Here is a 243,793-nt window from a genome sequence, read left to right as displayed (position 1 = left end):
ATGCCTGGAAATATGGTACTCATCCAAATATGGTACTCATCCTCTCAGTTCAATGCATTCAGAGCCACTGACCTGGAACAAGCATGCAGCAAATGAAGTCACAACTCCTGATCTGCATGCTTATTCAAGGTCAGTGACTTATGTGCTTTTCTGCTGACCTCTGGCCAGCAATATCTCCTTCTCTATGTGCAAGTAGTCACTCTTAAATGCTCTTGAGGCAGCCAACAAATGTGAAAAGTTCCAGCAAGAGGACAAAGATGATGACACCCATCAGTCTGATGGCCACGTGCCTGCTTCTTTAACTCCAAATCATGTTACTACTGACTACAAAATACTTCAACATGTCTCCTAGAAGAAAAATCTACCTGCCAAACCACTCTCACGTGTAAATGAGGAAGTGAAGGTGTATAATGTACATCACTCATCTGTCGATTCCTTTGCAAGCTTTGTGTCTGGGTCACAATGCAACAGCTCAAAAGAATACCACAGCTACAAGATGACTTCAAAACAGGCTGCATTGGTGCAGCATATGATTTATCCAGTTCCTGGACAGTTCTGAGTACAAGAATCCAAATACCTTCCTAAAAGAAATAATATATATATATATATATATATATATATATATATATCAAGTCAAATTCAGGTACTTACTACTTGTATTTATTAAAAAATATGCCTATAATGATGTCCTAATGATTATAGAGTTGCATTTATTTGTGCCTTTTATATCTGCCCGGAACTCCGGTTTAAAGCTATTAAGGCACAATTTGACATGCTGTATATGACATACAGTTAATAAAGTGTTACTAAACCCAGATCCTGCATTCACTATATCTGGTCTCTTACAGTACACAGAACATGGAAATGCAATTATTTTAGTAAGTATAAATAGATAAACACCTTTTTTCATCAGCCGTACATAGCAATTAGAGCAATCTTGTGACTTGTATCAGTGAATGCTGATAGTTTGCAGGAGTAGTTTTCTTTTCTTTCATGATTGTCCTATCAGGCTCTGTCTGAACATGTTTGGACAGTGCTGATTGGCCCTGTGCTGATCACATGTAACCTCCCAAGAAAAAGAAAAAAAAAATCATCAATGAAGATGTGACATCCCACCCACTGTGTTCTTTTTTAGTTACTGGGCATGGAGGAGGAGGGAGGTACTGGGCTGTGATTTAGGATCTGTATACACGCCCAAATGTGTGATGTTAATACCATGTGACCTGAATAGAGCAGCTAAAACCAGGAAGTGTTCTCTGAGCATTAGAGACCAAACTGAGCATGTTCAATTGAATTACACTTACTGTGCTTATCTGGACTTGTTCAGAGTGAACTTGCAGGAGGGGAGGATCTGTGCATACAGGATCACACAGCCTTTTTACACAATGCAGAGGATTAATCACTTAAGTTACACAGGGAAAATATCAAGCATGCTATTCTGCATCTATACACAGATTTGACTGTTGTGAGTTTAGTAACACTAAGTAAGGCCCCTTTCACACTTGTGCGACTTGTCATGCGATTTGGGACTGTAAAATCGCATGACAAGTCGTTCTCCATTATTTACAATGAGTACCATACATATCTGTGCGACTTGAAGTCGCACCGACTTCAAAGTAGTCCCTGCACTACTTTGGCACGATTTTGAAGCGTTTTAAAGCCAAAGACATTCAAGCCCAGTCAAACTGGTGGCAAAATCGCAGTAAAATTGCGTGACTTTGAAGTCGCACAAGTGTGAAAGGGGCCTTAAGGATGTTCATTAAACAATTTCCAAAAAATATAAATTTTCTTTTGTAGCCATTAAACAATGAGGCCTAATATGCTGAAGTAACAAGTTGAAGCTTACAGCACATTAACAGCTCTATGAGGGCTTATATATGGTGTACATATCTAGTCTATTGCTTTTTTATTTTAGAGAGAACATGGTTGAAGTATGATGATATTGGTTATCGGAGACGGGGGAATATTCTGATGAAGAGGATCATACTAATAAAGGTGAAGCAGACAAAGATTAGCATGATCCATAGGATCCAGTTGACCGACTTCTTGGCGTGTTGCTCGAGGCGATCAGATTCAGTTTTTAGTTTTTCAAAGTTCTGGTCCGCTAACTTCAAAGACTGAGATAGTGTCTGAAAGAAGCGAAGCAAATAGTCACTGATTTGAGTCAATTACTGTGGGAAGAAAAGAGCAGCTTCAGGCAATAAAGGGGGAAAAGTGGTAAACTAGTTCACTTTCAAGCACAAAAATAAAACTTGAGTAACAACACATATGTGGAACATTTGTGGAACATGAAAAAAACACAGTAGTGTAGAATAAGCCATGTACGTGGTAAATTAAGTGAAGTGTACAATCAAGTATTAGCAAATTGCACAAATTACATTCAGTGCAATGGTTATGTGCCCACAGTACCTGGTTATCCTGTTTAATGACATTTTGTGCTGCTAATGAGTTGCTTTTAAGATTCCGGGTCAGGCGCAGCATCTCTTCTGCTAACTTTTCTTGCATGTTGTGATGATGCTGTAACACTGCATCAATCTCTACCTCTGACTGCTTGTCATTTGAAAGGGAGCCCCTAAAAGGTAAATTAGGTATTAATTACAATGACATTTTATATTTCTAGTGCTTAACTAGAAAAAAAAAATATATAGATTTTTCCTACAGCTTACCTGTAAAAATCAATTTCTTGGAGTACATCACGGGACACAGAGCAACCATATTCATTACTATATGGTAATTACTATACGCCACCTATAGGTGAATGAATGGACACTGGCAACCAATCAGACAGGAAGTCCCCCCCATATAACCCGTCCCATACAGGAAGTACCTTAGTTTTGTAGCAAGCAATAAATATCCCAGACGGGGGGAGGGGGGGACCTCTGAGTCCCATGATGTACTCCAAGAAAGCTGTAGGAAAAATCCATATTTCCTTCATCTTACATCACAAGACACAGAGCAGCCATATTCATTACTACAGTATCTCTCAAAAGTGAGTACACCCCTCACATTTTTATTTATTTTCATGTGACAACACTGAAGAAATTACACTTTGCTACAATGTAGTAAGTGTACAGCTTGTATAACAGTGTAAATTTGCTGCCCCCTCAAAATAACTCACAGCCATTAATGTCTAAACTGCTGGCAACAAAAGTGAGTACACCCCTAAGTGAAAAAGTCCAAATTGGGCACAATTCGTAATTTTTCCTCCCCGGTGTCATGTGACTTGTTAGTGCTACAAGATCTCAGGTGTGAATGGGAAGCAGGTTTGATAAATTTGGTGTTATCGCTCTCTCTCACCAATACTGGTCACTGGAAGTTCAACATGGCACCTCATGGCAAAGAATTCTCTGAGGATCTGAAAAAGAGAATTGTTGCTCTACGTAAAGATGGCCTAGGTTATAAGAGGATTGCCAAGACCCTGAAACTGAGCTGCAGCACTGTTCCACTCAGAACAGGCCTCACCATGGTTGACCAAAGAAGTTGAGTGCACGTGCTCAGCGTCATATTCAGAGATTGTCTTTGGGAAATAAGACGTATGAGTGCTGCCAGAGGTTGAAGGGGTGAGGGGGGTCAGCCTGTCAGTGCTCAGACCATACGCCGCACACTGCATCAAATTGCTGTGCATGGGTGTCATTCCAGAAAGAAGCCTCTTCTAAAGTTGATGCACAAGAAAGCCCGCAGTTTGCTAAAGACAAGCAGACTAAGGACATGGATTACTGGAACCATTTTCTGTGGTCTGATGAGACCAAGATAAACTTATGTGGTTCAGATGGTGTCAAGTGTGTGTGGCAGTAACCAGGTGAGGAGTACAAAGACAAGTGTGTCTTGCCTACAGTCAAGCATTGCGGTTGGAGTGTCATGGTCTGAGGCTGCATGAGTGCAAACATGTACTGTGACATACTGAAGCAGAGCATGATCCCCTCCCTTCCGAGACTGGGCCCCAGGGCAGCATTCCAACATTACGACCCCAAACACGCCTCCAATATGACCACTGCCTTGCTAAAGAAGCTGAGGGTAAAGGTGATGGACTGGCCAAGCAAGTCTCCAGACCTAAACCCTAATGAGCACCTGTGGGGCATCCTCAAACAGAGGGCGGAGGAGCGCAAGGTCTCTAACATCCACCAGCTCCGTAAAATCGTCATGGAGGGGTGGAAGAGGACTCCAGATGCAAACTGTGAAGCTCTGGTGAACTCCATGCCCAAGAGGGTTAAGGCAGTGCTGGAAAATAATGGTGGCCACACAAAATATTGACACTTTGGGCCCAATTTGGACATTTTAACTTAGGGGTGTACTCAATTTTGTTGCCATTTTTTTAGACATTAAGGGCTGTGTTTTGAGTTATTTTTAGGAGACAGCAAATTTACACTGTTATACAAGCTGTACACTCACTAATTTACATTGTAGCAAAGTGTCATTTCTTCAGTGTTGTCACATGAAAAGATATAATAAAATATTTCCAAAAAATGTGAGGGGTTTACTCACTTTTGTGAAATACTGTATATGGGACGTCCCAAAGCAATGTACTTGAGGGGAGGGGGGGGATACCATAAAATACCGCCATCAGACCGCAGAAGATCTACATAGCTGCCTGCAGAACACTGCAGCCAAATGCAGACTCCTCGTGGGTCCTAACATCCACTTCATAGAATCTAGTGAACGTATGCACTGACAACCAAGTTGCAGCTTTGCAAATCTGAGCCAAAGAAGCTTGATGGCGAACTGCCCAAGAGGCACCTACTCTTCTGGTAGAGTGTGCCTTTACCGGAAAAGGTGGAACTTTCCCTTTTAAACCATACGCCTGGTCAATAACCTGGCAAATCCATTGAGAAATAGTAGATTTAAATGCTGCCGGCAGCACGAACGAAAGGTTGGTCTTATGCACCTGAGCTGAACTTTTCAATTAAATCCTAAATGCATGTACTACATCAAGAGAATGTAATAACTTTTCCTCTGCTGTTTGAGGATTTGGAAAGAAGGAAGACAGTATAATGTCCTGATTTAAATGAAAAGTGGACACCACCTTGGGCAAAAAAACCTGGGTGTGGACGTAGAATCGCCCTATCTTGATGTAATATCAAGAATGGCTCTTTACAAGAAAAAGCTGCCAATTCGGTCTCTGGAAAACAGCGATAAGGCTGAAATTTGACCGTTAATAGTGCCTAAGGCTAATTTCATATCAACCCCTGCTTGCAAGAAGGCTAGAATTCTCCCAATCATATATTTGTGGGGATGCCATTTCCTGGCCTCACACCAGGAAATGTAAGAATTCCAGACTCTGTAATAAATGCTTCTAGAGACTGTTTTTCTAGCATTTATCAGGGTAGAGATTGCAGGGCCAGATATACCCAGCTCTTTCAAGATCAAGGCTTCAATAGTCAAGCCATCAAATTTAGAGACTCTAAAGCAGGGTGAAATATTGGAGCTTGAGAGAGCAGGTCCGGACGTAGTGGAGGAACCCAAGGCCTTGCCACTGCCAATTTTAAAATTTGTGCATACCAAAACCTCCTGGGCCATGCTAGAGCCAATGGGATTACTGGTTTCCCTTCTACCTGGAAGTGGAAGATGCAGCAGCAGCTGCACCAGAGGAAGGGCATAAATCAGGGAAAATTCCTCCCACAGAGTCACCAAGGCATCTACTCAGATTGTGAGTGGATCCCTGGTCCTGGACACAAATCTCTTCAACTTGTTGTTGAACCTTAATGCCAACAGATCAACATCTGGGATCCCCCAGCTTTGGCAGATCAATGCAAAGATCTTGGGGTGTAAGGATCATTCCCCCAGAAACATCTGTTGTTGACTCAAAGTCTGACTGTCCGTTTTCTATTCCTGGAAAGAAAACCGCTGATATAGGCATGGAATAAAAATGGATTTTTGTAAAATCTTACCGTAAAATCCTTTTCTCTTAAGCTCATTGACAGACGTAGTCCTCGTTGATTAATAACAACTCGGGTTATACTGCCCTCCACAGGAGCAGGACTAGACAGGAAAGAAAACGTTCTGGCCACACCCTAGGGGCAGTCCCAGAGGGTATATCCTCTCACTTCCTGCTACAGCAAATCAGTTATGTCACAAAGCAGTGTTTAGAGAATTTAACCCAACCCAACTCAAAAACAGAGGGGCGGGTACTACGTCTGTCAATGAGCTTAAGAGAAAAGGATTTTACGGTAAGATTTTACAAAAATCCATTTTTCTCTGTCGCTGATTGACAGACGTAGTCCTCGTTGATTAATAACCACTCGGGACGTCCCAAAGCAGTACCACAAATGAGGGGTGGGAAAATGGAAATCAAAATCCAATCTAGAAGGCCAGACCGGTGCCAACTAGAAGTTTTAAAGGCTCATCAATCACACGATGAGACTCAACTGAAATTCCAACGGAAAAAAACCCTCGAGGTAGACCACCGGTCTCCTCAAATTGCGGCCTGCAAAACCTTGCGGCCAAATGAGGCATCCGCCGATGCCATCACATCAACTTTATAAAATTTTGTAAAGGTATGAACCGACGACCAGGTAGCTACCTTGCACACCTGGACCACTGATGCCTGATGGCGGTAGGCCCAGGAAGTACTGAGCGCTCGAGTGGAGTGCACCTTAACAGGGAACGGAGGATTCCGACCCCTAATCGAATAAGCCTGTACCACCGTCTGTCTGATCCACTTGGAGATAGTCGCGGCAGATGCAGGCAACCCCTTTCTGGGGCCATCCGTGATCACAAAAAGTGAATCCGTCTTACGGAACGATTCCGTAGCCTTCAGGTATACCCTGATTGCCCGAACCACATCCAAGGAATGCAACGCATATTCCCGAGGATGATTGGGCTGAGGACACAAGGAAGGTAGCACAATATCTTCATTCAGATGAAAGTCTGAAACCACCTTAGGAAGAAAGGATGGCTTCGGATGAAGAACTACCTTATCCCTATGAACCACAAGATATGGGGAATGGCATGATAATGCAGCCAGTTCTGACACCCTGCGTGCAGAAGTGATAGCCACCAAGAAGGCCACCTTCTGGGATAATGTAAGCAAGGGAATCTCCCTGATATTTTAAAAGGGAGGTTTCTGCAGAACCGACAAAACCAAATTAAGATCCCAGGGTGGTAAGGGCGCGCGCACTGGCGGAGCCAAGTGCCGCACCCCCTGGATGAAATTCCGCACCAAGGAATGAGTAGCCAGCGGCTTTTGAAAGAAGATTGCTAACGCTGAAAACTTGACCCTTGATAGTGCTCAAGGATAGTTTCTGCTCAACCCCCTTTTGCAGAAAAGCCAAAATTCGAGTCACCAAATAGGTACGTGGGGGAAATCCCAACGATTCACACCACGCAATATAAGTCTTCCATGTGTGATAATAGACTTTGCTAGAAGTCGCTTTCCTTGCTATAATTAGAGTAGGAATAACTGAAGCTGACATTAAACTGGAGCCCAGGTAAGCTGCATTAGACGAGGGTTGTTGGTCAAGCAATCACCTTCAGCCACCTTTCTTTCTGGCGCAGATTCCAAGGGGGAAGCCTATGTCCCCTAGGACATTTCAACTCTCTGGGCCAGTGAGCATTAAGGCAGATGTGCATAAAGACTGTTTGATCAGCAGCTCAAAGACCTCACAGGTAGGTGACAGCCACCACCCGAACAGGGACCTGAACCCTGGTCCCTCAGATTAAAAGTCTGATGCTCTACCGACTGAGCTATCCAGGCTCTCTGTAAAGCACGATGGAAGATCGGTCCTTGAGACCGCAGATCCTCCCTGAGAAGAAGTCTCCAAGGAGCGTCTGCGACTAGCCTGCCCAAGTCGGCGTACCCGGCTTGACGAGGCCAGCCCGGAATTACCAGGATAACTGGAGTTCCCTCCACCTCTATCCTGCGGAGAAATCTCAGCAGTAACTTGAGAGGGGGGAAGACATACAGTAGCTGTTACTTCCCCTACTGGGCGCTCAGCGCGTCTGCTGCGTCCGCTAGAGGATCGCGGGCGCGAGCCCTGTTGAGCCAACCTGCCAACAGATCCATATCCGGGGTGCCCCAATGAAGGGACAGCTGGTGAAATACCTCTGGATGAAGGGACTATTCCTCTTGATCCAGAATCTGACGGCTGAAATAATCTGCCTGTCCACCCCCGTGATAAATATCGCGGAGAGAACTGGAACAACTGTTCCCCCAATAAAGAATGTTGGCCACTTCTATGGCCGCCAGGGCACTCTTGGTGCCCCTTGGTGATTGACACAAGTCATGACCATGGCATAGTCCGATTGGATCCGAACCGGACTGCCCTGGAGCTGCTCGGTCCAGTAAATCAGACAAAGTCTGATCGCTCTCAGTTCCAACACCTTTATCGGTAACCTGGAATTTATCAGAAGAAATGACTTCCCCTGGCTGAGCATCGGAGACCGAAGCCACCAGACCAGAGCCTCCCTGGTCTGCTCGCTCAATCGGATCCGATTGTCCAGGGAATCGGGATTCCGATTCCATATGAGAAGAATCTCCTCTTTGGAGAATTCGGGTATGAATGTATCCAAAATTAGGCCCAGACAATTCAGTCTCCTGGTGGGAACCAGGGATGATCTTTGGGAAAAGCAAAGAAAACGCTGATGTCCTGCGAAGATGGGGATATGAAGATAGGCATCCTAAATGTCTATGGACGCCAGGAAATCCCCCTGATGCAGGGAGGCCACCACTGTATGGATGGACTCCATCTCTTCCAAGACCAGAATTGGACGCACCTAGCCCTTCTTCCTGGGCATTGTGAACAGGTTCGACTAGAACTCCTCCAAGGAATGGGAACTACCAATGCTTGTTGCATCAAGCTGTTCCCCGCAAAGCTTTTTAAGCGACCCGGGGATGTCGAATATTGGAAGGGAAGAATTGCACCGGTGGAAGTGATCGAAACTCGATCTTGTATCCCGACCATATGACCTTGCGAACCCCTTTATCCGGGATTCTGGAAAGCCCTGGATCCGGAAACCGGTGAAGACGTCCCCCCACCCTAGAGATGGGTGGGGCCCATTCTGTCAATCCAACGAGATAACAGTGGCTTTATTTAGTCTGGAAATCGGTGAGTCCACTATTAGTGGTACCGTCCATCTTTGTAATGAGGGATTCCTCAAAATGATAGCGCCTAGCAATGCGTTTGGAAATAGCAGAGGCTCGTTTACGGACGACCCCATTTGGGCAAGAGAAACCCCTCACCATTTTGGTAGGCTTGCTAGTACCAAAAAAGGAATATGAGACTCAGCTACCTCTGCCGGTGTAACCTCAAGATTTAAGGTTTCCCGGCAATGACAAGCTCAGAATCCGTATCTGAAGTATCAGATGATATAGGGGTAGGCGGGGGTCGTTCTTCTTGACCCCCGTCCCTGACAGGCTACCTCCACCCGGGATACCAAAGACTCCAAAACTGCTGATAATGCATCAATTAAAAGTGGGGTACTGGAGGGTCCTGCGGCCACCCCGAGGGGATCAGGTGGGGATACATGAGTGGCAGGGTTCATGTAACAAGACACTTGCCAGCAAACACAAAAAAAATAATTGCATTTTTTTTTTTTTTTTTTAACTTAGTCCCCCAGCGCAGTAGCGCCCCTCAGTCTACCTGCTTGGACCCCTCAGAAAGAGAGAGAGAGAGAGAGACCCCAAGGCTCACCTGATGCACAGAAGTTTCTTATCAAACTGCTTCCAGCACTGTCTGTTACAGACAGGAAGTCTTTGGCTTGCTTTCCCTGGGCCAAGGAGGCGGCTCCGCCCCTTTACACGCCTTCCGGCGCCTCCCAATTACTCCACGAGGTGTTTGGTCACCTCAAACATGGCCGCCCCCATACTGGAGACACGAGGCTATGCCAATATGGCGGCCTCGTGCGATCTGCAGGAAAATGGCGGCGGCCTGTGTAGGATAGCGGCGGCTTGCAAGCTAGCAGCGGCCTGCGGGATGTGTGCATTCGGCCTGTGCGGCCTGCGGAAGTGCCTCGGCCTGCGGGAGGTGTCCTCGGCCTGCGGGAGGCTGTGTGGCCTGTGGAAGTGACCGGCTTTCTGGAGGGATGGCGATCTGTGGCTGCAGTAACTCAGGCATAGGCATCGGCCTGTGTACACACTAGACAGGTAGGATACCTCTATACCTCAATAGTAATGCCTTTTAGTAGTCTGCCACTGACTTCAGTCACCCTTACAGTCATATAGTGACTTTAGATAGTCAGCTCCCAAACCAAGCCTCCTGGTTTCTATTCACAAAAATCACACTCAAATTGGGGGATCTGTGACCTGTTATAGGATAGAGGGGAGACCCAGAAAACCGAGTGTCCGACCATCCCAGAGAGGGGCCCGCGTCCACCAACAAACCCGGCAGGGGGAGAGGGGGAACATTCTACTCACCATACCGGAACCAGGCGGGCGCCAACTCCTGACAGAACCCCTCTCCACCGGGGTGGGGGGGGCTGTCGACCAATACGGACGCCGTGACTCTGTTGGTCATTGGCGTCCAGGCGAGACGTTTAACTCGCAGGGTCAGTCCCCGTCCAGTGGGACTATGTCGCGGCCGACCCAGCGCGGAGCTCGTAGGCTGAACTGGGGTGACCACTGGATCTCAACATCCAGCCCGTCGCCCAGTTTCAGCGTACTTGCTTGAAGATCTCACAGGAACACTGGAGAAAAAAAGCTGTCTAAAAAAGTATTTCTAAAAAAAAATCTTGCCAGGACCAAAGATCCTAGCAAGGAATCTAGGTCCTTACTCCTAACTAGACAGAAAAAAACTGATTTGCTGTAGCAGGAAGTGAGAGGATATACCCTCTGGGACTGCCCCTAGGGTGTGGCCAGAACGTTTTCTTTCCTGTCTAGTCCTGCTCCTGTGGAGGGCAGTATAACCCGAGTTGTTATTAATCAACGAGGACTACGTCTGTCAATGAGCGACAGAGAAATTTCTCTGCCCAGGATAGGATGAGATCCACCTCCTTCTGGGCTGACCGACTTATGTTGACTCCCTGATGGTTGATACAAGCCACAGCCGTGGCAATGTCGGATTGTACCCTGACAGGGTAACCCAGAAGTCTGGGTGTCCAGTACTTTAAAGCCTGACAAACTGCTCAGATTTCCAAGATATTGATAGGAAGACTCTGTTCTACCCAAGACCACTTTCCCTGGACAGTGGCTTCCTCCAGAACTGCTCCCAACCGGAGAGACTGGCATCTGTAGTCACTACTTTCCAGACTACTGGAAGAAAGGATTTTTCTACATTTCTGGTTAACAACCACCAACAGACTCTGGTGTACTTTTGGTATCAGAGACATGCACCCATCAAGGGACTGGACCTTTCTGGTCCATGCTGAGAGAATGTTGTTCTGTAAAGGTCTGGCATGGAATTGAGCATAGGGGACCGTTGTGAATGAGGACACCATCTTCCCTAATAACCTCATGCAAAATGTACAGAAGGATACTTTTTCCTTCTTGTGGACCGAACCAAATCCTTCAGGTCTATGACCTTTCTTGTTGGCAAGAATACCTTTGCCTGTATTGTTTCCACAAAGAAACCCAGATATTCCAGACACTGGACCAGCTGTAATGCTGACTTTGCCAAGTTCAGAATCCAACCCAGACGTTCTAAGAACTAAACTGAACTGAACACATTCTGGCTTAGAGCTGAAGCCAATCGGTCTATTAGTAAATGATCATCTAGATATCCTATCACTGATATCCCTTGAGACCTTAGAGCAGCCAATACTGGAGCTAGGATCTTTGTGAACACTCTTGGAGCAGTGGCCAACCCGAAGGTCAGAGTCACAAACTGAAAATGACAGTTTTCTACTGCAAAGTGTAAAAAACTTTGATGGGCCTGAAAAATAGGCACGTGAAGGTATGCATCCTTGAGGTCTATGAATGCTAGAAATTCCTCTCCCTGCAGGGAGCCCATGACTGAGCGAATTGACTCCATTCGGAAAGTACAAATGTTTGTAAACTGGATCATTGCTTTGAGATCCAGAATAGGTCTCATGTCTACGTTTGGCTTGGGGACTACGAAAAGGTTTGAGTAAAAACCCTTGAATCTTTCAAACCTCTGTAATCACTCTTTGGGACCTTAAATGGTCCAGAGCCAGAAAGAGAGATCTTTTTAGAGGATCTGCAGGTATCTTTGACTTTACAAACCAAGGATGCGGGAACACCCGAAAGTACAGTTTGTATCCATGAGATACTGGAAATAACCCAGTTGTCTTGAGTTATTTCTACCCAGACCTCCGAGAACAATAGCAGCCTTCCCCCCACCCGACTGAGTGGGGTGCCCCTTCACAAGGTAGGTTTAGAGCTAGACTTGGTAGGTCTCTGGGTCCAGGGTTTCCTCTGCCCTTGCCCTGAAAGCTTGGTTCTTGATCCAGACAGCTGGGGCCGTTGCAACTGCCTGGGATTAGACGCACTGGGAGTCTGAGTGCTGGGAATTTTAAAACAAGGATGTTTGCTTTTCCTTTTAACAGGTAGCAATGCACTCTTCCCCTCCACAAAATCTTTTGGATATATTTATCCAGATCATCTGCAAATAGGTGTTCCCCATGGAAGGGAAAACCAGCAAGCAACTTTTTACACGGTAATTCCGCAGACCAGCTTTTTAGCCACAGGATTCTGCTCATATAAACTGTCAAAAGAGCAACCCGTGACATTTGTTGTATGGAGACTTTAAGAGCATCTACTGCGAAACAAAATTCTAGGTAGATGTGCCAACCTTCCACAGACTCTCCGTGAGAAGGAACCGTCCTGGAATTTTGTTTAATACGGTCTTTTAAAGACTGACAAACTCCTATAGCTGCCACTGCTGGTTGTATTGTAGACCCTGCAACAGCAAAGGAGGCTTTTAGCAAAGATTCCAAATTCTTATCAGCTGCATCTTTAAAAACCTGGGCATTGTCCACAGGACAAGTTACATTTTGTTAACTGAAGAAATGGCAGCATCCACAGTAGGTATACTCCATTTTCTTGTAAATTTTTCCTCCATAGGATACAATAAAGAAAACCTTTTGGGAGGAACAAAAACCCTAGCAGGATGGTCCCAATCAGCATACATTACCTGCTCCAAGAGCGGCTGTAAGGGAAAAGCCTGAGGACTTTTAGGAGGGCGCAATGACCCTAGAGAGGAAAAAGAGACTTCATACATCTCTAAGGTAGGTAATTTATATTCAGCCTGGACCATTTCAGTGAGAGACTGAATGAACAATCTCTGAAATTGAGAAGCCGAGAATGACTCCTCAGAAGTGGAAACCTCAGCTTGACCTTCCAGCTGTGCCCCCACCACTCCTCTTTCGGGAGGACATTGCTCTTAGGCAAGACAAACTTAAGGTACTAGCTTTAGTGTACTCAAGGATTGTGCCAAGCTATACAGATTATCACAAACAGCACTGAATTATCCCAAAGTAACAGAACCTGCCCATACCTGTGAACATACACCCACAGTGTCTCACGCACACAGCTGCTGCTGCTCTGCATTCCCTCCAGCCTCTGACAGAGGCTTGCACACTGGAAACACTTCCCTAAGAAATCGTGCCGTTTGCGCTTGTACTGCGCATGCGCGGCATGCACGCCAACGTGCGGACAATCCTTCGCCACAGACACACCACTGGAGTCACTGCCTGATCTGGAGCCTCTTGAGAAGATGAATACGCGGGTGATTTCGCACCAAGGCGAAATCCTGCATGCCAAACAACATGGGGTGAGAGCAGATTAAGCAAGCAAGGTGCGCTTTATCACAGCTGATACACCTACTGTTTCAGGTGAACAACATAGGGTGAGAGCAATTTGTTTAAACAAGGTGTGCTTTGACACAGCTGATACACCTACTGTTTTGCACAGGGAGAGAGCAAAGTATGTTTAAACAAACAAGGTGTGCTTTGACATAGTGAATACACCTCCAGTCTCTTGTAGAGACCCAACATGCCACTCAGTATCTATTATACCTAAAGTAAACAGTGCATAAAAATATTTTTACAAATATTTTTAAAGTGGACTGCCGCAGGATTCTGTCTTGTAACAAGAACCCGATCTTTACCCATCACTGTGAGTTTTTGTCACTTGCCGACCTTCAAGGACTGGGTCCCCTTGTTTTGAGGGGCTACTCCCTTGGACCTGTAGAGCACCCTGCCAGAGCGCCCTTGGGATTTGATTTTACCAAGGGTCTGGATCCCAGGGTCCAGTGCCTAAAAAGGACAACATTACAGGCAAAACCTTGTGTCTCCTTTCCCGAGGCTCAGGTACCATCCCTTTAGTCCTTGCTTTTTTGGATGGATCTGATTTCTAATCCCCTTAGAACCAGAGATCTTTGATCGGGGTTTGTAGCATAATCTTCTGTCTTCTTCTTTGAAAAAAACAAAAATGTGGGGAGCTTCACCACAATGACCATCACCTTTAAGACACTGGTGAATAAACAGAGGTACTTCCTGTATGGGAGGGGTTATATGGGGGACTTCCTGTTTGATTGGTTGCCAGTGTCCATTCACCTATAGGTTGCGTATAACCCATATAGTAATGAATATGGCTGCTCTTTGTCCCATGATGTACGATAAAGAAACAGAAATGTTTACATACCTGTAAATTCCATAACTTGGCGTACAGTTGAGGACACAGACAATGCATTCATAGATCCTAGGTTATAGGCTTGCACCTTCAGGTGACTGGATACTAGTAAAGCTTTCAAGGACATGAGCCCTTGATGCCTTCCCTATAACCCTACCTCACTTTTTAAGTCTTCAGTTTTGGAGCAACCAATGCAGAGTAATCAAGGAAAGGAAAAGAGGGTGAACTGCGTCCTGTATTGTACTCCTAGATATGGAATTTACAGGAAAGTCAAAATTCTTTGTATCTTAATTTTAGACCACAGGACACAGACAAAGTATTAATAGACTTTGAAATTACTTCGCAAGCAATAAATGAGAAGGTTGGGCAACAACTAAGCAAACAGAACTATGCCAACAGGCCCAACAACAATAAGGGCCAAAACGACCCAACTTCAGTGTCACTGCAAGAAATTTGCGTCCGAAAGCTGTTGAAATTTGAGAAGCTTTAAACAGAGAACATGGTGGCACCCTAACAAAGCTGGGCTACTGAGGCCTGATACTGCAAAACTCCAACTCCTATTGAGATTGTGGAATGTGGGCATAAAAGTACAGGAGGAGATTTGTTCTTGAGGGTGTAAGCATTCGTTTTAGTTGTTAATAAATCGAACAGTGGACCTGGAAGAAGGGTGTTCTTTGTGAGGTCCATTGGAATCTGAGAAATAAGGAATCTGTATTCCTGATCAAAGCAGTTGCTTTGAAGTAGATCCTAAAGGCTCTAATAATGTCCAAGCAATGAAGAGATTTATCCATTTAATGCTTTTGAGCAAGCCATAAGGATGGTAGGAATATGCAGGTCCTCATTCAGGTGGAAGACATACCACCTTAGGAAGAAAGGATAGTCTTGGGCGTACTATTATGGTTTGCGCATATTGAAACAAAGCCAAGCCAAAATGGACAATACACACCAGGCCTGTAACGTTGAGCCCCTGTTGCATTTTCTATCTTTGGTACAATTCAAACAGCACAGGTTCTATGCTAGTTTATGACCGTGTGCTTTTTAGTCATTGTTAGGTTCCCCTTCATAGTAGTGTCCCAGATAACGTAAATTTACTGTACTTTGTTACTCATATATTTGTTTTGGTCTAGCCTCTCTGCACATCGTTGTAGGCTCTAAATGAGAGCCAGACATAGCTACAATGTGTGTACTCTTTAGGTTCTATCTACAACTAATAAAATCTAAAAAAAAAAATTATATTCACCATCTAATCAAAACCCCCAAAAGAGGGACAATAGAAGGTAGTGCTAACTTTTGGTTAAACCTCTGGAGCTTTTTATTAAATATTTTATGCATATACTGTGGATATACACTGTGTGTGAATATGTATATATATATATATATATATATATATATATATATATATATATATTATTTTTTTCACATTTAGCAAGTTTTTATTTACAATATACAATGTATTTGAACTGTTCATTTATTTTATATGTACATACAGTGCCTTGCGAAAGTATTCGGCCCCCCTTGGCCCCCTTGAACCTTGAACAAATTTTCCGTTTTTTATTTGTTAAAAAAGTTTGAAATATCCAATAAATTTCATTCCACTTCATGATTATGTCCCACTTGTTGTTGATTCTTCACAAAAAATTACAGTTTTATATCTTTATGTTTGAAGCCTGAAATGTGGCAAAAGGTCGGAAAGTTCAAGGGGGTCTAATACTTTCGCAATGCACTGTAATGAATTAACAAGGATTTTTCATGTATTAAACATACATGTATTTCTAGTTAGTAGATATGTTTTTACATGAGATTTTATCATTTGTATTTTTTCATAATCATGTGACACAATTAAGTTTTTGTACCACAATCATGATCACATTTCTATTTTTGTTTTATTTAGGTTATTTAGGTTTTGCTATTTTAGTCCTATTTTTTCATCAAGGGAGAGCAAATCTTCATTTAGGTGTGCTGAAAGCCAGTTAGGATATATAAATCTGGCCCCTGGGTCACTCCCCTAGTGAGCTGATGGCAGCAGGAACAGAGTTATGCATTTCTGGCCCGGCTCCCTCTTGGTATCATCCAAGCAGTCCCGGGGGTTTGTTATTGAAATCAAATTACACTTCTGGTGCCGAACTTCCAGTGCCAGGAGGGGCAAACATGTGTTCCAGTTAGTGTCAGCCTGCCCTCCAACACTCAGGCTGGTGTGGAGACACCAGTACAAAGTATAAATAACTGTAGTATAGGCCCCCCTCTTTGGATGGTTATTACAGGAGTCACAGCACAGATGAATTACATATTTAAAGGGATTACCAGGCGAAATATAAAAAGCAAAGGAAAAGAAGTGCTCTCCCTTTATATGGGGAATAATAAGGGAACATAGAGTCCTTTATTCCTGTATTTAATTTTATACATATTTTCTGTTATTTTGTGTCACTTGGGTTTTGATAATTGTTTATGTGGATGGTGCTATATAGTTGTAACCTCGGGGTTGACACATGTTCTGTAGCCCCTCCCTCCTCTCCTGATTGGGGGCGTGAATAGCTCTTTTGGTATAAGGGAATGGAGAAGATGAACATGTCAGCCTTGCTCTGAGGAAGGGGGCATGTGCCCTGAAATGTGTCAGCTGGCTTTAGGATATCCATTCAAACAAGAGGAGTTCCATGGTAGGGCTGACACTTGGGTTCCTGGATATTTTGCAACGCTGTTATTATCATTCCTTTTGTGAGTATATACTATTATTCTACATCTTTTAATAAAGTGCTGTGGATAATGCACTAGGGGTTTGTGCTCTTTGTTGTGTTTGTTTGTACAATTGGAAGATTCCCTTGTCATAAAAGGGCTTTATGCTCTAAATCAGGCATGCCCAGAACTGTAGCCAATGCGGCCCACTGCCCCCTGACAATTTATTTTTTTTCTGCGGAGGAAGGGAGTCAAGTCGGGAGCAAGGCCACATTGGCTTCCAACCAACTGTAGGCAGAGGCTGCAACTGCATTTGATGGGCACGCACTGGTGAGGCTGCACTGGATGGGCATGCACTGGCGAGGCTGCATTAGAAGGGCACTGATCGGGCTGCATTGGATGGGCATGCACTGGTGAGGCTGTATTGGATGGGCACTGATCAGGCTGCATAGAATGGGCACTGAACAGGCTGCATAGAATGGGCACTGAACAGGCTGCATAGAATGGGCACTGAACAGGCTGCATTGGATGGGCACTGAACAGGCTGCATTGGATGGGCACTGTTCAGGCTGCAAGCGCCATGCGATCTCCCGGCTGCTGCGGGAGACTTAGGATGTCTGTAGTCAGTGACAGAGCCACTGCTTCCTGTATAGTTCCGGCTCTGTCACAGGTCGGAGTGACATGAAATACATTCACGCCTGTGACAGGAGCCATACAGAAAGCAGCGGCTCTGCTCTCTACTGCAGCCGCTGCTACCTCCAGCAGTACCCGCATGACCAGCATTACCCACCAGCAGTAACCACCAGCAGTCTGCAAAATAAGTAGAAAAGGCATTAGCCTGTGTAAATTGTTGCAATATGTTTTTTAATAACTAGTTGTGTTTTGTAAATAATATGTCATGTCCTTGTTCATACATGTACATTTTCTGGCTGCCTAAGTCATATGTGCTAGGGGTGCAACTATCCCCCAGCACATAACTGTATATATGCCAGCATGTGCAGTGTTTCTGACTCCTACCACCATGACTTCAAATCAATGAAGCGGTCATGGTGGTTAGAGTGTTCCTTTAATATCTCTCAGAAGAAGTAAACCTCCGTATACTGATTCAATTTCATTGGTCATCCTCTAGTTGTGTTAAATTAGTGCGGGGGGGTGGGGGGGGGAGGCGGCGTGGGAATGGCACGGTGGCGTTTTATTTTTTTTTTAAAGGTATTTTATTGAACAAACAAAACAATACAGAACAGAGAAATAATCAGAACCATGTCAATTGAGGAGCCAAAAAAGACACACACAAGACTCCATTTCACAACAAAAGCCATGACAAAAATAACATACATAGCTGTCAGCCGTACCATTAGTATAGAACCCTAGTCAGAAACTGAAGAAGCAGTCCGGTCAGAGTCCACCCAAAAAGACCAAATTTTCCGGAACTTCTTGGGGCAGCCTCTGGCCTCATACGTCATTTTATACAGAGGCAATGCCTGATTAATGAGAGCAATCCATAATGGAACGTCAGGGGGAGCAGTAGACTTCCATCTAGTAGCTATAGTCTTCCTAGCATAAAAGAATGTCAAGCGGAGAAACAATTTAGTACGGGCAGGGACGTCCTCGTCATCCACATAACCCAGCAGACAACGAAGGGGGCTACAAATATTGGATAACTGAGAGATATCTGCAATAAAAGCTGTGACTTCCGACCAAAAGGCCCGGACAGGTGGACAGTCCCAGAACATATGAAAAAATGAACCATCAGCAGCATTACACTTGGAGCATAGCGGAGAAGGCAATGTACCCATTTTGTGCAGGAGTACTGGGGTATAGTACGCCCTGTAAAGAAGCTTCAATTGGATAACCCTATCCCTAGAGGAGATAACAACAGGTATTTGTTCCGGAAGGACGTCTTGCCACACCTCATCCGACAATTCCGGAATATCCTCCCGCCACTGAGAACGGTGGCGTTTTATTACTTATATACCTTAACTATAGTATATATTTTATATGTGGCCCGAGAAAATTTCTCCACACTCAATGTGGCCCAGAGAAGCCGAAAGGTTGGACAACCATGCTCTAAATCATCCAGTCTGGATTATACAGTGACTACTTTGACTTGAATAATTTTTTTCAGCTCTTCTGGGAGTTCTTAGCGTTATGGTGTCAAGTTATTTATTCTTTAAACCTATATCACTCAAGAATGGGACAACATTCCTCTTCAAATACTCCAGCAACTGGTCTCCTTAGTTCCCAGGTGTTTACAGAGTGTTGTTCAAAGAAGAGGTGATGCTACAACATGGTAAACATGGTCCTATCTCAACTTTTTTAAAACATGTTGCTGCCATCAAATTCAAAATTACCTTCTTTTTTAATTAAAATGGTACATTTTTTGTTTAAACTTTTTTTTTAAATGTAAATTTAATTTCTCAATACAATCATTATTTAAAAATAAATGAGTCACATATGTCTGAACACATTGCCATTTTCCCCTGTCCCTCTCCCTTCCTCACCCCTCCTACTCTTGTACCCTACTCTCTCCTCCCTCCACCCCCTCCTCTCAATCTCCATCCTCCTCCCTGCTTCTCTCCTACACATATTTCCATATATTTACAAATTTTCTTGAAATCCGTCCACTTTTCCCATACTCCAGAGAATTTTTCTATCCTATCCTCCTCCCTGCTGCATAGATACTCAATATTATACATAGATTCAACTCTTTTAAACCATTACCTTATTGAGGGTCTTTCTGGGTCTAGCCATTTTTTTGGGATTACTCCTTTTGCCGCATTTAACAAGTATGGCAACATTGTACTCCTGTATTGTTTTATTAGTACTATGGAATAGAACAGCACCACGGATCGTGTAAGATTTCTATACCTGGAATTTCTCTTATACAGTGCCTTGCGAAAGTATTCGGCCCTCTTGAACTTTTTGACCTTTTGCCACATTTCAGGCTTCAAACATAAAGATATAAAACTGTAATTTTTTTTAATCAACAACAAGTGGGACACAATCATGAAGTGGAACGAAATTTTTGGGATATTTCAAACTTTTTTAACAAATAAAAAACTGAAAAATTGGGCGTGCAAAATTATTCAGCCCCTTTACTTTCAGTGCAGCAAACTCTCTCCAGAAGTTCAGTGAGGATCTCTAATTGATCCAATGTTGACCTAAATGACTAATGATGATAAATAGAATCCACCTGTGTGTAATCAAGTCTCCGTATAAATGCACCTGCACTGAGATAGTCTCAGAGGTCCGTTTAAAGCGCAGAGAGCATCATGAAGAACAAGGAACACACCAGGCAGGTCCGAGATACTGTTGTGGAGAATTTTAAAGCCGGATTTGGATACAAAAATATTTCAAAAGCTTTAAACATCCCAAGGAGCACTGTGCAAGCGATAATATTGAAATGGAAGGAGTATCAGACCACTGCAAATCTACGAAGACCTGGCCGTCCCTCTAAACTTTCAGCTCATACAAGGAGAAGACTGATCAGAGATGCAGCCAAGAGGCCCATGATCACTCTGGATGAACTGCAGAGATCTACAGCTGAGGTGGGAGACTCTGTCCATAGGACAACAATCAGTCGTATACTGCACAAATCTGGCCTTTATGGAAGAGTGGCAAGAAGAATGCCATGTCTTAAAGATATCCATAAAAAGTGTCGTTTAAAGTTTGCCACAAGCCACCTGGGAGACCCACCAAACATGTGGAAGAAGGTGCTCTGGTCAGATGAAACCAAAATCGAACTTCTTGGCAACAATGCAAAACGGTATGTTTGGCGTAAAAGCAACAGGGCTCATCAATCTGAACACACCATCCCCACTGTCAAACATGGTGGTGGCAGCATCATGGTTTGGGCCTGCTTTTCTTCAGCAGGGACAGGGAAGATGGTTAAAATTGATGGGAAGATGGATGGAGCCAAATACAGGACCATTCTGGAAGAAAACCTGATGGAGTCTGCAAAAGACCTGAGACTGGGACGGAGATTTGTCTTCCAACAAGACAATGATCCAAAACATAAAGCAAAATCTACAATGGAATGGTTCACAAATAAACATATCCAGGTGTTAGAATGGCCAAGTCAAAGTCCAGACCTGAATCCAATCGAGAATCTGTGGAAAGAACTGAAAACTGCTGTTCACAAACGCTCTCCATCCAACCTCACTGAGCTCGAGCTGTTTTGCAAGGAGGAATGGGCAAAAATTTCAGTCTCTCGATGTGCAAAACTGATAGAGACATACCCCAAGCGACTTACAGTTGTAATCGCAGCAAAAGGTGGCGCTCCAAAGTATTAACTTAAGGGGGCTGAATAATTTTGCACGCCCATTTTTTTCAGTTTTTTATTTGTTAAAAAAGTTTGAAATATCCAATAAATTTCGTTCCACTTCATGATTGTGTCCCACTTGTTGTTAATTCTTCAAAAAATTACAGTTTTATATCTTTATGTTTGAAGCCTGAGATGTGGCAAAAGGTTGAAAAGTTCAAGGGGGCCGAATACTTTCGCAAGGCACTGTATATTGCTCCACTTCTTGCCAATACTCTTGCACTTTAGGGCACTCCCACCATAGATGGGCCATAGTGCCCTTCATATTACAACCTCTCCAAAACAGCGGATATTTCTCCGGTTGATATTTTTGTGCTTTCTCAGGTGTTATATACCATCTTGCCAAGCATTTATAGTTAATTTCAACTGTCTTTATATCTACCGCAGAACTGTGCACTGCTCTCAATATTTTACCTATTTTCTGTTTTCTAAAACATGTTCCCAGTTCCCTTTCCCATTTTTCAATGAATGGAGGTATTTTTGGCTCTGCCAACTCCGTGACTATTTTAAAGATCTGTGTTGTACAATGTTTCACAGTCTCCTGTGCATTAAAAAGATGTTCAAGTGGGTTTAGATCTAATTGGTTGTGCTAGTGTTGATACAAATGTATATACCTCTATTCATTCAATGTCATCAAATCCCCCTTGCGTTTTAATTCCTGGTATGTACAAATCTTTCCTTTTATTATATCTTTCAACTGTGTGTTCTTAATCCATTCCCAATATCTTTCAACTGTGTGTTCTTAATCCATTCCCCAAATCATGCCCCATTACCCAGTAAAAAAAATGTGTTCCCGTTGGTGAAATTAGTGGTAAGTTGTATTCCCATTTTGGTTGCTTGTGTATTTTATGTGTATTTATCCCATATCCTAAATACATTTTTAGTCGATTCATGTGTATTCACATCCAACGTTCTATATCTATGTGGAATCCATATATTCTTATTCAATTGTGCCTTACTCCGTGTATTCTCAATCTTCACTCACCTTTTATCATTTTTTATCTTCGTCCATTCTACCATTCGTGCTAATATTACTGCATCATAGTATCTTTTAATGTCTGGTGCAGCTAACCTCCCTTGTGTTTTATCATTGCTGAATACTGAGTACCGTATTCGCGGTTTCTTGTTCTGCCATATGAACCTTAAAAACATTGACCTTAATGTTCTAAAGCATGACTGGGTTATTGCTATTGGCAACATCTGGAATTTATATAGGATTTTTGGTAGCATTACCATCTTTACAATGTTTATTCATCCAATCCAAGAGAGAGGTCTATTGGCTATTTTTAACCATTTCAGCCTCAGGCGTTAGCCCATTTTAGGCCAATTTGTTTTCTGCTACATATTTTTGGTAAAAAAAAAAAAACAATAAATCGCAATTAAACGTATTTTGATTGGTTTGCACAAAAGTTATCGCGTCTACTAACTACGGGAAAGATTTATGTCATTTTTATTGTTTTTGTTTTTTACTAGTAATGGCGGTGGATCTTCACTACATCACATCTGTTTGCTAGCATGGTTTTACACAGTTCTTTTTTCAGCACCTAAGCACTTTTGGACTTTTTTTCACTGGCGACTTGCTGAAGCACTTTTTGTCACTTTGTATGGACTTTTATGTGGAAGTATCACTATTCATTTATTATTGCCACTCATTTAATGTTTTATTTATATGTGTCTGATATAGTTTTATTTGCACATATTATTGCACAGATATTTGCACTTTGCACTCTAATTTTCTGTATGCACCTTAGGGGGAATTTAATTATTACTCCTACTATCGGTGAATATTTACAACCTTTTAGCGCTGTACACTAGCACGGTCACTTTTAAAAATGGTTTAGATTTTTTGAACAGCAGCACTTAGAGTTGTTTCTTTCAGTTTTCATTTTGCCATAGCGCAGCACTCCTTTTTGATTTCACAAACGGTAAAGTGTGCTCCTAGATGGTGCTTGCTAACTGTGGGGGGGGGGGGGCGGTCTGACTGGATGAAGACAGATCAGTGTTCCTGCTCACAAGATCGCCATCTTCTTCCCTGTCAGAACGGCGATCTGCCTTGTTTACATAGCTCTGCCTCTCTGGGGAACGATTGCGGGCGGCCGGCGGTGCCCGATGCAGGCGGACCTGATGCGGCCCTGCTGATTGGCATACCCGGTGTCCAATCAGCACACGATTGCGCCTCCGACGGTGTGCATGCACCGCCCAGTGGCTATTGCACAAAATGACGTACAGGTATGTGATTTTGCGCAATAGAGCTGACCTGCAGCCTCCTAAAGGCGGTCGGGATGAGGTTAAGTTCGATTTTAACCTCATTTAATAGTGGAATATAATTTGCTTGGTATATTTTCCCTAATGTTGGTGTTAATTCTATTTTCATATTTTAAATCAGTTTCCCCCATGTAAAAGGGAATTCTTTCTGTAGGGCTTGCTCTTCTTTTTTATTCAGATTTATATTTAGAGTTTCTGATTTTATTGGATTAAACTTTAGGTTAGACAGGTCATTTTTTTTTAAATTCTTTTATTAAATTTGATAATGTTGGGGGTGTGGCGACCAAAGCAAAGGCACAGTGAGAGAGCTCCGCTGATCTGCCTGGCAATTATCCTGTTTCCCTGCAGCCCTGATAACTACTGAATCACCGCAGCATTCCGACTAGCCTTCCGCCCTGCTACGACCAGGGGGCGGCCATCTTCAGTGCCCCGGAAGACATCTATGGTGCCTGTTACTCCAATCAGTTCGAAAGCTGGGCCTCGTCTGCCTTCCAACATGGCGACCCAAACCAAGGACATAGACCCAGCGCTTCGAGAACAGAATAACTTTGCTGCCCCGATGCAGGCCCTCTCTACCTGCCAAGCCACCCTAACAGGTAAGATAGACTAGGTACAGATGGACATAGGTCTGATAAGAAGGGACATGGATAAATTTCATACACGGCTGTCGGAAGTCGAGCGCCGTGTGAGTGATGCAGAGGACACACAGATCACACAGCGTCCCTTCATACCCTCTGCACTAAGGTGAAGGCCCTGGAGTTCCGGGCGGAGGACTCTAAAAAATCGCAATAGGAGGAATAATCTGAGGATTCTGGGATTACCGGAGGGCTCTGAGGACCCCAACCCTGCAGTTTTCACAGAGCAGCTCCTCCGTACCCTGCTGCCTCAGACAGCCTTCTCCTCCTTCTTTGCGGTGGAGCGTGCTCACCGGATGCGCGGCGGAGCTCCTGGAGCCCCACCGCGCAAATTCATCCTACGCCTGCTAAACTTTCAGGACAGAGATCTGGTCCTGTGGGAGAGCAGGAAGATTGATACTCTGCGAATTTGAAGGGGCCAAGCTCATGATTTTTCCAGACTTCTCAGTTGAAACGCAGAAGTTGCGCAAATCGTTTGACCATGTCAAGCTTGCCTTGCGACAAAAAGGCCTACAGCATGTTGTTCCCAGCCCGTTTGAGTACAAGATGGTGAATCCTTTTGTTTTTTTACATCTCCCGAGGAAGCCTCTGTGTGGCCGGCGTCCCTACCTCGTCGTTAGGGCTGGTTTGAGTCTGTTACCCCTTTCTTTGCTTTCTATTGTCTACTGGCAAAGCCTGCTGATTTATTCTTGAGGCAATTGCGACACCTATATCACCTATGGAGGATTTATTGTGGACTATACTTTCAAGACCTGGCCCAACATCACTAACTCTGTTGCAGACTAGGCCCAATGATGACATTATAACCCCTCTCTCTTCTCATCTGGGCATGGCTCCCGCATATCTATTGCAGTGCAGGGGGGGGGGGGGTAAGGGGACTGTTCTCGTTAATACATATGTTTTTTTTTTGCCAGGGATATTGCACTTCTGCAATGAACGCTGCAACTAAGAACTGTACCCCCAGACTAGTCTGGGCGATTATCCTCCTGCAGGGAGGCTATGTTCTGCCTATGGTAGGGTTTCTTTGCTGTGTAGGCGGTGAGGTTGGTGTTCTCCAACACATAGACTGTTCTTATAACCTGTAACTATCTATTGTTGGTTTTAGTTAGAGAGATTGGCCTGTGTTGAAATTTTATGCTGTGCCCTCTAGGCACCTTTTGGTATACAGTTCCCCATTTACCGTTAGTCATGTTATGTTTGGGGTCTCAGGGACACCAGAGTTTGCAGTGGTGCGGGGTGAGGGGGGGTGGAGTGTTGGGGAGAATTTTTTGGGCATTTCAGTTGCATTTATTTTCTGTTTTTTCTTTTTTTGCTGAGCTATATACATTGTCTATTATGCGATCCACCATGGTGGGCCTTGGCCTACTGTACCATTATGTGTATGCTGGATGATGGATTGAGGTCTGTGTTGTGCCTGATGGGTCTGGGGGGGATCTGGCTGCGGTGGGATGGTCTACATATGTACCCCATTTATTATGGTCCCTCTAAAATTGATATCCTGGAATGTGCGGGGGTTGAACTCCAAAAGTAAACGTTCCTTGATATTCTCGTTTTTGAAGAGGTATCACCTGCACATATGTATCTTCCAGGAAACGCACCTTGCTGGTGCTAGGGTGCTCTCCCTTAAGAAACCATGGGTGGGGTCTTACTATCATTCCACCTTTTCGTCCTATTCCCATGAGGTTAGTATCTTAATCCATAAGACCCTCCCCTTTGAGCTGCTTGATCTCCACCTGGAGCCGGATGGTCAATATGTGATTCTACATGCTATATGTGACTATGTGGATATGGTTATTGTTGGCTCGTATGTGCCTGCTGTGGTAACGGTCCTACACAAAATTCAGTGTATCGTGGCCCAGTATCCTACTCCTAATGTGCTTCTTGCTGGGAACTTCAATATGCCGCCTAAACCTAGTATAGATAAACTGTACCCTGACCTTGCGGCCGACTCAGCTCTGTCCCGCTGGGTGGAGATATTTGGCCTGCATGATGCGTGGCAATGGAAAAACCCTGATACGTGGCAGTATACTTGCCACTCAGCCACCCATGCCCCTTTTTCACGTATAGACTTGATTTATGCGAGCAATTCTCTGTTGCCCAGGGTGGTTTGCTGTTTTGGTTTGCCATTTTGCCGCGTGGCCTCTCGGACCATGCTACAGTGTTGGCGGGCCTTGGCACGGACTCGGCCGCGGGTCAGGGACTGTGGAGACTTTCTAGATACTGGATTGTGGATGAAAGACTAGAACCGCTGATGTCACCTGAGCTTAGGGAGTATTGGGTGCACAACGACCGCACTTCGCCGGCCATGGTTTGGGAAGCGTTCAAGGCCTATGCTAGGGGCAGGTACCAATCTAATATATCTAAAATTAGGAAGGAATCCTGCATCATGCTGCCTGAGGCCGTGGCACGTGCTGGGTCACTGGAGGTAAAATACTCAGACACACTAGATGGGAGCACCTACTCTGATATGCTGTCTGCCTACAGGGAATTGGCATTGATCCGTGCCGAATCTTGCAGACGCTTCCTTCTTTCCCAGTCCCACCGTATATTTGAGCAGGGAAAGCATCCGGGCAGACTCCTTGCCTGGTTGGCGACGGAAAGGACAGGCAGCTCCTGTATTGCCAATGTCAGGGCAGATGATGGGGAGTTACAGTTGTATTCAAAATTATTCAACCCCCCCAATGCTGTAAAGGGTTTTAGGGAATTTAGTGTACATTTGTAATTGTATTCAGAATGAAATCCTACAAGGACTTCTTAAAGAACCATATGCAACTAAAATGGCATCAATTGGTTTTGTAATACAGTAGTAAATGTTTCTTTTGTGAATTCTTCATTGACACAATTATTCAACCCCTTAAAGACTACCACTCTGAAGAACAGAGGTTCATTGAAGTGTTTTAAATCAGGTATTGAAAACACCTGTGGATGTCAGGGAGCAGCAATAAAGCCTAATAAGCACCAATTAGGCAGCTTTAAAATAACTGTGATACTCAGCTCCTTCTAGACATTTACTGGTGTGGTTACAAACATGGTGAAGTACAAACATGGTGAAGTCAAGAGAATGGTCCAGGAAGACAAGAGAAGAGGTGATTACTCTTCACAGGAAGGGCAATGGCTATAAGAAGATTGCAAAGATGTTAAACATACCAAGAGACACCATAGGAAGCATCATTCGCAAATTCAAGGCAGAGGGCACTGTTGAAACGCTACGTGGTCGTGGCAGAAAGAAGATGCTGACTTCGACTGCTGTGCGCTACCTGAAGCGTCGAGTGGAGAAAAGTCCCTGTGTGACTGCTGAGGAACTGAGAAAAGATTTGTCAGATGTGGGTACTGAAGTTTCTGCTCAGACAATACGGCGCACACTGCGTAATGAAGGCCTCCATGCCAGAACTCCCAGGCGCACCCCCTTGCTGTCTCCAAAGAATAAGAAGAGTCGACTGCAGTATGCCAAAAGTCATGTGGACAAACCACAGAAGTTTTGGGATAGTGTTCTGTGGACTGATGAAACAAAATTAGAACTGTTTGGGCCCATGGATCAACGCTATGTTTGGAGGAGGAAGAACAAGGCCTATGAAGAAAAGAACACCTTGCCTACTGTGAAGCATGGCGGGGGGTCAATCATGCTTTGGGGCTGTTTTGCTTCTGCAGGTACAGGGAAGCTTCAGCGTGTGCAAGGTACCATGAATTCTCTTCAGTACCAGGAGATATTGGATGACAATGTGATGCAGTCCGTCACAAACCTGAGGCTTGGGAGACGTTGGACCTTTCAACAGGACAATGATCCCAAGCATACCTCCAAGTCCACTAGAGCATGGTTGCAGATTAAAGGCTGGAACATTTTGGAGTGGCCATCACAGTCACCAGACTTAAATCCGATTGAGAACCTCTGGTGGGACTTAAAGAAAGAAGTTGCAGTGCACAAGCTTAAGAATGTGACTGAACTGGAGGCTTTTGCCCATGACGAATGGGCGAAGATACCCGTAGATAGCTGCAAGACACTTGTGTCAAGCGATGCTTCACGTTTAATAGCTGTTATAACTGTAAAAGGATGTTGTACTAAGTACTAAGATTGAATGTCACTTGGGGGTTGAATAAAACTGATAATGATGTGAGCACAGAAAAGACATTTGTGGTTATTTCATTATAAATGTTATGTTATATTTGTCTAACCTACACATGCCTCTTTGATTTAATTGTAAACAGGATGACTGAATGATCAAAATCAATGTCAAACTGGCCAAAACAATCAATTTCAGTGGAGGTTGAATAATTTTGAATAGAACTGTATTTTCTGACCCTACAACGATCAATAGGAGATTTGAGGAATATTATGCAAACCTGCACACATCCAGGGCGACCTATTCTCCTGAGGAGTTGTCGGTCTACCTGGATGAAGTCGACATTCCAACCCTTACAGCTGCAAACACCCAGTTTCTAGATGCACCTATTTCACTAAAGGAGGTCAGGGATGCGATCAAGTCTTTACAGGTTGGCCAGACCCCAGGACCTGATGGATTTCCTACAGAGTTCTATAAAACCAATCTTGAACTTATGGGCCCCTATTATTTTGACATGATTCGTGCTGCATTGGATGCCAGTTCCCTCCCACCTTCTATGTCAGAGGCTGTTGTTGCCCTGTCCAAGCCTGGGAAGGATCCTGAATTTTGTTCATCCTATAGGCCAATATCATTACTTAAATTCTGACTAAAATACTGGCCAATCGTCTGAACTCTGTGATACTGACACTGGTGCACCAGGATCAGACCTGTTGCATGCTGGGTAGGGGCACAGATATCAACATTTGCAGCCTCCACACTAACTTAGCCCACGGTACAGCACAAAATACGCGAGGGGCGGTGGTCACTCTAGATGCAGAGAAGGCCTTCGACTCTGTGGAATGGAATTACTTTTGGCAGGTACTCACCCGATTCGGCTTTGGCCCCAAGTTTATTGCTTGGACTCAATAATTATACAAGACCCCGGGTGCGCACTAATGGTGTGTTGCCCCCCACCCCCTTCTGTCTTAACAGAGAAAAACGAGACAGGGCTGCCCACTGTCATCTGGGTTGTTTGCTTTGGCTATTGAACCCATGGCTATTCTGCTCCGTTCTGCGGAGGTTGTGGGGGGATTGGTGGTGGCACCCTTGGTGGAGCGTGTGTCGCTCTATGCAGATGAGACTCTCCTGTATTTAATTTACACCTCAGACTCTCTTATGGTGGCATTGACAATTATTGATAGACATGGTGAATTCTCTGGGTTGAAGATAAACTGGAATAAATCTAGCAGGGATTGACCGATTATCGGCAACATCGATATATCGGGGGCCAATATGCACTTTCCCCGATGTATCGGAATCGGCCCCTGAGGTTACCGATATTGTCAATATTTAGGGAAAGTGCAAGTACCGGAGTGATGCCTGCAGCTAGAGGCATCACCCTGGTCCCGGTGTCCATAGCCGATGGTTGGCTGACTTGTGATGAGAACCGATGCGGCTGAGAAGCCGCCCGGCTGTCATTAGAAGGAGCAGAAGGGGACTCCCCCCCCCCCTCCTGCCACCTTCCGCGGCTCGCCCGAGCATCCTACCTCCACCGCCGCGGAATAGAATACCCGATCAAAGCCGCATTCAGCTCCGATCGGGTCTCCAGGTAAAAAACCCGGAAGTGATGCCATGACATGACATGACATCACTTCCGGGTACTCGGCACCGAATTAAAAAAACTGACAGCATTCAAAGCAGCCAAACTTAGAGTTTTGAATGCTTTTCAGTGCCGAAGAGGGGTCTTTTAGACCCCCAGATCCCTCCACAAGAGTACCTTTGTAAAAAAAATAAGAAACATTTTTTTTTAAATGTCCGAAAATATCGGCCGATATCGATATCCGATGACCAAAATAATGGTATCGGGAAATTAAAAAAACAATATCGGTCGATCACTAAAATCTAGTATACTCCCTCTCACTGATCTGACCCCCCCCCCTCCTTCCCAACCTGCCCCCTTACAATGAGTTTCCCAATTTAAATATCTGGGTATTGTGATTCGTAATGACTTCTCGTATTATTTAACAGACAATTTAGACCCAGTATTGCAACAATTGATCGCTAAATGCCAGATATGGAAGATGCTCTCCTTGACACCGGTAGGTCGCATAAACTTACTCAAAATGCCATTTCTCCCTAAGTTTACCTACATCTTTAGGAAAACCCCAATTTCCATACCAGCACCACTAATTTGATGGGGTAGTCTCCTCTTTCATCTGGGCTGTCCCTAGAATTGTAAATGGAAACTACAGCTTCCTCTGTCTTCAGGCGGTCTTGTATTGCCTTGCTTCAAAAAGTATTACTGGGCTGCAGTGCTGGTTACAGTTCGCTCAGAACAAGTCTAACCCGGCAGTCAATCTGGAAAATGGCGTCTGCAAAAGTTCGGGCATCCTGCAGAATTTATAGCATGCACTGCCCCCTTTGCAAGGCTGCCAGTGTAATGGATTGTTCTCAATCATCGTCTGGGAAGACCAGGTGATGTCAATCTCAAAGGTTTTAAATGCCCAGACTCATCTGACCTTGCCCAACAATCAGCACCATGGGATCTTTTAAGCAGTTGTCTAGAAAACTGAAACTGAAAATAGGTGAGGCTCACAAAGCTGGAGAAGGCTATAAGAAGATAGCAAAGCGTTTTCAGATGTCAATATCCTCTGTTCGGAATGTAATTAAGAAATGGCAGTCATCAGGAACAGTGGAAGTTAAAGCAAGATCTGGAAGACCAAGAAAAATATCAGACAGAACAGCTCGCAGGATTGTCAGAAAAACAATTCAAAACCCACGTTTGACTGCACGATCCCTGCAGAAAGATCTGGCAGACACTGGAGATGTGGTACACTATTCCACTATAAAAAGATACTTGTACAAATATGGTCTTCATGGAAGAGTCATCAGAAGAAAACCTATTCTACGCCCTCACCACAAAAATCAGCGTTTGAACTTTGCAAATGAACATATAGACAAGCCTGATGCATTTTGGAAACAAGTTCTGTGGACCGATGAGGTTAAAATTGAACTTTTTGAATGAGCAAAGGTACGTTTGGAGAAGAAGGGGCACAGAATTTAATGAAAAGAACCTCTGTCCAACTGTTAAGCATGGGGTGGATCAATCATGCTTTGGGGTTGTATTGCAGCCAGTGGCACAGGGAACATCTGACGAGTAGAAGGAAAAATGCATTCAATAACATTTCAGCAAATTTTGGATGGTAACTTGATGCCATCTGTGAAAAAGCTGAAGTTAAAGAGAGGATGGCTTCTACAAATGGATAATGATCCTAAACACACCTCGAAATCCACGGGGGATTACATCAAGAGGCGTAAACTGAATGTTTTGCCATGGCCTTCACAATCTCCTGACCTCAACATAATTGAAAATCTATGGATAAACCTTAAAAGAGCAGTGCGTGACAGACAGCCCAGAAATCTCAAAGAACTGGAAGACTTTTGTAAGGAAGAATGGGCAAAGATACCTCAAACAAGAATTGAAAGACTCTTGGCTGGCTACAAAAAGCGTTTACAAGCTGGGATACTTGCCAAAGGGAGCAGTACAAGATATTAACTCTGCAGGGTGCCCAAACTTTTGCAGATGCCATTTTTTTGTTTTCTGTTATTTTGAAAGTGTAAATGATGGAAATAAAATCTAACTTTTGCTGACATATTATAAGAATGTCTAATCTGTAATTTGATGCTTTTTGGAGATTTTTCCATCTTTCCTTGGCTTCTGTATGCACATTAATACAAATTTTTACCTGGGGTGCCCAAACTTTCGATCCCCACTGTATTGATCTATTTATTTTTTGTATTTTATCTTCTACTTATTTTTCTTGTATCATGTCATAGTTCAATCTCCAGTTACTTCTCTTCTCCTGGTTTCCTAGTTAATTCTCTTCTCCTGGTTTCCTATTAGTTTCAAATTAGTTATTACTGGGGCAGATCTGATAATGACATTATTTCTATTGATGTTTTTCCTACTGATTCTAACAGTCTGTGCTCCACCATTATAAAATCTAGCGCTAAATACATTCAATGCACTGGGGAATAGAAAGTATAGTCCTTTGTCCCAGGGTGTTGACCTCTCCATACATCTACCAGTGGCAGTTGGCATTGGTATAATTTATTTTTTACCATCCTGAGTTGATAGTCTCTAATCCCCAGTGCATGTGATGAACTGTCAACTTTTGGATCCATGCAGAAATGTAGGTCTCCTGCCAGGATTAATTTGCCCCTTTTATAGTCCATCAGCTTTCCTAGGACTTCTTTCAAGTAACCTGTCAGGTTCTTGTTAGGGCAATATATATATGTACATTCCATACCCTGTATTTTCCCCCTCAGAAATATAAATCAACCTTCAGGGTCCACCTTTCTATCTTTAATGAGAACTTCACTTATCTTGCCATCCCTTATTGCCACTCTTTTTGCTTTTTGGTTGGAGAATATCCATAGTCAAAAGGTGTTTTGAGCAGGGGCGGCCCGTCCATTGGGGGCGCAGGGGCACCCCCCCTATCCATGCTTCCGGCCCACTAATCTACATGCAGGGCGCTGGACGCATGGAGTTCAATGGGTTTTTTTTTTTTTTTTGAAGCACGTGATTAGAGCCAGAGGCTCTAATAGGCTTCAAAAAAGGGTGGGCTCGGGCGCAGTGCTCACCCAGTTGTGTGACAATAGCGAATGAATATTTGCTATTGTCACACGGATCCTCCTCCGAACGCTGCTGCCTGCTCTCCCTCCCTCCACATGTCCAGGCAGGGTGGATGCGGGCTGGTGTGGTCCGAGATGGGGGGGGTATGGTGTGGCCTGTCTGCCACCCCGGCCCATGGAGCACCAGCACCCACTGGTTTTGAGTAACATTTGTGTCTTGTGCTAAATGTGTCTCTTGTGGAAAGATTATACTTGCAGAATATCTTTAAATTTCTTTTAGGATCTTTTGTCTTTTTGCTGGGTTGCTGGGTTGTTTAATCCTCTTACATTACATGTTAAGAATTTTAATACTGTCATAATATATCTTTTATCCTCTACCCCTACTCCTTCCTCTTTTGTTTTTACAAGGTAAAAAAAAGGAGGGCCAAAAGAAGAGGTACAGAGTAATCTCTGGGATTGAATTGCCTGTGTTCACACCAGGAAAAACAGGATTTTTACTACTCACAGTAAAAATTCCATAATGATGGACACACCTTGTTTATTCTTGACCATTGGGTTATACTGCCACCAACAGGAGTAGGACACTAGGCAGAAAAGAGAACTCAGCACCGCCTATGGGCATTCCTAGCTGATATTAAGCAGCTCAGTTTTGTAAAAAAGCAGTACAAGTAGAGAAACAACAGAGGAGTGGGTGCTGTGTCTGTCAATGAACTCAGAGAAAGGGATTTTTTGGTGACTAATAAAAATCCAGTTTTAGCTTACGTTCATTGATGGACACAGCTTCTTCTTTATTCTTGACCATTGGGATGTCCCAAAGCAGTGCCTCAATAAGGGGTGGGGGAAAGAAAAAAAAAACAATTGGAGCAATCAGGCAAACATGCCAACCACCCAAACAACCCCTAAAGGGGGCCACAAGGAAGCGTAAACAGCCACCTGCAAAATTTTGCGCCCCAAGAAACACCTGAAAATGCAACATATCGAAAGGGAAAAGTTAGTAAGAGAACGCACAGACCAGGAGCTGCCTCGCAACCCTGAGACATAGATGCCGAAAGCACCAGAGGCACTAGCGCCCTAATCAACCAGCAGTAGTTCGCAGTGGACAAGGGCACATGAACCACACAGACCACATCCAAAAGTGTGCAGCGCAAGCTCCTTAGGATGCCAGACATCACCACAAGGAAGGTGGGGCAATATTCTCAGGTGAGAGGTTGACTCCACCTGCCAAGCAGGAGACACACAAAAGAGGAATCACCCTATCCCTGTGAAAAAACAAACAGGAAGACGAACAAGCCAACTCAGACGCGCCCCGCAGAAGCAAAAATATTTCAAAGACCAACCCTCTGAGAAAGAGAAGCCGGGTATTATCCTCCATACATTCCAAGGTAAGGCTTCTGGAGAACCACAACCCCAACTCAAACCCAATAAGGGTCACAGAGCGGACACTGGGAACATCAGCGATTAACCCCTAGAAAATGATCCAGGGCAGTCTAGACCCTGGGGAAACGATCCTATAAAAGAGGCAACTACCAGAGAACATTTAAGACCAGCCATACCATGTCAGCCTACTACAGACCAGTCTGGGGCCACCCAAAAGGACTGGAACCCCTACAGTTGCCATCCCATGAACCCCACAGCAGACAAGGGAACATAGGGTATCCAATGCATCTGCCCGGGATATCTGTAGTCTCCCTTAATTGTTACACCACCTTCTAAGGCAGGAGATCAGGACAACCCCTCCAGGTATGCTCCCCTGTAGGCAAATCTGCCGAAAAACAAAACCGTCTGGGTACAGAACTCCCTTTCCATGCCAATTCTCAATACCGGATCTGTGCACATCAGAGAAGGCCAGATACATACTGCGCCTCCCACCACAAAAGGACAATGTACATGTCGCCCTGGCTCAAGACCTAGGCCACAGTGGTGGTAACATATGATTGGACAGGAAGCTCACAGAGAAGAGTAAGAGAAAAACGCCCGGGTCAACCTTAACTCTTGCGCCTGAAGACAGTGAAGAGCAGGCAAGCCAAGAGCTCTCCCCTCAGCTGGATAGGGTGGCATTCCATAATAATGACTGTTCATAGGAAGGGAAGAGAATATCCCCCAGTTAGCCAAACAGTGGGCCGGAACCACCATAAGAGGAAAACCCTCACTGATCGGTCCAGAAGAACCGGTCATCTAAGGAAAGGCAGGGTCACCCTGTATGAAGGGTTGCGATTCTCTAATAGAACCCCTATGTAGTTGGTTTTGCCAACAGCCCATGGGTATAGGATAGTTTGAAGGTTTGGTGCCTATAGCCAAGAATGGGTGGGACTTTAAAGGCGACTGACAAGGATTTTTGTAAAATATAACAATTTATTAAGTAAATAAAATAAAGCGCAAGAGCAAAAAATAAGTAGAGTTCAATATTTTGTATTGGGTTAAAGACCCATTGGTGAACGTGAGTAAGTACTGAAAGTTTGTGACAAGGTGATATGGTGACTTAAGTGAATATTGTTCTCTGCTGTTCCATGCGTGTAGTTCAGCCTGGAATTTTGCAGAGAAGAAATAGAAAATATCCTAGAAAATCCAACGCGTTGCGGCTGGTTATGGTAGTATGCCTTTAGTCAAATGTCTTTAACCCAATACACAATATTGAACTCTACTTATTTTTTGCTCTTGCGATTTATCGTATTTACTTAATAAATTGTTATATTTTACCCTAAAACCTTGTCACTCGCCTTTAAAGTCCCACCCATTCTTGGCCTGAGGCACCAAACCTTCAAACAGGTCACCCTGTATGGACCGCAATTCCCTCCGCAAAATCTTCACATGGAACTGCTCACACAAGGCCAACAAGAAAGGTGGGTACCATAGGGACCAGAGTCCACAAATAAGACTGCTGATAAAGACACTACACTTACTCTTAGCCAAAAAGCCTTGTCTGAGACTCCATAAGGAAGGCAGCCGGCTGAGGCCCAGCAAAGGGAGCCACCCACTTGAGGCCCGGCAAAGAGAGCCGCCCACTTGAGGCCCGGCAAAGAGAGCCGCCCACTTGAGGCCCAGGAAGGAGAGCCGCCCACTTGAGGCCCAGGAAGGAGAGCCGCCCACTTGAGGCCCAGGAAGGAGAGCCGCCCACTTGAGGCCCAGGAAGGAGAGCCGCCCACTTGAGGCCCCATGAAAGGAGCCGCCCACTCGAGGCCCCATGAAAGGAGCCGCCGACTGAGGCCCCTCGCAAAGGAGATCGCCGGCTGAAGCCCCACAAGGAAAGCCGCTAGCTGAAGCCCCACAAAGAGAGCCACCGGCTGAGACCCCACAAAGGAGACTGCTGGCTGAAGCCCTGCAAGGAAAGCCGTTGACTGAAGCCCCGCAAAGGGAGCCACCGGATGAAACCCCGCAAAGGAGCTCACCATCTGTGGCCCCGCAAGGGAACCCATCATGCGACGCCCCGCAAGGGAGCTCACCATCTAAGGCCCCGCAAAGGGAGGACATGGTCTAAGACCCCTCTAAAGGGAACCGCCAGGGTCCGAAGACCCACAAGGAGCCCACAGTCTGAGGGATCCAAAAAGGAGACAACCATCTGAGGGTTCCTGCAAGGGAGCCCACTGACTGAGACCCCGCAAAATGGGATCACGGTCTGAGACCCCTCAAAAGGGTACCAATGGCTGAGGCTCCTAGGTCCAGCACGGGCCCCAAAAGGATGGCCACCACCCAGGGCCACAAACACAAAAAAAGGCTTCCGCCTTGACCTCCACACTACAGCAGGGAGGAGGGCAAGGGCCCTCCAGCAAGGCAGTGGTGCCTCTGGCCGCCCCGCCACTGGATCGGGTAGTCCTGCCAGCCAAGGGAGCTCTGCCGGCAGGTTGCACAAGCCGGGGCCTAAAGTTGCGGGCACGGCCATACCACTAGTAGGCCTCAAAAGCCGCAGCCTAAAGTTGTGGGTGCGGCTGTACCGGTGGTAAGCCGCAAAAGCCACAGCCTAAATTTTCAGGCGCGGCCGCCGCAAAAGCAGTGCCTTAAAGCAGTGCCTTAAACCAGTGTTTCTCAAATCCGGTCCTCAGGGCACACTAATAGGCCAGGTTTGCAAGGAAACTGAAATACATCACAGGTGATATCATTTGCTGCTCAGTGATTGCAGTATACTAATCTGCATCTCCTTTGCCATCAGTTATTCCCCTGTGACTCAGGGGGACTTCCCAACAGTCCCCAACTCAATATGCCCCAAACACCTTAGGGGGATAGAGAGAGAACAAGCCTGGGAGAGGGGAGGAGAACCCCATAGGGATCGACCACCCCAGGGAGTACCTGCCACCGCATCTACTTACTGTTCCAGTGGTGCGAGCGGGCAACACTCCCAAGACGGAGCCCCCTCTCCACTGAAGTGAGGGGGCTGTCTGCCAGGGTAACCCTGTGACACAGACTAAAGGCACAGGTCATATGTGTTCCGGAGAAACATTTAACTCGCTGGCCGCCCCAGTCCAGGATGGGGCATCTCGCAGTCGACCCAGCATGTAGCTTAAGGTCTGCGCATGCTTTCTGGCCAGACTGGGGTGACCTTCTGGATCTGGATTATCCAGCCTGTCGCCCAGCCTAGCTGTTGACAAAAGATCTCTGATGGAAAAAATTCAAAGAAAAGAGAAAAAAAGTAATGGAACTTCAGGTCCCAGCATGGAGCCAGGTCCTTACTTCTCACTAGGCAGAAAAAAACCGAGCTGCTTATGGCAGAAAGGAGGTTGACTATCGGCTAGGACTGCCGATAGGGGGGTGCTGAGTTCTATTTTCTGCCTAGTGACCTACTCCTGTATGTGGCAATATAACCAAGTGGTCATATAAAGCTGTGTCCGTCAATTAATTTAGGAAAAAGAAAGATTTTTAGCTACAAAAGTAGATCTATCTGGAGGTGACTTATCTTGCTGTCAAGCAAGGCAATAATACCTGATGGAATAGAGGGCCCCTGACCACTAGATCTGTCCTGTTGGCAAGAGGCCAGGGTCATCTGCTAGAGTATGCCTGTGTACCAGGTTCTTCTAGGCCAGTTTAGTGCAATGAGAATCACAGTATTCCTCTCTTGCTTGATCTTTTTCAACAATGAGACAGAATTCTGGTCCTGGCATAAACAGAAGTAGTTTGATGTTAAATATGGAAGATAGGATGTCCCCAGTTTCTGAAATAACTGGATTTTTGTCTTACAGTAAAATCCTTTTCTCTGAAGTTCATTGACAGACGCAGCTTCATATAATTCTTGACCATTGGGTTATGCTGCCCCCTACAGGAGTAGAACACTAGGCAGGAAAAAGCTTTACCACGCCTATGGGGCCCTCCCTGCAGGCATACACCCACAAACTCTGCTATAGACTTCAGTTTCATTGCAAGCAGTGTTTAAAGGAAAAACCCAAACCCATTAAAGATAGAGGAGGCGGGTGCTGCGTTTGTCAAGGAACTTCAGAGAAAAGGATTTTACGGTAAGACAAAAATCCATTTTTTTTCTATCGTTCATTGGCAGACGCAGCTCCATATAATTCTTGACCATTAGGATGTCCCAAAGCAGTATTTGCATGAGGTGTGGGAAAAACGCAGAAAAAAAATGTAATTCCCAACAAGGCTAAAACTTTAGCCAACCAGAGAATATAGAGCTCACCCAGGAACAACAGAAGCTCACCTGGACTTACAACCCTCAAAGAGACTAAGTCTCTTTCAAACAAACCTGGCAAAACCTTGCAGCCAAAAGAAGCATCCAAGGATGCCAACACATCCACTTTATAAAATTTTGTTTGCACAGACGACCAAGTTGCCGCCTTGCAATTGTATCACTGACGCCTGATGGCGAAAAGCCCAAGAAGCACTTAGCGCCCTAGTAGAATGCCCCTTCACAGGAAAAGGTAGGACCTGAACCTTCAGCAAATAAGCCTGAACCACCGTCTGCCTGATCCCCTTAGAAATTGTCACAGCAGACGCAGCCAATCCCTTTCTAGGTCCTTCCGTATGGACAAAAAGAGAATCTGATTTCCTGAAAGATTCAGTAGCCGCCAGGTAAACCCTAATCGCCCAAACCACATCAAAAGAATGCAAAGCAATTTCCTTAGAATGCTTGGGCTTAGGACATAAAGGAGGCAGCATAATGTCTTCATTTAGATGGAAATCCGAAACCACCTTAGGAAGAAAGGACTGACTAGGTCAAAGTACCACTTTATCTCTGTGTACCACCAAATAAGGCGAACGGCAGGAAAGCGCTTCCAATTCTGATACTCTGCGAGCAGAAGTAATAGCCACCAAAAAGGCAACCTTCTGAGACAAGGTAAGCAGAGGAATCTCACTAATGTTCTAAAAAGGAGTTTTTTTTAAGAACAGACAATGCCAAATTCAGATCCCACAGAGGTAATGGGGATCGCCTCGGAGGGGCCACATGACAGAACCCTTGGATAAAAGAGCAAATCAACACATGCGAGACTACAGGACGTTGGAAAAACACAGCCAAGGCAAACGATGATCCACGTACGAGGATAGATCTTCCTGGAAGTAGACTTCCTAGCCTTCAACAGTGTAGGAATCACTGAATCAGGAAGACCCCTATCCTTCAATACCTGGCATTCAACAGCCACACCGTTAAAGCCAGCGACTGTAAAGCAGGATGGAAGATCAGCCCTTGAGACAGCAGATCTTCCCTGAGAGGAAGTCTCCAAGGAGCATCAGCAACCAATCTTACCAGATCTGCGTACCAAGACCGACGAGGCCAGTCTGGAGCCACCAGAATGACTGGAATCTCCTCCGCCTCTGTTCTGCGCAGAAGTCTCGGCAGGAGTTTCAGCGGTGGAAAAGCATAGATCAGCTGATAATGACCCCAAGGAGCCACCAGTGCATCTACGGCGTCGGCTATGGGATCCTGTGACCTGGCTACAAACCTTTAAACCTTCTTGTTGAGCCGAGAGGCAAACAGGTCGACATCGGGTGTCCCCCACCGGGCACACAGGAGATGAAACACCTCCGGGTGTAGAGACCATTCCCCCTGACAGAACACCTGATGGCTCAGGTAATCCGCCTGCTAGTTTTCCAAACCTATGATGTGTACCGCAGAGAGAGCCGGAACAAAACTCTCTGCCCATTTCAAGAGCTTGGCCACCTCCCGGGCCGCTAAGACACTCTTGGTGCTCCCTTAATGATTGATGTAAGCCACGGGCATGGCATTGTCTGATTGAACCCAGACTGGACAACCTTGTAGACGATTTGTCCAGTGACAAAGGCAAAGCTTTATTGCCCTGAGTTCCAGAACATTGATCTGTAATCTGGACTCTTCCACTGTCCAAGACCCCTGGGTGCACAGCTTCCCCAGCACTCCTCCCCAGCCAGACAGGCTGGCGTCCGTGGTGACCACGGTCCAATACAATGGAAGGAGACTTGCCCTGGCGCAATGCCAACGAGCAAAGCCACCTTACAAGAGCAATCTTTGTGTTGTGACTCAACCAAATCATAGAATCCAATGACAGTCCCGATAGAATCCAATGACTTTGGATCTTTGTTCCATTTGCCCAGAATTTCCCTCTGTATTGACCTGGTGTGGAAGTGAGCAAATGGGACCGCCTCGAAGGTCGACACCATCAGGCCTAGGACTCCCATGCAAGTCTCAGAGAGGACAGATTGCTGGACAACAACAAACTAATCGCCCCCTGCAACTTCTTCAGCTTGTCCAGGGAAGAAAAACCTTTGCCGAAGCAGAATCGAGAGTCAGACCTAGGTAGACCAGTCTTGAGGATGGTACCAGGGATGATTTTGCAAAATTGATGGTCCAGCCAAACTCTTGCAGAGACCTTACAGTGATTGCCAAGTCCCCTAACAGAGCTGAATGAGAATCTGCTCTTAACAGGAGATCGTCCAGGTACCCCAGGACCGCAATCCCACTCTGACGTAGAAGTGCCAATATTGGAGCCAACACTTTTGTGAAGACCTTGGGTGCAGATGCAAGACCAAAGGGTAATGCCACAAATTGAAAGTGCTCCTCTCCCACAGCGAAGCAAAGAAATCGCTGGTGTCCAGCGTAGATAGGGATGTGTAGATATTCGTCCTTGATATCGATAGAAGCCAACAGGCCTCACTGATGTAGGGGCGCCACCACCGTGCGAATAGACTCCATTCAAATCTTCTGTTCCCGCACGAAGAAATTCAGAGCTTTGAGATCCAGGATTGGACACACTTTGACACCCTTCCTGGCTACAGTGAAAAGGTTTGAATAAAACCCCTGAAAACATTCCCGAGAGGGAACCGGCACAATCACTCCCTATGACAGCAGATCTTGTACCGCCTCTCGTAGGTCCGTTAATCGATCTGGAGAAAGAAGGAGGTTGGATGGGAAGAACCTGTCCGACGGTCAGGACCTGAATTCAATCTTTAACATGATCGGATCAGTTCGATAACCCATTTGTTCTGAATCAAGGAAGTCCATAGTTCCGGAAAGAAGCAAAGACATCTCCTCACCCCAGAAACGGGTGAGGGCGTCCCTTCATGCAGACGAAGATTTGTCTGCAGATCCAGATTGGCCTGTTCTCAGCTTACCCGACCATGTCTTCTTGGAACCCCCAGAAGACCTGAATGGCTTAGCTTCTTTCTCCTGCGACCCGAAGGTACAAAAGGGCCGCCTATGAGCAGTAAATGAAGGCCCCAGTCTATTACGCAGTGTCTTGCCCTTGGTGGATCGGGGGAAGAAGAGTACTCTTCCCATCAATAAGGCCTTTGATCAACTCATCCAGGGAGGATCCAAACAACCTGTCCCCCATAAAGGGAAGGTCCACCCAAAAAAAACAGCTAAGACGAAGTCCCAGCAGGGAACTAAAACTAGGCAGAAACAAACCAAAGCCTATAGCAGAGTGTGTGGGTGTATTGCAGCAGGGACGGACCCATAGGCGCGGTAAAGCTTTTTCCTGCCTAGTGTTCTACTCCTGTAGGGGCAGCAAAACCCAATGGTCAAGAATTATATGGAGCTGCGTCTGTCAATGAACAATAGAGAAATTAGATTGAAGATCCATTCCCCTTGTTCCACGTTGTGGAGGCTGAGGTACTCTGCTTTCCAGTTGTCCACTACTGGGATGTGGACTGCAGAAATTGCTGGGCAGTGAGTTTCTGTCCATGCTCTGATCTTCAGGATGAGGATGGGGAGCTTGGCTTCGATCATTGACCATTGTTCCCTGACCATGAGGGACTGGAACACCCCTCCCCAGCCTGAAAGACTGCCATCTGTTCTTATCACTTTCCAGTGATAAGGAAGGAAAAACTTTCATAATGTTAAAGGATAAGCTCAACTTTTGGTAATGTTACATGTTGCACCTGTAATTGGGGCGTGACATTGCACCTGCCTATGCCCATCTGATCCCCCACTGTGATAGCGCATCACAATTAAAGTGCAAAGCTCCGCTTACACAGCTGCTTCATTCATTCACAGTGATCTGTGAATGAATGAACCATAACTACTGTCGGCCACAGCAGCAGACAGTTTGTAGTTCTCAATAAACTGCAAGGGTGCTGATGTGAGCTCTCCTAGTTCATTAATTTACCTGCTCTCCAGTAAATGTCTGCTGATCATGGGTGCAATGCTCTGTAGGCTCCAGAAATAAATAAATGCAATTTTTTTTACCTCCAATAATATGTGCGTTTATTCTTTTTTTTTTTGTTAAAGAAAATCCACTAAGTGAAGGGATTACTTGCTTGGCTGGATAGGAGCATAGCTAGGTCAAAGAAGGAGCATGCTTTTTTTTCAGGTTGACCATGTGTTGTGCCAGAGAGGTCTTAAATAAAATGGGTAAATGGTACAGCCTGAGAGGGGGCCGCCATGAGGCCTACCACTCTCATGGAGACTCTCATTATGGGATGTCTCTCTGATCTCAATTCTCAAGCATAAGCTCTAAGAGTGAATTCTCTTATCTGAAAGAAAGAATAAGAGCCAAGTATTCCAGGTGCAGAGAAGGCTGGAGAGCAGATTACTGAAAAGTAATCACCCAGCGGAAATCCTGGAGTAACCTCAGGGATCGAATGCTACGGCACATGTGGGTTATATCCCTCCCTCTAGTGGTTCATCTACAAATCTCTGCTTTTAAAATAATAACAAAAATATGGAAGCGCACACTTGTAAATCTGTAAAACCCATTAAAAGAATTACATTATTTTGTAAAAATGTAAAAAAGTCATATAAAAATTACTTCAAGGTAAACACTGCAATAATATCGCAAAATAAGCTCTCAAAAATACTTTAATTTTTATAGGAGAGTACAAGCACATGAAACATGTCAATGACTGAAACAAGAGATGTCGAGAAGAGCCTGCCATTAGTATCAACTGGGGCTTACACGAGTCCTCTGGGCCTAAAAACTTTATAATTAATGCTCAGTAGTAAACTTGGAAAGCCAGTCTGTAATTCAATTAGGGGTAGGAGTGGCTGGTAATCTCACACTACCTATTCAAACTAGACACCCTACATCGCTCAAAGAATGGGAATTTTTGCCCTGCAGGCAAGAACAATGTATGTAGACGTTCACTCATTGTATAGGAGTTTGAACTGGGCCTTATATAAAAAAAGAATATAAAATGATGTTTATTCTCCACTACAGTCTGCACTGTACATAACTAAACTAAAAGGTACAATAGCCAAGTCTGTCTAAAGAAAAGTGTATTAAAACTTTGAAAAGAGACTTAACATTCTAACAATATTCAAAAATGTAGGATCTGAGAAATACCCACTTCCTTTTCCTTGGATAGCTTTCACTTGAATCTAAAAAAAAGAAAAAGCAGAAAAGAGAAAGTTGCATTTAAAGTCCAGTTTATTAAATATTAAATAATGTTAAATTAAATTAGAATATGAAAAAGGAACCAAGACCCATCGTCAACACAATATACAGTAGGGGAAATAATTATTTGATCCCCTGCAGATTTTGTAAGTTTGCCCACTTACAAAGAAATTAAGGGTCTATCATTTCTGTCATAGGAGTATTTTAAATGATAGAGACAGAATATCAACCAAAAATGAAGAAAAAACACATGATACATATGTTATAAATTGAGTTGCAGTTCAGTGAGTAAAAGAAGTATTCAATGCCCAACCAAAACATGACTTAGTCCTTGGTGGAGAAACCCTTGCTGACAAGCACAGAGGTGAGACATTTTTTGTAGTTTTGTGACCCAGGTTTGCACACAACTCAGGAGGGATTTTGGTCCACTCTTCTTTACAGATCTTCTCTAAACCCTGAAGGTTTCTTGGCAACTCGAATTTCAGCTCCCTCCATAAGTTTTTTATAGGATTAAGGTCCAGAGAATAGCTAGTCCAATTCATGACCTTAATGTTCTTCTTCTTTAGTTACTCCTTTGTTGCCTTGATGGGTTTTTTTGGGTCATTGTCATGCTGGAAGACCTATCCACGAACCATCTTCAGTGTTCTGGCTGAGGTAAGAAGGTTCTCATCCAAGATTTTACAATACATGGCCCCATCCATTGGCCCCTCAATGTGGCAAATTTAGCCAGTACCTTTATCAGAGAAACAGCCGCAAAGCATCATGTTTCCACCTCTGTGCTTGACTGTAGGGATGGTATTCTTAAGCTGGGTGCACACTATACAATCGTCTTTAGATTTTTTCCTTTACATTTACCAAAGCCATATAATATGAGTTCAAACCTAAACACTTTAAATTTGTTTGCAATCAGGCAGGCCCTTGCATTAGATAGTTGAAGGTAAATCTAAAGGAAATCTAACAACAAAAGCTGTATAGTGTGTATCCAGCTTTAGATTCATAGTCCGCATTTTTTTTCCTCCAAACACAGTGAGTTGAGTTAATCCCAAATAGTAATTTTAGTTTCATCTGATCACAGCAGCACTTTCTTCCAATCCTTCTCTGAATCATTGAGATGTTGATTGGCATGACTGCACATGTGCCTTCCTGAGGAGAGGGAGGAGGAAGAAAAATGCTGACTATGACCCTAAGAACACCATTCCTACAGTCAAGCACAGAGGTGGAAACCTTATGCTTTGGGGCTGTTTCTCTGCTAAAGGAACAGACCAACTTTGCCACATTGAGGGGCCAATGGCTGGGGCAACGTATTGTAAAATCTTGGATGAGAACCTTCTTACCTCAGCCAAAACACTAAAGATGGGTCATGGATTGGTCTTTCAGCATGACAATGGCCCAAAACATACTGTCAAGGCAACAAAGGAGTGGCTCAAGAAGAAGCACATTAAGATCATAGAGTTGTCTAGCCAGTCTCAAGACCTTAATTCTATAGAAAATTTATGGAGGGAGCTGAAACTTTGAGTTGCCAAGTGACAGCTAAGAAACCTTAAGGATTTAGAGAAGATCTGTAAAGAAGAGTGGACCAAAATCCCTCTTGAGATGTGTGCAAACCTGATCACCAACTACAAGAAACATCTTACCTCTGTGCTTGCCAACAATGGTTTCTCCACCAAGTATTAAGTCATGTTTTGCTTGGGGATCAAATACTTATTTTACTCACTGAACTGTAACTCAATTTATGAGAATTGTACAATGAGTTTTTTTCACAATTTTTTGTTGATTATTTGTCTCTAATATTTATAATACACCTATGATAAAAATTATAGACCCTTCACTTCTTTGTAAGTGGGCAAACTTACAAAATCAAATAATTATTTTCCCCAGTTTAGGTTGTGCACATTCTACACTACACAAAACACAAAACTGGTGGATTTTCATAATAAACATTCACCACAGCTTTGAGAAAAAGTTTGGGATTTAATAAAAACAGTAGTGATGGGTTGAAGAACACGAAATTCACCAATACCCTCTTGCTTATCCATTAAATAAATATCTGCACACTCTCTAAAAATGATACATTGGCACTTTCCCCTTAAACGTTATTCAACATGAATTATTTTTTCATAAATGTGGCCTTGTTCTGGGTTTACATCCTGTTTTGATGTCAAGCTGCTACTGGCCACCACCAAGATGTGCTGTTAGGACTGCCTTATCTGTACTTTGTGTTTTCACCTGCATAAGATGCAAATTGATCATGTCGTTTTATGATGTTTCACAGTGTCATGTGTTGCCCTGTATGCACACAGCCTTTAAGAGAGTAAATGTTCACATTCCTAAGTCAGAAGTTTCTGTTTGTGTTCAAACATGAGGCATGCGGCTTGGCACTGCATAGGTTAACGAGTGACTTCTGTCTGTAGTACTAACATTTCCTGTGATGAAACAATTAACATGCTGGAAGAGATGTGTATCATCATATTAGCATGCCAACATTTGCGATGCAATACACATGAAACCAGAAGCATACACTGGACACTGTGTGACCTGGAACAAAAAGTTGCCTGCCATTAGGGACAAGCTAGGTTATTGAATACAGTTGGGAAAAATAATTTGATCCCTATCAGATTTTGTAAGTTTGCCCACTAACAAAGAAATGAAGGGTCTATCATTTTTATCATAGATGTTTTTTAAACAATAGAAACAGAATATCAACCAGAAATCCCCCAGAACCAGAAAAAAACACATAAAACAAATGCTATAAATTAAGTTGAAGTTCAGTGAGTAAAATAAGTATTTGATCCCCAAGCAAAACATGACTTAGTGGAGAAACCCTTGTTGGAAAGCACAGAGGTAAGACGTTGCTTATAGTTAGTTACCAGGTTTGCACACATCTCAGAAGGGATTTTGGTCCACTCTTCTTGACAGATATTCTCTAAATCCTTAAGGTTTCTTGGCTGTCTCTAGGCAACTCTGAGTTTCAGCTCCCTCCATAGATTCTCTATAGGATTAAGGTCTGGAGACTGACTAGTCCAGGCATGTCCAACCTGTGGCCCGGAACCACCAGCAAGGCGGCCCACTGCCCCCTGACAATTTTTTAATTTTTTTTTTGTTGGGGAGGAAGGAAGTCGAGTCGGGGGCACGGCCACAGCAGCTTCCAACTAACTGTAGGAAGAGGCTGCTTTGGAGGGGAGGAGGGGGGGGGGCAAGCGCCGCCAGATTGCAAACAGAGCGGGGATCTCCTGATTACCCGGGCGCTGTCATACGAAGCCCCGCCTCCTGGACTGGCTCCTATGATAGAGAGCACATTGGTGACGTCTATCATAGGAGCCGTCCGGGAGGCAGGACTTCGTATGACAGCAGTCGCCAGGTAAGCTGGAGTTCCCCGCTCTGTGTAATTCAGTGGCTCTCCTCTCTCTTTATTACAGACTGCATTGGATGGGCATGTACTGGTGAGGCTGCATTGGATGGGCTTGCACTGGTGAGGCTGCATTGGATGGGCTTGCACTGGTGAGGCTGCATTGGATGGGCACTGATCAGGCTGCATTGGATGGGCATGCACTGGTGAAGCTACATTGGATGGGCACGCTACTGGTGAAGCTGCATTGGATGGGCACGCAATGGTGAAGCTGCATTGAATGGGCAATGTTTAGGCTGCATTGGATGGGCACGCACTAGACTGCAGGTGCCGTGCGATCTCCCGGCTGCTGGAGACTTAGGATGTCCTGGGCTGGAGCACCCCAATAGATACGCCCCGTTGCGTGATGTTGGGGAAACCAGTCAGGGACCAGCATTGCTGGAGCGGAGCGACGCCCCTAGCATCAAGGGGAAGAACTCCTCCAGTGAGGCCGGGAGAAAGGGAAAGGATAGACAGGTGCTGGTGGTAGGGGACTCAATCATTAGAAGGACAGATAGTGCAATCTGTCACAAAGACCGTGGGTGCCGAACAGTCTGTTGTTTACCTGGCGCTCGGGTTCGGCACATCACGGATGGGGTGGACAGATTATTTGGTGGGGCTGGGGAAGACCCAGCTGTCATGGTACACGTGGGTACCAATGACATAGGCAGAGGAAGATGGAGAGTCCTAAATTATTTCAGGGACTTAGGCGCTAAGTTGAGGAGTAGGACCTCCAAGGTAGTATTTTCAGATATACTACCTGTACCTCGAGCCACACCAGAGAGGCAGCGGGAGATTAGGGAAGTTAACAAGTGGCTGAGGAGCTGGTGTAGTAAGGAGGGTTTTGGGTTCCTGGAGAACTGGGCCGACTTCTCAGTCGGCCACCAGCTCTATGGTAGGGACAGATTGCACCTAAATGGGAGGAAGCAGCCGTACTGGGTGAGAAGATGGCCAAAAAGTTAGAGGGGCTTTTAAACTAGGTGATGGGGGGGAGGGTACAGATGTAGAATAAGCCAGTGGAAAGCAAGATTCAGAGGGCACAAATGGGGACATTAGGGGTAGGGTGTTCAGAGCTCCTAAACCCAAGGTGGGTATGAGGAAAAATCACCAGAGCAGCCTAAAAACATCAAATGAGGATATATGTAAATGGCCAAAATTGCGAGGTTTGTATACCAATGCCAGAAGCCTGGCCAACAAGATGGGAGAGCTGGAGCTGCTGATGTTTGAGGAGGACTTAGATTTTGTGGGTATAACAGAGACTTGGTGCGACAACTCTCATGATTGGATGGTGACCATTCAGGGGTATTCCCTTTATCGCAGAGATAGAGAAGGTAAAAAAGGGGGAGGGGTATATCTGTATATTAACCACTTAAGCCCCAGCCCTATTTCGGACACTTTTTGTTTACAAGTTAAAACCAGTATTTTTTCCTAGAAAACTACTTAGAACCCCCAAACATTATACATTTTTTTAGCAAAGACTCTGGAGAATACAATGTCGGTCATTGCAATATTTTTTGTCACGCGGTATTTGCACAGCGGTCTTTAAAACGCCATTTTTTTGGAAAAATTTAGAAAAATCACATTTCACTGCATTTAAAAAATACTAAACAGTAAAGTTAGCCCATTTTTTTTGTATATTGTGAAAGATGATGTCACGCCGAGTAAATAGATACCCAACATGTTACGGTTTAAAATTGCGCCCCCCCGTGGGATGGCGACAAACTACGGTCAATAGAGATCTCAATAGGCGACACTTTAAATTTATTTAACGGTTACCAGTTTAGAGTTAGAGTATAGCTTTTTTTTTTTTTAATTATTGCTCATGCTCTGGCGATCGCGGCGATACCTCATGTGTGGTATGAACAGCGATTTAATTTGCCGCCTTTTGCAGCACAGTAACCCGGAAGTGACGTCATGCTGCCTCCGTGTTACGTCATCGGAGACCCGATTGAAGCAGTTTCCGGCTTTGATCGGGACTCCATCCAGCCGGTGGACGTGGCGGCTGGGTGCTTGGGGCTCCCGGTGGGACGGGAGCCCCGAGCAAAGTTACGGAAGGCGGCGGGAGGGGGACGTCCCCTCCCACACACCCGGGTAACGATCGAGCGGCTCCCGAGCCACATCGGTCGTTACCGACGGAAAGCCGACCGTTGGCACTAAACTACGGTACCGGGATGATGTCTCTAGCTAGAGGCATCATCCCGGTATACTACCGCAAAGTCTGCCGACGTAAATATATGTCAGTATGCGGTAAGTGGTTAAGAACAGTGTACAGGTAAATATGAGGGATGATATTAATAATGGAGCTATGGACGAGGCAGAATCCCTATGGGTAGAACTTCAAAGGGAAGGCACTGTGGGGAAGGTAATATTGGGTATATGCTATAGGCCCCACAACCTGAGGGAGGAGGGGGAGGCGGACCTCCTTTTACAGAAAGGATTGGCAGCAAGGATGGGAAATGTCATTATAATGGGGGACTTTAATTATCCAGATATAGACTGGGCAGAAGGAACCGCACACTCAGCCAAGGCTCGGCAGTTCCTAAATGTTTTGCAGGACAATTTCATGGGTCAGATGGTGAATGCACCGACAAGAAAATGCGGTACTTGACCTACTGATTACCAACAATACAGACCTGCTCACAGGTATAGAAATACGGGGCAACTTAGGAAACAGTGACCATAGGTCAATTAGTTTCAGTATTAATCATAGTAATAGGAAACATAAGGGTAATATTGGGACACTGAATTTCAAAAGAGCCAATTTCCCAAAACTGCGCTCTCTGCTAGAAAATATCAAATGGGATAGAACCCTGGGAACAAAGAACACAGAGAAAAAATGAGAGTGCTTAAAGAGCATACTAAACAATGGGATTGACCAGTGCATTCCAAAGGGAAATAAATTTAAAAGAGCAAAACTAAACCCTGGGTGGCTAAACTCCAACTTAAAAATGCATATTAATGCTAAAGAAAAGGCCTTCAAAAAATACAAGACTGAGGGGTCATTGGCAGCATTCAGGCATTACAAAGAGTGTAATAAGAAATGTAAAGACGAAATCAGGGAGGCTAAAATAAAACACGAGAGACATATAGCGGAAGAGAGTAAAAAGAACCCCAAAAAATTCTTTAAGTATATAAATAGTAAGAAAGCGAGGCCAGAACACATTGGCCCCATAAAAGACAAGAAGGGAGATTTGGCCACAGAGGACAGGGAAAAGGCGGTAGTGTTAAATCATTTCTTTTCTTCAGTCTTCACAAAAGAATTGGGGGGCTACACTAACCCAGCTTGTATGCCAAACTAAATAATACACCTCAGGAAGTACCGCCATGGCTAACAGAAGATAGACTTAGAACTAAAACTAGAGAAACTTAACATAAATCACCGGGACCGGATGGCTTGCACCCGAGGGTTCTTAAAGAGCTCAGCCAGGTGATTGCCAGACCATTATTCATGATTTTTAAGGATAGTTTACAGATGGGTATGGTGCCAGCTGATTGGAAAAAAACCAACGTGATACCAATATTTAAAAAAGGGCCGAGATATATCCCGGGTAACTATAGGCCGGTCAGCCTAGCATCAGTAGTCTGCAAGATATTGGAGGGGATGTAAAGGGACCACATACAAGACTTTAGTAATGAAAATGGTATTATTAGTAGTAATCAGCATGGATTCATGAAAAATCGTTCTTGCCAAACCAATCTATTAACCTTCTACAATGAAGTGAGCTGCCACCTAGATAAAGGTAAGCCTGTGGATGTGGTGTATCTGGACTTTGCAAAGGCCTTTGACACTATTCCCCACAAACACTTACTGTTCAAACTAAAGCCCCGTACACACGTACCGATCGTCGGCCGAACGATCGGCCGTCTTTTGTCCAGGGCTGTCCTGTCCGCTGAAAAGTGCAAAAGACTGCACACGAATTTTGTTGGCCAACAACAGCCGACTGCAGAAGTGATGTCATGTGATGGTTAACTTTCCGTGTTTTTTTTCTTCTCTGAGCATGCCCAGTCTTGCAAATCTGCTGATTGTCGGCCGAAATCTGTACTGACTGACGCACAATCGGCCGTTCTGTTGTCGGCCTACAAAAATTTTAATGCCTGCATGACAGATTCGGTTCGGCCGAAAATGCGCTGTCGGCTGTCGGAAGAATCATACTAACAAGCCTACAATCGGCCGATCGGTCGGCGGCCGAATATTTGCGGCCGACAATCGGTACGTGTGTACGGGGCTTAAGGAAGGTAGGTATGGACCATAAGGTGAGTACCTGGATAGAGAACTGGCTCCAGGGGAGAGTACAGAGGGTGGTGATTAATGGGGAGTACTCGGATTGGGCGGGTGTGGAAAGTGGGGTCCCCCAGGGTTCTGTCCTGGGGCCAATCCTGTTTAATTTATTCATAAATGATCTAGAGGAGGGGATATCTAGTACAATCTCAGTATTTGCGGATGATACTAAACTAAGCATGCCAATATCTTCTATGCAGGATGTGGAATCCTTATAAGCGGACCTGAACAAAATAATGGGGTGGGCAACTACATGGCAGATGAGGTTTAATGTTGAAAAATGTAAAATAATGCACTTGGGTGCCAGAAACCAGAAAGCAAGCTACTTACTATGGGGGGAGGAGCCTCTGGGTGAATCTAAGATGGAAAAGGACCTGGGGGTACTGGTAGACAACAGGCTTGTAAGTGGCATGCAATGCCAAGCCGCTGCAAGCAAAGCCAACAGATTACTGGGATGTATAAAAAAGGGGATTCACTCCAGAAATAAAGAGATTATTCTCCCACTCTACAAGACTCTGGTCCGGCCACATCTGGAGTATGCTGTCCAGTTCTGGGCACCGGTCCTCAGGAAGGATGTGTTGGAACTGGAAAGAGTCCAGAGAAGGGCAACAAAAATAATTAGGGGAATGGAGGACATCAGCTATGAGGAAAGACTACAAGCACTGAACTTATTCTCTCTGGAGAAGAGACGATTAAGGGGGGATATGATATCAAAGTACAAATACTGTACTGGCGACCCTAGCATAAGGAACAAACTATTCAGAGAAAGGGAATACAATAAGACACGTGGCCACTCACTAAAACTAGAGGAAAGGCAGTTTAACCTTAAAGTACGTAGGGGGTTCTTTACTGTCAGAGCAGTAAGGATGTGGAATTCTCTTCCGCAAACAGTCGTATCAGCAGGGAGCATTGATAGTTTCAAAAAACTATTAGATGGGCACCTTAAAGACCACAACATACAGGGGTATACAACGTACAGTTAACAGCAAACACACAACTATGTCTGCAGTCAGTGACAGAGCCGATGCTTCCTGTATAGTTCCGGCTCTGTCACAGGCAAAGTTATATGAAATGCACTCCTCCTCAGCCTGTGACAGGAGCCATACAGGAAGCAGTGGTTCTGCTCTCTACTGCAGCCACTGCTTCCTCCAGCAGTACCCGCATGACCAGCAGTACCCGCCAGCAGAACCCGCAAGCAGTAACCGCACCAGTCTGCAAAATAAGCTTGGTCCAAATATGCAGATATACCCTAACAGGGTTGTGATGTACAATATCCTTTTTCATTGTTTGAACCAGACTCCCAATATTAGGTGTATAACATCAGCTGTTCTCTAGGAGAAGTTCTGTCGGAGAAAAAAAACAGACATTCATAGTGCAAATAACATCTGATGAAAAGGACTTTATTAAATAACGAATTCCACTCACATGCTATGGGTGCTAGAGTGCACCACTCTATTCATGCAGAGGATGTTCAAATGGCATGGAATGATGGATGACTGAGCATGCACCTGTTTCTGTACGATCCGATGCAGCGTTTGAGCCGCTGTGGTAAGCCTTCGATCACCGACACTCGACTGGCCCCTCCCCTATGCGTAAAGACACAATGGACTACGTGCCTTCCTCGGGGTGATCTCAGATCTCTTTACGCACTGAATTGAAACTCAATTTATAACATTTGTATAATGTGATTTTTTCTGGATTTTTGGTTAATATTCTGTCTCTTTCATTTAAAATACACCTATGATACAAAATTATAGACCCTTTATTTTTTTGTAAATGGACAAACTTCAAACAAAATCTACAGGGGATCAAATAATTATTTTCGCCACTGTAGATAGGGGAATTGCTCAGCCATGACACTACAAACTGCCGCCAAATTCCATCATTACAAGGTAAAGCAAAGAAAAAACACAGGAAATTCAACTAGATTACTACCAAACCTTTATCCAAAACAACAAAAACATTTGAACGTGTACAATGCCACTACGGTATCTGCAAACAATCCCCCATTAGTACACCCCCTACACAAAACACTGAATAGATATTACATTTGTGAAATTCCTTACCACTGAACAGAAAAATATAACTGAATTTTCTGGAAGTCAGCTCTCTAATTCAAAAGATGCAGCATCTATTCTGCCAAGGACGTGTTACAGCACGGATTACATCATATTCTCTCCTCTCTCGCTACAATATAATGAAACTACACTTCCCATCATGCTTTGTGAATTGCAGTGAATGTAGGAGGGTACACTAGGCCTGTAAATATTAAATAGCTCACTTCAACATGAATCACACCCACTCATTCTGCAGCCACACTACTACAACTACAGGCATGTTTGTGCTGCTATTGTCACATGTGATCTCTCCCCCTCCAGCCACAACAGGAGTTAAACATATTTCCCTTACTAGCTTTATGTAATCATTACTGAACTGTAGACACATACACATTATTATATATTTATTTTACCTGATGTAATTCATTATTATAAATATTTCTCCCCCTGCTGTAGCTTTGAGATCTAACTGCAATCAGTGCTTGTATGAGATATATAAGCAAATCCCTAGCCGCAACACAGAGAGAAAGAGGCGGGACCGCAATAAACTTCAATATTACCAAAAAACGGTCTCTGTGATATGTAAACGTAACATATAATACACATCAAACTGAAAATAAGACAAAAAATGAAACTTTGCAGGGATGGTGGAAACCCCTCCTACAGATATTTGACAGTAGATGGTGCCAGTAGGGCAGTGGACAGTGTCCGTAAAGCAGTGGATGGTGTCCACTGCTTATCAGTGCAGCCTCATCAGTACTACCTCAGTGCCCATCATTGCAGCATATCAGTGCTGCCTTATTAGTGCAGCCTCATCAGTGCAGCTTATCAGTACCCATAAGTGTAGCCTCATCAGTGCAACATATCAATGGTCTCTTATCAGTGCGGCCTCATCAGTGCCCATAAGTACAGCTTATCAGTGCCCATCAGTGCAGCCTCATCTGTGCTCATAAGTGCCCATCAGTGTAGCTTTATCAGTGCTCATTAGATCAGCTTATCAGTGCCCATAAGTGCAGTTTATCAGTGCCCATCAGTGCAGCCTCATCAGTGCCCATCAGTGTAGCTTTATCAGTGCTCATTAGATCAGCTTATCAGTGCCCATAAGTACAGCTTATCAGTGCCCATCAGTGCAGCCTCATCAGTGCTCATAAGTGCCCATCAGTGTAGCTTTATCAGTGCTCATTAGATCAGCTTATCAGTGCCCATAAGTGCAGTTTATCAGTGCCCATCAGTGCAGCCTCATCAGTGCAGCCTCGTCAGTGCCCATCAGTGCAGCAGGGATAGTTAGGAGAGCTGGCCGGATCACACAGAGCTTGGGTTCTACTGTTGTGACACATCTTGAAGGTGAAACATAGGCCGCTATAAAGTCCCCTCTCCGGGACTGGCATTGTACCAGTGTGCGGTTTATCACAGGAGCCAGTCCAGGATACGTGACTTTACAGTGGCCGGTGTTTGACTTACAAGATGTGTCACAGTGGGAGATTTCCGCTCTGTGTGATCCAGCCGGCTCTCCTCTGTGATCCCCGTGCAGCAGTGACAAATGGCTGGCGGGGGGGGGGGGGGGTGGGGTGGGTGTTGAGGGCATCGCTATGACTTCTAGAGGGGAAGTGCTGGCAGGGAGCAGAGGAGTAGGGAGGAGACCACTTCCATGGGTGGAACAGACCGGGGATCTGTGGGACCCTTATTCCTCTACAGCAGGCAGGGATGGAAGTACATCCCTGCTTGCTGAAGATAGAACTACAAATGGGGTGTGCAAAGACCGGTGGGAACAGGGGGGAATAGCAGCCACCAGTCTTACAAACAGGAAATCCCTGGCAAGTGATTATTTGAAAATCATCAGGTTATTACAGAGGAACTACTGAGCTAAGAAGATGGATGACATAGTCGGTGAAGGTAGGAGATTGGCAACAAGGACATGGGAAAAAATGGATTTTTGTAAGATCTTACCGTAAAATCCTTTTCTCTTAAGCTCATTGACAGACGTAGTCTTCTTGATTCTCAAGAGCTGGGTTATGTTGTCTCCGCAGGAGTAGGACTAGGCAGAAAGACAAAACGTTCTGGCTCCACCTTAGGGGCAGTCCCTGAGGGTATATCCTCCCTCTCTCTGCTACAGGGAATCAGTTCTGTTCTAAATCAGTAACAGAGAATTTAACCCAACCCAACTCAATGATAGAGGGGCGGGTACTACGTCTGTCAATGAGCTTAAGAGAAAAGGATTTTACGGTAAGATCTTACAAAAATCCATTTTTCTCTATCGCTCATTGACAGACGTAGTCTTCTTGATTCTCAAGAGCTGGGACATCCAGAAGCAGTGCCACAAATGAGGGGTGGGATTGACAGAAATCAAAATCCAATCTAGAAGGCCCAACCGGTGCCAAACTAGAAGTTCTAAAGGCTCCTTATAAACAAAGAATGAGACTCAAAAGAAAAATTTCCAACGGAAAAAAACCCTTGAGGCAGACCGCTGGTCTCCTCAAATGGCGGCCTGCAAAACCTTGCGGCCAAACACGGCATCAGATGATGCCATTACATCAACTTTATAATGTTTTGTAAAGGTATGCACCGACGACCAGGTAGCCGCCTTGCACACCTGGACCACTGACGCCTGATGGCGAAAGGCCCATGACGCACTAAGCGCCCGAGTGGAGTGCGCCTTAACAGGGAACGGGGGCTCCCGACCCTTAATAGAATAAGCCTGTACCACCGTTTGTCTGATCCATTTGGAAATGGTCGCGGCAGATGCAGGCAACCCCTTTTTGGGTCCATCCGGGATCACAAAAAGTGAATCCGTCTTGCGAAACGAGTCTGTCGTTTTCAAGTATACCCTGATCGCCCGGACCACATCCAAGGAGTGTAAAGCAAACTCCCGAGGATGACTGGGCTTAGGACACAGGGAAGGTAATACAATTTCTTCATTCAGATGAAATCCTGAAACTACTTTTGGTAGGAAGGATGGATTCGGACGAAGAACCACCTTATCTCTATGAACCACCAGATATGGGGAACGACAAGATAATGCGGCCAGTTCTGACACCCTGCGTGCAGAAGTAATAGCCACCAAGAAGGCCACCTTCTGGGACAACGTAGGTAGAGGAATCTCCCTAATATCTTCAAAGGGAGGTTTCTGAAGAACCGACAATACTAAATTAAGATCCCAGGGTGGTAACGGTGCGCTCACTGGCGGAGCCAGATGTCGCACCCCCTGGATGAAATTCCGCACCAAGGAATGAGTAGCCAAAGGCTTCTGAAAGAAGATAGCTAATGCTGAGACCTGACCCTTGATAGTACTCAAGGCCAGTTTCTGCTCAACCCCTTGTTGCAGAAAAGCTAATATTCGACTAATCGAATAAGACCGTGGACAGAACCCCAGAGGTTCACACCATGCAATGTAGGACTTCCATGTACGATGATAAATCTTTCTGGAAGTCGCTTTCTTTGCTTCAACTAGAGTAGGAATAACTGAAGCTGACAAACCTTTGTCCTTCAGCACCTGGGTCTCAATAGCCAGGCCGTTAAAGCCAGCGATCGTAAAGCAGGATGGAAGATTGGTCCCTGAGACAGTAGGTCCTCCCTGAGAGGAAGTCTCCACGGGACGTCCGCCACCAGTCTGACCACGTCGGCGTACCAAGCTCGACGAGGCCAGTCCGGAGCTACCAGAATTACTGGAATTCCTTCCTCCTCTATCCTGCGAAGAAGTCTTGGCAGTAACGCGAGAGGAGGGAAGGCATACATTAGCTGGTATTGCCCCCACGGGGCGATCAGTGCGTCTGCGGTCTCTGCTAGAGGATCGCGGGAGCGAGCCACGAATCTCTGTACTTTCCTGTTGAATCGTGATGCCAACAGATCCACATCCGGGGTGCCCCACCGTAGGCACAACTGGTGGAAAACGTCTGGATGGAGGGACCATTCCCCCTGATCCAGAGTCTGACGGCTGAGATAATCTGCCTGCCAATTCTCCACCCCCGGAATGAACACCGCAGAGATCGCTGGAACAAATCGTTCCGCCCAGCGAAGAATGCAAGCCACTTCTTTGGCCGCTCGGACACTCTTGGTGCCCCCCTGGTGATTGACATAAGCCACGGCCGTGGCATTGCTCCTGACTAGACAGAAAAAAACTGATTCCCTGTAGCAGAGAGAGGGAGGATATACCCTCAGGGACTGCCCCTAAGGTGGAGCCAGAACGTTTTGTCTTTCTGCCTAGTCCTACTCCTGCGGAGACAACATAACCCAGCTCTTGAGAATCAAGAAGACTACGTCTGTCAATGAGCGATAGAGAAAAGTTTTTGCCCAAAGTTTTTCTTTAATAAAGAAAAAACATATTTTTGCAATCTTGCTGTTTAACTGATTCCTTTTGGAGACTTGTTAAATTACTAAAAAATGCTATACGATTTTAATTCCAAGTTGGATCAGTGCGGCGATTTCACATTCTCTGGTATTTTTGCAGAGGCTGAATGGCTAAATACAAATGTATAATTCATAGTTAAAGTGCATATATATATATATATATATATATATATATATATATATATATATATATATATATATATATATACACACACACACACAGTATCTCAAAAGTGAGTACACCCCTCACATTTTTGTAAGTATTTAATTATACCTTTTCATGTGACAACACTGATGAATTGACACTTTGCTACAATTTAAAGTAGTGAGTGTACAGCTTGTGTACAACAGTGTAAATTTGCTGTCCCCTCAAAATAACTCAACACACAGCCATTAATGTCTAAACCGCTGGCAACAAAAGTGAGTACACCCCTAAGTAAAAGTGTCCAAATTGGACCCAATTGGCCATTTTTCCTCCCCGTTGTCATGTGAGTCGTTAGTGTTACAAGGTCTCAGGTGTGAATGGGGAGCAGGTGTTTTTAAATTTGTTGTCATCACTCTCACTCTCTCATACTGGTCACTAGAAGTTCAACATGGCACACCTCATGGCAAAGAACTCTCAGAGGATCTGAAAAAAAGAATTATTGCTCTACATAAAGATGGTCTAGGCTAGAAGAAGTTTGCAAAACCCTGAAACTGAGCTGCAGCACGGTGGCCAAGACCATACAGCGGTATAACAGGACAGGTTCCACTCAGAACAGGCCTCGCCATGGTCCACCAAAGAAGTTGAGTGCACATGCTTAGCGTCATATCCAGAGGTCATGTTTGGGAAATAGACGTATAAGTGCTGCCAGCATTGCTGCAGACCATACGTCGCACACTGCATCAAATTGGTCTGCATGACTGCCATCCCAGAAGGAAGCCTCTTCTAAAGATAATGCACAAGAAAGCCCGCAAACATTTTGCTGAAGAAAAGCAGACTAAGGACATGGATTACTGGAACCATGTCCTGTGGTCTGATGAGACCAAGATAAACTTATTTGGTTCAGATGGTGTCAAGCGTGTGTGGTGGCAACCAGGTGAGTACAAAGACAAGTGTATCCTGCCTACAGTCAAGCATGGTGGTGGGAATGTCATGGTCTGGGGCTGCATGAGTGCTGTCAGCACTGGGGAGCTACAGTTCATTGAGGGAACCATGAATGTCAACATATACTGTGACATACTGAAGCAGAGCATGATCCCCTCCCTTCAGAGACTGGGCCGCAGGGCAGTATTCCAACATGATAACGACCCCAAACACACCTCGGGCCCAATTTGGGCATTTCCACTTAGGGGTTTACTCACTTTTGTTGCCAGCAGTTTAGACATTAATGGCTGTGTGTTGAGTTATTTTGAGGGGACAGCAAATTTACACTGTTATACACGCTGTACACTCACTACTTTACATTGTAGCAAAGTGTCATTTCTTCAGTGCTGTCACATGAAAAGATATAATAAAATATTTACAAAAATGTGAGGGGGTGTACCCACTTTTGTGAGATACTGTGTATATATTTGTGAGATACTGTGTGTGTGTATATATATATATATATATATATATATATATATATATATATATATATATATATATATATATATATATATTATCTAAGTTCATATTCTTAAGTTTCTTTTTCATAAATAAATGTAATATCAAAACGGAGGCCCTTAATATATCCCTTCCCAGCCACATGATCGCTAGATTGAAAACCGACTTTATATTTAAGTGGCACTCCATGACAATTAAATACCTGGGTGTTCACATCCCTACTGACCTGACCTCTATGGCCAACATTAACTATAACCCTCTACTTCGGATGATACACAATTGTCTAAAATCTTATGACAAACCGAACATTTTCTGGTTTGGTCGTATGAACGTTGTTAAAATGGATATACTACCAAAACTTTTGTACCTTTTTCAGGCCGTCCCTGTCCCTCCGCCCAGGGGCTTCTTTCAGTCGATCCAGGGTGCGATTCGTGCCTATATATGGCGACGCAAAAAGCCCCGTATTAAGTTCTCTACATTGACGCTCCCTAAGAATAGAGGGGGGGTTGCCCTTCCTAACCTGTCCATTTATTTCCATGCAGCCTCGTTGCTTAGGATCATTGACTGGTATCACAGCCGTTCGACCAAGCTGTGGACGATAGTGGAGAATGACTTGGTCGCTCTGGACCTGACTTCCCTGCTTTGGACGGACCCTAAACTTAGACCATCTGCGGATCTCTTGCCTATTATGACTGTTACTACACTACAGATATGGGACAAATATCTGGCCAAAGCGGATATTTCCTCTAGAATCAGCCCCCTCACCCCCTTATTTGGGATTCCTTCATTTACACCTACATACACGAATCAGAAATTTTTGGTTTGGCAAAAAACCAACTCCCCCCTCTTGAGCTATTCGATCTCTAACGGCAAAATAAAACCCTTGCCCCACCTATTACCGAATTGTCACAATCCGACTGGTGCGTGGTTGGAACATACGCAGCTCTCCTGTTTCCTTAATAAGCTGCCATGGATATCTGACCTTACTAGACCTAAAACCCCACTTGAACTGCTTCTGACGCAGGACACTAGACCTGAGCATCCCCTATCTCTATTGTACCAAATTTTCCTACAGGCCTCTCACCCAGACCCCCCTTCCTATGTTGCAAAATGGGAAAGTGAATTAAATGCCTCTCCTGAGGATCTAAACTGGAGCAAGACGCACAACCTCTCCTTTACCTTGTCAGTTTCCTCCCACGCCCAAGAACGCAACTTCCGTATTGCAGCCAGATGGTATAGATGCCCCTCAGTCTTGCATGAGATAGACTCTAATATCCCAAATGTATGTTGGAGATGATCGCATACACCTGGTAACATGGCACACATTTGGGGGACTTGTCCCCGTATTGTACCCTTTTGGGACAAAATATTGGCTCTATATGATAAGCTGGTTGGTGACAGGTTCCCCAATGAGGTCTCCATAACAGTCTTGTCTATGTTGCCAGGATCTTATAAACAGATTAAAAAAAGTCTCATCTGCCACTTTCTCACCGCGGGGAGATCAGGGATTGCCAGACATTGGCGTCAACCACTGGCGCCCCCTATGGCTCAATGGGCATGTGAAGTCGACCGGATTGAACATATTGAAAAACTGGTGTCTTGGGAGAATAGCAAATCAGATTCTCACACTATCATGTGGTCAGTATGGCTCAACTTTCGCTTTTCCAGCGAATTTGATACTTTTGTTTCTGACTCTCCGGGCGGTCCCCCATAGGCTCCTCCCCCCTCTTTTTTCTCCTCCTCTTCCTTTTTCTGCTTTACCTCTTTTGGCTTTCCCTATCTAATTTCCATTCGCCTGTTTCTGTATATGGTCTTTATTAACACTTCTAATTCCCCAACACGGACACACAGAGAACTTGGAATCAGGCAATACACTTTCTTGTTTAAGCCACTCTCCCGGTTGTATCATTTATACCTGCCGTTGAAAGAGTATCAACGTGCCTTACAAAAATTATATTTAATATTACATTTGTTAGGGCTCATTCTACGATAGAATGTGGCCCCCTGCAATTACAGATTTAACGATCCAGACTGACACTCATTCATACGGCCCGGGACATCAGACAGCTGTATTTTGCATTTAGACGACATGTTAAACCACCTGTTGATTCATTCATTCGAACACTTGTCAGTTGGATACTTAGCATTTAGATTACAAGACATGTTGCGTAAACAATTGACAATTGCTTACATTAACACATGACAACTGAATGCAGCCGGGACGACTCTGTCACAGGACACAAATTATTATACGGGAACACCTCACATTGACACAAATACATGGCAAAAGCAAAGGCCCTTTCATGTATTGTTCTGTCTGATATGTAATTTGATTGATGAATTGGAAACCGGTTTGGAGCAGTCTTTCCTGCTCAACAAATGTGCTTTAAATAAGAGCTACACTTGCAATAAAATTAGTTGTGACTGCACTAAGTTTGAGTGCTATGTGTTGTCATAACTCCCGGCCGGACGGAGGGTGAATTCATTATCTATTAAGGGGGGTTAGCAACTGAAGGGCTGTAATATCATCGTGATTGCCTCCTGACGAGATTTGAGCTAACAGTTCCTATAACTGTTCATTGCCTATATGGTATTGGTTTAATGTGTGATTCGTTGCTGTTGTAAGCACTGTGATATATGTTCCTTTCTCTGTACAAATGTTTGTTCTAATAAAAAAAGATTCAACATAAATAAATGTAATATTTTACAGTGAAAAAAAAAATTACCATTAGAAGAGATGGTATTCTGGAAAAAAAAGAGAAACAGTTAAACAGTAAATCATGAGAGCACATTAACATAGACACAAAGTGATGTACAATGTTATTTTGCAATTCAAATAGATAATTCACATACTAATATATTAATTTAAAGAACTTTGCATTACTTTTTAAATATCATGTCTTCATGATCACACTGTACAAATACCAAAGTAGGAACAGCCCTAGCTTTACCAAAAAAAAAAAAAAAAATAGTCCAGATTTCAAGATTTACATCCCATTATGCTTAATTTTACTGTTTAAATTTGCTTCTATTAAATATTGAGTTCAACAAGCTGAACTCCAGTATTACTTTCATTGTACACTGTGCACTTCTCAGAGCGTGCTTTGAAAACTACAGCATGTCAGATAGAACCACCTCATTTCCTGGCTGGAGGACTTTCAGCATTGTCTGGCTCTTTCTTTCCCTTCTTCATGTGTGAACCTGGCAGTCTTCCTAGGAACTCCCATTCCCCCATACCAACAACCACCGCATCAAGGCATTTTAAGTTACAATCTGTTTACTCTGAATTTATTCAAGCAACAAAATAAAGGAGAATAGAAAACAAATCCCTTCACAGAAGATGACATTACAACCAGGGAACAAAGTATTGCCATAGAAAAAGAGTAGTTGGCAGTTCCATACAACACACATCAATGAGAGAGTGAAAATTGGTGAAATATTACAAAAAAGACATGTGAGTAAAAGGAATGTATATCCGATTGCAACCAAAATAGTCTGCAGCAAAACGTAGAATGTGTGTGAAGAGCCTATGTATGCATATTGAAACAAAGTGATAACGATAAAGCCAACCCCTTCTTATGAGACAAAAGGGAGAGGGGGAAAAAAAGGAGGACAAAGATAGAAGTACTTGAAAAAGGTACAGAGAAATAAAAAAGCAGAAAGGGAGTCTCCCAGGTCTAGCTAATCCAATGCTACTTAGATAGTGTATCCACAGGTTCCATGTCTTGTGAGATTTTGTTTGAGTATTATTAAGTGCCCAGGAAGGGTTATCATTAATCGTTATACAATTCAGTTTCTGTATGACACAGTCAAAGACCATTACTGACCAGTTCCAGTTGTGTACTATCGCAGCTCTTGCGTAAGAATTATGTAAGAGACCAATCTCCACAAATGTTTGGACAACCCAATCCCCTCAATTTTTAACTTTTGAAACAGGGCAATTTCAGAGGTTCTGGGTATGTTCAGCCCTGTAACCCAACTGTAGTCAATAAATAAATAAACCTTCCACGCTATCCCTATTGCTAAATCTAAAATAAAGAAAGAACACAGTGCTACAAAACTAAATGATATAGGAGGCAGGTAAACATCAGTCTGCATCCAACCACCTGTGCAAATTCAATAAATAACACCTTCAAGGGTGCAGAGCTCTCCTTCGTTGAGTGCATAGCCATAGATTAATATAGAACGCTCATCAGTGATCATAAAAATATTAATAAAAATAACTATTATATACACAAATATATATATATATATATATATATATATATATATATTTAAAAGTGAGTCCATCTTTCAGTTCAAGTCCATAAAGATATACATGTATAAAATCCGTGAATCGTGCAATCCCATACACCAAACACAATCCTGTGTGTATCGGCCTTTTGTTCATCACGGTGCCATTGTAGCCTAGCCAAGGGGACCAGACTTTATCGAATTCCTTGGGGCAGCCCCGCACTTTGTATGTCAGTTTGTACAAGGGAATCGCCTGGTTAACAAGATTAGGCCATAGAGATAAAGAGGGAAAGACATATTGGACTTCCAGTGTATCATTATAAATTTCTTAGCATAGAAGAACAGAAGACGTAGAAGTGTTTTCCTCCAATTAGGAAGATTGTCATCCTCCACATAGGCCAATAGGCAACATAAAAAAATACGTTAGGAATCTAAAGAATTGTACTGGTAAAAGGAGTGTCCTCTGGCCAAAAACATACGTATAGGTGGGCATTCGTAGACCATATGGTTAAATGACCCTACTGCCCCAGAGCATTTTTTACAAGAGGGGGATCTTAAACGATGCGATTAACAATGGGTGCGGAGTGCATTTCAGTAATTTGGTGGTATCTAAGCATTTTAGAAGAAGGCAGTTGCAGGTTATCTTTGTAGTATTCCAGGTTTCGGATATTGTTTCTGAACAGGAAATCAACAATCTCCAGGAAGCCCTTCATTTCCTACAATCTAATTAGTTGAGGTTGCAGTCCCGGAGGAAAATCAGGGTTGTTCAGTAGGGGAGCAAGAGGGACTTGGGGGAATTAAAGTTGTGTCCTAGCCCTCTGCCTATCCCAAACAGCCATTGGGGGAGATTTACTAAAACTCATGCACTCAGAATCTGGTGCAGCTATGCATAGTTACCAATCAGCGTCTAACTTCTGCTTATTCAATTATGCTTTGACAATAAAACATGGATGATGCTTGGTTACTGTGCAGAGCTGCACCAGATTTTACTTGCTTCAATTTTAGTAAATAACCCTAATTGTGTAAGATAATGTAGGGCACACAAAAGGTGGGCGCAATCTGCTCGAGATCCACATGAGGGCTCCAATCAAGCCTGTAAAGTACAAGAGTGCATCCACGAAGACCCATTGATGGGCTGGTTACATCATGGCAGTGTGTACCAACCAGGCTATTTGCGCCACTTAAATTATTTTTCTGTTTGTTCTCAATTTTTTATCCCCCCCCCCCCCATATCAAGAGAAGGATCTTAATTTAAATCAATAGCAAGTCCTTCTGGAAAAGGCCAAAGGAAGGGTCCTGAAAAAATAAAGGATTCTAGGAAGGACATTCATTTTAACCGAGTGAATCCTACCAAGCCATGACAAGGTTGAGGTAGATGATTTGTCTAAGTCCGCTGAGATTTCTTTAAAAAGGGATGGACATTTTTCATGGTGCAATGGGTCTAAGGTCAGATTTTAACAAATACGTATAGGATTGATTTAGAGGTCCATTGAAATACAAAATTGGAGTAGAGTAAGGCAATTATGTTCAGCATAATATTCATTGTCAAAGATGTATTATTTTTAAAGTAAAGGCCATATTGTAGTAATTTAACCTGGTTGTAAACCAGTACATATACCCAGTGAAGTGACCAGAATTAGGTGATTCACAGAGATTAAACAAATCTTCTTACATAAGTTGTAGCTGTGTATCTGCCGCCATTTCTTCTGTAGATCACTCTAAAAACACAAAAGGAAAAGGATTTCTTTTTAGATCTAGGAGCAGGGGGCAGAGATCTGAAGTCTTCCCACACCAGACAGCTCTGAGCCTGTATTTTAGGGGAGGGGGGAAGTGAACCCCCCCCCCCCCCTTCACACAGTATGGAGAACAAGTACAGCTGTGAATAGGAGTCACAGGCTGACTAATGCAGCTCCCTCCACTATCCCCTTTTTAACTCTTGGTGTCAGGTAAAGCCGCCATAAGTGAATCATGCGGATAACAGAAGAATAAGGCATCAGAGAGAAATGCCACTTAGAGCTTTGGATTAAGACAAGTGCACATTAAAAGGAGGATGTGCCTTGTTCATATTTCATCTCTGAGGTTTACAACCACGTTAAGCAAAGGGGGAAAGTGGTGTGCAGGGACAATATATACATAAGAATATTGCTGGCAAACAACACATTTGTGTTCCTGTTGCCCAAAAACTATCCCTTTAATGTCTGGATTAGATCGTATTGCAGGAGCAAGGGGTTTCATTGCAATTGCAAATAACGGGTACAATAAACTCCCCTGTCTTGTGCCATAATGAATTGTAATAGAGGAAGATTTAAAACCGGTTTCAGAAATTTGTGCTGAGGTGGAGTGATATAAATGCACCTAGGGCATGTAAAAAGTCCCAAGAGAGCCATTTAAAAGCTTTGTGAAGTCCCAAATAAAGTAGCACGGCTTCCATGCAAACTGGAATGTTCCAGCAAGAGTTGATTGCTGAGATCAGGTTCAGTGTTCTACAACTTTGATCTGAAGCTTGTCGAATAAAGCCCGTTTGGTCTATATGGATATATACCTCCAGAAACAACTTTATTCGCTGGGCAAGCACTGTAGTGAGAATTCTAAGATCACAGTTGATCAAAGAAATAGGTGTATAGTTGGAAACACCAGTAGGGTCTTTATTAAGCTTGGGTATTACACTAATAAAAAACTCTATTTTCATTACAGAAGAGTAATTCATCATCATGAAGAGAGTTGAAAAAGGAAACCCAATGGGGGAACTAAGATATTAGAGAATTTTTTCAGTTTCAGGTTATTGATAGTTGCCAAAAATCACCTCATATGTAAATGGTGTGTCCATGTGCTCCACATGTTACAGTATGTTCTGATATGAGGGTTGAAAGATTGAGACTGTCGAAAAATTTGGAGAGATGCGAGGTAATATTAGCAAGGGATTGACGACAGATAATACTATAGTAGGTGTGGAATTCCTCCAAGATGTATTGAGGATTTTGGGATAAAGCACCATCCTTATTTAAGTCTAGGAAATGTGTGGATATGAGATTTAAGCTGGCCAAACATTTTACAATTTTCTTGTTTATTTTTCTTTTAGATTTACCAAAAACCATATAATATGAGGTCAAACCTAAACAACATTTTCAATTAGTGTTCAATCAGGCAGGCCCTTGCACTACATAGTTGAAGGTAAATCTAAAGAAGATTGTACAGAATTTGTACAATAAAATTGTATAATCCTGTGATACTTGATTACCCAAGTTTTTGTTGCCTCCTTTCGTAGGGTATTCCATGTGCCTGCTCGCTCTGCCTCTGCTGCTAAGCTGCTCGTGTCCATTCAACAGGGTATATACGAACCGTTTCAGAGTATGCCATCGAATTTCGTACCCTGGCAGCAGAAGTGGGCTAAAATAATGAGGCTCTGGTGGCTGTCTTCCCTCATGGCCTCACCGATGCATTGAAGGACGAGACTGCGGTCAAGGATCTCCCTGACGAGCTCAAGGCGCTCATATCTTTCCTAATTTTGATCGATACCAGGCTCAGGGAGAGACCATCATTGAAGGAGGGCCTGCGGATGCCTCTTACCAGATTGGCTCCAATGTTTTCTTCCTCACCCATTCCTCCCTCACCTCCTGGGGATGGTGCATCTGGTTGTGAACCCATGCAGCTAGGGTTCACTCACCTTTCCAAGGCTGAAAGGCCCTTTAGGAGGCGGGAGGGCCGGTGCCTGTATTGCGGCCATGGTGGGCATTTCCTGAAATCTTGTCCTACCCGTTCGGGAAACGCTCACACCTAAGGTCCTGTCAGGGGCAGATCTTAGGTGGAATTTCCTTGTCCCCGGCTTCCCGTAAAGATAAACCGCTAATCACACAGTTGTCCTCGCCTGGGCAGCAGGTTCATGGTTACTCAGGCGTTGGTAGACTCCAGTGCTGGCGGTTACTTTATAGACCGTACATTTACTGCTGCGAATTTCATACCCTTGCAGCCCCGTGGTTCTCCTCTTGTCATCGAGGCGATTGATGGCAGACCCCTGCAACCAGCACAGGTTACTCATGAGCCTGTTCTGGTTGACATGGTGATAGCGGCTGTTCACAGGGGATCAACCTGTTTCTAGGTCATATCATCCCCACACTACTCTGTTTTTTTGGGTTACCCTTGGCTTCGGAAAAACAATCCGACCTGTGATTGGCAGTCGGTCAACATTCTCTCTTGGTCTCCACACTGTGGCGCTGTTTGTATCAATGGGCCTGTTAAGGTACTTTTTACCGCCTTGGATTCAGTGTTGCCTACCGAAGATCATGAGTATCAAGATATATTTTACAAGGTGCGTGCTGGTACTCTTCTTCCTCATCGTCCGTACGATTATGCCATCGACTTGCATCCTGGTGCCATTCCCCCTCGCGGCAGGGTTTATCCTCTCTCGGTTGCGGAGAATAAGGCCATGGAGGAGTACGTGGCGGATGCGCTTGCCCGGGGGCACATTCGCAAGTCCACTTCTCAAGTGGGTGCCGTTTTTTTCTTCGTAAAGAAGAAGGGGGGCGAGTTGAGACCTTGCATTGATTATAGGGGCCTCAATCACATCACAGTCAAGAATGCATACCCGATTCCGTTGAATACTGAATTGTTCGACCGCCTCAAGGGAGCAACGGTCTTTACCAAGCATGACCTAAGGGCCACATATAACCTCGTAAGGATCAAGGCGGGTGATGAGTGGAAGACCGCGTTTAATACTAGAACCAGTCATTACGAATATCAAGTGATGCCCTTTGGCTTGTCCAAAGCGCCCGCTGTCTTCCAGAAGTTCATCAATGATGTCTTTCGTGATATTTTGCAGCAATGCGTGGTAGTCTATTTGGACGACATCTAGATTTACTCGGACTCCATTGAATCACACTACCTGGATGTCAGAGGAATGCTGCAACGGTTGCGTGAAAATGGGCTTTTCTGTAAGCTTGAGAAATATGAATTCCACCTGTCTCATGGATTTTATTGTGGAACTTCCCGCGTCTCGAGGTTATATGGTTGTCGACTGGTTCTTCAAAATGTGCCACTGTTTCGTTTAAGCGGCTGCCTACCTATCAGGTATCAAGTGCTGGAAGCCAATGGAGAGAGGGCTTCCCTTGCAGCTAAGTTCCAAACTCCCCTGGAGATGAGACAGGAGGAGTTAGGCCCAAAGTCGCACAGGTCACCTGCAGAGTTGCTTGCAGAAAGGCCCCCCGGGATACCGCTGTTGTGCTGCGGGGCTACTGCAGGCAGGTGGCACCTGTGAGATGTAGCAGGTACTTGGGATCGCTGAGACAGAGGGTAGATGATTCAAGCCAAGGTTCAGTGCCAGGTGGGTAGCAGAGGAGACAAGGTTAAGTGGTAGCCAAAGTCTGGACAGGTTTCAGGCAGAGGAGATCCATTAAACAAGCCGAGGTCAAAGTCAGGAAGCGAGCCGGAGACAGAACTGGAACAAGCCGAGTCAGTAACCAGGAATCACAGGAACGTTGGTAGCAGCTGAAGATCAAACAGCACTTAGAGAAGGGCTGGCTCCCTTATAAAGGCCCAGGTAAGGGACTGACGGAGATGCTGGGTCTTAGAGCCCTTCTCCTGTTCTGACGGATGCTGAATCCTAGAGCCTTCCTGCTATTGGTGCCCTGATACTACCGCTCAGGAGTGTTTGTCAGGGAGGTTTTCCACTTACACAGGTTGCCTAAGGAGATTGTCTCGGACCTTGGGAGCCAGTTTGTCTCCAGTTTCTGGCATGCCTTTTGCTCCCAGTTGGGTATTCCACACTCCTCCTCGGCCTACCATCCGCAGTCCAATGGTGCCGCTGAGCATTCCAACCAAGCTCTGGAGCAATTTCTCCGCTGCTATATCTCCGACCATCAGGACAATTGGGTTGATCTGATACCCTGTGCAGAGTTTGCCAGGAACTTTGCCATCAACTCGTCTTCCTGAATGTCTTCATTCATGACCAATTATGGGTTCCAACCAGCTGTGTTGCCCGAGTCGTTCTCGCCACAGGACATCCCGGCTGTGGAGGATCTTTTGTGCCCTCCGTTCCTCTTGGGTGCAGATTCAAGAGTCTTTACGGGTCTCTGCACAGCGTCAGAAGCTTTAGGCAGACCGGAGACGTGTATCTGCTCCTTTGTACCAGGTCGTGGAGAGGGTGTGGCTGTCGACCTGTAATCTCAACCTCAGGGTGCCCACTCCTAAACTGGCACCCCATTTTGTTGGGCCTTTTCGCATCCTCCGTAAGGTGAACCCGGAGGCCTATGCCCTTGATCTTCCTCCTGGCATGTGTATCTTCAATGTCTTTCACGTGTCATTTTTGAAGCCACTGGTTTGCAATCGCTATACTTCACTTCCTCGCCCTCGTCCCATTCCTGTGGGCAATCATGAGGAGTATGAGGTTAGCAGCATATTGGATTCTCATCTGTTCCGAAGTCAGGTTCAATACCTGGTGCACTGCAAGGGTTATGGTCATGAGGAGCACTCCTGGGTTCCCTCAACTGATGTTCATGCTCCCGCCCTTCTCAGCGCTTTCCACGCTTGCTTTTCTCAGAAACCGTTTCTTGCTCTGCGGAGGAGGGGCCGTTCGGGGAAGGGTACTGTCAAGGTCTTACCTTGCCTTCCTGTTGGCAGGCATCTTGGACATGTACAGACTGCTGTCTCTTACAAACTCTTCTTGCATCATCATTTGCCTGCTGCCTGGGCGTTGCTCAGTGATGCTGTTGCACACCTGACTATATATATCACCTAATGGCTTGCAGTCCTTGCCCTTGTGTTTGCACTCCTAGGTGCATCACTGCTAGCTCGACTCCACCCCGGCTTGGATAACTACCTGCTTCTAGACTTGATCCTGGCCTGGATAACTACCCGCCTCAGAACTTGACCCGGCTATTCCTGATTTCGCTCCTCACTCCTGCTGTGCGTTTATTGTTGTTGCCCTAATAAACTGCTTTATTTTACTTGCATCTTCATGTGGTCTGGTTTTCTGGCACCCTGAGAGATCCAGTGTAATTAGATTGATAGTCAGAACATCACTAAACAACAGAGTAAGTAGTTCAGATTGGGGGGGGGGGGGGCTCGTATAGTCCATACTCTCTGCGGTGCTTTGGGTTCCCAGGTCATGTTCAAGAGACCCAGGGTACCGGTTTCCAGATCCCATCAAGAACTCTCATAAGGCATAGAACAAAGGTAATATCTCTCATAACGTATCCATAACAAAGATGAGCCCATATACTTGTAAACTTAGTACGTTTATTCTTTGGATGAGCTCTTCCATCTCAGCAATATGGGTAATTTTCTCAAGCCATTCTTGATTATCTAGAAGGGAGTTTATCCTCTTATGACTGCTTTGTGGGCTGAGCAGTTCAAAGAACCGGAGTTTCATTTGAGTTGTTCTAGGCAAAGAATAAATAATTTCCCAACAGAGATTTATTTACTCTCCAATGGGATCTTGGATGGGATGATGTTGAATCTGAAAAAGGGACCACCATTAAGTCATGTAATAACAACCAAGATTACATAAAGTGCTGGTGTAAAATCACAATCAATAGTTCATTAGTGCAGATAAAGTGCAAATGATGATGAGTCCTTATTATGAATATCCTCAGGATCCTAATTAATATAATCCATATATTCCATAAGTACAAGTGGTGATGGGTCCTTCAAATGCATGTCCACAGTGCTGTGCTCTCCTGCAAGATGCAAAATGAGTCATCTTTATTTCCCTTTTTGGAAGTCCTACAGGTTAAACATTTTCCACATTAATAGAAACCTACCTGGTCCACCTTCTTCTGTGGATCCGGAAAACTCTTAACAAGTTTGTCCCTGAGAATTGGAGGGCCCTTATATATGAATTTTGGTTGTATGGGAAGAGTGTTGGCCAAGACTGCATTGGCCAATGCCTTTTAAAAACTCTGTTGATTTCCCTATACTTTCTATTATATTCTGTGCAAAATGGTATACCGAAGTCCTCATTCTTTTTCTGTTTAAGTATTAGTAACTCTTCTCTGTTCAAGTTATTTACCTGTTATTCGATTTTTTCGTAGATGTGGTAATCCAAATATTCTTTTTCTGCAAATCTATTGATTAAGATGTTTGATTGTTCCTCAAAATCTTCTTCTAAGTCACAATTCCTCTGTATGTGCATTAGTTGTCCCTTAGGTATGCCTGCTAACCATTTGGGGTGATGACCATTAGAGACTTTGAGAGTAGTAAAATGGTGAACACTACCAGATGAGAGTGAAGGGGTTCGCTCTTTCAGATAGTGGTTGGGAGTACTAATATGGTGGCCTTTAATTTAGAAGAAATCTATAGGTTTACTAGAGGAAATATTGAGAGAGGAGTAAGATGGCAGATCTAACAGGTAACCTCTATCTTTTTATTATTCAGAGTCATTCGGGGAGAAGCAAGATGGCTGTGATCTAACTTCTGGTTACAAGGACTCACAGCAGGAAGTGATGTAACACCATAGGAATAGGAAGTGGTTGCCTGGAGTGTAGTAGGAGGATTGGGGCGTAAAGGGAGAGAAATAGGGTATATACACAGCCCAGTCATTGCCGCCCCTAGCTTCTGAGGATGCCTAATGGGAGGGGCCTAATGCATCAAGTGAGTGATGAGTAGTGAAGTAATTTCTGGTAATTGGAATGCACGCCAAGCCGGTGCTCTGACTACAGCTTAATGCTTTAACTGTTTATCTCTTTGTAAGTATAATTGCTTTTATCTTTTTAAATAGATTTTACAGAATTATGCTATGGAGTGCACTCGTTATATTACATCTTATGCGATGAACATATTGTACGTTGTTTGATAATAATGCCGTCAGATAGCAGCCATCTGAGCATTTAAGTTACTATTAAAGGTGCCAATCCTCAAATTGTTACATAGAATTTATTGAGAGGTTGGGAAGGAAGGATTTTCCGGCACATAAATTTTTCTTAGAAAAAATTTCAATTTTATTCAAATAACATAACACAGAGAGCAAACACACAAAACATAAAACAAAACCGAAACAAAATTGTTGATTAAAAAGTTGACTGGAGCCAAAATGGGTTATCCAGTCAGGAATAGATAACATACAGCAGTTCTATTTGATGTGGTCATACATATATTCATATTCTTAGTCACTTGACGCGACTACATGTACATATTTGTATACTTAGAAGCATGATGACAGAAATTAGTAGTATGCTTGATCAGGTTGCTCTACATGTTTCGCCTCATAAAGAGGCTTCGTCTGGAGCCTGCTTGTGATCAAAGAAAAAGGTTCTGTGAAATTGATCTGCAGGATAACTGTCACCGCAGACAAATGGTAATGAATAACGAAGGGACAATCATGGATAGGTACAGAACTCGGTATATATATAGAGAGATGATTAGCCCAGGGGTAGTAGAGCCTGGGGGCCACCAAACAAATTGTACTATGGAAGCATCTCTCCATATATCACATGGAGGACTGTGATATACTAACACCTGGTGGCATACCCACATGGCCTTCCTCCATGTGATATATGGAGAGATGCTTCCATAGTACAATTTGTTTGGTGGCCCCCAGGCTCTACTACCCCTGGGCTAATCATCTCTCTATATATATACCGAGTTCTGTACCTATCCATGATTGTCCCTTCGTTATTCATTACCATTTGTCTGCGGTGACAGTTATCCTGCAGATCAATTTCACAGAACCTTTTTCTTTGATCACAAGCAGGCTCCAGACGAAGCCTCTTTATGAGGCGAAACATGTAGAGCAACCTGATCAAGCATACTACTAATTTCTGTCATCATGCTTCTAAGTATACAAATATGTACATGTAGTCGCGTCAAGTGACTAAGAATATGAATATATGTATGACCACATCAAATAGAACTGCTGTATGTTATCTATTCCTGACTGGATAACCCATTTTGGCTCCAGTCAACTTTTTAATCAACAATTTTGTTTCTGTTTTGTTTTATGTTTTGTGTGTTTGCTCTCTGTGTTATGTTATTTGAATAAAATTGAAATTTTTTCTAAGAAAAATTTATGTGCCGGAAAATCCTTCCTTCCCAACCTCTCAATAAATTCTATGGAACATATTGTACGGTTGAGGACCTGGTAATTGGAGGAGTGAGGAGTGATACCTTTCCATACCTTGGGATATCTACAGGTCTATTTGACCTTTATTGTTGGTGAGTGAAGGCGGGGAGCACTTGCTAACTGTTCCGCTCAGCTCGGGTGGGGAGAGCTGCTGGCCCGGTGCACACTGTGTGGCTGCATAAAGGTGCCTTGCAAGGAGGGGGAGCGGGAGGAAGAGAGGATACTACCAGCTCCATGGCCAGAAGCTCCTGCTGGCAGGGGCAGGTAAGTTTGGTTAAGCTGCTCATTTGCAGCAGCCCCATTCTTTTAGAGGATGCATGGGGAAGAGAGCTCTGTACTGGAATGGGAGAACTTGGGAGTACACAGCACATCCCTCAGCGCTGCACCCTGTACCTAGCGCACCCCCCCTAACCCTGCACCCAGCACACCCTCCCAATCCTGCAGCCCTCAACCCTGCACCCTGTACCTAGCGCACCCCTCAACCTTGCACCTAGCGCACCCCTCAACCCTGCACTCTGTACCTAGCGCAACCCTCAATTCTGCACTCGGTATGTAGCGCACCCCTCAGTCCTTCACTCGGTACGTAGCGCACCCCTCAGTCCTTCACTCGGTACGTAGCGCACCCCTCAGTCCTTCACTCGGTACGTAGCGCACCCCTCAGTCCTTCACTCGGTACGTAGCGCACCCCTCAGTCCTTCAATCGGTACGTACCGCACCCGTCAGTCCTTCACTCGGTACGTACCGCACCCCTCAGTCCTTCACTCGGTACGTACCGCACCCCTCAGTCCTTCACTCGGTACGTACCGCACCCCTCAGTCCTTCACACGGTACGTACCGCACCCCTCAGTCCTTCACTCGGTACGTACCGCACCCCTCAGTCCTGCACTCTGTACGTACCGCACCCCTCAGTCCTGCACACGGTACGTACCGCACCCCTCAGTCCTGCACTCGGTACGTAGCGCACCCCTCAGTCCTGCACTCGGTACGTAGCGCACCCCTCAGTCCTGCACTCAATACATAGCGCACCCCTCAACTTTGCAGTCAGTAGGTGGCGCACCTCTCAATTCTGCACTCTGTACATAGCGCATATTTACTTAAGGCAGTAATGATGTGTACAGTGCCTATAGTAGCCAATCATATTTTATCCTTATTTTATTTATCACAGTCAGATCAATGAAATATGCTTTATGATAATATTGTTAAAGTCGTCCTTAATTTTTATTTTTGTAACCTAATTCTGCATAAAACATTTAACAGTGTATTTTCATGTGATACGTTACTAGGGTATGTTTAGGGGTAGATTTAGGGGCGGGGCAGAGTAGGGGTTGGGTGGGGCAACTCCCAAGGCCTGGCTAGTAGCTCAGGACTTGACATTTTGAGCCCTGGCATAAATACTTCCAAACAGGGCTGAAGGCTCCTGAGAGGAGTACTGAGGCTGGGTGCGATGTTTTTAGCAAGCTACATGCAGTGTTCTGCCAGATCCTTCCACCGGGCATAATCTTCCTGTATTGCATTCACTGGGTCTAAAATAAGTTATGTAATGAAAACAGAAAGGTTTAAAAAGTCACTTTAAAATAGTTTGTTTGGATCAAGCTGATTCAAATTAACCATTACCTTCACTAACAGATGTGCAAGCTGTAAGAGCTGTATAAACTGAATATAGCATCAGCTACATACAGTATACAGGTCTGTGCTGCAGTAGTGGGACAGATGATGTCACAATCTCCACTTTAGCCATTCAGAGGAAGCCTTGTACTTACTTAACCAGAAAATAGAAAGCATCCTGCGAATGTCTTAATTGATTTAGTTCCAGGAATGCGACAGGAAGCTCCCATCCCGCTGCTGGAACTAAGCGCAGTGTACCGCATGTAGCCAATGCTACATAACCAAAGATTTAAAAATGACAGAAAGCTGGAGTTAGGCCTTAATCTAATGATTGAAAATGAGCAATGCATTTCATGTGAAGGTTTTTTTAAAAGAAACCCAAACAATTCAAATCTTTCTCTATTGTGATGCAGGCAGACATGACTGGGCTCTGTCTCCTTTTGAAGGTTGTCTTATGGAAACAGTTTTGTTGTGTTATGGGAATCTTGAATTTTTTCTGTGTATTTTATTATTGATACCGTTATAACCTTGATCACTTGTATGATGTTATTATATACAATGCTATTATTTGACACTTTGTTTTAAAGTGGATATTAAAGCAAAACTTCACTCTCCTAATCAACATTGACTATTTTAAATCCTTATTTTGCTAGCATTAGTAAATATATAAGAAAGTATATCATATTTACGTGTTTTAAACTTTGTTTTTACATTTCTTCAGTTACTTCCCGGTTTCTAGGCCTAGGCTAAGCACATTCTCCTGCATGCATGCCTGAGCTAAGGGCAGATGGGTTCCAGGAAGTAGATGTTACATGAATCATCTGACCTTCAAGATGGCCATGACCAGAAATGCTAGGGAGCTTTTTTAAAAGTGATTTATAAATAAGCTAAATAAAGCATAGATACATGGATGGATGGATGAGTTTGCCCTGAATATGACAAATTAAATAGCGTTTTCTGTTTGTGGTGCTCAGATGCAGCGTAGTTCCGATTTAACCTAGAAAAATATTACTTTTTTGACAAAGAGGGACTGAGCCATTGTAATATAATTTGACTTTCCTGATAGTATTACTATACACTGTATTAAACTCCACTAATTTAACTCTTTAAAATTGGAAGCTATGTAACAGGTATTTTACAGTCCTTGCTCCCTCCCTTAAGGGCATTACTATGAGACGTCCCAGATAGTAATTGTTAAGGCTGCTCTGTGTCCTGTGATGTACGTCCTACATTCTTACCTGTAAAATCCAATTCTTGGAGTACATCACGGGACACAGAGAAGCCATAATTACTATCTGGGTTATACACCACCTAGAGGTAAATGGACACTGACAGGAAGTCCCCCTCTATATAACCCCTCCCATGCAGGAAGTACCTCAATTTTGTAGTAAGCAATAAACTTCCCAAACAGGTGGAGGGACCTTTGTGTCCCGTGATGTACTCCAAGAAATGGATTTTACAGGTAAGAATGTAGGAAAAACGGAATTTTTGTAAAATCTTACCTGTAAAATTCCTTTCTCCGAGTCCTCCGACAGTCGCCGCCATCTTCATATTCGTCACAATGGGGTATTAGTCCCTGCTTCGTAGGAGTAGCTAGGCAACAGAATATGTCAATATTAAAGGTTTTAACATATTCCCACCCCCAGGGGGTGGTCCCCTCAGACAATACCCTCCCATTTCCTGTATCCATTCCTCAGTTTCAGTGGAATAGCAGTAGAGAGTACATCAAACCCCAAAAGAGGGGCGGGGGCGGCGACTGTCGGAGGACTCAGAGAAAGGAATTTTACAGGTAAGATTTTACAAAAATTCCGTTTTCTCTTACGTCCTCCGACAGTCGCCGCCATCTTCATATTCGTCACAATGGGGACGTCCCAAAGCAGTGCAAACATGAGGGGTGGGAAACGCAGTCGCGCCTAAAGGCAACGCCGTCTCCACATCAGAGAAGGGAACCTTATCAAAAGAAGGAACCCAGCCGGGCAACCTGAAAAAATTTGCTCAACAGGAGCAACAACCCAGGAAAACAAATAACCCAGGGATAAGAAACAAATCCCGAACAGATAAAGGGCCCAAAAACAAAGACCCTTACGGAACTGCCGCACTAGGAACCTTGCGGCCAAAGGAAGCATCTGCCGATGCCTGAACATCTACTCTGTAGAATTTTGTGAAAGTGTGTACAGTCGACCAAGTCGCCACCCTACACACCTGGGCCACAGAAGCCCCATGACGACAGGCCCAAGACGTACTCCACGATCTGGTAGAGTGCGCCTTCACAGGCATAGGGGGAACTTTCCCCTTCAAAGCATATGCCTGTTCAATGGTCTGTCTGATCCATTTGGCGATGGTGGAACCCGACGCCGCCATGCCCTTCCGAGAACCATCCGGAAGTACAAACAAGGAATCCGTCTTGCGAAAAGACACAGTCGATTTCAGGTAAACCCTAATCGCCCGAACAACATCCAAGGAGTGTAACTGTACCACCTTCGGATGCTTAGGCTTCGCGCAAAGCGAAGGCAAGACAATGTCCTCATTGAGATGAAAATCCGAAACGCACTTCGGAAGACAAGAAGGGTTAGGTCGTAAGACCACCGTATCCAAGTGAACGACCAGGTACGGAGACTTGCAGGACAAAGCCGTCATCCGACACTCTGCGAGCCGAAGTGATCGCCACCAAAAAAGCGACCTTCTTGGAGAGCATAGACAACGAGATCTCCCTGATCTGCTCAAAAGGAGCACGTAGTAACACGGACAGAACAAGGTTCAAGTCCCAAGGAGGCAAAGGATCCCTCCTAGGAGGGACCAGATGTCGTACCCCTTGAACAAAGGGGCTAACCAAGGAGTTAGATGCCACAGAACGGCCAGTGCAGACACCTGACCCTTGATCGTAGCCAGCGCCAAGCGCTGGTCGACACCCGTCTAAAGGAAGGACAACACTCTAGACACTGAGTAGGTGCGAGGTGAGACCCTCCTGGACTCACACCAGGCAAAATACGCCTTCCAAGCACGGTAATAGACCTTCCCCGAGGAAGATTTCCTCGCATTGATCAAAGTGTGAACGACCTCAGGAGAGAGACCTCTATCCTTCAGGATTTCCGTTTCAACAGCCAGGCCGTCAATGCCAGCGACTGTAAAGCAGGATGGAATATCGGCCCTTGAGACAGAAGATCTACCCGAAAAGGCAGACGCCATGGAGCGTCGATCGCCAGATTCACGAGATCTGCGTACCAGGACCGGCGAGGCCAGTCCGGTGCCACAAGAATCACTGTGTTTTGTTCCGAGTGCAACCTGCGAAGGAACCTGGACAGTAAGTGAATCGGTGGAAACGCATACATTAGCCGATACTGATGCCACGGGACTACCAACGCGTCTGACGCGTCTGCCCGAGGATCGCGCGTTCTTGCCACGAACCTTCTCACCTTGTTGTTCAAACGAGACGCGAACCGGTCGACCTCCGGAAGACCCCACTTCGCGCACAACATCTGGAAGACATCCGGGTGGAGGGACCATTCCCCCTGGTCCAGGGTCTGGCGGCTCATATACTCCGCCTGCCAGTTCTCCACCCCCGGAATGTGAACCGCCGATCTCGCCGGGACGTGTGTCTCGGCCCAAGACAGAATGTCGGCCACTTCTCGAGCCGCTCGGGCACTCCTGGTGCCCCCTTGGCGATTGATGTAAGCCACCGCCGTGGCATTGTCCGTCCGCACCCGAACCGGGCAGCCCTGCAGCCTGTCCGTCCAACGACGGAGGCAGAGATTTATCGCTCGCAATACTAGAATATTGATCGGAAGGGAGGATTCCTCCTCCGACCAAGTTCCCTGGGCGGACAGAACGCCCAGAACACCACCCCAGCCCGATGACTCAAGGAAATCTGGAGTTCCAGAGACTGTGGTCGCCCGTCCCACCTGGACAGGATCTCCGCCTGGAGCCCCCTCGTGTGAAACTGGGCGAAGGGAATCGCCTCGAAAGCCGAGACCATCAATCCCAGACACCGCATGCACGCCCGGAAGGACGAGCACGGAGCGTCCCTGAGGGACCTGACTTCTTCCTGAAGAGTCCCGAGTTTGTCGTCCGTTAGGAAGACCTTCGCCTGGACTGAGTCCAGGACCATTCTCAGGTAGGGAAGACGAACCGACGGACACAGCGTCGACTTTGGAACATTTATCGTCCACCCAAACTCCTGTAGAGTTTGCATTGTGACGGACAGGGCCTCCACCAGACCCTGGTTGGTCGCAGACCGAACCAGAAAGTCGTCCAGATACCCCAGGACAGAGATGCCCTGGGCTCTCAACAAAGCCAGAACCGGTGAAAGCACCTTGGTGAACACCCGTGGGGCAGAGGCGAGACCAAAAGGCAACGCCACGAATTGGTAGTGATCCTCTGCAATGGCGAATCGAAGGTACCTCTGGTGACCCTCGTACGCATCCTTCAAGTCGATGGAGGCCATGAACTCCCCTGGAACCAGGGCAGCCACCACCGACCGCAGTGAATCCATGCGGACGAACTTTGCCCTCCTTTCTGGGCACAGTGAACAGATTGGAATAGAACCCCCGAAATCTGTCCCGGTGAGGTACCGGAAGCACCACTCCCTGAGCCCGCAGGTCCCGCACCGCCAGGTGCAGAGCCCGCAAAGGATCCGGAGACAGTTGAAGATTTGAGGGAAAAAATCTGCTCTCCGGCCGAGAGAGAAACTCGATCTTGTAGCCAGACCGAATGATTTCCTGAACCCACCTGTCCCGAACCCGGGCCAGCCAGGGCTGAAGAAAACCGAGCAAGTGACCCCCCACCCCAGAACTGGGTGAGGGGGCCCCTTCAGGCCGCATTGTTACGCGCAGCTTGTCCGGACTGCCCGGACTTCTGCTTACCTGACTTCTTATGGGAGCCTTGACCCTTGAAGGGCTTGTGGAAGTGGGGCAGGAGCGTGCTCTTGCCACCTGTGACCCCCTTTATCAGAGTATCCAAAGAGTCGCCAAAAAGGCGAGACCCATCATAAGGCAGATTGGCCAAGGTTTTGCGCGAAGATTGGTCCACAGACCAACACTTCAACCAAACCAAGCGGCGAGACAACACCGCCACACTGCGCACACGTGCAGCCAGCGGTACCATATCCAGGTCCGCATCACACAGGTACATGACACCCTGATGGATTCGATCCACCAAATCCAAAGTCGCCGGGGAGGCAGATTCAGCCACCAGAACGCGCCTAAGCACCTGCGTCCAATTCGCGACAGCCTGGGCTGTCATAAGTGAAGCAAATAAAGCTTTCAGCATAGACCCGGTAACAGAGTAAGTATGGCTGACAAGAGACTCCAGTCTCCTGTCCGTGGCATCCCGGAACACCGGGGCGTCCTCTGAGGGAACCGCAGTGGACTTATTCAAAACAGCCACCGCGTGATCCACCGGAGGTGGCACACACCAACGTTCATCAGTAGCGGGTGTGAAGGGAGAACGCAGCCTGAACCTACTTGGTACAGCAAAAGGCTTGCGTATATTGCGCCATTGCTCCTTAACAGCGCGCTGAAAATCATCCGTGCAGGGGAAAACCTGCGATGACTTGCGCCTTTTTTGTGTCCCATAAGCCGCCAGAGCAGCAGGAGGACATGGTTCATCTTGTAAATGCAGCGTTTGCTTGATAGAAGCAATCAATACATCCATGAGTGCAAGCTCTTCAGGCGAGCCAGGGGGAGAATTATCCACCCCTTCTACCTCAGCCTCCACCTCGGACCCCACAAGATCCAGGGAGGAACGGGACCCCGATAAGGAGACCCCAGCCATAGCAGCCCCATCACCATCATCCTCTGAATCAGAGGAAATTAAAACTCTGGGCCATTTTGTGGATTGAGCAGCCACCAGCATTTGCACCTGAGCAGCAAGATTAGCCACAACCGCAGCCAAATCCCCCCTGGGGGGGAAACAGCAGTCCCTCATGAACCCACCAAAGTGGTAGGATATTTGCTTTCCTGAGAATCCATTGCCCCCAGATCAGACCGGAAAATAAAGGGTTAACAGCCCCTACAACAAGCGCGGCGAGCGCTGCCCACCGCACACACACACTAGCACAATCGAGACCCCCACAGGGATAAAGGCTAAACTTAGGCCAAGGACACAGGGATAGAGAGGATAAAACCTGTAAAGACCACTGCTGCTGCTGCTGCTCCGATCGGTGCGCCCAGGGAAAAGGATGTGATGTAATACAGGGCGCTTCTGTGCAAGCCTATGGAAGGCTACAAGAAAATGGCCGCCAGCAGTGTTACCATGCGGCCGGAGCGAGCGCTGACAAAATGGCGTCGTTTGGCGCTGAAAACTCCGCTCCCTCACCTCAGTGAAATGCACAGTAAACATGGCGGACCGCCGCAGTGGTCTCAGTAATGTGTCCCAACACGATTCATGCATGTTTTACAGCACACAGTCTGACACACAAGCCCAGTCTGACACAGAAGTGCAGCACAGCCCCCCTCCTTGCAGCCCACAGCAAGCACCAGAGAGATAGGGAACATTTACAGTGTGACAGAGGCAGGGTAACACAGTCCCAGACTGACACCCCCCAGACAGACAGGTCCCCACATAGATTTACACTTACCTCATAGGTGGCGTGGGGAACCCGCACAGGCGAACAAGCCGCTGTACAGGAGACAGGGAGAGTCGCATCCAGGACGCAGCAAGGTGGGTTAAGAAACCGCACAGCGTCCAGTGAGGTAGCCACCTCACCATAGCATCCCTGCACCGAACAGGGATGGGTCGTTCAGAACGCCAGGAGCGGTACCTGACCGAACGCTCGATGGCGGGCTGAGAAGCCACTGACCCACAACCTGTGACCAGGGGGGTCAGCCCGAGACGCAGCCCGCATGATCCTCTTCATCAGAAGAACTAAACTGATGCTGGTAAAAATAACAGCTAAGTAAAGAAAGAGAAAAAAACTCAAATAAAATCAAAAAAGAAGAGAAAGGCTGAGACAAAAGCCCCAGCATAGAGACATGCAGCCACTCCTGACAAGCTAGACATTGAAACTGAGGAAATGGGAGGGTATTGTCTGAGGGGACCACCCCCTGGGGGTGGGAATATGTTAAAACCTTTAATATTGACATATTCTGTTGCCTAGCTACTCCTACGAAGCAGGGACTAATACCCCATTGTGACGAATATGAAGATGGCGGCGACTGTCGGAGGACGTAAGAGAAATGGGATTTTTGTCTTGCTGTAAAATCCATTTCTCTGATGTTCATTGATGGACAAAGCTCCTGATCATCCTAATCATTGAGTTATACTGCCCCCTACAGGAGCAGGACACTAGGCAGAAAAAAAGCTTGACTACGCCTATGGGCAGTCCTAGGGGGATATACTCCCACTCTCAGCTATTGGCACTCATCTTTGTCACAAGCAGTGTCAGAAGAAATCCAACTCCACAAAGGGGTGGGTGCTGTGTCTGTAAATGATCAGAGAAATAGATTTTACGGTAAGACAAAAATCCAATTTTCTCTACCGTCCATTGACGGACACAGCTCCTGATCTTCTTTACCATCGGGATGTCCCAAAGCAGTGTTAAACATGATGGCTGGGGGGGGGTGGAGCCGGCGCTGGACATGCGAGGACGTGCAGGGAGAGAGCTCTGTCTTATAGCCTGTGATCCTGCTATTATCCTGAACGCAAACTCTTCGGTTTTGCTGCTGGCTACTTGGGGAGATCCTTGGGACCTGCGGTGGTGCATTCCGGATGGTAAAGTACGGGAGGATGGCCCCTACACCCCCGGGAGATAGACTGGCTCGTTTTGCCTGGGGTTAACAAGATGGCGCCGGCCGGGGACGCTGCTGTGCTCGGGCAGAATATTTGGGATGATCCGGAGGCGCCTCCAGTCGCTCCTAAACCTCCCAAGAAAGGGGCAAAAAACAGGGGGAGATCGCTGGACAGGCATGCCATGCCGGTGAGTGTGGAGGTGCCGGGACCATCAGCTCCCGGGGAGCCATCTTTATCCCAGATTATGGATGCTATACAGTTCTGCAGATCCTCCCTTACAGAACATATTGATGGGCTTAAAATAGAGCTCTCCTTTCTGAAACAGGACCTAGCTAAAGTGAAAGACAGAACGAACGCTGCTGAGAGGAGAATCAGTGATTTGGAAGATGTGGTTAGACCTATGGAGACAACGGTGCAGGTGTCTAAAAAGGCTATTTCAGAACATGCGCTAAAGAGGGCTGACATGGAAGATCGTATACATATAAATAAGTTGCGCTAAATTGAATAATATTGTAATAAAAAATATTAGTCAAATGTGAAATGTAGTGATGGTAAAGCCATACACTAACTAGTGTGAAACCAGATACAGTGTCCAAATGTTCATGTAATTGATCCAAAGATCTGGAATCTGCACAAATCCAAGGTGAAAATAATGAAGCCACTAGGTGTACAATCTCCTTACCGAATGCAGGTAAAAAATTCGCCCAAATTTCAAAGTGGCAATTCTAATCCAGCGGCTTCAAAGTGACTCCTCAGATTTGTATGATGTCTCAGTAGTCAAATGTCAAGTGCATGTAAAAAGAAAAAACTTCCATAGCATAATACTGTTTCTCCCAGTATTGTCACTAGTAATGCAAATTACCCAAAGTGTGTACCACCACCGATGCTGACTGCTAACCAGACATGTAGTGAATTAAGAGTGAATTAAAGCACCAACACCCTTAAATCCAATCTGCTTACCAGAGGACAGATATATATAGCGTGAAATCAGAAGGAAAACAACCTAGATTGGCCACCAAGGTTCGAAAGGGACCACCACCAACAACACAGCCGCTTACCAGACAAGGGTAACAAATGCGCCTGTAACAGTCTGATGGGGATGTCTTCAAAATTAGCCAAGATGACTGAACCAAATGCTCCAAAGTGATCCAATAGCAAGCATGTGCTTCCATGTGCAGGTAAAAAAAAGGCTTTTTACCTCTGTCGCCCCTGCTGTTTGCCCTGGCTATGGAACCCTTGGCGATGAGGTTGAGGCAGAGTATGGCTTTTAAGGGGTTGCGGGTGGTTCAGATGGAGGAGCGTGTTTTTTTGTATGCGGATGACATGCTCCTGTATCTGCAGGATCCGGGCCCTTCCTTGAACTATGCCTTTGAGGTGATTCAGGAGTTTGGGGACTATTCTGGATTCTGTATTAATTGGTCCAAGTCTTCCTTATTCCCCTTAGATGACGGGGTTGTGGCCCTGGAGGGGTGCCCCATTCCTCTAACTAGTTCCTTTAAATATTTGGGGATTGTGTTCCAACTTCCAATCTCTACGTTTTTGGAGAATAATCTTATCCCGATAGTTCAAGCTTTTAAAGACAGGGTGGTATGGTGGCAAGCGCTTCCCCTCTCTTTGATGGGCAGGGCGAACATATTTAAAATGATCTTTTTGCCTAAATTTTTATATGCTCTGTCCAACTCTCCTGTTTATATCCCCAGGGGGGTATTCCGGAGTATTGATGCCATCCTTACCACTCTGTTGTGGGGTAATAAACCCTCTAGAGTGGCTTTGTCTGTTCTCAAGTGCCCTACTTCGGGTGGGGGACTGGCTGTACCGGATTTGAGGTCCTACTATTTTGCATCCATCCGTTATGGTTTAATCCATCGCTTGGGGAGTTCGCTAGGTTGCAGGACGGGGGCCGCTGGGCCCATTATGGCCTTAAATACCCACACCAACTATTCCATCAGGGCCAGTTAGTGTCTTTTGAGCAACTTAGGGAGCGTTTTGGGACCCCCGGGACGTGGCGCTTCCGGTATTTGCAGCTTCGCCACGCGGTGCGGGTGCAGTTCGGGGGGGGGGGGGGGTAGGAGGTTTCTGTTGGCTAACCCCTCTCTTGAAACTATGCTTTTGGACCCGGATCCGCTTAAGAGAATTTCTAGGTATTATGGAGCGCTATGTCCTGGGGGTGCTGGTCCGGTGGCTAGGGCCAGGTGGCTAACATTTATACCTGACTTGTCTGACGAACACTGGGAGGAGTAACTGGAGACATATCTTAGCACAGTTGTGTCATCGACTGATAGAATGATTCAGCTGCGGTATCTGCATCAGACATACTATACCCCGGTTTGTTTATTTACTATGCATAAAAGGGATTCGGACCTCTGCCATAAATGCTGGGGGTGAAGAGGATCGTTTCTTCATATGGTCTGGGACTGCCCCACGGTGAGGCCCCTTTTGGTCTCAGGTCACTAAATTCATAGAGGAGAACTTCGGGCTCCCTAATATCTGTTCCCCTCTGGTGTGTCTCTTGGGAGTTCTGGAGGTGGACGGACTGAATGCAGCTACTAAACTTTTTTTGCGTATTCTTTTCTTCTGTGTGAGGAAGTTAATTGCTAGAAGATGGATATATACTGAGGTGTTAACGCTCCCGATGTGGCTGCGGGTGGTGAATGCTGACATCATACTGTACAGGATGACATATGAGGCTAGGGGGTCCCCCAAGAAGGTTAGGAAAATATGGTATCGCTGGAATGACTCTACTGCTACGTTGGTGGGGACTGCTGATGATTAAACTGGAGGGAATGCACCTGGCTGGTGGGTTACTGGGGTTATGGGTACTGGAACTTTGAGGGCCTGCAGTGCTCTCCGCATGCCCTGCTAATGTTTAATGGATACTACATGGGGGGTTCCTCTGTAATGGTCACAAAAAGGGAATGGGAACTGGGCTCTGTTTTGCCCGGGTGGCCTCCTCTCCTTTGCTTTCCTTTGGGGGTGAAGGTGGGGAGGCCAGGTTGTTCTTTTGGTTGTGTTGTAGGCTTCAAGGTTAAATTAAAAATGGAGTCCTTCTGTTCACATGGTTTTATTTTTGTAATGTACAATGACTGAGTGGTGGGAAATTTGATCCTTACCATACCTGGAGAGATGCTTTGGATGTTTTTTTCTCTGCCTCTTGGTATGTGCTACATGATCCATTTATTGTGCTGTGATGTGTAATTCTATGTGTTTATGTTGGATTTCAACAAAAAACAAACATGAGGGTTGGGAACAGCAGAAAAAAATTCCCCAAGGCTAAACTATAGCCAACCAGGTAACATAAAGCTCAACAAAGAACTGGAGCTCACCTGAAAAAAACAATATACCCTCAAAGAGGACCAGGCCCTCTAAACAGTAGCCTGAAAAACCTTGCGGCTAAAGAAGCATCCGCAGATGCCAACACATTCCCTATATAACATTTTGTAAAGGTGTGCACAGACAACCAGGTAGCCGCCTTGCCAACCTGCATCACTGACGCCTGATGACGGAAGGCCCAGGAGGCACTAAGCGCCCTAGAAGAGTGCACCATAACAGGGAAAGAAGGAACCTGACCCTCAATTAAATAGGCTTGAAGCACCATCTGTCTGATTCCTCTGGAAATGGTCGCAGAAGTGGACAACCCCTTTCCGAGGTCCGCCCGTGAGCACAAATAGTGAGTCTGACTTCCTAAAAGACTCCTTAGCTGCCAGGTACATCCTAACTGCCTCACCACATCCAAGGAATGCAAGGCAATTTCCTTAGGATGTTTTGACCTGGGACACAGGGAAGGCAACTCAATGTTTTCATTCAAATGAAATCCAGGAGAAAACCTTTGGTAGGAACGATGGACAGGGGCGAAGAACCACCTTATCTCTGTGAACCACCAAGTAAGGTGAATGATAAGACAACGGCGCCAGCTCCGACACCCTTCACGCAGAAGTTTTAGCCACCAAAAAGGCCACCTTCGGGGATAATGTAAGCAGGGGAACCTTCCTAAAGATTTTCAAAAGGAGGTTTCTGGAGGACTAAAAGCACCAAATTGAGGTCTCAAGGCAGCAATGGAGACTGCACCGGAGGAGTCAAGTGTCAAACTCCCTGGATAAAAGTGCACACTAGAGCTGCATGATTCTGGATAAAATGCGAATCACAATTTTTTGCTCAGAATAAAGATCACCATTCTCTCACAAATCTCTCTTGATTCTCGGCATAACATCTTTTACAATATAAAAAAAAATTGGGCAAACTTTACGGTTTAGTTTTTTTAAAATTCATTAAAAAGTATTTTTTTCCCCAAAAAACTGCGTTTGAAAGACTTCGGCACTAATACAGTGTGACATAATAGATTGCAACGATCACCATTTTATTCTCTAGGGTCTCTGCCAAAAAAAAATAAAAATAAAATAAATATATAATGTTAGGGGTTCTAAGTAGTTTTCTAGCAAAAAATATAGCAAAAATATTGATTTTAACTTGTAAGCAACAAGTGTCAGAAAAAGGTTTATTCTTTAAGAGGTTAAACTGCCCTCAGGTACAGACAAAAGTTCATTCCTTTGATCTAAAAGAACAAAATTATACATTGCAAAACACTGTGTTTGTAGTTATCTCACAGTCTTAGGCTGGCCACACATGATACAATTTTCTTTCAGTTTTCTGTCAGATTTTCTTGAAATTTACCTTCAAGTATGTAGTACGAAGGCCTGCCTAATTGGATACACGTGAATGTGTTGTTTAACTTTGACCTCACATTATGTGTTTTGTGGTAGATCTGACAGAAAATTGTACAACAAAAGTTGAACATGTATGGCCAGCCTTAACAATGTTGATAAACATTTGCAGGAGGCTCTTTTTTTTTGATAGCTGTGAGTGAGCAGAGGACAGCTCTGTAAGAATCGAGGACATGCCATTTTAAGATCGTGAGGAGGGGGGGGTTGTATCGAGATCGCAATTTTTTAACGATTGATCGTGCAGCTCTAGTGCGTACCAAGGAAAGTGTGGCCAATGTTCCTTGAAAGAAGACCGCCAAGGCCGAGACCTGGCCCTTGATAGTACTCAAGGCCAGGTGCTGCTCAACCCCCCCATTGGGGGAAGGTCAATATCCGAGCCACCGAAAAGGAGCGAGAATGAACCCCAAGAGACTCACACCACACAATGTACGACTTCCATGTATGATGGTAAATCTTTCTAGAGGTAGATTTTCTAGCTTTTACCAACGTAGCAATTACTGAATCAGGCAAACCTCCATCTTTCAGCACCTGGCTTTCAACAGGTAAGCTGTTAAAACCAGCAACTGTAAAGCAGGCTAGAAGATTGGCCCTTGGGACAGCAGATCTTCCCTGAGAGGAAGTCTCCAAGGAACATCGGCGTCCAGCCATACCAGATCGGCATACCAAGACCGGCTGGAGCGACTAAGATGACCGCAATCCCTTCTGCCTCGATCCTGCACAGAAGTCTTAGCAGAAGCTTGAGAGGGAGAAAGGCATAAATCAGATGATACTGACTCCACAGGGCCACCAGCGTGTCTGTGGCATCTGCATCTAGAGCAGTGCTCCCCAACCTTTTTATAGCCGCGGACCGGTCAACGTTTGATAATTTTTCTGTGGCCCGCTGAGGGGGGCATCAATGCATAGTGACCAGCGTGCCCCCAATCAATGCAGAGTGCCACAGCGTGCCCCCATCAATGCACAGTGACCATAGCGTGCCCCCAATCAATGCACAGTGACCACAGCATGCTCCCATTAAATGCACAGTGACCACAGCGTGGGCCCAATCAATGCACAGTGACCACAGCGTGGGCCCAATCAATGCACAGTGACCACAGCGTGCCCCCAATCAATGCACAGTGACCACAGCGTGCCCCCAATCAATGCACAGTGACCACAGCGTGCCCCCAATCAATGCACAGTGCCACAGCATGCCCCCAATCAATGCAGAGATGCCAGCGTGCCCCCAATCAATGCAGAGTGCCACAGCGTGCCCCCATCAATGCACAGTGACCATAGCGTGCCCCCAATCAATGCACAGTGACCACAGAATGCTCCCAATCAATGCACAGTGACCACAGCTTGCCCCCAATCAATGCACAGTGACCACAGCGTGCCCCCAATCAATGCACAGTGCCACAGCATGCCCCCAATCAATGCAGAGATGCCAGCGTGCCCCCTTTCAATGCAGAGATGCCAGCGTTTCCCCCCCGCGAGACCAGTGCACTTACCTCACGGCAGCTTCTATTCAGTCCCCTCGTCTCCTTGAGTCCTTCCGCCTCCTCCACGGCCAATGGCATGGGGTTTGCCTTTTGGCCAATCAGGAAGCGGGAGGACCCGCTCCCTGATTGGCCAGGAGGAGGATCCGTGTGACAATAGCGGATTTTCATTTCGCTATTGTCACACAATGGGTGGGCTCGGGGCTTACTGCTCTGCGCCCCGGCCGCCACAGTAAAATAATTTAAAGTTCCTCGGGCGGCCCGGTACCATTTGATCCACGGACTGGTACCGGTCCGCGGTTGGGGAACACTGCACTAGAGGGTCCAGAAACCTTGCCACAAAACTTTGCACCTTACTGTTGAGAAGAGAGACCAACAGGTCCACCTCAGGAGGCACAACTGATGAAACACCTCCAGATGAAGTGACCCTTCCCCCTGGTCCAACGCCTGTCAAGCGAGGTAATCCACCTGCCATTTTCCACCCTCGGAATGTGTACAGCAGAGATGGCTGGAACGAAAACATTCTGCCCACCTTGGAATGCCGGCTACTTCTTGAGCCGCCATGACACTTCTTGTGCCCCCTTGGTGATTGAATTAGCATTGGACACCCCTGAAGACGATCCGTCCAATGATCCAGACAAAGTCTGATTGCTCTGAGCTCCAGTACAGTGATCGGCAGTCTGGACTCTTCCAGTGTCCAGACACCCTGAGCAGAATCTTTTCCGAGGTGGAACATATACATTTACACTTTGATTGATCTGTAAACAGTATTTTATCCCAATCTCTAACATGAATCTTTTACACTGGCTAGTCAATGCTAAAACTTAACATACTCTGTTAAAGATTGTCTGGAAGCTGGTACTTTTCCATGAAGGTTGCAATGTGCTGTCTTTTGACAGTAATTTAACTAACAGGGATAAGGTGTTCCTTGTTTAGTTGATGTTTAATCTTGGATGCAGATACTGTTTTTGTCTTGTAATGAAGTTAGCCTTTTACACTAGTACTCAAGATGCTACGGTCACCTTACGCCGGTCGGGTCTTGTACTAAAGAAAAATTAAAGATTCTTCATTGTGCATTATATTTATTTTACACCTTTATATAGTGCTGGCATAATTTGCAGCAGACTTGGAAAATAAGTGACTAAAGCTTAGTTTAGATTAATTTGTTTCTATGGACTTAAAGGGGCCATACAAGCTGCTTTCTGCCATTTTGAAACGTATTCTTTTTTAAATAAAAAAAAATCTATTAAACACGTTCTCTTTTTTAATGAATGATGAAATAAACCGATAAAGCCACAAGGATAACCACTCCCAGTGGTCATTTGATGCCTAGCTCTTGAAAATAATAGTAGAGTAGTGCCTATCTTAAGTTTGGCAAAAGTGCCAAAGGCTGTCATTATTCTCTATAGTTGGGCCTGCAGCGGCACAGCTCGAGGCACCTGAACAGAGGAACAATGCATGGATCAAGGGTTGGCAAAGTAGTAAGGCTGGCCATACACGGTTCGAATCTTAGTCGGTTCAGCAAGAACCGGCTGAGATTCGAACCGTTAATGGGCAGACTAAATGTACCAAGTTGATTGATCAACCTTGGTACAACCAGCATGCCGGATTCTCTTGCGGTTATCGCTAGTGGCTGCTATAGCCTCTAGCCGTAATCACTGTCTTCGCCCAGTGGGGATGGCTTCCCCTGTCCCGGGAGCAGACAATTGCTTGGCAGGAGGGATTTCCCTGTCAGCACGGTCTGTGCTGATGGGGGGAATCATGCAAATTTCTTTCATGCAACCCTGTATGGCCTGACTAAACATCACTTTTGGACATCAGAGATACTTGCTTAATTCGACATTGTAAAAAAGGCAATCTGGCTCACAGCAATACAATCAAGGATTTAAAAATGTATAAGTCTTTTGTTTAATTTTCATGATACTTTTGAAGTGATGTGATTAATAATTAAGTAAAAGGCATTTATCACAGGTATAAAGCTGGTGGAATGGCACTGTACATATATCAACATTTTACCTAGTTCACTTCTTAGGCACCTACAGACTAGGTGGTGGCTCACCATGCATGCACAAGCTTTCTCAAGATCAATTCTGATATAGTATAAAAACATGCCACAGGTAGATGAAGTACTCCAGTACTACCAATGTGTTGTCACTGGGTAAAAAAAAAAAAAACCCAGGGGGGTGTTATAATTTCTGTGTGCAAAAAGCCTCCTCAGTATGCCAATGGTGTGAATTTGGTACATGTGCCTACAAGCAAGCAGAATTATAAATTGTGTTTGTTTTCAAATTATTAGGGAAGGGAGAAAACACCACCCACAGAAATGAGATTAAATCTTGATTCTTCAGCTGTATGGTGCAGCACACACAGCTAATTATATAGGCTGAGGCTAAACAGCATGTATTGCTGCTGCGTGTGAATGAGATGTTTCCTGTGATCAGGCCCAGTCATTAGTTACTTTGTGCTCACCTTTTCCAGCAGCTCACTCCTCATCTCCCCTGTGTAACGTGCTTGTGTTTGAAGATGGACAGTCTTGGTCAATGGTGTACGTTCCTTGCTGATTGTAGGTGTGCGCCCCGGAGCAAGAAACTGATTAGCCAAGGCTTTTTCAGTGGGAGATGACTGCAGGAAATGAACACAGCTTTATTAGTCATAAGGTCCAAACAGTAGTCCATTTCAACATTATTATTCCTTAAATCTTGTTGTTATTTCACCCTTTTGCCAAAGCATTATGCATGTTTTACTGGGTTGAAAGGGTAACTGGAATGGTCTCCTCTCAGTGAGATCTGCTTTAATGTTTTAATATCAGTTTTATACATCAAAGGAGGACTAAGGCACCTTCAATTTAAAGCATATGTAAACCCAAAAAAAAAACGCTCAATACACACACACACACATATATATATATATATATATACCGTATCTCGCAAAAGTAACTACACCCCTCACATTTTTGTAAATATTTTAATATATCTTTTCATGCGTCAACACTGAAGAAATTACACTTTACTACAATGTAAAGTAGTTAGTGTACAGCTTGTATAAGAATGTAAATTTGCTGTCCTCTCAAAATAACTCAATGCACAGCCATTAAGGTCTAACCCGCTGGCAACAAAGGTGAGTACATCCCTAAGTAAAAATGTGCAATTTGGGCCCAAAGTGTCAATATTTTGTGTGGCCACCATTATTTTCCATCACTGCCTTAACCCTCTTGGGCATGGAGTTCACCAGAGCTTCACAGGTTGCCACTGGAGTCCTCTTCCACTCTTCCATGACGATTTAACAGAGCTGGTGGATGTTAGAGCCCTTGCACTCCTCCCCCTTCCGTTTGAAGATGCCCTACAGATTGCTCAATAGGGTTTAGGTCTGGAGACATGCTTGACCAGTCCATCACCTTTACCCTCAGCTTCTTTAGCAAGGCAGTGGAGGTGTGTTTAGGGTCGTCATGTTGGAATACTGCCCTGTGGCCCTGTCCCTGAAGGGAGGGGATCATGCTCTGCTTCAGTATGTCACAGTACATGTTGCCATGTTCCCTCAATGAACTGTAGCTCCCCAGTGCCGGCATCACTCATGCAGCCCCAGACCATGACACTCCCACCACCATGCTTGGCTGTAGGCAAGACACACTTGTTTTTGTACTCCTCACCTGGTTGCCGCCACACACCGTTGACACCATCTAAACCAAATAAGTTTATCTTGGTCTCATCAGACTGGGGTGACCACTGAATCTAGATTATCCAGCCGTCACCCAGTCCGGCGGTTGACTGTAGATTTCACAGGAAAAAATCCAGGAGAAAAAAAATTCTATCTAAATTGAAAAAATTGCCAGGACCAGAGATCCCAACAAGGAACTAGGTCCTTACTCCTGACTAGGCAGAAAAACAACTGAGTACCTATAGCAGAGAGAGGGAGTATACCCCCTGGGAATGGCCATAGAAGTAGCCAGACTTTTTTTCTGCCTAGTGTCCTACTCCTTTAGGGGGCAGTATAACCCAATGGTTAAGAAGATCAGGAGCAGTGTCCGTCAGTGAATGAAAGAGAAAAAGCATTGTTTCCTATCAGGCCATTTCATACCACTGCGATGTGGTGGTGTGCACTGTAAAAAAAAAATAAAGTATGTCATACATGATTTTTTTTTTTCAGCGCAGTGTGATACAATCCACAGCATTGCACTATACTACAGTCAACTAATTGCCACTTTGTTACTTTACAATAAAGTTTGAACAAAAGAATAAAGGAAACAAAAAGAAACAAAAAAGTATAAAGGTTTATGGATATTGGCATTCGAGTCATCACACCACATGCAAATGGCATGAATCTTGGTATGTGGCATTATTTTGTTTGGCCGGGCTTTAAGTGTTTTACCTACTTTATAAACCAATATATTAATGCTATTCATATATATTTTTTTAAATTCAATAAATATTTTATGTTCATTCAAATCAAATTTACAAGTTATGCAACTATAAATAAAAGTGGGCAAATAAAACAACTGCTCTCTGCCAGAGCGCAAGTGATGCACGCATTACAATTTTCCATGGTGATACATGTTAATGATTGTTGCAACTAAGTAAACATACTTTATACATGACCGGTTACATCTTGCCATTGATTTATTTGGAACATAACTGACTTTGTGACCTTAATCGCTCATTTCAAGAAACAGAAAGAGCAGATCTGCAGAAAACATAGGCCATACACTTTTTTTTTTTGGAGTATGGGGCTGTAATTAATGGGTCACCTTTTTGGATCATATATTTACATAAGGTTTTTAGCAGAAATGAAACCTGGTTTATAAAAAGTACATATATCACATATTACATACTGCAGGAAGTTATTATGCAGTAGTGGAAAATAAGCCACTGTTTGGACAACTGATCAAACAAGTGTCACCAGAACTGAACTATATCATGTCCCCATCTGTCTTTATTCATACCTAGGTAGCTCCTGGGTGGCTAGATGACAAAGCCTACCTTGATTGGTAGAATATATGTATTAGCTACATAGCAGCATGGATTGACAATTATGCATTAATTGTTTTCAACATTTTATTTCCTTAAAGTGATTAAAAAGGCAGTTTTTTTTTTAAATAGCAAACAGGCTTATATTTACCTGCTCTGTGCACAGAGTAGCCCTCATCCTCCTCTTCTTGGGTCCCCTGTTGGCGACCCTGGCTCCTCCCCTTCTCTGTGTGGAACAATGGGAAGCTTCTGTGGCACACCTGTGGGCTTCATCTAAGACAGAGAGGCTCTCTCCTCACAGTCTGTGATTGAAAGCAGTAGGGGCCAATGCCTTGATCTACAGTAAAGAGAGAGTAGCTACTGTGGATCAGGATCGGGCACAGGTAAGTATTTAGGGAGAGCTGGCGGTGGAGCAAAACATGAAAGTTTTTTTTTACCTTAATGTAGATAATGCATTAAGGTAAAAAAACTTTAGTCTTTTCAACCACTTTAAGCCAACGACCTTTTCCCCATAAGGAGAGGCATCAGTGGGTTGCCATGCACATGTACACCAATCTGATATGACACTACATGGCCAAGGGAGCCATCTCTTGGTCGTCTGATGTTTAGGTAATGCAGGACAGTCAGGCACCTTGCCTTTTCAGGGCTAAAGTTCAGTACCTTTACCCTGTTCAGGTTTCTTTAACAGGCATTTTATCTTGCATCGCTTTTACATCCAAGACTTACCAATTTTTCAGCCTCCAACAGGCCCTTTAAGAAGTCCACTTTCCTGGAATACTCAATCAGTAGTTCAGGAGCTGGCTTCCTGTCAAAATATAAGAGGTTTATTTTAACAATAAATGAATGCAATTGCTCCACATTATTTTCAATTTAGATATGCACCACATTTGGACCACTGGTACAATTTCCAGCTCCTGAGCTTCTCCAAATACAATGTAGTGTACTTGCTTATTGCAAATGGGTTATACAAGACCATTCCTGAGAAATCATTTGCTGGCAAAAAGTAAGCGCACTTCCGTACAGGAAAAAACTGCCGTCTTAACAGACAGTACCCTAGTAACTGTGACACATTTCTGTCATGAGAATAAACAAAGGAAAATCCTGTTCTAGGAAACTGTCAGAACAGAAATGACCCAAACACCATTTCCGCAAAGACCTCTGCTTCCATATTAATTAAAACTATTTTACCACAAAATGTTGTCTGTTTACTACCTCTGATAACCTTTTGATGAATGTTTCTTTATGACCCTTTTCATACGCAATAAAACTGTGCTAAAGTTTAAGGTACATCCTTCCCACAGCACTAACACGTACTACATTTCCACTTCTAGCACAGTGATATTTACACAAGAATAGCACTAGAATAATACACTGGAGTCTCCAAACGTCTTCATACCACTGTCACAATTAATTGAGTAAATAGCAGGAAGCAGTAACTTTCCTTTTAAATACGTCAATATGAAAGCGGTATATTCCTCTACTGTTGCTTTGGAAACCATTATTTGTGCTATTTTTATAAATTTTCCAGTAATCCATACAATGGCCAGGCTCCAGCCTCTTGGAAACGTTTACTATGAGGCCTTCAATAGTATTTTTATTTGCATTAAAAATAATAATACATGGAGCATGGGGAACCTTATGTTTTTTATAGTAAGATGCTTCAATAGAATAATTTAAAGGGACAACAGTAGATTACACTTAACGACTGAATGCAAAAGATGAATTTGTGTATTTCGCAGAATTAGGAAATGTTTGATATCTAAAAACACATAATGCCACATAGAAGATTAATTATTTTCTCCGTAGATTACCCATTAGCCATATTCATTCTAAGCAGAGTAAGAGTATTGCTAAAGAAATAATTTCATATACTCTTGCCAGTTGTTTGTTTATGGCTATCATAAGGAATGATGACTATAATAATAAAAGAAGCATTATGGAGCAATTAATGTACGGGTGAACTATGGCTCAATGCTGAAAAAGCAAAACATTTATACCAATGTAGTTTTTGAAAAAAATGCACTCTTCCAGTCTATCTCCAGGATAATAATAAAAGCAAATATATAATATTCTCAAGGGAAAAGCAGCTCACCCTGGCACTGTACCTGAAATATCAGCTTTCGGGGTGCTATATTACAGTAAACATTTTAAGGAGATTTTGAAAACTATTAAAAAATCAGCTACACCTTTAAACATTTTTAATAACACGGTGATCCCAATACCCATGCAAGATGACGAATAAACTCCATTACTGTTTACAGCACATAACTGACTTAAAAGACCTGTGTGTTAAAAATAATGTTATAAAATGCATACACCTAGAGGCGCAGAAGCTTTTCCCAATTCTGCTGTAACAGAATGCTGGGTTGATTGGCACACTTCCAAAAGGTACTGGTAGTGATGGAGTTTTCCCCTACCTACCTATTGGCTAATGAGGTTGCTCATCATATTGTAGAATAAAAAAGTGCTATGGTGCGAGTGCAAATTGGCGCTGCCTGGTAATGTGCGTAAAAATAATGTTTTGTCAACTCAAAATGTCACTCCTGAAAATTAGTGAACTGTGCCACTAGATATAAGAGTGTGTGTTCCAAAAAGGTATGTGAAAAGAATATTTATGACTGCATAGGCATCATATACATCCTATGAATACAGTGAATTCATATTGCTAAACATACACTAAAAACTTTACATAAAAACCTGTGTATAAATGTGCATGTGCTTCAAGCCAAGTGCAAATCTGTGGCAAGTTCAAAAGTGCATACATGCAAATATTTGTGCAAAAGCACATGGCCAGTCCCCTCTGTCCAATAAATGATAGTCAACGGGGGATCCCCAATGCCCGTGTGTTAGGGATAGTGCAAGTGATGTCAATCCGTTGAATGGTAAGCTGAGTGCCTTAGGCTGGGTATATTCAAACAGTCCTGTTATGGCACACTTGGGAAACCTCCAGTCCCAGGACACAGCACCCGAAGTGGGGCAGTGCAATCGTGTCTCGTGTCTCCCCCCCCCCCCCCCCAAGGGTGAACACTCACCAGAGGTAGGTCCCCTAAATAGGGGTGAATAGCCTTTGGATATGGGTATTAACCCGTGGGCTGCTCCCCTCTCTGCGGCCGTTCCGGGTGATAGTTCCTCAGGGGTATGAAAATAGAGTACCCATAGCGTAATATGAACAAATAAGTAATCCTTTATTCAAGTATATATTACACTTACATTAGACAAGATAAAACCAGCGTAGTTCTTTCTTAATCGTCACGTCCGTTCCACGGATGAAAACTGGAAGTGACGTGATGACACATGGCTCCTCCCTACGCTTTTCGTCACACTGACATCATCTGGAGTGGGCCTCCAGATGTGAACGCAGGAAGAGTCCCAGACACGACAATTAAGAAATAACTACACTAGTTTTATCTTGTCTAATGTAAGTAATATATACTTGAATAAAGGATTACTTATTTGTACATATTACGCTATAGGTACTCTATTTTCATAGTCCTGAGAAACTATCACCCGGAACGGCCACAGAGAGGGGAGCAGCCCACGGGTTAATACCCATATCCAAAGGCTATTCACCCCTATTTAGGGGACCTACCTCTGGTGAGTGTTCACCCTTGGGGGGGGAGACACGAGACACGATTGCACTGCCCCACTTCGGGTGCTGTGTCCTGGGACTGGAGGTTTCCCAAGTGTGCCATAACAGGACTGTTTGAATATACCCAGCCTAAGGCACTCAGCTTACCATTCAACGGATTGACATCACTTGCACCATCCCTAACACACGGGCATTGGGGATCCCCTGTGGACTATCGTTTATAGGTCAGAGGGGACTGGCCATGTGCTTTTGCCCTTATTATTGCTTGCACAAATTTTTGTATGTATGCACTTTTGAACTTGGCACAGATTTGCACTTTATGGTTTGAAGCACATGCACTTTTATACACAGGTTTTTATGTTAAGTTTTTAGTGTATGTTTAGCAATATGAATTCACTGTATTCATAGGATGTATATGATGCCTATGCAGTCATAAATATTCTTTTCACATACCTTTTTGCCACACACACACACTTATATCTAGTGGCACAGTTCACTCATTTTCAGGAGTGACATTTTGAGTTGACAAAAAATGGATTTTTGTAAAATCTTACCGTAAAATCCTTTTCTCTTAAGCTCATTGACAGACGTAGTCCTCCTTGATTAATATCAACTCGGTTATACTGCCCTCTACAGGAGTAGGACTAGACAGGAAAGAAAACGTTCTGGCCACACCCTAGGGGCAGTCCCAGAGGGTATATCCTCTCACTTCCTGCTACAGCAAATCAGTTATGTCACAAAGCAGTGTTTAGAGAATTTAACCCAACCCAACTCAAAAACAGAGGGGCGGGTACTACGTCTGTCAATGAGCTTAAGAGAAAAGGATTTTACGGTAAGATTTTACAAAAATCCATTTTTCTCTGTCGCTCATTGACAGACGTAGTCCTCCTTGATTAATATCAACTCGGGACGTCCCAAAGCAGTGCCACAAATGAGGGGTGGGAAAATGGAAATCAAAATCCAATCTAGAAGGCCCAACCGGTGCCAACTAGAAGTTTTAAAGGCTCATCAATCACACGATGAGACTCAACTAAAATTCCAACGGAAAAAAACCCTCGAGGTAGACCACCGGTCTCCTCAAATTGCGGCCTGCAAAACCTTGCGGCCAAATGAGGCATACGCCGATGCCATCACATCAACTTTATAACATTTTGTAAAGGTATGAACCGACGACCAGGTAGCCGCCTTGCACACCTGGACCACTGACGCCTGATGGTGGTAGGCCCAGGAAGTACTGAGCGCTCGAGTGGAGTGCGCCTTAACAGGGAACAGAGGATTCCGACCCTTAATAGAATAAGCCTGTACCACCGTCTGTCTAATCCATTTGGAGATAGTCGCGGCAGATGCAGGCAACCCCTTTCTGGGGCCATCCGTGATCACAAAAAGTGAATCCGTCTTACGGAACGATTCCGTAGTCTTCAGGTATACCCTGATTGCCCGAACCACATTCAAGGAATGCAACGCATATTCCTGAGGATGATTGGGCTTAGGACACAAGGAAGGTAGCACAATATCTTCATTCAGATGAAAATCTGAAACCACCTTAGGAAGAAAGGATGGCTTCGGATGAAGAACTACCTTATCCCTATGAACCACTAGATATGGGGAATGGCATGATCATGCAGCCAGTTCTGACACCCTGCGTGCAGAAGTGATAGCCACCAAGAAGGCCACCTTCTGGGATAATGTAAGCAAGGGAATCTCCCTGATATTTTCAAAGGGAGGTTTCTGAAGAACCGACAAACACCAAATTAAGATCCCAGGGCGGTAAGGGCGCGCACACTGGCGGAGCAAAGTGCCGCACCCCCTGGACACCAAGGAATGAGTACAAGTAGAAATGTGAAGCCGCACTCAGATGATTGAAATCAAATGAAATGTCTTTATTCTTCAAAAGTATCCAGGACAAACAGACAGTGTGAGGAACAGAATATGTCCAAGGTAGACGCATTTCACGGCTCGAATGGCCGCTTACTCATTACCACGGTGTGGGATAGCGGAAATTGGTCAATATTTAAAGGTGGTCACCAGGAAATTGATTGTTGTAGCTCTGCACAACTGCATATCATTAAATAATCAAGCATATTGAACATCCAATTTCTCTGCGATCCAACACCGAGGACATGCCAAAAAACACACATGAAAATTTGGACGTGGCTTTGGGTCATGCTGACAATAAAGTGACGTCCAATCTATATAGAAAGCCCTTATCAGGCAATAGTTTATTGCATGCACGTTCCAGCCACCCAATACACACAATAAAGGGAATTCCGGTCGGCCAATTTCTTAGAGTGCGAAGAATTTGTAGTGACCTGTCAGAGTTCAAGACACAGGCATCCTCGCTTCACCAACGTTTTTTGGAGTGAGGATATCCCAAATGGATGCTTGATAGGGCCTATTTTATTGCTCTGAATAAGAGCCGTTCTGAGTTCTTACTACCAGCATCCGGCGAAGATCGTTCACAAATTGCTAAATGTGTGGTACCTGGCAGTTCTCAGGACATTGAACCTGATGTTCTCCGCCAGACCAAAACACGTAAGAAATACAATTACAATATGTTTCAGTTAAATAAAAAAACTAGGTCCAAGAATCTTGACAAAAACAACTCTCTGATTACATTGTCCTTACCTTATAGTTTGGAATTCAGTAAAGTCAAAATATCATTCACAGACATTTACCCACTTTATACACCGACGATATCTGTGCTGATATTCTTGAAAATGGGGTTAACATAGTGGCTAAGAGAGCGGCCACTTTAGGTAATGCTTTATCACCAAGTCTATACACCTCAAAGAAATCCAATACCTCAAAAACATGGCTATTTTGTAAAGGAAATTTTAGGTGTGGTGCGACTGATTGTATCACCTGTCCCCATATAATCCCTAAAGATAAGATCATTTCTTCTTATGACAGTAAAGTGTATAATATCAGAGATTTTTTTAACTGCAATACCCAATATTTGATTTATTTAATTACATGCAAGGCATGTTCTATTCAATATGTAGGTAGAACTACTCGCAAGCTAAAAGATCGATTTCGGGAGCATCTTAGTGATATACGGACCTTCAAATCAACAAACATAGCAAAACATTTCAATAATAAACATGGTGGTGACATGTCCCTGGTTTAGGTCCAAGTCATCGACCATATTACCAGACCCATCAGAGGTGGAGATGTATTCCGTTTACTGTGTAAAAGAGAGGTTCAGTGGATTTTTAGGCTCCACACTCGGATGCCTCATGGCTTGAATTGGGAGTGGGATGTCACCCATTTCTATGAGTGACACCTCTCCCGATCAGCCAATATCCCCTGTGACACCTTACAGGATATGCCATTTTTGTGGGGGTTTTTTACAACAATTTTTACAACGATATCTATTTATTTTCCATTCATCTTCTGGCCATTATACACATTATACCATCCTTGTTCATTCCATTTGCTTGGGGTTCTGTATATCCTTGCGGATTTTGTTTTTTGGATTGATTAATGTCTATATGTTTACATATGATGGATTTTTACGAAGCATACATATACATTCATTATTGATGCTCTGACTTGTAAAATAAGGGTACCTGTTGCTTTTTCGTTTTTGGAGTTCGTCCCAGCTGATAATATATCTGATAAATATCTGAAAATATGTAGTAATTTTTCTTTTTCTTTTGATTCATTTACTTCATTTTGATTATCACCCTTCTAATTGACCTCATTCTAGCCAGGAAATGTTTTTCGGCTCTATATGGATTACTTGTAGTTTTTAATAACCATATTTATAACATGGGCACGAAAAACAAGTACCAATTTCCAGGCTAATAATTTTGGTCATATATAGAGGTTTTTTCCTTATTCTATATTTTTTTGGGACCTTATCCTAACGAACACGCACACATTGCGTATTTTGTCTACACATATGCCGATATATGTTTCAAGGTGCATCAATATGTCCTAATGATGTTTAATAGTTGATATTTATGTTTTGCAGTATTTCCATCAAGTTTATGATGAGATTTATAGACATTTGGATCTGTATATATATATATATATATATATATATATGGTGATGTTCATGTGATACATTTATGCGCCCATTCATTTACATCATTATACACTTATATATACACTGATCACACACTTACATTTCTATTCATTTATTCATTCATTTATTTATTTATCACATATCACTTTACACATATTATTGACACATTTTCTGTGCATCACTCTTTTTTCTCTTTTTCATTTCTTTTTCACTTCATACACATATATGTATGCTTCCATTCTCCTTTTTTCATTTTTCAATTTTTAATTTTTATCATTCATTTCTTCTGACATTCACATATACATATTTTTTACTTTTTTTATTTTTTACTTTATTTAGTATATATATGTCACACAGTTACATACACATAAATTACAACATATCACATATTTATGGACATATATGCATAACAAAGTTTTTTCATATCTTTGTATTTTGTACTTTGTATAGTTTATATTTTGCACCAATGAGAGACCATATACCAATATAGGACACATGTATATATGAATATTTGAGATCCTATGTGGTTCTATTTATATGTGGTTCTATTTATATTTAGATTACATATGCAATCTCTCATATGAAATCGGCATGTGTGTATCTGACTTTTTACGCTAAACTCTGTTGTTTTTACTATTACATTCATTTGTATACTCACTTGAATGTATCGTTCTAAATTTTGTTTTACACATATTTTGTTAAGTTGTTTCATGTGTGTTTTTTGGCATGTCCTCGGTGTTGGATCGCAGAGAAATTGGATGTTCAATATGCTTGATTATTTAATGATATGCAGTTGTGCAGAGCTACAACAATCAATTTCCTGGTGACCACCTTTAAATATTGACCAATTTCCGCTATCCCACACCGTGGTAATGAGTAAGCGGCCATTCGAGCCGTGAAACGCGTCTACCTTGGACATATTCTGTTCCTCACACTGTCTGTTTGTCCTGGATACTTTTGAAGAATAAAGACATTTCATTTGATTTCAATCATCTGAGTGCGGCTTCACATTTCTACTTGTATCTTCCTGGACGGCGGATCCAGCCAGCACCTGTTTGGACACACACCTGAGCGGCATTCCCCATTCCCTTCCCCCATACATGCACCAAGGAATGAGTAGCCCAAGGCTTCTGAAAGAAGATTGCTAATGCTGAAACCTGACCCTTGATAGTGCTCAAGGATAGTTTCTGCTCAACCCCCTTTTGCAGAAAAGCCAAGATTCGGGTCACCAAATAGGTACGTGGGGGAAATTCCAAAGATTCACACCGCGCGATATAAGTCTTAAATGTGCGATAATAGACTTTGCTGGAAGTCGCTTTCCTTGCTTTAATTAGAGTAGGAATAACTGAAGCTGACAACCCTCTGTCCTTCAGTACCTGGGTCTCAATAGCCAGGCCATTAAAACCAGCGACTGTAAAGCACGATGGAAGATCGGTCCTTGAGACCGCAGATCCTCCCTGAGAGGAAGTCTCCAAGGAGCGTCCGCGACTAGCCTGTCCAAGTCGGCGTACCCGGCTTGACGAGGCCAGCTCGGAATTTCCAGGATAACTGGAGTTCCCTCCACCTCTATCCTGCGGAGAAATCTCAGCAGCAATTTGAGAGGGGGGAAGACATATAGTAGCTGATACTGCCTTTACAGGCCGTTCAGCGCGTCTGCTGCGTCCGCTAGAGGATCGCGGGTGCGAGCCCTGTTGAGCCAACCTACCAATAGATCCATATCCGGGGTGCCCCAATGAAGGGACAACTGGTAAAATACCTCTGGATGAAGAGACTATTCCTCTTGATCCAGAATCTGACGGCTGAAATAATCTGCCTGTCCACCCCCGTGATAAATATCGAGGAGAGAACTGGAACAACTGTTCCCCCAATAAGAATGTTGGCCACTTCTATGGCCGCCAGGGCACTCTTGGTGCCCCTTAGGTGATTGACCTAAGTCATGACCGTGGCACAGTCCAATTGGATCCGAACCGGGCTGCCCTGGAGCTGCTCGGTCCAGTAAATCAGACAAAGTCTGATCGCTCTCAGTTCCAACACATTTATCAGAAGAAATGACTTCCCCTGGCTGAGCATCGGAGACCGAAGCCACCAGACCAGAGCCTCCCTGGTCCGCTCACTCAATCGGATCCGATTGTCCAGGGAATCGGGATTCCGATTCCATATGAGAAGAGTTTCCTCTTTGGAGAATTCGGGTATGAGACTGGGCAAACGGTACTGCCTCTAAGGAGGCGACCATCAATCCCAGCCAGTTGACGGACAGCAACATCCGAATCATTGACTGAATCTTCTGGAGTTTCTCCGCATGGAGAAACACTCTTGCCAAGGATGTATCCAAAATTAGGCCCAGATAGTTCAGTCTCCTGGTGGGAACCAGGGATGATCTTTGGGAAAAGCAACGAAAACGCTGATGTCCTGCGAAGATGGGGATATAAGGATAGGCATCCTAAATGTCTATGGACGCCAGGAAATCCCCCTGATGCAGGGAGGCCACCACTGTATGGATGGACTCCATCTCTTCCAAGACCAGAATTGGACGCACCTAGCCCTTTTTCCTGGGCATTGTGAACAAGTTCGACTAGAACTCCTCCAAGGAATGGGAACTACCACTGCTTGTTGTATCAAGCTGTCCCCCGCAAAGCTTTTAAGCGACCTGGGGATGTCGACTATTGGAAGGGAAGAATCGCACCGGTGGAAGTGATCGAAACTCGATCTTGTATCCCGACCATATGACCTTGCGAACCCCTTTATCCGGGATTCTGGAAAGCCCTGGATCCGGAAACCGGTGAAGACGTCCCCCCCACCCTAGAGATGGGTGGGGCCCATTCTGTCAATCCAACGGGATAACAGTGGCTTTATTTAGTCTGGAAATCGGTGAGTCCACTATTGGTGGTACCGTCCATCTTTGTAATGAGGGATTCCTCAAAATGATAGCGCCTAGCCATGCGTTTGGAAATAGCAGGGCTCATTTACGGAAGACCCTATTTGGGCAAGGGAAACCCTTCACCATTTTGGTAGGCTTGCTAGTACCAAAAAAGGAATATGAGTCTTAGCTACCTCTGCCGGTGTAACCTCAAGATTTAAGGTTTCCCGGACAGACACAACTAGTGCTTCCACCAACGCTTCTTGTGCTATGGCGGAGGCAGAAGCGTCCTCCTTACTGTCTGAGGAGACCGAACCTGAGACAACAACCCCAGAAAAGGGACTGCAATGACCAGCTCAGAATCCGTATCTGAGGTATCAGATGACATAGGGGTAGGCGGGGGTCGCTCTTCTTGACCCCTGTCCCTGACAGGCTACCTCCACCCGGGATACCAAAGACTCCAAAACTGCTGATAATGCATCATCACAAGTGGGGTACTGGAGGGTCCTGCGGCCACCCTGAGGGGATCAGGTGGGGATACATGTGTGGCAGGGTTCATGTAACAAGACACTTGCCAGCAAACACAAAAAAATTAATTGCAAGAAAAAAACATCTTTTTTTTTTTTTTACTTAGTCCCCCAGCGCAGTAGCGCCCCTCAGTCTACCTGCTTGGACCCCTCAGAAAGAGAGAGAGAGAGACCCCAAGGCTCACCTGATGCACAGAAGTTTCTTATCAACCTGCTTCCAGCACTGTCTGTTACAGACAGGAAGTCTTTGGCTTGCTTTCCCTGGGCCAAGGAGGCGGCTCCGCCCCTTTACACGCCTTCCGGCGCCTCCCAATTACTAAACGAGGTGTTTGGTCACCTCAAACATGGCCGCCCCCATGCTGGAGACACGAGGATACGCCAATATGGCGGCCTCGTGCGATCTGCAGGAAAATGGCGGCGGCCTGTATAGGATAGCGGCGGCTTGCAAGTTAGCAGCGGCCTGCGGGATGTGTGCATTCGGCCTGTGCGGCCTGCGGAAGTGCCTCGGCCTGCGGGAGGTGTCCTCGGCCTGCGGGAGGCTGTGCGGCCTGCGGAAGTGACTGGCTTTCTGGAGGGATGGCGATCTGTGGCTGCAGTAACTCAGGCATAGGCATCGGCCTGTGTACACACTAGACAGGTAGGATACCTCTATACCTCAATAGTAATGCCTTTTAGTAGTCTGCCACTGACTTCAGTCACCCTTACAGTCATATAGTGACTTTAGATAGTCAGCTCCCAAACCAAGCCTCCTGGTTTCACAAAAATCACACTCAAATTGGGGGATCTGTGACCTGTTATAGGATAGAGGGGAGACCCAGAAACTGAGTGTCCGACCATCCCAGAGAGGGGCCCGCGTCCACCAACAAACCCGACAGGGGGAGAGGGGGAACATTCTACTCACCATACCGGAACCAGGCGGGCGCCAACTCCTGACAGAACCCCTCTCCACCGGGGTGGGGGGGCTGTCGACCAATACGGACGCCGTGACTCTGTTGGTCATTGGCGTCCAGGCGAGACGTTTAACTCGCAGGGTCAGTCCCCGTCCAGTGGGACTATGTCGCGGCCGACCCAGCGCGGAGCTATGGCCTGCACGCGCTCGTAGGCTGAACTGGGGTGACCACTGGATCTCAACATCCAGCCCGTCGCCCAGTTTCAGCGTACTTGCTTGAAGATCTCACAGGAACACTGGAGAAAAAAAGCTGTCTAAAAAAAGTATTTCTAAAAAAAAAAAATCCTGCCAGGACCGAAGATCCTAGCAAGGAATCTAGGTCCTTACTCCTAACTAGACAGAAAAAAACTGATTTGCTGTAGCAGGAAGTGAGAGGATATACCCTCTGGGACTGCCCCTAGGGTGTGGCCAGAACGTTTTCTTTCCTGTCTAGTCCTACTCCTGTAGAAGGCAGTATAACCGAGTTGAAATTAATCAAGGAGGACTACGTCTGTCAATGAGCGACAGAGAAACATTTTTACGCACATTACCAGGCAGCGCCAATTTGCACTCGCACCATAGCACTTTTTTATTCCACAGACACCTCTTTAGGGGCTGTTTAGAGTGTGGGCAGCAGCCTCAATTCACTTTAATATTTGGCACACAAGTTGGTCCATAGCGCAGGGCACCCCCACACTTTTGTCATCATATTGTAGAGTCTATAGGAATATGGTTGGTGGGAGACAGCGAACAAGCCTGTTTAGAAAGGCTCAGTATTTAGGCATACCAGAGGCCAAAAAGCGTCTGTCAATTTGCAAAAAGTACCCCAATTTGCCTAGTTCAAATCTTTTATGACCTTTTTTTTCCTGGAAGCCAGTCTAAAGCTCTAAACAGTGTCCTCAGGTGCTTATACATGCAGGCTGAATCATGGATTTCATGTACTGAATTTATTTTCCAATTCACCAATCTTCATGTGAATAGTTTTCTAGAACATTTTTAGTAAAGAAACACGGAGAGCAGTTTAAAAATGATGTAAGCCATTATTTCATGGCGAGAGCCAAAATCAGCTCCTCAAGCAGCAAAATCTGTGAATCACACTTCTTGTTATTTCATTGACAAACACATAACTCCCGGAGAAACAGCAAAAAAGACTGCTTAACTCTGATGAGTAAGTAAAAAATAGGTCTGTACGTTTTGTTTTTCTTTCAGCCTTGAAAGATGGGATGACTAGTTTGAATGGTTTAAAAACAAGCTTAATTAGGCATATCTATTTTAAATCAAGAAACAAAAGTGATTGCATCCTCTATGATTTCAGGACAAAGGTGATCTGAGAAATCTCAGAGGTTATCTGGGGAAATAAATGTGATATATTCATTACATGTTTGTAATGTACTGCACCATGGGTATTGGGGATAATGCAGAGGCCCTTCCATTTTTCTTTATTTCAAAACCTATTTCTTAACTGTGTACTCCTAACTGAGCTGAGTGGAGATAATTAGATGTTTGTTTTGTTGTTTACCTCGAGCTGGGTAATGCCCAGAGGCTCTCTTTTGCATCACTTCATTCTTTAAAACCAATAAAAAGAATAAAAAAAAAAAAAAAAAAGAAGAAGAAACAAAATCAGGCCTTAAATTGGAAATAAATGTAACTAGTGAAAAAAATTGCGAACAGGCAGCTCTTCATTGCAGAAGACCTATACTCTTCTGCAATACAAAAACACAGCTGTGCAGAGCGGCTCACTGCAGGGGTCAAGTGCGTCCCTGTTCTCTGTTTCAAGGACAAACCAGGCCCAAATTTTTGGCTGGATTCAGACCTGAAACTGACTAGAAGACGCACAGGACTCTTCTGCAAACCGCTCCGCAGCAGTCCCGGAGCTGTGTGAACCGTCTTCATTGAGAGAGGGTCACAGTCTCCTAACACGCGAATTGGATTCGCCAAAACCCGCATGCAATTCACTCTACTGTGAACCCAGCCTTACTTGTCTTCTATTGAATGTACACTGAGCTCTGCATGGGCAGATCACCATGCATTTCAGGAACAATGCCCCACCAGCCAATTAGCAGACCAAAAGCCCAACAACTTGATGTAGCCAGGGGGAAGATGACAGCAGTCTGCGGGGGATGTAACCACTGCATTGCTGGAAGGTGGGAATTCATATTTTACAGGGTTTTGTTCCATTCTAACCCACAAAAAGTCTAAGTTTCTGTAAAATATGTGCATTTCATTATTTTTATAAATGGAAATATGAGTTGGGTTGTTTAACCGCTTCCATACAGAGCAGTTAGACACCCTTCCTGCCCAGACCAATTTTCAGCTTTCAGCACTCTCACACTTTGAATGACAATTGCTCAGTCATGCTACACTGTAACCAAACAAAATTTTTATCATTTTTTTCACACAAATAGAGCTTTCTTTTGGTGGTATTTGATCACAACTGGGGTTTTTTTTTTTCGTGATATATGCAAAAAAAGAGCAAAAATTTTGAAAAAAAAAAACACTTTTTTTTTGTTTCAATTATAAAATTTTGCAAAAAATTAATTTTTCTTCATACATTTGGGCCAAAATGTATACTGCTACATGTCTCTGGTAAAATTAACCCAAATTAGTGTATATTATTTAGTCTGTGTGAAAGTTATGGAGTCTAGAAGCTATGGTACCAATTACTGAAAATTGATCACACCATATGTACTGACGGCCTATCTCCTTTCTTGAGGCCCTGAAATGTCAGGACAGTACAAATACCGCCCAAATGACCCCTTTTTGTAAAGTAGACAGTCCAAGGTATTTAGTAAGAGGCATGGTGGGTTTTTTGAAGTTGTAATTTTTTCCCACAATTCTTGGGAAAACGAAGAAAAAATAATTTTTTTCTTTTTTTTCCCACAAAGTTGTCAATTTATAAGCTATTTCTAACACATAGCATGTACACAGCAAAAATTACACCCAAAAATACATTCTGCTACTCCTTCCGAGTATGGCGATACCACATGTGTGAGACTTTTACACAGCCTGGCCACAAAAAGAGACTCCACGTCCAAGAAGCACCTTCAGGCGTTCTACGAGCATAAATACACATAAAACTTTATTACTACCCATCACACTTTTCAAGGCCCTAGAGCACCAATACAATGGAAAAGTCCACAAAATGACCCCATTTTGGAAAGCAAACACTCCAACGTATATTCTATGAGGCATTATGGGTCGTTTGAACATATAATTTTTTCCACAGGTTTTTGGAAAATGTGGGGAAAAAATGAAAACTTTTTTTTTTTTTTTACACAAAGTTGTCAATTTATAGGATATTCCTAACACATAGCATGTACACAGCAAAAATGACACCCCAAAATGCATTCTGCCACTCCTCCTGAGTATGGCAATACCACATGTGTGAGACTTTTTCACAGCCTAGCCATATAGAGGGGCCTAACATCCAAGGCGCACCATCATGCATCCTAGCCACTTGCCTAGGCCTATTTTTGACATTTGGTGTTTACAAGCTAAAATCAGTTGTTTTGCTAGAAAACTGCTTAGAACCCCCAAACATTATATATTTTTTTTTAGCAGAGACCCTAGAGAAGAAAATGGAGATTATTGCAATATTTTTTATCACACCGTATTTGCGCAGCGGTCTTCCAAACGCAATTTTTTTGGAAAAAATTCACTTTTTTTAATAAAAAAATAAGAAACCAGTAAAGTTAGCCCAATTTTTTTCCATAATGTGAAAGATAATGTTACGCCGAGTAAATAGATACCCAACATGTCATGTTTCAAAATTGCGCACGCTCACGGAATGGCGACAAACTTTGGTACTTAAAAATCCCCATAGGCGACAATTTAAAAATTTCTACAGGTTGCCATCTTTGAGTTACAGAGGAGGTCTAGGGCTCAAATTATTCCCCTTGCTCTAACGATCGCGGCGATACCTCACATGTGTGGTTTGAACACCGTTTACATATGTGGGCGGGGTTTCTGTATGCGTTCGCTTCTGCGCGCGAGCTCACGGGGACAGGGCCCTTTAATTTTTTTTTTTATACTATTTATTTTATTTATTATTTTTTATTTTTACACCGTTTAAAAAAAAAAAAATTGATCATTTTTATTTCTATTAAAAGGAATGTAAACATTCCTCGTAATAGAAATAGGCACGACAGGACCTATTTTTTGTGAAATTTGGGGTCAAAAAGTCCTCAGATCTCACAAGTACACTAAAAGATAGAAAAAAAAAAAAAATTATTATATAAAATGAAAAAAAAAAAAAAAAGGACCTTTAAACCGGTTGCTAGGCAACAACATTTTTTCCGTAGCTCCGGTCCTCCAAGACCATAGAGTCAAGTGAGGGCAAGCTTGCCCTCACTCGACATCCTGTCTGTGAGGATCTGGGACCGGATCGTTTTCCCCGCTGCCGGCGGGTCCGGTAAGTGGGGAAAAGGACCGGAACGTGGCGGGAGGGGGGGGGCGCCTCTTCCGCCATCCCGGAAGAGTGATCCCACGGCGAATCTGCCGCTGGGACCACCCTTATCGGAAAGCCAACCGTCCACCATTTAAAAAAATACCAGGGTTATGGCAGCTATCTGCTGCCATAACACCGGTATTTAGGTTTAAACGGAGGACGTATATAAACCTTTTTGGACTTGGACATGGTGGCTGTATGAAGGGTGATAGGTACCCGGGTACTTTGTTGGGCAGGTGACAGGTACTCTGGTACTGATGAGCAGGTGGCAGGTACTCGAGTACTCCGATAGGCAGGTGACAGGTACTCGGATACTCTGATGGGCAGGTGACAGGCAGGTGATAAGTACTGATGAGTAGTACTGATACTGATAGGTGATACTGTACTGATGGGTACTGATGATCAGTACTGATACGTGATAGGTACTGATGAGTACTGATGAGTAGTGATGGGTACTGATGAGCAGGCGGCAAGTACTCGGGTACTTCAGGCGTCAGGTACTCTGATGAGCAGGTGGAAGGTACTCGGGTACTCTGATGGGTAGGTGACAGGTACTCAGGTACTCTGATGACGGGTACTCCGTTGACAGGTACTCAAAGTACCCGAGTACCTGTCATCAGAGTACCCGAGTACCCGTCATCAGAGTACCCGAGTACCTGTCATCAGAGTACCCGAGTTCCCGTCATCAGAGTACCCGAGTACCTGTCATCAGAGTACCTGCGTACCCGTCATCAGAGTACCCGAGTACCTGTCATCAGAGTACCCAAGTATCTGTCATCAGAGTACCCGAGTACCTGTCATCAGAGTACCCGAGTACCCGTCATCAGAGTACCAGTCATCAGAGTACCCGAGTACCTGTCATCAGAGTACCCGAGTACCTGTCATCAGAGTACCCGAATACCTGTCACCAGCCCATCAGAGTACCCGAGTACCTGTCATCTGAGTACCTGATGGGCTGGTGACAGGTACTCGGGTACTTTGATGGGCTAGTGACAGGTGCTCTTTATTGGGGGGGCAATCAGTGTGTTTGGGGTGCACTATGATTGGTAACTAGCTGTTACCACACTCTCTTCCTCACACAGGATCAGTGTGTGAGGAGGAGAATACGGTGACAGCTAGTTACCGTGTTCTCTGTTGACATTTGTGACCGGCTGTGATTGGACACAGCCGGTCACGTGGTAAAGAGCCAATTTCATTGCCTCTTTACCTAGATCGGGGATCGACTCTGTCCGAGGGACGAGCCTCGTCCCCGATCGCTGCTCTGCGCGCCCCCGGGGGCGCGCATTGCAGAGAGAACGAGCGGCTCGTGCTGGAGCCGCTCATGTGATCGGCTGTGATTGACACAGCCGATGACGTGGTAAACAGCCAATTTCTATTGGCTGTTTACCTTAATCAGGGATGGGCTATGTCCGAGGGACGAGCCTCACCCCCGATCGCCGGGGAGATCCGGGCGACGTCATATGACCGCGGCCCGAATCCTCACAACCACTTTGCCGACGTCATATTACATGACTCGGTATGGAAGTGGTTAAATATGAGGGTGATGCACAAGTGCTGAGAACAAGCTGACAGAAGGGAAGTTTACTTGATCAGTCTGCTGCTGTTTTTTAATTATCCAATCACAGTCTGGGGGCAAGCGGTTGTTTTTTTTCAACAAAGCAACTAAACAAAACACAGGTTAACCACTTCAGCCCCGGAAGGATTTGCCCCCTTTCTGACCAGGTCCTATTTTGCAATTCGGCACTGTTATTTTAACAAACAATTGCGCGGTCGTTCGACATTGTGCCCAAATAAAATCGACGTCCTTTTTTCCCACAAATAGAGCTTTCTTTTGGTGGTATTTGATCACCTGTGCGATTTTAAATGTTTGCGCTATAAACAAAAAAAGCGCAACAATTTTGAAAAAAAAAAAAAACAATATTTTTCACATTCTGCTATATGACATTCCCCAAAAAGAAAATGTAAAAAGCAACATTTCTTTTTACATTTTAGGCTAATTTGTTTTCTGCTACATATTTTTGGTAAAAAAAAAAAAAATTGCAATAAGCTTAGTTTGATTGGTTTGCGCAAAAGTTATCGCATTTACTAACTATGGGAAAGATTTTTGCGGGACTGTGACATTGCGACAGACAGATCGGACCCCTGACTGACATTTTTGACACTTTTGGGGGGACCAGTGACATTACTACAGTAATCAGTGCTATAAATATTCACTGTTACAGTAATAATGCCATTGGCAGGGAAGGGGTTAATACTGTTGGTGATCAAGGGGTTAAATGTATGTCTCATGCTTACTGACGTGTGTGTGTGTGTGTGTCTGTGTGTGGGGGGGGTTCTGTGACAGACACAGATTGCAGGTTTAGCTATGCTGAATCTAGTGATCCCTGCCTGTCTGTCACAGAGAAGATCTTCTCACAGTTTCCCCAACGATCGAGGAAGGGAGGCGGCAATCGCCACCTCTCCTCCTCCGGCCCGACTACCGCTCCATCTAAACACAGTGGGAGCGCACCGCCGGAATCTCTAGGAGTCCAGCAACGTAGGTCTATGTCGCTGGACCCAGAGGAGCCGCACTGCCACAGTAATATTACTGTGAGCAGTCGGCAAGTGGTTAAAATATAAAAGATGCCTGGAGATCCAGCTGTTGGTTTTAGATATGAAAAAAGCAAGATACTCCTGCAATAACTTAAAGTGGACTTTTTCATTGAAATTAAAGGTATTCTTTACTGTTAGTCTTTCACCCTCAAACCAAAATAACATCAAACATAAAGAAAAGGAAAAAAATACCTTATTCACTCGCTTTTGATGCTTCTGGTGGATAAGGAAGACATCACCGCTGCTTCCTGGGAAAGATGGGGCTTGAAGTATTGCAAGACTGAAATCCTGAATGGGCCGAAGTGCATTCTTAGAGATTTCAAGCCCTCCAGCTTTCCCAAGAGGCAGCAGTGAAGCTTGGTGGTTGTCAAACCCGGAAATGGGTGTTTTTGTGAAAGCTTTACTTTCTACCAATTTTTTTTTTTTTTTTTAGTGGTTTTTAACTTTGGGGGCAGGAGACTGCATGCCAGGGGTCCATAGCCACCAGTACTACTCTGAGTCTGGTGGCTCTTTATGTAAGTGCTTTTATTGACGTCTGCATTTTATGGATCAATATTGGATGTTTTATTCAGCTTTTAGAGTTGCCTGTTATGCTTTATTTTAAATAAATACTACACAATGAGAATATTTTCTCTCTCCTATGTCTGCTGATTTGTGCACCTGTCCTGTTGGAGTATTGAAGAAGGAGATATCCTCTGGTGTGAACCCCCTTATATCTGCTTTACTCAAGACCTGATACTACATTAAAAACGCATTTGCTGTCCTAACCAGGCAGCATATCGGTCTGGTGAGTGCGCATTCCTATCTTGGTGAAGGATCACTGGTGGAAGAGTGTGTTTTAATTTTATTGGCACTGAATATCAGCACACATCTGTGGATTTATTTAAAGGACTTTATATGTTGTTACGGACTGAATTGTCATACAAACCCTCTTTTCACATCAGTATTTTGGATTATTTGTCACTTTAAATCATTATTTGAGTGCTGCAACCTAATTTTACATACTGATATAAAATAATTGGGCTCGTATTCCTCATAGTGTGCAGTCACCTCCAATATTGACCATGCAAACCATGTATTGAATTCACCCATATATAATAATACCTATGTTGAATTGACATATGATCGCATATAATTCTGGCAAGAAAGGGTATATAGCCCATCTATTAGGCCCATGTTCCCCTAAACTATAAGTGGCCATTTACCTTATACTGACATCCGTTCCCAATCTGGGCAATCAGGATGGAAAGAAAAAATCCCCGTCTTCTGTTCTGTGTATGCAGGGAGCCGCGTCCGGCTACCTCTGCCGTCGGAGATCTATTTATGGCCAGTCCCACCGGAAATGACGAGGCCATAAACCAGCCCCCATACGTCATATCCAGTGCAAGCACCATTTTGACATGCAGGACATAACCAGTGTGAGCCACAAACAGGAAGTTATGCGTATACTGGACGCTGGCCGGCGTCCGGCAACGTCCAACCCATCCGATGAGATGATCGGACGGGTAGGGGACAACAGGGATGAGACAAAACACTCATCCATGGTCCCGGCTTGGCGCCCGAGTGCTTGTCAAAACAGAGGCCAAGCCAACAAGTATGTCACCCTCCAAAAGTGCCCTGATCAGTGTTCATGTCCCTGCACCTTCGGCAAGGAATACAATTACATATTGCACCTATTGGACAATACTAAACAAATATGTAAAGAAAGAAGTTTATTATACACAATATACATTTTTCCATCACCGTATGACTTATGCTATATCAGCTAAATGTTTCTAAAATTGTATTATGGCTGAACAAGTGTACTATTCTTTGACCTAATTGTAATGAAGTAAAGTGGCACAATAAGACTCAATTGGTGATTTTTCTATTGAAGAAAGGGTTTGAATGATCTTGCTGTGTTTAATCCTGGTGGCTTAGTGCCTTGTAATTTATAAATCCTCTTGGTCTCACATTTGAGAATCTGATTATAGAAGTTGCCTCCTCTAGGATTTTTAGAAATAGTTTCAAGTACTGAAAATAAAATTACCTGGGGGTCGTAACCGTGGTTAAGGCCAACATGCTTGCCAATCTGTGCATACAATAAACCCACATCAATGTAGTAGGGGTGGTCTTGTATACGTCGTGCAAAGGCCCTCTTGGTCTTTCCCACATAAAACGGATCCACATATACAGTTTACCAAATATACCATTCCCTCTGTGCGACGATCTGCATAGAATCGGGACCTTAGTGCCCCCGCCCCCCCCCCCTTCTTTGGGAGATGGAGGTATACACCCTCCCTCACCCAAGGGCATTGGTCACAACTTCCACAGCGATAGGTGCCTGTACCTCCTGGATACATATCCATCGGTATCCTCTGGGTACGTATCCATCGATAGATAATGACTATGAACCAGTTGATCCCTCAAAGACTGTGCTCTATGATAAACAATTTCTGGTTGCCTTCGTATATATATATATATATATTTAGAAACGATCAGGTCATCTGTAAGGAATTGCCAGTTCAGATTCACCACAGTTTTAATAAGCTGATGGTGCAGTGGAACAATGTCCTTACAAGATGTCTCCAACTTAAAACCATAAATCAAAGCACTTTTTTAACTGGGCAATTACAGTTGTGCTCATAAGTTTACATACCCAGGCAGAATTTATGATTTCTTGGCCGTTTTTCAGAGAATATGAATGATAACACAAACTTTTCTTTCACTCATGGCTAGTGTTTGGCTGAAGCCATTTATTATCAATCAATTGGGTTTACTATTTGTAAATCATATTGACAACAGAAATTACCCAAATGACCGTGATCAAAAGTTTACATACCCTGGCGATTTTGGCCTGATAACATGCACACAGGTTGACACAAAGGGGTTTGAATATCTATTTAAAGGTAACCATTCAAACCTGTGATCCGTTTGCTTGCAATCAGTGTGTGTTTATAAAAGGTCAATGAATTTCTGGACTCCTGACAGACCCTTGCATCTTTCATCCAGTGCTGCACTGACGTTTCTGGATTCGGAGTCATGGGGAAAGCAAAATAATTGTCAAAGGATCTGCAGGAAAAGGTAGTTGAACTGTATAAAACAGAATGCCAATCAGCAGTGTTCAACCGCTAATCAAGAAGTGGAAAATGAGGGGTTCTGTTGAAACCAAACCACGGTCAGGTAGACCAACTAAAATTTAGGCCACAACTGCCAGGAAAATTGTTTTGGATGCAAAGAAAATCCCACAATTAACTTCAGGTGAAATACAGGACTCTCTAAAACATGTGGTGTGGCTGTTTCAAGATGCACAATAAGGAGGCACTTGAAGAAAAATGGGCTGCATGGTTGAGTCGCCAGAAGAAAGCCATTACTACGCAAATGCCACAAAGTATCACGCTTACAATACGCCAAACAGCACAGAGACGAGCCTCAAACCTTCTGACACAAAGTCATTTGGAGTGATGAGACCAAAATTTAGAGGAGTCAACAAGGCCTATGATGAAAGGTACACCATTCCTACCGTGAAAAACGGAGGTGGATCGCTGATGTTTTGGGGATGTGTGAGCTACAAAAGGCACAGGAAATTCGGTCAGAATTGATGGCAAGATGAATGAAGTATGTTATCAAAAAATATTGGAGGAAAATTTGCATTTATCAGCTTCGAAAGCTGCGCATGGGACATACTTGGACATTCCAACATGACAATGATCCTAAACACAAGGCCAAGTCGACCTGTCATTGGCTACAGCAGAATAAAGTGAAGGTTCTGGAGAGGCCATCTCAGTCTCCTGACCTCAATATCATTGAGCCACTTTGGGGAGATCTCAATTGTGCAGTTCATGCGAGACAGTTCAAGAATTTACAGGAACTGGAGGCTTTTTGCCAGGAAGAATGGGCAGCTTTAAAGACTTCAATCTGTCATTGATGTTAAAGGAGGCAATACACGGTATTAAGAACTAGGGTATGTAAACTTTTGATCAGGGTCATTTGGGTAGTTTCTGTTGTCATGATGATTTAAAAAGAGTAAACACAGTTACTAATAAATGGCTTCAGCCAAACACTAACCATGAGTGAAAGAAAGGTTTTTGTGTTATCATTCATATTCTCTGGAAAATGGCCAGGAAATCATAAATTCTGCCAAGGTATGTAAACTTATGAGCGCAACTGTATGTGGCAAATGAGGTTTAATGTTCATAAATGGAAAGTTATGCACTTGGGGGTAAGAATATGCATGCATCATACTTACTAGGGGAATTACAACTAGAGGAATCAATGGTGGAAAAGGATCTGGGTGTTTCGGTAGATCACAAGCTTAATAATAGCACGCAAAGCCAAGCTGCGGTTTCCAAAGCAAGCAAAATCCTTTTTGCTCGCTTTGGAGGTATAGACTCTAGAGAGAAAGATATAATTATGCCCCTGTACAAATCATTTATAGAGGCATGGGGAAGGTTTGGGACTTTGAATGAGACGCACGGTGGGATATGCCGTGCGTCTCCATCCCGATTCAATGTACATAAAAAGAGGGTTGGGACTTTGAGTAAGAGACACGACACGGCTTGCAGGAAAAAATGTCAAATTTATTCAAAAGTACATACATGTAAAAAACCATGCATAAAGGGTCATACATGAAATGGTTGTAACATACATGAAATGAAAACAGATCCAGTGTTCATGACAACCAAGTGACAAATATCCAGGAAATATACAATATTGCAACATTAAAAGAGTACAATTGTTCACAGTAGTAAAGTATATATATATATATAATAGTTGTAACATCATAGACTCGATGCGTTTTGTGGACTGAGTATGCCACTTCATCAGGAGTTGGTGTTAGATCTAAAAAATATATATGTAAATGTATATCAGGAAAAAGCAATTGGTATTACATGAAGACTGGGGAGGGGAAGAGAGGCAATGGCCTCAAATACCCAACACTTACACTGTCATATGGTGGTAAATGATACTGGAAACGAGGGGAGGCCCCAGATGTCTCCCACAGGAGCTGAGGGCACACTTGGCAAGCAAACCAGGCTGAACACGCCACATGGATGAGGAGTGTGGGCTGGGATGAGTGAAGTAGACATAATACATGTAGCAGCAAGAAGGAGATATCTATAAAAGTATAAATGGAAAATATATGTAGTAGTTGTATACAAAGTATGTTGAAATATATATGGTTAAAATACCATATTGCTGCTAACATGGTGAAAGTGAACAAAGTAAGAAACGGTGAGGGATGCGACACCAAGGGAGTATAAAAAATAATAAATGATGAGAGAGGAGTATGGATGGTATATAAATAGTAACCCAAATAATACCAGTGAGAGCAGGTGATACGAGTGGAGGGCCTGATTGCTGATGCAAGCCCAAGGAGAAAAGTATAGATGAGTATGCAGACCGCAAACCAAGAAACTGGAAATACCAAAGAAGCCATAGGTAAAGAGAAGAATGAGGGTGAGAGGCAAGTACCTGAAATGAAACCCAGACTCCAAACATGAGCGTCCCGTGTCAGCCAAAAGTACCGCTGCGTTGTGGTCCCAGCATCATGCCAGTGTATGCATAGAACCGCCGTGAGGTAGCAGCCGTCAGGGGCATGCCGTCTCGTAGGCAGCTTAAATACACTGCGATGGAAAACAAGCCGTCGGCGCGGTGACACCAAGATGTGATGTCACGCGCTGGCGCTGAGCATGGCACCGATGCACGGAGGAACCGCCCACCCGATCCCCGCGCCGGGAGACCTCATCTCGAGTATGCAGTTCAGTTTTGGCACCAGTTCACAAGAAGGATATCGGGGGACTGGGAAGGTGCAAAGAAGAGCAAGCAACCTGTCAAGAGGCATGGAAGAGCTCAGGAAAGATTAGAGGGACTGAATTTATTTTCCCTTTATAAGAGGAGATTAAGGGGGGGGGGGGGGGGGCATGATCACAATGTATAAATGCATAAGTGGTCCATATAGTGAACCTGATATTGAGTTTTGCACTTTAAGGTCATCACAGAGGGGCCACAACTGGAGAAAAAGAGATTTAATCTCCAATTACAGAAAGGTTTCTTCACAGTTAGAGCTGTGAAAATGCAGAACAGACTCCCTCAAGAGCTGGTTCTGATTGCCTCCCTGGCGATCAGAAAGGATTTTTTTCCCTGCTGGAGCAAATTGGATCATGCTTTGCTGGGTTTTTTTTGCTTTCCTTTGAATTAACTGTAGGTATAGGATTGTGTATATCGGATTGTGTGTGTGTTTGTTTGTGTGCTTTTTTTCACCCCCTTTTAAGGTTGAACTAGATGGACTTTTTCAACCTATGTAACTGCACTTAAATTGCTTTTTGTGCTATTACTTCCTCTATTCTTCAGGTCTTCTATGTGTCAGTTTAAGTCCCTTAATTGAATAGCATGAGAGGAGAGATCCCTCTGGGTACCAAGAATATCTGTGTCATGGCGGTCAGTCAGTTCCTCTATTTCCTCCATTCTGGCTGACATTGTGTGCATGTCCTTTTTTTAGATCATCTATTGCTGCTGAGAAGTGTATGCATGTGTGTGTGTATGTATGTATGTGTGTGTGTGTGTGTGTGTGTGTGTATGTATGTATGTATGTGTGTATGTATGTATGTATGTAGCTGACCGAGGATCTTGTGGAGCTGACCGAGGAGGTGTCACTTCTACAATCCTACTGCCTGTTTCTGTAAGTGTGATTTTATTCATAAAGTACTGATGCTTATTATTTCCTATATATATATATATATATATATATATATATATATATATATATATATATATATATATATGTGTGTGTGTGTGTGTGTGTGTGTGTGTGTGTGTGTGTGTGTGTATATATATATATATATATATATATATATATATATATATATATATATATATATATATATATGTGTGTGTGTATATTTATTTTAATGGTTCAAATATCAGGCAAAATGGTCGGCCCTCACGCATGTTCACTTCATCAAATCTGGCCCTCTTTGAAAAAAAGTTTGGACACCACTGCCCTAAGGGAAAGAGATCCCCTTCCTCAGAACCATGAAAAGAGGAAGCTTCCTTTTCCTCCTAAAACAAGCATAGAGAAAAAGTCACAAGCCACTGTCTAGGAGGCAGAACTGCAGCCAGAATGATAAATTTAGGGGTTGAAGGTAAGTAGTTATACATGACTGCTCAAAAAGGTTGGTAGGTGAATACCTTTCCAATCCTTTGAGAGATCATAATATATTTAATCAGGGAGCATGTGTCTATTATTGCAAAGTTTTAATGTAAAAACCGCAAAAGGGTAAGATTAGAGGAGGACATCTGTTTATTACAATTGGCACATCTTTTTTTTCTCCAATCGTCTTTCAGGGCAGCAGAGATAGGGCTCCTCCCACCTACAAACAGGATGTCCAGCATTATAAAAAGTTTGCACATACCTGCATGCCTCAGTTCTTGTGTTTCCTCCAGAACAACAGGAGCTACACTCAATTTGTTATTTTCTTCCAGGTCTCTGTGCTTGTTGCAAGGGCCTCACTGTCTGGCTGCCTCCACAAGCCACTAGGGAGGTCAGGCAGCTTTAGGACTGCGGTGACTGAAAGACCTCCCTGGGGGTTACTCCCCTGAGGTTTCGCTCCCACTGGGGAGTAAGCAACCATCCCCCCATCTGTAGGCATCGGTGATAGCCTCCCTGAGTTTCTCTCCCTCATTGCTGCAGGGCCAGGAGGCAGAGGGGCGCATGCCTAGTGGAGGTATGGGTGGACATGTGGTATACCACACTTCCGCTTGCGTCACTGCTGAGTGCATCCTGACTGGTTGCAGTGGGTCACATCACTTCTGGTTTCGCCGAGGCAGCATTTTTTTTTTTAACCTGGAACATGCAGAGCACACTATCAGCAGGTATGTGTCCACCCACATTACTGATGGGGCAGCTGTGGGCGGGGCTGGAGCAGGGGCAGGAAAAGCTTTTAAGGAGCAGGTGTTTAATGCCCACTTGAAGCTGACCATTTCGGACGCTGCACCATCCTGCCCTGCAGATGTTTGCAAGCCAGAAAAGCTCCAAGGTAAGCCAGAGCATGCATGGGCCACCTCTTTACTTACCTAACTGGCCATCATAGTACTAGCTGCAATTTTCTTTTGCCATACACTTTATTTTTAGTTCATGTGTTTATATTGCTGACAAAGGCCCCAGAAGAGAAAAAGGCTAAGACCAGCAGTAAAGCATGTGCTTCGTGTGGTCACAAACTATCCTCAGATTGGTCCAAACCTCTATGTCAAAAATATATCAGTAAACTGGAAGCTAATAAATTAGAATTATGACATGCACCTGTCATGCTACTGGCCGGATCATTTGAGCTGCTTGCCTTTTAGATCACAGGGCCCTTTTTTTTCTTTTCTGCTGTTGTTATGGCTGTTGCTATGCTTTTTCATGCATGACTTTCTTTTTGACACTAATTCCTGTCAAAACATCATCCTGTTTCATCCCCGTTTTCTGGCGCATGTAGGCTGCTGGCGCATCCTTCTCTATGCATGGACAGCACGGCAGTCTATTTCCCCTGGCTGTGGATGGCTGTCATCCTCTGGTGTGTGCAGGCCTGGGCTTGCTTCAGCCTATCAACACCTTTGGCTGGCGACTGGCTGGTGCTCCAGGCATCTGCCCCCCCTTGTCACCATCCACGGCCATGTAATGCACCGGTGGATGGATGACGCAGCACAACGTCACGCCCCTTGGGGCAGTGCTGTGTGGCGTACCCTCAGTCCAGGGGGTGCCCCTGAGCTCTGCCCCTAGCCTCACCGTTATAGGCTGCTGCTACATGAGGTTTCCAACTGGACACTGATTGGTTCTGGTTGGAGCCTAGACTGCCTATATAACAGCACAGGCCCTGTTTGGCCTAGGTGCTGTTCTGGCAGTACTTGCTGCATGTGGTCCTTTGACTGCTATCCAGGTTTGTACCTCTATTACTGTGATCTATAGGAATTGTGCTTGGTTGTGTCTTATCCCTCTGTTGGCATTTTTATTTACTTATAGTCTGATATGCTTGACTGTGTTTTTAGCTAATCTGTGCTTGGATACATTTGGTTGAATCATTGACCGAATGTCCGCTAGGCTATCATCTACATATTTATGCAAATTAGGCTATGCATATATGGTCATTACTCTATATGCAAGTCCTTGCCAATATTTGGCTTTTGTTTGATATGATCTTCTACTAAGCACCCCCAGTGGCATTACCCCCTTTCGGTGATGGTGGGCAGGCCACCATTTTTGCTCCAGCCATTAGGTTTATGCAGATGACCACCTACACATTGTTTTTAATATCCCTCAAGCTAATTTGGCATGTAAAGCATCTCACTCTGCTCTGCCCAGTATCCATCTCATTGTGCATGTCGTACTCCCCTATATTGTTGCATGTCTATGCTTCTTACATTTATAACATTGTGTATTCATTCTTTTTCTGTATTTTAGAACATCTATGTATACATGTATGTGAGCATTCCTGAGAAGTGCATAATTTTGAAGTCTCGAAATGCATTGGATGTCTCACTATTTTGTTTCATGTTTTTCCATAGAGGTTCTTCTTGTGCTTGTGTGCTGCTTACTTACATGCAATTAAGCCTGGACTTCCTTGCTTTTTCAAAATATTTTTATGCGGATGTTCAATAAATTTATACTTTTTAAATTTATATGCTCATGCCTTTGTGCTTGTTTTCGGATATTTCCTATAATGGTCCAGTGCTTTGGAGGGTGTTTGTTCTATATTTATTGGGATAATGGCATTCTTTTAGCTTCCCACCACTTACATTTTTTTTTAAGTGCAATATGTACAATTCATAAGTGAGTCCATAATAATCTTTAATCCAAAAAGGGCTGGTGCTTCGTTGATCCCCACCACCTCTCAACGAATGCGCTTACCTCTATGTTTGACCTCTTTTACTAGTTCAAATTTTGCCTTCTCCCTATATGCTGGGGTATGCACGATGGGCTCCTCTTGCGTCCTCCTCCTCCTCGTTTAGTGGGGTGTGTGGCCATTTAGAACCGCATTTTTTCCTCCATACAAAGATTTAAGCAAAAAATGGTGTACTCATTTTAAAGTACATATTTATTTAAAAGCAGTAACTTAGATTAAAATTTAAAACAAATAGCTCCTGTAATGAACAACAGGATACAAAGGTTCTCATACCACTTCCTCTGTGCATCAGTGTCACCTGACTCACCCTAAGTACCTACTTTGAAATTACTACACCACGAGGACCCCTTTTTTGCATGAAACTTTATATGGAGGAAAAAAAACGCAGTTCTAAAGGGCCACACACCCAACTAAAGAGAGGGTATCTGGATATACAGTGGAACAAACAAGGAGGAGGAGGATGCCAGAGGAGCCCAATGTGCATACCCCAGGATATAGGGGAAGGCGAAATTTGACCTAGTAAGAGAGTTCAAACAGAGGTAAGCGCATTAGTGGAGTGGTGGTGGGGAATCAACAAAGCACCAGCACTTTTTGGATTAAGGATTAAAATGAGACAGGAACCCATGATCCTTGAACAGAACAGTCAAAGTTCTCTGCAATGGTAGCTCAACCCCACACGTATACAGCCAGGAGCACCAGTGAACTCAAACAAACAATCTGTTTTACTACAGATGCCAGCACCCCAGGCTGTGGAGCACACCTGGAAGAGTTCCTCGCCCAAGGCAAATTGAACCAGGATTGGTCACTAGCCTCATTAAATATGAGGGAAATGGAAGCTGTGCATCAAGAGCTGAGGTCCTTTCAAGCACAGATCACGAACATGAACATTTAAATAAAATCAGACAATGCTACAATTGTAGTATATATCAACAGATAATGGGGAACCAGATCTCCTCAGCTCATGACTCTGGAATTTGATTCTCACATGGGCAGAGGCGAACGTACAGTCCATCTTAGCAATACACCTGAAAGGGGCAGAGAACATTCAACATACAGATGGATCACTCAGATCTGGGAAAAACCTTTGAATTTGCATCAAAACACAACACCAAGGCCAAGAGATTCTTCTCCCTTTTCCCGAGGGATGGGAGTATGGAGGTGAATGCCTTTGCCCAAAATTGGTCATTCCCACTATGCTACACATTCCCACCGATGATTCGGATTTCAAGAGTCAACTAAAAGATTGAATAGAAAAGGCCACAGTCATTCTTATTGCACAGTATTAGCCCCAGAGAGCTTGGTTCAGCGATCTGAAACATTAGCATTCAGCCACACCTACTGTTACTGGACAAAACGGACTTGCTAGCACAGGGCCTGATTCTGCACCCGAACATCAAAATATTGAAGCTTTCAGCTTGGCTACTAAAAGGGTGATGCTACAGAACAAAGGTCTGTCAGACAAAGTAGTGAAGTAATGAACATCATCTTAGCCAGCAGGAAAAAAGTTACACAGGCCATATACAAAAAAGTATGCAAGAAATTTGTATCCTGGTGCCTAGGAAAAAAAAAAGGGGGGGGGGATTATTCAGACAGTTCTGGACTTTCTCCAATATGGTGTAGACACAAAATAATTACATACCACTTTAAAAGTGCAGGTGGCGGCTTTATCTTCCCTCCTTTTTTTTTTTTTTTTATAAAAGACTGGCTGAAGACCCGTTTACAAAAAAAAAAATTCATTTTTTCAATAACCAAACAAAATCAACAAGTAGCAGGAAATTTCCCTCATAGGACCTTATCTACGGTACTGAAGGAGTTTCTCACGACTCCATTAGAAACTCTGAATGAGCAGTTTGACAAAATAGTCACCTTAAAAACAGTACTACTAGTATCTCTGGTGTCAAGTGAAATTCAAGCGGTGTCAACTCTGCAGCCTTACTGTACGATCCTGCCAGACAAAATAATCCTTTCTACTGACCCAACATTCCTGCCCAAGGTTCCCTCAGCTTTTCACAGTTCACAGGACATTATCAGACCTTCCCTTCCAGTTAACCTTAACAGCAGCAAAAGGGAAATCTACTTCAAATTTGAAAAATCCTTATAGCCTACCTGAAAAGGATTGCAGAAGACTTCAGCTCTATTTGTTCTATACTCAGGAACAAAGAGGACAACGATCTTCAAAGAGCACAATAGCGATGGATCAAGAAGGCCATTATGCTGGCAAATTCGTCCCAAAGCCTACTAATTCCCAGGAACATTACAGAACACTCTAACAGAGCATGGGCTTCCTCTTTTGTGGAAAAGCAAGGGCTAAGCTGGAGCAGACCTGCCGGGCAGCAACATGGTCGAGCTATAAAACCTTTTCAAGGCACTAGAAAATCGACCGCCTGTCAAATCAAGATCAAACTTTCGGTAGCAAGGTTCTCCAGGCAGTGGACCCTCCCTAGTAAGTATTCCTTGCTACATCCTCTCAGATGCTGCCTTGGAAGATGTCTCAAGGTGAAGTACAGACTAATACCTTAAATTCTCCCCTGCAATCACTAATGTAAGCCAAGTTCACCCTTATTTGTCAAAAGGAAAAAAATCCCAGTTTTTCTCTCTTTATTTTGGAGTTTTCAGTGCTGTCACGTGACTTAAATTCCTCTTCTGGCTGAGTCCAAGAGCAGCAAGTGGGTGTGGTTACTGAAAGCTAGTGACATCACTTCAACACTGTTGAAGTGTTGACACTGTTCCTGTGTAGCCAGTGGGCGTACACAGAATGGAAGGAACTGATCAAAGGGGCCCGCCAAGTGTTCTCTCATCAGTAAGGATGCATTGTACATCATAATTCATGAGAAAATTAAGAAATAATCCACACAGGACACAGGACACAGTATAATTGTGCTGGGCTTTGAAGACTACCAAAGGAGAAGGAAGCTGGACACGGGGAGACTGTTAGTGTAGCTGGAAGTGCTCAGGGGTCTCAGCTCACAGTCTACAATGATTATAGTACAGGCAACCACACTAAGTGGAGTACACACTATAAGAAAATCAGAGGAGCAAACGCCTGATTTTCCTCATCGTTTCACAGCAAATCGAAACAGATGAACAAAGATTTGGATGAAAATTCTTTTGTACGAATTTTCGTACAAAAAGTCGGAATCTGCTGTCGAAAGTTATGTACACACTATACGAAAGTCGTACGAAAAGTTCTTTGGACAAAAATTCTCGCCCGATTTTCTTATAGTAAGTACGAGTCTTAAGTCTCCGTTACCACTATGCGACTTTGAAAATGTACCTGCACTACTTTGATGCAGAGAGTAACGAAGGATCAAAGTCGCACTCTAAATCACAATAGTGGAAACGTAGACTAAAGCTCCGTTTCCTCTAGTGTGACTTGTTATGCGACTTTAGACACACAAAGTTGCATGACAAGTCACAGCCCATTGATCTCAATGGCACCCATTCCCATCTTTGCGACTAAAGATGAAGGAATGTCTCAAAAAGGAGAAACACAGGTTTGACACTGCCAGAAAAGGACCTGAAAGACATATCAGAATGAAGCTGTGAACTATATTACTGCCCTCCTGCAGCACCTGGAAGCATGCAAAAATGGGCAAAACCAAAGCCGCCACAGCTGCTGGGAACCTACGAGTCACAACCTTTAATTGCTGACCAAGCATTTCCAGTGGAGAGGCAAATTGGACTCTATTGCAATGTTCACAATTTCCTGCCCAGAGGTCTAAGCATTTTTTAAACACTTGCATGTTCCTGTCCACTGGTTCCTGAATCATAAGGCACCCATGCCTTCAAAAACAGTGTCTCACTACCTATGGGGTGCTAAGGCTGGAATTTTAGAAGAGACCATACTCTTAAGCTTCCAATACCCATCTTTTATTTAAGACGTGACTTCCACACACAGAATAACACCCAGTAAAACCTCTTCAGCTGCATATAACTAAGGCATGATATTTTGGATAGTACAAGGAAAGGCTAAGACAGACAACTGTTGAGCTTTTATTGCTGTTTTCATGGAGGGGAATTCCCGAACACTTTGGCAAAGCTACTGAGACAGGAGAACTCCCCACTGGTAACATTCATCGCAAAAAACATGTTTTTAATATAAGTATGGGAGCCTTTTAAAAGCTTTTAATGCTGCCTGCATTCCTGTGTTTGCATGATCTCCTTTTTTCTGTCCCACTGACAGGGTTCGATGGCAATAAAAAAAAAAAAACAAAAACACAGATGTTGTAAACCTTTTATACACTTTTGAACTTATATACAGTATCTCACAAAAGGGAGTACACCCCTCACGTTGTAAATATTGTATTCTATCTTTTTCATGTGACAACACTGAAGAAATTATACTTTGCTACAATGTAAAGTAGTTAGTGTACAGCTTGTATAACAGTGTAAATTTGCTGTCCCCTCAAAATAACTCAACACACAGCCATTAATGTCTAAACCGCTGGCAACAAAAGGGAGTACAAAAGGGAGTACACCCCTAAGTCAAAATGTCCAAATTGGGCCCAAGGTGTCAATATTTTGCATGGCTACCATTATTTTCCAGCATTGCCTTAACCCTCTTGAGCATGGAGTTCACCAGAGCTTCACAGGTTGCCACTGGAGTCCTCTTCCACTCCTCCATGACGACATCACGGAGCTGGTGGATGTTAGAGACCTTGCGCTCCTCCACCTTTCATTTAATGATGCCCCACAGATGCTCAATAGCATTTAGGTCTGGAGACATGCTTGGCCAGTCCATCACCTTTACCCTCTGCTTCTTTAGCAAGGCAGTGGTCATCTTAGAAAGGTTGTCAGGCTTATTTGGGGAGGTTAAATTAAAAAATATTTGGGGAGGTTAAATTAAAAAATAAGAAGAAAATGAAATATTTCATATTTTGGTGTACATAGAAATGCTGAGCAGTGGCATCCATGTTGTAGAAGGTCGCTAAAAGTTCAAACCTCCTTTTAAGAAAGGTGTCTATTCAACAGGTTTACCCCAGACATGCTGTGTTGACCTAAGGTAATAAATAAATAGTCTGTTGACTTTCTTTAAGATAAAGTCTAGCTGATGCTATACCAGGATAATCTTGTCTGTGTGGTAGTCATAAAACATTAGTCAGTATTTTCTGTGCTTAAACCCATTTAAAAATAAGATTTACAGATACTTTATAATCTTATATGTAACATAATATTAACAATATATATATAACTAACATACATAGATATGTAGAAAACCGTTATATATTATAATTGTTTCATCCTGGCTAAAGAAAGTTATACTGATATTGATGACTCATCTTTGTATATCAAGAGAGGCTTCAGTAAACATTTGTAAATTGTAAGTTGTAGAAAGCATCATAAAATTTTGTTTAACCTTGCCAGGCTCTAGAAGGTCTGAGATTGTAAGCTCTTTGTCAATATAAGGTGCAAAGTTTATTTGAAGATAAATAATGCTGCAATATTCTGTGTACTGAAGCTAAGAGCAATGCAATACCGCCATCTCTGGTGACTGACTGCTACTAATTGAAGTCTTAGGTTAAAAAGTAATTTCCAATATATATATATATATATATAGATATATTAAATAAGATATATTAAATATTAAAATGGTGTTGCCAGATTTAATGTTTATTCAGATACCTGGTGGATATTAAATGGACATGTAATAGATGAGAGTATGGATACTTTTTATGTTATTTTATGATACTCTTAAATATGGAGATATCATCATTTAGTTTTAATATTCAATATACTGGTTGAGAAAGAGGTGTCACCCAATGATATCACCAGTTAATGGTCAAGTTGTCCCAACCAATGGGGATAATGTCACTCCTTCTGGGTTTAACTTATGGTAATTTTAATAGTCCTTTGTTCTATACCATATAAAAAGGCAACCCCAGATGAGACACAAGACACATGACATTTGCCCAACATACATCACACATACAACACACAAGCTACTACAGCCATGCATAGACTCATCTACACAGACTCCATTTTACTCCATCATGTATCTGAAACTTTGAGGGACGCCAAACGAAACTCCTCCCTAATTGACCGCCATCTTGGAAAGGCAGCCATCTTAAGGACTCTGGTAATGACCATTCTAAGCTAGCAGCCATTTTAAATATGGTAAATATGCCTTGCTAATTATGATTATTATTCAATATTGTTTATGTACTTCCTTAAATGTTTTACATTGCATATTCAAGGGTAACAAGAGTACAATCCCAGCCGTATAAACCATGTGTAGATTTTTCTCTAAAAAGCTGATTTTTGTTTTTATAACATTATTATTAATATCAGATTTAGCGCATATTGGCGTATTAAGCTCCGTACACACGTACCGATCGTCGGCCGAACGATCGGCCGTCTTTTGTCCGAGGGCTGTCTTGTCTGTTGAAACCTGCAAAAGACTGCACACGAATTTTGTCGGCCAACAGCCGACTGCAGAAGTGATGTCATGTGATGGTTAACTTTCCTTGTCTTTTTTCTTTTCTGAGCATGCCCAGTCTTGCAAATCTGCGGTCTGTCGGCCGAATTCTGTACTGACTGGCGAACAATCGGCCGTTCTGGTGTTGGCCAACAAAAATTTTAATGCTTGCACGACAGATTCTTTTCGGCCGAAAGTGCGCTGTCGGCAGCATCATACTAACAAGCCGAAAATCGGCTGATCGTTCAGCGGCCGAACATTTTCGTCCGACAATCGGTACGTGTGTACGGGGCTTTAGTCTCACGTTTTGCATAGCCTATTCTCGCTTCATCTGCAGTGGAGTGACTATCAGGCTGAGCATTGCGCAGACAATTGTGGTCTGATTATATAGAACATACATTTATGGTTTATACTATACCTGGAGAAAACGTAATCTTGCTTTATTTTACTTTCATTATTGAGCTACACATCACATTGCATTAATTGTTTGAAGTTCATATTTTATGTAAAGTTCTCTTTTTGTGTCATTTCAAGTTTGATCATTTATCGTGATTACATGTCTCGTGAATAAATATTCTTATATATTCCATACTGTAGACTGTTTTCACTAAGATTGGTATATGCTTTTAAAAAGAAATTAATCAATAAAAAGAATTCGCTACATATTGATTTGTGGAAATAAGTGAAGATTCTCCTTCCGCACAGATCTTTGCTTATTGACATAAATAGACACGGTTACATTCAAAGCAGTATAAACATTCTGACATAATGGAGGCGGCCCAGCGAGATATTATTAATTTCTGACATAATGGAGGCGGCCCAGCGAGATATTGTTAATTTATTATTAATTCTGACAAGGTGTTTGGGGTCGTTATGTTGGAATACTGCCTTGCAGCCCAGTCTCCGAAGGGAGGGAGATCATGTTCTATGCTTCAGTATGTCACTGTACATAACCCCTCGATAGAGACCACACACCACTCAAGGGGAAATGCCTTCAAAAATCCTCACAATAACAGCACAGGTGCAGGGTGCAGGCTCAATGTGCAAGTCATATAGAACAGAAAGTACATCTGGACAGCCGCACTCCAATGCAAATATTTATTGAAAAGAGGATAAAAATACAGCTGGTGCATTTCACACTACTAACAGTACTAAATCATAGCTATCAGCTATGATTTAGCACTGTTATTAGTGTGAAACGTGTCAGTTGTCTTTGATCCGTACCTCTGTATTTTTATCCTCTTTTCAATAAATATTTGCATTGGAGTGTGGCTGTCCAGACATACTTTCTGTTCTATGTCACTGTACCTGTTGCCATTCATGGCTCCCTTATTAAACTGTAGCTCCCCAGTGCCGGCAGCACTTATGCAGCCCTAGACCATGACACTCCCACCACCATGCTTGACTGTAGGCAAGACACACTTGTCTTTGTACTCCTCACCTGGTTGCCGCCACACGCTTGGCACCATTTGAACCAAATAAGTTTATCTTGGTCTCATCAGACCACAGGACATTGTTTCAGTAATCCATGTCCTTAGTCTGCTGGTCTTCAGCAAACTGTTTGTGCGCTTTGTACAGTGCCTTGCGAAAGTATGCGGCCCCCTTGAACTTTGCGACCTTTTGCCACATTTCAGGCTTTAAACAAAGATATAAAACTGTAATTTTTTGTGAAGAATCAACAAGTGGGACACAATCATGAAGTGGAACGAAATTTATTGGATATTTCAAATTTTTTTAACAAATAAAAAACTGAGAAATTGGGCATGCAAAATTATTCAGCCCCCTTAAGTTAATACTTTGTAGCGCCACCTTTTGCTGCGATTACAGCTGTAAGTCGCTTGGGGTATGTCTCTATCAGTTTTGCACATCAAGAGACTGAAATTTTTGCCCATTCCTCCTTGCAAAACAGCTCGAGCTCAGTGAGGTTGCATGGAGAGCGTTTGTGAACAGCAGTTTTCAGTTCTTTCCACAGATTCTCGATTGGATTCAGGTCTGGACTTTGACTTGGCCATTCTAACACCTGGATATGTTTATTTGTGAACCATTCCATTGTAGATTTTGCTCTATGTTTTGGATCATTGTATTGTTGGAAGACAAATCTCTGTCCCAGTCTCAGGTCTTTTGAAGACTCCATCAGGTTTTCTTCCAGAATGGTCCTGTTTTTGGCTCCATCCATCTTCCCATCAATTTTAACCATCTTCCCTGTCCCTGCTGAAGAAAAGCAGGCCCAAACCATGATGCTGCCACCACCATGTTTGACAGTGGGGATGGTGTATTCAGGGTGATGAGCTGTGTTGCTTTTACGCCAAACATAACATTTTGCATTGTTGCCAAAAAGTTAGATTTTGGTTTCATCTGACCAGAGCACCTTCTTCCACATGTTTGGTGTGTCTCCCAGGTAGCTTGTGGCACACTTTAAACGACACTTTTTATGGATATCTTTAAGAAATGGCTTTCTTCTTGCCACTCTTCCATAAAGGCCAGATTTGTGCAGTATACGACTGATTGTTGTCCTATGGACAGAGTCTCCCACCTCAGCTGTAGGTCTCTGCAGTTCATCCAGAGCGATCATGGGCCTCTTGGCTGCATCTCTGATCAGTCTTCTCCTTGTCTGAGCTTAAAGTTTAGAGGGACGGCTAGGTCTTCGTAGATTTGCAGTGGTCCGATACTCCTTCCATTTCAAGATTATCGCTTGCACAGTGCTCCTTGGGATGTTTAAAGCTTGGGAAATCTTTTTGTTTTCAAATCTGGCTTTAAACTTCTCCACAACAGTATCTCGGACCTGCCTGGTGTGTTCCTTGTTCTTCATGATGCTCTCTGCGCTTTAAACGGACCTCTGAGACTATCACAGTGCAGGTGCATTTATACGGAGACTTGATTACACACAGTGGATTCTATTTATCATCATTAGTCATTTAGGTCAGCATTGGATCATTCAGAGATCCTCACTGAACTTCTGGAGAGAGTTTGCTGCACCGAAAGTAGAGGGGCTGAATAATTTTGCACGCCCAATTTTTCAGTTTATTTATAAACAAAGTTTGAAATATCCAATAAATTTCTTTCCACTTCATGATTGTGTCCCACTTGTTGCTGATTCTTCACAAAAAATTACAGTTTTATATCTTTATGTTTGAAGCCTGAAATGTGGCAAAAGTTCGCAAAGTTCAAGGGGGGCGAATACCTTCGCAAGGCACTGTACATCATCGTTAGAAGAGACTTCTAAGTGGAAAGTGGAGGAGATTAACAAACTAGAAAATCTTGTATTAAATGCTAACCACAAATTAGATAAATATAAGATGGAGTGGTTGGAATAATTTTTTCATTTCGAAGAGATACGAGCTTGCGTAAAAGGTCGAGAGCGATAAACTGTACCTGTAGCACACAGAGGTTCCTTCCCATTATCCCTTGTCCTTTCCCACCCCCCTTTTCCCCTCCCCCTTCCTTTTTGTTTTTTTTTGGGGGGGGGGGGGGGGTTTCTTTATTATTATTTTGATTCAAAAATTAGAGAATGGGTCCTAGAGCGTATCTGATGAGAAATGGTTCTTGACAAACCAATCTATTAACCTTCTATGATGAAGTGAGCTGCCACCTAGATAAAGGTAAGCCTGTGGATGTGGTATATCTGGACTTTGCAAAGTCCTTTGACACCGTTCCCCACAAACGCTTACTGTTCAAACTAAGGGAGGTAGGTATGGACCATAAGGTGAGTACCTGGATAAAGAACTGGCTCCAGGGGAGAGTGCAAAGGGTAGTGATTAATGGGGAGTACTCAGATTGGGCAGGTGTGGAAAGTGGGGTCCCCCAAGGTTCTGTCCTGGGGCCAATCCTGTTTAATTTATTCATAAATGATCTAGAGGAGGGGATATCTAGTACAATCTCAGTATTTGCGGATGATACTAAACTAAGCATGCCAATATCTTCTATGCAGGATGTGGAAAGCGGACCTGAACAAAATAATGGGGTGGGCTACTACATGGCAGATGAGGTTTAATGTTGAAAAATGTAAAGTAATGCACTTGGGTGCCAGAAACCAAGCTACTCACTAGGGGGGGAACCTCTGGGTGAGTCTAGGTTGGAAAAGGACCTGGGGGTACTGGTAGACAACAGGCTTGGCAGTGGCATGCAATGCCAAGCCGCTGCAAGAAAAGCCAACAGAATACTGGGATGTATAAAAAAGGGGATTCACTCTAGAAATAACGGAATTTTTGTAAAATCTTACCTGTAAAATTCCTTTCTCTGAGTCCTCCGACAGTCGCCGCCCTCTTCATATTCGTCACAATGGGGGTATTAGACTTTGCTTCGAAGGAGTAGCTAGGCAACAGAATATGTTAATATAAAAGTTTTAACACATCCCACCCCCAGGGGGTGGTCCCCTCAGTCAATACCCTCCTACTTCCTGTATCCATACTCCAGTTTCAGTGGAATAGCAGTAGAGAGTACATTCAACCCCAAAAGAGGGGCGGGGGCGGCGACTGTCGGAGGACTCAGAGAAAGGAATTTTACAGGTAAGATTTTACAAAAATTCTGTTTTCTCTTACATCCTCCGACAGTCGCCGCCCTCTTCATATTCGTCACAATGGGGACGTCCCAAAGCAGTGCAAACATGAGGGGTGGGAAACGCAGCCACGCCCAAGGCAACGCCGTCTCCACAGCAGAGAAAGGAACCTTACCAAAGGAAGGAAACCCTCTGGGCAACAGAAGAAAAAAACTTGCTCAACAGAAGCAAAAAATCCCAGGAAAACAAATAACCCAGGGATAACAACATGTATCCCAACAGCCAAGAAGCCCATACAAGAGGCTCTAAGGAACTGCCGCACTAAGAACCTTGCGGCCAAAGGAAGCATCTGCCGATGCCTGAAAATCCACTCTGTAGAATTTTGTGAAGGTGTGAACGGACGACCAAGTCGCCGCCTTACACACCTGGGCCACAGAAGCCCCATGACGACAGGCCCAAGATGTACTCAGAGATCTTGTAGAGTGCGCCTTCACAGGCACAGGGGGAACTCTCCCCTTCAAAGCATAGGCCTGTTCCACAGTCTGTCTGATCCATTTGGCAATGGTAGAGGCCGATGCAGCCAAGCCCTTCCGAGGTCCCTCAGGAAGGACAAACAAGGAATCCGACTTGCGGAAAGATTCAGTCGATTTCAGGTAAACCCTAATCGCCCGAACAACATCCAAGGAATGCAGCTCCACCTCCTTCGGATGTTTGGGCTTCGCGCAGAGCGAAGGCAGGACAATATCCTCATTGATGTGAAAATCCGAAACCCTCTTCGGAAGAAAAGAAGGGTTAGGTCGTAAGACCACCTTATCCAGATGAAGGACCAGATACGGAGACTTGCAGGACAAAGCTGCCAGCTCCGAAACCCTGCGAGCCGAAGTGATCGCCACCAAAAAAGCGACTTTCTTGGACAACATGGACAACGAGATCTTCCTGATCTGTTCAAAGGGAGCATGTTGTAGCACGGACAGAACAAGATTCAAGTCCCAAGGAGGTAAAGGTTCCCTCCTAGGAGGGACCAGATGTCGCACCCCTTGAACAAAGGTACTAACCAAAGAGTTAGACGCCACAGGACGTTGAAAAAGAACGGCCAGCGCAGACACCTGACCCTTGACCGTAGCCAGCGCCAAACGCTGGTCGACACCCGTCTGAAGGAAGGACAACACCCTAGACACAGAGTAAGTGCGAGGTGAAAACCCCCTGGACTCACACCAGGTAAAATAGGCCTTCCAAGTACGGTGATAGACCTTCCCCGAGGAAGACTTCCTCGCGTTAATCAAAGTGTGAATGACCTCCGGAGAGAGACCCCTATCCTTCAGGACCTCGGTTTCAACAGCCAGGCCGTCAAAGCCAGCGACTGTAAAGCAGGATGGAATATCGGTCCTTGAGACAAGAGATCTTCTCGAAGAGGCAGACGCCAAGGAGCGTCGACCGCCAGGTTCACGAGGTCCGCGTACCAGGACCGGCGAGGCCAGTCCGGTGCCACAAGAATCACTGCGTGTGGTTCCGAGTTCAACCTGCGAAGGAACCTGGGCAGCAATTGGATCGGCGGGAACGCATACAGCAGCCGATACTGGTGCCACGGGGCCACCAACGCGTCGGACGCGTCTGCCCGAGGATCGCGCGTCCTTGCCACGAACCTTTTTACCTTGTTGTTCAGACGAGACGCGAACAGGTCCACTTCCGGAAGACCCCACTTCGCGCACAACATCTGGAAGACAGCCGGGTGGAAAGACCATTCCCCCTGATCCAGGGTCTGGCGACTCAGATAATCCGCCTGCCAGTTCTCCACCCCCGGAATGTGTACCGCCGATATCGCCGGTAACTCCTGGTGCCCCCTTGGTGATTGACGTAAGCCACTGCCGTGGCATTGTCCTTCTGCACCTGAACCGGACAGCCGCGCAGGCTGTCCGTCCAACGGTGAAGGCAAAGATTTATCGCACGCAACTCCAGAATGTTGATCGGAAGGGAGGATTCCTCCTCCGACCAAGTCCCCTGGGCGGACAGAACGCCCAGAACACCACCCCAGCCTGACAGGCTGGCGTCCGTGGTGATCACCGTCCATGAAAGAGGACGAAAAGACTTTCCCCCCTGACACCGCCGGGGACTGGAGCCACCACAGAAGATCCCTTCTGGTGCGACGGCTCAACGAAACCTCGACATCCAGAGACTGCGGACGCCCGTCCCACTTGGACAGAATCTCCGCTTGGAGACCCCTCGTGTGAAACTGGGCAAAGGGAATGGCCTCGAAAGCCGAGACCATCAGACCCAGACACCGCATGCACTTCCGCAGGGATGAGCACGGAACGTCCCTGAGGGACCGGACTTCTCCCTGAAGAACCCTGATTTTGTCGTCCGGTAGGAAGACCTTCGCTTGGACCGAGTCCAGGATCATTCCCAAATAGGGAAGACGAACCGTCGGGCACAGTGTCGATTTTGGATAATTTATCGTCCAACCAAACTCCTGCAGAGTCTGCACCGTGACGGACAGATTCTTCTCCAGACCCCGGCTGGTCGCAGACCGAACCAGAATGTTGTCCAGATACCCCAGGACAGAGATGCCCTGGGCCCTTAACAAGGCCAGCAGTGGCGCAAGCACCTTGGTGAAAACCCGCGGAGCCGAGGCGAGGCCAAAAGGCAACGCCACAAATTGGTAGTGATCCTCCGCAATGGCGAATCGAAGGTACCTCTGGTGACCCTCGAAAATGGGAATGTGTAGGTACGCATCCTTCAGATCGATGGAGGCCATGAATTCCCCCGGAACCAGGAGAGCCACCACCGACCGCAGAGATTCCATGCGGAACTTGCGAACCCGCACAAAGCGGTTTAGAGCCTTCAGGTCCAGAATAGGACGAACCTTGCCCTCCTTCCTGGGTACAGTGAACAGATTTGAATAGAACCCCCGAAACCTGTCCCGATGAGGTACCGGGGGACCACCACTCCCTGAGCTCTCAGGTCCCGCACCGCCAGGTGCAGATTCCGCAAACGCTCCGGAGACAGTTGAAGATTTGAGGGAAAAAATCTGCTCTCCGGCCGAGAGAGAAACTCGATCTTGTAACCAGAACGAACGATTTCCTGAACCCACCTGTCCCGAACACGGGTCAGCCAAGGTTGTAGAAAACCGAGCAAGCGTCCCCCCACCCCAGAACCGGGTGAGGGCGCCCCTTCAGGCCGCACTGTTGTGGGCAGCGGATCCGGATTGGCCGGACTTCTGCTTACCTGTCCACGGCTTCTTTTGAGAGCCCTGACCTTTGAAAGGTTTGCCCTTAAAGTGCGGCCGAAAGGCACGAAAGGACCCCTGAGAGGGCCTAAAGGAAGCATGCTTCTTACCAGGAGTCGACTTAGCCTTCTGGGATTGGGGCAAGAGCGTGCTCTTACCACCCGTGATCCCCTTTATCAGTGTATCCAAGGATTCACCAAAAAGGCGAGAACCGTCATAAGGAAGATTGGCTAAAGTCTTGCGAGAAGATTGGTCCACCGACCAACACTTCAACCAAACCAAACGGCGAGACAACACCGCCACACCGTGTACACGTGCGGCCAACGGGACCATATCCAAGTCCGCATCGCACAAATACATGACACCCTGATGGATTTGATCCACCATGTCCAATGTCGCCTGCGGGGCTGAGTCAGCCACCAAAACGCGTCTAAGCACCTGCGTCCAACTCGCGACCGCCTGGGCCACCATAAGGGAAGCAAACAGAGCTTTCAACATAGAACCCATAATAGAATAGGTATGACGGGCAAGAGACTCCAGCCTCTTGTCCGTGGCATCCCGGAACACCGGGGTATCCTCAGCAGGAATCGCAGTGGACTTATTCAAAACCGCGATCGCGTGATCCACCGGAGGTGGAACACACCAACGCTCGTCAGTAGCGGGCGTGAAAGGATAACGCAATTTGAACCTACTGGGTACAGCAAAAGGCTTGCGGATATTACGCCATTGTTCTTTAACAGCGTTTTGAAAATCATCCGTGCAGGGAAAAACCTGCGATGTTTTGCGCCGTCTCTTTGTCCCATAAGCTGCCAAGGCAGCAGGCGGACACGGTTCATCCTGCAAGCGCAGCGTATGCTTAATAGAAGCAACCATTTCATCCATGAGCTCAAGCTCTTCAGACGAGCCAGGGGGAGAATCATCCACCCCTTCAACCTCAGCCTCCACCTCGGACCCCACAAGATCCAGGGAGGAACGGGACCCTGATAAGGAGACCCCGGCCACACCAGCCCCTGCACCATCACCCTCTGAACCAGAGGAAATTGAATCTCTGGACCTTTTTGTGGATTGAGCAGCCACCAGCATTTGCACCTGTGCTGCCAGATTAGCCACAATCGCAGCCAAATCCCCCCCCTGGGGGGGAAACAGCAGTCCCCTGACTACCCATCAATGTGGTAGGAAATTTGCCCTCCTGAGAATCCATTGCCCCAAAATTATTGCTGGCCAAGAAGGGGTTAACTGCCCCTTTAACAAGCGCAGCGAGCGCAGCCCACCGCACACACACACAGCACAATTGAGACCCCCACAGGGAAGACACAGAACCCAGGCAATGGATAAAGGAAGATCAGAAAGGTAAAAACCTGAAGGAGACCTCGCTGTAGCTGCCGCCGCGATCGTGCACACCAGGAAAGAGGAAGTGATGCAATCAGGGCGCTCTGTTAAAGCCTATGGAAGGCTACAAGAAAATGGCCGCCCGCAGTTAAAACATGCGGCTGGGCGAGTGCAGGCAAAATGGCGCCATTTGGCGCCGAAACCGCCGCTCCCCCACTACAGTGATGCATTAACACCACCCATGCAAAAAAACATGGCGGATCGCCGTAGCGATCGCTGTAAAGTGCCCCAACATGGTCAAAAGCATGTCCCACAGCACACAGCCTTCACACATACACAGGCTGACACAGACAGTGCAGCCCAGCCCCCCCTCCTTATGCCCACAGCATGCAGCCAGAGAGACAGGGAGAAACAAATCCACAGTGTGAACACAGGCAGGGTAACACAGTCCCAGACTGACAGCCCTCCCAAAACAGACAGGTCCCCACATAAATACACTTACCTCCACGGATGGCGTGGGGAACCCGCACAGGCGAACAAACCGCTGCACACAAGGCAAGGAGAGTCGCATCCAGGACGCAGCACAATGGTGGGTTAAGAAACCGCACAGCGTCCAGTGAGGTAGCCACCTCACCAAGCATCCCTGCACCGAACAGGGATGGGTCGTTCACTGCGCCAGGAGCGATACCTGACTGAACGCTCGATGGCAGGCTGGGAAGCCACCGACCCACAACCTGCGACCAGGGGGATCAGCCCGAGACCCAGCCCGCACGAATCCTCTTCATCAGAAGAACTAACGCTGAAAAAATAACAGCTAAGTAAAGCAAGAGAGAAAACTCAAACAAAAAATCAAAAAAAGAAGAAAGAGTCTGGGGCACAAAGCCCCAGCACAGAGAGAGCCAGCCACTCCTGACAAGCTAGACATTGAAACTGGAGTATGGATACAGGAAGTAGGAGGGTATTGACTGAGGGGACCACCCCCTGGGGGTGGGATGTGTTAAAACTTTTATATTAACATATTCTGTTGCCTAGCTACTCCTTCGGAGCAAAGTCTAATACCCCCATTGTGACGAATATGAAGAGGGCGGCGACTGTCGGAGGACGTAAGAGAAAAAGAGATTATTCTCCCTCTCTACAAGACTCTGGTCCGGCCACATCTGGAGTATGCTGTCCAGTTCTGGGCACCGGTCCTCAGGAAGGATGTGCTGGAACTGGAGAGAGTCCAGAGAAGGGCAACAAAAATAATTAGGGGAATGGAGGACATCAGCTATGAGGAAAGACTACAAGCACTGAACTTATTCTCTCTGGAGAAGAGACAATTGAGGAGGGATAGGATATCAATGTACAAATACTGGCGACCCTAGCATAAGGAACAAACTATTCAGAGAAAGGGAATACAATAAGACACATGGCCACTCATTAAAACTAGAGGAAATGCGGTTTAACTTAAAATACGTAGGGGGTTCTTCACTGTAAGAGCAGTAAGGATGTGGAATTCTCTTCCGCAATCAGTCTTATCAGCAGGGAGCATCGATAGTTTCAAAAAACTATTAGATGGGCACCTTAAAGACCACAACATACAGGGGTATACAATTTACGGTTAACAGCAAACACACACACACACACACACACACACATCATAGGTTGAACTGGATGGACTGCTGTCTTTTTTCAACCTCACTAACTATGTAATCAATTGGGAGATATATAAGTAAAGGAGAAAATAGGTTGATTTAAATAAAATCAAAAAGCTGTGATTGATCTCCTTTTCAGTGTATATGATATAATGATTGTAAACAATATATAAAATAAAAGATTTAATAAAAAAAAAAAAAAAGAGGCTTCCTTCTGGGACAACAGCCATGCAAACCAATTTGATGCAGTGTGTCACGTATAGTCTGAGCACTGACAGGCTGATCCCCCCACCCCTTCTGCCCCTGCAGCAATGCTGGCAGCACTCATACCTCAATTTCCCAAAGACAACCTCTGGATAGGACGCTAAGCACCTGTACTTCTTTGGTCGACCATGGCGAGGCCTGTTCTGAGTGGAACCTGTCCTGCTAAACTGCTGTATGGTCTTAGCCACCCTGCTGCAGCTCAGTTTCAGGGTCTTGGCAAACTTCTTATAGCCTAGGCCATCTTTATGTAAAGCAACAATTCTTTTTTTTAGATCCTCAGAGAGTTCATTGTCATGAAGTGCCATGTTGAACTTCCAGTGACCAGTATGAGGGAATGAGAGAAATAACACCAAATTTAAACACACCTGCTCCCATATAATCATATAATGTACGGGGTCTGAACACTCCACAAAAACGTCATCAGGTATATCGAGAACTTTACAAAGCATCCTGCTCTATTGTCTTTCTACGGGAAACACACCTGTCCCTGACCACAAACGTCAAACTGTCGTCTGCTTATTTTCCTTTCTGGTATTATAGTCTTTCACCTACTTCTAAAGCTAAAGGGGTCGCCATTGGGTTTCTTAAAAACACCCCTTTCCAATTGTCCACAATGTACTCCGACCCACAGGGTCGATTTTTGTTCATTAAGGGCTCTATAGGTATCACCGTCTGCATATTGGCTAACATTTATGGTTCTAATCATGCTCAATCACTTTTCTTTTCCCAAATGCTGTCCAAATTGGCGGAATTCGCTGAGGGTTTAGTGGTAGTTGCTGGCGATATGAACATGACCTTTGACCCTGTCTTAGACACCTCCCACGGCCGCTCCTGTATACCTTTTAGGCAGATCTCTGTAGTTAAAAATAAATTATTTGATTTACAACTGATGGATGTGTGGCACGTTTTTCACCCTAAGGATAGGGACTATTCTAATTTTTCCAAGACCCATCAATGTTATTCCAGGATACATAATATTTTTCTTTATCACTTCCATTTACCTCTTCTACAATCTGCCTCTATTGGCTGTTCTACCATCTCAGACCATGCACCTGTCTCAACGACGTTGACATTGCCCTCTCTATCCACTCGCCCCTCCAATTTGAAGCTTAATGACTTCCTTTTATCCAATCCAGCGGACGTTGTGATGTTATCCAATGCCCTAAGATCTTATTTTGTTGATAATGAGTCTCCGGAGACCTCGCCTTCTTTGCAATGGGAAACGCACAAGGCCACCATGCGGGGTACACTCATAGAGCTTGGGGCGCGGAAAAAGAGAGCGTGGCCAATTAGTCGCTGAACAACTGCAAAAGGTGAAGGAGTTCGAGAAGGCCCATAAACTCTCTCTTCATATGTCTAATCTAGAGGCTTTGACTCGAGAGAAGGAGGCGTTGAAGGATCTTCTAAACAGGGACACTAAACTTAAATTTTACTTACTTTCTCATAAACGCTATGAATGGGGAGACAAACCGGGTAAAATGCTAGCTAGAGCCCTCAAAGATGGGAAGACCGCCACCTTTGTCCAAAAAATAAAATCATCTGATGGTACCCTTCTCCACTCCTCTCCTCAAATTGCCGACGCATTTAGAAATTTTTACCATAGACTTTACAATGTTGCCGGCGATCTCTGCCACCTGCCATTATCCGAGAAACGTAAAAGGACATTCCAGACGCCTCCTCTTAAAACTTGAGGAAGATTTTTCAGTTGAAGAATTTCAACGTGCACTGAAATCCACACCATCGGGCAAAGCCCCGGGCCCAGACGGTTATACCGTAGCCTATTACAAAACCTTTAGCGACATTTTACTTCCCTATTTGACTTTGTACGCAAATTCTATTTCTAATTCTGCAGGCTTCCGCAGTGAATCCTTGTCTGTTCATATTTCTATAATCCCTAAACCTGGTAAGGATCCAACTGATTGCGGTAGCTTCCGTCCTATTTCTTTATTAAATATAGACCTTCAGTTATATTCTAAAGTTTTGGCTAATCGGCTTGCTCCTCTCCTCCCGTCCTGGGTCTCTGCCGATCAGACTGGGTTCATTCCGGGTAGAGAGGCTAGGGATAGAGGCCTCCGCTCTCTATCCCTAATTAATTTAGTCCGCACACACTCCCAGCCCACCCTGTTCTTATCCACTGACGCTGAAAAAGCGTTTGACAGGGTGGACTGGGATTACTTGCTGACCGTTTTGAGATTTTTTGGCCTTGGCCCGAAGGCCCTATGCCGTATTGCGTCACTATACTCCCACCCGTCAGCACAGGTCAGTGTAAACATGATCCTGAGTACTCCCTTTGTGCTAGGCAATGGTACTCGGCAGGGGTGCCCTTTGTCCCCCCCAGCTGTTTGCCATTTCTCTTGAACCTTTTTACGCTACGATTAGACAATCTAAAGACATCCATGGCATAACTGTAGGCCCCAGGACGCATAAATATGCTGCTTATGCGGACGACATTCTGTTCTTTATTCAGCAGCCTCGGATTTCCCTCCCTAACCTCATGAAGGCCTTTACTGAATCCCGCCAACTCTCTAACTTTAAAATTAATTTGTCATAATCTGAAATCTCTATCATCAATATGCCCTGCCAGTTAGTGGATTTTTTGCTCCCACATTTTCCTTTTCGTTGGTGCTCTGATAAACTGAAATATTTGGGTATTTTCCTTACTCCTCGATTGCAATCTCTTTTTCGTCACAACTATATTCCTCTATTAAACACGGTTAAATCTGATCTACGTAAATGGACCTTCCTTTCTCACTCCTGGCTGGGCAGAGTTAATATAGTAAAAATGAATATTCTCCCCCCGTTTTCTTTATATTTGCCAAATGTTGCCGCTGAGTGTGCCTATAGGATTCTTTTCCCTTTTACAATCCTTGATTTCTACCTATGTATGGCAGGGCAGGCGACCCAGGATAGCCAGGGCGATCCTTTATCGCTCTAAATGTTCTGGGGGGCTTGCACTCCCTAACGTGAGGGAGTACTTTCACGCGATCTCCCTGTCTCGGGTGGTCGACTGGAAATACTCACTCAAAACTAAATTGTGGGTACAACTTGAAAATTATTTGAGTAATGTTGACCTTGCAGTGGTCCCCTGGATTCCTAGCAAGACCGGAGCCCTTTCTAAATCCTTCTCACCCTTGCTATTTCCACCTTGGCGATTTGGGACTCGCTTCACAAGAAACACTCTTGGGAGTTTAATTTCCCCCTCATGCCCTTCCTGCACCAAAATTATTTTGTCCCGGGCTCCATGGACGCTGGGTTCCGTACATGGTCACCTAGGAGCCCTCTCCTTTTGCACCAAGTTGTTCGATTGAATGCACCAAAACCCCTTGCTGCTATGGATCGCTGGATATATCGTCAACTACTCGCTTTCCTTCATACTCTCCTCAACCTTTGAGAGATCTCTTGGATTTAAACCCCATCGAGCTCTTGTTTAAATCTCAACAACCTCCTCTACACAATATTTCCCAATTTTATAAAATCCTCATGGATCTACAAAACCAATCATATCCAGACTTCCTCTACAAATGGGAATTGGATCTTGGTTCTCAAATCTCACATTCAAATTTCTACCAAAGTGGCAGAATCCAACTATAAGTTATTGTCTAGGTGGTATTTCACCCCGTTGAGATTGAATGCTATGTTTCCCTCTAGTACTTCGTTATGTTGGAGGGGTTGTGGAGACATATCTCATGCTCACATATGGTGGTACTGCCCTTTAATCAAGCCATTTTGGGCAAAAGTACTTTGCATTATACAAGATATTACAGGGGAGGCTCTTTCTTCGGATCCTTGGACTGTGCTACTACATTGTACCTCCAAACAGATAACTCGCTATAAACGCTCACTCATGCCACACCTACTGCACTCAGCCAAGGCTCTCGTCCCGGTTTTCTGGGGTAGCACGACTATCCCTCCTGTTGATCAATGGCTACAGAAAATTGATGAAATTTGTTATTTTGAAGAGCTTTCTCATATATCTCGTGACAAGCTAGACTCTTTTCGTGCAACTTGGTCCCTGTGGACCACGTTTAAAACTACCCCTACATACATATCTATCTGCTTCTCAAACCCCTCCGGGTCCCCCCTAATCAGATGAGTCTTAATTTAGGGTACCACTCACCGATTGTGCCATTATATATAATGTTTAGTGCTTGTATTGTTTCCTGCTGGAATACCAATACCATTACTACCTGCCCCGTGTTCTTCTCAATACCTGCTATGTTATATCTAAACTTATGTTATAATTTTTTTTTCTTTTCTTTTTTTTTTTTTTTCTTTTAACATCTGTGGGCTGCACACTTTCCACTTTCGACTTTTATTTACGCTTTCTCTTTTTTTCTTTTTTTACTCTATTCCTTTCTCTCCTTGCTTGCTGTGTTTCTCTCTTTTTTGTTTCCCTCGCTAACCCTTTCTGCCCTTATTTCTCTCTTTATTCTCTTATGATATCCACATGAGGAATACCTTGCTGCTCTATATTGGTATTGTTCATATGATCTGATGATTTATTTCAGTCTGCCAATATCTTTTTTATGCCAAATGATGTTGCAACAGCGATATTTTTCTAAGACTGACTGTTCCTCAATATGTTTTTTAAGCCATGTTTATTGCTTATGTTTTGTATTGCACTTTTTCTTTCAATAAAAAAAAAAAAAACACACCTGCTCCCCATTAACACCTGAGACCTTGTAATGCTAACAAGTCACATGACACCGGGGAGGGAAAACGGCTAATTGGGCCCAATTTGGACATTTTCACTTAGGGGTGTACTCACTTTTGTTGCCAGTGGTTTAGACATTAATGGCTGTGTGTTTAGTTATTTTGAGGGGACTACAAATTTAGACTGTTATGCAAGCTGTACACTCACTACTTTACATTGTAGCAAAACGTAATTTCTTCATTGTTGTCACATGAAAAATATAATAAAATATTTGCAAAAATGTGAGGGGTGTACTCACTTTTGTGAGATACTGTACATGCCAGTAGGAATCTTGCTAGAAAATTATTCAGACATAACTTTTCTAAAACCCTACATTCCAAATAACAATAACCTAAATATATCAATTGTATTATTTTGCTGTGAATGAACAGCAAAGTCTTGCATATTTGTTGTTGCAATAAATAACTGACCATTTTCTAAAGCATAACCACAACATCCTGAATCTTCAAGAACAAAGAGTACACTGGTGGTACTCAAAGTTACTCAACCCTTTCACTGCCAGAGCCTTTTTCTTTTTTTTTGCATCCTAAAATGAACATTTTGTTTTTTTTACATGAAAACAGTTAAAATCACATTTTCTGAAAGCAGAGGGCCCATGGAATACAAACACAGCAGCTACAATTAGCACAACAGTTTATCAAATCTATATATTAATCTATATTTTCATTAAATGACATTTAAATTAATTTTAGGGTACACAAACAAAATAAATGCTTCAAATTTCTATACATTTTTTAAAGATGAGGCTGAGTCGAGTAAAAATATACCAATTATGTAAAGACCTAACAATACACTGCAAAATGGTGCCACGCATAATTTTCAATAGGTGCTTTACAGCTATGTGGTGTTTTTTTCCAGGCACATCAGCCTGGGATCTGAAAAATATTTTTTTTAAATCACAAAATATTTTATTAGATTTTTAGTTAAGTTTACAGAGTACAAAAATAGACAATTAGAGAAGGCACGAAAAATAGAACCCAGAAGAGCTCTGAGCGGAGTGCTTCCTGTTTCTTTTATCAAAATTCAATAAAAATTGCAACGCAAGCATTAGCTTTGCTATAAATTCCTAATTCTATTAGGGGTCTACTTTTTTTAACTGTATCCTTTTAGTGGTGACATTGATGTGTTGGATCCAAAAAGCATATGCTTACCTTTACTTTGACCCCACTGTTCATAAGCAAGAGCTAAAGAAAATGCCCAATTCTAGCTATGGGGAGCACATGCTTTGGTGAATCCACATGCACAGTCCATACCACTATGTGAACTATGACTCTGGCAGGAGAGAAAAAGAAAATTAAGAATATGCCTCTGTGGCTATCTGCCTTGAAGAAAACTTGTTGTTGTGTCCTGCATAGAAAATGCTAAATTCACTTTGAGGCCCATTGACCCTTGTCTACTCTACAGCATGAAAATAAGTTAGGAATTCCTTTAAAGTGTTTGAAAACCTTAACAATAAACCTCTCTTATGTGCTACCTTTTGGACTCCATAATATATCATTATAAGTATTTTGTTTAATCTGTTTATTAAGCACAAAAAATACCCGCTGATCTTCCTAGAAATACAGTGCTGTTCTGTGTCCTGAGCGTTCTGCAGTGTTATTAGAGAGTAATGGACTACTACTACTCCCTATGATATTGTGAGAAGAGGGTGAGGTGATCAGTAGTTCCTATGCTAGTACTTCCTATGCTAGAGTGACAACACTGCTTTTACACGGATACAGTACAGAACTAGAAAGCTGATACATATATAAAATTTTTGTTCTTTTTAGATTTTAGATACACTTTAAGGCTCCTTTCACACTCCCTTTCGATCAGCAGAGGATCCGCTCACAGATAACCTGCTGATCAGAGCAGACGCATGACAGGTCCGTATCTGCTCTGTTTATGCAGAGCAGACACAGAGCCCTCTCTGTTCTATGGGCGGCCAGGTGTAAATGGACTTTGCTGTCTGTTTACACCAGAATACCTTCAAACCAATCCGTATACATGGAGAAGAACGGATCCCCTTCCGTTTGTTTTTAGTGGACACATCAGACGTAGGCAGGTGTAAACAGATTTAAGTCCGTTTACACCTGCTGGTCCATAGGGATGAATAGACTGTCCGATCAGGCCTGCCAAAAAAAATTAGACCTGATCGGAATGGTCATGTGAAAGGGGCCCAATTCCTAGATCACATCTATGCAATGCACATTAGTGCACTTTTAAACTATAGGACAATTGTTCTCAACCTTAGGGAAACTGGGGCCCAGTCAATTATTTCAAAACATTCCATGACCCAACATGGCTGTGACTGAGTAGTAGATTGTGATTGACCTGTTGCCAACCCCTATTCTAAACAGCAACCGATCATATACTTAAGTTTTCCCAAAAACAAACATTGAAATCTGATTGGTTCGTACAAGTTAAAACTCCAGTTCTGCACATTTTTCATTCTCATTTTTCTTTTCAATGATTTTTATTGAAAGTTTTCAGCATACAAACGTGTGTTATAACAAAATAGCAATAATTGAAAAACGGTACGAAACCGTATAACAGTCCCAGTGGTCAGGTAGTACAGTCCGGGATAGACAAGCATAAAAATACAGTAGCAAACTTGTTATTTCCCAGGAGGGAGACCTTGCGAAGTGAGGGCTCAAGGACTCCCACACACGTGGAGATATAGAGACGTCCCCCCGCAATGCGTCAGAACTCCAACAAACAATATCAGCCTTCGCTAATTGATAAACATATAGGCTACTGCTAGATAGCTGGGCTGAAACCAACCTAGAAGATTAAACCACAGCCGATTACCACCGAGAAATCCTCAGCAAAAAAAAAAAATAAAAGAAAAAGGCTGCTGAGAGACAAATATAGCGGATAAAGGAAATGGAGAAGAAAGAAGAAATGGAAAGAAAAGGCAAGAGAAAGAGGAAGAAATGGACCCAACCCCGCCCACCGGACCCCCACCTCCAGACCCAAGCGGACTACTTATTCGTTCCCAGTAAGATAATTGAGCCAGGGTTCCCACACTTTGTCGAATATGTGCATCTTATCATCCAGTTGAGCCGACAGCCTCTCATTCAGCATTATCCAGGATAGTTTGTGTCTACGTTGCTCAAACCGCAGGACAGGAGACCTCCAAGATCTAGCAATCGTAATTTTGGCCGCTGTAAAAATAAATGTTATAAGTTTCCTTTGCGCCCTGGTTGCCGTGTCCACCTTTCTGCCCAGTAGGGCCTGCTGCGGTGACTTAGTCAGGTTTATCTGTGTAAGAGTATATACAGTTATACACTCTGATCCAGAAACGTCTCACTTTGGGGCATTGCCACCAAATGTGGAACATAGAACCAACCTGGCCACAGCCTCGGAAACACTGAGGAGACGCCCCGGGCACAAAGGATGCTATCCTGGTCGGCACCATGTACCAACGCAGTAGCACCTTATAATTAGCTTCTATGATTGAGGTGTTAATTAGGGATCTGGAGGCCTCCTGAGCCATGGCATGCCAGTCTGCCAAATCAATGGTTTCCTGGACGTCTGCCTCCCAACGCTCCATGTATGGGAGTTTCAGAGGAGAGTCCGTCAACATATTGTAAATCATTGAAATATAGCCCCGCAAGTTGTCGTGTTTGCGACACAAAAATTCCATAGAAGTCATGGTGGTCAGGTCAGAGAGGTTAGAGAGAGAACGCAGAAAATGATCAATTTGAGTGAACCTAAAATATTCCGAGGCAGGCAATGTATATATATCAATCAACTGTTGTTTCTTAAGAATACCTCTATGGTCACAAAAGTCTGCAATACGGAGTAGTCCCTTGTTTGTCCACCACTGGAACGAATTGGGTGAGAGACCCGGGGGGAACCCGCTATTATTGAGGATCGGGGCCAGGGGAGCATGCGGGGAGCGAAAGCCATGCAATTAAGACAATCGGTCCCAGAGGGCTAAGGAGTGAGACAAGGCCGGGCAAAGAATAGGGGGGCGATCTCTGGGTGGCAACCACATAATGTTGGAGATCTCTCGGTCCAAGACGGAGCTAGCCTCCATTCTCATCCAGATTGCAGGGGGCTGATGGGTATGAAATTTCGCTAATTGGGCTAATTGTGCAGCGTAATAATATTTCAGCAAGTCTGGCACTCCCAGACCGCCCCTGATTTTAGGCGTGTAAAGCGTTCTTTTGTTCACCCTGGGTCTCTTATTCCCCCAGATAAATGCGAGAACCTGGCTCTGAAATCGAAGCACCTCCGACCTCTTTAGTGCAACTGGTAGCGTGCGAAACAAATACAACACCCTCGGGAGGACATTCATTTTGACTGAGTGCAGTCGACCAAACCATGAGGGAGGGTGTAATGACCACCGTTCCATGTCCACCTTCAAACGGGCAAATAATGACGGATAATTTTTGGAGTATAATGTGTGCAGGGAAGGAGTCAAATTGATACCTAAGTAAGGCAGGGAATCGGAGTGCCAGACAAATTTAAATGTGTTCTGAAGCAATGTTACTGTCCGTGCTTCAAGGGTAATGTTCATAGCCTGCGATTTTACTTGGTTCACATGCAGTCCCGATATGCGCGAGAAGGTTTCTAACAGTGCAAACAAATTGGGCAAGGTAGTGATGGGTGAGGAGATTACAGCCAAAAGGTCGTCCGCAAAAAGGACACATTTATGTTCTATACCTCCGCAGACCACCCCCCGGATATCCGCTGAGTCCCGAATTTTGGCCGCCAATGGTTCCAGGGCTAACACGAAGAGGAGAGGAGAAAGGGGACAGCCCTGGCGGGTGCCCCTACCTATAGATATAGCTTCTGAGGAATAGCCCTTCAACCTGAGTATGGCCTTGGGTGTATCGTAGAGGGCCCGCAGCAAGGTGAGAAAGGGGAGGCCGAACCGAAACCAAACCGGTTCAGTACGTCGAAGAGGTAGTCCCATGATAAAGAATCAAATGCTTTGTGGATGTCTAATGAAAGGAGCATGCCCCTGCGCGACCCTCCCCCATCCCAGTTCGAGCGGATTGCAGAAATTAGGTCAATAACCCGCCGAGTCTGATCCGAGGTCTGACGACCCGGGACAAATCCCGCTTGGTCGGGGTGTATATAGGTGGCCAAAAATGAGCCAAGTCTAGTGGCCATGATTTTGGCTAGAATCTTCAGATCTGAATTGATCAAGGAAATCGGGCGATAATTTTCGCAAGAGCTATGATCCTTGCCCGGTTTAGGAAGGACATGAATGTACGCTACGTTTTCCTGGGGCGGAAGGGACCCCCCGTCTCGAATAGCGTTAAATAAGGCACAAAGATGTGGGGCCAACACGTCCCGGAATTTACGATAATAAGCCCCAGAATATCCATCCGGTCCAGGGGCCCTGGAGGGGTGCAATCCCTTGATCGCTTGTACCACTTCCGATTCCGTAATCGCGGCGTTCATGGCGTCGGTATGGGCGGTCGACAATCGCGGCAGATTCAGATCCGCAAAAAATTCGTCAGCTAGTTCCCGCCCGTAATTCGACGGAGCCCTGTAGAGTTTCGTGTAAAATTGTGTAAATTCTTTAGTCAGTAGATCAGGATTACGGGATAATTCCCCCGTCCGCAATCGCAACCTGGGCAAAGCCGAGGTGAAGGGGCGGGGGGTCAACTTCCTGGCCAGTAGCGTACTCGGTTTGTCTCCCATTGCGTAAAACCGGTGGCGGGACCATCGGAGATATTTCTCCGCTCGGGTCGTAAGGCTCAGATTCAGTGCTAGCCTGGCAGCGTCTATCTTATGTCTGATATCCACTTGAGGATGTAACTTCTGTTCATTGAGCAATGCAGTGAGCGTTTGCTCCTGAGTTTGTAGGACGCTCTCCCGGGAACGCTTTAGTCTAGCTGCGATCTGAATCAATTTGCCTCGGATCAAGGCTTTGTGCGCCGCCCAGGTAATGATCGGGGACGTAGCTCCCGGACCATTTTCCCGGAAAAACAATTTTATGTCCTGTTCCACCTCCTGCAAGACCCCGGGATCGTTCAAGAGGGACGCGTTGAGCCGCCACGGGGACGGGCCTGGTTTAGACCACAATGCCGTGAATTGCACCAACACCGGGGAGTGGTCAGACCAAGGGGTCGCCAGAATCCGCGCCAAGCACACGTTCGGGGCAAGAGCGGAGCTGGAAAACACATGGTCAATTCTAGAGTAGGTGCCGTGCACATGTGAAAAATAGGTATAGTCCCGCTGGGAGGGATTAAGTTCCCTCCAAAGGTCCAGCAAGTCCCAGTCATGCAGGAGGCGGGCCAGTTTATGCCCGTTCTTCGGTAAGTGCTTGAACCTGGGTTTACCCGGGTCGGATTTGTCCAATGTCTGTTCCAGGGGGAGATTACTATCACCCCCCAGAATCACCTTGCCCTGCACTTTGGGAAGTAATGTTCGCAGCATGTCATGAAAAAACGCCAGCTGACCCGAATTAGGGGCGTAGTATGATATAAAAGATACTAGTTGGTCATTAATGCGACCCACCACCATAAGGTAGCGTCCGTCCCTGTCCCGGACTACCGTCACCGGGGTGAAGAACACCCTGCGAGAGAAGCATATGGCCACTCCCCGCTTCTTGTCTAGGCCGGATGAGAGGAAAAACTGAGGGTAGTAGGAGGAGAGGTATCTAGGGGCTGAAGATTTGGAAAAATGCGTTTCCTGTAACATCAGAATGTCTACATGTTGCCGTTTGTAGTGTAAGAAAGCCTTGGTGCGCTTCATCGGGGAGTTAAAACCTTGGACATTGTGTGATATGAGGGAGAATTTAGAAGAGCCCGGTGATGACATCATGGTGTGGTAGAGTACACTCACCTTGTCGCAGTCCAAGAGGTCTCAATAGGTCAACTTTCGCAACCCAGCTGTCCGCGGAGTCAGGGAGGTTCAGATTGGGGCCAGCAGGCAGAATCGGGGTCCAGGAGCAAAGAAGAGAAGAAAAAGAGTTAGTTAGAGCAAGGAAACAGTCCGGGGGAGTGACCCCCCAAACCACAGTAACAAGTAAAGAATATACAACGTAAAACATTTGGGAATTGTGTTCCCCCAGTTCCCAAATCTGGGGTAAGTTCCGTGAGGTTGCCCCCATCACCGGATAAGGGCAAATTCACTATAGTGGCATGCGGTAACACCACGGTCTGCAAACTAAGAAACTGATGGGAGGCAGAGGATCCGGAGGGACTAACCCCCAGGACCACCCAAGTCCCAGCGACACGTTCACCACCCGGGGGCCCGGCCACCCCCACCCCGGAGGATCCGGGGATTAGGGACAATTCCCGGCCCCCCGACAGCGGACAGGCCGCCCTAATACATTCAACACCTGAGGGGTAAATGTAGAAAAACCCGCTGACCTTGGAGGCCCAACCACCCCCAAACACTTCTTGAGAGAAAAAAATAACCAAACAGTTCAAAAAGTTCAAAAAGCCCCCCCCTAGGCGTTAGAGCCATAAGCATCTGGATCCAGATCCGCCAGTTCATGCTCATTTTTAATGTAAACTTATGTCCCTGGATCAGACCTTTTTTGCACTAGTCACGTGAATACACACAGAGTGGATACAAGTGTGCAACAAGCAATATCAAACTGGGTATCAGTGAAAGAAGAGTGATCACCGGGCAGCAGTGAGCTTGGCAGACAGCAGAGAATAGTTTGCCAATGAGGGCAATGTGAAGCTTAATCAAAAGATAATAAAAGCCCAGGAGGGGATTGTGAAAGGGAGTGCATACCCCAAGCTGGTCACCCCCCAAACCACACACACAAAATACCAGCTGGAAACTGCATGCTTCCCCTATCATCCTACCCAGTACCAGTTCAGCCGAACCTGGTGACCACAGGTGAGAATTCTGTGTATTTTTAGCAAAGCTTTGTGCTGATCAAAAAGCTCCTATCCCCCTTCCAGGTCCAGTCCTCCCTAAAAATGGAGCTCCACTGTAGTGTAGAAGGCTCAGCCTTTCATAGGCAGGCATCAGCCTCATATACAGTACATCTGGAAAGTATTCACAGCGCTTCACTTTTCCACATGTTGTTATGTTACAGCTTTATTCCAAAATAGATTAAATTAATTATTTTTCTCAAAATTCAACAAACAATACCCCATAATGACAACGTGAAAGAAGTTTATTTGAAATCTTTGCAAATTTATTAAAAATAAAAAAGGAGAAAAAAAAATCACATATACATAAGCATTCACAGCCTTTGCCATGACATTCAAAATTGAGCTCAAGTGCATCATGTTTCCACTGATCATCCTTGAGATGTTTCTACAACTTCACTGGACTCCACCTATAGTAAAATTCAGTTGATTGGACAGGATTTGGAAAGGCACACACCTGTCTATATAAGGTCCCACAGTTAACAGTGCATGTCAGAGCACAAGCCATAAAGTCCAAAGAATGGTCTGTAGACCTCTGAGACAGAATTGTATTGAGGCACAAATCTGGGGAAGGGTACAGAACATTTTCTGCAGCATCAAAAGGTCCCAATGAGTACAGCGGTCTCCATCATCTGAAAATAGAAGAAGTTTGCAACCACCAGGACTCTTTTTAGAGTGGGCCGTCTGGCCAAACTGAATGATCAGGAGAGAAGAGCCTTAGTCAGGGAGGTGACCAAGAACCCAATGGTCACTCTGACAGAGCTCCAGCGTTTCTCTGCGGAGAGAGAGAGAGGAGAGCAACCATCTCTGCAGCTTTCCAACAATCAGGCCTGTATGGTAGAGTGGCCAGATGAAGCCACTCAGTAAAAAGGCACGAAAGCCCACCTGGAGTTAGCCAAAATACACCTGAAGGACTCTGACAATGAGAAACAAAATTCTCTGGTCTGATGAAACAAAGATTGAACTCTTTGGTCTGAATGGCAAGCATCATGTCTGGAGGAAACCAGATACCGCTCATCACCTAGCCAATACCATCCCTACAGTGAAGCATGGTGGTGGCAGCATCATGCTGTGGGGAGGTTTTTCAGCAGCAGGAACTGGGAAACTAGTCAAGATCGAGGGAAAGATTAATGCAGCAATGTACAGAGACATCCTTGATGAAAACCTGCTCCAGAGCACTCTAGACTTCATACTGGGGTAAAGGTTCATCTTCCAACAGGACAACAACCCTAAGCACACAGCCAAGATAACAAAGGGTGGCTATGCGACTACTCTGTGAATGTCCTTGAGTGGCCCAGCCAGAGCCAAGACTTGAACATCCCTGGAGAGATTTGAAAATGGCTGTACACCGACGCTCCCTCTCCAACCTGATGGAGCTTGAGAGGTCCTGCAAAGAAGTATAGGAGAAACTGCCCAAAAATAGGTGTGCCAAAGTTGTAGCATCATACTCAAAAAGACTTGAGGCTGTAATAGGTGCCAAAGGTGCTTCAACAAAGTATTGAGCAAAGGCTGTGAATACTTACTATGTAAATGTGATTTTTTTTTTCATTTTAGATTTTTTATACATTTATACAGATTTCAAAACAAACTTTTTTACATGGTCATCATGGGGTATTGTTTGTAGACTTTTGAAGAAAATAAGGAAATTAATTAATTTTGGAATAAGGCTGTAACATAACAAAATTATGGAAAAAGTGAAGTGTTGTGAATACTTTCCGGATGCACTGTATGAAGAGATCCTGCAAGACATTGAGATTCTCGATGTTCTGTACTCCCACTGGCTCCCCACAAGGCTCCCTTCAGCCAGTTCTGGCTGCTGGGCTGTACTAGTAGGGAAGCTGGAGCCTTGCGAGCATAACTTTTCTGGAACTGTTAAGCACCCAGGGCAGCCAAAGTAAGCAAGAAAGACCCTCACACAGTCCCGTGGCCAAAAATATTGGCATCCTTTCATTTCTGTCAGATAATGCACAACTTCACCCAGAAAAGTGTTGCAATTACAGATGTTTAGGCATTCTTAGTGTTTATTTCTTGTTTCTATTGGTAGGACACAAACTGTAAAAACAAAAAGCAAACCTGACACATTTTACGCCAAACTCCAAAAATGGCCTGGATAAAACTATTGGTACCCTCAATTTAATATTTGGTAGCACACTCCTTGGAAAAAAACAACTGAAATCAAATTGCTTCCTGTAACCATCAATGAGTTTCTTACACCTCTCTACTGGAATTTTGGGCCACTCTTCTTTCTCTAAACTGCTCCAAGTCTCTCAGTTTGGAAGGGTTAATTTTCCTAACTGCTGTTTTGAATTTTCTTCACAGGTGTTCTATGGGATTTAGATTTGGACTCCTTGATGGCCAGTTCAGTACTCTCCAACGCTTTGTCTTAATCCATTTCTGGATGCTTTTTGAAGTGTCCTTTGGGTCATTGTCCTGCTGTAAGACCCATGACCTCTGACGGGGACCCGACTTTCTGATACTGGGCCCTAAACGTCAACCCAGAATTCTTTGGTAGTCTTCAGATTTCATAATGCCATGCACATGGTCAAGACATTCAGTCCCCGAAGCAGCAAAGCAACCCCAAAACATCAGTGAACCACCACGTTTGACTGTAGAAAATGTATTCTACCATAGCGTCCCTCTTCATTCAGATGGCGACGTATATTGTGAGCTGATACAGTTGTACCCTGTGCCTGAGGGCCACCTTGAATTAGTCTGGAAGATGATTGAGGTTCTTTATCCACCAATTAAACAATCCTTAGTTGCATTCTTTGATCAATTTCTCTGTTTTGTCCATGTCCAGGGAGATTGGCTACACTGCCATGGGCTGTAAACTTCTTTTGCGCACAGTGGACACAGGAACATTAGAATCTCGGGAGATGGACTTGTAACCTTGAGATTGTCCATGCTTTTCCACAATTTTTGTTTTCAAATCCTCAGACATTCTTTGCTGCTCTTTCTCTTCTCCATGCTCTGTGTGGCACACAGACACACAACATAAAGGTTTACACATGTAGCCAGGGGAAGAAAACTGGATTTTTGACTTACCGTAAAATCCTTTTCTCTTAAGTTCATTGACGGACGCAGTTCTCTCCGATTCATATCAGTAGGGTTATACTGCCCCCTATAGGAGTAGGACACTAGGCAGGAAAAAGTTCTGGCTACGCCTATGGGCAGTCCCGGAGGGTACACCCTCTCTCTTCCTGCATAGGATGTCAGTTTTATATCAAATTAGTGTCAGAAAGTAACACCAACCCAACTCAAAATAGAGGGGCGGGTACTGCGTCCGTTAATGAACTTAAGAGAAAAGGATTTTACGGTAAGTCAAAAATCCAGTTTTCTCTATCGTTCATTGACAGACGCAGTTCTCTCTGATTCATATCAGTAGGGACGTCCCAAAGCAGTGCCATAAAATGAGGGGTGGGAACAGCAGAAACAACAAGTCCCCAAGGCCAAAAACAGCCAACCAGGCAACATAGGATTCATCAGAACAAAAGATGAGGCCCACCTGAAAACAAACAGTAAATACCCTCAAGGAAGGCCAAAAGCCCTCCAAACAACAGCCATCAAAAAACCCTGCGGCCGAAAAGAGACATCTGCATATGCCAGCACATCCACCTCATAAAACGTAGCAAAGGTGTGAACAAACGACCAGGTAGTCGTCTTAAAACCTGAAGCACAGATGTCTGTATGGCAAAAAGCCCAGGAAGCACTAGGCGCCCAAGTAGAAAGCGCAGAAACAGGGAAAGGTATGACCTGACCCATAAATAAAGAAGCCTGCACCACCGACTGTCCGATTCACCTGGAAATAGTCGCAGCAGACACAGGCAGCCCTGTACTTGGGCCATCCGTGAGCACAGAGAGCGAACCTGACTATGGGGAGACTCAGTAGTCGCCAAGTACCCCTTCGAGTGCCAAACTCCAGTGGGACTATGTTGTGGCCGACCCAGCGTGGAGCTAAGGCCTGCACGTGCTCGCTGGCCAGACTGGGGTGACCACTGGATATCGGGGTCCAGTCTGTCGCTCAGCCTGGCATAATTGCTTGAAGATCTCACAGGAAAAAAAAGTTCAGGAGAAAAAAAAAGGCTAGCTAAAAAAAATTCTACATAAAAAAATACTTTATATGCCAGGACCAGAGATCCCAGCAAGGAACTAGGTCCTTACTCCTGACTAGGCAGATTAAAACTGACATCCTATGCGGAAGAGAGAGGGTATACCCTCCGGGACTGCCCATAGGCATAGCCAGAATTTTTTTCTGCCTAGTGTCCTACTCCTGTTAGGTCCTAACCCTACTGATATGAATCAGAGAGAACTGCGTCCGTCAATGAACAATAGAGAAATGGTGTACGGTATAATTTAGACTGAAGTATTGTTCCTTTAAGACTGGTGATCAGTGTGGGTTCTTCTGCAAGAGCAGTAAGTTGGATTATGGGAGATGTATTTGGAGGAAGGAAAAAGACTGTGCAGGATGGACTTTACTGGACTACACTCCCAGGGAGCTGAGGGATCCGCGGAGGATTGTGGGAGAGAAGATAAATAGGGGGCGGGTCGGATGTACGCGCTCTTGCTTCAGGAACCTCGTGGAGAGCGGAGGGTCAGAGAGGGGAGAAGAGCTGCTGCTGAGAGCAGAGTGATCGTAGACTGAGGCCTGAGCCAAGAGTGCATTGGAGAGGCACCGGAGGTTGCGCTGAGGTGACTAGCCCTGTGCGGAGGCCTGCTGGACAGACGTGGCGGAGAGTTGGGTGAGAGAGGCCTAACTGTTCTGAGTGGAAGATAGAGGGAGAGTTTGTAACGCAGCACAGAAAAGGAAATAGTCCTGAATAGCTGAGATGGTTGCCATGGGACACTCCTGAAACTCTGCATTGCATGGTGAACTGGAGAACCACAAGTCTATTTAAAGTGATATACGCTGATCATATTTCAAGCAGAACCTGGATTTATTAATACTCCCTTCCCTGTGGATTACAAATGTCATTTATTTAAATGACCAGAGCACCAGCTGTCGGCGAAGAATTGCAAGGCCTTGCTAGGAAAGAGACTCTAGTAATTTACTGCTAATGGGGCCTCCCCTACAGGTGTTAGAGTGCATTCTATTAGTTGCTAGATTAAAGGTTAAAAGGCATTTAAATCAAATACATAATATATATGTAAACATTTGTAATTGCAACAATTGTCTGGGCGAAGTGGTGCATTATCTGACCGAAATGAGGGTGCCAATATTTTTGGCCATGACCATCATTCCAGGAGCCAGTGGATGTTTAGGACTGTGCACTTCTGCCAAGCCACAGCCCCCATGTGCTCCAACAGCTATAGACTAGCTGTCAAAGCAGACAGGAAACCAGGACTTGGCAGGAGGAAGGCTGCAACCCGGTTGTTGAGAATCACTGATATAGGACATGCTGCATTTTTGAGCAGCCACGGCCACTGAAATGAATAGTAAACACATAAAAATGTATCCCCCCCCCCATAGTCTTACTATTCTACAACAATCTATCCTCTTCAATCTGTACCCAACAGCCATCCTTTGTCCTTAACAGGAAAACAGATGTTAGTATTATCTTAGCTGAAGAAATCTCTTATTGCAAATCTGGGAAACATCAGAATCTTACACCCCCAATGTCCTGGCAGTTGAAACCAACTATATACAGGTGCATCTCAAAAAACTAGACCATCATCTAAAAGATGTTATTTCAGAAATGTATTCCAGTAATTCAATTAAAAAAGCAAAACTCATATTATTTAGATTAATTACATACATATATTTTAAGCATTTCTTTTTTTTTTTTTTTTTTTTTTTGATAATTAGGGCTTACAGCTAGTAAAAACCCAAAATTCAGTATCTCAGAAAATAAGAATATTGTAAAAAGTTCAATATTGTAGACTCATGGTGTCACACTCTAATCCGCAAATTTACTTTAAAACACATGTTCAGTCTTGTTCAGTTACACAATCATGGGGATTGGCTGCTGACTTGACACTTGTCGAGAAGACGGTCATTGACACCCTCTACAAGGAAGGTAAGCCACAAAAGGTCATTGCTGAAGAAACTGATTGTTCACAGACACAGAGTGCTGTATCCAAGCATAATAATGGAAAGTTGAGTGGAAGGAAAAAAAGTGTGGTAGAAAAAGGTGCACAAGCAACAGCAGTCTTGAGAGGATTGTGAAGCAAAGGACATTCAAGAATTTGAGGGAGATTCACAAGGAGTGGACTAGGTTTGGTGTTAGTGCTTCAAGAGTTTGTGTTTAGTCAAAAACAAGTATTGCGTTTAAAATTTTGTTCAGTAGAACTCATAATTATTTATTTTATTTATTAGTAAAAATAAAAAAAGAAAGGTTCCAGGGAATGAATCTTGCTGTCATACACAAAGTAACATCATAAGCAAAGAAAAGAGCACAAATTTCAGATATAAACAAGTCATAAGAATAATAATAATCAGACCAAAAATTGTGTCCAAAGGCTAAAGAATGCTTAAAATTTTTCCTCGGTTGGATGTAATACGTGATCATTAGTTCTTTCATCCTTTTGCTTTTGGTAGGGTTTTTTTTTTTTAAAAAAAAAGAGATCAAAGGTTTTTAAGGAGACTGCAATGGTCTACTGGGCAGGCACTAATATATGTGGCAGTAGATTTTCATATGGCTACATGTAGATGATATAACTTAGTTAACCAGTCCAAGAGGTCAAGATAACTTGTTTTTTAAGTTTGGAATGAATAAGATTTTTGACTCACTTCCAAAAGGAGACTGCTACAGGGTAATTCCACAAAATGTAAACTAGGTCACCTCTGTCTCCACAGCCTGTACAACACAGTGGAAAGCTGAAGCATAGATCATATGAGTTAATTTAGGAGTAGCAGTTTATAAGGGCTTTCTTTAGTATTTCAGATCTGAAAAATTTTAGGGGCTATGAATATCTTTCTTTCCAGCTTTTTATTCTCTTTTTAAAGCTCTGAGATTTAATTTTCAAAAGTGTCATTGCTGCAGTAGGAGAATAATATTGTGTGTAGGGTAGAAAGGTAACAATAAGGCTCACTATGGGGTTATGCTGATCCAAGGCCCCTTCAGTGCTGCCCATGTAACAGCCTTTCTCTCCGGTCACAATCTTTGCTAGTACAGTATCTCACAAAAGTGAGTACACCCCTCACGTTTTTGAAAATATTTTATTATATCTTTTGTGACAACACTGAAGAAATGACACTTTGCTACAATGTAAAGTAGGGAGTTTACAGCTTGTATAACAGTGTAAATTTGCTGTCCCCTCAAAATAACTCAACACACAGCCATTAATGTCTAAACCCCTGGCAGTGAATATATCAAAATTGGGCCCAAAGTGTCAAAATTTTGTATGGCCACCATTATTTGCCAGGACTGCCTTAACCCTCTTGGGCATGGAGTTCATCAGAGCTTCACAGGTTGCCACCGGAGTCCTCTTCCACTCCTCCATGATGACATCACAGAGCTGGTGAATGTTAGAGACCTTCGCTCTTCTGCTTCAGTATGTCACAGTACATATTGGCATTCATGGTTCCCTCAATGAACTGCAGCTCCCCAGTTCCGGTAGCACTCATGCAGTCCCAGAGCATGAGACTCCCATCACCATGCTTGACACACTTGTCTTTGTACTCCTCACTTGGTTGCCACCACCCACGCTTGAGACCATCTGAACCAAATAAGTTTATCTTGGTCTCATTAGACCACAGGACATGGTTCCAGTAATCTATGTCCTTAGTCTGCTTGTGTTCAGCAAACTATTTGCGGGCTTTCTTGTGCATCATCTTTAGGGATGACAGCCATGCAGACCAATTTGATGCAGTGTGCGGCATATGGTCTGAGCACTGACAAGCTGACCCCCCACCCCTTCAACCTCTGCAACAATGCTGGCAGCACTCATACATCCATTTCCCAGGGACAACCTCTGCATATGACGCGGAGCACTTGTACTCAACTTCTTTGGTCGACCATGGTGAGGTCTGTTCTAAGTGGAACCTGTCCTGTTAAAGAGCTGTATGGCCTTGGCCACCGCGCTGCAGCTCAGTTTCAGGGTCTTGGCAATCTTCTTATAGCCTAGGCCTTCTTTATGTAGAGCAACAATTCTTTTTTTCAGATCTTCAGAGAGTTCTTTGCCATGAGGTGCCATGTTGAACTTCCAGTGACCAGTATGAGAGAGTGAGAGCGATAAACACCAAATTTAATACACCTGCTCCCTATTTACACCTGAGACCTTGTAACACTAGCAAGTCACATGACATCGGGGAGGGAAAATAGCTAATTGGGCCCAATTTGGACATTTTCACTGAGGGATTTACTCACTTTTGTTGCCAGCTGTTTAGGCATTAATGACTGTGTGTTGAGTTTTTTTGAGGGGACAGCAAATTTACACTGTATACAAGCTGTACACTCACTACTTTACATTGTAGCAAAGTGTCATTTCTTCAGGGTTGTCACATGAAAAGATAGAATAAAATACTTACAAAAATGTGAGGGGTGTACTCACTTTTGTGAGATACTGTATAGGAGTCAATATGAACTCTGATCCTCCCCATCAAAAAGATTACATGACTAAAGCTAGCCATATACTGTTCAACAGGCTAAACATAAATAAATGAATCGATTCCTATATCCAAAAATCCTCTCTGCTAGGACATTTTAATCTGACAGCTGAACCAGCACAATATTTCTGTATCAAATGTACCTCCAACAAGTTCGTCCAGTGCTGAAAGGACATCGAAATTGGCCAAAGTGCGAAGATGTATATCAGGACACAAGATTCCTTTAACACAGGGCTCGACAATCCCCGGGCGCCAGGTCGCATTTGCGACTAGAATTAGCGACCTGGCGCCTGGGGGTGCCCTGCAGAAGGTGTCCTGTCATTTTTGCCCGGACTTCCGCGCACGGAGTGCACGGACTTCCGGGCCGTCCGAAAATCGAGGCCCCGGCTTTTCGGCCTACTTGAGATGACAGGCTTCCAATGGGGAACTGGCGCCCTCTTGTGGAGGCCGGGAGTAATGACTGTTTCCACTGCCTTTTTGTTCTCAATTCATTCATTACCATCTCCCTGTCCAGTTAGTTACCTTTGACAGGGAGTGTGGTTATTATTTAATTTATTTTTTAAATGTAAAAAAAAAAAAAATATTTTTTTCTTTTTTTTTAATTATTAAAATAAAAAAAAATTCTTTTTTTTCCAATTATTAAAAAAAAATATATATATATAAATATATATCTATATAAATATCTATCTATCTATCTATCTATATATATATATATATATATATATATATCTCCTTTTTTTTTTCTCGTCGCCATGCCACAGCCGAAGGCCCCTTTCACACGGGCTGTCTGATCAGGTCCGCCTGTCAGTTTTTCAGGCAGACCTGATCGGACCCTTGATTCTCCTCTATGGAGCAGTAATCTGCCGCCATCTGATCCTGTCCACCAAAAGCAGACGGATGGATCGGATCAGATGGCATCGGATGGAAAGAGACAGTCTGTTTTCATCCAATTGTGCTAGAGGAGAGTGGGATTCTAGTCGTATTTATGTGTAAATTTAGTATCCGTTTTATTAAATAAAGCTTGGTTGTTAGTTTAAAAAAAAAAAAAAACTGGCTCCTAACTTTTTTAGCTGGCTCCTAGATTTCAGGAAAATTTGTCAAGCCCTGCTTTAACAACCGATTCCCTTGCACCGACAACATGCCCAGGGGCTCCCTGCAGCCCAACATGACCATTTTCCAAAAGATAGATTACAAAGCACCAAGACAGAATTGCTTGGTGCTTGGAGTCAAAGGAATCGGCCTGTCCAGAGGCAGAGCGTTTTTTTTCCTCATGATGACAGAATATTAAAGTGTTACTAAACCCACAACAGTATAATCTGTCTTGTTGATTCAGAATAGCATACTTGTTATATTCACTGTGTAACTTAAGTGATTAATCCTCTGCACTGTATTAAAAGGCTGTTTGATCCTGTATGCACAGATCTTCCCCCTCCTGCATGTTCACTCTTGACACGTCCAGATAAGCACAGTAAGTGTAGTTCAGCTGCACATGCTCCGTTTGGTCTCTATTGCTCAAAGAACACTTCCTAGTTTTAGCTGAGCCATTCAGGTCACATGGTAGTAACATCACACATTTGGGCGTGTATACAGATCCTAAATGACAGCCCAGTCCCTCCCCCTCCATGCCCAGTAACTAAAAAAGAACACAGTGGGTGGGATGTCACATCTTGATTGATGGATGTTCCGCTTTGCACAAAAGCATGAGGACACAGGCTATAGTGGATTACAAGAGGCAGTGATTCACATAAAGGAGTTAACACCACTGTATATGTTTTTGCAGTGTTTTTTTGACCTCTCAACAGCATCAGTTACAGCCTGCAGACGTGGATATTGAGGTCATAGATATTTCTAAACTTTTAAAAAAAAACATTTATTTCCCAAATTTCTAAATTCATAAATAATACAGATCATGCCAAAAATGTGTTGTTTTCTTTTTTCATATTTGTGATCCTCCTTTCTCTCTTTCTGTTCCTTTCCTTTTATTCTCTCTCTCCCCTGTCATCCTCATCCCACCTGGCAACTAACACTCCACTCCCTGTCATCCTCATCACACCTGGCAACCCACTGCAACCTTGCAAACACCCCACCCCCTGTCATCCTCATCACACCTGGCAACCCCCTGATACCTTGCTAACATGCCACCCCGTGTCATTCTCATCTTCATCACACCTGGCTACCCACTCATACCTTACTAACACCCCACCACCCCGTCATCCTTATCTTCATCACACCTAGCAACCCACTGATACCTCACTAACACCCAACCCAGTCATCCTCATCTTCATTACACCTGGCAACCTTCTGATACCTCACTAACACCCCACCCCTTGTCATCCTCATTACACCTGGACACCCACTGATACCTCACTAACCCCCCACCCCCTGCCATCCTCATTACACCTGGCAACCCACTGATACCTTGCCAACAACCCACCCCATCATCCTCATCACACCTGGCAACCCACTGATACCTCATTAAAACCCAACATGTCATCCTCATTACACCTGGCACCCCACTGCAACCTTGCAAATACTCCCCCCCCCCCCTGTCATCCTCATCAAACTAGGAACCCCACTGCAACCTTGCTAAAACCCCAACCACTGTCATCCTCATGTTCATCACACCTGGCACCCCACTGCAACCTTGCTAACAACCTACCCCGTGTCATCCTCATCACACCTGGCACCCCACTGCAACCTTCCTAATACACTACCCCCTGTCATCCCCATTCCCCCTATTACCCACTGCAATCTTCCAAACACCTGCATTGAGAAAGCAGCTTATTCCATTGTTGAGAGGACAAGGGTCTCTTCCCTACAAATGTGTGGTGGTGGGTAACGTGGTCTGTGGCATATTGAAATATGGAACACTATGTTAACAATAAAGATGCCCCCCCAGGTGAAAGATTATGTGTTACTAAACCCACAACAGTAAAATCAATCTAAGGAGAGAAAGAGGCGCCTCTAAGTGAATAAAACACATTTATTCAATAAAAGTATGCACTCACATCTGTAAGTAAGCAAATACGTGTAAAGGGACCCTCCTGGGGACTCCATGATAGGTAGGTGGGGGATAAAGTCATCTGATTCGTGCTGCCATCCCCCGGGGACTAGTCTCCTCTTCACCGTAGCGGGCATTGAAGGCAGAGCAGGAGCGAGAGTTGGCTCGGAGTCCGTCAGTGTGCTGTGAAGGAGCGCGGCTGCCTGCATCTCGCCAGCACGCACGCTCAGAAACGTGTCACATCCCCAGTGACCTCATCCACACACGCCTGCTGACCAAGCCTCGTTCTCAATCGACGGACTGCAAACCTCGCTCTCGCTCCTGCTCCGCCGTCATTGCTGGCCACAGTGAAGAAGAGACTAGTCCCCGCGGGATGGCAGCTTGGATCGGATGACTTTTTCCCCCACCTACCTATCTTGGAGTCCTCAGGAGGTTCCCTTTGAACGTATTTGCTTACTTACAGATGTGAGTGCATACTTTTATTGAATAAATGTGTTTTAAAGTCTACACTTAGAGGCGCCTCTTTCTCTCCTTATCTTCAGCTTGATGGAACCCCTGGCTCATTGGTTTCTAGGTGGCTGCCATAAATGTTGGACTCTCCCTTTCCATTGAAGACTTTTGATGGACCTATATGTACCTTGCTTAACTGTGTGGCATATGTTACATGTTTTTTCTCCTGAGTAAAATCAGTCTGTATATGCAGTAAAGCATGCTTGTTATAACCCATAGCGTGGATCCTAAAGGACTAATCCTCTGCATTGTGTAAAAAAGCTGTTCGATCCTGTTTCTTTGATAATCTCCTTCTTCCACAGACTCCAAAAAATAACCTATTATTTAAAGAAAGAGTCTATAGAGTCAGGCTTCTCAGTTTGGTGTATATTGCTATAGGAGTTTTTTTTTACCTGGGGAGGGTACATGCAGGGCTGCCATCAGGGGGTAAAGGCAATCCACTTTTAAGGGGCCCCAGCAACCCAAGGGCCCGGCCCGCAAACCTGCACAGCAGCATAATGAAACTGTTAGCACTTGCCACTTAGCAGGCAGGTGCTGGCCCACACAGAGCCCGCATTAAAGAATCACACTAGCAGCCGCCACCTGATTCCTCCTCTCCGTGTCCACCCTGCTGAGGCGGAGCCTGCTGCTGTTAGGTTACTGGTTACTAATGACTCTGGGAGGGGGTGTGGTCAGCCTCATCAAGTCACTGATTTAGTGTATGTGCATCAGCGTGCTGCTGGGCTGTATTTAATCTCCTCAGATGGGACACCTCACAAGCTGACATGATGGAGTTACATTGTGATTCTAAGGGCTGTTATACAAGAGAAAGTAGGGGGTATTGTGTACATGTTTGTCTGTGTGCCCGTGTCAGTGAGTACATGTGTGTATGTGTTCACGTGTCTGTGCGTTTGCGTGTCATATATACACATGTGAGGGGGGTTGTGTGCATACAGGAGTGAGGGAGGGGGGGGGGGGGGCTGAGTGCGTACATGTGCTGGATTGGGACGTCTTTTGTTGAATGTATTTGTTTTTAGAGGTTTTTTTTGTTTTCTTAGATCTGCTAGGGGAGGATAGATTGAGAGGTGTAGTTAGTGGAGTGTTAGTTGCTCAGAAGGAAGGGGAGGGAGAGGGAGGGAGGGAGAGGAGGGAGGGAGAGGAGGAGGAGACTGCCCTGGGTACATGTGATCACCACAGGGTCAATCAGCACTGTCCAGACATGTTCAGAGAATCAAGGGTCTTAAAGCCTGGTAGGACAATTGTGGGGGAAATTAAAACTCCTCCTACAGGCTACCAGCACTCACTGATACAAGTCACAAAATTGCTCTAATTGCTATATTACACAGCTGATGAAAAATGGTATTTATCAGTTTATATTTACCAAAATGATGGCATTTCCATGTTTTGTGTACTGTTGGGGACAAGATATAGTGAATGTAAAATCTGGGTTTAGTAACACTAAGTTTCAGATGTCTAGAGTGAATTGGCCAAAGAGCATTGTCTTGAAGGAGGCGACCATCAGGCAGAAGATTCTCATGCAGAAGTGGGCAGTCAGGCAGAGTCTGGATTAAAGAGTATGAACCTAAGCTTAAAGAGGGTTCCTGAAGAAGGAACACTATGACCTGAGACATGTCCATAACAAGACCTAGACACTCCAACAATAAGCTGGTACCAGCGCTGATTTCTGAAGGTCCACCTGAACCTCTGCAGCACCTGGACAGTAAGAGATACATGGCTTGACAGAGCCCTGGCTGACTGTTCCCTCAAAAGGGAATTGTCCAAGTATCTCACATTGGGAATTTTCCGAGAGTGCAACAGGGCCAACAAAGGAGCAAGGACCTTGGTAAATACTTCTTTAATAAAACAATGTATAAACACTTATGTTACTGTGCACTCGTTTTGTGAAGGGGATTTCACAACTAAAACTGGCTGTGGACATTTGTTCTGAATTCACAAAATGGAGGGTTGATCACTGAAAAGCTGTTGTATAATGTGTCACATAAATAAGCAATCACAAAGTTATAATTTATAGCGTGTGTTTTATAGCACTTTATAGTTGAACCAAATATACTGAGCACTTTATTATAGCACTAGCTTTTATTATATGTGCATTTATTCACAATGACAAATTAATTCATTTAAAAAGGGGGATTTTTATGTAATATGTTGGTAGCCATTTTCCCTCCCCGGTGTCATGTCACTCATTAGTGTTACAAGGTCTCAGGTGTGAACGGGGAGCAGGTGTGCTAAATTTGGTGTTATCGCTCTCTCTCATACTGGTCACTGGAAGTTCAACATGACACCTCATGGCAAAGAACTCTGAGGCTCTGAAAAAAAAAGAATTCTTGCTCTACATAAAGATGGCCTAAGCTATAAGAAGATTGCCAAGAACCCAAAACTGAGCTGCAGCACGGTGGCCAAGACCATACAGCGGTATAACAGGACATGTTCCACTCAGAACAGGCCTCGCCATGGTCAACCAAAGAAGTTGAGTGCACGGGCTCAGGGTCATATCCAGTGGTTGTCTTTGGGAAATAGACGTATGACTGCTGCCAGCATTGCTGCAAAGGCTGAAGGGGTGGGGGCAGCCTGTCAGTGCTCAGACCACATGAAAAGATATAATAAGATATTTACAAAAATGTGAGCGTTGTATTCACTTTTACTGTATAACTGACACATAATATCCCCTGCGCCCGCACATATTTAAAGTGATTGTAAAGCATATTTATATTAATATAAACAGGTTACACTTACCTGCTGTGTTCAATGGTATTGCACAGAGCAGCCCTGAACCACCTCCTCTTGGGTTCCCCGCCGTCACTCTGGGCTGCTCCTCTTCTCATTGTACCACCAAAAGGAAGCCTCTTCCTATGGGGGCACGCCTGTGGACTTGCTCTCAAGCTAGGGTGTATGTCTAATGACAAACCGTGCAGCTCAGCCCCGCCCCCCACTCACATAATTTCTTTGACAGCAGCAGGAGCCAATGGCTACTGCTGCTGCCTCTGTGGGCAGAGAGAGATAAAGAGAGAGAGAAGAGAGCAGCTGCAGACAGGCACAGTGCTGGATAAAGATTGAGCTCAGGTACAGGGGGCTGAGGAGGCAAGACAAATACAGGGACACTTTTTCCTTAATGCAGGTAATGCATTAGGGTAAAAAGGTCTAGCCCGGTAGGACAGCTTTAACTGATTCATAGCATCCCCTGCATGCACATACGCAAACACATGTAAATTAGGCATAGTGTCCCCTAGGCACAAACACATAAAAAATGTATAGTGTCCCATTTTCACACACGTTAAAAATGCAGTTTCCCCTGGCACACATATGTACAGAATGCATAGTGCCCCCTGCATGCAGACACTTGTAACTTGTGCATAGTGTCCCCTGTGTAAGGATACATGCATGCAACTGATGGTGTCCTCTGCATGTACAGTATCTCCTGTGTATCACATGTAAGTGAGTAACAACTGTTTTGTGTTTAGGGTCTTTGTATGGGTAAATATCTAAACACATGGCCAAGTCACCAAACGGCAACCAGAATTTGCCCTGCCCTGCCCCTGCCCTGCCCTAGTGTTAGAGGGGAAAAAAAAAAAACGTACCTTGCATCCTTCTTAATTGAAGCAAGCATCTCTTCTAATGCCCCGACAAACTAGAAAATATAAGAAAAGAATGGTCAACGCATTGCAAACTGTATCAACTTTTCATTTGCATTTGTATAAACTGCAATAAAAAAGTTACCTATGATGTCCCACAAAGCCTTAAAAAGAACCTAGAAGGACAGAACTAAGGGAAATGCTTATCTGTTCTTAAAGTGATTGTAAAGTCTTGTTTTTTTTTTTTTTTTCTATTAAAATAACACACATATTATACATATCTCCTCTGTGCAGTGGTTTTGCACAGGGCAGCCCAGATCTTCCTCTTCTTGAGTTCCTGGCTGGAGCTCCTGGGTCCTCCCTTCTGTTAAATACCCCCACAGCAAGCAGCTTGCTATAGGGGCACCCGAGCCGAGCTGCAGCTCCCTGTGTCCATTCAGCCCCGCCCCCTCTCTCTCCTAATTGGCTAACTGAGTTTGACAGCAGCGGGAGCCAATGACTCCGCTTCTGTGTCTCAGAAAATCAGGAGAGTGAGTCCAGGATGGCTGAGGCAATCGTGGACATCGCTGGATAAAGATGGGGCTCAGGGGAGCTGCTGCACACAGAGTGCTTTTTATCCTAATGCATAGAATGCATTAAGATAAAAAGCCTTCTGACTTTACAACCCCTTTAAAGCAGAGTTCCAGTCATTTTTGGGTTTTTTTTTTTTTTTTAAAGTCAGCAGATACAAAAAGTTTGGCTGTTGACTTTTAATAAAAACACACACTCACCTGTCCCAGGATCCAGCGATGCGGCCGCCCAAACCCTCTGTTCTTTCCGGCATCACAAGTGTGGGCACCCTGCTGTGACAGCTTGCGGCTTGAAAACCAGGTGCGTGCTGCGCATGCGCAAGTCGCGCTGCACATCCTCGATGGCCGGGGCAATCTTTTGGGACCTGTGACATGTCCCAGAAGACTGCAGGGAGGGAGGGGGAGAGGAGAACTTCCACTTGAGTCGCATAGACGGCCAAAGCAGAAGTGGAAGCAGGTACCTATCAAAACTAGGTACCTGCACCCCCCCCCCCCCAAGAAAAAAAAAATTACATGCCCAACGTGGCATAAAAAGGGTGAGGAGTGGATGGAACTCTGCTTTAAAGGAAGCATAGTGTCACTCTTAACCTTCACTTACTACTCAAAAAGTCGTATACAGTTCATCAATGGTAGTACCTAGATTATGTAGTCTTTTATTCAGCCAGCCATTTTTAGTGTTTTGTGTTTATATATTATTTTTTTGTATGCTAGAAATAAGATACAAATTCCAAGCAAGCTACCCTTTGCAGGGTAGAACAATTGTGGTGAAACCAAAATAAAGGTGGCAACAAAAAAAACAAACAATTGGTTGGCTCTTATAGCAGTCCACATCATTCTAGACTAGGCTCCAATTTGTTTCCTTTTGGTCAAGGAGGCAAAAGGAAAAGGTGGAAAAGAATGAAATAGCTTTGAGGCTGGTTCCTGGATGGGGCACTATTACCTCATATCCACTGCTATAGAAGGGTCTTCCAATCAAAGGAGCCCATACATTGCAATTTATTTATTTATTTCTGCCCCTGTTCTCAGACGTATCTTGATATAAGGGCAGATTAGGGTTGACTAAGTACTTCCAAAAGGTGATAGAAGGAGCGGTTGCTTTTTTCAATGCATTGTAATGAATTTCCTGGCATAGTAGAGTAAAAGGCCAGGTAGTGTTCCCTCAACAAGCGTGGAGGCCATGGCTTCCACAAGGCTCAGTAAGCAGGAGCCAGTGTGAGATGAGGCAAGGCCACTTTGTTGATAACAACCACCACCTCTGCCCAGAACTAAGAAATGATGGGACAGGTTCAGAATACACAGAAGAAGACACAATCTGTTTCGTGACATTGCCAACATGTAGGGGGCAGAGCTGGGTTCAGCTTATATAACCTGCGGGGAGTATAGTACACCTTATGGAGGGTTTGAATTGAACCAGCCTGTCCCTGGCAGAGACTAGTTGTAATGGCAGGTCCCAGATGTCAGAAAAGTTTTCATTATCTATGTCCATTATATCTCTCAGCCATTTGTTCAAGAGGCCAAAGATATCTGGCAGGTTAGTAAAGATTAGGTGCTGATAAAGTAGGGAGGCAGGTTTTTGCAGGTGGTCAGTGCATAAGAAATCTTCCAAGAGCAAGTTAGTCATAGGCTCTGGAGAGGGAATTGGCTGCAGAAGGCGTGGGGGGCTGCAAACACCAGAATTGCAGGATCCCTCTGATGAAGTCAGGCCTTTGGGACATAACACGTAAAGGAGGAGGCACAGCCCTTTATAAAGTCATCACGTTTAGATTTGCTGCTGCATGGCTCCCGGAGAGAGTACACAACAGCATACAAACTTGGAGTGTTTAACTGCTAAGGGAGATGTATTTTCACGGCTACTTTGATTTTTTTGAGATGTCTTTGATTCTCTTCAATTTGGAGATTGTGGCAATGGAGACTGTGGTAAACTGGAAGAAAGGGAAGATTCTTTTTTATGTGAGCTTTCTAGCCCTGGCAAGTGAGGGTGAATATTTTTGGTAAGAGTATAGTGACATGTGGCACATGATTTTGTTTGTTTGATTGCTGCACTTGAAGATCAAAAATAAATGTGAGCACAAAATAGTTTTTTGGGGGCGGTATTAACTGTGGAGAAATTGGAAACCATGAACACTGCAGTCTAAGGAGGCGATCTGAGAGAGAGTTGTGACAGGAGTGATTTTGCCCTGGACCTTAGTGCAACAGAGTTTGATATATATTCTGGAGGGGAAGAGCACAGTGTGAAAGGAAGAAAACAGGCAATTGGATTATGATAAAAAGTTTGATTTGACCCTCACATGCTTTAAGGGTCACAAGATACAGTGAGAATTTAAAAGAATAGGAAGGATAGAACTGATGATATGGGACTGTATTATTGAGCTAATATAAAAAAGTGCTGGTTTACCTAAACTTACAGTATCATGAGCAGATAAAACACAAAATTAGAGCATTGCACATGAGCCAAGAAAAGAGTCCACCTATTAGAGAAAAACAAAATAAAACTGCATACAAAACCCATTGATACTCCCTGCTTGCTTGCAGAAAAGGAAAACAAAGTAGCGAGAGGCTTATACCCATAAATAGTGAGAAGGCCTAAAACTGGCTTCCTAAAAATTCAGTCTATCATGGGAGAGCGCTCATAGAAGACCATTAGTCTGCCTGGAAGCACATGGCATGCAAATTAGGGATAAACTGTGGTTTAACTGGTTAACAGAACTGGTAACATTGCCTCATATCAATCTGCACCAGTTGAGTAATATTAGGACTGTGGTATGGTGGTTACCAATCCCTTGATTGACTGCTCAGACCTACAAGGAAGAGTCAGTCAGAAAGAGGGCTACTTTTGCTGTGCTAGCTTTTTAATGGAATTATTTTTCAAATATTAAATGTTAATTTGTAACGCATGTTTAAAAAGTATAAATATAAACCAAGCATTAAGAAAAAAGTAAAAAAAAATAAATAATACCTACAACTATTGCACATTTCCCTTTAAAGTGGAGTTCCACCCTCATTTTATACTTACCTCCATCTTCTCGCTCCGGGTCACCTGAAAAAGAAATGGCTAATCAAATTTTTTTTTTTTTTTTTTACTTACTTCGTAGCGAAGAAAATATACTTACCTTACTTCCTTCTTCCTCCTTCCTCGGCCACGGCCCGTCTTCACTTCCTGGCTCTGCAATGATTCCTGGGAGCTGAACGTCATAGCTCCCAGGAATCATTGCGCCTGCACCGGCCCCGACGTCAGTTCCGGGGCGCGCGCGTCATCCCCTTCTAAACAGCTTCTGGGCATGCCCAGAAGCTGTGGAGGGATGACGCGCGCGACCCGGAGGTGACGGCGGGGCCGGCGCAGGGCATCGTGGGACCGAAGAAGGCGGAAGAGGACGCTGAAGAGGATCTCGCTGGCTTCAAGCTGCCCACACCTGAGATGGCAGCGCTGGACAAGACTTTTTCAAGGTAAGCATTTGTCCTAACATGTAAGTGCAACCCGGGACAGATCAGAGGCTAGCCATTGTGGAATGCACTAGCCCTGACTGTCCCGGGGGTATTTAAAAAAAAAAAAAAAAAATTCCAGGGTGGAACTCCGCTTTAAAGTAGGGATGCACCGATATAGATTTTTTCCGTTTAAGTACTCGCCGATACAGAGTACCGATACGTTGCGGTGCGATAAGTATCAATACAAAGAAGATTGGCGCAAATCGCACTGCAAATGATCACATGCAATTTGAACAGGAATGCAATGCGAAATCCTTATAGGCATCCCGTTCCTGCAGATGACACCAAATCACGGACGCTGGACGTGCTCACAGGGCTGGAGGAGAAGTTCTGGGACCCCATGGGTATAGGGCGGAAGTGATGTCAGCTTGGGGGCAGACCGCCTCTACATCTTCTCCAGCCCTGTGAGCACCTCCAGCGGCCTTGATTTGTTATCATCAGCAGGACCGGGACACCTATGAAGATTTTGCATTTGGCTACATATGTACTGTGAGTTCTAACATTTTTAATAAACTGTCCATCACAAATTTCTCTTTCTATATACACCCACAGGATCAGTGGGGGGAATCGCAACGCATTCCTGTTCAAATCACGTGTGATTCTTTGCAGTGTGATTTGTGCCAATTCATTTTGTATTGATGCAAATTGCACCGCAATGTGTCAGTTTCAGTATCAGGAGCATTTACGAGTACGGACACTTGCTCAAATGCTTGGTATCGACACCGATACCAATATTGGTGCATCCCTGCTTTAAAGAATATGTTTGCCTTCTGAACATGTTACCCTCATGTTCAGGGTGCAAAATGTTACCATGTTCAGCAACCCCCACCCCCCTTCCCTGTGACAGTGAGCAAGGAATTCCTCTCCCCTGCTGAGGCTGACACATTGTAAAATCGGAGCGGCTGTGTTGTTCATTCATAGCAATCTGTGCATAAATAAACTAAAAGTAACATCTACCACTCCCGCAGACTACTTAGTTCTCAATGGACTGCAAGGGCCTTCATGGCCCACTGACACTTCCTCCAGCTCTCAAACAGAAACAGGAGGTACAAGCAAGAAAGCTGGAGGAAATGTCTGCAGGAAGACTGACATTGCGCCCGTGATCCAGTGATCGTGGGTGCAATACTTTGCAGGCTCCAGTAGAAAAAAAAAAAAAAATTAATGCACATTTATTATTTTTTTAAAATTTAGCTTTTTATGGTTTTCAAACTACTTTTGAATTTTCTTTTTCCCACTGTTTTACAGATTTTTTTAACACTGACTTTTTCCCACTTTTCCCTTTTAGGTAAAGAAAAAAAAAAATGCAGTAAAAAGCGGCAAACTACAGCAGAGGTTTGGATAAACGATTGGCCAACTATTACCAGTATTCATAACCACTGAATGTGTTTCTCCTTTAACCACTTCCCGAACAAATATAGTAAAAGTTGTTGTCCCATCCGGGCCGGGCGTCATAGGACGTCCAGCGGGATAGGAAGCTCTGCGCGCCCCCTGGGGGACACACAGAGCGGCGATCGGTGGTGCAGTGTGTCACTCTGACACACTGCATCTCCGATCCCGGTAAAGAGCCTATGACGTAGGCTCTTTACCATGTGATCAGCTGTGTCCAATCACAGCTGGTCACATAGTAAATAGGAAGTGCCGTTGATCGGCTTTCCTCAGCATGCGCCTGACCGGCGCGAGTAGAGGAGAGACGATCGGCGGCTCTCCTGACAGGGGGAGGTCTGTGCTGGTAATCAGAGCATTGATTACCAGTGCAGACCCTTGGGGGATGCCACTAGAGCCACCAGAGATTGCCCACCCATGGCCACCAGCAAAGCCAATCAGTGCTCAGGGAACCTGTTAGTGCCCTCCTCATCAGTGCTGCCCATCATTGCCATCTATCAGTGCCTCCCACCAGTGCCGCCTATCAGTGCCCATCAATGCTGCATATCAGTGCTACCTATCAGTGCCACATCAGTGCTCGTCAGTGCAGGAAAAAACGTATTTACAGTAAACCCCCCTCCATCGTGGGGGTTACGTTCCAGACCCACCCGCGAAAAGTGAAAATCTGCGAAATAGAAAAACCCTATTAAAATACACTGTAGGCATGATTTTTTTTTACTGTCACTGTACTTTTAAAAGCATTTTAAGGTCTTTAAACACACTTTTAAAACAATAGAAACTCATTTAAACACATAAAAGTTACTGAGAGACAGAGTAAGAGCAATGGAAAACACAAACATATTTAATCTTCAATGATTTATATAGTAAAATAACATTACAGAAAAAACGCAATATACCGGGACTGCAAAAACTGAACCGCGATGGAGTGGGGGTTTACTGTATTTACAACATTTTAGAACATAAAAAAAATTTTTTTTTTTTGTTTTTACTTTTCGGTCTTTTTTTATTTGTTCAGCAAAAAAGAAAAAAAACCTTGCATTGATCAAATACCACCAAAAGAAAGCTCTATTTGTGGGGGAAAAAATGAAATAAATTTGGTTTAGGTACAGTGTTGCATGACCGTGCAATTGTCTTTCAAAATGCAACAGTGCTAAAAGCTGAAAATTGGCCTGGGCAGGAAGGGGGTTAACTGCCCTGTATGGAAGTGGTTAAAAAGGGTATGTCCTTAAAAAGGCAGGACTCTCAATTTGGGACAAAAACAAGTAATACCTATATGGGAGAGCATTGGTATGCTGAGTTTTGGCCAGCTCTAAATCACTATGAACACCACTATTTATTGTAGCTCCATCCAGAAATCAACACATCCATTGACAGTTCCACGCATATCTGAGTCAATAGCGCTCACCTTGTCAGTCAATAGTGCTGGATCCTTATATATTTATTATTTTTCGAGTTTGTTGGGGCATTAGAAGAGAATCTAATAATTAGGTCAGTGTCAAGTGTTGAATCACCCATCTGTACATAAACATTGATAAATAGATACATAGATACTGTACAAATACATACATACTAACATGAACCTGAAAGTGAAGAGTTTTAAGTCTCTGGAGGGGTAAAGAGGACCATATGACAAAGCCTTTCTTCGTGATAGAGATTCAATATAATCTGGCGAGTGCCTTGATTCTCTGAAATGTTCACAAGTGGAGTAAAATTGAGCTAACACTTAAAGGGTAACTCCACTTTTGTGGGGAAAAAATAGCAAATAAAGAAAAAACAATATAGCGTATACATATGTATGAAAAAATAAATGATCTGAAGCATCACAGCAACCACCTCCATCCCTAGTATTGTATACAACAGGGGGGGCGTAAGGATAATGGGGCTTTATATGAGGTAGGTTGCTATTGCAAATATCCAAATGAAAATAAAGATAGTTTCAAAATATTGGTTTATTTCTTGCTGCACGATAAAAGAATAGATCATGCAGCAAAAATCAATAAATAGAATAAATAGAATCTCACATATTCACAGTATAGATACAGACAAGACAATTCAGGTATGGACATACAAAAGGTAGTAAAGGAAATGTCTTGCTAGGCATATACACATAATAAATAGATATATAATAGCAGATACAAATATCATACAACGGCATATACTGTATATATCAAATACATAGCAAGAATACATCCAGTGGCTCATGGGCTCTTTCATACATATTGCGTAATCCATGTCCTGATAAATCTTCATATTTCATATTTTATGGCTCTACGCGTTTCGTGGAGTTATCATCCACTCTTCAGGAGCTTAGTACAAATTTTCTGTAAATAAGAGCTAGTTTAGGCTAAAAAGATTATATGGATAAAGGAAACACACCGACAAGTTCCCTCAAAAGTTTTCAAAAGGTCTATAACTCTGATACTTACATATTAAAAACAACAAAGAAAGTCGCAGAGAAAAATCGCATAGTCTCCCGTCGCTGAGTACACTGTAGATATACGCCTGATCCGGGGCGTATATCCCCCACCCCCCACTTTTTGGACCAAGTGGCGTTTACCCGCCTCAGCCCCGACAACAGGCGTATATCCACAGTGTACTCAGCGATGGGAGACTATGCGATTTTTCTCTGCGACTTTCTTTGTTGTTTTTAATATGTAAGTATCAGAGTTATAGACCTTTTGAAAACTTTTGAGGGAACTTATCGGTGTGTTTCCTTTATCCATATAATCTTTTTAGCCTAAACTAGCTCTTATTGACAGAAAATTTGTACTAAGCTCCTGAAGAGTGGATGATAACTCCACGAAACGCGTAGAGCCATAAAATATGAAGATTTATCAGGACATGGATTACGCAATATGTATGAAAGAGCCCATGAGCCACTGGATGTATTCTTGCTATGTATTTGATATATATATATATATGCCGTTGTATGATATTTGTATCTGCTATTATATATCTATTTATTATGTGTATATGCCTAGCAAGACATTTCCTTTACTACCTTTTGTATTTCCATACCTGAATTGTCTGTATCTATACTGTGAATATGTGAGATTCTATTTATTCTATTTATTGATTATTGCTGCATGATCTATTCTTTTATCGTGCAGCAAGAAATAAACAAATATTTTGAAACTATTTTATCTTTATTTTCATTTGGATTTTTGCAATAGCAACCTACCTCATAAAGTCCCATTATCCTTACGCCCCCCCCTGTTGTATACAATATAGCGTATACAACTGGGACACAAATAATATTGTAATGGAATGTTATTAAAAACGACCCACCTTTTCAATCTGCAGCTGTAAATTTCTGAAAATGCAATACAATATGGCTACCTGGAGGTGTTCTGTACACCGAATGTGTACTGACCACACCCCAGAAACATCATTTCCTGCTTGTGTGATTGGCTCACCAATTTTCCCAGAAATCTGCACTAAGATACAAGTCATATTTCTGGCATCCCCTGCAACAAAAATGTCATTTTTTTGGTGAGATATACCCAATAGGAACACATCTAAAGGGATGAAGGCCCAGCAGATTTCCTTATTAGAGCTCTGCAGCTGCCACAGCTGATTGATAATTATGAAACCACTCCCATTTGACCCGCTCAGCACAGAGGAACAAACAATGATTTATTCAGAATAACAAAATATAGGAATCTGCAACAAAGTTTGTTAAAATCCTTGTAATGTACAGAGATTACCCAGGGGTGAATGTTTTTTCTCAAAAGTGGAGTTACGCTTTAAGTTTGAAGGGAATCCATCACTTTAGTGGAAGTTCTTTGCTTAACATAATTTACGACTGTATAAAGAAACAAGATGCCACTATTTTTAAAGACGTCTTTATTAGCACTTGAACTTTTAGCTATGTTCTTTGTGCGTTTTTTCTATCATACTATGGAAATGGTATATTTAAACTAAGCATTTTATCTTAGTAACTTTTATATGGATGCATTTGAGAATAGAAGCTAAAGGTTCACTGTAATACATTTTAGGGTTAGGTTAGCTCTGTATTTATTGATTTTTACTACAATCATATAGGTATTCAAACAGAAACTTTATTTTATTTACCCAGTCACAGCACTAAATATATATATATTTTTTGTCTTGTGCATCAGTATTTCAATCATAAACACAAGCTTACAAAATTGTCTTTAAGTGCCGGTTCACATTTGTGCGATGCAGGAACGCTGCGAATATGCAGCGTGATCCCGCATCGCATCCGCACCTCTGGCAGTTCACACTGCTATATGCGATACGCAGGGGGTGTCAATTAAAAGTTAACGACACCCCCAGTTGCGATCACATATCGCAGTGCGATCTGCAAGTTCGCACAGAATCGGATCGCACTAGTGTGAACCACTATGAGATCCGATTCTGCTGCGGATGAAAAAAAGCCTCATGTGCGTGTTTATTGTGGATGAGGTGCGAATACAGCCAAAAAAAGTGTATGGCTGAAATTCACACCGCGCACATGCGAACTCCGCAATCGCACGAATGTGAACCGGCACTCAGGTGGGTGACCTCTCAATTTTCTGTAATGGTTTGCACCAAAATGCTGCCTTGCAGTTATTTTTGCTAAAGCATATTCTATAACTTTATTCTTTGCAAGGTTTCCAGAAAAAAAAAAAAAAAACTGTTTTTCAAGAAAAACAATGTTCTGTTCTCAGAAACCAGCCGTAGGCTCCTTTCACACGCTGCGCTGCCTGCAGCGGTCCTTTCTCTGCTCAGCGGGGATTGATCCGCCGATCCCCGCTGAGCAGGCGGATGACAGCTCCGTCTAGGCACTGTGTGTAGAGAGGGAGGTGTCAGAGCCCCATTGCTCTTTATGGGGGATCGGATGAGAGCGGACCGCCTGTCCGCTCCCATCCGATCCCCTGGATATCACAGGCAGGATCGGATGCGGCTGGCAGTGAGTGTCAGCGGAGATGTCTAGGCTGACATCCACTGCCCCATAGGAATGCGTGGATGATCCGATCAGATCCGCCTAAAAAACTGACAGGCGGATCTGGTCGGATAGTTCGTGTGAAAGGGGCCAAAACATGAACAATGCTGCTAAATGTCAGTATAACCCTAAACATTTCAGGTGTACAAAGTTTATTCCTACAATGAAATGTGAGGTTATTCTCTTGGCTAGTGGCACCATCATTTAAACCTCACAGTTTTACTGACACCATGTGGATGAAAAATATACAGCAGTATACATATGGACATTTCTACAAGCTGGAAATTATGTTTGCTAGAGGGAATGATTTGAGGTACAATCAAAACTTGTAAATTATTAATGACATTCTAATTTATTAGCTAAAGACACTTGACTACATTTCTAATGCCTAACAAACGATCCTATAGCGTTAGCATTAGACTCACTTTAAAGAGGTTGTAAACTCGTTTAACATTTATTTTTTTTACAACCTGAAAGAGAAACACATAATGAGCTAGTATGCATCGCATACTAGCTCATTATGAAATACTTACCTTACAACGAGCCCCCGCCGTGCCGCCCACTTACCTCTATGACGGGCGACATGTTCAGTCGCCCCTCTTCCAGGATCGCGACATCCGGCCATCTGATTGGCCGGAGCCACAGTGACGTCACTCCCGCGCACGCGCGCGGGAGCCGACGGTCACGGCATGGGACTCTGAAGGAACGGCACCAGCGGTCGTTCCTTCAGAGCGCATGCGCCAGTAACGTCACTGGCTGCATGTAAGCTAAATATCTCCTAAACGGTACATGTTTAGGAGATATTTACAGTACCTATAGGTAAGTCATATCATAGGCTTACCTATAGGTACAACTTGTAGAGGAGGGTTTACTTCCTCTTTAGCTACCTCAATACTGGGCACTTAAACCCCCTTCCTTCCCAGACCAATTTTCAGCTTTTAGTGCTGTTGCATTTTGAATGACAATTGCGCGGTCATGCAACACTGTCCCTAAACCAAATCTGTGTCATTTTTTCCCAAAAAATAGAGCTTTCTTTTGGTGGTAATGATCACCGCAAGGTTTTTCTTTTTTGGTGCACAAATAAAAAAAGACCGAAAAGTTTGAAAAAAAAAAAAGTTTTTTTGTTTTATGTTATAAAATGTTGTAAATAGATACCTTTTTTCCTGCACTGATGAGCACTGATGAGGAGGCAAATATTTACAAAAAGTGCAGCGCTAAGCATAAAAATGATAATAAGTACAGTGACAAAAAAGAAACAAAAGTTCATTCAAATTACTTTATGAAAAATCATATAGAAAGTGTAGGAGTGACTAAAAGTCCCCAGGAAAGTCCAAATTCAACAAAAATCCAAGAAGGTAATTGTGATAACAGTCCCTCCTTCCTGTGACACCCAGGGAATGTGTAGAGTGGGGACACCACAGTGCACTAATATAGGAAGCAGCTTACCAAAAAGCCATGGCTACTCAAATGAATGAGAAAGCCTCGCCAGATAAAGCATATCGCATAGATCTCAGGAACTCCAAGAAGCATACAGCATGTCACATAGATCTTAGAAACTCCAAGAAACCATAGGAAATGACGTGGAAAAGTTAATTCCTCCAGGAAGCTCCGTAAAGGTCAGATGGATGTATAGAAAAAAAGTGTAAAAAAGACCAGAGCGTAATCCCATAAATGACAATGGTGAAGTTTATTTAAGAAAAACTACTCACATAAATGTAGTACAAGCAAGCACATATAGGATGGTGGCTGGAAATACAATCACGGCGTCCCGCATGTATCCAGTCAGATAGACAATGGTAGCCGGCTCAGAGAAGGGGCGTGTGGACGTTGCGTCTGGAGTCGTGCATTTTTTTTTTATATTCCATTTTTTTTATTTTCCACTGAGGAGGCACTGATGGGGTGGCACTGATATGCAGCACTGATGGGCACTGATATGCAGCACTGATAGGTAGCACTGATATGCAGCATTGGTGGGCACTGATAGGCAGCACTGATGGGCACTGATAGGCAGCACTGATAGGCACTGATAGGCAGCACTGGTGGGCAATAATGGGCACTGGTGGGCGGCACTGATAGATGGCAATAATGGGCACTGGTGGGCAGCACGGATAGGGAGGGCACCACTGGCAGGCTGTGATGGGCACTGATAGGTGGCACTGATAGGCAGCACTGATGGGCACTGGTCGGCAGCACTGATGGGCACTGATAGGCGGCACTGATAGATGGCAATATTGGGCACTGGTGGGAAGCACTGATAGGGAGGGCACCACTGGCATTCTCTCAGTGCCCTGATTGCCATCCCTGGTGGCCATGGTGGGCATCCCTGGTGGTCATGGGTGGGCATCCCTGGTGGCTCTAGTGGCACCCCCCCCCCCCCAAGGGCTGCACTGGTAATCAATGTTCTGTATTTACAACGGCTGTATTTACATTACATGACGGCTGTGATTGGACACAGCCGTCATGTGATCAGGAGGGCCAATCACAGGGCCCTCCTGCCAAAACTTGTTGCTCTGTGTCCGAGGGACACTATCTCGCTCCTTCTGCAGGACGTTCGGGAATGTCTGATCAGAAGGAGGAGACTCCCACCCGGCCGTATATGTACAGTGGCCGGGTGGGAGGTGGTTAATGAGCATTAGTATGGGCACAGGTGTTTTACAAGCATTAAAGAGGAGTTAAAAATGTTCCACAAACGCCCTATAGGCAGTTCTGAAGTGTTTGACAAGCATTAAGGCGCATTAAAACTGCTCCACAAATTCCTATTCCATTACAGTTAATAAGCTAATCTTAATGTCCCGCAAACTGCCTGCCAGAGCATTTGCAAAACGTTACTATAGACTTGAATTGGAGGCGTTAAAAGGCTTCAAACACCTCCTGACTCGACATGAGGCTTTAATTTTAAAGCGATGTGACGCTAATGCTTCATGTTTTGATAGAGTGAACAGCACTATATGCTGTCTATTGTATCTTGTGCATAGGCGTTTGAGGGGCGTTTTTAAAGCCTCTCAAATACCTGTTTTTAATGCCAGTGTGAATTCAGCCTAAGCGACAATTTCTACTTGGTATGTGGTAGGAAGCGCAAGTTGGATTAGAATTGTAAGATGTAAATTGATCTAAACCTAAGTTTCTTTCTTGGAGCCCACCACAACATTTTACACCTACATTAGAAAAGATAAGTGGCTACAACTCACCCTGAAGCCCTGCGAGAAGTTTAACCACTTCTATACCGGGCCATTATAAAATGACGCCGGCAGGAAGTCTTTGTCGCTCTCGCCGCTACTGCGCGCCCCTGGGGGCGATCGGGTGTGAGGCTTGTCCCTCGCACTGAGCCCATCCTCGATCAAGGTAAACAGCCAATGAAATTGGAGATTTCATTGGAGATTGTGGTAACAGCTAGTTACCCATCATAGTGCACCCCAAAACACACTGATTGCCCCCCCCCCCCAATAAAGAGGACCTGTCACTAGCCCATTAAAGTACCTGTCATTAGCCCATCAGGTACTCTGATGGGCTGGTGACAGGTACTCGGGTACTCTGATGACAGGTGCTCGGGTACTCTGATGACAGGTGCTCGGGTACCTGTCTCCAGCCCAGAGTGCCCGAGTACCTATCTGCACCCCATCAGATTACCTGAGTACCTGTCTCTAGCCCATCAGAATACCTAAGTACCTTTCTGAAGCCAATCAGTGCACCTGAGTACCTGTCTGCAGCCCATCAGAGTACCTGAGTACCTATCTGTAGCCCATGCCTCCTAGATTATGTGTTGGGGTGTTTGCTTTCCAAAATGGGGTCATTTTGTGGGGGTTTCCATTGTCCTGGTGTTCCAGGGCCTTCAAAAGTGTGATTGGTTGTAATGAAATTAGATGTATAATTTATGCTCCTAGAACACCTGACTGTGCTCCTTGCATGTTGGGCCTCTGTATGTGGCCAGGCTGTGTAAAAAAGTCTCACACATGTGGTATCGCCATACTCAGGAGGAGTAGCAGAATGTATTTTGGGGTGTAATTGCAAGTATGCATATACTGTGTGTGAGAAATAACTTGTTATTATGACAATTTTGTGTAAAAAAAAAATGTTTTTTCTTCATTTTCCCAAGAATTGTGGGAAAAAAATCACAACTTCAAAAAACTCACCATGCTCTTACTAAATACCCTGGAATGTCTACTTTCCAAAAAGGGGTCATTTGGGGGGTATTTTTACTGTCCTGACATTTCAGGGCCTCAAGAAATGAGGCCGTTGGTACATCAGGTGTGATCAATTTTCAACGATTGGCACCATAGCTTGTAGACTATATAACTTTCACACAGACTAAATAATAACCACTCATTTGGGTTATTTTTACCAAAGATATGTAGAAGTATAATTTTGGCCCAAATTTATGAAAAAAATTACTTTCAAAAATTAAGAAAAAAAAAAGAAAAAAAAAAGAAGGGTTTTTATTGCCATGTGTAGGTACATTATAGAAAGAGTGACATTCAAAGAGTATAATCTAACACATACAATAAACATTACACAACAGGGTTACAATTTAATACCCCCATTTTGAGACCATAGTACATACCCAATTTCCATTATATTCCCCCCCGAAAAAAAAGAAAAAAGGGGAAATTTCAAAAATTCTCAATCAGCATCACACAAAAACGTTATCACCATTACACATAGCATTTCTATATTAAAAAAAAAAAAAAAAAAAACAGAACAATGCAATAACACTCCGGAGTGTACCAAATGTAATCCTGTTCAGTGCTCTAATAACAATATCATAATCCGGCAATTATCCATGTAGGTAAAAAAGAAGCAAAAACGAGCATCACGCCCCTGGAGCCTCCATCCTACCCAAAATTATACATCAAAACAATACAGTATTTATTTATACACTAAACTTTCACAAGCCTAGTAGACCTAACAACATGCATATAAGCCATGAGGATGTCTGTTGATGTTAAAAATGCATAGGGCGGAGCTTTTAAAGCCAACATAATCACGCCATGCTGGGAAAATGCCAGTGGCAGAGCGAGCCTTGGAATTTACGGTTTTTACCATTTTATAATTTGTTGGATTTACATCAATATTCTGCACCGTTGGGAGTCTTTTCTTATACTTAAACTATATTTTTGGGACACTGGGATGTTGGTCAGTATATTACTGGATTGGTAATTGTTGGCTATTTTATTCCTGTTTAACCAGTTCGATACCGGAGCATTGTAAAATGACGCCGGCAGGAACACTGCATCGATCCGGGCGGGTGTTATACGATGTCCGCCCGTTCCCGCTGCTCTCCCGCCCCCCGGGGGCACGCAGCAGTCAGGGATACGGCGTGACTCGACTCTGACACAGTCCATCCCCGATCAGGGTAAAGAGCCAATGAAATTGGCTCCTTGCCATGTGACCGGCTGTGTCCAATCACAGCCTGTCACAGAATGTCAACAGAGATCATGGTAACTAGCTGTTACTGTGTTCTCCTCCTCACACACCGATCCTGTGTGAGGAGAGTGTGGTAAAAGCTAGTTACCGATTACAGTGCACAATAAATCACACTGATTGCCCCCCCCCCCCCAATAAAGAGGACCTGTCACTAGCCCTTTATAGTACCCGAGTATCTGTCACCAGCCCAGGGTACCCAAGTACCTGTCTCATGCCCAGAGTACCCGAGTACCTGTCACCAGCCCATCAGAGTACCCAAGTACCCGTCACCAGCCCATCAGAGTACCCAAGTACCTGTCACCAGCCCAGAGTAATCAAGTACCTGTCATCAGAGTACCTGAGTACCTGTCTCCAGCCCTTCAGAATACCTATCTGCAGCCCATCAGAATACCTGAGTACTAGTCTTTAGCCCATCAGGGTATCTGAGTACCTATCTGCAGCCCAATAGAGTACCTGAGTACCTGTCTCCTGCCCATCAAAGTATCCCGGGTACCTGTCTCCAGCCCATCAGAGTACCCGAATACCTCTCTGCAGTCCATCATAGTACCCGAGTACCTCTCTGTAGCTCATCAGAGTACCCGAGTAGCTGTCTCCAGCCCAGAGTACCCGAGTACCTGTCGCCAGCCCAGAGTACCCGAGTACCTTTCTGAAGCCGATCAGTCTACCTGAGTACCCTGTCTGCAGCCCATGCCTCCTAGATTATGTGTTGGGGTGTGTTTGCTTTCCAAAATGGGGTAATTTTGTGGGGGTTTCCATTGTCCTGGTGCTCCAGAGCCTTCAAAATTGTGATTGGTTGTAATGAAATTACATGTGTAATTTATGCTCCTAGAACACCTGACGGTGCTCCTTGCATGTTGGGTCTCTGTATGTGGCTATGCTGTGACAAAGTCCCACAAATGTGGTATCGCCATACTCAGAAGGAGTAGCAGAATGTATTTTGGGGGTGTGATTTTTGCTATGTACATGCCATGTGTTAAGAAATATCTTATACATTGACAACTTTGTGTAAAAAAAAAAACAAAATATGTTTTCATTTTCTTTCCACATTTTCCAAAAACTTGTGGAAAAAAATTACATGTTCAAAAGACTCATTATGCCTCATAGAATATACGTACGGGTGTTTGCTTTCCAAAATGGGGTCATTTTGTGGGCAATTCCCCTGCCCTGGTGCTCCAGGGCCTTCAAAAGTGTGATAGGTCATTAGGAAATGACATGCATCATTTATGCTCCTAGAACACCTGACAGTGCTCCTTGAATGTTGGGCCTCTGTATGTGACCAGGCTGTCTCACACATGGGGTATTGCCAAACTCAGGAGGAGTAGCAGAATGTATCTTGGGGTTTAATTGCAAGTATGCGTATACTGTGTGTGAGAAATAAATTGTTATTATGACAATTTTGTGTAAAAAAAATAAATAAAAAAAATGATTTCTTCATTTTCCCAAGAATTGTGGGAAAAAAATTACAACTTCAAAAAACTCATCATGCCTCTTACTAAATACCCTGGAATGTCTACTTTCAAAAAAGGGGTCATTTGGGGGGTATTTGTACTGTCCTGACATTTCAGGGCCTCAAGAAATGAGATGTATACAATAGAAGAACCTCTATGGAATTGATTTGGGTTGGTAGTGGGCAATTTTAATTTGATTTATTTTCTGCAATTGTTATTTATATAAATTTTAAACATAACTTGTACGTATTTATAGTTGCATTTGTAATGTCTGTATGGCTGCATATCCCCTCTGTTGTTGCGCTATTAATTTGGCATATTTGATTTTCCCGGTACCATACACTTTTTGGGCGCAAATGAGGGTGACACAGGCATTCATTCTTGTAAATCAGCATGGCGGGGACTCGTCCGTAGTATTTCCTTCCGGCTACAATTAACTTTGGGCGGAGATAGGGGCGGTACACCTAGTATAAATACACATGACTCGCTATGCATTCCTATTTCTGAGGACATCACAGGAAGTGACGAAACGCGTAAAATTGGAACGCATAGCGCAATTACGTCAGGTTAGGTGGAACGCAAGCCGGAAGCTCCGCTCGATACTCTGCAGAGAGGACGTGCAGCTCGCTAGCTGACCGCTGACAGGCGTTTTTTAGCACCTGTATTGTTTTACCTGCTTTTAACATGCTTTTGTGGGCAATAAACATTTAATCTTACTACACCATCTGAAGCTCTTTTCTTCTCCTATATACCCTTGGTTTGTGTGCCCGATGAGAGGAGGAACCCTATACCAGTTCACTGGTAATCTAAAGGGGAACCCATCCCAGCCCAGGGGGCAATTAAGCGTGAATGGTCCTAATGCCGTAAGATCTGGTAAGTCATTTAATTTACCCACACCACGGTGAAACAAACCGATGTCACAGAAATTATGGATATCCACTATTGAAGCTATTGGATAAACACAATCACTCAAGGACTTTATTATTTGAACTGTTTGGGCACAATCAGTCACTTACTTTGGAGTTGATACATCCATATTTGATCATTCACTATATGTTTATTATTATTTTATATTGATTTATTTGTAAAAGTCACTGATATTTTTCACTTGTCATATATTATTTGTATTTTTTAATTTGTCAATTTAGTGACCCATTGCTGGATTTCACCACTAGGGTTATATTCAGCAAGCGCTGTAGCTGAGCTTATTATGAAGGCTAAACCTTTCATTTATCCTTTTACTCTATAGCAGCTGCTGCACCCTATACTATATATCATAATTGCTAGAATATTCCTTGCCGCGTGGAATATACTGTACCTTGGTATATTTTTTCATACATCATATTTTATATAGCTGCGTTACACACAGTGATATATTTCAAGTATTTATTTAATTTAGATGATTAAGGCTTACAACTAGTAAAAACCCAAAATTCAGTATCTAGGAAAATTAGAATATTACATAAGACCAACAAAAAAAAAAAAAAAAAAAAAAAGAAAAAAAAAAAGGATTTTTAATACAGAAATGTTGGCTTACTGAACAGTATGTCCATGTGCAGTATAGTATGCCCTCAATACTTGGCTGGGGGTCCTTTTTCATCCATGCGGCATGCATGGAGGTGACCAGCTTGTGGCACTGCTGAGGTGATATGGAAGCCCAGGTTGCTTTAAAAGTTGTCTTCAGCTCATCTGCATTGTTGAGTCTAGTTTCTCTCATCTTCCTCTTGACAATACCCCACAGATTCTCTATGGGGTTTAGGTCAGGTGAGTTTGCTGGCCAATCAGGCACAGTGATGCCATGATTTTTAAACCAGGTATTGGTACTTTTGGCAGTGAGGGCAGGTGCCAAGGCCTGTTGGAAAAAGAAATCAGCTTCTCAATAAAGCTGGTCAGCAGAGGGAAGCATGAAGTTCTGTGGAATTTTTTGGTAGAGGGCTGCGCTGACTTTGGACCTGATAAAACATAGTGGACCAACACCAGCAGATGTCATGGCTCTCCAAAACATCACTGACTGTGGAAACTTTATACTGGACCTAATGCAACTTAGATTCTGTGCCTCTCCACTCTTCCTCCAGACTCTGGGACCTCGATTTCCAAATGAAATGCAAAATTTTCCACAGTGTGTGATGATTTGGGGAGCCATCTGGTGTTGGTGCACTATGTTTTATCAATTTCTGAGTCAGCGCAGCCCTCTACCGGGAGATTCTAGAGCACTTCATTCTTTCCTCTGCTGACCAGCTTTATGGAGATGCTGATATCAAGAGGAAGAGACACCAGACCCAACAATGCAGACAATCTGAAGACCACAATCAAAGCAACCTGGGCTTACATAACCCTTCAGCAGTGCCACAGGCTGATAGCCTCCATGCTACACTGCATCGATGCAGTAATTCATGCAAAAGAAGCCCCGACCAAGTATTGAGTGCATACTGTACTGTACATGGGCATAATTCAGTCAGCCAGAATTTCTGTATTAAAAATCCTTTTTTTTTTTTTTGGTCTTATGTAACATTCTAATTTTCTGAGATACTGAATTCTGGGTTTTCATTACCTGTAAGCCATAATCATCAAAACTAAAAGAAAGAAACTATTGAAATATATCACTCACTGTGTGTAACGCATCTATATATAATATACGAGTTTCACTTTTTGAATTGACTTACTGAAATAAATTAACTTTTTGATGATATTCTATTTCTAGGAGATGCACCTGTACATGTGAAAAACTGTATATATTGGTCTTTCTGCGTGCTGCTTTTTAATCTAGGTAAATTTAGTTATATTTGTTTTATATATTAGAATTTTTTTTTTAAATTAGGTTCACATACTGCTATCCTCAAAGAACCATGTTAATGTCTTGTCAATTTGCTGTTTAGATGAGGTAACTAACAGATTTTAGCTGCCTACACTACCTCTTAGATTATGGACCAAGCCTCTACTGTTGGAAGTCCTGGGGCATATTTGTAGTGAAGCAAAGGATTTTTCTGTTTAAGCACAGCATTTCTTAGGCAAGGAACTGGAAAGATATAGAACTTTCTAATTAGAGACAAAGCAAATGGGAATTGAGTAAATAATAAAGATTGTTATGATGGTGACTTTCCTTGCAGGACACGAACTGCAGAAGCAGACAAATTAATGAAGCCAAAACAATCTGGGAGCAATACGCTGTGTAAAAATGCAACCTGCCCTACTTAGGCCCTGTTCACACCTGAGCGTTTTTAGCCCATAAAACACTCATCTGTGAAAATCCAAAACGCCCAACAATCAAAATCCTACTAATTTCAATTGCCCCTGTTCACATCTGAGCATTTTGTCCCCTGAAGCAAAATTGCCTGTAGCTCAAAAAAGTACAGGAGCTTCTTTTTGGGCTGATCAAGAGCTGTTCTGGTCCCATAGGAATGCATTAAAAACGCAGTTATTGGTGTTTCACGGGTGTTTTTCAAACACACAGGTGGTCTCCACCCCTTTTAACACACCCATTTTTTTACTTAGATCAAAACGCCTTCAAAAAACACCCCAAAAAACGCTCATAAAATGCCCTAAAAACACTCATAAAACTCCCAACAAACGCCAGAGAAACGCCCAAAAACGCTCTAAAAAACACCTGAAAACAATACGCTCAGGTGTGAATGCAGGCTTAGTTTCAGTAAACACCAAGGCAGCACAACTGAAACAATACCAGTATTGCCTTGTTCATACTTTGCATTACACTGCTGAACAGGGCTGGTGTGAACAACCCTTTAGGGCCCGTACACACATGTATACACTATATTAAAAAGAAATATTCTAACGTCTGTCTTTACATGCAAATTAACTTTAACGGCATCCCAGTCTAAAGCCCCGTACACATGATCAGATTATCGAACGATCTGTCGTCCGTTTTTTGTGGCATGCTAGCCTGATGTGGAAAGTGAAGAGGTTATTTTCATACAAATTTTCCCGTATGACAGAATTCTACTTCAGAAGTGATGTCATGTGTTGGATTGCTTTGTATGTGTTCTTTCGTCTCTGAGCATGCCTAGTCTTGCTCTTAAGATTTTTTTCCGTCAAAATCTGTACTAATGAGATCAAAATCGGACGTTGTTTTGACGGACGACAAAAATTATATAGCCTGCACATCAGTATTTTGTCAGCCGAAAAGTCTGAGTCAGCTGTCGAAAGCACCATACTAACAATATAAAAATCGGCAGATCAGTTGTCGGACGAAATTTCCCTTCAGAATTTCTTATCGTGTGTACGGGCCTTTAGTGCGTAGGGTTCAATATTGAGTTGGCCCACCCTTTGTAGCTATAACAGCTTCAACTCTTCTGGGAAGGCTGTCCACAAGGTTTAGGAGTTTGTCTATGGGAATGTTTGACCATTAGTCCAGAAGCGCATTCTTGTGTTTAGGCACTAATGTTTGATGGGAAAGCCTGGCTCACAGTCTCTGCTCTAATTTATCCCAAAGGTGTTCTATCGGGTTGAGGTGCAGGCCAGTCAAGTTCCTCCACCCCAAACTCGCTCATCCATGTCTTTATGGACCTTGTTTGTTCACTGGTGTGCAGTCATGTTGGAACAGAAAGAGGCCATACCCAAACTGTTCCCACAAAGTTGGGAGCATGAAATTGTCTAAAATGTCTTGGTATGCTGACACCTTAAGCATTCCCTTCACTGGAACTAAGGGGCCAAGCCCAACCCCACACCATAATCCCCCTCCAACAAATGATTTATACCAGTGCACAAAGCAAGGTCCAGAAAAACATGGATGAGCAAGTTTGGGGTGGAGGAATTTGACTGGCCTACACAGTCCTGACCTTAACTCGATAGAATACCTTTGAGATGAATAAAGCAGAGACTGGGAGCCAGGCTTTCCCATCCAAAACTCCTAAACCTTGTGGACAGCCTTCCCAGAAGAGTTGAAGTGGGTATAGCTGCAAAGGGTGAGCCAACTCAATATTAAACCCTATGGACTAAGACTGGGATGACATTAAAGTTCACGTGCATGTAAAGGCAGGCATCCCAATACTTTTGGTAATAAAGTGTACGTGTGCTTTGGAATACAATGTTACCGTAAACTATTCATTCTGAATAGGCTGTTAGTGCACCTATATGCACAAAGGGTAAAAAGAAAGGCACTGCAAAGCTACACACTAGCACCATGTGTCCACGCAAATATGAAGCATGCCTTGGTTTAGACCCACATTCATACAGATCTTAATATGTGGTTCCAGCCAAAATGAAGGTAGCCTCTAAATCAGTGGTTCCCACCCTTTGTTCACTTAGGTACCACTTGTCAGTTCATTTGTCTAAATTGTACCCCTAATGAAGGTTCGACAGAGCGTAGAGTAGGGGATGGAGCCAAGAGCAACGTGCTTAACACACCTCACCAAATGGTGGGTGTAGCCAAAATATATCTGTAGGAGGAGATTAAAGTGGGAGGAAAAATATTCCACTGTGTTGGTGTCAATGGGATGAAGGAGGGTCTAGAGGTTTCCTTGGGGTGTACTATATTTTATTGGCATGTCTAAGGCTATCTTTGGGCCTGCTTGGGGTGTTGCCTGTGAAACCGATTTCCCTGGATCTGTGGCTCCTCTGGGGTTTTGGGTCCACTGTGGGGTGGAGAGCTAGTCATTCCTCCATGATGATGGGTGTCTGGGCCATGGCAGATGCAGATGGTGCAATACAATAATAATACAGTCCATTGGCTCGTCTGTATGTTGCAGTTGTATTAGGGCCACAGCAGCATTTTTTTGTGATTCATGCAAAGTGTAACGAAGGAAATTGATGCTGCAGACAGAAGCAAGTCTCATCCAATGAAAGCACCTTAATGCGGAACTAAACTCAAAAAATACTTCTCTCTGTTCCAGTGGTCTGACACCCATGAGGTCCCTTCCTGGCATTTTCTCCCCAGGTACTTTTGGGTGCCTGATGTAGGATGACATCCCTCTTGTGCATGTGCAAGAACACAATCATCCCAGCACACAGGCACTGTGCTGAAATGTAAAATGAGCTGTGCATGTGCAGCTCAGTGTACATTCTACAGAGGATTACAAACAGGCAGGTAAGTGGATTTTAGTACAGAAGAGACACTGAATATCTCTTCTACAATAAAGAGTCTACATTTTTTTCTTTTTCAGATTTAAAGCAGAACTAAACCCACCAATGTTCCCAATAAAGTTCCATCCAAGGCATGTCATGAATGCCAACTGTTAGAGTAACTAGTGTGCTCATTTCAGCTCTCAACTAAACGATCAAGCCATCCAGTGATTGATGTCATAGCTGATCACATGTACAGCACCATGACAACTTCAGATCAAACAGAGGCTAAGATGGCAGCTTCCTTGTCTGTAAAGTATTGCAGGGATGGGTTCCACTTTAATGGACCAGTGGCCGGTGCAATCTTGAGGAGAGGTGGGTCAAATCGATTCTGGTATGTCTCGGGACACATGCCTCAGCACTCACAGTCCAGATTCTACACTGCTTCCTCTTTGCACCAGATTGTAAAAGGCTGCATGCACTCTCAAAGCAGAACTATACCCACCTTCACTCCAGCCTTGATGTGTCCCATAGCCCCCTCTGACAGCTGATGACATATTCGGCTGTTTTGATTGGTCCGGCTGAGATGTTGTCACTCCTGTGCATGCCCGGGTGTTAATTCATCTTGGTATTACCAAAATTGTGTACCGAGCTGCACTTGCACAACTCAGAGTACAGTGTGGACAGGCAGGTAAGAAACTTTATTACAAAAGAGATATAGTAAGACTATTCTGCATTAAAAATATTGCCTGTATGCACTTCTTTTTTGTCCTAAAGTTCCACTTTAACTGCTTATGTACATAGGCCAGATAGAACAAGTGTCAATACAGGTGGACATACCTGTACCTCCTCCCTCATCGGCTGCTCCTACATGACTTCTAGAGTGCACAGTGGATCACAGAGCATAGTAAACGAGCAGTATAGAGTACAGTGTCACTATGGTGACAATGTACTGCATAGAAGCCACAGCAGTATAATGTCCCTATAGTGACACTGCACTACTCTGGAGACAGTATGAAAAAAAATCCACACTTTTCACATACTGTCACCAGAGCAGTGAAGTGTAAATATGGTGACATTATACTGCTATGGACATGATCTGAGACAATGGCTGGTTACATTGACAAAGTGTCGTCAGAGCAGCCAACCATTGTACAGGATCACTGCCACAACAGTACCTCACCATACCAGTGCACCAAGTTACAATGTCCCCAATCACAACCACACCAGTCCCAGTGTCATCATAAGGCCTTGTTCGAATGCGCAGTGCTCTCTGACGTGTGATCTGTTTGGATCGCTCTTCAGAAAGCATATAAAACGGTGGTAAGCAGGCATTGTATCACCTCCTCACTGCCTGCCTTAACCCCTTGGACATGCACAAGCACCCTCATTTGAATGGGTCACAATTGGTCGGCGCTTTGCCTGCCGAAAGTGACAGAGGGTATAATTCCTGTGACCCCTAGACAATGTAGTGTGCCGCTCAGCTGATTCAGGGAATGGTATCAGTGGTGGATGCATCCGCTGATGCAGAAGTGCTTGCAAGGAAGTGGAGTTTGTCCTAACTCCTACGGTTACTGGAGAGAGAAAAGAAAATATCCCCAGCTCCGCACATGCACGCGAGTGTGTGATAGTAAGAATGACAACCTCAATCAGGTATAATTCCAGTCACGGCTGAAAAGCAAAGCATCGAAGCCACTGCATGTAGCAAAAGGGGGTAACGGTTCTGGAGCTGTAAAACTTGAATCTAACCTCAAGGTTCAACCGTGTGAACGAACCCTAATAGTGCAGCCAGTTGCAGTGTCACCATAAGGCCTCGTTCACATGTGCGGTGCTCTCTAAAGAACAATCTCTGTTCAGATCACTCTTGAGCATTTTACAGGTGGTGAGGAGACGTTGGGCAGTGTCCATAAATGGGACAGATAGGTAGGTAGTCAGGAAAATACATGTTTAATGTATGCCCCTAGAAGGCCTGAAGGTGCTGCCTGGACTTTGGGCTTCTCTATGTGACTAGGCTGTGAAAAAGTCTCACACATGTGGTACCCCCAATCCTGTAAAAAAGTAGCAGAATGTGTTTTGCAGTGTAATTCTAAGTATGCCTATGCTGTGTGCTAGAACTATCTGATTAATTGACAACTTTGTGTAAAAATATATTTGTGGGCATTTCTTCTGTCCTGGTCCTCCAGTGACTCAAAAAATATGATAGGGAGTAAGGAAATCAGATGCGTAATTTAAGCATCACGAAAGCCCAAAAGGTGCTTTTTGGACCCCTCAAGCATCTAGGCTGCGCAAAAGTCTGACGTGTGGCATCTCTAAACTCGGGAGGAGGAGCAAAATGTGTTTTGGGATGTAATTGTAAGTATGTCTATGCTGTGTGTGAAAAATAGCTTGTTAAAAAGACAAGGTTGAGAAAAAAAAAACCCCACAACTAATTTTATTTAAGTTCTTCTTTTTGCAAAAAATGACAAAAATTTTAAAAAAAAAAACTAACCAAGCCTCTTATTAAACACCCTGGACTGTACTGATTTGTACTGTCCTGTGATTTTAGGGCCTCAATAAATAAGATAGGCCGTCAGTACATCATAACTGATGAATATATATATATATATACATACACACACACATACATACATACACACATACACCAGAGTTTGTGGACTCTAACATTCACACAAACCAATTAACATACACTTATTGGAATTATTTTTCCCTTTCGCCTTTGAAGTTGCGGTGGCGAGCCGGGTCGGGCACCCACATCAGGTTGCTGTTCATTGTTCTCCTGAGCAGTGTCTACACTATTTTTGGTAATTAAATACCAGCAAAAGAATGCTCTGTCTCAAAAAAATAATTAATTTGAGTACAGTGTTGCATGCCTAAGTAATTGTCATTCAAAATGTGACAGCACTGAAAACTGAAAAAAGGAAAAGGTCTGGGCAGGGCAGGAAGGGGTTGAAACAGTCCAGACTTGAAATTGTTAAAAGAGAAGTTTTGTTTTGTTTTAAGAATCATACTTACCTAGGGGATGCAGCATCAGTCCGATGTTGCACTTGCCCCCCACCAGCTCTAGGACTGGGAACTGAGCGATCAAAGACCACTGATTACTCGATTCTCAGCACTGTCAATCAATGCTCCCAGCTCAGCCTCCAACCCACCCTTGCTCATTGGAGCAAAGGGCTGCAGAGGGGAAGGGAGTGGCTGGCCCAGGCTCTCAGCGGCTCATTAAGAGGCTACGCCAGGTGCCGATCCAGAGTACCGGACAAATCCTAACCATATGGTCGTGATCTTTCCCCAGCCTGGATCAGCTCTGTGATATCAGTCCATAGGTTCAGCCCGCTGTCTGCTGAAAAAGGGTCACAGGAGTGCAGAATGAACTGCACTCCTGTGATTCACAGTACAAGTACAGCCAAACAAGCTTTGGCTGCACAGCTTTAAAGGGGAACTAAAGGGAGGATACCCACCTTCTCCGGTTTGCCGGGTTCATCTTCATTGGCTGGCATGGGATAGTCATTCCTGCCCGTGCGCAGGAGCTAGTCATCACGGCACAGTCAGCCCGGTTGCTGTAAGCTGAGCTGCGCATGCACAGCTCAGTTTATAGTCTGGGGAACTGCTGTGCGCAGGCAGGTAGGCAGGTTTTATTTCAGAAGAGACATTGCATGTCTCTTCTGCAATAAAATGCCAACCTGCTTACACAGTGTAACATAGGGGAAACTTCGTTGCCATTTACGAGATGCAGAAGACACAACATACCGCTGAGGTTTCAGCAGTTGGAGCCAGGGTTGCCTACCTTATCCGTTTAAAACCAAACACATATTTATTACACAGCAGAGGCGTAACTAGAGCCTTCAGGGCCCCGATGCAAGAAACCATGAAGGGCCCCCCCAGATCCCTGGCCGGGGCCCTTCCCTTCAAGCCCAGGCTCTTCCCACTAATCCTGGGGCTCTTTATTCTCGTTGCATGGCCTTTTATTACGGTCCCGCAGCAGGATCCTTTCACAAGTTCTGCAGTGGGCTCCCTTCCTGCAATCTTGGGGCCTCCCCACAGTGGTGCAATGCCAGGGCCCGGTCGCAAGTGTGACTTTTGCAATCCTGGAAGTTCACCCACTGGTTTGCTAATGGGCCCCCTGGAGCATGGGGCCCGGTAGCAATCGCAACCCCTGTAGTTACGCCCCTGTTACACAGGGTCTCTGGCTGATTAAGGTGGTAAATAAACTCACTTGGAGCCTTCTCTGCATTAAATTAGCCTCAGAACCTGTGCAACTCATCTGTGTTCAGGGTTTAAAGGGATGAGGTGGCAACCCTAGCTGGAACTATAGAATGGTTTTAGATAACATCGCTGCAGAGCTTTTGTGGTCATTTATGCACTTTTCCTCTGCGGACTAAACAGAATTAAGTCCTTCAACTCCCCACCACTATACAAGTATTTTCAAGTCCCCTTGACTGGGAATCTCTGCTCTACATAAATGGCAGTACAGCATGTAGAAGTACATACTACTACTGCAAGCCACATTATAGTTCTATGTTCTGTGTAATAAGACTGCGGCCCCCTGCCGTTTTTATTAGACACGAGAAGGAGAAAACATGAGTAAACACAATGAATGGTCTTGTAGTGTTGCAGAACTCTGAGGGCTGGTATAGAGCAGAACACCTCAGTGAGGTCTCTCTCACCTTCTCCAGCCTCCACTCCCCCTGCTCTCTCCTCTCACAGGCCATAGACTCGCACCGTGACAGCAGCCGCACGAAATTCAATTCCAGCCTGGCCTTAGCCATGTTGACAAGTTGTCCCAGGATTCCGGAAGTGACGGACCGCGTAGTGCCACCTCACATCCAGACGGCGCCGCCATCTTGAGAAAGGCGGAAGCAACACAGAACTGGAATATTGAACAATTGCCGGTAGATGGCGCTGTTGCTCAGAGTGCTGTAAAGACCCACTTGACGTCTATCCATCCTATAGATCATTTTATTATATGGATTCAGGCTGTAGGAGGTGATTATTACACCTGATAGAAGTACAGTTATTGCAAGAGGAATTTCTTTTTCAGAAGGAAACTTGTGTTTGGGAGTTAACCACTTCTGGACCGGAAGGATTTGCCCCCTTAACGACCAGGCCATTTTTTGCGATTCGGCACTGCGTTATTTTACCGCACAATTGTGCGGTCGTGCGACACTGTACCTAAATAAAATTGATGTCCTTTTTTCCCCACAAATAGAGCTTTCTTTTGGTGGTATTTGATCATCTGTGCGATTTTTATATTTTGCTATAAACAAAAAAAAGCGACAATTCTGAAAAAAAATATATTTTCCACTTTCTGCTATATAACATTCCCCACCCCCAAAAAAATGTTTAAAAATTTTTTTTCACCTTTTTACGCCAATTGGTATTCTGCTACATATTTTTGGTAAAAAAAATCCCAATAAGCGTAACTTGATTGGTTTGCGCAAAAGTTATCACGTCTACAAACCAGGGGAAAGGTTTATGTCATTTTTATTATTTTTTTTTACTAGAAATGGCAGTGATCTGCGATTTTAAGCGAGACTGCAACACTGCGGCGGACAGATTGGACCCCTAACTGACATTTTTGATACTTTTGGGGGGACCAGTGATATTACTACAGTAATCAGTGCTAAAAATATGCACTGTTACTGTACCAATGACACTGGCAGGGAAGGGGTTAAACCAGGGGTGATCAAAGGGTTAAATGTGAGCCTAGGGGGTGTTTTCTAACTGTGGGGGGGGGGCTTGTGAAATCAATACAGAGACCTGTGTTCCTAAATAGGAGGAACACAGGAGCTCTGCATTGATTCCTGAGAGAACAACGGTCTGCTGCGTTTACAACAGCAGACCGCCGTTCTCTCTTCACGGGGAGGGTTCACGGGTGCCCGGCGTCAATCGCGGCTACTGGCCCCGTGGATTGGGCGAGTGGGTCGGCGCTCCCGCGGCCTGCCGTACAGGTACAGCGATTCGTGGGAACCTGCCGACCTCCCGTCGTATAACTGCGTGGGCTGGTCGGCAAATGGTTAAACAAGAGCACATCTGTAGATAAGGACTTATGTCTGCTCCCCAACCTTGCTAATTTGCAAAGCATACAGGCTGAACAAAAGAAATGGAACAGATCACTCTATCTATGTTGGTTCATCTGCGCTTTTCTTTCCAAATTTTATTGTTTTTAATAAAATAAAGGAGAACAATCTGAATTGTACAAGGATTGTGGTACATATTCAAAAGGTAACAAACTAATTACTTCAATTGGAAAGAGACAAATAAACAATCAATCAAATGCAATATCGCACTATATAAGCATCAAATAGACCATCAAAGTCAAACATTAAAAATTACATACAATTGAAAAGAAAAAGGTAGATTGTTGAAGTGATTAATAAATCAGTACAGCAAAAGTACATTTCAATTGGTCTGGAGAACAACCCTGAGAGTACCACATAAGAACTGATAAAAGGGAAAGGGTCATGAAAAAGGAATAAGAGAATAGAAGTAGTAAAGAAAAGGGGAAAAATACAGTGGTAAATTTGATAGCGGTAGTGCGGCTTCAGCTGAATAAAGGTTGATGAAAGGGTAAATGAAGTTTCTCTTTCGTTCATTGACGGACACCGCTCCTGATCTTCTTAACCTTTGGGTTATACTGTCCCCTACAGGAGTAGGACACTAGGGAGAAAAAAAAAGTCTGGCTATGCCTATGGGCAGTCCCAGGGGGTATACTCCCTCTCTCTGCTATAGGTATTCAGATTTTTCTGCCTAGTCAGGAGCAAGGACCTAGTTCCTTGCTGGGATCTCTGGTCCTGGCAATTTTTTATTTTTAGATACAATTTTTTCTCCTGTTTTTTTCCTGTGATATCTACAATTTACCGCTGGACTGGACAACAGACTGGATAATCTAGATCCAGTGGTCACCCCATTTTGGCCAGCGAGCGCACGCAGACCTCAGCTTCGCGCTTGGTCGGCTGGGACATAGCCACACCGAACAGGGACTGGCCTGCGAGTTAAACGCCTCACGAGGTCGCATTCGACTGGGTCTCGGCCAAAGTCGCAGCATTCTTCCTGGACGACAGCATCCCCAATCCGATGGTCGAGGGGTTCTGTCTGAAACGTTGCCCGCCTGGTTCCTGGTATGGTGAGTTGCTTTCCCCCCCATCCCCGTGGAGGGTTTGGGGTGGATGTGGGCCCCTCCTTGGGACGGTCAGACCCCTGGGTCCCCCTCCTTCTTGTCAGGCACCCCCCTTCATCTGTCCCCCATTCTACCCCCCCCTTCACTTAGGGTTGGGCTGTGTGGGTGGTCTGGCCACCTCCTGCGGGGCGGAGGGGTGCGCTGTTGGCGACCGGACAATCAACTGTGCGGGAGGTGTTGTACCTGGCCGGGGCTCCTTCCAGGGCCCCCTGTCCTGCCTGGGCCTGTCCTTGAGGCCTAGGGATCCCTTCTGGGTCCTTGGGAGCCTTTTGGTGTACCCATTTTCTTATTCTCTGTATTTTACAATGCACAGCGGCCATTTTGCAGTGGTTTCCCATTGAAAATAGCAGCGGCCATGACAGTGGAGCCCTCTGGGCGGTGATTTCGGCGGTGGGAGCCCCTCCTCATCCCCGGTTGCTGACTCCTGTATCCTTTGATTTCCTGATCACCGCTCATGCAGTGCAGGTTCTCCTGGTGGCTGCGGTGCCTGGTTTCTGCAGGGTGATGAGTCTGGTGAGGTCCTCTCCCTCTCTGATGAGGATCGATTGGTGCTCTGTGACTGGCAACCGGGTGGTGCTGCCAGAGCAGTGGAGGTTTATCTCTTAGCAGTGTTTTAAACTTTTTTTGTGGGGTCCCCTTGGTGACTCATGGAGTCTTTGGAGCACACCCCCCCCCCCCACCCGATCCCCTCTCTGGGGCATTGGGGCGCTCCGAGTCCCATCCATAAATCGATGCACTGACGGCGGTCCTTGAGTCCCTTGTATCCCAGGTGGAGGTGGTTTTTGGGTAACGGGATGGCAGAAAAGTGCCCCCCGCCTCCTCCTGCCTCATCTATCTCCTCAGATCCTGAATCTGATTTGGCCGCCACGGACGTGGGTCACACTGCTGGGTCTGCGACCACGCGCCCTGAATCCTCAGAGAGTGAGGATGATTCCTCTGCTTCTGCAACTGCACACAACAAGGCGCTGGTGGACGCACTTATTTTATCTGTGCTTGGGACTTTAGGTTGGAGGACAGATAAAATAAGTCACTAAAGAGTGGGGACGACTAAAGCGTCCCCTTGGGGTCCCCAAGTGAGTTGCTAGGTGATACCCCTATGAGGAGTCCCTCCTTAAAAAATGGACTGATCCACCGGTAGTGGACCCTCCGGTTTTCAGATTAAACAAGGCAACCATGATTCCGGTTGAAGAGTCCCCGGCCTTTAAGGAACCGGCTGGTTCGGCACTGAGGCTGATATTCACCATTGCCCTGGTGTCGCAGACTCTGACCGAGTGAGCTAAGCTTTTACACCATGACCTGGAGGGGCAGTAGCTCCCCCCAGCCTTTGCTGAGCTGGTGGACCAGCTGGTCCAGGGGCTGCAGTTTATCTTTAATGCCTCTTTGGATGCGGCTCCTCTAGGGGCTTGACTCTCTGTTTACGCAGCGGTCCTTCAGGGTGTCTTTTGGCTCAAATGCTGGTCTGCAAGGCCAGACTTCTAAAAAGGCCTTGACTGATCTTTCCTTTCGAGGAGATCGCCTGTTTGGTGCTACCCTGGATGACATCATTAAAGGTCTCAAGGGGGGGAAGGGTACTTTTCTTTCGCAGGCTACTGAGGGCAAGGACCCTTGTTGTAGATGTGGGCCCTCCTTCTCGGCCCATAAGAAGTTTCGTCCCTCAGGGTTGACTTACAAGAGATTGGAGCACTTCAGGGCCCCCTCTGGAGGATCCAAGCAAACTTGGTCTGGCAAGTCAAGGGTGGGCTTCTCCAGACCCACGACAAGGCCCATTCAGCAGGAAGGTGCGCCCTCACCCGTACCTGGGGTGAGGGGACATCTTCGCTGGCTCCCAGACCCGTGGACTCCCTGGTACAAGAACAAGTAGGTCCACAAGGTCATTCGGTTCCGCTACAAGATCAAGTTTTATTCTTACCCTCCGTCAAGGTTCTTTCTTCCGACGTGCGACTGTCCCGGGTCAGCTTACAGGCTCTTTTTGGAGCGGTGCAAGACCTTTTACTTTACGGGTGATGATCCCGGTTCAGACTTTGGAACGTTTTCAGGGGTTTTACTCAAACTTGTTTACATTACCCAGGAAGGAAGACAAGGTGCGACCAATTCTGGACCTCAAGGCGCTGAACTGATTTGTGCGGGTGCAGAAGTTCAGAATGGAGTCCGTTCACACGGTGGTGGCTTCCCTGCATCAGGGAGATTTTCTTGCCTCCATCGATATCAAGGATGCTTACCTTCACATTTTAATATATATTGGTCTCTAGCGATTCCTTCACTTTGCCGTGGGAGAGGACCATTATCAGTTTGTGTCGTTACCTATTGGTCTTGCCTCTGCTCCTCGGGTCTTCACAATGGTGTTGGCCCCAGTGTCTGCATTGTTATGCCAATGGGGGATTGAGGTACTGGGTTACCTAGTTCCTTGCTGGGATCTCCGGTCCTGGCAATTTTCTCTTTTTAGATAAATTTTTTTCTCCTGGTTTTATCCTATGAGCTCTACAATCATCTGCCAGACTGGACGACTGGCTGGATAATCTAGATCCAGTGGTCACCCCAGTATGGCCAGCGAGTGCGACAGACCTCAGGTCTGTGCTAGGTTGGCCGTGACATAGCCCCACCGGACAGGAGCTGGCCTGCGAGTTAAACACCTTGCGAGGTCGCATACGACAGGGTCTCAGGCCCTGGACCAGCTGGTCTGCCAGCTCAGCAAAGGCAGGGTGGAGCTACTCCCCTGCCAGGTCACGGCGTAAAAGCTTAGTCCACTCAGTCAGAGTCTGCGACACCAGGGCAACGGTGAATATCAGTGAATGCAAAAAAAGTGGTGCTGCGCTATGGCCAAATGAACAACTCAAAATGCTGCTGTGCAAAAAATCTGGGTGATTTTTGAAAAGTGACAGTGCAAGTAAACAGCGCAAAAATGTTGTAAGTAATAATAAGATTAGTAACTAAATAAATAAATAGATAAATAGTGCATACAAGAAATATTATTAAAGTGCACGGTGCAACCTGTGCAGTGGTAAGTGCAAATCTCAATCATATATATAAAAAAACTCAATCATATATATAAAAATGTACCATAATCATATGGAAAAACTAGTTAATATTAATAAATAAATACCTGGTGAGAATTCCACATACAAAATCACAGAAAGGTGCTTCAGCAAGTAGCCAGTGAAAGAAAGTCCACAAAAGTGCATAAGTGCTGAGGGATCTGTGCAAAACCATGCCAGCAATGTGATGTGATGTGGTGAAGATCCACCCCCATAAGATGTTCCACTTACCAGTGGATGTGGTGTATCTGGACTTTGCAAAGGCCTTTGACACCGTTCCCCACAAACGCTTACTGTACAAACTAAGGAAGGTAGGTATGGACCATAAGGTGAGTACCTGGATAGAGAACTGGCTCCAGGGGAGAGTCCAGAGGGTGGTGATTAATGGGGAGTACTCGGATTGGGCGGGGGTGGAAAGTGGGGTCCCCCAGGGTTCTGTCCTGGGGCCAATCCTGTTTAATTTATTCATAAATGATCTAGAGGAGGGGATATCAAGTACAATCTCAGTATTTGCGGACGATACTAAACTAAGCATGCCAATATCTTCTATACAGGATGTGGAAACCTTACAAGCGGACCTGAACAAAATAACGGGGTGGGCAACTACATGGCAGATGAGGTTTAATGTTGATAAATGTAAAGTAATGTACTTGGGGGCCAGAAACCAGAAAGCAAGCTACTCACTAGGGGGGGAACCTCTGGGGGAGTCTAGGATGGAAAAAGACTTGGGGGTACTGGTAGACAACAGGCTTGGCAGTGGCATGCAATGCCAAGCAGCTGCAAGCAAAGCCAACAGAATATTGGGATGTATAAAAAAGGGGATTCACTCCAGAAATAAAGAGATTATTCTCCCGCTCTACAAGACTCTGGTCCGGCCACATCTGCAGTATGCTGTCCAGTTCTGGGCACTGGTCCTCAGGAAGGATGTGCTGGAATTGGAAAGAGTCCAGAGAAGGGCAACAAAAATAATTAGGGGAATGGAGGACATCAGCTATGAGGAAAGACTACAAGCACTGAACCTATTCTCTCTAGAGAAGAGACGTTTGAGGGGGGATATGATATCAATGTACAAATACTGTACTGGCGACCCTAGCATAAGGAACAAACTATTCAGAGTAAGGAAATACAACAAGACACGTGGCCACTCACTAAAACTAGAGGAAAGGCGGTTTAACCTTAAAATGCGTAAGGGGTTCTTCACTGTAAGGGCGGTAAGGATGTGGAATTCTCTTCCACAAGCAGTCGTATCAGCAGGGAGCATTGATAGTTTCAAAAAACTATTAGATGGGCACCTTAAAGACCACAACATACAGGGGTATACAATGTACGGTTAAAAGCAAACACACACACACATCATAGGTTGAACTGGATGGACTGATGTCTTTTTTCAACCTCACTAACTATGTAACTATGTAACCAGACAGATTGGACCCCTAGACAATATTTTGTAAGGTTCAAACAGGCATATGTCCAGTAGGGAACCAGCTGAGTATCCTTTTAAAGCTGATGTGGAATATGGAACTCCCAACGTGTAGATCAGCAGGATGATGAGACCATATGGGGAAGGAGAGGCTCACAATAGTGTAATACTGATAATGCCATTTATTAATAAAAGAAAGCAATTATTACACTCGCATTTGTTCAGTAAAAGCAGACTTTGTACATCATATGCAGACTTCTACAGATCTTTCGGCTTTCGGTGCGCTCGGGGCTGTGTTTGGTCCAGGCGTGCGTTCCACCGCTACCGGAAGTGACGTCGCGGCAAGCATAGGGACCGGAAATTGCGTATGTGATAACGCCCTGGAGGAGGGCGAAACGCGTCGATGCAATTGCACTTACCACTGCACAGGTTGCACCGTGCACTTTAATAATATTTCTTGTATGCACTATTTATCTATTTATTTATTTACTACTCTTATTATTACTTACAACCTTTTTGCGCTGTTTACTTGCACTGTCAATGGTGAATTTCAGCCTCAGTGCCGAACCAGTCAGGGTGTACAAATTGCGGGCCACAGCCTCCACCTTCCTGTCAGACGGGTCCTTAAAGGCCGGGGACTCTTCAACCGGAATCATGGTTGCCTTGTTTAATCTGGAAACTGGAGGGTCCACCACCGGTGGAACAGTCCCCTTCTGTAACGTTCATGCGTTTTTGTTAATGGATGGATTTACAGCTGCAGAATTATTACACTCAGTATCCTTGTAGAGATCTGTTGAACAACATATCCAACTCTCAGGACTTCATCATAGTGCACAGCCTGCATTCAATTTACATATACTCAATCAGATGTATAGATGGAGGGATAGAATATATGAGAAGTATAGATGAGAGACAGGCAATTGTATAGTGGGCACTTAGGAGAGTTGCAGGTGGTAATAATAGGCAGATAGGTTCTGATGTCAAGTATAATGCAGATGGTAAGAGGACACAGATGGAGTATACTTCAGACAGAGTAACCTAGTGCAAGGATAGTGTAGGTAGTCCCAAGAGCTAACAGTCTTAGCGGCGCTCGGCAATGATGTCATCCGGTCTTAAAGGTATATGCGTCTCTTGTGTAATAAGATGAGACGCAATTAGAAAAGGAGAAATATATGGAACAAGGGTACCAGTGGTACCAGAACATTACAGTACCCCCCCCCCCTTAAGGCCGGCTCCGGAAGGCCTCTAGAACTGTTTTTTCTGGATATTTCGAGTGGAAATTGCGAATCAGTCTAGGGGCATGTATATCTGAGGTATCCAGCCAGGTGTCATCTTGGGGCCCATAGTTCTTCCATCGTACAAGATACTGGAGTCTTCTTCTATGAAAACGGGAATCGAAAATTTATTTTATCTCAAATTCTTCTCCACCTTCCACTTGTACAGGTGGTGGAGGTGAGATAGTAGGCCTTATTCCTTGGTTAGGAACATGGGGCTTCAGTAGGGACACATGGAAGATGGGGTGTATCTTAAGGTCTGTTGGTAATGTGAGTTGTACAGCCGCTTTTCCAATAAGCTTCTGTATTGGGAATGGTCCCAGAAATAGAGGCCCAAGTTTCTTACTAGGGATCTTTAATCTTAGATTTTTTGTAGAAAGCCAAACAAGATCCCCAATGGCATATTGGGGAGAGGGTTTCCTACGGAGGTCGTAGTACCTCTTTTGTTGGCTATGAGCATGTGATATGGTATTGTTGAGTAGTCCCAGAGAATCCTTTATCTGGGCAAGATAATCAGATGCCACTGGATTACTTGATGGCAAGATACATGGTGGAAGGAGTGTGGGATGAAACCCATAATTTAAGTAGAATGGACTTTGTTTAGTAGTGCTATGAGTCGCGTTGTTATAGGCGAATTCTGCCAGCGGGAGGAGATCCGCCCAATCGTCCTGTAGGTACGAAGTATAGCAACGCAGGTACTGCTCAATGCACTGGTTAACTCTCTCTGTCTGTCCGTTGGTCTGAGGGTGGTAGGGAGAAGTAAGTTTACGCTCTATTCGTAGTATCTGACATAGAGCTAGCCAAAACTTTGAGATGAATTGTGAACCACGGTCAGACAGCAGTGTTTTTGGAATACCATGTAACTTAAAGACATGTTTCACGAGTAATTCCGCTGTTTGTTTGGATGAAGGTAGTTTTCGGATAGGAGTGAAATGTGCCATCTTGGTCAGATGGTCCACTGACACCAAGATGGTGTTGAATCCTTTGGAAGGTGGTAGTTCCACTATGAAGTCTAAGGATACCACTTCCCACGGGACCTGGGGTATCGGTAAACTACAAAGTAACCCCGATGGTTTCGTATTGTCAATTTTAGACCTTGCACATATATCACAAGATGAAACGAACTTTTTTACGGTTGTCTTCATGTCTGGCCACCAAAACTGCCTCGTAAGTAGATTGAAAGTTTTAGTCATACCCATATGTCCTGCCAGAGGTACATCATGCGACAATTGCAAAATCTTGATTCGCATAGTAGGGGGTATGTATAATTTATCATTGTAGTAGAGGAAGCCTTCTGCGTCAGTAGTTAGTTGTGGTGGAGGTGAATCCAGTCCTATGCTGTACAAAATTTCCTCCTTCAGGGAACGAATGACACCGATAATACGCTCAAGTGGTATTATAGGAACTGAGGGAACCTCGGTGCAATCCCTTTCGGCTAGTCGTGAAAGCGCATCCGCTTTTTTATTTTTTTCTGCAGGCGTGTAAGTCACTAAGAAATTAAACCTCAGAAAGAATAACGACCACCGTACCTGCCGGTGGTAAAGAGTTCTATTAGTCTGAAGGTATTGAAGGTTTTTGTGATCGGTATATATCAAGATTGGCAATTGAGTACCCTCAAGTAGATGTCTCCAATTTTCTAACGCCAGTTTTATGGCTAGTAACTCCTTTTCACCTACTGGGTAGTTCACCTCGGGGCTGCTTAACGACTTCGAGAAGAAAGCAACTGGGTGAAGCGGTGAGGTGTTTGTTGGTCGTTGTGAGAGAACTGCTCCTACTGCCATATTTGACGCCTCTACCTCCAAGATGTATTGAAGGGATGGGTCTGGATGGCATAGTATGGGGGCAGTAGTGAAACTTGATTTCAGCAGACAGAATGCTCCATTTGCTTCTTTTGACCAATTGAATGGTTTTTTCGTGCTTGTGAGTTGTGTGAGAGGTTTCACAATCGCAGAGAATTTTTTTATGAATTTCCTATAGTAGTTAGAGAATCCTAGGAACCTTTGTAATGCTTTGCGAGTTGTTGGCACAGGCCAATCCAGAATTCAGGATATTTTGCTCATGTCCATTTTGATTCCGTCTTTAGATATAATATATCCTAGAAATAGTACCTCCTCTTTATGAAATAAACATTTTTTTGATTTAACATATAGGTTATGTGCAAGTAGTCTTGACAACACAAGTCTCACATGTTTTATGTGCTCAGGTAAGGAATGAGAATAGATGAGTATATCGTCCAAATATACTACAACACAAACGTCAAGCAAATCTCTGAATATCTCATTTATAAAACGTTGGAAGGCTGCGGGAGCATTACATAGCCCGAAAGGCATCACAAGGTACTCAAACAGTCCGTATCTGGTTCTGAATGCCGTCTTCCATTCATCCCCCTTACGGATTCGAATTAAATTATATGCTCCCTTTAAGTCCAACTTTGTAAAGAAAGAAGCTCCACGCACCTGTTCGATAAGTTCAGGAATAAGAGGCAAAGGATAACGATCCTTTATAGTAATGGCATTTAATTGTCTGAAATCAATGATAGGCCTAAGACTCGAATCCTTATTGCGGACAAAAAAGAGTCCAGCAGCAGTGGAGGAAGTAGAAGGTCGGATGAATCCTTTTGCCAAGTTCACATCCAGGTACTCCTTTAGATGAGAGAGTTCATCCTGTGAAAGAGGATAAACATGACCAAAAGGCAGCTTGCTATTAGGGAGTAGGTCGATACAACAATCATAGTCCCTATGGGGAGGTAGCATTTGAGCGTTTTTTTCAAGGAAAACCTCCGATAAATCCTGATAACACTTGGGTATAATGTTATCCGGCACTACAGACAGGATCCTATCATATGTGGGGAGATTACATGTCGTTTCACAATAGGGAGAAGAGAAGGCTAGCGTTCTCGTTTTCCAATCGATGATTGGTTGATGTATGTGTAACCAGGGAAGTCCCAAAATGATTGGGAAATGTGGTGAAGTTAATACATCAAAGGTGGTGGTCTCCACATGAGACCTGTCAGCAGTTACAAGGAGTGCCTGTGTTTGACTGGTGATAGGACCAGAGGATAAAGGGGTACCGTTAATAAACCTAACGGAAACAGGTTTGGGTTTTGAAACAATAGGTATTTTATTAAGGGAGACTAAACAAATGTCAATGTAGTTTCCACAAGATCCTGTGTCGATCATAGCCTTGGTGGTGATCCTAGTTTGGTCCCACTGCAATGTTAAATGAACAAAAAGATAAGGATTAGAAAAGGAAGTTGTAAGTCCCCCTAGTAAGACATTTGAACACTCACCCTCTTTTCTGCGGACAAGGGGACAGCCGCTTATCAAATGATCTGGGGATGCGCAGTACATGCAGAGATGTTCGGTTTTCCTCCTGGCACGTTCAGGAAAGGACAGAGGTGGGCGTATCATTCCTACTTCCATAGGAGTAGGGTCAGCAGGCAACATCCGAGAAGGACTGGGAAATGGTGAGCCCATCTTCTCAGCCTTTCTTTCTCGTAGTCGTCTGTCAATATTGATACTGGTCTGTATCAGTCCCTCTAGAGTGCCAGGTAAATCCGCTCGGGCGAGCTCGTCTTTTACGGCCTCAGATAGGCCGAGTCTGAACTGCGTTCGTAAAGATGTGTCGTTCCACCCTGAATCAGGGGACCATCTTTTAAAATTTGCCATGAAATCTTCAACAGGTCTCCTCCCTTGTTTTAAGGCCCTTAATTTGGTATCAGCAGTACTCTGCTTATTGGGGTCTTCATACAAAGTAGCAAGTTGTGCTAGGAACAAAGGGTAGGAATTGAGGAGTGGGTCATCCTTCTCAAAGAGAGCGTCTGCCCAGGCCCGGGGTTCACCCGTCAAATAGGAGATAGTGGTGCAAACCTTAATTTGGTCAGTGGTGTAGGTTAGAGGTTTTAATAGAAAAAGCAATCGGCATGCGTTTTTAAATTCACGGAATTTGCTCCGATCACCCGAAAACACTAAAGGAGGGTTTATCTTAGGTTCACGGGGCTGAGCAGTAGGAAGCTGTGCAAGACGGCCAACCTGCTGTCTCAAGGCCTGATTTTCGTTTTGTACCTCTGTAAGCGCAAGGATCAATGCATCTACTTGCTGTTTTAATTGTAATACATGAGTGGGTAATTCTGCTGAATCCATATTTTTTTTTTTTAAGGCTCGTTCAATCTGTAACGTTCATGCGTTTTTGTTAATGGATGGATTTACAGCTGCAGAATTATTACACTCAGTATCCTTGTAGAGATCTGTTGAACAACATATCCAACTCTCAGGACTTCATCATAGTGCACAGCCTGTATTCAATTTACATATACTCAATCAGATGTATAGATGGAGGGATAGAATATATGAGAAGTATAGATGAGAGACAGGCAATTGTATAGTGGGCACTTAGGAGAGTTGCAGGTGGTAATAATAGGCAGATAGGTTCTGATGTCAAGTATAATGCAGATGGTAAGAGGACACAGATGGAGTATACTTCAGACAGAGTAACCTAGTGCAAGGATAGTGTAGGTAGTCCCAAGAGCTAACAGTCTTATGCAGATGATAGGAGATAGATAGATATAGATAGTCCTGGTAGTTGCAGTAGATGACAGTAGGAGTGCAGTTAGTAAGGAATCCCCTGTGGGGTACTTATCACATAGATAGGTTAGTAAGGATAGAGTCCAATGGTGAGAGGTGATCCCGTAGCGAGGTACGGATCAGCAGCGAGGTTCCGGCTTCAGTTCAGCAAAGGGAAATGCCAGCAGCTCTGACTTCACAGGAGAAGGTGCGGTGAACATGTGGTTTGAACGAGCCATGAGTGAGAGAAAACCGGCGATTGAAATAGCCGCTCATAGCGGCGCTCGGCAATGATGTCATCCGGTCTTTAAGGTATATGCGTCTCTTGTGTAACAAGATGAGACGCAATTAGAAAAGGAGAAATATATGGAACAAGGGTACCAGTGGTACCAGAACATTACACCTTCTTAAGGAGAGACTCCTCATAGGGGTATCGCCTAGCAACTAACTTGTCCCCACTTTTCAGTGACAATTCTGTCAAAATAGGAGGGGAAAGGGAACTACTTTGCCGCGCAGGATGGCTTGGGAGTGCCAAAATGAACATGAGCCTCTGTTGCAGCCGCAGCTGGGTCCTCCAACTTAAAGTCCCAAGCACAAATACAATCAATGAGTCCACCAGCGCCTTGACCGCCATCAGGGCATAGATTGATGGATGGTACCTGGAGGGCCCACAGCCCCAGAGAGGGGATCAGGCGGGGGGTGCACTCCAAAGACTCCATGAGTCTCCAGGGGGACCCCCCCAAAAAAGTATAAAACACTGGGACAACCCCCACTGCTCTGGCAGCACCACCCGGTTGCCAGTTACAGAGCACCAATTGACATACAAAGAGGGAGGGGGGAGAAGGTGAAGGGGTAATGTACAGGTCACATACAGTGGGAGAATGGACATGAGGGGCTTATGTGCAGGATAGTGGGTCCCGGTGGGTCCATTGGACCCAAGCAGCACTCTGATAGGGGCGGCAAATCAGTGGTGGACTGGAAGAGAGGCATGGGCGGTATGTGGAGCGGAGGAGAGGCACAGGCGGTATGTGGAGCGGAGGAGAGGCATGGGTGGTATGTGGAGCGGAGGAGAGGCATGGGCGGTATGTGGAGCGGAGGAGAGGCACCGGCGGTATGTGGAGCGGAGGAGAGGCACCGGCGCGTGTGCTGGGAGCTGCAGGGTTCGGGGAACTTAGGGCTTCTCAGCTGCGGCCGAAGCAGCAGGCTTCTTCTCTCTCCCGGGCCACCCACCACCTGTAGCATAGAGCCAACAGCATTTTGGAGCACTTCCTTTGGCTCTGTGATAGGTGGTGGGAGGGAACAGAAGTCCTCTAACGGCTGCTGCCGCTCCATCCCCCCCGATTGTTACTGTGCGGGTAGTGGGTGACAGCCGACTCGCTGCAGCTGTCCTAGAAGGAGGGGATCCACACACTGCTCCCTACAGCGTCCCTGAGCTTGTCCCACACATGCCCATACATTCTCCTGCTTCTCTCTCTCTGCCAGTGTGCTGCATCTGGGATGTAAGGGTGGGAAAATTAAGCAGCAGACAGCCCCCCTCTCTCTCTGCCTCCCCTCTCTCTTTCTCTCCCTGCCCTCTCTCTGGTGGCACGTGATAGTGGCAAGTGACAAGCTGCATCTGGTGGCAGGCAACATGGCAAGTGACAAGCTGCATCTGGTGGCAGGCGACCTGGCAAATGAGAAGCTGCATCTGGTTTCAGGTGACGTGGCAAGTGACACATTGCATCTGGTGGCAGGCGATGTGGTAAGTGGCAAGCTGCATCAGGTGTAAGGTGAAGTGGTGACAAGCTGCATCAGGTGGAAGGTGACGTGGCAAGTGACAAGCTGCATCTGGTGGCAGGCGACATGGCAAGTGACAAGCTGCATCTGGTAGCAGGCGACCTGGCAAGTAAAAAACTGCATCTGGTGGCAGGCGACATGGCAAGTGACAAGCTGCATCAGGTGGAAGGTGACGTGGTAAGTGACAAGCTGCATCAGGTGGAAAGTGACGTGGCAAGTGACAAGCTGCATCTGGTGGCAGGCGACGTGGCAAGTGACAAGCTGCATCTGGTGGCAGGTGACCTGGCAAATGACAAGCTTCATCTGGTGGCAGGCGACGTGGCAACTGGCAAGTGACAAGCTGCATCTGGTAGCAGGCGATGTGGCAAGTGACAAGCTGCATCAGGTGGAAGGTGAGGTGGCAAGTGACACGTTGCATCTGGTGGCAGGCAATGTGGCAAGTGGCAAGCTGCATCTAGTGGCAGGTAACGTGGCAAGCTGCATCTAGTAGCAGGTGACGTGGCAAGTGGCAAGCTGCATCAGGTGGAAGGTGATGTGGCAAGTGACACGTTGCATCTGGTGGCAGGCGACGTGGCAAGTGACAAGCTGCATTTAGGGGCAGGTGACGTGGCAAGTGACAAGCTGCATCAGGTGGAAGGTGATGTGGCAAGTGACACGTTGCATCTGGTGGAAGGCAACGTGGCAAGTGACAAGCTGCATCTAGTGGCAGGTGATGTGGCAAGCTGCATCTAGTGGCAGGTGACATGGCAAGTGGCAAGCTGCATCAGGTGGAAGGTGACGTGGCAAGTGACATGCTCCATCTGGTGGCAGGCGACGTGGCAAGTGACAAGCTGCATCTGGTGGCCAGCGATGGTGGCAAATGTCACGCTGCATCTAGTGGCAAGTGACAATCTCAGAGCTCCCACTAATTCTGCATTATGATGAGTTGAACTATTTTATTAGATATTACAATGTAGTAATAGAAATAATGTGGTTTGATCATCCTGACACCATATCAAGCATGGTGTCGGGATGATTTAAGTGTTAACACCAGCCATTCGCCCGACAAATCACCCCCGCCGCTGATCAATCCTGAGACTACATTTCCCCCCATCTTGTCCCTGAATAGCATTTTGGAAATGTTGTTACCGTAGGGGGGGGCAGGGTGCCAAATTCCCCTCCTGGTGCTAAGTATGGAGCTTCTGATGTAAAGGGGGCACTCCTGATGTGAAGTGGGGGTGCTGTTGCATGTAAATCTGACTTCCTGATAAATTTAATTGTAGTTTTAATTATCATGATGTAAAATAATGGACGTGGGGCCTTTTGGTGGGCGTGTTTTTTTTTTTTTTTTTGGGGGGGGGGGGGGGGCAGCATTACATTCTTGGACCCAGGCAGCACAATGACTTGGGCCAGCCCTGATTGGAGGGGAAGGAGTTTATACAGGGCACATCTCTGGCTGATGGGTTGCAGGAAAGAACTGGCATTGAGAGACAAGACAGTATGGTGGAGGGGAGACGTGTCGTGTGTTGTACCCTCAGACTGTCAAAGGCAAATGCTAGGTGCTGAAATAAGTCTTCCAGCAGTTTGCACTATGACATTCCCTAGATCCGTGAGACCCCAGGGTTTTTTTTAAGTCCTGGGACAGTCTCTCAGGATCCAGGATGGTTTGTGGGGGGGGGGGGGGGGGCGGCAGTCTGATGGACTATAACTGGGTTCCCTGGTGCTAGCTGATTCCTTAGGGGTCTTCAGCATCTTAGCACTCTTATCTTTCTGTAACCTTTATGAACCCCCTTCACAGTCTTTCTCTTGTTCCACATGAAGCTATGAACTCTGAATAAAAGACCAAACGACCTGCTGTTTCTCAAATGACCTGGAAGTGGCGGACAGTCTGACAGTCTCTCGGGATCTGGGATGGTTTTTGGGGGGTGGTCTGACTAACTATAACTGGGTTCCCTGGTGCTGGCTGATTCTTTAGGGGTCTTCGGCATCTTAGCACTCTTATCCTTCTGTATCCTTTATGAACCTCCTTCACAGTCTTCCTCTTCTTCCACGGGAAGCCATAAACTCTGAATAAATGACCAACTCTCCCTTCTCACCTCAACCTCTCAGAGGAGGCCTGATCATCAACTATGAAGGAAGCCAACCATGCTATACTTCCCTGTGCTGGGAAAACCAGTAACTCGAGTACATAGTGCCTTTGTATCCACTGACTACTCAATCTAGACTGAGGACATGACCTTCTACCCTCCAGATGTCCAAGATACTACACTTCACCATGCCATGAATGCTGACTTGCTTTCTTAATGGGGAAAAAACCATAACAATATACTTCTCTTCAGTCCTGTTCACATCTGAGCAACTCAGAATCCCGCAGTTCTCTACACAATGTTCGATCATGCTAAAATTGCGCAAAATGCCTAATGCGCACCCCAAAATGCAGTTAGCAGATGTGTGTATTGCTGCACGACAAATTGCACTTAAAACAAGCTTTGAAAAAAGGTTCCAGAGCTTCTTTTGTGCATTTGTCATGCATAGGGCAGCCCTTTCAAGTAAATGGGCTACCCTATGCGCAACACGGGGAAAACCGCAAAGAATGCGCAATGCATGTTTCTGTTTCGGAAGTGTGAATGAGGCCTTGTTTGCACTTTTTTTTGGGTCTGTTAAGTTTACTTTTGATAGTGCTTTGTACTATCCAGAAATCTTGTGCGCTGGTTACTTTCTGTCCTCTGTGCCCATGCTGACTGTTATCACTCAGCACTGTTCCCAGTTATCTTTTTAAGTTACAAAACACCTCCCCCTTGTGTTTTGGAGAGGGGAAGGTTTTATGCTATTCTTAAACACTTTCTGTTCTACACTGACAATGCTGTTCCCTCTATATCAGGGTTTCTCAACCTTTTTACCTTCTAGGAACCCTAGGAAGGTTTGTGATCTTGTGGAACCCCTGAAATAATGTTAACATCCACAGCTCACTAAACATTGGTGTGATCAGCGAGCTGTTGATATAACAACAATTATTTTTAGAAATAGAATAAATATTAAAACGTACCAATTTCATGTGAAATCTTTGCTTGCTTTTTTCTCCACAGATGCTCAGTTCTGGATCGAACTTGAGATAAACAGTGTACAGGGGGCAGCAAGGCAGGGTACAGGGGGTCAAGAGGACACAGTACACGAGGGCAGAAAGGCACGTTACATGGGAGCAGGGCAATTTACATGGGAGGAGGGCAATTTACATGGGAGCAGGGCACATTACAAGGGAGCAGGGCACATTACATGGGGGTAAGGCACATTACATGAGAGCAGAGCACTTTACATGGGAGCAGGGCACATTACATTGGGGCAGGGCACTTTACATGGGAGCATGGAGCATTATATGAGAGCAGACTACTTTACATGGAAGCAGGGCACTTTATATTGGGGCAAAATACATTATATGAGCCCAGGGCACATTACATGGAAGCAAAGCACATTATGAGGGGGCAGGGCACATTACATGGGAGCATGGTGCTTTACATGGGGACAAGGAACATTATATGAACAGGACACATTTCATGGGAGCAGGGCACACAACAGGGCAGTGGTCTTCTTTATCTGCAGAGCTAAGCAGGGAAGCGGCCAATATCAGTCCTCTTCAGATGTGCTGTTCCCCACCGGCCCCTCCTCCTCTCTCGCCCATTCCATGTGATGTCACATACAACCTCCTGGGATACACAGGAGGGGAGGACAGGCCATTAGGGAATTGCGCTTCACAGCCAGAACAATCACAGCTGCTTCTTTGGCTAGCTCTGCCTGTGTTAGTGGTGGGGATTTGATCTACTGTCAGCTGCCTGCGATTGATGGGTAGATCGCAGTGGAACCCCCTGGGGACCTCTCATGGAAGTTGAGAAACCCTGCTCTATAGGTTCAGTGAGTGACCATTGTAACCCTGGGACAGGAAGTGTGTTACAGGTTGAATTTTCAGGTGAAAAGAAGAGAAATAAGCCTCAAGAAAGGAAACTATTGCAGCCACCACATCCAACGACTGGTAAGTTGCAATGTATTCCATTTTTGTTTTTGGGTTAGATGCATTTTAAAGACTCAGGCACTCTGCCTTATTAGAGCAGTGATGTCACAGGGGGTGGAGGGGACCTAGCCCCAGTACCTTTTGGGCCCATGTGTAGCACCCCCCTGTCCAAGAATCATTGTTTACCAATGATCCAATTTGTTCAGGGAATTGTTAAAAGACACTAAAGAGGGTGATGGTAACTGTTGAGTTGAGATCTGATCACGGTTGGAATCCAATTAGGTGTAGAAGGGGCTATAGGGTGAGAATTCCCACCTCCCTGACATACTGCCCTTATAAGGAAGTACTATAGGTGCCGTGTTCTACTTCCCTATTAGTACAGTGTTACTGTATATGTACTACTTCCCTATTAGTGCAGTGGCATTACTTGGGTGGGGGTTCTTGCCACATAACCCCTTTTGCTTCCTGTAAACTTAGTGCTGTAGTAAGGAAGTACTATAGATGCTATCCTAATAAAGAAGCATTGTACTTATTAGGGCAAAGACATCACAGGGGGTGGAAATTCACACAATGTCATCCCTTATGACTCCTGTGATGTCACAGGCCTAAAAAGAAAGTAACCTATACCCATTGTGGTATGGAATTTTAAATCCATGGGAAAAACTTTTTTTCCCTATTTTTCCTGGGAAAAATATGACATTTTTGAAAAATTGAAAAAAAAAAAAAAAAACTAAGTGTGGAGAAGTTTAACTAATTGAAAGTCATTTTATTGGGAAGGTGAGATGCAGTGTATATAAAAGTATTATGCTTGAAATAAAAGTACAGCTTATTCAGTAAATAAATGAAACTGGCTTTTAACCATTTGCCCTCCGGAAGACTTACCCCCCTTCATGACCAGGCCATTTTTTGCATTTTGGCACTGCGTGCTTTAACTGACAATTGCGCAGTCATGCAACTCAATGTACACAAATGAAATTTATATCACAAATAGGGCTTTCCTTTGGTGGTATTTGATCACAACCGGGTTTTTTATTTTGCGCCATAAACAAAAAATTACTGAAAATTTAAAAAATATATTTTTTACTTTCTGCTATGAAAAAAATCCAATTAAAAAAATGTAAAAAATTAAATTTCTTAATAAATTTAGGCTAATAAGTACTCTGCTATTCTGTATCCTTATTAGAATTTTGGTAAACAAAATTCCAATAAGGATACATTGATTGGTTTACACGAACTATAAAGTGTCTCTACAAACCATGGTATATATATATATATATATATATATATATATATATATACTGGACATTTTTAATACGATTAATAGTGGCAATCAGCGACTTATAGCGGGACTGTGACAGTAATGGGGGCAGTTTGATACTAAGGGGTTTATTTACCAAAGCTAGAGAGGGCAAAATTAGTCACAATTCTGTAGAGAAACCAATCACCTTCCAGGTTTTATTGCTAAAGCTTTTCTGCAGAATTGTGACTAATTTTACCCTCTCTCTAACTTTAGTAAATAAACCCTGACACTGTGGGAACTAGTAATACAGTGATCAGTGCTAAAAATATGCACTGTCACTGTACTAATGACACTGGCAGGAAAGCGGTTAACATCTAGGGCAATCAAAAGGTTAAAAGTGTGTCCTGTCTTCCTCCTCGCTGATCATGGCTGGCACCTGCTGATCGGCTTATGCTGTGACTAAATCACAGCACAGCCGAAACGCCCCCTACCCAGAAGTGCTGGATCACATATTAGGTATGTGATCTGGCACAGGAGTGCTGCCTTAATAATACGTGAGGTGGTTGGCAAGTGGGTAAAGTTTTATTTCTTAATACAAATTTAATAAAAAGGACTGTAAATGTTAAGAACATTTTAACTATACATGAGAACAGGTAACAACCCCCCTTTCCCTCATAATACTTTAACTTCCTGCCAATATGCATTTTCAGTTATTGACAATGCTGAACCAGAAGCATATATTGCTCCTGCAAAAACTAAAAGAATGTTTTCAGGTTTATTTTCAGGTGTAATTTTCTCTATAAATAAAGGGATTTTATGTTTTGGGAGGCCGTGATTTGCAACACCTCCTCACTTCCCGCAGCCTCTGGTGAAGAAACACTTTGTGATGATCCAGAAGCAGCAGAATAAGTGTTTCTGGAATGAGAACTCTGGAGGGAAAAGCTACTTGCACTTTTATTATGGTCCCCATTATTTCATTCCATAAAGTATTTTTAATGTCCTTAGGGCACCTCTGGCATGCAAGGATGTGCTTTGCATCCTTGTAGCATTTGGTAAAGAATATTTCTTCTCACAATGTTTGCAAATTGCAGCTTTGCTCACAGCAGAAATTGCACTGTGGAAACATTTACAAACTCTAGATGTTGGTCTCACCATTTTACTGAGAGGAGGAAAAGAAAAAACTATTTTCTGACCAAACTGGAAATCATTATGCTGTGATGGTGGAGAACATTGATAGGAATCATTTAAAGGTTATAATGATAAATTGATTTGTCAGAGAAATGTACCCTCTTACCTGCCATCTATGGCCTGAGAGGACAGAAACTATCATCTACTGTATCCCAACAATCACCCAGCCTTTCCTCTGAAGTGCCCCCCCTAGTTGCCGATATGCATATTTCTCTTGTTTGTGAACTGCATTGAGAAGTACAGTGTTACTTGAATTGTGTTACAGGATTTGCTTGTCTTCAGCTCAGAGAACTTGCAATAATTTAAGACTTTACATAAAGTCTCTGAAATCTTTAAGCTGCACATTCCATTTTCAGTTGGCTGACTGAGGGTGGTGAGACATGTCTGGGACACTTTTTTTTTTCTTTCCTTATCAATGCAGTAAGATGCTATTAGTAGCTTTTGTATCTGTTTTTCTTTCCTTTACTCTCTTGCCCTTATATGTTGTTCATGATACTGTATATGCCATTGGCAATGTATGGTTTTATTTGTGTATGGATGTGTTTTTTGTTTTTTTTCTTCACCTATTTCTTATTGTTAGAGATGGACTGACATGGAGCTCATTGCAAGTACATATATGTGAATACACCCCACGTCCTGAGAAGCAGAACACCCTAGAAGCACTTAGACTACTCAAGGCTGTGATCATGAGGGGATGATTCAGATTTCTTTCTTAGATACTTGTGCTAGTCGTTTTGTTTTAAATGCCCATGAGGGGTGAACTTTTAAACATGGATTGTAATAAAGATATCTACCGATTTTATTTTCATGTCATTCGACATTTATTTGATGATTTCATGAAGTACACATTTGAAAGTCCCTTATAGTTTGCTTTGTCTCTTTTGGGATGATGCCCTCATGAACCTATTCATATTCATCTTTGAGAATCCACCTCATTTTTTTATTCTTTCACAGGAATATTGAGAATCTGGTCTCCAAGCTGGTATGTCCAGTATGAATTGGGCTGACAGTTTGACCACAGAAGTTGCTCACATAGGTGCTTTTCTATGTTTAAGGTTCCTCCACTCAGCAAACAACATTAGATGCATTAGACTACTGTAAGCCTTTCAGACATTTTTGTCAGTGTTGTCAACTTCCCATATGAGCCACTACGTTGACAGTAATGATTCTAAAACCAAATTAAATTATTCCTGTGTTCGTAGCTTTTACATACCAGCCCAGATCTCATCAGCCTTTCATGTTCATTATTTTCTTTGGAAGGGGGTTGGCCACACAATGTTTAATCCAGACCTTTTATTTCTCCCGATTTATAGTAAGGTAGAGAGGGGGGTTCAAAGTCAAGACAATAGATGAGGTAGAGATATTTAGAAGGCAGAACAAATAAAAGAGAAAGTTGTATTGTCAGAAAATGGTAAAAGCTCAGAAGGGACGCAATGGCCAATATTCTGATCCTTGCTTTACTACTTGTTTAGTGATTCACTGATGAATGCTATGCACATGCTTGTTACAGGTCACTGATTTGCTCGAGAAAAAAAAAAAAAAAACAGCACCTTGTAGTAGCAGTATAAATAAAAGAAAACTGGCATTGAATTCCACAAGTTAATCCTATTTAAAATGATCTTGTGTATGTCACATAGTAAAACCAACACTTAAAGGAGACGTAGGGTCAAAGCTCTGTTGGCACTACATCTCCTGTAGACAGAGCCGTGACAAGGGGTGGGAAGGAGGGACGGCAGCCATGGGCACTAGGATATCATGTGAGGCGGGGGGCACCACAGGGAGATTGTGGAAGAAGTTGTGTTGGAATGGGAAATTTGGGGGGCAGCAGGGGGTAAGCATTATTCTAGGAGGGAAAACGTGGGGCGGGGGGGGGGGGGTGTCAAGAGCATTGATCTAAGGTGATTTGTGCTGAGAAGGGGGGATGGGAGAAGGAATTGTGCTGGGGAGGGGGGTTGAAGTGGGGGGGGGGGAGAATACTCAGGGAGGGGAAATTTTAGGGATAGTGGATTTGTATTAGGAGGAGTGAATTTTGTTATTGAAGGGGGGGGTGGGGAGATTTGGGGGAGGGGCAAGGAATTGTGCAGAGAGGCAGATTTGTACTGGGAGGAGGGGAAATGTATGGTTAGGGGGTAAGCACGCAGATCAGCGCTGTTTATGAGGGGAATTTTGCTGACACATAATGCTCAGACATCAGGGTGGGTTGGCATGTTGGCCCTGGACTCTAGAAGACCTTGTCCCAGCACTGCCTGTAGGTCACAAGAGTGCACTTCCCCCAAAAGTGCACTCTGGTTCCCCCCAAAAGTGTCAAAAATGTCAGGGGTACGATTTGTTCACCGCAATGTCGCAGTCCCGCTAAAAATCAGGTAAGGTGGAGGGCGTGTCCAAGATGGTCACTGGAGTAGCAGCACTGTGAGTGAGCTCCTTTCTACCTGCTGGCTATTTTATCCGTTGCCCTGCTGTCACGGAACCATGAACCAGACGTACAACAACAGATAAGTGAAAATAAGAAAGCTTTATTGAAAAACAAGCTATAAAGCAAAAGTCCAAACGGATGGCGAAACCGATGCAGAGTCTTTGCGAAGCCAGGGGACAGGAACCAGCAGGGTAGTCAGACGAAGCCAGGATCAGGAACCAGCAGGGTAGTCAGACGAAGCCAGGATCAGGAACCAGCAGGGTAGTCAGACGAAGCCAGGAACAGGAACCAGAAGTAGCAGCAGTCTTAGTAGCATGTGAACACAGGAGGACCAAGCAGGGAACTGAAGCCACAGACCTCCTATATATATGAGCTAGGTATCCAGCTCCTCCCAGTGGGAAGGAGGAGCCGCAGGGTGGGAGGCTACAAGAAACCCAGAAACCAAGATGGCCGCCAGCACATGTCAAACGAAGGAGAACAGCAAGAAGGTAAGACCATGACAGTACCTCCCCCTCAAGGGCCCCTCCTCCGCGGAGTAAAGAACGGTTTCTGAGGGAAGCGTGCGTGGAAGGCTCGGAGCAAGGCAGGAGCATGGACATCTGCGGAGGGAACCCAGGAACGCTCCTCTGGACCATAACCACGCCAATGAACCAAAAACTGCACCCGACCGCGGACCAGGCGTGAGTCCAGGATATTGCTCACCTCATACTCCTCACGATTGCCCACTCGGACCGGACGAGGCCGAGGAACCGAGGAAGTGAAACGATTACACACCAGAGACTTCAACAGGGAGACATGAAACACGTTGGAGATCCGCATGCCAGGGGGAAGCGCAAGGGCATAGGCTACCGGGTTTACCCTGCGAAGCACTCGAAAGGGACCAACAAAGCGAGGCGCCAGCTTGGGAGTGGGCACTCGAAGGTTGAGGTTGCGGGTGGACAACCATACACGGTCTCCGGCCTGGTAGGAAGGAGCAGGCGCTCGTCTGCGATCAGCCTGGAGTCTCTGGCGCTGCGCAGAGACCTCAAGGGACTTCTGGATCTGTACCCAAGAAGCACGTAGGGCGGAAAGGTGATCCTCCACAGCCGGAATATCCTGGGGAGAGAATACCTCCGGTAACACGGCAGGTTGGAACCCATAGTTGGCCATGAAGGGAGACGTCCCAGAGGAAGAGTTCACCGCCGTGTTCCTGGCAAACTCAGCCCAAGGCAGGAGGTCAACCCAATTGTCTTGGTGATCGGAGACATAGCAACGAAGGAATTGCTCCAAGGCCTGATTGGAACGTTCTGCGGCCCCATTGGACTGAGGGTGGTAGGCCGAGGAGAAGGAGAGATGAATCCCCAACTGGGAGCAAAAGGCGCGCCAGAACCTGGACACAAACTGACTCCCCCGATCCGACACAATCTCCTTGGGCAAACCGTGCAACCGGAAGACCTCCCTGGCAAAAATCGTGGCCAACTCCTGTGCAGAGGGTAACTTCTTGAGAGGAACACAGTGACACATTTTGGAAAACCGATCCACAATCATGAGAATGACCGTATGGCCTCGGGATGCAGGAAGGTCCACAATGAAATCCATCCCCAGGTGTGACCATGGGCGCTCCCCGGTGGCTAAGGGTTGCAGAAGGCCCAACGGAAGGTGCCGAGGGGACTTACTCTGGGCACAAACGGAGCATGCCGCTACATATGCGGCGATGTCGGAACGTAGGGAAGGCCACCAGAACAGACGTGAAACAGCCCAGGACAGCTGATTCTTTCCAGGATGCCCCGCGGTCTTGGAGTTATGGTAGGTACGCAACAACCGAGTGCGCAACTCCTCAGGCACAAAACATCTGCCGTTGGGTCTCCCAGAGGGAGCACCAGATTGAGCCGCCAAAATCTGCTCACCCAGGGGAGAGGTCAGGCTGGTGCGAATGGCAGCCAGGATCTGATTCGGAGGTATGACCGAAGTCGGAATCGACTCCTCCCTGGACAGGTCGGAGTACTGCCGTGATAAGGCATCAGCCCTGATGTTCTTGGAACCGGGTAGGTAGGAGACCACGTAATTAAAACGTGACAAGAACAGAGCCCATCTGGCCTGACGTGGTGTCAATCTCTTGGCCTCAGAGAGGTAGGTCAGATTCTTGTGGTCCGTCAGGATGAGGACCGGAACCACCGAACCCTCGAGCAAGTGCCTCCATTCTTTAAGAGCCTGCACGATGGCCAATAACTCCCTGTCACCAATCTGGTAGTTGCACTCCGCGGAAGACAGTTTCCGGGAGTAAAACCCACAAGGAAGCAGAGGACCCTCTGGTGTTCTATGCTGAGACAGAAGGGCGCCTACTCCCGTCTCAGACGCGTCCACCTCGAGGACAAAGGGCAACCCAGGGTTGGGATGCGACAGAATCGGAGCCGACACAAAGGCGAACTTTAGAGCCTCAAAAGCTCGGATGGCCTCGGGCGGCCAGACCTGGGAATTACTGCCCTTCCTGGTCAGATCCGTGAGAGGCTTGGCTAGCATGGAAAAGTCCCTGATGAACTTCCGATAATAATTGGCGAAGCCCAAAAAGCGCTGCAGGGAGCGAAGACCACTGGGCTGGGGCCACTGTAAGACAGCCGAAACCTTCTCAGGATCCATGGAGAACCCCTCAGCGGAAATGATGTAACCTAAGAAGGTTACCTGGGATCGGTGAAATTCGCATTTCTCAAGCTTACCGAACAGCTTGTTCTCTCGTAACCGTTGCAACACTCGTTTGACATCCAGAATGTGGGTCTCCATGGACTCAGAATATACCAAGATGTCATCCAGGTAGACCACCACACACTGCTGCAACAGGTCACGGAAAACATCGTTGATGAATTCCTGAAAGACTGCGGGCGCATTGCACAGCCCAAAGGGCATAACCAAAGATTCATAATGACCGGTCCTGGTGTTAAACGCGGTCTTCCACTCATCGCCCGCCTTGATCCTTACGAGGTTATATGCCGCCCTCAGGTCGAGTTTGGTAAAGACCGTGGCCCCTTTAAGGCGATCGAACAGCTCGGAAATCAAGGGTATCGGGTAAGCGTTCTTGATCGTGATGCGATTGAGACCCCTGTAATCGATGCAAGGCCTCAACTCACCGCCCTTCTTTTTCACAAAGAAAAATCCAGCCCCTGCCGGGGACGAGGATTTGCGAATGTGTCCACGTGAAAGCGCCTCCCTCACGTACTCCTCCATGGCCTCATTCTCCGCTACCGACAGTGGATAGACTTTGCCACGAGGAGGAACGGCACCAGATTGTAACTCGATGGCACAATCGTATGGGCGGTGCGGAGGTAGGGCAACCGCGCGCACCTTATCGAATACATCCCGGTACTCCTCGTATTCAGGGGGCAACAGAGAGTCCGAGGAAGTACACAGCAACTTGACAGGCCCATGGATGCAACTAGCCCCACACTGCGGTGACCACGAGAGGATCTCGGCCGATCTCCAATCGAAAATCGGATTATGCTTCTGGAGCCAGGGGTACCCCAAGACCACCGAGTAGTGTGGAGACAAAATAACCTGGAAGCAGACCGACTCTCTGTGGACGGCACCAATGGCTAACCCCACTGGAAGGGTCTCATGAGTCACGTGTGGCGGCAGAAGGGGTCTGCCGTCTATCGCCTCAAGAGCCAGAGGAGAACCTCGAGCCTGCAGAGGAATGGAATTGGCGGCAGCGAACACACTATCAATGAACAAACCACCAGCACCAGAGTCCACCAACGCCTGGGTCGTCACCGAGCCCCCGACCCAGGAAAGGACAACAGTGATCAGTGGTTTGTCAACACGGGAAACCGGGGACGAGGAGACTCCACCCAAGATCTGCCCCCGACAGGATCTCAGGTGCGAGCGTTTCCCTGGACGGTTCAGACATGCCAACCGAAAATGCCCACCGAGACCACAGTACATGCATCGGCCCTCGCGTCTCCGGAGTACCCTCTCCCCCTCGGACAGGCGAGCAAACCCCAGCTGCATGGGTTCACCCCCAGACAAGTCATCCCCAGGAGGCGTGGGAGGAGAGGGAGGCACGGGTGGGACAACAAAGGTAGGCGCCAATCTGTTAGGAGGCCTCCGCAGACTCTCCTTAAAGGAAGGTCTCTCCCTGAGTCTGGTGTCAATCAAAATCAGGAAAGAAATAAGAGACTCGAGCTCCACTGGTAGGTCCTTAGCTGCAACCTCATCCTTCAAGGCATCCGAGAGACCATGAGAGAAAGCAGCGACCAGAGCCTCATTATTCCAGCCCACCTCTGCTGCCAGGGTACGAAACTCAATGGCGTATTCAGCTACGGATCGTGAACCCTGTCTGATGGACATAAGGAGCTTCGCAGCAGAGGCAGCACGAGCCGGCACATCGAATACCTTCCGAAGAGAAGCAACAAAACCGGAAAACTCGGCAACCACCGGATTGTTGTTCTCCCATAAAGGGCTGGCCCAGGCCAAGGCCTTGTCCGAGAGCAGCGAGATTAAGAAGCCCACCTTTGATCTCTCAGTAGGAAAGGCATGTGGCAGCAACTCGAAATAAATGCCCACCTGGTTAAGGAAACCTCGGCACTGAGTTGGCTCTCCCCCAAAGCGCTGTGGAAGGGGGGCAGAACCGGACATACCCCGAAACACCGCAGGCGCAACAACAGGTGTCGGGGTAGACTCTGGCGCAACAACCGGAGCGGCAGTAGGAGCGGACCCAGGAGCGACAACCGACCCATCGGCAACGAGAGCGAAATGAACCGTGCGTTCAAGCAGGGTTTGCAACGCCACGGCGAACTGACCCAACAGGTGATCCTGCTGATCAAGTCTGGCAACCAGCGTGGGTAGTGAGGATGGCCCTGCACCGTCAGAATTCGTGGCCTGTGGTACCGTGCGTTCAAGCAGGGTTTGCAACACCACGGCGAACCGACCCAACAGGTGATCCTGCTGATCAAGTCTGGCAACCAGCGTGGGTAGCGAGGATGGCCCTGTACCGTCAGAATTCATGGCTTGGTCCTAATGTCACGGAACCATGAACCAGACGTACAACAACAGATAAGTGAAAATAAGAAAGCTTTATTGAAAAACAAGCTATAAAGCAAAAGTCCAAACGGATGGCGAAACCGATGCAGAGTCTTTGCGAAGCCAGGGGACAGGAACCAGCAGGGTAGTCAGACGAAGCCAGGATCAGGAACCAGCAGGGTAGTCAGACGAAGCCAGGATCAGGAACCAGCAGGGTAGTCAGACGAAGCCAGGAACAGGAACCAGAAGTAGCAGCAGTCTTAGTAGCATGTGAACACAGGAGGACCAAGCAGGGAACTGAAGCCACAGACCTCCTATATATATGAGCTAGGTATCCAGCTCCTCCCAGTGGGAAGGAGGAGCCGCAGGGTGGGAGGCTACAAGAAACCCAGAAACCAAGATGGCCGCCAGCACATGTCAAACGAAGGAGAACAGCAAGAAGGTAAGACCATGACACCTGCAAAATTCTGCCAATCCTCTCCCGTTAACGCTGGCTACACCCTCCGGGACCCGAATGGCCAGAAGTCAGCATTCCTCCATCGCCCGTAAGCCTGCCAATTTTTCATCTGCTGATCAAGGGGCTGGGTCTTCTTCCTCTGCAGCCTCTAATATGGCGACTCAGACTGAGGACACTGAGCCCGGGCTGCTTGAGCAGGCAATTTTTGCGGCCCTCATGCAAGCTATTACCACTTGCCAAACCACCCTCATGGTAAGATTGATACCCTGCAGATCGATGTCGGCCTCATTAGGAAAGACATGGACCGGTTCTGCACCTGCCTCTCTGAGGCTTAGCGCCGCGTGGGGGAGGGGGGGGGGTCGGAGGATGTCCTAAGGGATCACACTGCCACACTTCATACCCTCCAAATGAAGGTAATGGCTCTGGAGTCGCGGGTGGAGGACGCGGAAAATAGAAATAGGAGAAATAATCTCAGTGTTGTCGGTCTGCCACAGGGAGGTGAGGGCACTGATCCCGCAGCCTTTACGGAACGCCTGCTGCGCTCCCTCCTCCCGCAGGCTCAGTTCTCGCCCTTCTTCGTGGTTGAAAGGGCGCACAGGATGCCGGCGAACCATGGTCCCTCGGGAGGCCCACTCCGCACCTTCATCTTCTGCCTTCTCAATTTCCGTGACCGGGACCTGGTTCTGAGGGAGCCCAGGAAGCTGGATGCCCTGCGCTATGAAGCTGCTAATCTCATGATCTTTCCAGACTATTCGCTGGATACTCAAAGGCTCCGGTGCTCTTTCGATTATGTCAAACTAAACCTTAGGAACCGTAAGATTAAAAACAGCATGCTTTTTCCAGCCCGCTTGGGGGTCCAGGTTGGAGAGTCTGTCCGTTTCTTCACCTTCCCCTGAGGATGCATCGCAGTGGCTGGACACCCTACCTAGACCCTGATGGTTTTGTCTGAAAGCCTGCTGCTGCTTTCCTTGGCTCTCTTGGGCCTCTCCTTGTGATGGATTCTCCACTGATAACCTTTGCACTGAACTGAACATTTTAGCTCTGTTGTTGGATCATTATCGGAACTAATTTACTTACTCCGACACTTGTTTTTTTTGTTTTTTTGCCAAAGATTATGCTGTTCTTCCAAAAAGTTGGGGTTTACCTTGTTGCAATGTGCATGGCGCATCAAGAACTGTACCCCCGGGTTATGCCGGGTGCAATTTAACTCTGCAGGGAACGTGAATCCTGTTTTTTTTTTTTTATGCCAGTAGATTTTTTGTTGTTATTGGAGCAGAATCCATATACATCCAGCAGTTGGGCTCTTAGGTGGCACACTGCTCACACTTCCACATGGCTGTTTCCATATCAGTTTATGGGTTTGAGGCACACCCGTGTTCCGGGGGGTGGTGTGGGGAGGGGGATGGGGGGAGGTGTTGTTAGTTCTCTTCTTTTTTTTTTCCTTTTTTTTGTTCTTTTCTTTTTACTTTATCTCAAGGCACTGGTACTTTTTCTCTCAAAGATGGATGAGAGGCGTAGCTTTACCTACAATGTGACTGCAACAAATGTGATGCTTCTGCTGACTGTTTTGCTTTACCCCGTTCTGATGGACCGAGTGGAGATCTGGAGACTATTGACATTTCTTGATTGGAAATTATGACCCCCCCTATCTATTGTCTCATGAAATGTGAGAGGCCTGAATTCCAAACTCAAATGATCTCTTGTGTTTAACTATTTGAAAAAGTATCACCCCCAAATTTGCATTCTCCAAGAAACGCACCTTGTGGGCGGTAGGATACTGGCTCTTGAAAAAACCCTGGGTGGGTTTGCATTACCATTTCACCTATTCCTCTTATTCCAGAGGAGTCAGTGTCCTCATACACAAATCTCTACAGTTTACTCTCCTGGATCTCCACTTAGACCTGGATGGGAAATATGTCCTCCTTCATGAGATGTGTAATGGACTAGAATTGGCGATTGCTGGTGTATACAGTCAGGTCCATAAATATTGGGACATCTACACAATTCTAATCTTTTTGGCTCTATACACCACCACAATGGATTTGAAATGAAACAAACAAGATGTGCTTTAACTGCAGACTTACAGCTTTAATTTGAGGGTATTTACATCCAAATCAGGTGAACGGTGTAGGAATTACAACAGTTTGTATATGTGCAAAGTAATGGGACAGATTAACAATCATAAATCAAACTTTCACTTTTTAATACTTGGTTGCAAATCCTTTGCAGTCAATTACAGCCTGAAGTCTGGAATGCATAGACATCACCAGATGCTGATTTTCATCCCTGGTGCTACTCTGCCAGGCCTCTACTGCAACTGTCTTCAGTTCCTGCTTGTTCTTGGGGCATTTTCCCTTCAGTTTTGTCTTCAGCAAGTGAAATGCATGCTCAATCAGATTCAGGTCAGGTGATTGACTTGGGCATTGCATAACATTCCACTTCTTTCCCTTAAAAAACTCTTTGGTTGCTTTCACAGTATGCTTCTGGTCATTGTCGATCTGCACTGTGAAGCGCCGTCCAATGAGTTCTGAAACATTTGGCTGAATATGAGCAGATAATTTTGCCCAAAACACTTCAGAATTCCTCCTGAAGCTGCTTTTGTCAGCAGTCACATCATCAATAAATACAAGAGAACCAGTTCCATTGGCAGCCATACATGCCCACGCCATGACACTACCACCACCATGCTTCACTGATGAGGTGGTATGCTTTGGATCATTAGCAGTTCCTTTCCTTCTCCATACTCTTCTCTTCCCATCACTCTGGTACAAGTTGATCTTGGTCTCATCTGTCCATAGGATGTTATTCCAGAACTGTGAAGGCTTTTTAGATGTTGTTGGGCAAACTCTAATCTTGCCTTCCTGTTTTTGAAGCTCACTAATGGTTTACATCTTGTGGTGAACCCTCTGTATTTACTCTGGTGAAGTCTTCTCTTGAATGTTGACTTTGACACACATACACCTACCTCCTGGAGAGTGTTCTTGATCTGGCCAACTGTCGTGAAGGTTGTTTTCTTCCCTTTAAGGGTGTTCTTTCCCTTTAAGGATGTTCCAAACAGTTGATTTGGCCACACCTAATGTTTTTGCTATCTCTCTGATGGGTTTGTTTTGTTTTTTCAGCCTAATGATGGCTTGCTTTACTGATAGTGACAGCTCTTTGGATCTCATATTGAGAGTTGACAGCAACAGATTCCAAATGCAAATAGCACACTTGAAATGAACTCTGGACCTTTTATCTGCTCCTTGTAAATGGGATAATGAGGGAATAACACACACCTGGCTATGGAACAGCTGAGCAGCCAATTGTCCCATTACTTTTGGTCCCTTAAAAAGTGGGAGGCACCTATAAAAACGGATGTAATTCCTACACCTTTCACCTGATTTGGATGTAAATACCCTCAGTTTAAAGCTGAAAGTCTGCAGTTAAAGCACATCATGTTTGTTTCATTTCAAATCCATTATAGAGCCAAAAAGAGTAGAATTGTGTCAATGTCCCAATATTTATGGACCTGACTGGATAACCCTCCCCCTGCTACTATGTTATTGTTCTTTAAGCTTGCCCCCTTGTTGAACCGGTATCCTACAGCACTTGTCCTTCTGGTGGGAGATTTTAATATGCCCTCAGACCCAAGCTTAGATAGGCTACGCCCCGACCCCACTTTAGACTCCCCCCTGCTTCGGGGGGCCGAAATGTTGGGTTTGACGGATGTGTGGCATTGGAAGCACCCTCAGGAACGCCAATTCACCTGTCACTCCGCCACGTATGCCACTTATTCCTGCATAGATCTGGTTTATGTGAGCAGTCCTTTGCTTTCTCGCACTCTGGAGGGCTCTATCTTACCGCGTGGCATCTCGGATCATGCCCCGGTGCTCATCACGCTTAGGACCGCCTCAGCCTCCGGCCCATGTCTCTAGAGGCTGTTCCGGTTCTGTGTTCGTGGACGAGCGAGTGACTCGGGAGGTGAGGACGGAGCTCACTGATTTCTGGCTACACAATAGAGGTACTGCTGGCCACTCTGTGATTTGGGATGCCTTTAAAGCATGTATTAGGGGACAATACCAGAGGATTATAGGCAAGGTGAGGAGGGAATCTTCCCTTGAGTTAGAGGAGGCTGAAACTAAGGCCCAGACCCTGGAATCTGCATATGCAGCCACAGGAGATAGGAAAGTTTATTGTGATCTCCAGGTCCTGTATAGAAAAATAGGCCTATTCTGTATGGCTACCTGTAAGAAACTCCTTCTGTCCCAGTCTTACAGAATCTTTGAGCAGGACGAGAGGTCCAGGAGGCTTTTGGCCTGGCTGGCTGGGGAATGTTCTACAACCACTCATGTAGCTAATATTAGAGATGAAGTTTGCCTCATTTTATGAGAAGCTCTACTCCTCTAGGGTGGATTATGACCCTGACAGTCTGGCGTCGTTTTTTGGATGAGGTGGACTTTCCGGTTTTGACAGACTCTCTCCGAAGGGGTTTAGATGCCCCCTTCACACTCAAAGAGATACAGCGAGCGTTGTCGTCGCCTTAAACAGGCAAGACGCTTGGCCCTGATGGCTTGCCTGCGGAATTCTTTAAGACCTAGGCTGCCGAGATTGCCCCCAACTTCCTTGACTTGTTCCACGCTGCTTCTGAGACTGACCCTCTCCCACTCTCAATGTCGGAAGCGATTATTGTGGTTGTGCCCAAGCCTGGGAAGGATCCGGAACACTGCGCCTCATATAGGCCTATATCCTTGCTCAATGTCGACGCTAAGATTTTTGCTAAAGTGCTTGCCAACCGTCTTAACTTAGTAATTTTGTCTCTAGTCCACGGAGATCAGACTGGCTTCATGCCAGGCAAGGGCACTGACACCAATTTTTGACGATTATACACCAACTTTGCTTGGGCCCGTAGCGCTGATCCCCCAGGGTGGTGGCCTCTTTGGATGCGGAGAAGGCCTTCGACTCTGTGGAGTGGGACTATTTGTGGCTGGTGCTCAGGAGATTTGGCTTTGGCCCTAAATTTATTTCTTGGATCCAGTTACTCTACCAGTCTCCCACTGCCAGATTTCAAACTAATGGCTTTCTATTCTCATCCTTCAGACTCACGCGGGGCATGCCCCATCTCGCCTGGTTTATTTACGCTCCTTATCCGCTCTTTACCTGCGGTGTCGGGATTGGCAGTCGGTCCCTTGCTGGAGAAGATCTCCCTTCATGTGGATGACCTTACTGTATCTCCCTGATGCGTCTGGCTCTCTGCAGGTGGCTCTTGGCCTCATTGATCGCTTTGGTAGATTTTCAGGTGTTAGAACGAAGTGGAGTAAATCGCCCCTCCGATTCCTATTTCCCAGACTCCGTTGGTGTGGGTTTCTAAATTTAAATATCTTGGGATAGAAATTCAGGCTGACCCCTCTAAATACTTGACTGATAACGTTTACCCAGTCTTACATCAATTGACACTTCGATGTCAGATGTGGAAATCCCTGCCTCTTTCCTTGGTGGGTAGAATTAATCTTATTAAAATGACTTTCCTCCCAAAATTTTTGTATGTGTTTCGTAACATGCCAGTTCCTATCCCTGCATCCTTTTTTAAGAAGTTGGACCAAGTTGTCAATGCCTTCATCTGGGCGGGCACTACCCCTAGAGTTGCCAAATCCACCTTGCAGTTGCCCCTATCCCAAGGGGGTTTGGCTTTACCTTGCTTTCGACAATACTACTGGGCAGAGGTCCTAGTGACAGTGCGCTGGTTGTTCGAACAAATCCGTTGGTTAATCTCGAAGCGGCCATTCTAGGTTTGTACTCGGCATTGAGCAATTTAGCATTTAGAGGCTCTAAGGCTTGTCCAACTATGACTACCTTGATGCGTACAACAGCCATGGTGTGGGGTCAGGTCTCTGCCGCCATCTCCGACAGAGTCAAAATTAACCCTCATACTCCATTATGGGGTAACCCTCGTCTATCTCACCTCAGTTCCATTCCCGACCCTAACGTATGGGCCAACTTTGGCATTAAGAAGTTGCAACAAATCATGGCAGAGGGACTCTTAACATTTGATGCCCTTAAACTCACCTCCGCTCTTCCCTCCTGGATGTTTTTTCAATACCTACAGCTGCGTCATGCAGTCCAGACACAATTCCCTACTGCAGTTACTGTGTCGTCACACACGGTGGAGTGCTTTCTCATTTCCAGACATGCCAACAGACTCTTATCATCTTTGTATCTTAGGATCTCATGTTGCACAGTAGAAGATGATGCCCGCTTGTTTAATAAGTGGCAGGGGGATATACCCTCCCTTACCGCTGAGGACTGGGATGAGGGACTGCAGCAGTTTATTCCCCTGGTTATTTCGGCTAGAGATAGGTACATCCAGCTTAAGTTTATCCATAGGGCTTTTTTTTACCCCTTTAAGGCTCTCAGGAATCGACCCCACCAGAACTGACCAATGGACTAAATGCCAGACTGAAACTGGCACTTTTATCCACATGGTATGGTCATGCCCGTTAATCCAACAGTTCTGGCAGGGGGTGTTAGATGTGCTAAATTCTGTGGGACAGCTGACTATCCCCTTGGATCACAAAATACTCTTACTAGGCATTAGTAGCAATGTTGACCCCAGCACCCATGTGAGACTGTTTGTCTTCCATACAGCTTTCTATGCTAGGAAATCTATCTTGACCTATTGGAAACAGGTTGACCCCCCCCCCCCTACAATGGGTCGCTGGTGGACTCGGTCCTGCATCTTTATAAGCTTATCTATATGAGTAGAAAATGCCCTTCTAAGTTTGATAAGATTTGGGAGGCTTTGGTGAGTACTAGACCTATGGATTAGTGGTGGCTTTGCTTGCTGATGAGATGATGTTTTGGTCCATTCTGTCTGTCCCTCCTCCCTTCCCCCCCCCCCCACCTTGTCCCTATACCCTTCCCCTACCTCCCCCTACTTGTTTCTGACCCTCTATTATTTCCTGACCCTCTTCCCTCACTACTCTCCCCTTCCCCCCCCCCTTTGTCCTCTTCCACTTTTATTTTCTTTCCCCTTCCCCTCTCTCCTAATTGTTGCTTACTTGTGACTTTATGCCCATCTGGACTTTTCCCTTTTTCTTCTTCTCTCTTTCCCTCTTTGCGGAAATTCATTTCTTTCTTATTTGTATTATGCTAATGCTCATTGTGTACCTCTCGTGCCTTACGTTTGGCTTTACTTTATTGTTACTATGCCAGTGTTATGACGTATTACTCTTGTAATTTTTTTTGAAAATGTATGTTCCTTAGATAAATAAAAACGTTTCTGTTAAAAAAAAAAAATCAGGTAAGGTGAACGGCAGGATAACGCCGCCAGTTCTGACACCCTAAACGCAAGGGTGATAACCACCAAAAAGGCCACCTTCTGGGACAGTGTAAGCAGGGGAATCTCCTGAAAATTATCAAAGGGAGGCTTCTGGAGAACCGAAAGCACCAAATTGAGTTTCGAAAGCGCCACAGAGCCCGCACTGGAGGAGCCAATGTCAGACACCCTGAAGAAAGGTGAACACATGGGAGTGTGTGGCCAAACGTCTTTGGAAGAAGCCAAAGCTGACACCTGGCCCTTGATGGTACTCAAGGCCAATTTGTGTTCAACCCCCCCTCCCCTCATTGATGGAAGATCAAGATCCGAGCCACCGAGAAGGAGCGAGAAGGAACCCCAAGAGACTCACACCACGCAATGTACGTCTTTCACATACGATAGTAGATTTTCCTAGAGGTAGATTTCCTAGCTTTCAACAATTAAATCCCTATCCTTCAGCACCTAGCATTAAACAGCCAAGACTTTAAAGCCAGCGACTGTAAAGCAGGATGAAAGATCAGTCCTTGAAATGTCCTTGAACGGTCTCCCCGAGAGGAAGCTGCCAAGGAACGTCGGTGACCAGCCGCACCAGATCGGTGTACCAAACCCAGCGAGACCAGTCTGAAACCACTAAGATGGCCAGAATTCCTTCTGCCTCAATTCTAGGTAGAAGTCTTGGCAGAAGCTTGAGAGGAAGGAAGGCGTAAATCAGATATAAACTGACCCCATGGGGCCACCAGCGCGTCTGTGGCATCTACCAGAGGATCCCTTGCCCGAGCCCCAAACCTCTGCAGCTTTCTGTTAAGTTAAGACCCCAACAGATCCCCCTGGGGGGGTGCCACACCAGAGACACAGCTTATGAAACACCTCCAGATAAAGGGACCACTCCCCGTGGTCCAATGCCTGCCTACTGAGGTAATCCCCCTGCCAATTTAACACTCCGGGAATGTGTACGGCAGGGAGGGCTGGAACAAAGCATTCTGCCCACTTTAGAATGCCAGGTACCTTCATAACCGCTAGGATACTTCTTGTGCCCCCTTGGTGATTGACACAAGCCATGGCTGTGGCATTGTCCGAAAGAATGCGCACTGGACAACCCTGAAGATGATCCGTCCAATGGTCCAGACACAGTCTGATCGCTCAGGGTTCCAAGACACTGATCGGTAGTCTGGACTCTTCCAGCCTCCAGATCCCCTGAGCAGAATGCTAGCTGAGGAGGCCTCCCAAGGGGAGGAAGGATTTTCCCAGCCAAAGCGCCAGAGAATGAAGCCACCATATCAGGGACTCCTTCGTTCCCCAACTCAGCAGGATCTGATTGTCCAAAGACTGCGGAGTCTTGTCCAATTTGGTCAGAATCTCCCTTGCAGGGACCTTGTATGGAACTGTGCAAACAAAACCGCCTCGAAGGTAGAAACCCTCAGGCCCAGCACCTGCATGCAAGTCTAGAGGGATGACAATCTGCTGGACAGCAGGAGACAAATTGCAGCCTGCAATTTCTGAAGTTGGTCCAGAGGAAAGAGCACTCTGGCTATGGCCGAGTCCAGAGTCAAGGCCCAGATAGTTCAACTTCATGGACGGAAACCAGAGCAGACCTCTGAAAATTCAGAATCCAGCCGGACTCCCGCAGAGTTCACATTGTGATCTCCAGGTTTTCCACCAGAGCTGAAGGAGACTCCACTCGCAGGAGGAGATCATCCAAGTAGCCCATTACCGCGATCCCCCATCGGCGTAACAAGGCCAGCACCGGGACTAACACTATGTGAAGACCTGAGGAGCAGAGGCGAGACCAAAGGGTAACGCCACAAACTGATAATGCTCCTCTCCCACAGCAAAGCGGAGAAAACGCTGGTGACTGGCACATATTGGAATGTGAAGGTAGGCATCCTTGATGTCGATAAAGGCAAGGAAATCCCCCTGATGCAGGGATGCCACCACTGTTCGAATGGACTCAATTCTGAACTTCTGCACCTGCACGCAGCAGTTTAGCACCTTGAGGTCCAGGATTGGACGCACTTTGCCTTCCTTTCTGGGAACTGTGAAAAGGTTTAAGTAAAACCCCTGAAAATGTTCTGGTGTCCGAACTGGGACAATCACCCCTTGAAGAAGTAAAAGGTCTTGTACCGCCCCAAAACAGGCCCTGCAAGTGGTCCAGGGACAGGCGCTGGAAGGAAATAACCTTGCTGGGGGACAAGAGCAAAACTCGATCTTGTATCCGGACCAAATTATTTCATGGACCCACTTATCTTGCACCAGGGCACTCAGCTTGCCAGACCAGGTTCATTTGGATCCTCCAGGGGAGGCCCTGAAAGGCTTTGAGCCCTTGTCAGTCAACCCTGAGGGAGGAAAAAAACTTCTTATGAGCCGAGAAGGAAGTCCCACGTCTATGACTAGGTTCCTTGCTCTTAGTAGCCTGCGGAAGAAAAGTACTTTTCCCCCCTGTGAGACCTTAATGATGTCATCCAGGGTAGCTCCAAACAGGCAATCTCCTTGAAAAGGAAGATCAGTCAAGGCCTTTTTCAAAGTCTGGTCCGCAGACCAGCACTTGAGCCAAAAGACACGCCGAAGGACCACTGCCAAAACAGAGAGCCGAGCCACTAGGGGAGCCGCATCCAAAGATGCATCACAGATAAACTGCAGCCCCTGGACCAGCTGATTCGCCAGCTCAGCAAAGGCAGGGGGAAGCTGTTCTCCCTTAGGTCACAGCGTAAGAGCTTAGCCCACTCGGTCAGAGTTTGCGACACCAGGGCAATGGTGAATAACATCCTCATTGCCGAACCAGCCAGGGTGTACATATTGCGGGCCACAGCCTCCGCCTTCCTATCAGCCAGATCCCTAAAGGCCGGGGACTCTTCAACCGGAATCATGGAACCCAGAGGATCCACCGATTGTACAGTCCACTTCTTAAAGAGGGACTCCTCATAGGGGTAACACCTAGTAAAGTGCTTAAGGACCCCATGGGGACGCTTTGATCGTCCCCACTCTTCAGCGACAATTCTGTCAAAATAGGCAGGGAAAGGAAACACCTTTGCTGCTCTGGATGGCTTGTGAGTACCAAAGGGAACCTGTGCCTCCGTCGCAGCTGCATCCTCCATTTTCAGGGTCTCACGTAGAGATACAATCAGTGCCCCAACCAGCGTCTTTTCTTGCGTGATTGCAGATGTGGAGGAATCAACCTCACTATTCGAGAAACATGGGCGCAAGGTTGCAGACCCAGCAGGGTGACCCACATCCGCGGCAGGCCAAATCAGATTCAGGATCTGATGAGACAGATGAGGCAGGGGAAGGCAGAAGGCACTTTTTTGCCAGCCTGTCGCCCGAAAGCCACCTCCACCCAGGACACAAAGGACTCCAGGACCGCCGTCAGTGCATTGATGGATGGTCAGGACCCGAAGGGATCAGGTGGGGGGGCATGTGCAAAAAGTGTAAAAACACTGCAAAGGGACAACCCCCACCGTGTTGGCAGCACCACCCGGCCGCCAGGCACAAGCACCAAGCGATCCTCAGCAGAGGGAGAGGACCCCACCAGACTCAACACCTAGCAGAAACAGGCACCTGCAGTCACCAGGATAATCTGCACTACAATTGCAGCGATCAGGAAGTGAAAGGGTCCAGGAATCAGCACCAGGGGATGGGGAGCCCCCGAATTTGCCGCCCACAGGGCTCCACTGTCATGGCCACCTCTATTTTCAATAGCAAACCACAGAAAACTGGCCGCTGGACTACACAAACATGGCCTTCGTGTATAGAAACACAGGTTACAACAAAATGGCAGCACCAGGAGGCTTACAGGGACCCAGGAGGGAACCCAGGCCTCAAGGACAGATCCAGGCAGGACAGGGGGCCCTGGCAGGAGCCTCCACCAGGTACAACCCTCCCTGCACAGTTGATCACCTGGTCAGCGGCGGTGCATCCCCTCCCCCAGACCCCATCGCCAGCTAGTGCTCTGCCCCCACCCCGACCAGACTACCCAAACAGCCCCAGCATATGTGGAGGGAGGTAGAAAACCCTCCAGCGGGGGGACAGCTACTCACTATACCAGAAACCAGGCGGGCACAGTTCCAGACAGAACCCCTCTCCAAGAGAACGCTGCGACTAGGGCCGAGACCTGGTCGTATGTGACCTCGCGAGGTGTTTAACTCCCAGGCCAGCCCCCATCCAGTGGGGCTATGTCGTGGCCGACCTAGCGTGGAGCTGAGGTCTGCACGCGCTCGCTGGCCAGAATGGAGTGACCACTGGATCTAGAATATCCAGCCCATTGCCCAGTCCGGCAGTTGATTGTAGATCTCACAGGAAAAATCCAGGAGAAAATACATTTCTATCTAAAAAGAAAAAATTGCAGGACCAAAGCAAGGAACTAGGTCTTTACTCCTGGACTATAGCAGAGAGAGGGAGTACACCCTGTGACTGCCCATGGGCGTAGCCAGACATTTTTTCTGCCTAGTGTCCTACTCCTGTAGGGGGCAATATAACCCAATGGTTATGAATATCAGGAGCTGTGTCCACCAATGAATGAAAGAGAAAAACTTTTTTGAATTACAAAATAAGAAAACAGTAAAGTTAGCCCAACATTCTCTTTTATGTGAAAGAGAATGTTACGCCAAATCATGCTTCAAAATTGCGCACGCCCATGGAATGGTGACAAACATTGGTACTTAACCACCTCCCACCCGGGCCATAGTACATATACGGCCGGGTGGGAGTCTCGTCCTTCTGATCGGACGTTCCGGATGTCCCTAGGACACAGAGCAACAAGACTCGGCAGGAGGGCCCTGTGATTGGCCCTCCTGATCACATGACGGCTGTGACCAATCACAGCCGTCATTTAATGTCAATACAGCCGTTGTAACGGCTTCGATCTCTTCTCCTCCTGACAGATCCTGTCAGTGTGAGGAGAAGGAGAGGATCGATTCTGCAGCCGGGGTGATCAGTGAGTATTTCTAATTACTCACTGATCACAGGGGGGGTCTGTGCTGGTAATCAGATGATTGATTACCAGTGCAGCCCTGGGGGGAGGGGATGCCACTAGAGCCACCAGGGATGCCCACCCATGACCACCAGGGATGCCCACCATGGCCACCAGGGATGGCAAACAGGGCTCAGAGAGCCTGCCAGTGGTGCCCCCCTATCAGTGCTGCCCACCAGTGCCCGTTATTGGCAGCTATCAGTGCCGCCCACCAGTGCCCATTATTGCCCACCAGTGCTGCCTATCAGTGCCCCCCATCAGTGCCGATCAGTGCCGCCCATCAGTGCCACCCATCAGTGCCGCCTATCAGTGCCCATCAGTACCCATCATTACCCATAAGTGCCGCCGATCAGTGCCCATCAGTGCTGCCTATCAGTGCCCATCAGCGCTGCCTATCAGTGCCCACCAATGCTGCATATCAGTGCCACATATCAGTGCCCATCAGTGCTACCTATCAGTGCCCATCAGTGCTGCATATCAGTGCCACCCCATCAGTGCCACCCCATCAGTGTCTCCTCATCAGTGCCTGTCAGTGCGGCGTCATCAGTGCAGGAAAAAACGTATTCATTTACAAAATTTTATAACCTAAACAAAAAAACTTTTTTTTTTTTTTTTAAACTTTTCGGTCTTTTCTTTTTTTATTTGTGCACCAAAAAAGAAAAAACCTGCCATTGATCAAATACCACCAAAAGAAAGCTCTATTTGTGGGGAAAAAATGACATAAATTTGGTTTAGGTACAGTGTTGCATGACCGCGCAATTGTCATTCATAATGCAACAGCGCTAAAAGCTGAAAATTGGTCTGGGAAGGAAGGGGGTTTAAGTGCCCAGTATTGAGGTGGTTAACCACTTAAGCCCCGGAGGATTTGGCTGCTCAAAGACCAGGCCCTATTTTGCAATCTGGCACTGCGTGATTTTAACGGACAATTATGTGGTCGTACCCAAATGAAATTGACGTTCTTTTTTTCCCACAAACAGCTTTCTTTTGGTGGTATTTGATCACCTGTGCAATTTTTATTTTTGTGCTATAAACAAAAAAAGAGCGACAATTTTGAAAAAAAATATATATATATTTTTCTTTATATGAAATTTAAAAAAAAAATGTAAAAATCAAAATTTTTTAACATTTGTTTTCTGCTACATATTTTTGGTAAAAAAAGTAATGGCAGCGATCTGCGATTTTTTGTGCAGGACTGCGACATTGCGGCGGATAGATCGGACCCCTGACTGACATTTTTGACACTTTTGGGAGTACCAGTGACATTACTACAGTAATCAGTGCTATAAATATGCACTGTTACTGTAAAAATTACACTGGCAGGGAAGGGGTTAACTTTATTGGTGATCAGTGGGTTAAATGTATCCCTAGGGGCGTGATTCTGTGGTGGGGGGGGGGGCGCAGAGACATACGATCCTACATAGCAGGAATGCATAGCCTCTGTACTTAAAACAGGGAGAATGACAGATGGCTGTGTTTATATCAGCCGTCTACCTTCCTCCCTCTCCTGCAGGCGATCGCGAGTGGCCGGCGGACATCGGAGCCGCCGGTCACATGCAAGGGGATGCCTGTGAACGAGCGGGGACAGGAGCGTGCCTCCGGAGGCACGCGCTCGCCCCCTACAGGCTCCTGGGCAAGCAACGTAGTACTACTTTGCCCAGGAGTGGCTGACTGCCGCAGTAAATATACTTGCGGCGGTCGGCAAGTGGATAAAAATCTCCATAGGCGTCACTTTCAACATTTTTACAGGTTACCACTTTAGAGTTACAGAGGAGGTCTAGGGCTAGATTTATTGGTCTCTCTTGAACGATCGCATGGATACCTCACGTGTGGTTTGAACACCGTTTACATATGAGGGCACAACTTGTGTATGCGTTGGCTTCTGCCTGCGAGCTCAGAGGGACGGGCGCTTTTTTATTTTTATTTTTACACTGTCCCTTTTAAAAATGGTTTGCTTACTTTTATTCCTATTACAAGGAATGTAAAAATGGATTTTTGTAAAATCTTACCGTAAAATCCTTTTCTCTTAGCTCATTGACAGACGTAGTCCTCGGTGATACAGCACCTTCGGGTTATGTTGCCTCCACAGGAGTAGGACTAGACAGGAAATAAAATGCTCTGGCCACACCCTAGGGGCAGTCCCCGAGGGTATATCCTCTCTCTCTCTGCCACAGCAAATCAGTTATGTCACAAAAGCAGTGTTTAGAGAATTTAACCCAACCCAACTCAAAAACAGAGGGGCGGGTACTACGTCTGTCAATGAGCTAAGAGAAAAGGATTTTACGGTAAGATTTTACAAAAATCCATTTTTCTCTATCGCTCATTGACAGACGTAGTCCTCGGTGATACAGCACCTTCGGGACGTCCCAGAGCAGTATCACAAATGAGGGGTGGGAAAATGGAAATCAAATCCAAATCTAGAAGGCCCAACCGGTGCCAACTAGAAGTTTACAATGCTCATCCTTAATGATGAGACTCAACAAAAAAATTTTCAAACAGAAAAAAACCCTCGAGGTAGACCACCGGTCTCCTCAAATTGCGGCCTGCAAAACCTTGCGGCCAAATGAGGCATCCGCCGATGCCATCACATCAATTTTATAAAATTTTGTAAAGGTATGTACCGACGACCAGGTGGCCGCCTTACATACCTGGACCACTGACGCCTGATGGCGAAAGGCCCAGGAAGTACTGAGCGCTCGAGTGGAGTGCGCCCTAACAGGGAACGGAGGACTCTGACCCTTAATAGAATAAGCCTGTACCACCGTCTGTCTAATCCATTTGGCAATAGTCGCGGCAGATGCAGGCAACCCCTTTCTGGGGCCATCCGTGATCACAAAAAGTGAATCCGTCTTACGGAACGATTCCGTAGCCTTCAGGTATACCCTGATTGCACGAACCACATCCAAGGAATGCAACGCATGTTCCCGATGATGATTGGGCTGAGGACACAAGGAAGGTAGTACAATATCTTCATTCAGATGAAAATCTGAAACCACCTTAGGAAGAAAGGATGGCTTAGGATGGAGTACTACCTTATCCCTATGAATCACCAAGTATGGGGACTGGCATGATAAAGCAGCCAGTTCTGACACCCTGCGTGCAGAAGTGATAGCCACCAAGAAGGCCACCTTCTGGGATAAAGTAAGCAAGGGAATCTCCCTGATGTTTTCAAAAGGAGGTTTCTGTAGAACCGACAAAACCAAATTAAGATCCCAGGGCGGTAAGGGCGCGCGGACTGGTGGAGCCAGGTGCCGCACCCCCTGGATGAAATTCCGCACCAAGGACTTGGTAGCTAAAGGTTTCTGAAAGAAAATTGCTAATGCTGAAACTTGACCCTTGATGGTGCTCAAGGCTAGCTTCTGCTCAACCCCTTTTTGCAAAAAGGCCAATATTCTAGTCACCGAATAGGTACGTGGAGGAAATCCTAAAGATTCGCACCACGCGATATAAGTCTTCCATGTGTGATAATAGACTCTGCTGGAAGTCGCTTTCCTTGCTTTAATAAGGGTAGGAATGACTGAAGCTGACAACCCTCTGTCCTTCAGTACTTGGGTCTCAATGACCAGGCCATTAAAACCAGCGACTGTAAAGCACAATGGTAGATTGGTCCTCGAGACCGCAGATACTCCCTGAGACGCAGTTCCCACAGAACGTCCGCGACTAGCAAGTCCAAGTCGGCCAGGCCGGCTTGACGAGGCCAGCCTAGAATTTCTAGGACCACTGGCACTGACGGGATCTGAACCAGGCGTCCCTAGAGCTATCTGGCCCCGACCATCCGACAAAGTCTGGTCGTTTTCTGTTCCCACACATTTATCCGACACCTGATTCCTATCAGGAAGGGTGATCTCTCCTGGTTGAATCTCAGGGACCGAAGTCACCCGGCTAGAGGCTTCTTGGTCTGTCTGGTCAACCAGATCCGATTCCTGTGGGGAATTGAGACTAATCTTAGGAAAAGGTAAAGGAAAAGATCTATTCAGGGAACGGTGACTACCGCTCCCTGTAGTACTTAAATGTTGGAAGGGAAGAATCGCACCGGTAGTAGTAGTCGATGCTCGATCTAATGTCCTGAATACCGGTGAAAACGTCCCCCCACCCTCAACCCGGGTGGGGGCGCACCTTCAGGCTGTGTAATCCTTTGCTTCGGGTTTGGCTGAGTCGGTCCTCTGTTTGTCCGACCAGCCTTTCTTGAACCCTCCTGGAGGAGTCTTGCCTTTCCCGCTTGTTCCAGCCGGGCGTGCGAACCCTTTATGGGCGGTAAAGAAAGGTCCTCGCTTGTTGCGAGGTCCCTTAGCTTTAGCAGCCTGTGGCAAGAAAGTGCTCTTGCCCCCAGTGGCATCCTTAATAATTTCATCTAGGGTGGCCCCAAATAGGCGATTCCCCTGAAAGGGGAGATTCGTCAAGGTCTTTTTGGAACCTAGGTCAGCTGACCAGCATTTTAACCACAGCAAACGTCTGAGGATTATCGCTGACATAGATGCATGCCCTAATAGGGGGGTAGCATCCAAGGCTGCGTCACAGACAAACTGTAGCCCTTGTATAATCTGTTCCATCAAATCAGATGTTCCCTGGGGGATATCTTTTCCCCTTAGGTCTTGGCGTACCAATCTCGCCCATTCTGTTAGTGTCTGGGAAACTAGACCAATAACAATTACTGGTCTAAATGCTGACCCTATCAGGGAGAAGATAGTGCGGGACTCCGCTTCCATCTTTCGATCCACCGGATCCTTAAAGGACGAAGTGTCCTCCACTGGGATAACCGTGGCTTTATTCAGCCTGGAAATAGGTGGATCCACCACTGGTGGTACCGTCCATTTCTTAATGAGGGATTCCTCAAACGGATAGCGTCTAGCAATACGCTTGGAAATAGTAAAGGTACGCTTAGAATGCTCCCATTCTCCTTTAATTTTATTACCAAAACACTTGGGTACAGGAAAAACCTTCACCGTTTTGATGGGCTTGTTAGTACCAAAGGGAATCTCTGTTTCAGTTGCCTCTGCCGGTAAAACCTCAAGTCTTAAGGTTTCCCGCACCGCCACAACTAGTGCGTCCACCAATGCTTCTTCCTGAATTATGGCGGAAGAATGAACGTCCTCCTCACTGTCTGAGGGAGCTTTACCTGAGATAACAGCCCTTGCAGAGGGACCAGGAACACTGGAGAAAAAAAGCTGTCTAAAAAAATCTTTTCTAAGAAAAAAATCCTGCCAGGACCGAAGATCCCAGCAAGGTATCTAGGTCCTTACTCCTGACTAGACAGAAAAAAACTGATTTGCTGTGGCAGAGAGAGAGAGGATATACCCTCGGGGACTGCCCCTAGGGTGTGGCCAGAGCATTTTATTTCCTGTCTAGTCCTACTCCTGTGGAGGCAACATAACCCGAAGGTGCTGTATCACCGAGGACTACGTCTGTCAATGAGCGATAGAGAAACATCCCTTATAATAGAAGTAAGCAGGACAGGTCCTCCCAAATGTAAAAGAATCTAAAGCAACCTAAAAGCGAAAAAAAAAAAAGGTATTTTTCAGCAAGAAAAAAAAATGGGTCCTTTAAGGCCATTGGGCGGAAGCTACTTATGACGTTGCTCCGGTCCTCCAAGGTCATAGAATCAAGTAGGGGCCATCTTGCCCTCACTCGACTTCCTGCCTGGGACACAGAAGGACCAGATAGTTTTCGCCTCTCCCGCTGCCCATAAAAGTGATCCTGTGGCTAATGCCCTGCTGGGACTGCTTTTATGTGAAAGACGACTGCCGGTCCTGTAATAAAATACTGGGGTAATGACAGCTATCTGCTGCCATAACACCGTTATTTAACGTCAAAGTGCTGATGTAAAACTGCAGCGGGCGGTCCGGAAGTGGTTAATGCGGGCACCGTGCAGGCCAGCGGCTGCCTGCTACGTGGCATGTGCTAACAATTTCATTATGCTGCTGTAGGGGGTGTGGGCCAGGCCCCTTGGGTTGCTGGAGCCCCTCACAAGTGTATAGCCTGTACCCCCTTGATGGTGGCCCTGTCTACACTACAGTGTTAACTTGAGAGTCTGCTTTAACCACTTGCCGACTGCCGCACGACTATTTACTGCGGCAGTCTGGCTCTCCTGGGCAAACCGCCGTAGGGCTACGTCGCTCGCCCAGGAGCCTCTAGGGGGCGAGGGCGCGCCGCC

General features: G+C 44.9%; 1 protein-coding gene across 1 annotated transcript; it reads right to left on the bottom strand.

The window, feature by feature from the left end:
* Positions 1-1,778: 1,778 nt before the first annotated feature.
* On the bottom strand, positions 1,779-196,707 carry USE1 (unconventional SNARE in the ER 1). The gene is made up of 8 exons (XM_082273953.1): positions 196,546-196,707; positions 168,624-168,673; positions 94,974-95,052; positions 91,756-91,908; positions 62,206-62,224; positions 43,780-43,810; positions 2,410-2,572; positions 1,779-2,129 (listed from the first exon to the last, which is right to left on the bottom strand). Exons 1-8 carry the CDS (start codon positions 196,645-196,647, stop codon positions 1,947-1,949), a joined length of 780 nt encoding a protein of 259 aa, XP_082130079.1. The 5' UTR covers positions 196,648-196,707; the 3' UTR covers positions 1,779-1,946.
* Between the last annotated feature and the right edge of the window lie 47,086 nt (positions 196,708-243,793).

Source organism: Pelophylax lessonae (assembly GCF_965119305.1).
Source record: "Pelophylax lessonae genome assembly, chromosome: 1".
NCBI classification, from domain to species: domain Eukaryota; kingdom Metazoa; phylum Chordata; class Amphibia; order Anura; family Ranidae; genus Pelophylax; species Pelophylax lessonae.
This window is presented reverse-complemented; position numbering and strand designations above follow the sequence as displayed.

Bases quoted from the DNA above. Each gene is read 5' to 3' on its own strand.
- USE1 (XM_082273953.1), bottom strand. From the start codon at position 196,647: ATGGCTAAGGCCAGGCTGGAATTGAATTTCGTGCGGCTGCTGTCACGG. The intron at 95,053-168,623 runs GTACGTTTTTTT...ATATTTTGACAG, and splicing joins TCAATTAAGAAGGATGCAAG to GAAGCCAGCTCCTGAACTAC. The intron at 2,130-2,409 runs GTACTGTGGGCA...CGCTTCTTTCAG, and splicing joins TCATTAAACAGGATAACCAG to ACACTATCTCAGTCTTTGAA.